Source organism: Haliotis asinina, chromosome 12 (assembly GCF_037392515.1).
Source record: "Haliotis asinina isolate JCU_RB_2024 chromosome 12, JCU_Hal_asi_v2, whole genome shotgun sequence".
NCBI classification, from domain to species: Eukaryota; Metazoa; Mollusca; class Gastropoda; order Lepetellida; family Haliotidae; genus Haliotis; species Haliotis asinina.
Window position 1 is genome coordinate 40,395,951 of NC_090291.1, and position 206,548 is coordinate 40,602,498.

The window sequence follows — 206,548 nt, forward strand, 5'->3', positions numbered from 1 at the left end:
CGATTTGTGAAGTCACGAATGTCCTGAAAATAGATCCCCGATTACCGTTTGCCAAAAGGGGTTTGGCAGACTTATAGACATCAAGAGATCAGACTGAAATACATTGATGTCATCTTTAATCAAAGTGGTTTTTTATCAATCAGAGACTTGGCAATTGGTGGCAAGGAGAGAATAGGTATTTGATAGTACGGTGCTTCTACTGTTGGTACTCAATGGCAAACGTAGCAATACTGGACTTCGCTTGTTCGGCTCCATCATTCAGAACACAAACACTACAACATATTAGCCCAAAGGAGTAGCCTCCCTTGTTTGGTAAAATGATATTATGGACGCTTCGAATTGGCGCATGCACACGACCATCTCCGTTAGTACTGTCCTGTCAATACGTATATGAGCGGATTGTTTACAATGAACAGGTATAATTCTACACGGCCAAGAACTCTGTGAACTAATCAGTGTTCACCAGCGTCTGTAGGAGGTCTCAAACGCTGATGAAATGCACTCGCGTATAGTGCTGATAAAGTTGTTTCAAGCTCAATAATAGGTGCGACGTTAAATTTTGTAGAAATCATTCACTTAATGCCATGACTCCGTGGATAATTTGAAATGCATTACCTAACAGACAGGATAGAAAATAATCAGATACACGTGTCAGTTTAGCTCCTCCAGTTTGTGTGACAGTGGCTGCCTTATCCAGTTTCCATGTGTGACAGTGTTTGCCTGATCCGGTTTCCATGTATGACAGTGTTTGCCTGATCCGATTTCCATGTATGACAGTGTTTGCCTTATCCAGTTTCCATGTGTGACAGTGTTTGTCTGATTCCGTGTCCATGTGTGACAATGTTTGTCTTATCCAGTTTCCATGTGTGACAGTGTTTGCCTTATCCAGTTTCCATGTGTGACAGTGTTTGCCTGATCCGGTTTCCATGTGTGACAGTGTTTGCCTTATCCAGTTTCCATGTGTGACAGTGTTTCTCTGATTCCGTTTCCATGTGTGACAATATTTGTCTTATCCAGTTTTAATGTGTGACAGTGTTTGCCTGATGCAGTTTCCATGTATGACAGTGTTTGCCTTATCCAGTTTCCATGTGTGACAGTGTTTGCCTGATCCGGTTTCCATGTATGACAGTGTTTGCCTGATCCGGTTTCCATGTGTGACAGTGTTTGCCTTATCCAGTTTCCACGTGTTACAGTGTTTGCCTGATCTGGTTTCTATGTGTGAGAGTGTTTGCCTGATCCAGTTTCTAAGTGTGACAGTGTTTGCCTTATCCAGTTTCCATGTGTGACAGTGTTTGCCTGATCCAGTTTCCATGTGTGACAGTGTTTGCCTTATCCAGTTTCCATGTGTGACAGTGTTTGCCTGATCCCGTTTCCAAGTGTGACAGTGTTTGTCTGATCCAGTTTCTAAGTGTGACAGTGTTTGTCTGATCTGGTTTCTATGTGTGAGAGTGTTTGCTTTATCCAGTTTCTATGTGTGACAGTGTTTGCCTTATCCGGTTTCCATGTATGACAGTGTTTGCCTGATCCGATTTCCATGTGTGACAGTGTTTGCCTTATCCAGTTTCCACGTGTTACAGTGTTTGCCTGATCTGGTTTCTATGTGTGAGAGTGTTTGCCTGATCCAGTTTCTAAGTGTGACAGTGTTTGCCTTATCCAGTTTCCATGTGTGACAGTGTTTGCCTGATCCAGTTTCCATGTGGGACAGTGTTTGCCTTATCCGGTTTCCATGTGTGACAGTGTTTGCCTGATCCAGTTTCCAAGTGTGACAATGTTTGCTTTATCCAGTTTCCATGTGTTTCTAAGTGTGAGAGTGTTTGACTTCAGGTTATGTGTGATGGTGTTTGGCCTATCCAGTTTCCATCCGTAACAGTATTTGGCCTATCCAGCTTGCATGTTACAGTGTTTACGTTATCCAGTTTCCATCTGTGAACATGTTTGTGCATGTAAGAGAATACAGCCATGACACTGCGAGGACATGCCTGTAACTGTTAAGAGTTACATGTAAGCATTTGTGGTCTACCCATCACTTAATCAGAAAGAATCCTTCAATGATTTTCATTTGCCAAACAAGTTTCAAAATACTGTACACATGAAGATCAGTCATGTGAAGATCAGTCTTCAAACATGCTCCATCTGTGATATTCATCTCATTGAATCATATTTCATATACAGTTCACAGGATGGTGTTTACTCAGACATGCCTCACACATTAGTATACTCTGGTCAACATATTCTGATTTCCACTATCCAAACCACAGCAGATCAATTTGTTTAATATTGAAACTACACATGCCTGTCATAGGAAGAGCATCCGGTTGTGAAGGTGCAGGTTAGAACTGATCTTCAGTAACCCATGCTTGTTGTAAGAGGCAACTAACAGGATTGGTGGTTAGGATGGCTTTCTTGGTTGACATCTGTTTCCAGCTGTGTGGATTGATGCTCATGCTGTTGATCACTGCACTATCTGGTCCTGACTCAATAATTAACAGACTATCGCCATACAGCTGGAATATTTCTGAGTGTGGCATAGGTCAACCAACCAACTGAACAACCCAGACTTAATATTGAGACTGTTTCGAGTGGAACATGTATCGACAAAGAAAACAAAACCAACACCCTGATGATCTGGAACGTTCTTTATTCGGTAGAATAAAGTATTGCAAGATGAACTAAAATGCTTAATCAAGATGGTTCCAGTTTTAGCCACATCCTGGACCCAAGTGTCCAAATTAGTGAATAAATTAATACATTTATACAGAATCAACGCTAACTTTTACTGCAAATCAAATTCAGATTTCAGTTAACTGGCAACTGGATGTCAAAGTTAACTGTCAGCTACTTTACCCAAAGTCCAGTGAGTATGTACCACATTAATATGAGCACTCATGGACACCAGAAACCCTGTGTAACCTTAACTGCAATCTTCTACCTCTAAAATGGCACCACAAACAATTGAATATTTGGATTGATTTCACACATAATTCTTTATTTTTATGTGTTTCTTCTGTTGTGTGTCAGAAAATAATTCACACAGAGATTTCAAAGATAACATTTCAGTTTCATGTCCTGTAAATACGTGCACTGAAGAGAAGTTCAATATGCACAGTGTTTAAATGTCCAGTGAGTTAGGAGTGTTTCTCGTAAGTATTTTTTAATTTCTGGACGATTGTGACCCCTCCTCCCCATTAGATTAACTCAGTGATAAGCTTGGTAACGTAAGGTATATTACAACAATGCATTAGTCAAACAATAGGTGCTGTTTGTGGACATAATCAGTAGTTATGATACACTAACAAACACCAACAGCACTAAATTATATACACACCTCACCATGACCAAAACCTCCAACACAGGCAGCAGTAAGCATGTCCTCTTATCTCTCATCATTGGCAGAAGCACCTTACAGGTTTTGGAAATGTGTTACAATCCAGGATCATTTCTTACTCTGTTGCACATACCCAACTCATTACAAAGGGAGGTAACTCATATTGTTGATGAAGGCAGACCTCTATTTAATGGATGCTTAGCAATAAGCACTGTTAATGAGTAGGTTTGAAGAGAATATATAAATAAATCATTACACAGTTATATGAAGTCACAATGTTATTTGTATGCTCATATGTCAAAATGAAAACTTGCCAACTGAGTGACATTAGCAATTTAATATAATTACTTACTTTACAAAAATCCTCAAAAATGCTGACTTTGATATTTTATAACAGAATGTTTAATGGTGAAATTACAAAATTCATGCCCAGATAAGATGACCGTGATCCCCCAGCTTGTGAGTACATAACCACTACTGCCTGTGATAAGTTTGGCGTCTTTCCAGTCAAAGTAGGAAGGACTTACTGCATATCCAAAATGTATATCACAATATTGAATTTCTCTTGCAAACTAAACCACTAGAAACCAAGGCACACATTTCCACTTTGCAACAAAGACAGTATAAGCAAGGTGGCAGGCAGTGTGCTCTCAACTGAAGTTAAATTTAAATCTAAAACTTGATTCAAATAAAATAACCATCTAAAAATGTAGTCAAGAATTATGTCAGTTAACACTGGAAAATAACAAGTAAAATTTAAATATTTCAAAGTCTTTTAATATAATAACCATTACCAAATATTAATTCCAGTTCGTTATTAAAATAGACGTTAATATCCATGCTACTCTAAACTCACAGGTAAAGCTCTTCTCACTGAAACTATTATACAGATAATATTCATAAATATATCCATCCTTTCATTCATTTCTATTTCCACAGATTCCAATATCTCAAACTGGTACATGTAATATCCTGTATGAATTCCCAAGGATGTGACTCATCTGATATATGGTACTTGAGAAGGGGAAATAACTTTGTAAACAAGCTACATAACGATACGGGTTCATCCAATCATATTTATAGGTACTAGTCAGAATTATGATATCTCTGGGGAGAGTGAGTGAGTGAGTGGGTTTATTATAGCTCTTTCAGTAATATTCCAGTCATAAAAAGTAGCTGGTGCCAACATGGGCCTCACAGTATGAACCCATGCGGAAAATCAAACCTAGACTTCAGAATGAAAAGTAAAGCATTAACCAGGGTGTACCAGGCCAAGTTCCACAAATGATCGAAGTTATCACTATTTTAAGCAGCATTTGAAACAACCTGAGACAGGTTATTTTCAACGAGTTGACAGATTCTCAAATTCACCTGCCCGATCAGGTTAAAAGACATAGAGTTTCATCATATTTCAGGATAATAACTCATTATTACTTCACTGGTTAAATTAATGATGTTTTCCAATTGGATGATAAACACCATTGCTTGACAATCCTAAATTGTTTGAGGCAGACAAGTTTTGGGCTGGACTGGCAGGTTTAACCATCATTGAGGTTGAGCTAATTTGTGGGGTTGGGGTTGGTCATACCCTGTTGTACAACAGTCGATTGGAGTAATCCCCCTTTATGAAAAAAGTCCTGGTGCCATAGAAATTGTTCATGTTTTCTCCACAACACTGTGTTGACATAGTTTTAGTAACTGAAGTTACATATTTGTCAGATATCACAACCTTCAATTAGTGGTGATCTGTACTGGCTATATGGGATGTGTTTATAGAAGCAGCTTGTTACTATATATCCTGGGTCAGCAGTTATTGGCATATATAAGAACCTATTTGGGCAAATCAGCACTATATTTCTAGCATTGTGTGGATTGTTTCTGGTGGAAATATAGAATTTAATGTTTCTATTTTCAATAAAGTCCATCCATATGCTTCATCTGAACTAGTTCTTGAGATATTTGAATCCTACATTCTACAGAAACTAGCTTGCAAGAGGTCTCTGTGCCCATCAGCATTAGGAACAAACCCACTTTTCTGGACTTACAGGCTCTACATATCCTGTTGAAACGATTCTCTTTCTTCCTGCATTTTTTGTTTTAGACATGCATCATAAAACATCAATAGCTCTCTGTCAAAGAAGTAACTGCCTTGGTTTATTTCACAATTACAGATAAGTATGATGTGATAACACTTTTGGAAATATTCAGTCGATATCATGGAAGGGGATACGAGAATGAGCTTCACACATTATACCCATGGGCGGTTTCAGGAGTTTGGTATGACAAGAAAATGTTATTGTCTCAGGGACACAATATTTGGCTCGAATCTGAAGAGTTGCATACTTACACCTGTTTCAAGCACCTGACCAAGAGACAAACCAACAATTTTCTGTGTGAAAACTCAAGCCGTTATGTTCCAGACTGATCAACAAAATACACTTAGAATTCGTTTGATCAATGTTTGAGCCAAGTCCACTTAAGGACCAGTTAAGTGTTTAAATGACTAGATATTTATCTAATCCTAACACAGGGTCAATGACAGTTCCAATGCTGATAGTCCAGACCAGGTTCTCATGGAAGCACTAGCACAGTGAAAACAGGAGACAATGCTAGGCACTAGTCACATGTTGACACCCCATTCATACACACTTTACAATCAATGAATGCCACATCAGTTTTGGTAGGACCTTTGAGATGGAATAGTAACCATGAAGTTTAGCAGAGGATACACTATTGTTCATAGCAAGATTCAGCCTGGGTAAAAATCCAGAACTGTTTCCCTAATAATAACAAAACCCATCACACCTGCCATGGTATAAATGTTCATACAGTTTCTTTCACAATGAGTAGTACTGAAATAATTAGAATAATGTATGTTTGGTATAAAAATGATAATGTTTATTTCTGACCTTAATTTCACATCAGAGGAATAAGCCCCATCTTTTTACTCCACTCAAATAAAAGTAATTATCTCAGTGCTACAGGTATTTATTTAGGAATCCAAACTAAATCAGCAGAAATAAAGAAAAACATAATTTTTTTCACAAAAAGGATTTTATTTAAAGTCTGTATTTTCATATATTCAGTTGTATTTCACAGTAAACATAAAACCCTTTTTAGTGTACTGGTACGGTTATCGGTGAAAAGCAAGTCACCTCTGCAAAGCAATATCACTTAAACATGACTTGGTGAACTTCAGAAGTTGAGAATTTTTACTGACAATTGCTTCAGGCTTGAGGTGTGAAATCTGGCCTCAAAGCAGGTTAAATTGTTTCTAGGCAGACCAAAATTTTAAACAAAATATTCCACCAAACTATCAAAGATATATAATTTTCAAATGAAAATTCTCTACACTGTGCTGATGGGAAACAAACAATTGCAAACAGTTTCACAATTCTCAAAACAACCTTCATGCCTATGTACATAAAATCATTCCCGCAGATTTGTCTGAACACTAATTCAAATTTGGGAGAAAAAAATCATAAAGACTCAGAGATGTTACATGACAAAAAAAAAAGAAAAAGAAAAAAAAAAAAAGAGATAATAATCAGTAGGTCAAATTGCAGCAATTGGGAGCCTTAAATGATTAAATGATCTAAATTGGCCACAAATTTACTGGGAACCAGCACATGTCTATCGACACAGCACGTCAACACTGATCATGGGAAAAACATAATTACACAGTAAGCAAGGAAATATACAAGCAACCAGTTACTCAAAGAACTGGCGGAAATCTACAACATTTCAATGCCTTTACATTCTCACAAATAGAACCTTAGTTTTGCATTATTTATTCCGTCAGTGCAACAATGAATCACGTCCTGTACCTTCCCTCACCCTGGAGACGGTCTATTATCTTGCTGGCATATCTTGGCAATGGTTCTTTCCACCAAATGCCTACTCTAGTGGTACACTCAAACTCCTGGCAAACAAGCAGACCGGATTGTCTCCCCTTGAAAACTGAATACAGGTTATCTCCCTTGAAACTGAATAGGGTTTGTTAAAAGTTTCTTGTTTTGTTTGTTTGATAAGATTAGAGGATAAATTTGCCAATAATGAAGCCTAGTATTACAGCTGCAATGATGTATACGACTGGGGGGAGAGCCATGGCAGGGTTGGCCTGTGTTGACATCGACGAGGACGTGGATGTGGGTGTGGAGGATACAGTGTCTTTTATTGCCACTTTCCGCAGACGGACGCCCTCATCCTGTAAGAAAACAACAAGGCTGAATGACAAGGCTGTAATTTACTTCACTCTTGATTCCAAGCATACAAAATGCTTGCCAGCAGCTTGACATGAACTGTCAAGTTTGTCCTTTCAGAAACCATCAGCAACTCATGCTTGTCAAAGCTTAGACATTGGAAGATCACTGCAGTGCTTGTTATCATATTCCAGATATGTAGGATAAGGCTCCTTATGTCAATCACTGGACAGTCTGCTCCTGACTTGATTATTTGAGGACCACCTCCAGTTGAAATATTGTGAGAGTGACATGAAACAATTGATTTATTTTAGTATCTGCATGAGACAATCTAGCAACTGACATCAGGAGCATCAGTCTACAAAACTGAAACACGATAAAATCACATCAACAACCTGTCCAAAAACCTGGTCCTGGTAGCTGTCGATCTGGGTCGAAACTTCACAAAACTACCATAATGCTACAACTGTCTTAAGTCATATACCATAACACTGCTTGAGGATAACCATAGTCTTATAATTGCTTTGGGAAAAGGGAACGAAGATCTTTCCCGATTTTCATGGAGTTGTGAACCAGTGAGTGACGGAGTGAGCATCATCTTATATTAAGCTGTTGATAACAACAGACACTTGACTACTGTAGCACAAACCTATCCACACTCAAACCCATCAGATCCCATCTTCATCACCATCTACAGACTAAGCTGACAATGACAGAGACTTGACTACATCCACACCCACAGTCACCTGACCAAATGTTTATGCCCTGAGATTGACCAGGCTGGTGCCCAACCCGCTGTACATGATCATTATCACAGATGTTTTTGCATAATCAAGACTGATTTATTTGAAGAAGAGGACATTGGGAACTGACTGCTCTTACTTTTAGTCTGTTGTTCTCGTCCCTAAGTTGTCTGATCTCATCCTGCATCCTGTAAGACTCTTCAACTGCCTTCTTCAGTTCGGGATCCGCGTAACTGCTGACCTGTAACACATTGTAAGGGGTACAGCACACATACAAAGCATACACCACCTGGACAGGCAGCTGTCTTTACTCTACCTGCTCTATCACAGCTTCATAACTTTGTTTGTCATCTTACATTAAAGTCTGCATACGAGTGACTGATAACATAAGGTATGTTGCAACATCAAATCCCCAAACTATTATATAATAAGCATTGTTTTGACTTAGTAAAAGTCTTCTTCGAAAAAATTAACACCACTGGCTCATCAATTCTTCTGCAAATCACATATATTTGTAAAACGTTCTACCCTACATCAAAGAGCAAACACCCAATTTTTTTCTCTAAGGCCAGAAGAATTTTATCTTTCGTTCTACGGATTTCTGTCCTCAGAAAACCTAAAAGCTGCAGGGAAAACAAAAATATTAAAATCACCAGTCAAAGTAATATTTGTTCAAAATACTAAAAGTATTTTACTTTTGGCAATTAATAAAGTGTATATGGGGCAAAATCAAATTTTCTTGACATTGCTTTTGGCCAATACAAACATTAGGATTTTTTTTTGAGCTGACAAAATTAACTTTCTTTTTCTTAAAAAAGTACAACTAGCGGATCCGTAAAACAAGAAATAAAACTGATATGGCCAAACAATAAATCATATTCTTGGTTAGTTAAAATGTAAAATAGTTTTCTAACTCAAATTATGTCAACAAAAAGATATATACATAATGCAAAATAATCCCTGTGTGAATGCAGAGTGTTCATGTTTAAAGAGAATAAAGGCAGCTGTTGTTTCATTAGTGAAATTTGGATATTGTATATTCTACACACAGACTGCTTTCATAATGTCATTCCATTTAGATATACACTACTTTTAACATGGTTACACAAAGTAAAGCTCAATTTGGACATTAGTCATCACAATTCAAATTGATTCGTGTTAAATATACAATAGTCGCTTTATGTTGATTACTAAGTACCAAACTCCCCCCCCACCCCACCCCCCACTTCAAGCGGAATACTTACCGCTGGCTTAGTCGCTTGTGTCTCCAGGGGACGCACAATCTTCGGCTTTTCTTCCACATCGGCAGCATTTGACTGCAACAGGAGGGTGATAGCTCCCATCAGAGGATTGACTGAACGAGTTTTTTTTATTACCTCAGATATAATTCTACTAAAATTACACCACCACATTCAAGGCCTTTCAAGGTGAAAATAACACTGTTCAAGTTCAAGAAAAAATGTGTAGTTTCACTCAAATTTTTCAAGACATTCTAAGATTATTTAAGTGCATACCTATTGTAACTATGAGGTGAACTCTACCCGTTTTTTTTCCTTCTGAGTAAAACTCTAACTGCCAGGCTACCCAACCAGCTTTATTGCAATTTTTCAATAGCAGTGCTTTGGGTATATGGTATTCTTAACACATAACACTATCAACAATTAGCATTATAATAAATACACCCCATGCAGCATGGAAGACAGGAAGTTATGACAAAAGGGACCATACCTTGATAAATCTATTTAAGGCTGAAGGGAGAATACATTTATAGAAAATGTACCAGGCACTTTCTTAAACTTCTGCTCTGCACCCAGTGCATATTAAAGACTCAGCACTTATTAGAGACCCAGAGCTTATTAAAGGAAACGTGGTGTGCCTTATTCCATATTCTTTAAATTGTGGGTATGGATCTGATAAAAAGTATCCCAAACCAAAATGGCTTTGAGATAAGACTGAACTACTCACCTGCTGTGCTGACTCTGGCATATCAAACACACACTTCAGCTTTGAGTCCATCAAGTTCTCTGGTGTCACGTCCTTCCACTGGAACAAAAACAACACAGAATTAACATCAGTGACAGGTCTCTACACATTTATATACATCCCAAACAGGTTTCCACCTCACAGTCAGTCAGTGTAACACTGGTAACACTTAGTAATAGTCCAGAGAGCACGATAAAATACAAACAATGGCATTGCCAGTTGAGCCTGCCAACCATGATAAATACTATTCCTACCACTTCATATAACAAGGAACATGTAAAGAAAAGACATCAAGCTTCCATTAACAAAGGATATAGTTTACATCAGGAGTGGTTGCATTTTTCTCACAAGTTTCAAACACCAAGAAAAGTCTGTACTCAAGACAATAAGCACATAAGGAACTTAAAAATCTCCCTTCCTGACATTTGTCCCAGGTGATTGTTTAAGTGTTAATGCTTAACAAGGCTGTTCCCACCTCTGGATGGGTGTGATACTTTGACTGCAGCAGCACTAAGGTGCCTCCGTCATCATGTGGGCCTATTTTCTGTGCGTAGGTGGATACACATGGCTTCCATAAGGGATCGTTTCTTTCACATTAACAAGGAGGATAGATGAAACCCTCAAGTTTATAAGCTGTCTAAATGCACTGATTTCTTTAGCTAAGCTCTTATGGGTTTGGGCCTGTACCAGTTGACTATATAGAATTATTTTCATGATTTTTCCATGTTCCTGTACACGCTATCTGTGTATCATTGTACCGTATTTTAGACTTGATCATCATTAAAACGAGTGATTACTAAAGTTTAGTCTGCAATATCCAGTGTTCACGAATGGTGTTTCAAAGAAACAGGAGATTGGGTCCTGTAAGTTTCAGATGTCTGTCTGACCCACTGAAAATTCACAGGACCCACAGAATAAAGTTAAACAGACATTTCAGATTTAACATTTCTCATAATTGGCATTGAAATTATTAACATTATATAATGACAAACATTACAAACATGAATATATAAACAGTGAACATGTGTCACATGCCACAAATAACAACTTCAGACAAAGTTATTGTGATATATTCAATCAGACACTGGGGCCAGCAGGGTGGGGACTTCTGTCTGACAGTTGGCAAATCTGCCGAATTTGTCAGAGGGTCAGACACAATTTATGAACACTGAATATCCATGTAATGTCAAAGTTTAGTATCACACAGAATGAGAATCCATGCATTCAGGGCACAATGACATAATCGTATCATCTGATCTTCTATAGTTGGCTTAACAAACTTGTGGCAGCCCTCCCAGTATCACAAAGGTGACACCTCTATGGTTCATGCCATGAGCATATTCCAGCACAGCAACTGTAACCAGGCAGTTCTAAGTTGGCAACTTTAACAACTAGCATTGGAATTAAGGACACATTCTCACCTAGAATTATCAGTTGTTGACACCATGAGTCCATTAGGAAGCATCACATACTAAGTCAATGATTTTCATTAGTCAGTTCCAACAAGAAGCATTTTTTGTAGTAAGGACATATTCTAATCTAGAATCACCAAGTGGTTGAAGCCATGAGCCGATGGCACTTTATCTTACCTCACACATGAATGTCGCTTTCTGATTGGTTAAGCACCCTTGTAGTTTTTTCCAATGTACCACGCTAACAGACGATGTATTTTTTTACAATGTACACCACTGGGAATGCCGAACTCATGGTAGTACTTCTTTATCTCGAATAACATCGAATCATGCATGATGCATGGAAATTACCAATGTTTTGCGATTGAAAGTGAATGGAAGGGAGATAACTCTGTTTTCCTTGTGTCGTCTGCACAATGGCGATGAAACGATTTGCCTCACATTCAAAAGAAGATATTTCAAACAGTTCAAAAATATAATTCAGGTGTTCGTTAAGATAAATACGTTGTTCAATGGTCCCTTGGGGTCCATGGGCTCATGGACCCTCATGGTTGGTTTATGTTCCATAGCCTGTGTACAAACCTCAAGGGCACATGAGCCCATGGACCCCTTGTGACCAGTGAACAACTTATAATGTAACCATTTTAACACCTGATCTTTAAAGAGAACAGGAACAGGAAACCTATGCTGTTGCTTATGTAAAACAACTACAAAACAAGCCATAGATCAAAATTATTTTGGCGACCCATACTGATGCGTGGTTCTCACTGTATCTTGCTTCTATAAATGCTTCCGCTCACACAAGGAACATGCACTCTGGCACCTGTTCACTCACAAAATGGTCAGTCATTTGGTCTGGAATCTGAATGATCCAGCATCTGTTGCTAATTCTTGATAAAATATATCATGAAATAGCTTGTGAGATGTGTTTAAAGCAATGATTCATTTAAGAATAAGGAGCATGACATTTTTTAACAATATTTTGTTGCAGTTTGATGAAACTTGGCATATCAACATAAGAATTCAATGCCAGGTGTATAGCATATGTACACAAGGTGGACTGTCTGTACCTGTGGATCATCTGAAGGATGCTCCAATACCATCAACACACCTAAAAATATCTGACTATGATATTAGCAATTTTAGTGGGATCTAATTCAAATAATCTGTCTTTTGAAGGATTCTTATGTCCATGAATTTAAATGTGGCAATGGAAAGGTATTAGGCTTCATTTCCTGATTCCGTAGGGTAGCAGACATTACATACATAATGAAATGAAACCAGTGCTAGAGTTATTCTATTGTTAGACTGAGGGCGTGGCCTCGCAGCTTCGGTTGCCAGCTTGAAAGGTTAGCCAAACACCTTGTCTACCTCAGTGCCAGAGCTATTGACTCAGGAGGCCATTTGAGTTCTCTCCCTTTACACTGTCTGCACCAAGGTGTCCCAAGACACCTTGGTGTTATGGACCACTTCAAGCAAGCCAGCAACAGTAAATGAATTCAATTAAAGATATTATCAATGCCGTTTTTCTGCCATGAAGTTTGCTCTTGCTCCCTCTACTTCAAACATAAAAAAACTCAAAGTTTTTCATTCAGGAAAATTGGCAGATCTCATGGGTAAAACAAGTGAATTTCAGAATCGTCTCTTGTCTGAGCAGGGTATACCATCCTGGATGATGATAACGAAATACAAAAAGTATTATAATCCTGGGTGTTGACAGCTGAATACAGCAGGCTATACCACTCCTGGATGTTGATCATTGAATACAATAGGTTATATGATCTTGGATGTTGATGGTTGAATACAGCAGTTTATACCATCCCAGATGTTGACAGCTGAATACAGCAGGCTATACCACTCCTGGATGTTGATCGTTGAATACAATAGGTTATATGATCTTGGATGTTGATGGTTGAATACAGCAGTTTATACTATCCCAGATGTTGTCAGCTGAATACAGCAGGCTGTACCACTCCTGGATGTTGATCGTTGAATACAATAGGTTATATGATCTTGGATGTTGATCGTTGAATACAATAGGTTATATGATCTTGGATGTTGATGGTTGAATACAATAGGTTATATGATCTTGGATGTTGATGGTTGAATACAATAGGTTATATGATCTTGGATGTTGATCGTTGAATACAATAGGTTATATGATCTTGGATGTTGATCGTTGAATACAATAGGTTATATGATCTTGGATGTTGATCGTTGAATACAATAGGTTATATGATCTTGGATGTTGATGGTTGAATACAGCAGTTTATACCATCCCAGATGTTGTCAGCTGAATACAGCAGGCTGTACCACTCCTGGATGTTGATCGTTGAATACAATAGGTTATATGATCTTGGATGTTGATGGTTGAATACAGCAGTTTATACCATCCCAGATGTTGTCAGCTGAATACAGCAGGCTATACCACTCCTGGATGTTGATCATTGAATACAATAGGTTATATGATCTTGGATGTTGATGGTTGAATACAGCAGTTTATACCATCCCAGATGTTGTCAGCTGAATACAGCAGGCTGTACCACTCCTGGATGTTGATCGTTGAATACAATAGGTTATATGATCTTGGATGTTGATGGTTGAATACAGCAGTTTATACCATCCCAGATGTTGTCAGCTGAATACAGCAGGCTGTACCACTCCTGCATGTTGATCATTGAATACAATAGGTTATATGATCTTGGATGTTGATGGTTGAATACAGCAGTTTATACCATCCCAGATGTTGACAGCTGAATACAGCAGGCTATACCACTCCTGGATGTTGATCGTTGAATACAATAGGTTATATGATCTTGGATGTTGATGGTTGAATACAGCAGTTTATACTATCCCAGATGTTGACAGCTGAATACAGCAGGCTATACCACTCCTGGATGTTGATCGTTGAATACAATAGGTTATATGATCTTGGATGTTGATGGTTGAATACAGCAGTTTATACCACCGAGCATGTTCAAAGCTGAATACAGCAGGCTATACCACCCCGGATGGTGACAGCAGAATATAACAGGTTATACCACCCTTGATGTTGATAGCTGAATAGAGCAGGTTGTACCATCCTGGATGTTGACAGCTGAATACAGTAGGCCATACCACCCTGGACGTTGATAACTGAATACAACAGGTTATACCATCCTGGATGTTGACAGCTGAATACAGCAGATTATATCATCCTTTATGTTGACATCCTGTTTCTAAGTACTAGAATCTGTACTTCACTGAGTATACATAACCCCCAGAATAATGCATGCTAAATTTTACCACTTTCTAACTGGTCTTGTGATTTCATAACAATTACACCATTGCATTTGCACTGATAAAGTCTTCTGGCATTGCTACATATGAAATTCATCAGCATAAATGAGAAATTACCAATTCAGAAAACAATCCGAAAGATTAGATCAAAGATGCAATGTAAAATGAAACCTAATAAATGTCAATATTTTGCAATGTTACACCACTGAAAATACTGGGGGAAAGCTACCATCGCCAAGTTAATATCAATCATATCATGTAGTTGATCGGTCAGCAAAGTTCAGTAAGTCCTCGCGACAAACAGCTCTCACTTTCACCACAAACTTGGTAGATCTATTTCACAGTAGTAACAGATGCCACGTATACTATGACATTCAGCTATTCTGCATATCCAGGCAACAGCTAAAATTACCACAAGTTCAAAGATTAGGTAGATCAATACCTGCCTCAGCCGCCCATCTGTTGGTGCTAGCGTTTGTAGCTACTTAATGATGGAATTACTATGTAAGCCTTAATGGAGAGGTAATCTTCCACTGAGGCCCCTGTGATGTCAACAGTACACTTCAAAATCTTCATACAATAGTTATAGTCACTGCATATGCTACCAAACATTAAAACTCATCAACCTGTGCCCACTGAACTTCTTCCAAAACTGCACGATTAAACCCAATAAATCCAACAAAATCTAAATTTGTACAGAATTTCTAAAAATACTGACTTTTTTCAAGAAGGGCATAATTCATAACAGCATTCAGTGATGTGTAATGTATTTTTAACCTGTCAGTGATGATCACAGCTAGACTTGGGAACAAGCTTATAAAATCTGTAAGTAATGCATCTGCTCTGTAACCACGATTAACCTGAGAAATTACTTTCTCCAAAATATTACAATAATAATGAAAATATATTTTACTTTGATGTCATTTTGTGGGTCTTAGTGCAGTTCTTGATTAACCAGACCTGTTTAACCTCTTGGTGGTGATACTGACAAAAATCAGGACATAACATATCAAAATACCAAATGCTGCAAATAGCTGACAATGCTTTCGGTTTATCTGAAGATCATGTTCAATTACCAGAATTTATACTACACTACGAGCACGTCAAGAAAATTCATGTTCATGTTCTGAGGTAAATATAAGCAACAGGTCCAGGCAGAACACTGAGTTTTCCTCTTCTCCATTGTGTTTGTCTGTACCATGTTACAGGAGAATGTTCTTGAATATTCTGGGCAAATTGCTTCAACTGTTCTCTTTCATAGGTCATACATCCAATCCCACAAAACTGTCGCCCTAAGCAATCTCTGTGCTGCCCAGATCATATGCACCACTTCTGAATGTTGTGATTAAATTTTTCCACGATACAGACAAGAATGCTTGAATCTGACACCCTGCAATGTGATGTCACAACGGTCAAATCTGCAGCCATATTAACACATGGCACCATATTTTAGCATGTATTACATAGGTTCCAGACAGCAACTCTCAGAGACCATGATGTACCATTGTTAGTAAAGTGATACTTCTGCCACGACTGTCTAAATCACCAGGCCATCAAGTCAATAATGTTTTAGAAATTAAAGAAAACATGCTGACCACCATCTGACCAATGACAATTTCACAATCAATGCCATTCAGCGATGCTTTGCAAAACATCATGGAAACATGCATCTTGACAAATGATTGACTACTGCTGGCAAAAAGGAACAATCTCTAAGCTCAACATGAATTGTTCTGGAGCAGTTAGCAACCAGTTAGCTAGCAGTTGGCAAGCAAACAGCATTTCATGGGAACTGCATTGTGCATAATTATTGCTTATACAGTAGGTGTCATACAAAACATGGGACCACGCTCTACAATCAAATTGTGTGATAACAAATGCTCGTGAAGGAAGGCCAAGCACAGGGCACCATCGGGGACCCTTAGTAATTTCAAGGTGTGTCACTTAAAGATTAATTGTGGCACTGGCCCAAAAGGTGTGGCTTAGAATGAACCCATGGCCCAACTATAAACAGCAACTTGACCATGAGCTTACATGGTATGTGCATCATGCATTATGAATGCATGTATTGACCATCAATCCATGCCAGTCTGACCAGTCGCCATGGCAGTGAACCAATCCTGCTATTTTCATCACGCTGCCTCTGCCAGTTTCACCAGCTGTTTCCGTTTATATCAACAGCACCACAATACTGGCAATATACAAGTTGAGTCAACTGTATAGGCAGTTGACATCAATCAGGGCTGGATTTAGTGCTTGTTATTTGCACTACTGCAACCAAATATTACAAAATGCAATATAGTTATTAGTCTATCTTGCATCAGGTACAAGTCAATTATTGAGTGAGTGAGAAATATTTTATGCCACCTTTAGCAATATTTCAGAAATGTTAGAGCAAGTGCACCAGACATGGGCTTCATGTATTGTACCAATCTGGGGAATTGAACCCAGGTCTTCAGCATTCCGAGCAAACACTTGAAGCACTAGGCTATCCCATCATACCATTCATCAATAGTGAGTGAGTGAATTAGTTTAGTGTTTCTTTGAACACAACAAAACAACACCTGGAAAGAAAGCTTTTTCGATTTTGTCACATTCAGCAATATCCATCCTCGATATCTCCAGGGTATACGTTCCGATAAGTCTCCACTATACCCTGGAGGCATCTACAGGTCGGCCCGATAATTTTATTACCTCCCTTTGCTGGCTCCACATTCCCACAGTAGCCAATCAGCTAGGCCGCCGTTATAACCAAGCTTGTCAGTGTCAACAAAGGCAGCAGTCTAAACTGAGAAGGTTTGCTCGCCATGTGACTCACAATTTAGGGAAATCATACAGACAAATTTATAGGTCTGAAACTTTTTAAATATATATGCAAGAACCCCATCTACCTCTTTCAGAGAACCTCTGCATGGTTTGTTTGCCAAGTTTAATCGGTCAGATAATTTAAAAAGCGAGAGTGAGTTGTGATTGGTTCGCTCAACTTCCCAGCGTAGATACCTGATTGGATAAAAAGCCAGTCAAGGGAGGTAATAAATTTATCGGGCAGAGCCGTAGATGCATCCAGGGTATAGTGGAGACTTTTCGGAACGTATACCCTGGAGACATTGAGGATGAGCAATATCATGATAGGGGATGACTAGAAATAAAACTTGGATCATCCTTAACCATTTAACCACTGGGCTACCATCACCTTAACTTTCTGCAAACATTGCTATCCACTACACAAAGGAGGCTATGTTCAGTTTTGACAGATGTTAAGCAATGAAAAAACATGATATAATTACAACAGAACAGAAACATAATTTACAGTACAATGGAGGATGTACCAGACATCCATGAAATATCTGAGTTCTCAATGAAAGCCATGACAATGGCAGGGATACCTGTTTGATACCAACTCAAACACAGACGGGGAATAGGCACCATGTGAAGGTAATGACAACATAACAAGTTCGCTACAATGCTGACAGAATCTTTGCAGTAACTGGCCATAGTTTTTTCAAGAAATACAAACCTAGAGTGCTAGAGTGAAATTGCTGTCCCTTTCTGTCCTCCCACACAGAAAGCTGGTGAATTGGTTGGCCAAGAGAAAAACAAAAGAGCACTGTCGGTGGTTGGTGGTTGAGTTTAAGGCTGGTATTGTTTTTTAACATTTGCATGTTGAAAAAACGTGTTGCTGAGCAGAAAACGAGACCGATGTTCTTTTTACAGTCTTTGTCTTAACATGAATAAAGTGATTAAGTGCTTGCTTCTCTTTGAAGTCAAATCTCCTGAAGTAGAAATGACACATACCTCCTATGAATTCACTTTGCACATGCACACAGCATTTGTGGTTGCACATGTACTGGATTTCCATAACTTTCTACGAACAGGGAATGGTATTGATTCTTATGCATATGTTTCAAATATTTCCACAAGTACGGGTGAAGGAAACATATCTGGATTTATGAAAACACACCATGTATTTGTTTGCATGCGAGTTAAGTGTTCCAAATTAAGCATGAACGTCAACTGGTCACTGTGAAAACTCGGACGTTAAAATAATGTTAAAATAATAAAGATGTGTGGTGTCTCTACATTCAAGTATCACTGCAGCCACCATGAAGGACTCCCTGACCTGTGGAAATTTTAAATACTGAAAGTTGAAATAAATATTTCTGGATTACAGGAAATACATCCTTTAGTTATTTGTGAGCGAGCGAAGTCTTCCAAATCAACCATGAAAAGTAAGATGAAGTGAAACAGTGGTTTTAAGTCGTACTTAAAAACATTTTGCTCATATGACTTTGTGCATGGATGTGCAGTTGTGCCTGCTTGTACTAGCCCAGCCATGCCATGCTTATTCATGTATACCCCACTCAGACACCTTATACTGACTGACCAGTCTTTGATGTACCCTTAATGCCGAGACCCAAGCAGGTAAACAATAAGCACTATATATTAACGATGTTCTACCCATGTAGCAAGTCTACTGTCCTCAGAAATGACCAGACATATTACAAGATAACAGCAGCAGGTTCTTGTTTCATCTCCCAAACAAAAGTACAAGGCAAGGAAACAACAAGTATCATCTTTTAACATCTTTTGGTATGACGATGCTCAAGATCAATGATGCTCTATCCATGTAGCTGGCCACTGTCATGAGAAATGACTAGACATTTTATTGCTAGATAACTGCAGCTGGTTCTCGTTCCAAAGTAAGCTTCTTCCCATAAGGCCAGTATGACATGCTTACAAAACTAAACTCACTAAGAGGATGAATTAGCATATCCATGTCTGGCTGATCCAAATACCAAAAATAGTTGAGAAGCTCTTGACGGCAAATCCTCTTACATCATATCTGGTTCCGGCTGTGAGAGTCTGTGATTGTCACATGAATGATCAGCTGTGATGTTTGTGCTGAATGAAGAGAGACACTGTGGCTTCCATGTGGTAGTGATGCAATAACCACTAATAATTATGTACCAGTGAAAACACCACGGGATTCACTTGATTTAGTTCCATGTGTTTCATCGTATAATTCTCCAGTCTTTTCACAGTATGTGCAATGCCCGAAGATGAAAATTAGGAAATTACTGTGAATGTTATTCCCTTGGCAGAATTTTCCAGTTATACTACAGCAGACTAATGAATTGCTTCTCGGTTGGCAAACTAGAGACTGATTGCATGAGCATTAAACCACATCATCAGGGCATGACGAGCAAAGACATAGATTGTAACCACAACATACTCATTAGCCAGCACGTACTACAAATAAGCTGTACTAAGGCCTACTGCTATTATTCTGAACCAACTACAACCAATAAAATGAAACAAACACGTGGGGAAACAAATAGACTGACACTTTCTCTCTGAACACAATTTCCATAGAAAAAACAAACAAAAAACCCCACAATTCCTACAAACTGAAAAGGGTCCAGGGTGGAATGGGAGATTCAGAACATGCATGTGTGGAAATCTGGACTTCCTTAGTTTCAGTCTTTAGTACTGCATGAAGGGCATAGCAAAAATGAAAATAATGCAGTTCAGGGACTGTGAGACAGACCAGGAAACAAATATGTACTTCGTCTTGATGAGCAAATGCTTTCACCACTACACCACCTTAGGGGCCCCCTATAACATCAGGATACCTAACTAATGCCCATCCTTGGTGATAAACACTGGTGACATTATGTCCAACCTCCACCACAACCTGAGCTGAGGCTAATCAATGATAACATTTACACATATCAAAGGTTACCTCATTGCACTAGTTGTGCAACAGTGATGTGATGTTGCCACGTAACACAGCCATGGACAAACTGACAAGGAACAAATGGTTCATAGGCAAACCCTTCTGAGGCAAGGAGCAACTGGTTCACATGGGAGCCAGGCATGCAAAGCAACAACTGGCTCACATGGAAACCAGTCTGTGGCAAGGAACAACTGCTTCACATGGAAGCAGTCAATGGCAAAGAACAACTAGTTCATATGGGAAGCAACTGGTTCACATGGGAGCCATGCATGCAAAGCAACAACTGCTTCACATGGAAGCAGTCAATGGCAAAGAACAACTAGTTCATATGGGAACTAGTCAGTGGCAAAGAACAACTGGTTGATATGGAAATCAGTCAATAACAAGGAACAAGTGGTTCATATGGAAACAAGTCTGAGGCAAGGTGCAACTGGTTCATACGGGAACAAAACTCTTCTCTCTACTTTCAAGACATACATGACATCCATATGCTTAAATTCTACATATATGTGACCTGTCAGAACAAATATTCATCATGTTGAAAATGACACATAATATTTTATATCCAACATTACTGGCCCAGGATTTCTTTGTTTGTTGGGTAACGCTGCACTACATTCAATTCAAGCTATATGGCTGTATTCCGATAACAACAGAGTGGACAAGAGAATCCTGTGATCTAAAGCATGAGCATCAACAAAGGCATTTGGGATATGATGACATGTGGCAACCTAATTCAGTGAACTGTTCCAGTCACATGATGCAACTGCCAAATTTTACATCACACAACACAACATGATGTGAAAGACCTCCCAAAATAATGTGACAGGGACATTTTCTGGGTCACGACAATACAAGCCACCAGGTTCATTGCCATGACATCAGGGTTCTCTCCATCATCCTGCCCTCAACCTGCTACAGCATCTCCCTTGACAAGGTTGCTAGAATGGAGAGACAGATGTTTTTCCTTGCATTCCTCTAACATAGTCCCTGTGCCAACCATACCACCATTTCCTATTGATTTTCGTCTCCATGTTGCAACATTCGACAGGTGCCTCTTCAGCCAATTGGACAAGTAATACAGTTGGCTATACAGAAAGAGAAATGTACTGGCATGATTCTGTTCATTACTGGAATGGCCTTGCCTGTCTTTAGTGCAAGAAACGTGTCTGATGACCACAGACTTGCACTCAAAATCGTGCTGTTGGAACAATTTCAAGGTAAGAACATCCTCAGGAAAGGTTGGCTCCACAAATTAGACTGATACTGACAAGAAACATTTAGTTGTAAATTGTACATTCACCACTCGAAAAATAAAATTAAAAACTGTCATATTTATCGTATTTGCTGACCATGCTCACTACACTGACTACATCAATGTACATCAACAATGAACAGTTCCTGAAATGAAAGCATTTTACAAATATTTAGGGACTAAACTGTTTTTATCATATGCTATCATATGTTTTATCATACATCATAGGCAAATCTGGGTCTAATTCCCTTTACTGAATCATATAATAGACTTATCTGTATTTGTCTTATTCCTCAAGAATAACAGGGACCAATTGAATATATTCCTGTACATCACACTTAAGAAAAATGTAATCAAGAGAGATAAATCCTCACAAAATACCCAGTATTTCAACAGCTACACCAAAATTCTGATAATTACGACATACCAAAATAAATCCCAGTATTTCTACACCATGGGGAAATACTCCAATATTAGCTACAGACTCAAAATTACCAGTGCTTCTACAGTGAGGCAGAGATGGCTAAATCCTTGGTGCATCTTTCAAGTTCTACAGAATGATCTACACCGGACTGACATATAACTCTGAATCAAATAATTTCATTCAAATTGGAAAAAAAAGCTCCAATGAGATGGAGGATTCTGAAGCTGAGGAAATCAAGATTTCCTCATAGAAAGTGACCAAGTTTTTAATACTGCACTCAGCAATAATCCAGGTTATGGCAACCAAGCTGGAGACAACCTGACAATATCTAAATCAAATTTAATTGAATTGTTTTATTATATTTTACACTGAACAAGAAAGTGAGTGAGTCCGCCACACTCCACAATATTCCGCACTATTCTAGCTGTAAATAATTAAGTCTGGACCAGACAATCCAGGGATCAACAGCATGAGCACTGATCTGCGCAATTGGGAATGAAAGACACGTGTCTACCAAGTCAGCAAACCTGAACACCCAATCCCATTAGCAGCCTCTTACAACAAGCACAGTCACCTTTTGTGGCAAGCATGGGTTGCTGAACACCTTTCGTACCCCCCGATCTTAATGGGTCCTTTGCAGAAAGGGCTGGATGGAAGGGAAAATACTGCAGTTCAAGGAAAGTGAGAGAGGCTAAGTCCACACAACCCAAAGGAGATGTCCAGCAAGGTGTTAGCTGTCTGTTATTCCCCTGCTGATCACAGGTGGCCAGGAATCCCTGTCACATAACCAGCAATAACAACACTAGAGTGTAAATCTTACCAATTGTTCTAGACTGTCCACTTTGCTGTCTGGAGCAAACATTGTTTGGACCATAAACTTGTGCCTGTTCTTCTCCGTTGGGTCATATTCGAATGGCTGTAACATTACTGAAAAGACACAAACAAAAGGCCTTGAGGAATAGTCTGTTGAGCAGGAAGCATGTATTTGTATGTATGGACTAGGAAGATACTGCCACAATGAAATTACACCACAATGCTTTGCAGATCATTATGACATAATAGGTAACCATGATATCACAATCAAATGACATCACTAATCTCTGCCAGAGAAGCTTGTGAGCATCACCTTACACACAAAGAACTGGTTATTTTTGTTTTGTGTCCAAACTGAAAATCTGAAAATAAATGTCTTCATAGTGTCCCCTATTTCAAACGCATAAACACTCTTCAATAAAAATAATTTAAGTTTTATGATGTGGTGATAGTTTCACATTAAAAGAAAGTCTAGAAAGAAGCAAGATTTAGATGTTAACCACTTTGGTAAACCCAGGTGCATGGGTGTGGTTTTGCGACTGTTTCCAAATAATATTCCAGTTTCCAGCAATACCATTGTGGGTGATACAAATGATGGGCTTCCCAGATGACACCAATCACTGGGCCAGACCTAGGTCTACTGTGAGTGAGTGAGTGAGTGAGTGAGTGAGTGAGTGAGTGAGTGAGTGAGTGAGTGAGTGAGTGAGTGAGTGAGTGAGTGAGTGAGTGAGTGAGTGAGTGAGTGAGTGAGTGAGTGAGTGAGTGAGTGAGTGAGTGAGTGAGTGAGTGAGTGAGTGAGTGAGTGAGTGAGTGAGTGAGTGAGTGAGTGAGTGAGTGAGTGAGTGAGTGAGTGAGTGAGTGAGTGAGTGAGTGAGTGAGTGAGTGAGAGTGAGTATGGTTTTATGCCACTTTTAACAACACAATATTTCAGCAATATCACAGTAGGGTCATTGGAAATGGGCTTGACATATTGTACATATGTGGGGAATCAAACCCCTGCCTTTGCTTACTTCACCCACTAGGCTGCCCCACCTCCCACCCCACCCTCCAAGGTCTACAGGCTATCCAAGGATGATATTTGGAAATACAACATACCTGCACCTTGTGCAACCTTAGATAATGACCTTATTGCACCACACTAAAAACACTTTTCTATGTAACAATATGTGTAATGCTTGAGTATAGGTACTGATAATTTAGAACACCATTGTAATAAAATAATTTTGGTCTGAAATGACCATTTCAGCTTATTATATGAAAGTTCAAGACATGAACAGCATGTCATTCAATCACAGTCTGGTAGCCATCAGGCCACTGCACCATGTTTGTTCCTTAATTCTATTTTTCACCTGAACAATGCATTCAGAGACAATGTGACCAATATGTGAAACCCTCCACAGACAATGTGACCAATATGTGAAACCCTCCACAGACAATGTGACCAATATGTGAAACCATTCACAGACAATGTGACCAATATGTGAAACTGCTGAAACAAGCTCTAGTAACGTCTTTGTTTGATAGAATATTACTACCAGGCTGATCTTACTCAAGGGGAGATAGCCCATATAGTGTGTTCCTTTAGGCTAACAAGGATAAGTTCAACCAGCACAAACCATGTTTATTTATGACAAGTAGGCAGTGTATGGCAATACGAAAACTCATTTGGTTTGTGAAAGGTAGAGCAGATGTAGGCTAGTGCATGTGCAATGCATGACGATGAAATTGATTCCACATGCCTTGCTCACAAAACTCCTGTGTGGTTGGTGTAGCAATTCAATGCCCTTGATTGCGGACAACCTTGGATCCCTTCGCTCACAAGGGCAAGCACCATGCTAACTGAGTCAACTGTCAGGTCAGTGTTCAACTCATCTTTGTTTGCCAGTATGTTTATTCTTGTATGCTATTCTTACCTGCCACTGTGACAGCGAGACCTGGCTCGATGATACCACTGTTTGGCCTGACACAGTACCTCTTGGGTGCTGTTGTCTTTACCTTGAAACATACTTTCTTGTCTGATGGATTCTTAAGTTTCAAATCAGCTGTCACTACATCTGTGAATGGTCCTGAAACGAAACCAAAAAATTGCAAACATTTACAACCAAACAGTCTTTGTAAATAACACATTGCCAGTCTAGAAAACCAGTTTTCCTGATTTTCACTTTTGTGGTGGCTCAGTGGGTCAGGCAGCCGACTCTGTGTGATGGTGCTGAGGATGTGGAGCTCCAACCCCAGATGGGACTGAACCCAACTTAGTGCAAGAATCTGTATTTTACAAAGAAAGTGTAATCCCAAATACAACAATCTCAAAATATTATCAATTTAATGCCATGCACATCTACATTCCAAAAGAGAGTTTCAGTGACCAAAAGGTCAGACAGATCAGATAATCCAGTGACAGGGATTTATACAGGGCATAGTGTAATATGTCATGTCTGAAACCGCTGTACCACCCACCGTACCACCTTGTTTCTGAATGAAGTCTTCCGAGCCAACAATCTGCAGGGTCTAACAGATAACAGTTTATGTCTGAGCTGTCTGTATCAACAACATCATATACAGTGTGGAGTTGTCAGAGAATTGATCAACATGTATCAGGTTGCCATGGTGATGGTGCCATATATTTCTGCGACACACATAAAACATAACCATGGTTGTCATGTCAAACAGTCTGCGTCCACCATTTTATTATTTTGAGACCAATTAATCAAACATTCACTCTCAAGAGTGAATATATGAATGCATGCAATCCATTAGAGCAAGTGTTCAGTTTGTAACGTGACTTTCAAAGTCATAAATTGATTGGATTGATTGTAACATGTACTGTATTTCTTCTAATAAGTGCCAGGCTAATGCAGATCACTAACAATTATAGTAATGATACAAAGTAAGCGCAAAAGCACCAAGTTTCTAATAAGGGCTGCAACTGGACGTTTGTTGATAAAACAAGTCTGGGCACTTATCAGAAGAAATATGGTAACCTGGGACTCAACAAGAGAAGCACACCTATCCCTGTTCAGGGCCAGTATTGGCAATAGCCCCTACTTACACTAGCGGTGATCCAGCTAAGGGAGTAAAAGGTCCTTGAGATTTGCTGTTAAACCTTCATGGCCCAAGGAACTCCTGACTTTCAACATCAGAGGAGTTATGAATGAACTCTGAGGTTCATTCTTAATTCAGAACACTGATTATTCTAATATCTACTGTCATGAATAGATAAATGTTTCCAAAATCACTTAGTGGACAGATGGAAGAATTCCCTAAGGTACAAGTATAAGACTGTATATGTTAATATCTGGAACATTGTGTATGTGTTGGTGACAAGAATCTATAAACAGTTAGTCATCAGTTTGACTTTGAAACATTTCAATGATATTTTTTGGAAACACCATGTTTTGGTCGACAGTAACACACGGGGCAATGGCAAACTGACACAAGTCACACTACTGTATGGTTTATATTTATTCCGCTTTGAATATCTTAATCTAATAAGCAAAAGAAAAATAAAAGTATACCCTTTTGATAATATCATAATTATTCCATTCTTGTGAATCAGAATCATGAATGATATTTATGAAGAGATATGGTTCAATTCATATTTCAATACGAATCGCAAGTAGTAATCTTTAGCTGCTATTATAGAATGTCTGAAGACACAGTGATAAAATTCTATCTAAGCATATAAGCTGAACTAATAACAGTAATTATATAGAACATCATTATTGAAGGTCACTTAAGTATATAATGTGTCAAACATGAATGTGGGCCAACAAGCAGACATAAAAATGTCAAAGTACAAAAAACACTGAAAATTTAGCCAGGCATTCTTTTCATTTCAATCTCAACTACATTCAAAATGACACACAGATCTCTGAAATCCAAGGAAAATTCTGAACAAGCATCCATAGGTCAGGTTAGGTAGGTGATGTAGTTAAATGTTAAAGAAGACGTCACCAACGTCACTGATTGCATGCTAACTGGAAATATTGACAACCATAACTGTAACCATTGAAAGTGCAAGACTGAAGCCAAGAAAGTGATGGGAAATGCTACATACTTATATGAAACCAGTTGGTTACATAAAAAGAAACAGTCAGTGATTATATGCTATGGCTCATTATAAATGTAAGTAAACTACATCCTCAGCAGTTGAAAATTTAACACCAGAGGTATAATTAACTTAATACAAACAGTAATGCTAAACCAGAAATGGGCTTAGTACTCATGTGAGGAATAGAGTCCTGATGAGTTACTGTTTTAACCACTGGGCTACACTGCCATCCCAGTCTTTACACTGAAAATCTAGGCTAACTAGACAAGAAAGTGGGTATCCAGTCAGCAATGTCTCATGAATCATGATATTTCAGTCACAATACCTTTCATCATGTCAATTGCAACTGATTCATGTTAACAGCCCTGTCTACATTCCAGTTTCCAGTCATGAGTTTAAATAATGAACACAACTCAAGCTTGCAGTACATTATTTCAAAATTATATAACCATTTTTTAGTAATATTCCAGCAATAGCATGGCTGAGGACATCAGAAACAGACTTTACAGACTGTCCCCATGTGAAGAATTGAACCATAGTGTGACAAGATAATGCTTTAACCACTCCACTCCCACAGGCCCCACTTAGACACTGATTTTCACAGTATCGGAAGTACCTCATACTTGGGTTGTAACAAATACACTATGTGGCGAATGATATGCATCATGAATATTGGGTAACGAATACAATTAATTAACCACCAATACAATATTGTAATTAATTAGGCTGTTATGATATACTCGCATATTCGGTGAATGGAACTGTAGTCCTTCATGAATTCAATTTGGTATTCCTGGTCACCAAAACCGAATATGGATGAAAAATTTACATTTGTTAAATGGAGCATATCCTTTTTTAAAGTGAGATATGCAAGAATGGAATATGTACCAGCATTGCAGTAGTGCAAATAATGTTAGTTTGTAAAGGCTGCACATGGTACTGTGGACGATAACTCATAGTTCCATATTGTCCATCAATCACTTAACTACAATATTGGATTTGTGAATAATAATTCCTATTCGTTACCCAATATTTGTGATACATATATTCACCACATAGTGTATTCATTGTAGCTCTATTAATTAAGTAATTGATGAACAATGACTGACAATATGGAACCCCATATTGACTGTCAATTTGTCATAGTAATAAATAGTAATTTGACATGACACTCAAATTTGGCATGTAATACACTGGCAGTTATAGTCCACAAAACCATGTGCAAATTACAATTATTTGCCCCAAAGCAAGACAAGTACATATTCCATTCTTGCATACATCACTTTGGAAAAGGACATAAGGGTTCAAGTAATACATGCCTCATTAAAAATTGTAAACATTCATTCATAATCAGTCTTGGTGGCCACGAATAATGAATTGAATTCATGAAGGACTATGGTTAGATTCATCAAATATGCTAGTGTACTGTAACAGCCTTACCTCCAACCTTTGCCCGTCCAATTCCCACTCTTTCACCAATCTGTATTAGTAACCCTCAAATCAAAGTTACTGAAAGTTGGTAACCATAATGTTACTCCTGTAACACTGTGACCATTTCGGCATTATCATGTAAGGTTGTTAATTATCAAGTAAACTAAGGGATGGAACTGTCCCAAATACGCTTCATGTCACAGATCCTTGTTGAAGCTTTCAAGTTAAATATTTTATGTGATTAAGATCATGTGTTACAGAGGAAAACCCTGAACTGAAGGAACGTCACAGATCCATTAATTTTGAACACTGAACAGGAAGGATGCAAGTTGGTGTAGAAAAAGACTGCAACAGTGAACCAGGAGACTACCCAATCATCATTTTATCTGACTGATAACAACAATGAGAAGAGGGGAAGCTCTTCTATGCAAGGATGTGTTACTGAAGATCAAATCGAACCCGGATCTACATGAGTAAGAAAGTGATCAATAGCTATAAATTTAAGTACAGGGTACAGGTTACTGGGGAGACGTTTATCACCAAAATAACCACACCTTTTACAGAAGCTAGAAAACATAGTTCAGTTAATTACATCAGAGTACATCATAACAACTGATTATACCAAGCAATGCCAATACATTCAGACTTTTGGCTCTCACTGCACGGACAGCAACTAGGTCAAGGAAATGCTATTACCTCCATTGATTTTCCCCTTATTTAGTGTTGCCTTCTCGTGCCCCTTGAAACAGAAACTATCACCTTCTTTAATTGATTTTAGATCTTCAACAGCCAGAATATTAAAGAAATTAAAACAGAAAGGAACTGAGTTTATTACCAAGATCAGAAGTGATTCTTGCAGGCATTTGACCAACTTTTTTACATCTGTCTCTTCAAATTTGAACAATCTGTTCAGTTTCTTACTAACCAATTGATTTATTGTGTCAATGTTCCTGGACATGAAACGTATCCTATTTTGTCCAAAATTTGATTTAAACATCTCTTATCGAAGTCATCTGGAAGACATCGATTGTAAAACACCAAGTATGTTTGGAATATGGTCAAATTAGAGTCATATTGTGGATGGCATTCAGCGTGATTATTATGAAACATTTTAATAATTCGTGTTTGGGTTTTCAAGAACAGCAGGGAGGGTCTTAAATACAAAAATATTACAGCAATTTCTAATTTGTGAATGCCTTTCATCATGGTTAAAACACTGAGTTGCAAACACTGAATTCCATGGTACTCCAAGAAAACATGACAGTCTGTACTCTAAAGTAATCAAAATGTAAGTGTACTTATATTAAGTGTGACTGAGTAGTTTATGGTGTGGAAAATACAGTATGGACACTGTTTTCAGTTAATCATAACCTTGTTTGATTGACAATATACTGCTAATGTTTAGAGTTGAACATTAATGACAAAAGTTGTGTTAAAAAGAATGTGACAATTCATGATTGATCATACCTTGGCAAACATCTGATCTTCAACCAGTGATTGATTATCAATTTTCATCTCCCTCACTTTGGTTTCACAAGATTATAAATCAGCCTGCATGTTTAGCATAGCAGACGTGTTCAGGCAGTATTCATGAACAAACAGCAGACAAAAGACAGCAAATGGCAGACAAACAGACAGCACATAGAGACGGCAGATGTGCAGACAGTGCACTGACAGGAGACATGTCTACATGTACCATGTTCAAGAACCTGCCTTGTTAAATCCATTTCTACACATGGGAAAATGTTACGCTTCAGGTATTTGTGTGCAAACAGTCCTATACAGAGCAGTTCCATATATTTAAAGTAAATGTTACACCTGCATGAACATTTATGAACCATGTCAAATGTATACATTTACTCTAAGGGGCGCAAGCAGGGTATGAAAACCTTCATTAAAGTCAGTGTTTCAGGTGGCACCATCAGGACCTTGCTACAAAACACTGAACATCATGTCCAGTGTTCCAGGTTGCACCTGCAAGTAACACCTTGCAACAGAACACTGACTATCCTGTAAAGTGTGCCAGGTTGCACCAGCAAGTAACACAGCGCTATAGAACACTGAACATCCTGTCCAGTGTTCCAGGTTGCAACAGCAAGTAACACCTTCAACAGAACACTGAACATCCTGTCAAGTGTTCCTGGTTGCACCATCAAGTAACACCTTGTTCTACAGAACACTGAACATTATGTCAAATGTTACAAGGTATGGATGACACCTGTTTGTGCCTCTCATCTGATAACCATTTAGATGACACCTGAAACCAGTCTGGTGTCAATTGAAAGCCACAGTGTAATGTACCAGTAACCTCAGTAATTCAAGCCTGCTTGTCCTGGATATCTACTGGTTATCACAATTCAAGATTGTGGTCCTGGCACAAAGACGATTAGCACTGTGAGGCCAGCAAGCCAGCCAGCCTGTAACTCTACATATAATTCTGCATGTATGTTATACAAACTGACTCTATCAATACAGTGGTCCTACTCCTGCATGACATCATATCCCAACAGCTTTGATCAATACCGATAATACCAATCAGGTTTTCCCATATATCTCAAAACATCAGAAGTTATCGAACATATTGAGAATATACTGGTGCACTTTGAAAATGTGACAACTATGTTTATATTCTGCTGACAGCTAAATATCAGTAAATGAGGGATAATAATATATTTCTGTTGTGCAAGTTGGTTGAATTATCAATTTTAGCTGATACAAAAACAGTATTTCTTCACAAAGCAGACATTCCAGATAAATGTCAACTATAATACTGACAGAGATATGAAGACTGATTATCACTGACAGGTCAGCTATGGGATCCATGCACTACAGTGTATCAAAGGCAGGCACTGCATTGAAGAGGAGACCCAAAATCAATTCAGTTACAAGTAAAAATCAATTCTGTGTTAAATAATATCATTTTCAGAATGCTAAATGGTAAACATGATTACTGTTTTCAGAATGTGTGAAATATGTTTGCCAGAAAAAGCAAACAAGGCAATCTTCTTGAATTTCACCCAACAGATACAAACTGGGCAATCGATGACAAAAAAGTCTTACTTTTTCTAATATTGTGATGACAAACTACACTGCTGGTAAAGTTTCAGACCTTAGTTGTTGTTTCAAAACATAAAGCGTTTTAGATTTGGCTTAGCATGAAAGACTCTTGATGGACCAGTATCTTGGTGACTAAGCAAACTAACTTTCATGCAGCACTCAGCAATATTCAAGCTACATGGCAGCAGTCTGTAAATAATCAAGTCCAGACCAGACAATCCAGGGATTAACAGCAAGGGTATCCATCTATGCAATTGGGATAAAATGACATCCTACTATCTTGGTTCCCGTCCTGACAAAGGACAAAACTAGGAAATCTACTGATAGAACAGCAACTAAGAGGTCCACTCCTGTCTACAGGACAGAATGTAAATGATTGTAAGTGACTGTCCCAAACTATGTACATTGGCAGTAGCAAGCTGATGGTCCAGTAACTGAGTGCCCAACCCTCTGTATACAACATGGTATAGTGGAACCAACAAGGATAATCTACCATGTCTTCAAACGGATGACTGTTTGAAGAGTTACTTATGCCATTCCCTTTCTACAATATGCAGAAGAACAAAATCATCTGATGGATCCCATAAGGAGGTCCCAATCCCTTCTACATGAGGACATCGCAGGGAGGTATTAGCAGGGCCTTGGACAACATACCTACAAAGCACTGGATGTACTCTCATGAAAATAAATAGTCTACAGCTGAGAGAAGAAATGTATCGACTGGCATTACACAAGCATTGTGAAGCCTCCACCAGTCCAGAGACATTTAACATACAAGAGATATGCTGTTTCTCTTGGGCAGATCATTAATGTTTTCACAGCAGTATTATACGGCTCTCGAACAAAATGATTTCTTTGAATCCAGACAGAACTGAAACACTGGTACTGATGAAAGAGGCCAAATAAGAGGAAACGGATTGATTTCTCCAACTGTCACACAACCATACTACAATACTATGACATGCTTCAGCAAGCCCCCCATACTTCATCAAAGGAGTAGTGCCAAATCTACAACCCTCTTCTGGAGTCTTCTTTATCACTAAAACCTTGTAACTGATTCTTGTCATCCTTGCTGAATATGAACAAGCAAGTCGCTTCCCCAAGTCATAATACCCCAATTTGAACATTCAAAAAATGTTTTAAACATTGGATATGAAACATTCAATTGGCTAAAATAAACTCAAAATAACTATCTGGCAGTAATCCCACACAAAATGATGTAATCTTCAAAATATTCTCAAAACAAGAGAGTTGGATTTCACCTCTTGACAATAATCCAGTGTTATCTCTGCATGTTTATCTCTGTTATCTCTGCATGTTTCAAAGTAATCTCAAGGTGATGCAGGTGATGCAGGTCAAACATTTGCCACTTCAATGAAAGTTGAAATCGACAAGCACAGCCATGATGCAGACAAACCTAGAGTGAGTTTACTTTTACACTGCTTTCCAAAAGCAATATTTCAGCACCATTATGGCAATGGGCACCAGAAATGGCTTCACACATTGTATCACTGAGGGAAAGGAATCAAGATCTTTGGTATGATGAGCAAATGCTCTAACTTTCAGGCTACCCCATTATCTGACAAACCTAGAAACATAATTGTAGCAAACCAGGAAACCAAGCACAGGATTCTGGCACAGTGAAAGGACAAAATTCTGCAAAATAATTTGCAGTACCTCAAGACCAGACCTACTGTGACCCTTCAGAACAAGCACAAGTTATGCATTTCAGAATAGAGATTTGTTAAACTGAAATATGCCACGTGAAAACTTAGGACCTTGACCCCAACCAGAACGAGAGTACAGAAAGTGTAATAAACAAATCTAGCTGGACCGCTTGATCAATAGGCCATGTTCGACTGGTACGGGTAGTAGGAACTCAGCGATTTACTGCTACAAACAAAGGCGAGGACAGTGCCCAGGAATCAGCAGTTAAGGAAATTCAACAGGCATTAGAGGCAAAGCAGTCAAGTATTCTAGAGTGGGAACAACAATCATTCCTTCGGCATCTATGTTGCGACTAGTGCCTAAGGTGTCTATGGTGGGGTGGCAGAAATCAATTTCTGATTGATCATCTTCACTATCAATCAAATGACAGCCAACAAATACTGACATTGACTTCATAATTTGAAAAGGTAGGATGACTGCATCTAATGGGAGTGACATTATTCATGGGTAGCTGAAAGCATTAAAGGATCTAACATGACAATAATTAACTCAGCTGATTACAGTTCTATCGAAATGTCAACTATTTCCCAGGTGTTATGACCTCTGACCTGGTAAATATCTAACAGTGACACCAATGGGGAATATCTTCAGTGGCCTGGTACCTAATCATGTAATTAGTGCTGTAATTATATAACAGTGAAGCTTTGTCTGAGCACTGCTGATCAAAGAGACAGCAGATAGTGCCATATGTTATCTTTGAACCACCTCCCTCGTTAACACCTTTGGTCCTTGTGATCCAACCTAAACAAGAGGAGGCCTAATTTTCATCTACAAAGAGACCCCTGTACAAACACCAGATGGCATGTTCTACATCTTGAATAATATGAGGCAGGGATTGGGAAAGGCAGGGGCCATGGACCATTTTGCACATTAGAATGAAAAATGGCCCATTAAAATTTGGAAGTTTACTATTGATACAAGGGCAGTGGACCATTCCAAATTCAGGAAATGGCTAATAATCCTGAAAATGGCCCATTGTCAGAATTTTTCCCAGTCTCTGATGAGCTCAACAAAACTGCACTAATGTGAGGTCCATATTCAAACGTGTTCCACAAATAGTATCCATTAGGATGTTAGCTGCAGAAAGAAGTCACTGGACTCACATAATTGGCTCAACATAACCTAAACATATCAATTTTCATACCATCATGTGTGAGGAAAGCCCAAAGCTGTTTGACTTTATGTTTTTTCTTTGCCTGCAGCATGACATGAACTGACGATCAAACTGCACTTGTTTATTTCATGCCTGTCACTCAGTTGCCTGTGGAATCAGGCCTATTCAGGCATCATACTCCAAAGTAAAAAATGTATCACTTAAATCTCAAGTGTAATAAGATGATTTCTTCGAAACGATCAAACATAAGCTTTCATATACCACTGATCGTCAGTTTTATTCACCTTCTTATCAGCTGCTCACCAAGTGCAGCTTTCATGAGACTCGAGAAATATCTCCGACTTGCAGACAAAATGTAAACTGCAGATTCTTTTAAGAACACAGATGACAGAAGGAAAATGACATTGAACATCTATCTGGGAAATTCTTTTTAACTAACATTAATCACGAAAGCATACCTTTAAACCAAAACACCCTGGCCATTCATACATATATCACTCTTAGACCTACCTTATCATAGAAATTATTTACAGAGAACAAATTATATTACTATTAATCTCATAATCCTGATGCTTGGAGGCAAAGATTTGGGAAATGTTCCTGAAATAAAATACTACAGAAGCACCTAGACTAACAACTAGTCTCTGAAATGAGCATATTTCAAAGTTTATAGTAAAACAATAAAAATAAAAATAAAATATAACAAGGAGTTTTAAGACTCATTTTCAGAGATCTTTAAGTGTTGCAAATCTAGACTTGCCACATTTTCAAGACTGCGTGGGTTTTCTTGGATATATTTCCTTCAGGGTCAGCATAACTATCAAGCACTCGACCATCCTGGATTTACATCTGCTCTATGAAAATATATGTATAATTTTCACAGAAGAAGCCTCTTAGACTTTCTTCACTTACATAATTTGATAGTCAAGATTCACTTATCAACCTGTTTGCCAGTGAACAAAAGAGTACCTAAAGTATAACCTTGGACTTGGAGCACATAACATTGTCAGTGTCTGAATCACAAACCCATCTCCCATCTGTTTCATCGAAAACTTCCTTGAATGATCTCAGGATGTGCATATTCAAATGCATGAAACGGAAGTGGAAAAAAACACAAAATAATAAAAGCATATCATTCTTACCCAAGCAAACATATTTCCAGTGATGTCACTCTAACAAAGGGAAAGATATTCTTTATCAATGCCCTTCAAATGACTCATTGGCCCTATATGGCCCTGAGGAGTTGAAATAACTATATGATAACTCTCTATTGTCCAGTCACAGTGATGCTTGAAATTGTATTCAGACATACCAAGCCATAATCAATTAAATCTTGTTGAATGTATAATAGTAAATAATGTGAAAATTTGCAGAGTCTGCATTTTCAGACCAGCTGCTTCCGTAAAATGCATAGCGGGCCATGTATACAGGACAATGTCCTAATGGTGATCATCCTAAATCAAATGATATTGTGAAGATGAAAATGCTGCCAAATACAGAGCAGATGATACCATGGTTACAGTATTTGAGGTAAACAAAGGATTTGCCTATCAACTGAAGTGCTAAAGAAAGGTTACCAAAGGGATTTACAATTAGCACTGTCCTCTGCTGGACATAGGGATGGCAGATTGGCTTGGCTTGACTTCCTTCTAGTAGCTCAGTAACATGGATTGTAAGTCAGATCTAGGCTTGATTATTTGAAGGTTTCCCTCATATAGCTATAACACCTCTGTATGTGTTGATATTTCAAAACCAATAACATTTGAATAGTGGCACAGATTGAACGTTTCCCCACTTCAGGCATGTTTCAACCAGGCTATAAAGCTGATTTCCTATTTATCAACGTAAGGCTAATACAATAGTTGGCCTCTTCAATGTTTCAGTCTGGTCAATAAAATGAAATATCTAACATCTGTGTTGTGTAGCAAGCTCCTCTAAAAACGTGAAAAGTGAAAACTTGCTCTCGCATCACCATGATTATTGATTACCTCTGCCAGGAGTGTCTTTACTTCCTGGTATGAAGTGAACATGCCAGACATACAGTATTTAAACTAGCTATGTATAAGACAGTGAGTGAGTGAGTGAGTGAGTGAGTGAGTGAGTGAGTGAGTGAGTGAGTGAGTGAGTGAGTGAGTGAGTGAGTGAGTGAGTGAGTGAGTATAGCTTGCATTCAGCAATATTCCAGCAATATCACAGGGGAGACGCCAGAAATGACTTCACACATTGTACCCATGTGCGGTCTTCAGTGAACCCATGACAAGCAGTTTAACCATTTGGCGACCCCACTGCCCAAGCCACATATTAACTGATGGCACTGACTCTTTTCATTAATAACACAATGACCAGTATAAGTACAAATATCACAGTAGACATTGATATCCCACTATCCATAGTTACTATACACTACAGATGAGAAGAAAAAGAACACCTAATACTCTTCACATTACTATAGTCACTTTGACACACCTAAAAGATCAAACAGAGTGGCATGAAAGAATCGGGAGTTCTTTTACTTCTTTTGAGCAGTATACCCATACATGAAACATCATATGAACACCAAATAAGTATGCCACCTTTCACCCTTATAACAACCTTATTGAAGAAAAGACTGAATGTCTGAACAAGTCGACAATGACAGCTACAGTCCATTAATCCTGAACCAGCCCACAAACTTCTACTGAAGACATTGTCAGGATCTTTGACCTTGAAAACATGGTATAATGGCACAGAGATGCAGCACTTATTGCACAGGCTCATAATAAATGCGTCTACAACAACTGTATCTCAATACATAAAGTTTATTACAGGTTATATTGATATAAAACATAACAAAAATAGAATATGACTGTTCATGCACACTCTCTGCTTCTTACTGTTTGGCTGTAAAAAGCACAATCTGAACCGTTCTCAAGTTTCTCATATGTTTCTACCCTTCAATATCCCACCTTGTGGTCTATTATTTTAAACAAATGATTCACACTATTCACTGAAATACACAAAGGGACAAAATTAGGACTGTAATGATTCAGTTTGATTAATTGATTAGTTTCGATAACCGTTTTTCAATTCGATATTTGAACACCTATTTAACTTATTTCCACGCAGTCGGAATGTAACAGACTAATAAGTAGTCTCTGAAATGAACATATTTTTCAGAAAAAATGTTCATAACATGAAAAATAAAATATAATGAAAATTTGAAAAGAAGCCCTGAAACTGTCTTCATTTTCAGACTTTCAGCTTAAGTATGGAAGTCTAGACTTGCCACATATTCTAGATTTGCATGGGCTTTCTTGATATATATTTGTTTCAGGGTCTATATGATATACCATGTAATATGCAGTGTGTGAATTTTCTATATTGACCTACTGAGATGACAGTATAGTATCACAAAACTAGATAAGTAATCATACATTGTTGCATCAAAACATTTTTATACTGATATAGCATCAGTCCTAATAAACAAATACTGAACAAGTGTATCATATTAATATTTCAGTTCTGCCAAAACATTTACACTTACTAAGATTACCACAATTAAGATGGACAATATAAGGTAATATTCAGTAAGAACCATTTAATGGCGCAGCCAAGTTCATATTTAGCATTTGGTTACAGAAATCCATATCTAGCTATGTAATTACCATCAATATACATACAGCATAGCTAATTGTGGCATCAATCAATATACAGATCCTAAAACGAGGTCCTCACACAATGTTTTCTTATAACTGCAACTGTCTCAAATGGTTAATATTCTGCACGCAAATCAATACAATAATCAGATGGTTGTTTCGTAAGTCACATCTGAATGTAATAAATGGTACGGAAATGCCAGAAAACCAGTACAAAATCTACAGCACGAATGACTTATCTACCTCGTCCACACACATAATATCCAAACATAAAATACATGTGGTACACTGACACAGCTTCAGATTTCCTCAGGGGCCTTAATAAATACTTGATAAAACGTAACTGTCATATCTCTTTTCACAGTGTAATCTTTAATAGTGTTGTCTTTCTCATACAGTTCACAGAAAGGTGATCATATTAATAATTTAGTATTCAAGTAACCTTGAAGATACAAATTTAACCACAGATACCTTTAACATCTTCTTCACACAGAGCAGTGAGTACAGTTTTAAGCCATTTTTAACATTATTCCACCAATGTGAGGGATCGAAATGCTTCGGCATGATGAATACAGGTATATCTACTGTGGTACAGACTGCAACACATAGGCAGCTGAAGTGTTTTACAGTGAGTGACACTGTTTGTACATACAGATTTTCTTTTCTACAAACTAAGTCCCCCAAACAGATGCAGAAGTTTCCACAATAGCAGTCTCAAAAGAAGGTGTGACCAGTAGGAATTCATTACATTTGTAATTAATTTATAGCTGATAAAACTGAATGATTGTGAAAATGAATTATTTCATGACGTCATATATTTTCAGGAAATATGTAAAAATATAAATGTCATGTTCATGGTGACAGGTAAATGTCTTTGTAAGTACTGAGTGAGTCTCAGGGCTTGAAGTTTTCTTTTTTATTTTTTATTAAAAAATTTAATTATCATTTCGCTGTCAATGTACACTTTTACACACCCAAAAAAGTTATGATTTGCTTTCGCCTGTCGCCTGAGTGAACTGTTTCTCCCTGTCTTCATTTGCAACTAACAGTAAAAGCACATGATCAAACCACAGAAATACTATACATGTTGTCATATTTTGTACCCAATAAACCAGTGCACAGAACAAATTAACAATATGTAACGTTTAAAAGCATACTGCAATATACCTGTTCTTGGTGTTTCATTTAATGTGCACACCTCCTTGTAATATGATCGTTTGTCAAATAACTTTTATCTGAAGTTGAATAAAACTGAGACTTACATGTTCAATTGGCAAGGAAAAATTCTGAGGATTATCGATTTTAATTTCACTTTATTCGATTTACACTTGTGCATAAAGAGAAATTCATTGGTATGCTTTCACTGCAAACAGACTATAGTAGGCTGGTAGTCTCAATAATGAGCCGTACACTGTCAAAAAGATATGACACAGCACTGCAATTGAGTATGTCGTGGCTTTTCACAGTTTGCATTAAAGCTGCATTTGTTTACGTTTTATCAACTGCAGCCTTTTATGTTGAAAAGCAGACACAGATGCACGTTCTATTTACTTCAGAACGCTCACAACTTTCAACCTATCTATCACCATACCTATTTGGTCTTCAGACAAGCATGTTTGCCAAGTCACTCCCAATATTCATTACTATCTATCATCGCCAGTTGTTTTATGTCTCACTACCGCAACTGTTACATATTCAATATTATCGAAAGAGGAAACGCTATGATCAATTTCGTTGTTTGTTCCAGTATATTTGTCAGTAACTGGAGTGTCATTATATTTCTGCCCTTTCAGTTCGTATTGACTAAAACACCAGCTCACCATATGACACACAACACATGTTGGTGCATTCATCTGAAAGCTGAGTCATTTTGTAACTTACGCACAAACAAGATTCAAGACAAGAATAACACCCAGTGTTCATGCAAAAAGAATGTTATACCATGGATTCAATTTACAGAAACCACTAAGAATTATGATTTATAAATCCTTTTTGTGCCAAAGAGACTTCTTTTGAATGTATGTACACAAAGGAATGATTCTAATACATACTTATAGATGTATATTTTTTAAATGGTTTCAACCCTGCACAGGTAAGTGAGTGAATTTAGTTTAATGTTGCACTCAGCAATGTTCCAGCTATATGATCTGTATATAATCAAGTCTGGACCAGACAATCCAGTGATCAACAGCATGAACATCGATCCGCGCGACTAGGATTTGATGACATGTGCCAACCAAGTTGGTGAGTCTGACTACCCAATCCAATTAGTCACCCCTTACGACAAACTGAGTGGCCATTTACAGCAAGCATGGGACGCTGAAGGCCTATTCTACCCAGGACGTTCATGGGTCACTAAAAAAAAGAAAAGAATTTGATTTTGTTTGCCTAGATGTGAAGCTGACCAGTGAATTTGCTAGGATCACCTGTTCTGGTTTCCAGATTATGTTTACAAGTTGTTCTAAACTACATTTATCAAAGAAACTTCCTCCAAAGCTGTAAACAGTGAGTTACGGTTTACACCTGAATCAGCTATGTGTTATTGGTCTGTAAGTCATCAAGACTGGACAAGGCAATCCAGTGATCATCAGCATGAACTTCAATATGTGCAAATAGGATATGATGACGTGTATCAGCCATTGCAGTGAGCCTGACCACCAATCCCCATTAGTAGCCTCTTACAACAAGCAGTGGTTACTAAACATCAATTCTAACCCAGATCTTCATGGGTGTTCCAGAACTGTAAACATCTTACAAACACATCTGAGTATTCATCTGTCTGTCCTTGTTTTTACATCATGTTGGGTTCTACTCCCACACAAAGGTTATATACAACTGCACCCAAAGTAGCTGGCCACTTATTCATGGTGGGTTCTACTTCCACACAAAGGTTACACACAACTATCCCCAAATAGCTGGTCACTCCTTCACTCAAGCAGTAAACTGACGTTCATACCTGACCTTGTAAACTGTCAAGGACACAAGTACAGATTACATTTAGATATCACATAATGAGCTTACTGGTAATACTCGAATTCAACGCATTCCTACAACAGATTAATTGTTCTCAGAATCATCTCTAAAACAGCATTCTCACAAAATGTTGAAATAAAATGCTAAAATCCACTTCTTGTTCCCCAAAGATTGTTGCACTGAAGAAGCACATCTACACAATGTGTGCATCATACATAAGTGATGTAATGCTTTTGGACTGATGAGCACATGACATTATCATGATGAGATGGAGGCTGTCAGCAAATTTGCTAGTAGGTGATAATACAGGTATACAGGATCAACAGACCTTGACACGTTTCTTCCAATAACTAATGAAAAACATTTTTAATGAAGAACACAAGGCTTTATGTGTAATCGTATGTTAAAAGTAGTGATACTCTATTCCCAATGAAGGACGTTTGGGTAGCTTAGTGGTTAAAGTTTTCCCTCGACCAACGTTTGCTTCCCCACAAGGATTGTGTGAAGCTCGTTTCTGCTGTCCGTGATGCGATAGTACTGGATTATTGCTGAAAGCAGAGTAAAATTAAACACAATCACTATTTCTGATGACTGACCATGATGTTAAGATAAGCGAATGTTGATGACAACTTAATGGTTTGTCTTCTGTATGGGACATACCATTTTCATAAGGGTCAAGTTAGGACCTTGGCTTATCTATGAAAATTGCTTATCTATAGCAATTTAGTAATATGCAGTACCTATCCCTTGCTTTAAAGAAGATCATACGATAAAAACCTGTCATCATTGACTCTAAAACTATAAATAAGATGAGTAGTCAGAGTAATAATATCCTTACACAGTCATAACTATTACTGTAATATGATGAGTTGTTTACTTTGGCAAATGATCCATTATGTGATGATAAAATGTTTCTGTATCCTAGGGAGACATTTGTCTATCAATGATCACCTGCCACTGGACACCTGTCATGTCATGACACAACCAGCACTCACTCTGATGACCTAATATCACATGATTCGCACGCATACCAGCATGACCTGCAAAAAACTTCATTTGGCAACACAACCATGTGTTCCCCTGTCTGAACAGATGAATAGGGAAAACACTCCTTTATCAGTGCCCTGTTATGAAATATGCATATGGGGAAAACTGTAGTAATCGTTCCCCGTTTTACATGGTATTTCCTTGTTTACTGTGTCACTGTGTAATGTGTGACCACACTTTGTTAGAGCTGTTTCTTCTGTCTGCACCAAGTGGTTGGTTCAGCTAACCTTTTATCGCTCATCAACAGCTCTTTCAAATAAACTTCACATTGTGTGACAGCATAGTTTTCATCAGTAACACATCATATCCAATTACTGGTCAACCTGTAATGTTTAGGAATCATGTTTTAATGAACATCTGCATATTTTATCATTTCCTCACTGGCACTGTCATGCATATGCAACTACATGGGATGCTAACGAGTCAAACATTACTTGAACCTTATGCCATGCTGTCAAAATAACTATGAAAAATTACTTTCAGCCACTTTACCTTTTAAAAATGTATTTCTTAGAAACGTTGTAGAGTCGTACAGTGACTTAACTGATTGACTTTATGCTGCTCTCAGCAATATACAATCTGGACCAAACCAGTGATCAACAGCATGAGCATCAATCTATACATTTGAGATACAATGACATGTGTCAACCACACGAGAGAGTCTGACCAACCTATCCCATTATTCACCTCTTGTGACAAGTATGGGTTACTGATGATCAATTTCAACAAAGACCTTCACAGATTTCACAATGACAAACTCCATGTTGGTGTCAACAGGCATCAGACGCAATGTTTCCACATCTCGGAGCAATGCATCCAATGTCAGCATCCAGTGAGTCAGCAAACATTGTTGTATTCTATACTGGTGCAAACTATAGCCAGCCAAATATTCCAGAAATACTTCAGTGACCTGTAAACAATCCAGTCTAGTCATGCAAGCTGGTTGCTAATAGCCATAAATCAGTTATTATCCACCCAATAATGACCAGCCAGGCCATGTTATAACCTAAATCCCAATCCTCTCTTGACAAGCATTACTATTATAGTATAAGGGATCCAGGTACCTTTCGTTATCCAAAGATGAGAATGGGTATAACTTATAAAAAGAACACAAACAAGGGGTCTTAGAGGCTGCAGGTTTAGACGCTTCACAAGAATAACCCCAGCATGATCAAATCTTCAGAAATCTGCAGATCCATAGATAATACTCATCTTGTGAGCCAGTTTAGTTTTACACTGCTACTAGCAATATTCCAACAATATCACAACTGAGTACACCAGAAATGGGCTTCATACACTGTACCCATATGGTGGGTACCCATATGAGCGAATGCTCTAACCACCCTTTCTACCTCTGCCCCTATTACAGGGAACTGCATCTGTTATTACCCACTTGGTCAACAGGGGTTCCTATATTCATATGCCAGTTTATCAATATTATTCCAGTGAAAGATCACTGACTACTACTTGATAATTCATTAAACAACTTTAGAATGCTCAACAGGTGTCAAAATTTAACCATTACTGAGAAAAGACAAATGTGTATGCATTAATCAAAATAGACAAGTTTAAAACTGTCACCCACATCCCACTGCATGGTACACTTCCTTAGAGCAACAGTACAGTGATTAACGTCCAGCCATGATCCAAGGATGTGTTCAGTCAGACAGAACCTATAAACAACAGGTGTGACAGGTGATAGGAAAGTACACACACTCATCACTCAGCTATGCAGGTATACTATAGTTTATATCAATTGGTAGATCAATACAACCATGTATACAGGTGACACAATACTACCTCAACTATACGAAATATTGATGTAGACAGTCTGGGAACTAACTTCATGAAACGACAACAATGATTTCACATAAGAGGAATGAGACACTCTCAAACTATCCTTGTACGTTAACCATGCTCACATACCAAATCAGCTTTAGACTGTCTCAAACCCTGAACCTCATATTTTTCCCTACTGCCCAGTCTGAAATACTTGTCAGAGAAGAAACTGAACCAGCTAGCACAGTCCTAATAAAATAAATGTGTTTGTTTTGTGTAAATGCACAAGCTTCCATTCAATTGTTTAAAAGGAATGCTATGAAATATGCATTGATGAATAATATATCACTAATTAAGTAAAATCACAAAATAATTAACACACAGACTTATCTGAATAATGACTGCTATAAAGTACAGCAAAATTGAAAAAATATCACAAAAACATGAAGAAAGTAAAGGCACAATCAATAACTTTTAAAATCAAAAGCCAACTGCCAGTCATCATGGTAACAAATTCAGCTGAATGCCCCATATGTGTTAGTTTAACCCTGTTATTCCGACATGTCTAGAACAGTACGACGACGACATTTCATCATGTTCACACTCCGACATGGTAGGGTGGGTAAAATAAGACTGACAAGAAATATGAATATAATGAGTTGACCCGATGTGACCCCACCACTCCTCGCACAGAGCGTCATTGTAGAGAAGTGGGAGTGTAGTGAAGACAGCATCAGTCTGTTGAAATTCCTTCAAAAATCACAGTAAGTGTTGTGATACAGAATCAGTTCACAAGTAAAAACAACAATAGGCCTGATTACCAGTTTGCTTAAGCAATACTGTAGATAATACAGATGGACAAGTCATTTTATTGAAAAAAAAAAAAGAAGTAAATTTTTTTAAAAACCCAAAACTTTAGTTGATATGAGCTACAGATCACTTGCACAATTTTTTACCAAATGAAGCTGCTCTTGAATAATTGTAATGTTGCATTTTAGTTTGTGGGAAGTGCATAATGATATGCACATAAACTTAGATCTTCCTGCCACAGCTTTCATGTTCTTGGTTTGTTGCTTAACACCAAACTCAGCAAAAATTCTAGCTGTATAACAGCAACAAGGAAAGAAACCATTAAAAATTTCCCTCTTGACCACAGGCGCAGTGAGTGAACAGTAATTGGTTATCTTGTCCATACTTCACTAGTCCAAAATAACATTCACAGATTTACCTAAATATTGATACAATATTCACTGGCCACCAGGACCAATGCAAACATATCATTTAGATGTCCTAATGATTTTTTACTAGCCAGGGTCCACGAGACCATTTCTCGCATCCCACAGTCTGTAAATTATCAAGTCTTGCCACATGAATATCAATCTACATAGGACATTTAATAATGACTACACGATCCTCTTCGTTGATCATGTGTTGCGGAAGATCAAATCTAACCCTAATCTTCACAGGTTCATCTGAGGGTAATCACAACTCATACTGCAGATCAAGGTCAATTTAGGAGGAATGAATGCAAGGGTACATGGACCATAGTTAATAAAATACAAAACTTAATTTCAGAGGACAGGAATAGACCATAGTTAATAAAATACAAAGCTTAATTTCAGAGGACAGGAATAGATCTCAACATGTTCTGAATAATGTATACACAATGACATTCAGACTCATCCAAAGAAAGTGTAATCCCAAATATAACATATACATTCAGAATATAATAAATACTTATAAAATATATATACATTCTGCAATGGGTCTCTTTATGTTAGTTAAAACAGGCCCCATGAACTTTGTTATTTGGAAAGTATATTATTATACAACATTACATATTAGTATCATACAATACAATCTTACTAAATAATGTGATATATATTATATGATCCTTTCATGACCCAGAGTGTCACTGATACCCAAGTACTGCATTACATGAATATCGTCCAACTAACACTAGTCAGGGAGAACATGAATAGAGTGTACAAAACTTCATAAAAGAACACACTCAGTTATCTGCTGTAGATGTCAAGCTTGGCAAGCTGTTTTAAGGTGGTGCCGTATGTCCTAAATTACCACACAAAATCTCTGATAATATATAACAGGTATGACTGGCACCAACAGTCGTCAGAAATCTCTAATGTCAGACTCTTATCAAAGATTCACAGTGTTTCAGATTTCCTGGTCTAGGATGTTAACCATCCAATAGAAAACAATTTTTGTTTCTCACACCACATTTGTTCATTCTGGCACATTATTGCCATGTGACCCAATTATATAATTATCAGAGTCAAGAACGATTTCTGCTGTCTACCACCTTATCAATTAGACAAGAACATACAATCACAACATTTCTTGACGGTTCCATAACTTAAGCAAGACTACCACAGTTACTTCCCCTTAGTATGATAAGCACCTCACAGTTGCAAACAAATTCCACCACATGACTGATACAATAAAACTTCAACATTATCCATTTGAAATATTTAACTTATTTTTGAGCTGACGGATGCTGAAACCTAGAATTTCAAAAATGTTCACAATTCCATGTTTTTTCATACCTTCAACTGTTCTTCATCAAAAGCACAGATATATTATTAAAACTCCTTAATAATTCCAAAGCTAAATAAGAAGAAAAGACAGAGGCTGTGCTGAAAAGAGTATCAGTCTAGTCTTACATACACAATGGAGTGTTTTACCATGCTTACTGACATTTCTCAAATGAAAGGTTCCAAGATGATCATTAGTAGGTATAAGTTAGAATTAAGACAGCATCACAAGGACATATCAGAACATTCATCCAGTATGTCATTAAATGAACAAAATAATGTGTAAAATGCCCAAAGTAATGGCATTCCTTCCAAACGATTCCCTGACATTAATAATCTTTCCCAAAAAAAGACTTAAAAAGAAACAACACATTATACACTAGGAAACAGAGAGTCTGTGCCTGCTATGTAACGACTTAGCTTACCATGTAATTAGATCTCTTGCATCGTCTATGATTTTCCTGACCTTTTAAACAAGAAAAACAACTCATGCTTCTGTATGGGTAATTTGTTAGTAATGTTACTCACTTGAATGGGATCAGCATACAAAAAGCACCATTGGAGTTGTAGCTAGTGTTAGGCAAGGTGTGACATCCCTTGCACTGAGAAGGTTGAGGGTATGACAGCTTTGTGTTATATATTGATAGATTACTCTATCAAGGGTAAGCCTGGGGGGAAACTGCCTGAATAAACCCAGAAACATATCTTAAAACTGACAAGGGGAGAGACCAACTGTCCACAACATATCCTAGACTTTCATCGTGTTTTTATGAACATTCATGGAAAGGTTCTGATAACAAACACTGCACAGTCAATACTTTCAACACGTGTTCAGTCAAAATGAATATGCATTCCCTTTCACATACACTGTCTTGTATTGGTACATAACCCCATGATGTATTTGTATTGTGACACAGTGCCAGACACAGCTAAACCTTGTATTGCCCTTATCCTTACATATTTACTGGCTAATACATAAATAAAATGATGGCATACTGCCAGACAAGACAAAACAGTATGAAATATATATTGATAGATATGCCTGTATAGATAAATGCAGTTTATCTGACTTACAGTTTTCAGGTTTTGCCCAGAATATTATTTGATGCATACATGAGTATCAACACAAAACCTATGTTTTTTACACATAAAAAATAATAAAAAGATGCAAAAGATATTTTGTGAGCATGATTTAGGATTGTAATGAAAATTTCAAGTGCAAGGATTTGGACTGCACACATACTATTTTATTTCTACACACACTCGTACAAAACCTACCGTGAACATTGATATATCCTATGTCTAAAGATATTGTATTCTACTTCATGTATTATGCCTTGTGATGCCTTAAACTTGAACACAATATGTATCACGAAAATACCTGAAGAATGTTTTACACTTGTGCTACCCTCCCCTCAAGAGAAAAACTTAGCTTCTTGATACTACACATAATGACATATACATGGGGACATAATTTGCAAGCTGACACATGTGAGTCATGTGTTTCACTAGGAGAGAACAATGGTTTGAATTCACAAGTTGGTCATCATCAGTATTGATTAAGCAGTCCACCATACCCTTTTGGGTAAAGATGAAACGGGGTGTTTCAAGTTATGTAACAATTTGTTTATGTCAGTCAAACAAGTGGCAGGTTCTGCATGTTGAAAACCCAACACCATAAATCGATGCAACACAAATATGACAGCACTGCAAACCCCCTTCAATTGTGAATGTGTATTTAACCATCTTGAACCAAAAGATACACAGATACCTGGGTCAATGTATGATTACGGTAACTTTTTTTGCAAAAATATAAACTTATCTAAGGCGAGTTGTAATGTCATGATATGCATACACTAAATCACAGATTCTCGTCAAATTACTTCAAGGTTAATAATGTAGCTAGTTAGATGAAAGCTGATTAGATCTTATCGAAGGGTTAGCAGAAATTACAAGGCTGTACACGTGCTGAAAAAATCAATGACAGATCAGTATACAAGTGATAATGCTATGCAAACGGAACAAATTTCAAGACAGACGGTGATCCCATGAAGTATTCATCATGTTCATTCTCAACGCCAAACACAGTCCTATATTACAAATACGTATAAGGTAAATACAGTGCCACTGCCTGTGTCTTATATATATATATATATATATATGACATCAAATCATGACTTTCACTTTACAAATATGCCGGTATAACCTCATGAGGATTCTTTAGCCATTCTGGAATATTCCGCCCTCGTGAAAACGGAGTAGTGTCTCTTTACGCCAGAAAAGGTTGATTCAATAAATTACTTCACCTTTGATTAGATCAACTGCATTATTGTGCATTATAAATTACAGATCTTGCTTCCAAGCATCGATAGCACAGTGATCTGTTCAGTGGGGAGGATGTGACCATAGACCAGCGTGTCTTTGACTCATGTGGCCTTCTCAATTGTTTCTCACCTTTGAAACGTAGTTCACCAGCTGGTTCAAGAATCAACACTTGTTCATTTTTAGCCATTTCAGAGTATCCTCTCCGCTATAATCGCAGATATTGTAAATAAATTTCCACGACTAAAGCATCTGCTCCACTCACTCTCTGTTAGCGTGGACTGCGCATGCGCAATTCATTCTTGTCTGAGTAATAATAGTATAAAAGTTAGGCAGGAAATTCCATCCGATTTGGGAAGCATACAAAACGTGTTTGCACGTTGAAAAAATGTAAAAAATGTTGAATCGCGGCTTGAACTATTTATTTTACGTTTTTATTATTTTTCAAATGTACACGTCTATATTACAAATGCCAACCAATCATGAGTGCACCTTTTTCAAACGTTATTACTAAAAGTGGAAATCGGAAGTAAACACGAGCACGAGCCTGGTGATCGAGTAAACAGTAGACGAGGTATCATCGTCAAAAACAAGGATGGCTGATGACATAGATGATTTATTAGATGAAGTCGAAACTAAATACTGTACAAGAGGAAATACTACAACAGGATCCCACAAAAGGATAACAGCCAATAAACCCAGGAACAGGTGCTCGATTTCATGTTACCGATGGCGATGATAGGCCAAGTTGGAAATATCATATTCCAGCACAAATCACAAAGTGGATTCAACTGGTTTCAAAATTTGAATTACGTGTATTTCAATGTGAAATATATGTGGGGTAGTTTTGTCTTGTAAACTAGATACTAGATACGGATTTTTTTACAGAGCGATGACTATGCCCAGATGATGCATCAGGTATTTTAAATGAAGATTTAGAAAGAGTCTTTTCTTCAAACGTGGTATGGTTTTGTTTTGGTTTAAACTTTAATGCTGTACTTGTTCCAACTACTAGCAAGCATCCTGGAAATAATGGACCCAGTGACTGATATTAATAACACTGGTTTGGATGCAATGATTTTCTATCGACGGAATCCCATATTCTTATCATCGTATGTATTATAGCAGAGACCATATAATAGTTTCTGATTATAGTCAGCTCTTATGAAAAACATAGGTTGCTCTTCACCCATTCTCATACCGAGAATCCCAACAGGTGCAAGGCCATCAAATACACACAAAAAAATAATATTGTGTTTTAATACAGTTAACAATAATGTGCTGAATTTGTTATTGGCTCAGGCACTACAGTTATATACTCAAGGTATACACAGACATGTACCTTAAACATAGTGAAAAATACACGGTACACTGAATGCCGGATGACTCAATATTCTTCATCCAAAAACTGTAACAGGTCTCTCTTCCCTTATTATGAGAAATACTGTTCCTTCACAGAGACAGTGGTACCATGTCTCTGGCATTGCAAAAATTTGTTATCATGGTCATTGTGTATGCTCTTTTCTTATGTAATTCACTCAAATGCATCTCATGCAGCAGTAATATAGTTTTGATCAAGCAAACCTTGGACAGAATGGACTGGTCCTAGGGTTTGTTTCTGTATTCTGACTTTGGCAAGCTTACGTTTTTGTGCACGTATCTGTAGTTCCCATGCCAGCAACAAAACCTTCAGCTTAACATGTGGTCTCCTTTTCATCCACCTTTGAAGTTATGTTTTCGAATTAACCAAGAGCTAGCATGCCTTGTTCATTTTCATTGAGAACCTTCCAGTTTTCACTCTTACAATATGTGAAGTTGATTTATGTTGTCCCTGCCAAGATTTTGTAATTTACCTCAGGGTGACTTTAATTTGTCGATTTATTAAGTATATTCTAAGAATATGTTCGTTTCCCCCAAATTTTGTTAAGTTTAGTTTTTTGTTAAAATGTATATATTGCTAACATGATTGTGTATGCTTGTTTTCCATGTTTGTTGAGCTTGCACTGGAAAGATATTTTGACGGTACCATCTCAGATGGACTCCATAAAACATTTGGGTATCTGATATCAGTGTTGTTCAGGCATAGTGGAGTCGACGTTATACAGGGCTAACATTTTTTAAAATATAATTGGTATTTTGATATTTTATCCATCAAATTCTCTCACACTGTGAATCTTTGGATGGATAGATTGAGATAAGATTTCTGTTCTAATATTCATGCCAGATATGCCATTTTTTGCTCATCTCTTAACCAAAATATTATTTGGCTTTGTATTGTTTAATATTCAGTAAGAATATGCTCAGTTGGATTTTCTGGTGATACAACTGTTTTCCATGTGTCATATTCCAACTTTATAGTGTTCACATTGTTTTTTATATCTAGTGATGATACCTATTTTTTTACATGTGTCGTGTAGATGGAACAACCTGAGCTAAAATCTTCAAGGTCACATGCAACCAAAAAATCAAACATAATTAAAACACAGTTATCACATATTCACTGGGCATGAGTTATGGGTGCAGCACAGCGCAGCTGTTGAAATTACTTTTCCCCCCCCCAGTGTTAGGGGAAAATTAGTGAGTCATTTGAACTCAGATTTCACAGGCTTTTTCATTGCGTTTTTTTTTTCAACCTTATAGATAGAATTGGCATTTTTGATGATTTGTTTTGGTAAGTGCATTCTGAAAGGTATCAGAACCTGCAAAGTTGCTGTTTTACACTGCATGTGGCCGGCCTTTCAATAATCCTAAGAATGCAGGGGTTTAAAAATATTTTGAAAGTAACTTGTCCTGACTAATTTTCCGCTTGCCCTGATTTTATGACACAATGTGTTATGTTAATGTTTATTGGACTATTTATCGAAGTGATAATTTCACTCTCTACTAGCTCTACTTTATTCTTATTGCGAATGTTAATAGCTTCATTATGAGCAGATATGAAATAGAATCCAAGATTATTTGTAGTTTGAAACCATAAGTGCAAATTATCTAGTGGTCCACGGAGAGGTAAGAAACCATTATTTGATTGTCCAAAATGAAAACTGACTTGTCCCGGGCGTTGGGCAATGGGATTTTTTAACCCCTGCAATGGCATGCTCTTTTTGAGCAGCTTGAAGGTAATATATCCCATCTTTCAGATTTGTATGTTTTATTGTTGACAGAGCCAAATTAGATGATGACATTGATGACATTCTAAGAGAAGATGATGACATTCCACAGGTAATAAATTCTGTTGGTTAGAGACAGAATATTTTTTGTAATAGTAATTATTATCATTTGTTGTTAAATGTCAACAAATTTTGCTTCAACTTTGTACATTTGACTATTTCATTTTGTCTTTTCATGTTTTCACTCATGTCATTCAGTGTCATGAACATCTATCAATGACTGTAGCAAAGTTTATTAAATTAGTTTCATAAATAACACTTATAGACACCCTTTTTGTGACATGCAGAATTTCCCTGTCTGTGATTTTCAGTAGTTATTTGATTATTTTCCTATTGCCTAGTGTGTCGTGGCCAAACTTGTCTCTTAGCACCATTAGTACTGCATTTTATGTACCTTTTAATTTTACAGGAAATGTCAGTTGAAATACAATAATCACCAGTTATCATAAAGATGAGAAAGTAAAAGGAACTATACAGAAACATTGTATCATATATAATAAAGATGCTGTTATCCATAAAGTATCTTTCTCATGACGCACTAGTCTGTCGTACAGACCCTGAAGTCTGAATATCAAAGAAAGCCCATGCAAGTCTAGATTTCCATAGTTTCAGTCTGAAAATGAAGAAAGTTTCATGGCTTCATTTCATTACATTATTTTTTTTCACTATGAACGTTTTTTCAGTAAAATATGTTCATTTCAGAGACTAGCTGTTAGTCTAATTACGCACCAAGTTCCAAAATGCCAATTAAACAGATTGTCATAAAGATGGATGCTTTATTTTACAGCTGAAGCAACTTAATTTAGGCATTAAAACATCAACAGATGGTAAAGACAACCAGAGGTCACAATCATCTCGAAAGTAAGTATGTGAGCTTCACACAAACAGTCCAAATCCATCTATACGGCCGTAGATTAACTGGATAATTCTTTCTCAACATGGTTGCATCAGATGAACCCTCAGTGAACTTTGACCAACTAATTTACATGAAGGGTTCTTAGCCAATCAGATGTCAGACTTCTGAAGCAATCAAACATTACTTATCACCTTCATTTGGAAGCTTCAGGTCAGTGAAAAAGAGTAAAAATATTTCTTTGATGGTGCTTCTTGTTGATCTAGTTGCTATGGTACTCAGAATATGCTCCTATCACCTCACTCACACATTGTACAGATGATGTGATGGAGATGGACCTGGACCTTGTGTACTTGTGTGGACTTTATTGGGAGTTAGGATCAAACCCAACACCTCAATCACACATTGTACAGATGATGTGATGGAGGTGGACCTGGAACCAGTGTACTGTTTGGACTTTATTGGGAGTTAGGATCAAACTCATCAACTCACTCACACATTGTACAGATGATGTGATGGAGGTGGACCTGGAACCAGTGTACTGTTTGGACTTTATTGGGAGTTAGGATCAAACCCAACACCTCACTCACACATTGTACAGATGATGTGATGGAGGTGGACCTGGAACCAGTGTACTGTTTGGACTTTATTGGGAGTTAGGATCAAACTCATCAACTCACTCACACATTGTACAGGTGATGTGATAGATTTGGACCTGGACAATGTGTACTTGTGTGGACTTTATTGGGAGTTAGGATCAAACCCAACACCTCAATCACACATTGTACAGATGATGTGATGGAGGTGGACCTGGAACCAGTGTACTGTTTGGACTTTATTGGGAGTTAGGATCAAACTCATCAACTCACTCACACATTGTACAGGTGATGTGATGCAGGTGGACTTGGACCCAGTGTACTGTTTGGACTTTATTGGGAGTTAGGATCAAACCCATCAACTCACTCACACATTGTACAGGTGATGTGATGCAGGTGGACTTGGACCCAGTGTACTGTTTGGACTTTATTGGGAGCTAGAATCAAACCCATCAACTCACTCACACATTGTATAGGTGATGTAATGGAGGTGGACGTGGACCTTGTGTACTATTATGGATTTTATTGGGAGTTAGGATCAAACCCATCACCTCACTCACACATTCTACAGGTGATGTGATAGATTTGGACCTGGACAATGTGTACTTGTGTGGACTTTATTGGGAGTTAGGATCAAACCCATCACCTCACTCACACATTGTACAGGTGATGTGATGGAGGTGGACCTGAACCTTGTGTACTTTTGTGGACTTTATTGGGAGTTAGGATCAAACCCAACACCTCAATCACACATTGTACAGATGATGTGATGGAGGTGGACCTGGAACCAGTGTACTGTGTGGACTTTATTGGGAGTTAGGATCAAACCCATCACCTCACTCACACATTGTACAGGTGATGTGATGCAGGTGGACTTGGACCCAGTGTACTGTTTGGGCTTTATTGGGAGTTAGGATCAAACCCATCAACTCACTCACACATTGTATAGGTGATGTGATGCAGATGGACCTGGACCTCGTGTACTTTTATGGACTTATTGGGAGTTAGGATCAAACCCATCAACTCACTCACACATTGTACAGATGATGTGATGCAGGTGGACTTGGACCCAGTGTACTGTTTGGACTTTATTGGGAATTAATGTTGGCATCAACCCTACACTTCACCCACTCAGTGTACACAGTACACAGTTCTGATGGAGTTGAATGTAAAGTTACTTAAGTGCATGGTCTAAAATGGGTGTTAATGTTGGCTTCAAACCCTGCAACTCACTCACTCATTGTACACTTGTTGGAAGTGGATATGAAACTAGTATGCTGTATGGACTCATCTCAAGTGTAAGAGTTGAAACAACTGAATCAGGCCTTTTTCAGATCATACAAAGAAGCCCTCCTGCTCTTTTTGAATTGACTTTTTGTATTTTCAGATGCTTTCCTGTATATTTAGGTGGAAGCTCCTGTATCCTTGGCTTAGCCTCAAGTGTAAATAAACGGTAAGGGAGTTGTCCTTTTTGATAATTTACCTACTGTTATTTGAATTAGGTCACTCGTTCGCAATATTGTTTGAGGTTCCAACAAACCATCACAGAGTGTCCTGTGTACCCTGAGAAACTCTGAATGAAGGATGGTTATGTTATTGAACCAGTCAGAGACCAGTTTAGTGAAACTGTTTGGCTTCATTTTATATTCAGTTCTTGTTGGGAATTACTATTTTAGCAAAAGTAAAATGACTATTTTTTTGTAGACATTAGTGAGTTCCTCCTGGATGACATTTGGACATATGTGCCTTTCCTCTTCAGCCCTCACTTTTAAATCAAATACAATTAAAATATATCATGCACACTAATGCATTTCACAGATTTAAATTCTGCAGGAAATTTTTTGTTTCACAATTATTTCAAGCAAAGCAAAAGTGCTGAAAATAATCTTTCAAAATTTGGTGCATGGTAAATGTTGCCACTTTTTACACTTAACAAATTCATTGTAACATATCTGTGTTTAATTTTCAAATTCTTGGTACAAAACTCTTGCCATGCATATTCCAAAATGCTTAGCTAATATATATAACAAATTGAGCACATTTGAGCATGTTTAATTTCACTCCCAAAATATTATTGTTTCATTTCATTAAAAACACTTTGTTATTTTATTCGAAAATGTATTAGGAATTCAGTGATGTATTTGTCACAGATGAGTAAGAAACATGCATAATGTAAGAAGCTGTCATTACTGGTCTAAGTGAAACAGATTTTCTAAACACTATCCAGTATATCGGAAAGCTCATTTCGGTGTTTGTCTTCGTCTGTTAACAAAAACATCTGATTCTGTTGAAGCCAATATATAACTAACATTGGTGATTTGACGAAAAACAGACATCAGCTAATATACTGTTTTTGACATTAAATACTCTGAGAAATCATCTCAACACCAAATAGCGCTTTAAATCACCATTACATGATTTTGATTAAAATACTCAAAGTATCCAGCCCACTGAGGTATGTGTATTGACAGTAGCAGCATTTGTCAGCTTTTATGACAGTTTCTCTTGACTACAAAACCAGAAACAAACAACTAACAAGTCTGGGTATTTGCAATTGAATTTACAACACCAGATAGAAAATTTGATATCATACGTTGCCAGTTTTCACTTAATACAGAAATGTTCGCAGCAAATAAAAACCTGTTTAGTATGAACATGTAGTTCTTCTTGAGTACAGAAACCTGTGAATATACAGATAGGACTGATCTCTTGTGACCTATGCTTGTAGTTAGAGGCAACTAATGAGATCAGACTCATGAAGCTATGATGTGTCTTCAGCAACCCTTGCCTCTTGTAAGAGGCAAGTAACGGGATCGGGTGGTCAGGTTCGCTGACTTGGTTGACGTCACATTTGCATAGATCAGTGCTTATGCTGCTAGTCACTGGATTGTCAGGTTCAGACTTGATTATTTACAGACCGGTACCACATAACTGAAATATTGCTGACTGTGGCATAAAACTAAACTCACCCAACAAATATTAATTTAGGCATGTATAATGTTCTCTGTTTCAGGGCATGTGACAGGCTGAGGTGCACATCATGTGACTTTCGAGTGTCACAGTTTAACAACTTTGAATGGCATACAAGTACAGACTATTTGTTTCTGAGGAACAATGTACCTGATTTTGAAAAACTGAAATCGAAACTTAAAACTAGAAAAGGTAAGTATTTTGTCATTTTAAATAATGATACAGCAAAGCATAAATGTGTAAAGAAAGGCCATTTCATGGTAACAGTGATTTGATGTATTTAGAATTTCCCCTCACTCAAACTTCATGACGTCCGTAAGTAATGTATTCAGCTATTATAATAAGTGACCCAAAATGTTGGAAAATGTACTTAAAACATGCACAACAATGTCAGTGTTTCAGCCAGGCCGGGCCCTTGCGCCATTCCCACAAAATCATAGGAAATGGAGCTAAAAATAGACATTGACGTGTATGTCTTGGTGCTCTTTTCAGTCACTAAAATTAAAAGCATACATTTATTATTTATAATCTGTCACAGCAAGCTTGTAAAATATGCTAAACTAAAAAGAAATCATACTTTGCTTGGAAAACAAACGTATCGGTTTCTAGTGTTAAGCAAAGAGGATAGCGACACTTCCGCATTCTTAGAATTGACAAAACTGTAATTTCTTGGAAACGTGTGCCATATTTGGAAGTCCTACTACGCTTTTACTAACTCGGATTTGTCAGGAAACTGACGTAATTAAATACTCGTAATTCATTGGTCAATAAGTGACGTGACATTACGGAAAAAAACGAACTGCACATATGGAATTGGCACAACGAAACAATCCGATTGAAATGGAAGTGGACATTAGTGCATCGCCACTTTAATCGATCTTTGCGAAAATGAAACGACGAATAACAGATTTCTTTTCAAAGCAAAGTGGTGTTAGCGTGGCGAACGATGCAAATGAAGTTCCTGACGCGGTTCATACAACTGATAGTACAAATAGTGAACGTTTCGTATCGGATGTATTTACTGACAATGACGAGGTCAATAAGTTGGATCTGGTGGAAGAAGACAAACACGTGCCCGACTTCAAGCGAAAGAAATTCGTATATCGTTTCCAAACATCGTGGCTCAGAGATTACACATGGCTTGATTATCATGAGGACACTGGTAAAATATATTGCAAATTGTGCACAGAATTCAAAATGAGAAACGTATTTACTGTTGGAACGGACTGTTTTCACACTTCAACATTAAAGCGACACATTGATTGCAGTGAACACCAAAATGCACTTCGCGAACTTTACATGCGAAAGAGTTTTGCTGTTGCAACAAATAATGTTATTTCACAGAAAAACGAAGCATCAGTTGAAATCCAGCCCAGATGGTGGATATTCTTATGGTAAGCTTAAAGTTGATTGCCGTAATTATTCATTAATAATAGTTGTAGTTCAAACTTAGTTCAAACCAAAAAAGTTTGATATAGTTGCAAAATATTATGTTCTCTTTCAGCATTGTATTAAAAAGCCAACCGACTGTTGTTTAGTTGTATCAGGTGTGAGGGTAAACTGACAGCTGTTTTGTTGTTGCAGTTTGAGGGCATACTGGCAGTGGTTTTGTTGTTATAGATGTGATAGTGTACTGACAGTTGTTTTGTTGTTTCAGGTGCATGAGTGTACTGAAAGTTGTTTGGTTATTTCAGGTGTGATAGTGTACTTACAGTTGTTTTATTGTTTCAGGCATAAGAGTGTACTGACAGTTGTTATGTTGTTTCAGATGTGAGAGCGTAATGACAGTTGTTTTGTTGTTTCAGGCATAAGAACGTACTAACAATTGTTTTGTTGTTTCACATGTGAGAGCATGCTGACAATTGTTTTGTTGTTTCAGGTCAGAGAGCATGCTGAGAGTTGTGGTTTTTTTTTTGTTTCAGGCATTAAAGTGTACGGACAGTTGTTTTGCAGTTTCAGGCATAATCAGGCATAAGGGCATACTGACAGCTGTTTTGTTGTTTCAGGCATAAGGGCGTACGGACAGTCATTTTGTTGTTTCATATGTGAGAGCATGCTGGCAATTGTTTTGTTGTTTCAGGTGAGAGAGCATGCTGGCAATTGTTTTGTTGTTTCAGGTGAGAGAGCATGCTGATGGTTGTTTTGTTGTTTCACATTTGAGTGTGTACTGACAGTTGCCATGTTATTTCTGGTGTGAGAACATACTGACAATTGTTTTGTTGTTTCAGGTGTGAGAGCATACTGACAGCTGTTTTGTTTCAGGCATTAAAACGTACTGACAGTTGTTTTTTTGTTTCAGGTGAGAGAGCATGCTGATAGTTGTTTTGTTGTTTCAGATGTGAGAGTGTACAGTTGCTTTGTTGTTTCAGATGTGAGAGCGTACAGACAGTTGTTTTGTCATTTCCGGTGTGAGAGCATACTGACAGTTGTTTTGTTGTTTCAGGCATGAGAGCCTACTGCTGCCAGTGTTGCTGGAGGTCTGTCCAGGATCTGGTGGAGCTGAAAGACTCCAAATTGAAATGGGTTTGTGGCAAGCACTGACACACACCACAGCCTAGATCATAGATTCCAAATCCATCATTCCGTCCCTTAAACCAACAAAAAAACACAAACTGGTTGTTCATGAATGGTTTGGTAGGAATTTCTTAGAAGCTGACAGAATAGACAAAAATAGACATTTGGTGAACTACTTAATTATTACACATTAATAATTAAATTCCATCATAGGTCCTTATAATGCAGAGATGCCAACCCCCAAAGTGTTGCAAATAGTAGTTTCAAATGTTCAAAATTAGTAGTTTGACCATAACATTCGTAGTCAACTAAATAAACAAAATCATGATGGATTCTGAGAAAGAAAATGAATGATATTACGGTCACATGGTTAAGTTATTTCCGCAGGAACTAAATGTGTCAAATCGCAAAGGTATTGAAATCAGCTTTGCTAAAATTACGTTTGTTACTTGCAATCATTCCACTTCAAACATGCTATTATATGATGAATGGAAGGTCCATGAAGTCCGAAAATGTATTTCATCTTTGAAAATGTATGTTTTTGTCTATATATCCGAATTTTAATGCATTTTATTCATATTTCGTAGGATTTCTAGTGGAATCGTATTGGCGTAGTTTGAAGTTAAAGTTTGTAGCGACTACGATAAAATCGTAGAGGTTGGCATCTCTGATAATGTTGTTACAGCTCAGAGTAACAATCAATATGTGATCCATTAAGTGCGTCCACATGTTTGTGTCGTGGCTATGGAATCAAACTTACGCAGTTTGATATGAATTGTAAATAGTGTCTTCAAGCAGCTAAACATTTATTCATAAAATATTGACTATATATATTTAGTTGGCTCATAGAAATACTCGTTTCGTTACAAAGACAAAACTATTTATTTGCAGTCCTTTGACCAGTATGATTCTGTATTACTTGCATTAAACCTATCACTGGATTTCTTACATACATGCATATCCATTAATTAGTGTTAAATGTTTCTGTTCTGACATAGATGTGTACTGTATATTACCATATATAAACCAAATTTTGAGGTACAAAAATAGCAGTCTGTAGAAGGAGGTCACCTTATCAATTGGTTGCATTTTTGTCAAACTTTGTCAGGGGTAAGAAAACAACATCATATTGCTTTGTGTGAGCAAACAAGAGAGGACGACTAAATGTCAGTTCTTTGTAAAGATGAAGAAAACCAAGTTCTATTGATAGTCAACTTCTTTAAAGCAAGGAGTGTGACATCTCAGTGTAGGTACTAGTACTGACATAGTACTTCGTTGTACTAGTACCTACACCAAAACACTCCAATCCTTGCAACAAAAAGAAGATGACTATCCATAGAACTTGCTTTTCTTTCAATTAAATGTCAGTAAAGACGTAAAATGTGCAAGGAAACATCACAAGGTAAAGACTTCTGAGGAACTCTACTCGTATTTAAATCAGAAGATTTTGATGCTGAAAGACTTGTTACATAAGACTCATTTATGCTGTTATTGATCCTTAATTCAGGCATGTCGCAGTGTCAGCACAGTATTCTAGTGTGTTCAAACGTTCAAGACATCTGTTCACAAATTATAATTCCATGTCTATCCATGTTGTCAGTGCAAACAATGTGTTTGAGAATATCTTTCATATGTTGGCATCCTATGTGTGTGACGAGTTTCAGTCTGTGTGCTACCTTCCCAAGCAAGTCTATTTTAACCTATTGCTGTACAAAACCGCGACATTTTTTGTCAAACAGTAAGAGATGATAAAAGAACAGTTTAATCTCACTATTGACACAGGAAGAAATACCAAACTACAACGCTTTGTCGTATCACATCTCATTTTGTGTGGGGTAACTTACTGGTGACGGTTTTTACTCAATATGCTAAAATACTAAATGGCTATGATTTACCATGTAGGTAAAAAGTGTGAAGCCCAATTCTGGTATCTTCACCCCCATCTTCCCCATTTTGTTGCTGGAATGCAACTATTAGGTCTACTGATTACACGCATTGGTGGGACAGCTTTAGTTCTGTGTTGATACAGCTAAAGCATAAAAAGAAAATGTTGGTTTTACAATTACCCAACAGATCCTTGAATTCTGGTGCTAACCCTATGCTTCTTGAGCAGTATGAATAGACTAAGCTTTCAGATACCATTGTTTCTTCCTGGCACCTATGAATTTTTGTCATTAACATAATGGCCTCAAACTTGATTGGATTAACAATTTACTTCTAAAAAAATGTAGAAAATAATATAAAAATCCTACCTGCTTATCCTAAATTTTAGGGATGTGTAATCAGAGCCACAACATTTCTGTTACTAGCCCTGAAAGAATCAGAGCAAGTATAGTTTTACACCACGTTTGGCAATTTTCCATGAATATCATTGCAGGGACACTAGAAATAGGCTTCACACTGTACATGTGTAAATCTAACTCTTTAACCACTAGGCTACCCTACCGTCCAGAAAGAAACTGAAGAATTCAAGGAATGACAATTTGATATCCATCATGATACATCTTTAGTTATTGATAAACCCAATTCCTTACAGGGACCACAACCCAATTCCTTACAGGGACCACAAAACCTACTTACCCCAATTAAATAGAGTATTTATGAGTGTGTCTTCATGAGGTGCACTGTTTGTGTTAAACAGCTGAAATACACTTAACAGCCGGGAAGTCAAATATATATCGTAAAAGATTGTTTAACAAAAACTATTTGATGTATATTACTTCGTTATTGTGCTAGAGATGTACAAATTATTACTTACAAGATCTGAGGACACAAATCCAGTAATTTTTTCCTGTTTGCACAACACAAATTTGCTATAATGAGACTAAACGAAAACCAACGATCCCGTTGTTGCTGACAGACAATTTGACAGCTTGTCTGCAGTTTGTATACAAAGCTTCCCTAAAATAGTAACAACTGGTACTGACCAAAGGGAAAACATGTGACTTTACTCCCCACAATGTGTCAGGACCTTTAATGAAGGGAAATAATTTGACTGCCTTGAAATGTGCAATACATATTGGACAGACCCTAACAAAAATCTTGACTAGAAATCCCAACCATCTGTCAGGACCCTCAATAATGACCAAAATGTGATGACTGATAACCTCACCTCACAACCCTCACTTAAGATTCCAGACCAACTTTTAAGGTCTGACTAGATGTTGGCCTCCTTTTTCATAAAGCCGAACCATGATCAGTCATGAAACTGACTTCAGTATGTTGTTCATTTGCATATATGCATATATTGTTCAGCTTGTTGTATTCACATGGGTTGTCAAACCTGTACTGTTGTGTTCAAACAATAAAAATTGAAAACTAGTTTCATGTTTTGTTTGTTGCTTAATATTCCAGCAGATTGACTGGGCCAATAGGCAGGGGTTCAAAAATCCCATTGCCCAACGCCCGTGACAAGTCAGTTTTCATTTTGGACAATCAAATAATGGTATTTAACTTGTCCATGGGCTACTAGATAATTTCCACTTATGGTTTCAAACTGCAAATAAACTTGGATTTCATTTCATATCTTCTCATAACGTAGCTATTACATCTTGCAATAATAGTAATTTAGAGCTATCACTCTTTGAAATTTATCACTCTTCGATAAATAGTCCAGTGAACATTAACATCAAACATTGTGTCATTAAATCAGGACAAGTGGAAAATTAGTTAGGACAAGATACTTTCTTGAAGTCACTTGCCCTGTGGTAAGTCGCTTTTAAAAAAACACTGAACCCCTGCCTATAGGTAGTCAGGTCTGGATCTCAGCTTATGAGCAACAGCCAGGTGTACAAGAAGGGACGGAGATGATCATAATCAAAGCCTGTTACTAGGGAGGAGTGTGGAAAAAGGAACAGCCAGGTGTGCAAGAAAGGATGGAGATAATCATAATCAAAGCATGTTACTAGGGAAGAGTGTGGAAAAAGGAACAGCCAGGTGTGCAAGAAAGGATGAGATGATCATAATCAAAGCCTGTTACTAGGGAGGAGTGTGGAAAAAGGAACAGCCAGGTGTGCAAGAAAGGATGGAGATAATCATAATCAAAGCATGTTACTAGGGAAGAGTGTGGAAAAAGGAACAGCCAGGTGTGCAAAAAAGGATGGAGATGGCACAGCACAGGTTTATGAATTAACTTTCTCTGCGCTTGTGCTGATGCTTATCAACACCTGGCTGTCCCATTCTCTGCACTCCTCCCTCAAAACAAAGCTGAGCTAATACATAGATTGCAATTCATCGGTCCGCTTTGGAGCCAAACAGACAGTAGTAATGTCATTACAGAACTAAACCAAAGGGAGGAAAGTCTGTTTATGACATTCTCTTTGCTCCTTCCACAAGTCAGTACCATTTCAATCTTATTGTTTAATCCAGTACAATACCTCTCTGCATTAAAATCTGAGGACAATTCCCCTGGATGTAGCATCAGGTAAACTTTCACATCAGCCATTCAATATAAATGACTGAAACCAAAAACATAACTAGGATTTTCACATCCACCCACCTCACTTTCACTGAGGACACACATCCATAATTTCCATTACATGATGTGTGGCAGTGTCACCATCTTCAAAATGTTTTGAACATCACACGATAATGCTATTTATGGCTGTCATCTTTCAGTCTTGGCAGCAAAGTGTTGGCAAATAAATATACAATCGCTCATAAAAACAAACTAATAATGTTATTCATACCAAATGGTTAAAAAGGTGCCTCACATTGTGTACGCACACAATGGTTGGTTGGTTCTTCTACACCATGCACTAGTCCAGCTGTATGAGGGCAGTCTGTAAATAATTGTGACTGAACCACACAATCCTGTTATCAACATCATCAGCTTTGATATATGCAATTGGGACGCAAAGACGTAAGTCAACCACATCAGCGAGCTTGACCACCCAATACCAGTATGCCCACGAGGCCTAGCAGCTTGATACTAATTCTAGCACAACTGATTATGTTTAGTTAAAATTGACATGGACTTCTGTGGAAAGTCTAAAAATGGACAGGTGATCTTTATGGCATACAACTGAACTACAGGATTTATGGCTAAGATCTACTAAAGGTTTTGTATTCACAGGAAAACATAACACAATGTATTCACATATGAAACTTCCTTTCTGGTTTTATTTCATGTTGTCACACACCATTCATGTATATTTACAAAGGTAAAAGTATGGTGATGGGAACGTAAGTTTGATGTTAGTGGAGCACAAGAAATTGATTCTCATGTCAACCTCTAATGTCAACAACAATTTCCAATCAATATGTGTTTGAATCAGGGGAGTGTACACTTTAACGTGTAACCTTCTAACTCCTGAAAACATCTCCATTCTGATATCAAAATCTGAACAATTACAACTTGACAAGATTGGTATGATTGACAGTAAACCTGGCATTCCAATCTGATTTTACGATCAGGTTTCAATTTTCTTTTAATCACTGGTTATCGTCACTACAACATGCAGGCAAGTTTTAATTGCCGTTACAATAATTCTGTGATTCTGTTAATTTATGTATTGAACCACAGTAAACCTGATTCATGTTAACAAGTAAATGGGTTTTCTACTACCATGGCCACAAACCCCGTAAAACAGTAGAGATTTACTATGTTTTTTATTTGCTGGATGCATTTATGAAACTGGGCCTTCATCAAAGCTAAGACTAAGGAGCACTCGTGTGAGATGTATCCCACCTCAAATCCAGTGATAGTTATGTCTGATTTTTCTCAAAGTTGCTCCCTGTAACACAAGAGTTATCTCCCCTCCAAAATGCAGGCTGCTGTTTTCAGTCTTTAGCAAATCTTCCATCACACATCACAAAATCTGTAGATGTAGCACTAAGACGATGGAGATTTGAACACTGATTGTCACATCTCTGTTGTTATGTCATACTGAAACAGAAAACATTTTGACTTTATAATTCTTCATGTCATCAATATCTTTTCACGATGTAAGCAAACCATAACGCCTCAGCCCAGGTGCATTTCACCCACCTGTCTACCAAAGCATCATTTATCACTGATAATATAAACACACGTCTATGAAAGCATCCCTCATGACAAAAACACTCCTGACTACCAAAACACCCCCAATCTCTGAGTAATTGTAGCGGCCACAAACTTTCCGAGTCCCGTGTCAGGATTCGAACGACGGATATTCTTATTCTAAGTCGGTTGCCCTGTCCACATGACCAAAGAGGTTAACCCTATCAGCAAGCTGACAAGGTAAGGATGTCATCTGTGGGATGATTCCACGCCCTGCTACACAATGGACACCTGTCTGTCAAGGTGTCCCCCATTCCTGTCTGGCAAAGCATTCCCCATCCCTGATGCAATAGACAGACCTGTCCATCAAATTGTTCCTCATTCCTGATACAATGGATACCTTGGTATGTCAAAGCATCCTAATCATTGATTAAACAGACACACACAGACCTTCCAACAACACTTGCCTTCAAAGTGTATTCATGGTGGCTAAAAAGTGTATTTTGATGTGTAAGAGTACTATCTCAGAATAAAGTATGGCTCCTCCCAGCATGTGTCCTGAATGCACAATAATAATGTCTGCACGGCAATACACATACTTGACTCCTGTAGTTGGCCTGCTTATTCTGGGGATGGAAATGTTTTTCTCAGTAAACTTTTGATCGAGGATAATTTTTAGATTTTCAAATCAGGGGATGTGTCAATGGCTTGGTCAGCCATGCTGTGGCCATTCTTAGCAATCGGAATATATCAGTAGGACTCTGGTATGTGCGTTGATGGCATTGATAAACAATATTGGAAGGACAGCTAAGGACATTCTCAGTGATGATTAATACTAAAAGTTGAACTACACTGTGAAATGAAACTATTTTTTGATGAATATAACTTGATTGGCATACAATCTGCTATATAATTGTAGTTAATGATAAAAACATTGTACAAAATACGCCAGCTAGGCAGGTCTGCACACAAATCTGTCAATGCACCCCTACTCCAACAACAAACATACCTGTCTATCAGTGTATCCCTAATCCCTGATACAATTTACCTACTGTCTAACAAGGCATCCCTGATGCATTTTACACACCTGTCTAACAAGGCATCCCTCATCCCTGATGCATTTTACTCACCTGTCTAACAAGGCGTCCCTCATCCCTGATGCATTTTACTCACCTGTCTAACAAGCCATCCCTCATCTGCAATGCAATTCACCTACCTGTCTAACAAGGCATCACTCATCCCTGATAAAATTTACCCACCTGTCTAACAAGGCATCCCTCATCCCTGATGCATTTTACTCACCTGTCTAACAAGCCACCCCTCATCTGCAATGCAATTCACCTACCTGTCTAACAAGGCATCACTCATCCCTGATACAATTTACCCACCTGTCTAACAAGGCGTCCCTCATCCCTGATGCGACTGCTGATGGCTGGTTGTCTCCTAGTTTAAACACACTCTCTATGACTGACAGTTCTGTTGCTGTTGTGTCGAGACCGCAGAAAGCAATCCAGTCGTTGACAACTAGGCCAGCTCCAATGACATCACTTCCTCTGTTGACTGTCCCAGCCTGGAAAAATATGTGTGATGAGATCACTTCTGGACCTGATTCTAAAGTTGTAATGCTACACCTAAAACAGCCACCTCATCATGCTCTTGGAAACAAAATAGTAACATAGTTACACTGTCCTTCGCTCCAGGCTTATGAGGGAAATAGATTGTGAAGCTCTTCTCTTCTCCAAGATGATAATATACGTAGATTTTTAACCTTATCACTGAGTGAGTAAGATTTCTTGTCATTTTTAGCAATATAGAACAGAACAGAATAATACTTCATTACCTTTTCAGGAAATTGTGTTACACCAGCAGAACTACTGACAAATCAGAGACAGACAGTTAGGTTTGATGCCGTTTTTGTCAATAGTCCAGCAACATCATGGAAGGGGGATACCACAAATGAGCTTCACACATTGTACCCATGTGGGGATTTCGGTCTTCAGCTATAACCACTAGGTAATCGCACTGCCCCGACACAACAGGGAGATACGATTTACACATAACATGTTTATATTCATTGATTTAAATATCGTCACATTTGCTTGAAAGGGGTATGGTACTTGGAATAAAGGATGTACAGGCTCTCTTAATTTTCACAAATGGAACTTTGTAGCAGCGGAGTGAAGGGAGGAGGGTGTGTTCCGAATTTAAGTAAGGTTTGGGTCAGATGTAAGTCATGAAGTATTATTCTTGATACATGTTCTGCTGTTCATATACTGATGATAAACATTCAGATCTGACGCCAGCGATTTTACTTGCACTTTGTCCATTGTAGATTTGAGATGAACTGAGAGAGACCCATACTAACAACGGAAGGATAATGTTAAAATACCCTGAATAAATGCTACATTAAGTGATGACATCACTGATGGCTTAACATTATCAGATCTCATGAGATGAAGATGCTGCTGACAGTGGGACAATTGAAATGGACTTCAAGCACTGTATCCATGTGGGTATTCAGCATGATAAGCCAATGTTTTATCCACCAGACTACCCCACATTCCCTAAACCTGATCAAAACCCTTTTTTTCAGGCTAAATATAAACTTTAGACTTTTCTTGGTTCTCAAGGACCATGCCAAAAGATTGGACAAATAAAAGCATCTTTTCTCTGCTGACAAAAAAAAGAGAGAAATATTACTTGCAGTAAACCCTGACAAAAGCAAACTGAGAAACAGTGAGCAAGCAGGTATGGTTTTAAGCCACTTTTAGCAACATTCCAGCAAATATATCGGTCCAGAAATGGACTTCACATACTGTAACCATGTGGGGAATCAAATGTGGGATTTTGGCCTGATGAGCTAAAGCTTTAAAGGTCACATGCAACCCAAAAATCAAACATAATTAAAACACATTTATCACTTATTCATGACATATAATATACATTGCTGCTTTTAAAAAAACAAATAAACAAAATTATAAGCGTACAATCGCGATTCAAAAGTGCAATATTTTGTACTTGGGCTTACTTCTCCCGAAACGAAGCCCTCGGGAGACCGAACCCAGTCATAGCGGGTGGATATACACTCAAGTGTAACGACGGCTTCCGATCGACTGTTTCATTTGCTGATATGCTGAGGGTTCATTGTGTGTACAGAAAGATGATCTGTTTGATGGGCATTTTAGAAGTATAGCCAGTCACAAGAAAGTAAGATTCTTTATGAATAACAACTTCTTTTTGTGTACTTGATGCGTCGTTTCAGTATGGATTCATATACTGTTGTCAAATAAAATCATATGCATATACACTAAAAGAAGTCGTTATCCATGAAGAATGTATATAGAGATGTTGGGTTTGGAAAATACATGTTCTCTGAATTTGCGCTCGATCCAATCAAAAATCATGTCAGTAGAGATGGTAAACTACTGCGTGGCTGGAATCTGTCATTCGTCCAAGTACAAAGCAGGACTTGAAACTGACAAGAGTTTGCACCAGTTTCCGTCAGATCCAGTCATCCGAAAAAAATGAATGTAGTTTGTTTGCAACCCACAGACATAAAACATGACATGTGTATCACACGTACCTAATTACATAATGTGGCAGACACGGGACTCGGGTGCACGAGTCACATATTTTCTTTATGTCATGTAGTCTGATAGGTGTTAAGTTCAACTTGCACGTGGTCAATGATTGAAGCTGTGTATTGCATGTTGTCTGTAGCAGACAGGCAGACAGACATATGGGTGTGAATAAACGAGACACTGAGCTTTCTCTGTTTTTTTTACGTAACGAGTAGATTATTTACTTGTTTGTGTACACAACCAAGATTAGACTACTGCTCACGACCTCAGACGCTGGGCATGCATACTGTTTCAAGCTCCGCGAACCTATTCACTGCGCATGCGTTATGGATGCAACGCAGCACAGCTGTTGGAACCAGTTTTCCCCACAGCGCTGGGGGGAATTTAGTGAAGCGTTTGAACTCCGATTTCGCGGGCTTTTTTTTCATCGCGTTTTTTTTTCAACTTTATAGGTTGAATTGGCATTTTTTATGACTTGTTTCGGTAAGTGCATACCGAAAGGTACCTGAATCTGCAAAGTTGTGTTTTACGTTGCATGTGACCTTTAACCACTGGGCTACCCCACTGCCCAAAATGTGAGGATCAAGAACATATAAATTGGCAGGCAACAACTGTATTGATGTAAACTTTGTAGTTTGCTTACCACTAAAGGAACTTGTAACAGTGAAGACAATTCATCCTGATCTTCTACTGAGGTTTTTGGATGAACCTGAAAAAATGTACACAATTTTCCAATATGATCTGCAAGAATTCTGTCCATTCATTACCTCCTCACACAGCCTTGTTAAGTAATGATGGCATATTCTGCCTGCGAATGGACCAAATGGTGGATGGTTTTGCCATGACTTACGAACATGGAGGTTTTCTGATTATGAAAGGGTCCTGTAAAGTATTGAAATGATGAACAGTGTACTTTGAAATTATTACTTTACAGTTTGGAATGAATTAATGGGCAAGTGGCCCAGTTTTTTAAATGTGAATTGGAAAATGGAACCTTATTGCTATGCCAGCATACATCAAATGCATGTTTCAAATTAGAGTTCACAAAGCATCCATCTTTGAACACATTAAGTACCTCTTTGCTCTTTTCAGCACACTATACCAACATTCTGTGTCAGGGATGGCAATAGGTGAAAATGATTTCAGCTGAAAATCAGCTGGTGTTATGGAGGCCACAGGACCAAACAGGGTCCAAAACTGATCGATTTGCAGTTTGCAGAAAATTAACATCACTGCTGCATGAGGAGTGTTTTTTTCACGTTTTGTGTCGCTTAGCATAGTCATGTAATGAGTGCTACAAGATAATGTGCAGATGTTTTCACTTTGATAACTTTATCGGTGGTACATGATTTCGCCTGGTGCAAACTAGTCCTCTGAATACCATGTACACTGTGCAAGTTAAAATCAAGTTCTTCAAATCAGGCCATTATGTGTCACTAGACACTGAGTGACAAAAGGAAGGTTATGAATATTTTACAGAGGTTATGATGGACAGGGGTTCAAAAATCCCATCACCAGATGCCCAGGACAAGTCACTTTTCATTTCAGACAATCAAATAAAGGTGTCTTGCTTGTCCATGGGCTATCAGATAATTTCCACTTAAAGTTTCAAACTGCAAATAAACTTTTTTTCATTTCTTATCTGCTCAAAATGCTTGCAATGATAATAAAGTAGGGTTATCCTTCTTGGTTATTTATCACTTTCCGATAAATAGTCCAGTAAACATTAACACCAAATACCATGATGATATATTCTTTCTTAATCTCATCATCATGATTATGTCACAAAAAAGAGCAACTGGCTTTTAAAAAAAATGTTGAACCCCTGATGGAGATGATCTGAAAGAAGAACTTACCAAGCCGCCCTGGTTGCTAAAGGAACAATAGCTGCCAACAAGAACATTTCCTGCTAGGGTTTGACGAAACACTTCCACCTGCAGAGTGTCGGTGATGATGTCTTCAGTCTCCTGATAAATACATACATAAACAAAGGTTTAAACGTTTTTGTTCTGGTAATAATGTCTAATGATGAAAATATAACAAAGATTTCTGAGTCAGTTCTGGTTTCAGTATATATGAGAACTATGAGAATAGTTTTACACTACTTTCAGCAATATTCAAGGAGCAACAAGTGAATCAATCCAGGGCCCATCTGGGAAGGGAGAGGGAAAGAGCAAGTATTTTAACCAAAGAAATGTCAAACACGTGCCTCGATCCAAGAGCACTGCTCCAAAATAATGCATGGAATGGGACTCAGAGGATACAAAACCAAAAAGAATAAAGGGCACACACCGTAGTTACACATAATTGTGGTGTTTTTTTCACCAAAAGATATCATACCCGATCTAAATCTGGATGGACTAATGCAACATAGTCATTACAAGCAGCCACATTGCCAAGGGCAGATAACCTCTCTTCCACACGCTGAAGTTTCACAGAATCTGGTAAAGCGTTTCTGATGTGTTGAAGTTCCTGATCTGTTGTAGTATTTGGCACCAGCAGACCATGCCTGTTGCCTGAGAAGAATGTAAAACATGTTGGAAAACCTGTGGACATCGTAAAATTTCATACTTGTGTTTGATTGTTAGTTTTGTTTAATTTGATTGTGTTTAGTACTACTCTCAGCAATATTCCACCGATGTGGCAGCGGTCTATAAATACTTAAGTCTGGACCAGACAATCCAGTGATCATCAGCATGAGCATCAATCTTCATAAGTTGCGATATGATGACATGTATCAACCATGTCAGCAAGCTTGACCACCCATTCTGTTAGTTGCCTCTTACAACAAACGTGAGTTGCTGCAGATGAGGTAACAGCATTTCCGTAAGGTTTGCTGTTCAGTAACTCTTGACAATGTTCACAATTAAGATGAAGTCTGGTGAGGTGGCCAGTCCTTGTTTTGACTCCTTTATTCACTGCAACAGGTGAGGTAAACCTAAATATGTGTTTTCGTATCAGACTACAAGGGACCATCGCACTGGTCATCCATTCTCTCGGAATACTTTATCAAACACACCATAAGGGTAGTCCAAATACAACTTGAGAAGTTGGATAAGAATTCCAGTGAAATCTCAACTGGTAATACAACTGAGTAAAAAGAATAATACAACTGTTAAAAAAATAACAGTTCTGACTATGAAACTTGAAAGATCATGTTTACCTACCTACACACATCCTCCCTATGATTCTGCATCCTGCTAAACTGGCATGAATGACAGGAACTGATTCTGACAATTCGCCTTCAAACACACTGAAAATGAAAAAACATTTATGCATTAAGACTGCGACATCTCATGGGGGAAGTCACTCAAGTTCCCCTGTAGCTGTCAAACAATGTAACATGAATGACTGAATCTGCTGACTGCATGTTATCATGTTATCATAACACATACCCCACCAGACAAGGACATCATCAATCATTCATTAGTTTGTCAAGACAAGACTATTTATAATTCACAATAATATGGTCAAGGAACTGGAGTATATATGAAAATGCATACAAACAATTCACTAACTACCAAATTACATATACAGACACAGGGACAGTCAAAAGCTGTCATTCCTGAATCTGTCTACTATACCAAATCTTATAAAATAAATCACTTAACGAAAAATACAGGACTTTGAAGGAAAGATTTAGGGGGCCAGATTTAGGATAACTGTAAGTTAGCTTTATGCCACACTCAGCAATTTTCCAGCTGTATGGCGGTGGTCTGTAAATAATTGAGTCTGGAGCAGACAATCCAGTGATCAACAGCATGAGCAACAATCTATGCAATGGGGGATACAATGACATGACAGCAAATCTGACCCCCTGATCCCGTTAGTCAGCTCATGTTTCAAGACATGTATGGGTTACTGAAAATCAGCTTTAACCCGCTGGTCTACTGGCTAGCAACCAGTTATCGCTACTCTTAAGCAGTTTTTAACAATTTGCTCCATTATTTCTTATCAGAATGAAATAAAATTTGTCTTGATGATACATCAGCTATTCACCAATGTTTTCTGCTTTCTAGCAGTTGCCGATTGTGTTTCTTTGAAACACGGTCATAAGGGAGCGCGGTTGTGTATATTGTGCTTTCCCAACAACTAACAAGACCAATTATCGCCATTTCTGATTTTTTTATGTTATTCACCTAATTTGACATGAACTTGGTAAAAAAACCTAATGTGTTTCAAACCTTGACATATTGAAGAAATTTCATAAGTGGAATTTGTTTAAAAAAACACTGTGAATGTTGACGGATGCTGATATAAGCTCATGAGAACATGGAGATGTCACCGCCGGGTTGAACTTATGAAAGTTGACATTTCGAGTAGTAGTTTGCAATTTTCACAATGTTTGTTTTCTTGGGGAAAACCAGAAAGATAAAGGTGAAATTGACAGTTATATTTTGTCAGTATTGTCTGCATGGTATCTGTCGAGTCCATAAAACGAGATGGAAATTTGAGTCAATAAATGATTGAATGTTGGCATTATGGATATGTTCAGACAAATTAAAATCTGCACTTTTTATGGACTGAATTGTCAAGTCATACATTCACACCACAGCCTGGATAATTTTCATTGAATTCTAATCGTTTATGAAATTTCAAGTCAACACACTAATGGTCACCTCACATACCCCTGACGTGTTTGGGTCTCGTCTTCCCTTCATATTTGTAACAAGTACAATGTAAAATTCTCACAGTAATTTTAACCAATCGTTTTTTGGATGCGTCAATCTGTGAAATACTACAGAAGTACAAGTAAAGCTGTCTGTGCAAGTGCTACAGTCATGTGTTGGCGATAACTGGTCGCTAGCCAGTATAGGATTTATAAGCAGCTCATATAACAAGACCAAGAATAGTTTGTATATACTGATTTACTGCTTCCTCAGCATGTGCATACACGATCAGATGTAATACCTCCTGCAAAATCTGAATATAATGCTGAAGTGAGTTTATTCAATCTTTGTTATGGTAAATCTATTTCCCAAGTTTGATCTTTGAATTTATTCTTTAGTGTCACTTCTTCATTTACTGCGGAAATCAAAGTTGATTTGGGATTTTGAGATTAGCCATGAGCACGAGTTTACCTGGAATCAATTAATTCTACACAAGGGACCTAAAGTTCAAAATGTTCGACTTTTCGCTTCGGTCAGTGTTGACTAATTCCACAACTGCTCATATTCTACAAATTCTCACCTGTAGAAATTTTCAGAGCCCCCAATTCCTACTAGACAGTAGGCATTTGTCAGCTTGGAGAACACCCCGATCTCGTTATTTCCTTCGAACTGAGCACGTACAGCCATTGCTATGAGCGACCTGAACACGTGCTGATTCTAAATACCCCAAAACAACGTTGTGCAATGCTAGTATAAATAGATAATCCAGTGTGTGTTATTTCCCAACGTGGTGTTCACACCATGCTCTTGCACAACGTGTGGAAAACGTCATACAAAAATGAGTATGACGTTAGGAATTTGTGTGCTCCCTGGTTTATCCAAAAGCTGGATATTTCAACAACGAATTATGAAAATATGCAACAAGTTGGCAATTGAATAGTTTAGTGGTGTAAGTAATTTCAGATCGCGTGGTGATAACAGCTTCCTCCAACTTTGACATGGCGACATACAGCTGATATAATAATGTTTGATATATGATTTTGGGTGTCATGTCAACAACTGCAGGAAATGTTTGAAGCGACCCATAAATATTTGATTGCTCTCTAGATATTTTACGTTCGGTTTGAATGGTAGGTGCGGCCTGCCTTTAGAATACAACACCACAATCTTTAAGTACACATCATAACACTCTTTTACGAAATTGTAAAAGATCAGAGTTAGGTTAGGGTATGCTTAGTTCCTGAATATATAGTATTTTGATAGTAACAAACTAACCCATATAAATTGAAAAGGAGCCCCAGGCATACCAGAGATTCAGAACCTGAGAAAATCTATAGGCTTGCTTCATTTAGGGTTTAAGCACTGCAGAGAAGGCCTGGAAGACGGTTAAATAATGTGGTTCAGGGACAGTGAGACAGACTAGCTAGGGGCTAGGCTAGGCTAGCCTTGGGCTGGGTTGGGTTAATCTAACCCTAACGTCCTCACGAGAAGTAGTGGTTCTGAAGGTGCTCCATTTTTGTTTATGAAGAAGCATCTACTATGTGAATGACCACCCCTACTCCCCTCCTAAAATCTATGTACAAAGTAGTGACCATACATGTCATGTACAAAATCAATGACCACCGTCCCATTATTTTAGAAATATTCCTATGTACATTCCTATATCCTGGCTAGCTGCTTCCCATTGCAATCGAAATGAGTATTTCGAACTGCGTTTATGTCGAACTAAAATGAGCGTTCTCTTTATATAGCTGTTGTACACTGCAGTGCAGTGTCTGGAGTAACAGGCTGCTACCTAAGAAGGATGTTCTGTTTAAGAATAATATTTATACCCCTATGTATATATTGAAATCAAGCATTTTCTTGCTTGAACTATAATAGTTAAAGTACAAGGGCGTTTGTGTCCAAGTGTTTTTATCGTTATAATAGTTCAGGGCGAAAGGTAGTCCGTTTCATAGTCCTTGAACCACATTATTTTCCCTACTGACAAGCCATCTCTACAATGCTAAAGTCCAGATTTGCCCAGGGTCCCGTTCCACAAAACTCTCGTAAGCCTAAGATCTCGTAACTTTTCTCGTAGCATCCATAGCTCCTATGTTACAGTATAGGAGGTACTATGGCTACGAGAAAACTTACGTGATTTTAGGCTACGAGAGTTTTGTGAAACGGGGCCCTGGTTCTGAATCTCGGGCCTCCCTGGGACTCTTTTTTTATTTATAAGGGTTAGTGTGTTACTGTCAAAATTGTATGTATTCAGAGAGTAAACATAAGTCGAGTGACGGAATTGCAAAGCAGGAAACGGGGTGCTACGGAGTCAATTGCATTGTATGAGACTGTAGTTAGCACGTGACCTGCATCGCTTTACGTCTGTTACCAAGGACATGCAAGTATGGCATAGTGTCGTCAATACAATGTGACGTAATGCAAAAGCATATGAACCCCGCTATTTTCAACCTCGCAACATCACCTATGAGGGTGAAAATAGCGGGGTTCATATTTTTCATATGATGCTGTAGGGCAAAATATCACTTTGTCATGGTGACGTGACGTCATGAACAATGCTATGACGTCAAGCTTCCTCAATGACTTTTGCGTTTTACGTGCGGCAAAGGAGGGTAGCCATTCCATGTTTGAAAGTAGATTTGGGTGTAACTCTCTCAATTTGAAGACTTCGGTAATAAATAGAATATCATAATCCCTCCCTTATGTGTACGGCACTCCTGCCTAAATATCGGCATATCCCCCTCGCTCGGGAAATACCAACATTTAGGCACTCGTGCCGTCAAAATGGACACTCATGTAATACCCTCTATATTACATGAAAGATCAGAGAAATTGTGTTTTCATCTTTCTCGATGTGTGCAAATTAAACGTGATGGAAAGGCTATCTAATCACATGCCCGAAGGCAAACAGCGCATTTAACATGTGGATACAGGTATGAAATAGTTCACTCCAGAAAATATTGATCTGTTTTTCTGTACATTGAAAATAACACGGACCTCTCTTGTTACTTGATCGATCCCCCAACAATGACACGGGGTACATTTCATCGAAAATGTATGAGGTATTAGGAGAACAGACGTAGGTACCTACAAGAATGTTATACTGATCCCGCTTTTCGATAAATTTACCGGACTACTAGCCAACAAAAATGGATATAAAATTAACCTGTATTTAGCAATTTTCATTACAAAGATATTCAAGACAAGGCAGACCTAAGTTTGATCACTCCCGTGCCACTTTGTATAACATACATTATTTTACTACGCATTTGTATGCACTCGGGCTTATGCATCAAGTCTAAATTGCTACTCAAGAAGTTTGCACATTACACATTATTCATTTTGAATTCATGTATTCATTCATCCATATGCATTTATATACCTATGAGTCTTTGCAAACGATTACATATGGAGCTTACATCACAAAGAAGTCTGTATTTCCACGTACATATGCCTCACATAGGAATAAAGTCTGTCATTGAAAAATAGTGTTGTTGGCCACAAATAACAAATACAAAATAACACGGAATAACAGGAAAATGACAAAATGGCAGAAATCATTAGTCATTTTTATTTTTTACGACAGTTCAAGTGCAATAAAAAATCAAAAACATAAAGAAATGTGCAGAAAACAACACAAGTTCAAAACCATACTTTTCATCGCACTTTAGCCCTGTGTGTCCCATCGATATCCTTTTCCCCCGCTAAAGATTAATCAAATTCCCCCTTTCTTCACACAGTTCCATAACCGCAGTGTTTGTACGTACTCTGAAGCGAATCCCCCTAAATTAATAGGCTGAGTCGATGCTTGCTTCGACGCCATGTACGACAACAGCTTCAACGACGCCTTGATATGTTATGTGTGTTTGCTTCATCGAGAAAACATGTAAAGGCCTCTTAGAAAAATATTCGTTACGGGTCTGATTTCCTGTTTGGGGAGATTATACCATGAGATGAATTCCATGATGCCGGAAGAAAACTTTAAACATCGAGTTATGGAATTTGCAGTGACATGTATTACAATGTCTTTGTTGTTGAGAGTCTGTTTGACATTGTGGTGCTGGCGATAGGCGGATTGTTAGCTCGTATAGAGTTATCATAAAATATGTGAAATAGACGTTTTGGACATAAATCTTGTTTAATCTTAGATCAGACTACTACTACTACTACTACTACTACTACTACTACTACTACTACTACTACTACTACTACTACTACTACTACTACTACTACTACTACTACTACTACTGCTGCTACTACTGCTGCTACTACCACCACCACCACTACTACTACTACTACCACCACCACCACCACCACTACTACTACTACTACTACTACTACTACTACTACTACTACTACTACTACTACTACTACTACTACTACTACTACTATTACTACTACTACTACCACCACCACCACCACTACTACTACTACTATCATCACTACTATCACCACTACTACCACTACTACTACTACGTAAGAGATGGCTAACGGAATCGGGTGGTCGGGATCGCTGACCTGGCTGACGCATATAACCGTATCCCAATTGCATCATCATCATCATCATCATCATCATCATCATCACCATCATCATCATCATCACCATCATCATCCAGTTAATATTCTCGTCAACAGTATTGAGACACGTTGGCAAACTGTTCATATATTTACACATTTCGTATTCCGGTTTGGTGAGCTTTCAACTGACTTGTCTCGACATAACATAGGGACATATCTCATACTGAGACAAACGCTGAGCTATTTGTAATGACGCATGAGAATAATACAATCATAATTTCGATGGCATTTCTATTATTCCAATTTGCATGTGGTCTCTCGCGGTGTATATTTTGTAACGAATTTAGCTTTTGGTATGTTTCAACTATGTTTTTTATCTGACCTCATGCTTCTGGTGCACATTCCCCGATGACTATGCTTCGACAGTCAGATACTGGTCAATGAAAGGACAACTAATATATGTAGGTAGTAATGCTCAGAGAGACCCATCTTATCAGTTTTCTCCATTTCTTCCTCTGTAACAGGGGATCTGAATTACATGTTGTTATTTAAAAAACACATTCTGGCATTTGGCATTTGAAGATCCATGCATATACCATGCTATAAGATATTACAACTCGCCATTGCATGAAATCTAGGAATTTCCTGAAACAAAATACGTGCTATTTGCAGTCTTACCGACATAGTCTGTGTTACGTCACGCAATGCACTTAATGTTCCTATCAGGGTGGAATCGACCTGACATCGTTTTGACACCTCGTCTCAAGAATTTCTCACAAACAAAACGAACAAAACCTCATCGATATGGCCGAGACAGGACAGATCTAAAATTCTTCAAATCACTTCAAACGTTGAATCACACGAAGAGCGTGATGACGATATCTTCTTTGTACTCAGTAACGTGTTTGCCCATATTTGGGTGTTTATACACACTGTTTAACAGTTATTAATGAAAAGAGACCATATGAAAACGATAGCTCATCCCACGTGTCTGTTCGGGTCGTTTTTTTAAATGTTTGGACAACATTGCACTGACCAAAGTGTAAAATGTATCATCATTGATTATGATGCGTAGCTCTACGTATAAACAATGTAAAAATAAAATAAAAAAGACACTGTGATTTACCCATTCTATTTGAGGATGTATTTTTTAAGCACATGATCACATAGAAACAGGTTCTCGTGACTCCTTTTGACTCAACAAACACGACCCTCCATTATCTATCCACATACATGTTAGGTGAGCATTACCTTACTGTACTTTATGAACTTTCAAATGGGTGTTTGTTGCCAGACTGAAACAGTCTTAAAAGTCTAAATTAGTTTTGATAAATTTAAGGTAAGGCTACCGGGGCGAGCGCTACACGTAAAGTTAAAACGCGAGGTGATGGTCTGCTTTAGGTTCTTTAACATCTCTCACTTTATACAACCAATTCGATATATTCTAGACTATGAAGAAAGTGAAGAACAGTCGTAAAATTGACTATTGTAATGATCCCTTGGATAGAATAGACCTATTACATAGCTGCATCCGTTAGATGTATCAGAATGACTTCAAAATACAAATTGACCATGCAGAAATATTGAATTAGCTGCAAAAAGACCCTCTGCAAAACTGTGAACCATATTTGAAAAAGAGATAAATACTGTAACTGTCTCTGTCTTTACATAGAAATTTAGTTCGGATGAGAAGTAAACAGGGATATGCCATGTACGTAAACATGGGTACATGTAGATGCATTTTTGTCAAATGCCAGATAAATATGTACTGTTTTGCAGTGTTGTCAAATTACATAAGAATGGAGTGTTACACAGAGAGAAGCAGAACAATACAAGTCAGACAAAAACAAAAATCACGAGAAGCACGCAGTGCGGTCTATTATCCTATAAAGAGTTTGATGCTAATTGTCCACGAATGTAAAGCCATGTTTCTAGAACGTGCTTAACTGTAACATAACAAGATTACGTTTGAGTAATATACTTTTTCATCCACTGCAAACGTGACATACTTTTTTTTGTTCTGTTCGGTATGGTTTATCCAGCGTTGGGATCTGCCCCCTCACATTCCCAGACACGGACGGAACTAGACGGTAGAATGCGTGCCTTGGAGGAGAGGAGGGGATTTTAAAATACATGCAGTCCACGGAGAATTAAAAATCTAATGTTGTTTGGATTTTATTTAATTTGATGTTAATGGGTGTTACTTTGTTTATGTAAATGTCTTCGTTTATGGAACACCTTCTGTGTATAGATGCAGGTTTCATAGTTTGATTAAAATATAATATTAATGGGTATTTATAAAGGGTCGATATCCTCGCAGTTGCGCATGGTCATGGCGCCCAAACATGTTTACCCCGGTTAACCCATGTTGCCCGTGAGGAGCTAGAAGGTTAACAGTCATATGGCCCACTTTATCCCACTGGGTACCCATTCACTGTAGGGTGAACAGAGACAGTTGTTGAACAAACTCACTTTCCTGGGGTCAGACCACAGGTCACCTGTGCTTCATTGCGGGACAGGACTGGAGTTATGGGAACTCTAAGGAATGGAGCTGACAACCATGGTCACCCATCTAAAAGCGACATAAAACTTGCCTCACTCACTCAACTGATTTGTGCCATGGACTTTGTTACCTGACTTCTAGGCAACACACCGCCACAAAAGACCGCACAAATATGTTTTATTCATTTCGACGACGAGTCGTTGTAAACTCTGAAAACATGTTCCTACTAAAAGTGTTTTACAAGACGTGTTTCTTAATATTTTAACTATTCTTCTTGCCAGAGAACCATTAGCAAAATGGATAGGACAGTGTTTCGTTGTTAAATTAGATAAACACATGTTATATTCAGAACAGGTCGTGGTACAGCTCTATATATGGGTGTTTTGTATCAAGGAGGGCTCAGAAATCGTCAGCATACTTTTCTTTTTGTTTAAGTAGTAAAGAATTAAATAAAGTACAGATTATATTTAAGAGGCAGTATCAGTTAAGACAACGCCAATGGATGTAAATTTCTTAGCGAACCAAGAGGTCACACTTAAAAGAATAATCCATCCAATTAATGTATAGAATGAGAACTAAGGAATTACACGAACTTAAATACCAATTCCACTGAACACAGGCTGAAGGTATATTTGAAATAACCAGCCAAATCAAAGGAAATAAGGCTAATGTTTGCTTAATTGTTTTCGCTTCTTTTTACAGACATAAACATCAATATTATATGGTTTAATACTATATATCAACTAGCGTACATTCCCAAACCGTCTTTTGTCTTTCACGGGTGAACATCTATGAATATTTATTTACTTAAGTGACCTCTGTCCGTTTTTAGATGTTGTCAAGGAGATACACAAATACAGGCAACGGTTATGGTTCAGTGAGTGCTTACTCCTTTCTTTTATTCCGCCTATTTTAGCAATCAATTATGCCTATAAATAAATGCGAGTAACAAATGGAAGTTTCATTTTGACAGCAGTTTTGAATAAACAACTCTCATCACCGGGTTACCCCAACATATAGTATATACATTTCCCTCGTGTCCACGATAGGAAACCTGACAGTACATGTTGTCATGGTTTCTAATATTGAATGGATATTTTGTAAAGGGTTCTTATCGAAAGTGTGAAATCTTGAGCTGTACTTACTTGTGTGATTTTATTTCAATATATACGTACATTGAAAGTATATGATATCATCTGTCTGGCGATTGTATCCCGGCCACACTTATATCACGGCTCAGCCTGAACGCGGGGAGGCTATATTTTTTTCAACACAAGTTTTTTTCAGTACATATTATCACGTATGCACGGCAGGAGAGATGCTACTGTCTTAAACAATTATCGTCAATATTTTAGAATCGGCTCAATGAAAATACGCAAGTGTTATAAGGTAAGCAGCGAGAACCATATTTTTAACCCCACAGCATGAATAAATTTTACTATGGAAACCGCGAAATGTGGGATTAATCATAAATGTTTCCGAAACACCTGCACAACATACGCATTTGTCTTTCCATTTAATTATCTTTGTAAATGATTTTACTGTTGTGAGGCTTACATAAAACAGATTAACCAATACATTTAACAGTCCATTACGACTTGTTAGTATCTGTTTATAGATTTATTTTACAAAATGACAACCGTTATTTTATCCGAATCTCATCATTGTTATAGAATGCCAACAAGTAAAATATGAACGATTGACGTCCATGAAGCTTTGTGAAACAGACTATAACGTTGGGCTGACTCTGGGCGGAGAGAGTTACTTGCCCCTTGTACTGTCTGGCAACCGGCAGAGAGCACGCGTAAGTTCGCTTGCTGGATGGTGTCGATATGATAGAGTCATGGCGCTCTATGGCAAGTCCGCAATGGATAAACTCATAGGAAGCGATCATTTCTCATTATCGGATCTTGTGAAAAGTTTTAACAATGCCATAAATGAAGAACAGGCATGGGCAGTGTGTTTCCAATGTGCCCAATTCTTTCTCAGGGGGCAACCCCAAGAAAAGTATCAGGATTTGTACATGTTTGGGAGCCAGGCATTGCGACTTTCAAAAGATGGTGAAGTTTTCATTGACTGTCAGTCATTAACAAGCAAAGGATCGGGTAAAGGCCCACCTGACAGTAAGTATTAGTTTGATTGCAGCATCCAACCGTGTTTATTTCAATATGACATGTTATATGTTTTGTACCAGAGTCATCGATGTGGTGACAAGCTAATGTCGACTAACATTTGCCCCATAATCCCGTAGACTGCAACTCTGGCACTCAGCATTCCGCCAATATCGATCGGTACAAATAATGGTATTAGATTTCGGCCTGTGTCCTACATTCCAACACATAATCTGAGATATATGCACGCGTCTGAACGAAGACCCCACAAAGACAACGGTGTCTGTGGTCAACCGTTTAGGGTTCGAATATTATTTATAGGTCATAAATAGAATTTATGGTAGACAGCTCAGCAGATACCAGAAGAAGGATTTAGTAAATAATACCACTCTGATGGTTTTAGTATTGTTTGTAACTAAACACCGCTTATACTTCAAGAGGAATGCTTGTGTCCTCTAAAAACAATGCACTCCATAGGGCATATTTTGAACGAGATTTTTGTTGTTGGTGTTAGTATGGCACTCTTTTGCTCAAATCTCATTTGCACATAGATTTAGATATCTGAATTGAAATTATGTAAATTACACTTTAATACATTTCCATTTGCCTTTTGAACTAGCTGTTCTGTGGTCAGACATTGAATAGAAAAGGACTCTGATTTCCAAGAAATTTTGATACCAAATCACACAATAGTAGTACTGATTGTGAATATGTTCTTACTGATGACACCATGATTCGACACATTACATCAGTTTGATTTGAATCAGCTCTTTTCTGATTAAAGTAAGATGACTTTTTCTTTTCAGTCTCTTTAAACCAAATCTTAACCGAATCTCATACATGATCTATGACAGCAAAAGGATGTCAGTGTCTGGGCAAACAATTACATCATGAAAATGCTATGGCATTTCAATTGCGTGTGAAACACATTGTTCCTTTTTCAATTACTGTTTCGATTAGCTTTCAGTATGACTTTATTGTGATAACTGGTTAGACCAGCTTCCTTCCACATCTCAGGCAATTACAGCAGTTGAGGTTTAGGGCCCTTTCGTGATTATGTCATAGTTAGCAGACAACCTGAGGGTGGGTGTTTTCCTGTCCTCGCCTGGAGGGGCCAACGCCCAGGGTCTCGTTAAGATGCTCCTCAGATATAATTGGAGTATCTTGAGCTTAAGTATGAGAACTTTTGAAATATATCATGGATGTACTTATAAGGAATCATTTCTTACTGAATGGTTTTGTACCATGAATCTAAACAACAGCTGATGGGTTCAAAATGTCCTTGGTCTTACCCTAGCACTAAATTTTAGAGGTTTTAATATACTGTCAAAGGAAGCTTTAGACCTGGGCAAACCATTACTCAACATAACCCAGTCATAGAATTTATTTACTCTCACAAATGGGAAAAGCATTAAAAGCTACAGAAATGGGCATATATTTTAACATGGCATGTTTTGGTGTGAAGGAATAAAAGAAAAGAAAGAACATATTCATGTGAATGATTACATTTTTATTTGTTCCATGCAGCCTTATTTTCACTGGGCAATATGACACTGTTGAAATATTCAGCCTCTTATTAGACCAGGTCTGTTTGGTTGAGCTCTAATTATTTTGACGAAAAATAAATAAGACAGTGTCACATTGTCCAAAATTTCAAGATCATGGTTGGAGATGATGCCACATGGAAAATATTTATATGACAATTTTCAATGCATGCGATATTGATCAGACCTTGTTGCAAACAAAGTTGTACATGTGTATGTAATTAAAGGTTTGATGAGATCCAGAGGCATCCTCAGAGGTAGAGAGCTTCCACTGTTTGAAACTAATTTGGTTTAAGCAAATGACAGGCCTAGCCAAACAGCTACAGATAGTTAAAAAATGTGGGAAAATATACTTTCCTCTAGTTCAAGGCTGCGACAAGTCCACATGTCTATTGGCTCATGGCTGAAGGAGACACATCAGAAAACACCATCTTTGAGAATTTGTTTTTTGCAAGTGTGATGGGTATTGAAAATTGATTAATTTTATGCCACCAGCTATCAAATGTGTTTATATTGATGTTCTGTGAAGACATAGCACATGTTTCTTAATCTTGGCAACAAATATTCCCATAATAATAATAATCTGTAAATAATAATAAGATAGTGAACCTTTTCCATAGTGATAAAAAAATCTGTTCCAAAAGCAGTCACTTTGATAACTGCATAAATGTATTTTGCCACACTGTGGGCCCTCTCATTCTATAAATTCTTTTTGCAATGTCATAGGTTCAAACTTCGATCATTACTACCTCTGTATGACCATTGCCTTTTGTTCAAGCTATCACGTTTTTCCTTGTTGCAGTCCTGCAGTCAATATTGTTTCGTTTGTATACTTATACATTGTTGGTACTTCTTAATAGCTAAAAGCACACCCCCACACGAATATATATATATAACAACATTGGTATAGGTGTGTGAGTAGCTTTCTGTAGGTTGGACAAAGCATATATGTATGTAGAGTTGTGTGTCGTCCATTCAAGCGAATATGGCGTTGCCTGCGGCATGTGAAATGAGAATACCCACTCATCCTGTTCATTATTTTCAAGGATATTTGAGTCATTGAGTCATTTTATGATCCTGAAAGGAGTAAATTTATAAAGAATGTCATTCGGGTCTGTTGGGTTATTTTGGGGCTAATAAACAAATGGGCGGCCACTTTGGAATATCTTTATCTTAGTTTGATCTTGAAGATATAGATTGAATATCCATGATAGAACACGGCATATATCACAGTTTGATAAGCTGAAAGGACTAGGTGACCTGTTATAGGTGAACAGAGGTGGTTTGGCCCATCCTCTTTGTAATTGAAAACTTTCTTGAGGAGTTGGTGGTTGTCTCTTCTAGGTAAATTACTACATATTGATTTCATTGGCTGCAACACAACAGTTATGCCATACTTGAACTTTTCAGAGATTTATCCGGTGTATAAATAACTGTTTACTTGACCAGCTATATGTTTCACTTTTCAAACTTTACAGGAGTTCAGAGGCCAATGAAGATAACTGTATTGTATTGAAATGTACAGACCTTGAATCTTGGACTTTTGGCATTAGTGTTATTGCTAGAACTTTTGACCTTGTTAACAGTCATGCTGTATTTCAATCACATTTATTAATTAGGAGTCCATAAATTCATAAAAGTACTTTTTGCTTAAAACACTTGTGTACTAAACAAAGAAAAGATCTTCAGTGGATGTGATTTTGTTGCAAGTGTAATTTGGAAATAGTTCTTTTGGTTTTGACACATCTTACAATTCCATTGGCTTGTTTCATGTATAGTTCTTATTCAACACAAATTTGTTAAAATCTTTAGAGGATTTTAAATATGACTGCTGGGAGCTTTTGTCATTTGTCCTCATAAATTATGATGAAGATGTATGAGGGAAAGATGTAGGTGACCGAAATGTTAAAGGTGCTGTGGTTTGTATGAAGTATATTAATAAGCAAGGTGTCAGCATATCGCCCTGCCATGCTCCATCACTCATCCAACTGGAACCCTTCTGGTGCTGGTGTAATAGGCAGATGAGGAATGGCTGATGAGTCAAATTGAGTTTACCTTAAGTTTATCACTATTTACACCCAATTTGTTAAATTTCCAACTGAAATCCAAGAAAGGTCAGATAGGTGTTTGCAGTTGAAACCGTCAGTTTGTGCAAAGGTTAATTAAGATTTCTCATTCTCAGTCATGTATTCTTGTAATATTTATGGGAATGTATTGTCAAGACAGTTATAGCACTGTCAGTGTCACTAGAGAATGTTGTAGCAATGGGAGTGAAAGGACAGGGTGTAATCTTGAAATAACATACCTTCAGATTCAGAAAGATTTTGTGTAAATGTATGAGATTATAGCCATATTACTGTTGTTTATCAAGACTCAGCCCAGTTTAAAAATATACCATATTCGTGATGTTCTATTTATGTTTACATTTGTGTCTTAAATATTTTTAATGTTTCATTTGTATTGATCAATTTTGTATTTATTTTGTCATGTTACAATTTTCCTTAAATGTTTTGTAAATAAAACAAAATACTTCATTTTTTTATATCATAACAGAAATGTGTACAACTTTCTGAATTAATTTTTTTTATTTCAAACATGCTTTACACATGTAGCGAAAGGATTAAATGTTGAACAACTCTAAGAATATTAATAGTGCGAGAATGTATCCAGGATCATGAGTCAGGAAACTGCTTTAGAAATGATTTCATAGAAAGTATTTGAATGAGACTTCTCATGTTTTTTACCAACCCATGCATTAGCTACAAACTGTACCTGTGTCAAACTCTGCTTTCCTAAGATTGTTATGTTTACATAGCTCCTTTCTGATCACTGGCCTACATGGCCTTTGTGTCTGCTGCTAACCTCTTAAGTGTAGGCGTGGGAAATTCAGGATACACTGCTGTTGGCTATTATATAATTTATAGCATGTTGAAATCAATTTGAATATGGTTAGTTTTATGATGGCCTTCGAGGTAAATAGGAAAAGATTTAACAGGGTTGAATAAAAATTGATTAAGAGGGACTTGAAAGTTATGTTGAATTGAGTTTGAGGTCACAGTGACCAGTATTTGAAATATATCATGAGACACTGAAGAATCTTACATTTAACCCTTTCAAAAAGGAATTGTAAGGTATTACAAGTTTTTTGCATATTCAAGTTGTACTCGGCAGTCTTTCATGCCTCCTGGTCTTCCTTCCATTTAGTGTTTAGAAATCCTTGATACTAATTCCTGAAAACTGAATACATTAGACATATACTGTGTGAAAGAAATAAAGGATCACACAAAAGTACAAGTGTTTCCACACTTTTGTCCATTTGTTTTTCACAAGCTGTGTGATATGAGGCTTGTGAAGAAACCTGAAAAAAACCCAAGGAACACTTCCTCTTTCGTGTAATCCCTTATTTTTTCCCTGAGTATATATCCAATGTACACTTTAACTTTGAATGTTCATTAAAAATAGCAAATGCAACTTAAAAGATTTGGAAAATGAAGATAAAAATGTACCGGTTACTGTGTTATTATTTAGACACTTGTCAGGATACGTAATGAATATTTTAATAAATAACCAGTTTTTTGGGTTTTTTTTAGATATTCACTTATGCACATGTTACTCTATATATTGTGTAATGCTAATTTCGAAGAGTGCTTACTAATGTTTGACTGGTTAATCAAGTAGGCCACTGTTGCTGATTGTTGTTAATGTTGTAAATTCAAGGGTATTACACAAGCTCACATGGTCTCGGCTGAGATTCGTGTGTTGTGGTTATGCTGGGTGAGAGAAGTGCTTTGGGCCATGGGATCAGCTGATATTTCCCTTGGCATATATGTGTAGGCAAGGTGTTCAACTGTATTCCATTGTCACATGTATGTTCCTGGCTCTCTACAACTTGATCATGTTACTGAATATTGCTTCTGGAAATGCGTTTTTTAATGCTTCATTCTGCAATATTTTGATATTTAAGTAATTTTGTTTGGACTAGACGAAGTAGTGATTGATATTATGACCAGTATTTCTCCCCATTAAGGTACAGTGATACACAGTGAACCAAATCACAGAGCCATTGATTGTATTTGTAAAGACTTAATCATGCCTATCTCTGTGATATATTGAGATTTGTCATATTTTGTTTCTTCAGTGACTGTAGAAATGATGACCTTGTATTCTGTTGATGGGTGTGTCTTACTCATGAATGACATTTCTATCAACCATCTGTGTGAATCGTGTGAGGCTTTCTAGATGAAATACAGATTTCAGTGGTTATGTAGTTTATAGTATAGATTACTGTTGGTTTGTAGGATTCATAAAGACGAGGACTGACATACAGTGAATGCTGTCAAAACCGGCATCTGTTCAATCCAGCAAGTTGTCAACACCCACATAAAATCTCAGTCCCGTCAGTGGCTTGTATATTTCTATCAGTTAGACAATCCAGCATGTTGCCTAAACCAGATTATTTCTTCAGTCCCAATGAGAGCTGGTTTAAACAGCTTTCACTGTACATGAAAATTATATGATCAATTTGAAGTAGATACTCCTAGCTATGCATATACTTAAAGTGATTCTAAGCCTTATATGAGTAATATTGACTTGAACTTAATTTTAGATATCTTGAACCTTGAATATTTCATCTCCAGTTTGAGACAGTGGGGCCAAGGTGGGGTAATGGGTTTGGGGTTGCTTAACGCCATATTCAGCAATATTCCAGGCAGTGGTCCGTAGACAATCAAGTCTGGACCAGACAGTCCAGTGATCAACAGCATGAGTGTTGTACAATTGACCACCCCATCCCACTAGTCACCTTCTAAGGCAAGAATGGGTTCAGAAGACCACTTCTAACCTAGATCTAAATGGTAAACAAGATAATAGCATACTCTGTATAGCTAAAGGGGTAAAAGCAGAGGATTAAATCCTTTATTCATTGCATATTGCAAATTGTTCATTGTCAATTTCTCATTGACTATGTCCATAGTTAATTGTTTGTACACTGAGCAAGGGAAAGAACTGTAGAGGGAAGTAATTAGCATATATTTTGCAGAATGTCTGTATGTTCATGTCTTCAGTTGCCAATATTTAGAAGATCTATTTTATCTTGTCTTATCTCACACAAAGAAGATTCGATGTTCGACTTTGCTGAATATTGTTCATGTCATTTATCTTCATAAATCTGCAAGGAATGAAGTTGTTTGTTGAACTTTACAGACATATTTGTATCAAACAAAAAGATCTGCTTGATAAGCTTTTTCATGCACATGGTAGTGAATAGGGTAATTTGTAGCAGTTGTGTATATTTCACTACCAAGAGCGCGTGATTGATGTGTCTTCTGATGAAAGCGTACATTTCGTGTCAGAGACACATAAACTTGTCTATATTATCACCAGCTATTTGCAGGGTATGCTGGGTATTGGGTTGATATGTGGGTTATTTGTGGAGTATTTGGGGCATACGGGACGTAAAGGATGTATTGTGGGGAAAGGGGCAAGGAGGGGACATTGGGGATCCGGATATTGAGAGTCAGTGGATCGCGAAGCTCATGATCTGATCCTGTAACAAGCACCTGTCAATATGTGCATGTCACCTGTCAATCAGTGGTTCAGTGTTCTAATAGACATGCTAAGTCATTTGGAAACAGGAACAAATTGTTTAGCTACTCTTTCAATGTAAATTTCATGACAGGGTATGGTCATGTCCGAGGTTGTTACGAGTCACATCTTTCTGAAAAGACATTTCTACTTACATGAACAGATTGTCCTGATTTTGATGTTTCTTGAAGAAATATGTAACCAGAAAATCAGAACCTCACTGTTCTTAAGACTGGCAGATTTGTGCCTCTCCATGTCACAAATATCAAGTTCTAGAAATGAAAACATTATATTGATGACATAATAATAATCTGAAAAGGGCACCAATGCTCAATTTCAGGTGAGGCAATCAAGACCTGCCAAATTATTCAGGATTTAGCCTGGTTTCATTTTGTAATTTGTTCTCTTTGATCTAAGTGACAGGGTTTCTATCTGTGTAAATACTACTTTACAAACTGAAAGCAAAAACTTTAATTTTAAGCATTCCATTTTCTTGAAGACAGAATGGTTTCTGAAAAACGTTCCAGAGGTCAGCTCTGGTTATTGGCTTGGTGGAGGTTTCAGAAAACACAATTTGACTTTATATTTACAGTAATTTGGAACTGCAAATATCCCAAACCAATAACACAGACTTCCATAGATAAAACTCTTGAATCTGTAATACGTTTCTTAGTAGAAGCCAAGGTCAATAAGCAATTATAGAGTTAACCAGCATCAGGCAATAAATGTTATCATTTTGACACTGATGGAGGTCGTTATCCTCTGCTCTAGGTGTATACAATGGGTTATCACCCAGAGGGGTAGGCCTTAGTTTTATCAGAGTGGATATGTGAGAGGGGTATTCGTGTCTTATCTATTCAGCTTGGTATGTGGGTTGTTTAATAAGTCAGTCATAAGCCTTTGTGGTGTTAACAGACAATGACCTATTCCAAAATGAATATCTTTTCACAAGATATTGCACAATGGTCTTTTGAAAATCATGTCCTGAGTTTGGTTTTTTAAGAATCGTGTTCTCTTTTTTGGCCTTTCATGAATCATGTTCTGGTTATGTCAGTATTTTGTATAGTTTTTGCAATAGTTGTATACTGATTTCTAATCTTGAATTATTAACATGATTCATATATACAGCTTCAGCCAAAGATGATCTCCAGATTGTCCTAGATTATCATAATAGCATATGTGTTGTTATTCAAACTTGTTATATGTCTTGATGATGTTGTTTATGATATATTGTCACTGTTTCTGTATGGAACGTTTCTGCAATAAAATATCTTGTATCTTGTATCATGATAATAACTCTTTTGTTGTAATGTATTTTTTATGTTTTTGGTTCCTTCAGGATTAAAAAACATATTTGATCTTTTTATCATTCCACAGTATGTGAATGTGGATTTACACTGCTTGCACTTCTAGCAATATTCCAACAATATCACAGCATGCTACACCAGAAATGGGCTTCGTGTGATGTTCCCATGTGGAAAATAGAACTAGTGTATTCGTTGTGGACATCAAATGTTTTAACCACTGAGCTACCCCACCATCTCTGTTATTGCACACTTAGACTTAAGTTAGAGTTAATGATACTGAAGTGTGCATACAAAACTGCCCTGGCAGAAACACTTTGTTCCCTAATCTCATTAAAATAATAGATCTTTTTTAATCAGATTTGTTCACTTTAGAGAGGATTATGAATGTTTTAGGTGACCTTTCTCATTCAGACTATTAATAATCTGCTTTAGTTTTCATATTTGTTATTTCTACCGTTACATCTGTATATAGTCAGTACCTGTTAAGGAGGGCCACTTGCTCTGTACTGATACATAACTAGGTGAAATTGTTGGAGTGATAATACCATTTCGAACTAAGCACAGATAAATTATACAAACTTTCCTTGTTTCAAGGGTGGAGTATTATTACTTTTTCAGGATGTGAATTATTTTTGTGACATTTCGCTCACACCTCAAGGATGTAAGACTGGTGATAAGGTGTGCAATATTAGATTGTATTCCCGAGACATGAGTCAGTCAATAGAGAGTTGATATGAAGGCATTGCTCTCTAGATTGAAAACAGCATTGTAAATATTAGTGGTTTAAAACTTGCACAGGTTGTAGCATGTTTGTAGATAATTATTCATGCTTAGCTATAGAGGAAGTTCGAGAGAAAGTCGTCCAATCTTTGTCAATACAAAACTGGCAGCCATGTTGTCCTAGGCTTGTCAAGAACATATTACATGCTGTAATTCAATACTTGTTAACATGTTTCCGTTGAAAACAGCAGGCTATTTCTTTAAGGGGATGAATTTTATTTTTAAAACTTAGAAATTAAAGAGTGTTCTTTTAAGACCTTTGATACGGTAAAGGAAGGAATTTACCTATGCACTTCCTTCATCCATAAATATCTGACAATATTTAACAAAAAGAAGTGCATTGTCTTCCATGCCATTATTGAAGGGTCATGCAGATAGTAACAGAATATATGTCGCATTTTCAAAGAGTAAGATCAAATTTATAGCCTTCTACAAACAAGATTTACAGCTGAATAAATTGAAACTATTTCCCTGATAACTACTACAACAAAATATTAAGAGTTATCATGAAAGCATGACCCCAACTTTTGAGCTGGTCTGTAGATTGTACAGTGAATTGTTTAGTATGTCATGTTGGAAACTATTTCCCTGATGAATTCTTCAACAAAATATTATGGATTGTCATAAAAACATGACCCTGAGTTTTGAGCTAATCTGTGGATTTTACACTGTTGTTGTTTTGAATGTTGAGAAATTAGTCTCAGCTATTGTAAGTAAAGTCGAGATCGCACATTCGTGTTCAGTTATTGTAAGTGAAGCCGAGATGGCATGAATGTGTTTGGGAGTCAGTGTGAGTAATACAGTGCAATTATGTCAATAACGTGCTAATAACAATAATTATCATCATACTGGCTGGCAAACCACTGTTTAACTGTGATGGCGACTAGACATGGGATTGGAATTCACTGACGCACAACAAAACAGTGGACTTTTGCGAAAAAAGTGAAAGCCTTCTTAGTGTGCTGAGAAGTAGCTTTCGTATATTATGTCAGTACATGTGTCCTAGGATTTTGTGATATATTAGTCTGTGGGAGATAACCAGGTCGGAACAGTATCCTGCTACTTAGAATCATTGAAACATTTAGAAATTGAGATTAATGTCGACATTAATTGGCAAAGAAATTATTTATCAATGTGCCACAAGTGGTATATTAGCAGTTTACCATTTAAATGTATATAAATATATAAAACCTGTCCTTATGCTACAAATGTATTTCTAGTTAAAAAATTTTAATGTACATAATTATATGAAACTTGTCCAGTTTTCATAAATGGTTCATTATGAGTTAAACATTTTAATGTACACAACTATACAAAATGTGCATATTAAGCCCTTCAGACGTGTGGTGTATTAAATCATAAAAGGAACAGAAAACAACTTGAAATTCTCAGTAACTATCTGCAACACACCTGGTAAACTTAAAGCAAGTGTTCAGTTTAGCTCATATTCATGTCAACAGTTTAAACAAAGTAATCTGCGTTCTGATCTTTCTTTCTTTGAGATGTTGCAATGGTGGCTAGTTACTTTCAATCAACCAATCATTTGACGGGAGAGATAATCTTGTCTTTGAGCAAGTATGTGAGTAAGGGACATAACATGATGTTTCTTCCATATTTCTTGTAACTTATTTATTGTAGATAGTTTTGTGACTACTTTCGTGTTATGGTGTTTTTTTTCATCCCTCAAAAACTGATGCACTTTCAAAGTAGGTAACAAGACTGATGAAATGTAACACATGTAACCCCTTTGTTTTAGTCGCAAACTGGACACGAACCAGATGTTTGGATGTTTTGTTACGTTATTATTGTTGCAGCTGTGTGACATGCAAACTGAAGAGACATTGCAACTGAAGCAGCTGAATAAGAGGGTTGTCGCATGCGCTCACTCACTCAACCACTCAACCACTCAACCGCTCATCCAATCACAACAGTTCAACCATTAACTTAACAACACCTCCCCTTAAAAAATCACTCTCAACCATTCAACGGTTGAGCCACTCACTCAACCACTCACAACAGTTCAACCACTAACTTAACAGCACCACTCTTTGAAAAATCACTCTCGACCATTCAACCATTAGCTCAACCATCAGCTCAACCATTCATTCAACCTTTCAATCAACCTCAATACTGGACGAACTGTGAGAATTTTTTCACATTTATTGACAACATTGCCATGGTACAGGATTACTTCAAAACTAATACTTCAGATTGTTGTGTTGTATGGGATTGACATACTTAATCCTACATGTATCAATACACAGAAGTGCAATGCTATTTACAGCATTCATAAAGAAATGCAAGTACTTATGGAATATTTTTCAAAGATATTTTTTAAAGTAGGTGATCCTGAATTGCTCTTGATTACAATGCCTAATACAATAGGTTTCTGAAAAACATGTCATAGTGATTCTGAAGGACAGTAATGCGAAGGAGGTCTTTAAATGAATTGTGTTTATCTGTGTTAACAAATAATAGGTATCCTTTTGAAAATTGGCCATTATTGTTTATATCCAAAACAAACATCTTGTTCCATAATCTGCCCCTGTTCTAGAAATATCTTGATCCTCCTATGGACGAACTCTAGTGTCAGTATCCTGAAAAAAAAAGACACACCCGAAAATGTTAATTCAGTTTAAATGCCACAAGGCTTTTTTAAGTTAAAAAGGGAATGGTTGTCAAGGCCGATGAAAATTGTTAAGGGGATTACTATTTTGGGCTGAAATTATCCAGAATTTCTTGTCCAACTAAAAGTGAGGAATTGAGGGTAGGGATACAATTCTCCATTAACAAACATGAATGGTTTAATGTTCTGCCGGCTGTATAGTCATGCATGCCAATTGCGGAAAAACAGTTGAGTGAAGAAAGCATGAAAGATTGTCCTAATGGGAGGGCATGTTGAGGGTTCATGTTTCAGCTCTAAACAGCGGCTTGTCACATTCTTGTCAACAGAGAAGATCAGATTCAAAGAGAACTCCATTGACAGATTTTCAGCCGGACTCCTAATGATATTTAAAAGCTGTTCAATGTGAACTGAGATCACAAGATAAACTGTTATGCTTTGACACTTCGCATTATTTCTGGAGCTTCTCTTTATCTCCAGGAGAGTGCGTAGATTCTTCTTGTTGGATTCTGACTGATCTCTATCATGTAATGTTATATCAGGGATATTGGTGAGGCTTATAACTGACAGGTGAATAAGGAATTTGGTTCAGATGTTATCAGTCTGTTAAAATATATCAGTCAGTGAAATATAATACGACAATCATCAGTACTTTCACTTTGACTGCTGATTGAAATGCAATTCCAAAATGAGACAGGAAATTATGTTGATTCTCTAAGGTGCAAAATTTTAACAAAGTTGCTTGACTTTAATCCAACAAAAACGGATTAGTTTAGCATACAAAAGCAGTTTTTTTTTGGAAAACAAACATTTTGAAAACAGGTAAAGAAAACCAGGGTTTAGAATGAAATAACAAGTAGTCTGAACTGTTATTTATGGGATTGGACATTGTGCTTAAGGAATTGTAGTTATCAATCATAAGTATCTTGAAAAAAGAAGTTTGTCTAGGGTCTGTCCAGCCAGGGGTGTGTGTCTCCTTATTGTGGGTGTCCATTTTGGATTGGTGTGTCTCTCTTTCTGTCTCCCTCTTTCTTTTACTTTTGCTCCTCTTTCTCTCTCTCTCTCTCTCTCTCTCTCCCTCTCTCTGTCTCTTTCTCTCTCTCTCTCTCTTTCTCTCTCTCTCTCAGGATGTATGAACCATTGCTTGTGTCCCATTGTGTTTCTCCCCAGCATGTTTGTCTTCCTTGGTGAATACATGCATTCTGTTTGGGCTTGTCCTGTCTCTCCTCCCTTGTCCCCCTCAGAAGGACACAAGGAGGGGTCAAGGTGGTTGATGACATGCTCAAAGTGACCACTGGTGGATACAATAGGGACAGGAATGTCAGATATGTGACTACCCACAGGTTCTTTACAGATGTGAGAAAACGGATATGAATAATGATAAATCATCACAAGTAAAACCTCTCGATATTGACAGGGCAAGGTGTGAAATTGGGAAGAAAAGGGGATGATACATGGATAGGAAGATGGGGAAAGGGGGATGGAAGAGGGATGAACCATGATTTGGGTATGTGGAGAAGTGATACAGTTGTTTAAGGGGGTGTAATTTAATGGTTGGAGGGATAGTGGTTGGTTGTGTATTTGAAACTGTGTGGGAGATTTAAAGGGTTATGTGTTTGTTTGGTCGGGTGTGGGCTATTTTAGGGTACACAAAGAGAAACTTTTAGGGTTATGGCAAGTTGATGTGGGGTTTGAGGTTGCTGTTGTGTGAAGGATTAGAGGCCTTGACGTTTCTAGGGTATTTTAAGGGCTGGGAGGAGATTAAGTGTGGAATGAACTATAGAAGTTCAAGATAGCTGGGTGAGATAGGATATTTTGGATATATTTCTGTAGCCATCGTTATATTTGTAAATTACAAGACACTGTGAACAGCAACCTTTACACCTGTACGCCATCTAATCTAAATGATACAAGACGTTGTATACAACCTTCTCACCTGTATTATACAAACATTAAAACATCTTCTCACCTGTACACCTTATCACCTGTATGATACAAGACATTGTTTACAAACACCTCACCTGTATGATACAAGACATTGTTTTCAAACACCTTCTCACCTGTATAATACAAGACATTCCGGACAAGCAACTTCTCACCTGCATGATACAAGACATTATTTACAATCACCTTATCAACTTGTCTGATATAAGACATTGTTTACAAACACCTTCTCACTTGTACCCCATTACACATTATTTCCTCCAAGACATTGTTTACTCCACATTCTCACCAGGTCTCTACAAGTCATTGTTTGCAACTATCTTCTCACCTGTACACTGTGATACACAGTCTGTTTACCGGATAATGGAGTCTGCCATATTTGCGACATTACTCACTGCAATATCTGTTTGCCTAGCCGTTCATCACATTGAGTGTTATGTATGAGATAAGGACGTATATGTGTGTGGCACAGCATGACATGATTGTTAAAGCCCTTTATACCTAGGTACATGACGCGAATATTTTTACCTTGTGTGATGAAGTTACATATCATAAATTTCAACAGTGTGTAATTTGGACAAGTCCAATTTTTGTACTTGTATTTCAGCCATTATATATTTTCTTCTTACATGTATTGTATTTGTGAGTGTAGAAACCAAACTGAGAAGAAAGTATGTTGGGATTTATTTGAGGTTCATTTCCTCAACACACACATTAACACAAAGGTTCAAGTTGAATTGCAGATGCAGTAGAGTACAGTTAAATTGAACTCCCAAGGGCCACTGATTCTTGTTTGTTGTAACCATAGCTTGTTGGACACAACTGCACAGAAAATAAAATGCCCAACAGTTTCTTATATTCATCAGGTCATTATAAGCATGATCAATATCAATGTATTTTACTGTATAAAGATTTTGATAGGAGTGTTTGAAATTGAGGAAGAAAGTCTATTGGTCTTTTGATAATCATAAGGGGTAGCCTAATGGTTAAAGGATTCACTTGTCACGCTGAAAACACAGGTTCGATTCCCCACATGGGTACAATTTGTGAAATCCGTTTCTAGTGTCCCCTACCGTGATATTGCTCCTGGGATATTGCTAAAAGCAACGTAAACTTAAACTCACTCACTCACTGAGAATGGTAATCCCAGTGTTAATAGTTTAAGATTTAGAGACCTTGAATTAAAATATAATAGGACTATAATACTAAGAAAAAAACTCAAGATTTGGATCTTTCTAAAGTTTGGAAAAGAAAAAAAATCAACATAAAAACTACAATTAAAAGAAGTTTTCAAACAGCATCTTTATTAAAAAATGTAAGGTAGACACTTCAGGTAAAATTCAAAATAACATGGTTGGTTTCATCGTCAAAGTAGAAGTGTGACTCAGTCTTGTTCCCCCCCCCCTCTCCCCCACATACTATTAAATAAACACATTCTTCACACCAAATCCATTCACTGATAACACTGTCCACCCACTGACCACTTGACCATCTGCTGGCAAACATCTCTTGCCTTTGTAGAAAGAGGGTAGGAAAAATCACCATGCTATTTATAGCCTTTACAAACTGTGATGGGATGGAGACCTGCAAGGGCCATAAAATTATTTGAAGAGTAATCCCGGTGAATCATACGCTGTTTTATATGTGGGCTTTTATACGTAGCCCACGTTTTGGCTGTGTCCAAAGAAGCGAGACCAAATGTAAATATGTTAGAGTTATGTATACAAGTATTCTGTGACAAAATGACATTTGCTCAGCTGAATTGATAGAAGTTGAACACAAGAGAACATTTTTCAGTTCTACTGAAAGTGTTACCTGCATAGCTTTATGAAAGTATTTTCAGGAAGTAAACAAATATATTTTGTGAGGGTCTGAGTGTTCATAGGATCATAAATTTGTGTGGGAAAGAATGTCTTATGTTGTATCCTAGTGTGTTTGTGGTTTTAATCTCAGAGTTAGACGGAAATAATGTCCTGAGAATCTGTCCTCAGTTGAATCCATTTTATGGTACATATGGGATGGTAGGGTGGCCGAGTGGTTAAAGCATTTGCTTGTCTCACTGTAGAAAAGGTTTATTGCCTGTGTCTTATGAAGAAGATGGCATGTGTGATTATTGGTTGGTCACAATGACGTCTGTAAGTGACCTTGAGAATTTCAGCTGTGACCTTGTTGATATGATCAGTTACACCCAGATTGTGTCCTTATTCCGTTGACCATCTGTTTACCTGATATGAGTTTCTGTTCATGTTGCATTCAGCAATATTCCAGTAATGCTGGGTTATCTGAAATGACCAGATCATTAGAGGATGGGCTTCCGTTATACAGATACTGATCACAATGGCTTCTGTATTATGTTTCTGATACAACTCTGGAATGAATGAATGAATGAATGAATGAATGAATGAATGAATGAATGAATGAATGAATGAATTCTATTTGGATATAATGGACATCTTTCTAAGAGAGCATTCATTTGCCATATGAGAAGCAATTTGCGTCTTTTCTGGTCATTTTAAACTTTATAAACATTTTACCATTTTTTAAAATAGAAATTTTATCAAGGCCTATCTGGGACTGCATTTAGCCTTCACTGATTCTGTTACTGACTTGTGAAAGGTGAAAGGTATTGTTACTTTTCTGTCACAAATTTAACCCGTAGTATCATTTACAACTTATTTACAAGTCCCTTAGGTCTTGTTACTGCTTACTGATTAACTTTGTAAGTGATACAGCACTCTCAGTGTCCGCACTTGTTAGCTCAGCATCACATAATCTGTCATTAACCAATCAGTGTAAAACAAAATTGGAGTCTACTAGTCCGATCATGACTGTTAACGTTTGTCAGTAGATTTTCATGTGTGATTAGCTGAGCTTTCTAGAACATCAAAATGTTTTTAGTACTGGTGGCCCTTTCAGACTTATTAACTGTTGATTAACGTGTTTACAGACTAATGATGAACTTAATATTGGTGGAGTTAGTGATTCTAGATAGGATAGTCATTACAGATTGTAAGTTTGGTCTTGTAGTCAGTCCTGAATAAACAAAATAATATAATTAGTTTTAGTTCCAAAGAGCAATGTTTATGACTGGAGGATAACAACATGTCCATTGTAGAACTGGTTCCAAGACACCTTTGCACTGAAACTATCAAAATTCCTGTACTTTAACATTGGCGTTCAGTAGCTGTATCTGAGCCCTCATTTTTAAAAGCGTTCTGAGTTCTCAGACACAACAATGTTACTACTCTCTTCAAATACGTGATAAGTTTGTGTTTCTATGAATGCCAAAAGGATATCAAAACTTTTATGATTGATTTGTTGGAACTTACTTTAAAGCACCATAAAAAAAATCATGCAGAAATTATCTTATTTCCAGCTGCCATTGAATACATGACAAGTATGGCTTTATGTATCTGCAAAGAAGTAGCTTTGTGTATCTGCAAAGAAATATGTCGTAGCATTCGTTTTAGTCAGGCTGTAAAGAACAGGTGTTCAGTACTTATGATTTGTAGCGAGTTGGTGAGGATGGTTTTAGCAATATTCCAGCATTATCACGATGGGGAGACACCAGAAATAAGTTTCACACATTGTACCCATGTGGGGAATTGAACCTAGACCATTGGTGCGATGACCAAATGCTATTACCCCAGAGCTACCCTACCACCTCTTATGGTTTGTAAGTAAGCCTGGCTGTTACGATCCATTATATAGAATGAGTGATCATTAGCTAAATATTGGTTGAATTTTGATAATCATTGGAGAGGATGTGCACCGAGATATATAGTGAAGCCCCTTTACCCCTCAAATCAATCACCTGTGTAGGTCCCAGGGTAGAGTAGGTCTTCAGCTACCCATGCTTTCCATAAAAGGCGACTATGCTTGTCGTAAGAGGTGATCCGGCTTGCTGACTTGGTTGACACGTCATCTTTTCCCAATTGCGCAGTTCGATGCTCATGATGTTGTTGATCACTGGATTGTCTGGTCCAGACTCGATTATTTACAGACCGCCGCCATATGGCTGGAATATTGCAAAGTGCGGCGCAAAACTCAACTCAACTCAACTCAACTCAACTCAACTCAACTCAACTCACTCACTCACTCACTCACTCACTCACTCACTCACTCACTCACTCACTCACTCACTCACTCACTCACTCACTCACTCACTCACTCACTCACTCACTCACTCAAATCATATTTTAAACATATTTTAAAACCTATTTTATGTTGCTATTGGATAGGTGACACAATTGTGCATGAATTACTAACAAAAACAGTATCAGGAACGTAATTTTGAAGAATTTCATGAATAAAGACATAACTTATATTGTGTGTGCAAACCAGTGTAACCTGAATAGTTTGAATAATTTCTTAAAAATGGAAGTGTGGTATGCATGAAATATTGCCTTTCACAATTTTAAAGATTTATTGTCAGATTGGAATATCTTTTTCATCCACTTTTGCATATGTGACAGATTGATGACAACTTCCATATTTGTTTCTGACACAACAGACATTGTTCAGACTGGTGGGCATTCCATCCTTCAAATGTTACTGTGGTGTGATGTTTTAATAGTCATTTCTTGCATGGTCGTGACGTAGAAGTCATTCCTGAAACAGTTAACAATTTGAATGTGTAGAAAATTATCATATTCATATTTTTGTTGAGCATTTATGGTTTTTCAAATTCTTTCCTTTGGGTTAAGCATGAACAAGCTTGCAAGGAAGTGATGTGACTACAATAGTTGTGACAGAGACAGGCTGGTGATGTGACAAGGGTAGGCAGGTGATGAGAGTGCAGTAGGTAGGGGATGTAAGATAGGCAGATGGTGTGACTGACAGGGGCAGGTCATGTAACTGAGAGACGCAAGTGATGCCTCCAAATTTGCATACTGAAACTCCAGCAGAAGACTGGAAGCCTCTCCAGACATTGTTTCTCACACAGTCCTGAGACATTTAGTACTCACAAGCTATTGTCAGTGTACAGCATTAGTAGAATATTCACCAACGTTGTATAGGGTGTCGGAAAATTTTGTACTTAATGGGGACAGTTGGCTCCTCACAAGGATCCTGTTCCGAGATAAAAATCATGATTTATTATTAGGTAAGATGGAGCAACGTCCTCCATTTCTGCAATGTCAATATCAGTTACCACATGATTGACAACGTAATTAACCCTATGTAGGTGCTGGGATATTCTGTAAACCAAGGTCGTTTGATGGAACCTCAAGGTCTCCATGCTAGGGTTTTCCTGCTTGCCCTGCTCTATCTAAGGAGATCTTGTAGGCTGTGGCTCACTGATTTCTCCAAATTGGATGTTATCTAACCAGATTATTGTAAGCTTGTAACCTGCTTATGAAGTTGTATTGGGATAGCGCTGTGCTTATGTGTACATAGTAGATTATATTTCATATTTGGGTATTACGAGTCCCATACTTCTGTCGGAAAATTGATTTAAGAGTATATATTTCATTTTCAAAGTCTGTTGTGTTTGTATGAATTGAGGCTAAGAGTTAATTAGTGTTCGAGTAAAACCTCGGTACCAAGGTATTCGTTAAAGATTCACTGGATCCTCAGGATTCAGATACGTGGAGAAGAGCTGGGCCCTGTTCCTTAAAATGATCGTAGCGCTAAGATGATCGTAACTCCCATACTTTAACACAGGCTTATGACTATCATACTGCTACGATTGCTTTGAGTAGTGGGGCCCTGAAGAACCTCATGCCCTTGCTTTTGGTTTTACGTTGTTGATGGTTTCATTGGGTTTATATACTGGAGCAGAACAGGTCCCCAAATACATCAGGTTCGTCTTGACACGTTTTTATGGTGTGGATGCTCATGGTTTCAGCCATTTGACTGCGCCAAACCTAATCTTTTAAAGTTTAGGCTGACTGAAAAATACACAACTCTTCACCCACTGGGTGAATTACTTTGTTTCCATGAACACCCTGCCCTGTTCAGGATTATAAGAGTCATCTTCATCTGCTTGGCTAGTCGTAAGGTGTGCCAAATAAATCATGTGGCCAGACTCATGATTTTTGCTCATAATGTCAATCACTGGTGCTCACAGTGCTGACTGTGCATCCCAAATAAGGAGCAAGCAAGACAAATTTTAAAACCTGTTTTTGATGCAGCCAGCCCCGATAATGGAGACATAATGCACATGTTTGCTCCATGACACCAACACATTCATTCATTCATTGATGAGACAGTAATTTAGCTGTAACTCGAGATGAAGTGATCTTCAGTGTAACTCCAGGGGGAGTCCTACCATGCGATATACAGTTATAATACCCAACTGGTTATATTTGTATATATATGTCTGGAGGCTATGGACTGACGAGATATACAAAGATAAAAGCATCCCAAACAGCTGTGTCAACCAAAATTGTAACTAACAAATACTACGTGTGTACAACTACATATATATTTCATATAGGGCAGTTTCTGTCTGTTTGCAAATTATGTTTTATGCATCATGTATTTGCATTTTTTCTATTTTCTTAAAAGCAATACTTCATATTTCTATAAATATTACATTGATTAAAAGTGCAAGTTTTGATTCTAACTACTAAAGTAATAGTAATACTGTCGCCTGACATCAGATCTAAACCAATATGGCTGACATGGAACCTAATCTGTTCATTCCCCGGATGTGTCATGGCCGAACAACATCAGATTTATGTGTCTAATTGTACACATGGCACTGAGTATGTGATTAGTGTAGACATATTGTACGTTAATGAACTTTCACAGTGGAGTGAGCTATTACTTCATGATACCGGTCTCTATGATGACAGTTGATGAGAGGCTATTTGGGCACAACCAATCCACAGTACAGGAGCCCCGTCCCTCCTGGAATTCTATACTGGTCATAAGAGGCGGCCAAATAAATCATGTGTTTAGACTTAGTGGTGGTGTTGGCATGTCATCATACCAATACATGATGATATGGAACATTCATCACAATATCGTCATCAATCACTGGATTGTTAACATCCGGACATAATTATTTACAGCCTGCTGTTATACAGCTAGAATTTTTGCAGAGTGCAAATATAAACAACAATCATCGACATTGTAAGAATCAGAATATTTCAGGTTTTGAAGTCACTGAAACATCTTTTGAGTAACAATTTCTTATTTTAAGGGCAACAGAATCACACAGCAAAGAAAACTGAACAGCATCAGTTTGTGGAGTACTTTTTTTATGTGAAACTTCTATGAACATGAAATAAAACATTTGAGTCATCGGCATGAGTGACAGATGGTGAAGCTGTTTGTCACTACCGCTAAATATATTCTGACAGGAAGTGAGCTTCATGATTCCTCAGATACTATAGCCGTGGCTGATTAACCCAGCATGCATCTGTCACTGTGCTACCTGCATGCCCTAGTGATGTAACTATGCCCTGTATAGTGGGCCAAAGGTCACACTGAAGTGACCTCAACAACTAAAACATAAAATAATGTTTGACAGGCTATATGGTAATCCTCTGTGTGAAAATCTGGAATTTTTAGAAGTTTCTTATTTATGATATTTCATCAACTTTTTTCCTATTTATTCTGCATGCCACAATCATAGGCTGGTGGTCTGGTGAATTCATGGTGAAGATTCAGTTGGGAATAAGTCTTCAGGAAAGTATTCTTGTTTTTAGAGTTGATTGAGTCAGGTGGTCAGGCTTGCTGAATTGGTTATTGCATAGCATCATATCCCAGCTGAGAAGATATGAGATTGTAATGTCTATCATTGGATTATCTGGTCCAGTCTCCGTCTTACCGAGTGCTGTATATAATAGGAATATTGATGAGTAAGTTATTAAAGGGGAAACAAGCACATGTGTAAGCCGTGTCATTGATGTCATTCACCAACTCTACCTCTCTGTTGCTTATTGCTTCTGTAGTCATTTTACCTGGGCCACACAACAAACAAGCAATACCTTATGCAAGCAACAAACAATATCTTATACAAACAGTACATGAAAAAATGTAAATAGAGGGTAAGAATCAACGCACTAACTCCTTGACGATTACGTGCCGTGAGGTCATAATTGTCCTCATCGTTAATGGCTGTCATTGTCATTCCTCTGTGTCTCAGACATATTTCATTGTTCTTTTACTCTGTCATTTGACAGACAAGACGGAAATATTGTACCTCTGTATGTAAATAATATACATGTAGAAATGTGAAATGTGTGGGTAAGAGTAACCCTGCCACTTTCATCATCTATCTGGTCATGTGACCAGTTGTCACTGGATTGCACTGGTATTTTTGGCTTGTCAAGGGCCAGCAGAACTTTGAGTTTATGTGAAATATGTATTGATACACACAATCTGAACTTACTGTATATTTCTGGGTAGTGGTTTAGCATGTTGGTCAGTGTCACCCTGAAGATCCCTGTTTGTTTTCCTACATGTTTACAGTGTGTTATGCCCATTTCTGCTGTGATATTGCTGGATTATTGTTGATAGTTGAGTAAAATTTCCCTCCCTCATGACACTTATTTCAAACTAACGTAGCATCCCTGACACATAGTGCAAAACCTCGCTCGCTCACCACTCACTCACTCACTCACTCACTCACTCACTCACTCACTCACTCACTCACTCACTCACTCACTCACTCACTCACTCACTCACTCACTCACTCACTCACTCACTCACTCACTCACTCACTCACTCACTCACTCTCACTCACTCACTCAGCTAGCATCCCTGTTCCATGGGGAAAAAACTGTTGTAACAAAAGTTCCAAGATGTCTCACTCCCAGCTTCTGAGTCCTGACTAATTTATAACATAACAACCTTGTGTCACTCAAATTAGATTTTGAAGGGAGCCTGACCTATTGTAATGTACTTGTAACTGAATTTAGTGCGCCGCCCCCCTCCGCCTCCTCTCCACCAAACTCCTTCCTGACTGCATGATGAATGCAGCCACCATTACCTGCCATTGTGAAGACATCTACCTGCCTGCCTTCAGACAGCTTAAGCTTCAAGGCTAATGGCTGATATTTCATTACTGACCTCCCATGTTGATAGCCTCGAACCGAGGATATGCTGTTTAATGTATGAATTGTCAGTGGACACACATTCCTAACACAGTCCTGTGTGGGGAATTGAACACAGTCATCAGTCATCATTTCAACTCCTGTAGCTTTAATTTCTTTAGTACGAAAAATGCATTCACTTCAAGCATTTCTGCTCATTGTGCTAAATTCCTCAACTTGATATTCTACTTCGCTATGATGTTTGAAGTCCATTTGTTTGTCCCTAGCTGTGATATTGCTAGAATATTATGAAAAAGAATGAAAAAAAACATATTCCCTCACTATTTAGCTCACATGTATCGTGGTGCAGTAAGGAATTGGAGAATACATTTTAAACTGCAGGACCTTAACAGGAAACAGATTAGGATCTCATTTCTTTTAATGTCTAACCCCCTATTTTGTGATAAAATGGTCTTTGGGAAGATAGATATATACCTTTTAAACAGAAAAACACCAAATATTTTATGAAGTTAACTTTGCAAAGAACTGGACAAAGTTATTAAAATATATTCCAAAAGCAAAAAAATGTTTACGACCACCACAATTTCCGTTATTAAAGTATTCAATAGAACATATTATGACCCATACAATACTTTGATACTGAATGCTGGGGTAGTCCTTAACATTTTTAACTGGATATATTTTAAGCAAGATTAATCATGAATTGACTTTTTATTTCAGATCGGAATTCATTATTCAACAAGGGCAGTCGAATAGCAAAGGAAAAAGATGTAAGTATTTGTTTCAGTTTTTTGAAAGATTGTAGTGTGAGTTTGTTAGAAAATACTGATTATTATATTAGAAAATACAGATTGTTATATTAGAATTTAGAAAATACAGATTATTACATTAGAAAATACAGATTACTATATTAGCATGCATGTCATGCAGACATTACGAATGCACATCAGAATTCATGCATTTTCCACATTAGAATGAGTGTGTTTCATGGGCTTCAGTATATTACTGATGACATACAGTCTGTTATGTTGAGACCTGTGAAGATCTGGGTTAGAATTGATCTTCAGTAACCCATGCTTGTTGTAAGAGGCAACTAATTGGATCGGGTGGTCAAGCTCGCTGACTTGGTTGACACATGTCATCGTATGCTGTTGATCACTAGATTGTCTAGCTCAGATCCATTTATTTACAGACCACCTCCATATTGTTGAGATTGTTACTTACTCTTTAAATGAAGGCAGTGGAAATCAGTCTGAATGCATGTTTTATGATTCTATATGAAAATTAATAAACTCCTGAAGAATGAAGACTTCCGCAAACCTGAAGGACTTTCTCATGAAACACAATCTGATTGTTAATACATGTGCTTATACACTTGCATGCCAAACCAAGGTGTATGAACCGGAAGACATGGCAAGATGAAACAAACGCCATTGTCAACACTCAAGCATAAACCTGAAATCTCTGCGTAAACTTTCAACGTGCTGCAGCATACCAACACTAATATCCATTTCATCTGTGCAGGGTGTGGCAGGAATTTGAGATTTGAAATACAGATCACAAATATTTGACCTGAAGATGATCACAAAATCCATCACATCATCCTGTTTCGTTATTTGAGAAGTGTGCTTGTTGATTTCTGACACTTTGCACATAAGGTATTGAAGAAATGACAACTGTTAAAGGTTTGAATTGTTTTGTGTGAAAGTGTGATCTGTCTGATATTTTTCTTCAATGACAGACATTGTTGATGCACATGGGCAGGGTCCTGTTGTCAATCTGTGAACTAACCGTCTTTGTTTTTCTACTTGAATGAAGATTTGTTTCATGTCACTTCATGATAAAACGTTTTTAAAATTATAGCAGTGATTTCTTATTTCCAGTTCCTGAAGATAGGTTGAAAGGTTGATTATCAGTTTAACTGTTTGTGCTAGGAAAAACTTGGTTTCTTGTGGTTATATTCATCTATGGTTTAAAATGATCAACATGTAAGAAAATCAAGTTTTGCCTGTACTTTTATTGGCTTGAAGAAGTATAACCCCTCCAACATTGTCTGTTTCTCTTTCTCCTCCATTGCTCTCCTCATTCTCCATCGTTGTCTGTTTCATCTGCTCATCTGTCTTTATCCCCCCCTTTCCCTGTCTGTTTCTCCCCCATCTCATTTCATCCCCCCTCCCATCAATTCTCTCATTGACCTGACTGGTTGTCCATCTCTTTAGCTCAAATTCTCTTTCTCCCCATTTCTCATTTCCCCATCTCTCTATCATTCACAGTCACTAGTTCTCCATTTTTCTACTAACTCTCTCTCTCTCTCTTGTTTTCACTCTCTTTTTCTATCTTTTTATCTTCTCCATTGTCTCATTATCCCTCTGTATATCTTGTGCATTTTTACTTTCATTCTCCCTTCATATATGTACTTCTCCCACCCTATCGCTCTGTCTCTATCTTATGCTCTCTCTCTCTGTGTCTCTCTCTACATCTCAAAAATTTCATCAGTCACGTTTCACAACAAACAGTGACAATTCACCCAGCCCAAACTAGAATAGTTAAATGGGCTATACCACAAGTATCTGCCAAATGTTAAACAAACCGGACAGTCATGAAGACCAATGTTTATGGCGAGGTGTTTCTGGTTTTCCAATGTCTTGTCAACAGTAATGGTCAACGTAGCCCTGATCTGCGGTCAAGATAGGACCGGACCCGAAACATTCAACATCGGATTGTTTCCTCTGTTACTAATCAGCATCCGGGTGAAAAGTGTAAATACTTCATGCCGACTGTGTCATTCAGGGCTGGTAACATATCAGTGGTAGCCCCTACTGTGAATATGAAATCATTTTGGTAATTCTAGTAAAACAACAATTTTATTTAAGTATTTGGCATGAGTGAAATATATTTCAACAATGGATCTTGTTGAAAGTTGAAATCTGTGTCGAGGTGAAATGACAGTCATATTTCAACGTCGGACTTGAATGAAATCATTTAACAAATACGGAGAAAAATATGAATACTTGTATGAACTCTGAATCCAGTAGAACGATGAATCAGTATCTAAGTGAGATGACAATAGCTTTTTAACATTATATCTGAATGAAACCATTTCACCAATGCGTAGGGAAATGTGAATCCATGTGTGAAGTCATGATTCAAGAGACGTCAGTGTTATAGGGCATAATTCTTTATTGTGTTAAGTTTGACTCAGTACTTTGTGTTGATTCTAGTTTCAACAATTTACCATTTATTGTATACAGAACTTGGACCACACCATGTTGAGTGGGCAGTTTAAACATGGCATTTGAAGGCAAACATTTCAAGTGTTATGATTTTGTATTGATGCCAAAACTTCTGACATTTTTTTGTTTACAAGGTGTGACACCAGAGTAATCTTGTATCAATATTTCATGTACAAGAGCTGTCCAGGACATTTTTGGGCTTGAAGAATGGATACGACAGATTCCAGAAATTATGTTGCGCCATTTTGATTCCATTGCTGTATGAAGTTGTTTCCCTCTCACCTTTGTTATCAGGATTTGTTTACATGTATTTGTATCCATGGTTTGGAAATACACAAGTTGTGAGTTTGAATGAATTGCAGCATTTCAGCAAAGATGTTTGAAATGGATGGCTTAGAGTTTGTCTTTGTGAGTTTTTGGAATATCATCTCATTTTTGGCTCTGCCTCTCGTAGGTGAGTTAATTATGTAGGAACCAAATTTATATAAAATGTTGTCTGTCTGAATTTTCATTATGTTTTTATGACAGTTGAAAACTTATCTCCCTGAGCAGTTTATGGAAACTGAGGAAAATCTTAAGACATTGTTCAACAATTCATCAAGAGGTGGTTGGAGGCAAATATCCAGTCCAGTGACTACAGCAAATACCAGTAAAAATCCCCAAATAAGAATGAATAATTTCCATGTTTATGTATATCATGTCTTGCAATGACAGGGGCGATGAGGTAGCTAAGTGCTTAAAGTGTTCTCTGGTCATGCCAAAGACCTGGGTTTGATTCCCCACATGGGTACAGTGTGTTGAGCCTGTTACTGTGCCACTTCCCTAACAGACAGATTAACTGAAGTAAGAATCAAGAGGTCTTTAACTTAATCTGGGTGATATTGTTATAACAAATAATCTGACATGAATAAATTCTTCAATCCAAGAATGTGGAGAAGCAATGAATGCTTAATTATATCATTCTAACAACAAATTCAGTATTACAATAAAACCTTAATATGACTGTGAAATAGGAACTTTGAAATATTCCAATTGTTATTATAGTAATATATTCCGAATATGCCAACAATGGCAATTATTTTAGACTCCAAGACAATCCATGGGATTAATATGAATCTTCTGCTGAGTAAATAGATTAAACACTCATGATGGCATTTAGAAAATACAGAACCTAAGTGACCCAATATCCTGTATAGTTTGTAGAGAAGCAGCTATCACATCTGAAGACAACTTGGAGTCAAGTTAGTCTAAAGAAAGCAAAACAATCCCACAAATACTTTGTATGCTTTGTTGGATGAAAAATGTTGAAATACTAATCCTACTGGCTCATTGAAGGTGTACATGGAGTAAGACAATGTGAGGCTTGTGGAGTATATTGGATCACCCAAGACCAGACAATGAGCAAGTGAGGGACTGAGTTTAGTTTTAAGCTGCTTTTAGCAATATTCCAGCAACATCACTGCAGGAGACAACAGAAATGGGCTTCACACATTAATATGGGAAATCAAACCTGCGTCTTTGGTGTGACAAGCGAATGCTTTAACCGCAAGGCTCCCCTGTAATGGCAAGACAAGAACCTGGACCTTCTTGAATACGCTTTAACTATTAGGCTACCCCACCGCCCAGACCAGACAGTGACAGTATGAAGTATATACACATCTCCACAATATCTTGTATTGGGAAGTGTTACAAAATGAAAAATGAACTCATGTCTGGATTGTAAAATCTGTCTTCAGACTAGAAGCTAAATGGCAGATTTGATCTTGCAGTTTACAAATTAGGAATATTCATCATCGTTCAAAGAATATTTTATTCTTATGGAATACTTTACTGACATATCAAAATTGTTTAGTGTTTGTGTTCTCTGTCTGTCTGTCTGTCTGTCTGTCTCTGTCTGTCTGTCTGTCTGTCTGTCTGTCTGTCTGTCTGTCTGTCTTGTAAAATGTAAACATGGCAGGACTATCTTTTATGCTGCAATTTTATTGTTTTGTTGTATTCACCATTCAAAACCAACAGAACAACTAACAAAGGCCTTGATGCTATAAAACAATATTGAAAACATGGCTTGATTAGTATTCTGTCTAGAATAAAGTTCAAATTTAAGATTTTGGAATTTTCGTAGAAATAGTCCTCTATGATAATGTTTGATTTTGTGCAAAATTTGAATACAATCCAATGAATATTCAAGCTCTGTTTGTGCAACCAGTTCACCTTTCATTATGGGCAATAAACAACAGTTATATCACATCACTGGTCTACATAATAGAGTCTAGTCCAATAAAACAGCTATTAGTCACCTCCATGGTCACTATACGACCTTTAACAACCCTGGCATCACAATAACTCCAGGTAATAAAACCTAGGTGAAATCAACATCCCTTTGATTGACAGGATAGACTCCCCTTGGGTCTGCCCCTGTGAGTATTGCCTTCTACCACAGGGCACCCTGGGGGGATCTATCATGGGACTTATCCCCAGACTGTCCCTGTAATGACTTTGATAATCAGCCAACTTGTGCCTTAAAGGAATTGTTTTGTCAATATCTTTGTTCTGTTCTTTCCCTCTATGGATTTGGCTCTGGCTTCAAGCATCTTTGTTATTGGTCATTTGAATCTGTTTACATGTCAGATATTTGTAAACAAAGAATTAGTGTGAAGTCATGACACTTTTTGTGGATTGCAACCTCTGTATTCCTCGTAAAGGCATTTCAGCTCCAAAAAGGTGTACTATAATGTCATTTCATGTAATGGAAAGGTTGTTACCATTAAGAGTGTCATAAAATCATATTGTTTCAATTCCTATCATAGATGGTCCTCAAAGACTTCCAGGAATTATTGTGTATAATATGGTATTGACAAAGCGATTGGTAACATTACTGTCTGTAGATTATTTATGTCTCCTGTGGAAGAATTATGGAACCAGTGCCAAAAAGATTTCCATGACATGTACAGAAGGTTGTTTTGGACTCTTTGCGGAAGTACAGCGTATGAATGTTATGTCTATTGACAGAAGGATAACTCTGTCTGTCTAAAGAATAAGGATGACTACCATTGGGTTGTTCTACTGTATTTCCAATTTATTATTCCTCAGCCAAAAGAATGAAAGGTAATGGTTGATTTGAGAAATGTGAGGAACATTGTATGTACAACGGAAGATCTTTCCAAAAGTGAAAATATGAGAAACTTTACTTGAACAATGAAGAGTTTCTCAAAGGGATAAGTGCTGTGCAGTTCATTTACTGTTGAGAGAGGTCCAGGATTGGGTGGTCAGACTTGCTTACTTGATTGACACATGTCATCGTATCCCAGTTGTGTTGATGGATGCTCATGCAGTTGATCACTGGAATGTTCTGGAATGTCCCGACTCTAATATTTACAGACTGCTGCCACATGACTGGAATATTACTGGGTCAGCAAGGTCTTTTAGGTGTGTATGGTACTTGTTACGAAATATTTCATGCTGGTGTATCAGTACAGTATATCCATAGATCCTATCTTCTTTGAGTGGCATTTTTTAATATTATAGGAACTTTGTCTTTATCATATATCCTTAGTTTGCATCATATTTATCCTAATTTAGACCCATGATGATTCGGGGTAGAAAAGGCCTTCAGCGATCCATGCGTGCCATAAAAGGCGACTATGCTTGCCGTAAGAGGCAACTAACGGGATCGGATGGTCAGGCTCGCTGACTTGGTTGACACATGTCATTGGTTTCCAACTGTGCAGATTGATGCTCATGTTGTTAATCACTGGATTGTCTGGTCCAGACTCGATTATTTACAGACCGCCACCATATAGGTGGAATATTGCAGAGTGCGGCGTAAAAGTAGACTGGTTTGTTTCAAATGACAAACCTGAAAGATTTGTTTGAGTGGCATTCTAGAAGTTGCTCACATAGAGATGCCAAAACGTTAAGGATGATCAACTTTATTTTCCCGAGAATATGGTATAGCTTCTTATACCATTTTCAAACATCAACCTGAAAAAGTTAAGTAATCGTCACATTGATATAACAGCTGCCGTACTCTGGTTTAACAGATGTCATTCTTGCTGAGAGGATTAATTCTTGTTTCTCTCCCCACCAGAAATTACACACCAGCTATTTTAATTTGATCAGGTCGGGGATAACTGACCATCCCACGGACATTCACCACATTTCTTTGCTAGATTATTCTCAGATAGATTTCTAATAACTAACGATTCCAGAGCACCCGTTGAAAGTTATTTGCTCATTTTTGGAGTACCAACTAACCATTGTTGTTTTTGGAGTACCGCTGTTGTCACATGTTGGTTGGCCGAGCATGACCCCTAGCATCTGAGAGGGGGGTAAGATTTGGGGGATTAGAGTTGGCTCAGACCCTGCCATGTTGGGGACAGTAATCTCCAAAGTAGACTTGTGGCCATTGTACTGTATGTAATACAACTTCGTGGCCAGGTCTGGCTTTGAAGAAGGTGTCCGCTAGTTTGTTTCAATGTAGGTTTTTCTCTGTCTATTGGCTTTTGGTAACCTAGTGGTTACATGGTCAAATGTACTTGTGGCACCGGCAGGTACAACACCTGAGGTCTAAATTTTGAGTCACCTGTCTTGACATTTCTTGTGAAGGTTGGCTAGGAACATTGAATGACACTGTCCTAAAGTATATCTTCCACGTGGCTAGACAGTGATGAATGAGTGTAGTCATCTTTGTTTGAAAATCTGTGATAAAAATTCCTTAAGTGAAAGACCTACCTTGAAAAACCCTTCCCTTCAAAACTCAAGTAACTTCAAAAGTAACTCAAGTAACTTCAAAAGTAAATTGTTCCTTGAAATGAATATCCTATTAAACAGTGTTTAATTGTTTAATGCATTCAGTCTCTCTGACATTAAAGACCATAAAAAAATGTCTGTGGGGCTAAATATGTTGCATGTGTGTCAAATGCAAAGACTGAAGAATACAATTGTTTAATAGTCAATACAGATCGTTTAAATGATTTATTTCAAGATGATCAAACTTGCACTTCCTGTCATGTCTATTTTGGTTATGAGATTATTAAATATGGTGCATAACATCAGGAAAAGGAAGTGCCACATTCATTCCTGTATCAGCCCACTTGCGTGTGTGCATCCATACTCTTAGTGCACCTGATCATTGCCGTTTAACAATGTAATGCCTGTTGACATTTCACTGAAGACGACACCGAGAATTTTGTCACAAAAATGAATGGCGCAAATACAGATTTTGCAAAGAGCGTTGCTGTGTATTGGAAAAATGAATTGGCATATTTTCATGTTGATATTTCATTTGTTTTGTCAACGGGACTTCAGGAAATCCTTGGAATAACTGATTACTGGATTACACTTGGCAGGGTTGACAGTCTTTTTGTATTTAAGTGAAATGAATTCACAGAGTTTGGAATTATTTCAGAAACACTTCAAACTCTTTTTCATAATTCTTTTCAAAATTTGAACTTGTTTGGGTTTATATTCGCAAAAGATCTAAAACACCTAATTTTGTCATGCTTCTTAAAATAATCTAAAAGTTACCTAAAACTTAGTAATAACGTAAACAAGGACTTTCTTTAACTTCTTGAAAGTAGTATATCTTTCTGGTCATTGAATGTTTTATTAGATTTGCCTCGTTGGGATTCTGCAATAAGAAAGTTATAAAATTAAGAATAAGAAAATATTTATTAGGTAGATGGTAACACTTGAATTGTTTTCCAAAAATCAAGTCTACAGACTTTTTTACGGAAATGTTTTTAATCAGTCTGTAATGAGTGTGACTAGTTGTTCCATTTGACCAGAATTCTGTTTGGCATCAGATCAAGATCATGGCCTGTTGTTTTCTCTTCTGAAACCTGCAGCATGCGAACAAAATGTAAAAACATTTGACCTGTTTCTGTGACTTCACTGACAACAATGATGGGTTGGTTGGAGATTTTCAGAAATTGACATAATCTTTTTTACTAAGCTACCATTGCATGTTGTTTTTGGACATAGTCTGTTTTTTGTTTAACGATCTTTGGGATAAGTCAACCATGTTTTTAGGGGGATCAGTGCGATCAAACTGAGATAAGATTCAGTGAAACGAAAAGCTGAATGTTGTGTGTGTGCAAAGACTGAATGCAGTTTTTATGTTTTTGTTGGCTGTTGTTGGATGTACAGTGTCTTGTCAGACTTGCTGAAGAAAGTAAAATCCACTTGCTTCTTGCAAAACATTGGTTGAGATGGATTTATCTTGGCTTTGATTTTTAAGACAGGACAAGTTTTTGACTTTGGAAAATAGCATTTGATTCTATGGAAATGAAAAGAATATATTAATGTTATTTTATTATGTATTCTTATCAGTGGCTTAACCATGTTTTTAGGGAATTATCATCAGTATGTAATATAATATCCGTGTAAAACATATACAGGTTCTGTTTCAATACGTCAAAATATTTAAGTAAGATCACAGCAAGAAATGGGCTTTACATATTGTGGGGAATCAAACCTGGGTCTAATGGTTGACAAGTGAACGCTTTGACCACTAAGCTACTCCACTAACCCCCATTAATAGGGAAGTGTGCAGAAAGTATATATCTCCTTGTTAAATGTGTATGTGTTCTGCATTTCTGTTAAGTTCTAAAATTTGAAATTAATGTCTCATGAATTTGCCCTGAGTTGTTTTGTTTTTTAAAATTGGAGAATATATCCATGGATTTGATACAGTTACACTGTTACTGAATTAAATAAGGACTGAAAAGTGAAATTTGCTTTAAGTTCTCTTGCAAATATTTATATTTTCACTGAGTTCGACTTCAGCTGAAAGCTTGAGATCTTTGTTGTTGTTTATTTGGATTATAATGTTGTCTTTGTTGACACTTAAATTCCATCAGCAAGTTATCCTTTTCATTCAAGTTCTACAACACTATTGCCAAAGTACTGCGTATATCCCAGAAGCAGTGAATCGTGAAAGATCTGAACATGCCATTGGTTTTCTTTCTCACACAATACCCTAATAACAAGTCATAAAATGATTGAGATTCATTTTATATGACTCAAATGTTGTAACAATAAGTGTGACCACAAAACATGTATTTAGCGTTTATTTCACATCAGTCGACTGAACATCGGTATGAAAATGCTATTAAGTGTGATTAGTTGTCGTACTAACAGCATGGGGTCAGCGAGGTCATATCCTCCTGTTCAGTAACTATCAAGGTTAAAGGGTATAATCTGTTTGTCAACATATGTCAGTGTTGACTCCCATGCTGCAATTTGATTTCAGAGGCATGTGTACCAGCAGACCTACAAAAACGGTCAAGTGTTCAGAAGAATGAGGCACATGGTAACAGTCACTTTAGAACGGTCATCTGCAATAAAAACATTAAACATGGACGCTGTGACCCTTGGTGCTTTCATAAGTCATGCATGGAAACATGTGGTCAATATTATCAACTTTATGTACATATTGTATTAATAATTCAAGCTGGCCAGGTTTATCTTTGTCTTGAATTTGTTAACCTGCTGTGGTAGGTCGGAATGGTCTATTCTGTTTTTGTCATTGAGGATCAATTTTTCTTGCCATGGTTGTATCTAACAACAAAACATCTACTATGTATGGATGGAAATCAATTTTCTTTTCATCACTCTTTGCCAGTATTTTCTCAGCGTGTATTTTTGGGGTTGGTTGGAAGGGGTGGGGTCCAGCAGACTTAATAAAGGCACCACAATTAACTGTGCACAGTTGCCTCCCTTTCGTGTGCCAGAAACCTAAGATCTTGTATCATGTGTCACTGTATGTAAAAAGCACCAATGCTGTGCCTTGTTACAGAACAGGTAAGTGTTTTGAGAAAGTTGGACAACTATTCAAGTTTCAATATGGATGTGACCTGTGAAGGTCAGGGGTAGAATAGGCCTTCAGTAACCCAAGCTTGCCATAAAAGGTGGCTATGTTTGTCGAAAGAGGCAACTAATGGGATCGGGTAGTCAGACTCGACGACTTGGTTGACACATTATCAGTTCCAAATTGCGCAGATTGATGCTCATGCTGTTGGTCACTGGGTTGTCTGGTCCAGACTTGAATATTTACAGACCACCACCATATAGCAGGAATATTGCAGAGTGCGGCGTAAAACAGAACTCATTCACTCACTCATTAGAGTTGTAATGTTACCAGTAAACCCTTTGTGCACAGAGTGACATTACTAATTTCACCTGAACCAGAGCTCATTTTTTTTCTACACTACATAATTTATATCCTATCTTTTCATAGATATTACATGAATACAAACATGATTTATACCCTAAAAAACTCTGTCAGCTTGCACTGTTGTAGCAAGCCAGCCATGTTATATAATGTACCACCAGTGAAGCAGGAGACATCCTCCAACAGGGATGACAGGGAAGATAATGTGATGCCATGCTCTGATAAATCAAATTAAATTCCCATCGGAAAAAATGCAGTATAGAACCCAGGCATGCAAGACTGACAATACTGGACTATTTTCTCATGGCTGCAAACAGAATCTAAATAGGGTCATCGAGACATGGCGAAATGCTCTTCCTTCTCGTTTAAGAGGCGCTGATTCTTAACTTGTGTAAAGAGGAAAGATATGCTCTCACTGTTCCTTGCTCTCCTGGGGCTGTGAAGTTGCCAAGTGGTTTGAGGCTTCACAAGTTTCAACAGAAATCAGGATTCAATTTTATAAGGGTACAGTTTGTGAAACCTATTTCTGTTGTATCCTGAATGATACTGCAGAATTATGCCAGTGAAATGGTGTAAAACAGTTCTCACACAATCCTTAGTTGTCCAAAACAGGACACTAACATCTAACAGGAGTCTTTTCCCAGATCAGAAAGAATAATTAATGAAATATATCCAACACAAGTTTTGTGATTTGACTAGTCTCGATTGCCTCATTGAAATTAGGCATTGTTCAGGTTTCCATTTATACTATATTTTATCTATAATTTTAAATCCGATGACTTTCTTTCTGGGACTTAACATTGGTCTAAGATAAGTTGTGCATCATTGTGTAACCCTTCAGGTAGTTTAGTATATAGTATTCCCAGAAATTATTGAGAATCATGTTGCGTCATGTAACTCATTACGTTTATTAACTTCTGGCGTTTTACTTACATAAACATGTTAAAACATCATCCTTTTACAGTCTCAGTCTTGTTTTAGTACTTTGTTAGACCTCCTCACTCAGCAATGCATGCCTGAATACGCCTAGGCACACTACCCATCAAAGTTTGTAGGTAATCGTGTGACAGGGTATCCCAATATTGGACCACCTCGGCCTTCATATCTTCAATATTTCTCAGTCCCTTTTGGTTTATTCTGTCCTTCATGACTCCCCACACATTCTCAATTGGGTTTAGGTCTGGGCTGTAACTGGACCAGTCTAAAACTTGAACATTTTCACCCGACAACCACTGTTTTGTGTAGCGCACAATGTGTTTTGGGTCATTATCATGCTGGAAAATCCAATCATCTTCATACAATGTTTGTGCTGACGGAAGAAGGTGACCATTTAGAATGTCAACGTATCTTTCTTTTGTCAAGTTTCCCGTGAAAACACACAATGGCGTCACTCCGCGAGCCGATATGCCACCCCACATGTGAAACTTCGGGCTATGTTTTGGTCGCTGGTAGGTAGGTTTGACAGTATCTTTGGTCCAAATTTTCACACAATTAGGGAAAAGCCAAACAGAACTTTCATCCGAAAAGAAAACATTATCCCAATCTTGATTTTCATCAGCCCGACACCAGTTTAAACGTTTTTCCTTTTGTGCATCTTTCATCAACGGCGAGGGAATTCCACGTTTTTTCACCCAATTAAGTCTCTGTAATTCCTGCCTAACTGTTTCATTGCATACCTGAGGACTTCCTCTGCTAATCATTTCATTTCTGATGTTCTCAACACTTTTCAATTTGCCCCTACTCACAATCTGCCCAAGTCTTCGGCGATCCACAACACTGAATTTTCTAGGCCGACCTGCCCCTGCTTTGTGCTCTATCCCGGTTCTTGTTTGAATATTCTTCAAAGTTCAGTATACTGTAGACAGAGGAATACCATGTCTACAAGCTAACACTTTAGCATCAGCCTCACCCCTTTCAAAATCATCTAGAATGAGCTTTCTTTCCTCTCTTGCTGTAAATTCTGCCATGTCAACACAGGAAGCCGTCTGCTCAGACAAGGGAGATAACTCTTGACGTAATGAGCTGCCTTCTAAGCCTTCAAGAGTTGTCTCCTTTATTTAGTATGCTTAGTGCATAGTGAAAGCCCTTTTTCCAATCTTAGCATCATTAGAAAAAAAACAAAAGATTTTCTCAATAATTTCTGGGAACACTGTAAACATTTCTTCTGTGCTTTCCGTTTATTCTTCACCCTGCAGGTTGACTCCTGGAACATTATTAAGAGATGCCGACCTCTACGATTTTATCGTAGTTGCTATAAATTTTAGTCTCAAAGTACTCTTGCACTAGAAATTCTGTGAAATTTGAAGAAAATTCATGAAAATTCTGATGTATAGACAGAAACATATATTGATGAAATACATTTTTGCTACAAAGAGACGACAAGAAGTAGTCAAATGCCAATAATCTTGAAATCTGTTGAAGGTATGTTGAACTCTGCATTATTGTTGTTGATGCCCTCACTGCAGGCCTGTGGTTCCTCTGCTCCAGGCTCAAACATCATCATGTTACTGCTGAAATGAAGTAGACTGAAGCACCATTCACTTACTGACCCTATGGAGTGTGCTTAAACCTTGGCAAGCATTATGGCCAATGGATTAAACAGGAAGCTCATGGAACTCTTCTGACGTTAAGTGCAGTGTGTTAGGTGTTATATTTCAGTCTGGAGGATTGGCGACATATTTCTTCCTGCATGATATAAATATGTTGGCTCAAGGACACATCACAGCCGCAGATATTGTGTTTTTAGAAGACAGGTCATATTGTGCAAATACCTTGGCAGAGTATCAAAGTACATAGACATGTATGGTAGACATTTCTTTGCCAGTGTCTTGGCAGGTTTTCTGTACTAATTAACATACTAGTTCTGCTGCAGGAGCCAGCAACCCGCTTCCATCATCGTTGTCTTTTGTTTATCTGGAACAAATTGTCCATATTTCTTTAAAAAGATCATTTTTAAAATGCCTCAGGTTTTATCAAGCTATTGTACCACCTGTACCTGGTCTGCAGGGTACGTCTCTATCTGGCAAGGACAGGCAAATAAAAAATACCACTCCTTTTAACAGTTTAGAAGGTTTCATTTGAATAGATACCTATGTTGAGTAGAACCTAGACTTGCACAAGTCTGGCATCCTAACAGACTGGCATCCTTACTGTCCACTTATCTAGACCTGCCTCTTTACATCCCTCAGCCCTCATGAAGATCTGGATTAGGTCTTGAGTAACCCATGCTTGTCATAAGAGGCGACTAATGGGAACGGGTCATAAGGCTTGCTGACTTTGTTGATACATGTCAATATCATTGTGTCCCACTTGCATAGATGATGTTCATACTGTTGATCACCGGATTGTATGGTCCAGGCTCCATTATTTACAGACCACCTGCATATTGGTTGAATATTGCTGAGTGTGGTGTATAACTCAATCACTCACTCACTATTGGCTGAGGGGAAGCTGTTAGTATAAGATGCCAATGCTACACAAAAGTCAGTCATGTTTTTCTTCATAAACAAATTCCATTGGGCAGGAAGGGTAGTGGTAGAAACATGTGAAAATAATAGGTATGAATCACTGACTTAAGCAATGACAATAACAATGCCCTCATCAAAGGGACATTACTCAGTGACAGCAAATTACTATATAAGAAATGTGTTTATGTGGAGGATTTCTTTTGGAATGGTGCCTTCTGCATAAACAGGGTACCAAAGATGCCAATACAGTTCTTATGTGGAATGATATCCACAGATTGACAAGGAACTTCTACATATCACTGACTAACAAATTTGTCGAGTTTCACAAATAGTGGAAATAACTGGAACAGTGTGTTCTGCTGTGTTTATGAATTTCAGTTTAGAGGACAGCGATAAAATTGTGAAAAATGTATGGGATGATAGCCCCTCGTGTGAGCCAACTGTCAACATACAGTAACGTCAGTGATGACGTCCATCAGTGACATGGTGGTACAAGCTGAAACAGCAAATGTGACAGTTGCTCACCATGTTGGTTTTGGCAGTTACAATGTCAGCATGAAATGCAAATGGCCGCCATTGATCTAACACAGACCTGACCACACGGGCTAACTTCAGAGACTGGGTCAGAAAGTGTGAGTTTATCTTCATGGCAAACAAATACTTGTTGAACACTCAGATTGCTGGGTATTTTGTAGCCGCTGCTGAATTCCTGTGAGGTTGCTAGGAAAAGTTGAAAATTTCTTTTTAGCATTTTTGAACCTTAAGACTAGTGAATTTTGGTCATTAGTCAGTGCTGATGAAGGACATATTGGCAGCTTCAGTCACATCTTTGACCATCCTTCTGGTTGGCTGAGATCTGAGATCTGATTAAAGTCATTGATCAATTTTGCTCAATCTGTTTTCGAACTACCATATTTCAGATTTAGCTGTCTTGACTTTCTTCAAGTCATGGTCAAGGAATGATTGTTTGACAACTGCATTTGGCAGACGGATATTTGGACAGGAAATGAGCTTCATAATTTGGACCCCATTGTTGATATTGTTGTAATCATTGTTTTGTAAGAATGTTTTCTTTATCACTTGAGTAAATAACATACTGATGATCCTTTTGATTGGAAATGTTGGAGTTGGCCTGAACATCATCCATCCTTCCAGCTCTTCTCAACTTATGCAAATGGTTTTAGCATATTACCCAAGGGTCAGAGTCCACTTAATGTCAGTGAACTTCCTGTAAACGTTTATTAGGATTATGATACTCATTAAAAGATGTTTATATTATGACATGATGTCATTTTCGTTGTGCTGGTACCCGCCATGACTGCACCCTGTTGGGAACATGGCTACTACCTTGGGGCATAGTCAGTCATGTGTTACCAAGTGGCAGTCAATAGGGGCTTGGTACATGATCAGCCTGAACTCTTTTAACAGTTTGGTCTTTGACATGTGTTGTTAAGATTATTCGCAACTTGTCATGGTGTAAGAATGTTCTGGATGGTGGCCGGTGGTCAGGTCTACTTGACAGGGAGATGACCACTGATAAAGAGATACCATCATTACAAAGGTGATTATGCCCAGTTGCCTTGACCATCCAGGCCCCAGGGAACAACTCTGCTTGTAATGGCTCTTCATTCTTAACAAGCCTTGTTCCACAAATATGTATGATTAGTGGAACTTTGTTTCGTTAATTTGATCGATACAGTAGTCATAACAATAAGATCCATTCATGGAACACCCCCTGAGCTTCATCCTTCCAGGTCTCAAGGTGAACTGTAGGGTATGCAAGGACCACCTACTGCTCACTGACAGAAAGCCCTAGGATCTCTGACACCCACAAATTTAATTCAGTGATATAAATCTATTACAGTTGAAGGGTTATGCAAATTAAATGCAGTAACAAGTTACAGTTAAAGATTGGATTCTGGAATTGAATTGTTGATATAACATGATTTCATCAGATACCCCTCTGTATTGTCATGAAAGGAGACTTTTACATGGGGACAGATTTTTGGTAGACAGTGGATTCCATACCTTCAGTGATTGTCCATATGTTGAGGTTGTATTGTGAATTCACAGACTGAATCCATTTTTTAATAGTAATGTTGCTCATCCACTTGCTGAATCCATGATGAAAGAATGGTGTTGTAGTGAGTGAGTGAGTGAGTAAGCAAGTAAGGTTTTTACACCACTTTTAGCAGTTTGCCAGCAATATCACTGTTGGGGACACCAGACATGGGCTTCACACATTGTACCCATGTGGGGAATCAAACCCAGTCCTTTTTGACTGGTATTGTGAATTCAAGGGTTGAATCCATGAAGTTTTAGTCAGGTTGCTTGTTTAAGGGTATCGGTATATATATCATTGATGATGGTCTGTTAATGATCCTGTTAACTGTCCAGCGGTCACCTGCCCAATGGCCAAACAGACAGAACTCTCATATTACCCTACTCAGAACTTATCCCAGATATCTATCAGAGAGTTAATCCAAGAGTACTTTCTCATATCTGATTGACATTAATAGCTTGATAACCCACTAACTCCCTCTTGAATGTCTGGTCACCTCCCTGCTGTATTTTTGTCACAAATACCTTCCAGATTTGGAAAATACCCTTCATTCATACTGTTTGTCACTGATCTGTATCATTGTCAGTCTTCATTGAGAGATGGTGACACTGGGACTTAGGAGAGTATTCATTGAAGAACCCTTGTTGTAGGATTGTCTAAGCTACTGGAGCAAGGTCTTGCTAATTTGGTGGTTGTAGAATTTGTTGTCATATCAGGGTGGTTGGATAGCCTTGTGGTTAAAGAGTTTGATTGTATTTTTGAATGTCAGGGTTTGATTCCAGACATGGTTACAATGTGTGAAGTCTATTTCTGGTGTCCCTTGCCTTTAAATGGCTGGAATGGTGTAAAAGCTGTGTAAAACCCAACTCACTGACTGATACTCCCTCACTTACATAAAACATTTTAATACTGTTACCCAGTTCTGTTTACCTCCCTATGCTTGCTTACCAGATACACACTTTCTACAACTTTTGTCAGATTATATCTTTTCCAACAGTTTTTATATTTGCAGTGCATACATTCACTGACGAGGCAGGTTACGTCACGCAGGCATTGTAAATACTTGAAAGATGGCATGTGTTTAAAATGAAGTTGCCTTCAAGAAGTTAGTTACATGGCCTACAATTGCCCATGAGATGTTTGAGAAAACAATGTACGTTCCTAAGTGTTTCACGTGATGACATATACAATTTGTGAATAAGACAAATTGTTGTCTAGTCAGATTAGTCAGTGTCCAGTGACTATTTCTGTGGACTAGAATGCCAGTTTGAACCTTGATCGTATATTCCATAATAATCAGTGTTTCACATTATTTACTTTATCATTTGGAACAGACTACATAGACATGAGAGAAATTTACATTTTCATCATCACAACCTTTTGTATGTGTCATTCAATGAAAACAGTAATATTTTCCATGCAAATAGCATGACACATTTGAATAATTACAAAAATTTATTTGTTTGATGTGGGTTGTTGACTTGTGTCAGGTATAATTATGTGTGTGTAAAATGGCCAGTACTAATGTCCAGCTGGCTAAATTGACTTTTTGCTTGGTTCACACTCCCAACAAACAAATTAATTCCAGTGTGTGAAATTTTCTCATGATCAGAAGTGAACGATCTCAGATTCTATTTCACATCTTTAAATAGTTACAACAAGGTCAAAAGTGGACACACGTTCTGCCAACAAATCCAATCCAGGTTTTACAGCCACCATGAAACATTGTATGGTTGGTGGATTTTCTCGGTTCATTCAAAGTTGTCACTGTTTCGCTTAAGTCTGTTTCATGATTTGTGGTGACATGTTCCGCAAATATGGCCACTTGCGGTCAAGCCTTGGGAAACTGACCGTTATTTGTTAGATGTGTGCTAGCCAAAACACGATTAGTTCTGTCTAAATACCTCCCAGGGAGAAATTAATTCGAGACTACCTGCTTGAAATGTTGACTATGGCAATGAAATTAATGCTGTGGTTGTACATTCTATCACAGCTTATCGTTTGACCATTGTTCGTGGATGTCCAGTTTTAACACTTACAGGATATCCACAGGTCAGTGAGTTTAAGAAGGTGAAAAGCAGGCTTTAAATATGGAAATATGTAATTACAAAGTTGTGATAAACAGACTTAAGGTCATTCTAAATGGTTTTATGCTACTGATATATAGTCAGTGTAGAATGAATGAATGTTTGAGGAAGTAATACATTTTTTTCTGGAGTTCAACGTCGGCGTAATCTTCTGATATGTTTTTTATTCAAAGCAGCTTTCAATGTAATTCTTCTTTCTGGGAAAACAGATGGTATTGTAAAAACATACTATTGTTATTTTGACAATAAATGGTTACTGGTTGTGTTTATCAGAATCACCTGATATGTTTTCTGCATGATTTCCTTGTTTAGGCTTAAAGATCATGATTAATGTGCATTCCTGGGTTTTAAACCCAAATTATATGTATCCTTCATGTTTGACGGTGAACATTTAAGCTGATTAGCGTCTTGGTATGAGAATCTTGTATACATGAAATGGGTATTTTGTTGTATCTCTAAGATCTGCCGAATTGCATTTTTTTATTATGAAGCACAAATTTTGTCTGTTTCAAACACTTGGAAGTATGAGTTGAGTTGACTTGAGAAATGCACCTACAAGTGATATTGACAGGGTTAATGCTATGAAAACCCCTGCAGCCATCACTGATAGGGCTAGTGTTAGAAATACACCTTCAGCTACCATTGATAGGGTTAATATTATATACACCATGATCTACACTGATTTTGTGTTCCTAGTGCACACATTATGATTTATTACGGAGCTCTCTGACATCTGATACAGAGTGTTATATCCGATAATGCCTCCAAGTTCTATTCATTCAAAATACATGTATTTAAAACGATGGACCTGATATTACATTGACATGAACATTTTCAAACATATTTTCTTTGGCTTCTATCTTCAATCGGATGGGAAGCTGAATTTTATAAAATGTTAAGGTATAAAATTTTTTACTGGTATTTAGAAGTAAAACGCTTAAAGGGTGAAATTTTATGGATGTAAAATTCTTTTTGATGGAGAATGTAGCATTTCAGTGCACCTGCACTTATATGATTATCTTTCAGGTTGCGGAAAGTAAAACAGTACTTTGAAATTTCCCCCTTTAAATTAGTGAAACGATGCTAAATATTATGAAAATAGTTACTGATAAATTATTCTTTTTCCAGCCTTGAAAGTAAGACCATGGGGATTACTGGAATAATAACACCATCGTAATGTTAAGCTAAGACAGTTGGAATTATGCCATAATGGTTCATAGCGTCACGTTTTATCTAATGATTACCTGGGATAATCCTGATTAACATTGATAATCTGGAGTGGATGAGTATTAACTTAGCACAAAAAGTGTACGTCAACTAACACCTTTTAAATGTTCGTGCTAAATGTGATGTACTCTTGCATGATGGAAATGTGCCAGTAACGAAAAACATATGTCTCATGTTTCAAATTGTTCTAAATGGAGGGTCACATTTCTGAATAATGGCATTATGAAACAGAATAATTTGTGCCAATATCTGTGTGCTGCAAGAATGATTGCTGTAAATTGTATACCAACTTTGACCTTGAACCATAAATATAAGCATGGTAATTAGTTGTACAGCAAATGTTATACTGAACCTGACCTATGAATAAAGCAGATAGTCATTTATGTTTATCCATCATATTGTGATAATATAGCATTCTTTCACATGGTCTCTGTAAAAATATGAAAAAGTAGCATGCATATGAATATGTATTTTTGAACGTTCATGGTAGTAAGCAGACTTGTGCCTGCATTGGTCCAACCCAGTATACATTAAATTGACTACAAGGGACCAAGGACTGTTTGGAAAAAATTGTTTTTGATTGTCTTAAATATGCTGTCAAACTTGTCATTTGAATTTTTAGAGGTTTCCTTCATAGACAACAGCTATTACTTAACCTTGTATATAAATTTAAGTTGTGTCATTACCATAGTCTGCCAAGACAAGTCTAGAAAATGTGGCAAGTCTAGATTTCCACAGCTTCTGAAAATGAGAAAGTCTCTGGGTTCCTTTTCATTATATTGTACTTTTTTCTATGAACTTTTTTTTTGTTAAATGTGTTCATTTTGGAGACTAGTTGTTAGTCTATCAGTACCTTTGATCTCCTATATAGTTGTGTTCATCCAGCCATGTATGAAATTATCATATAGATATATGCTATCTCTAAATCCATTTGACCTAATTTGAGGGGATTATGAGGAACAACCTAACACATGATACTGATTTACTGGGGACATATGCTATTGTCCACACAACAGGTTATTGTGACAAGTTGGTTTCAGGTTGATAGGGACAGATGTTGTCCTATTGGAATTTGCAGCAGACAAGTGATATGTGATATGCAGTCCTTAACATCAAATAACAAATACCCACCTTCAAGTTAATTTGACCTACATAGATGTCATCACTGGAGGTCTGATATAATACAGCTAGTGGAACAGTAGGATTAGATTGGGTACCTCAGTGCAGATTTCAGTCTTTCCAGTGTTTCATGTTCATGATTATGTCTTTGTGTTGGCAACAAAGAATATTGCAAAGAAAAAACCCAAACTCATACCGAGCTATATGATGTTTGTTCCCTCCTACAATGCTGTGGTGTGGTGTTGTTATAAAAGATATGCACTGTAGAAATTATGGTATCTGGAATGAGTTTTTTTGTTTTGTTTTTTGGGTGTTTTTTTTTGTGGGATTATTTGCGCACCCTGCCATGATTTCTGTTGCTAAGTGACTTATTGAAATACTCACTTATTTCCTGTTATGTATTAGGTATATTTTATTTTCTATGGTATGTTGACAATCTTTCCAGAGCAAAGTTATTAATATGAATCAATATGTACAGGGTATGTTTTTTTTTTGAAAAAATACCAGCTATAGTACCATGACATTTGAGGATTAGTGCAGTTTTGTGGCAATATATGTAAGGTTTGTACTCCCTTTGACATGTGCCATCAAATCAGACCTTCAGAAACTTGAGAAACATGCACGCGATGTGAGCATTCAGTACTCCTATGAAGTGCTTCAACTGTGTTGACTGCATTGATGTTTTTAAAGGAGCAGGATGACCATCACACTGGAACCACTGACTTTGAGAGTAGCTGACCTACGTAGTACCAGCACCTGAAGGCATTTCTCAATTCAGCCATCGTAATTTGGTTAATTCTTACAAGTGTTGATTTAGCCATGGATAGATTTGCTTTTGGGTCCTTTTCTCGACTGTTGATATCCACTCTATCAATCTGTATTCTTTGTCACAACTCTTTGGTTCTCAATTGAATTACTGAACATTGCCCAATGTATTTATCCACACCTTGTGTGAGTGTTGGTTCTTGGGATGAGGGTGCTGAAGGGTGCTGACCCCAGAGCTTTGTTATTGAGTAGCAAGTTCCTGTGGCCTGTCTTTTCAGTATTGTTGAAAGAGTTCAAAGATGTTGTAAACAGCTTTGTACTGAGAGTGCATTGTCCATCTTGCTCTTGTGGTCAATCGGGGACAGGTTTATGTCTGATATTATCTAAATGTCGTTGTTGGGATTATTGTAGCCAAGGGCTATTTGTACATACGGACAGGAGGATAGTGTCAGTCTTTTGTTGGGATTAAGCTTGACAAGACAGTTGATGTCTTGATGTATGTTGTGGTTTATTAGAGGACTGGACTGTCACTACTTCTTGTTGATGTATGTGGAGATTTGGTTTTTGTGAAGGAAGCTTACCTGCTCATCATTTTGTTCTGTGTCCAGGCTTTTTTAATCTCTTGTTAAAACGTCCTTTGATATCATGGGGAGGATGTATGGACACTTCTGCTCCACCCCCCTGGCCTTACCCATCCCACCTACTACAGGACTGTCTGTCAGACCTTGTCATTGACTTCATAACACTCTACTTTGCTCCACTTTGTCATCTTTCAGCTTGCAACCCACCCAATTCTAACGCCTCATTACACCCAGTCTTACTCGTTCTGGCATCCAAATCATAGCATCCGACCCTCTGTCATCCTGCACTCATTGTCTTCACCCCACAGAATTATCATCACTATCACCCTCAATATCCTTTCTGTCATCCCTATTCTAACTCACCCAACTATCACCCACTCCACCACACCTAACTATAACCATTGATTCTTCCACTACTCACCCTCTGTACCTCCATCCAACCCTGGTAACCCTGTCTAAGGTTTGTCACCCCATCATCACAATCCACCCACATCCATCCATTACTCACTACTCTTCAACCTTCTTCATAACCTATCACACTATCCCGTCCAGGATTCTCTGTCGGGCAGAACCATCATCTTTCAATCTTGGACACAAATAGTTTCTTAAAGCTTGCCCCATCCCCTTCTGGGACTCCTGCCCAACATCACTGCCTTAAACATCATTCATTCAGAAGACATGAAAACACAACAAAGAATTAAATGCCAACAATAGCATGGGACATTAAATTATTAACAACTCAAACAATGTTTGTAAATCAAGAAATAATACTAGTAAATTTATAAATCAGCAGTTACCTAACATGAATTAAGCCAAAGATTTAGTGGACTGAAGCTAATTCCCTGCATACAGATTGTTTTGACAAAAAAAACAAAAATTCTTTCAAACTGAAAAGGAGCCCTAGTGACAAAGGAGATACAGAACCTTAGGGAATTTTGACTTACTTCATTTAGGGCCAGAAAACAGCTATTGTAGTGGCACATGTCATTTTGCAAATGGCGATCTGACAGGATTATGTATTCTCTTTGGGTGGATTTATTGTGTGTAAATAGGTAGGTGCGACCTGTAATAGTGACTAAGAGCAAAATATTGTTAAAATAACGAACACTGTATAGTTTGAAATGTATTTTATGGATCAATCATAACAAAGTGGCTGTAATCATTGTTAAGTTTAAGGCAGGCAGGTGTACCGCTAATCTGTCCGCTCGTCCTGACAGGGACCTGATGACCTGAAAAATACTTTTGTAAAATTATATCTCATAGATAAGCCGAACCCTTTCTACAGACTGCTTTTTTTTTCCCTCAAAATTCGGCTTATACACGATAATATACGGTAAATAACATTACAGGGAGGGCTAGGAGGAAGGGGAAATAATGTGGTTCAGGAACTGTGAGACAGACTAAAACATTCAGCAACACCACATTTAAGACTATCTTCAACTCCTTAAGAAAAACAATATTAAAAACACTCTTTCCTGCCCTAATTCTTAAGTCTCCCACCCAACTTATTTGGGGTTGTTTTTAGGCTGCTTCCTTCCCTTTGCTACTGGTACTTAAGGTTTCAGGAAATGACATGTCTTTTCTTCAAAAGTCCACAATTAACAAAATCCTCAAATGTCTGTTATTTCTGCCCAGCCTGATCTTCTATTTCTAGGACTGCCATAGCCCATCTCTTCCTCTTGGCCACAATATCTGCACCTCCCAGCTAAATACTTAAAAAATTCACAAGTTTTAAATTTCAGTCCATTAGTGAAGAAACAGGTTACCCTCCCTTTGATTTGACCCCCTGCAAACTTTGCCCATTCCCCGCCCGAAATTCCCCACAATTCCGTCACATGTGGTCGTTGTGCTTTGTAGTGGTGAGTCAACACATCTCCACTAATGCTGTGATAAAACATTCTTCGTAGTTGTGTAAGGTCCTTTGTTAACGGTTGTACAAACATGTGGTCTGCTAGACACTGTAGTCGGTTTAGCAGCATGATCAAAGGTCCTATCAGGGATCAGGAACTGTTTTGCAAATTTTATTTAGTTTTATTTGACAGTAATATTGAAAATGTGTTTGAAATTGACTACTTTGTTTTGTAAGCTTTCTCTGAGTGAAGAATGCCTCAGCTGAAAATTTGATTTAGTTCCAATTTAAGGCAGTAAAATGAATCACTGAAATTTGTTCATGTATATATTCTTACTTTACAGTTTTCATTGTGGATATGTCAATGGTGTTTGACCATTATAATTTAAAACAAGTACTGTTTAAGTCTTTGAAGGGCATTTAGAAGTGACATACATAGGAATGAAGATTTTTTGTGGATATCAACTTCTTTATTATGAGAACACAACGTTTCGGAGTTAATGCTTACTCCTTCATCAGGTACTTTTTAATGTCGTAAATATGATATTTAACCCAGGTAATATTATGTTATTAATAACATTACCGTTAATGTGCAGTTATTATTGGTAAGTCATATAGTATTCATTAGATTGCACATGTTCTCTTATGTGACAAATTTTAATATTATTAGGTTCTTAAGAATGTACTACCTTGTAGATCACAATGAATCCAAGAATATTTACACTTTTTGTGATGTGAACTCTTTCATGCAGTGTAGTAGAGTTGAACTTCCATTAGAGATTGAAAGTCTGTCAATTCAAGTGTATAAGTAGTCATCATCGACTAGTCATTTCACCAATCATTGATAACAGTCAAAAACTGTAGACCCATTGTCATATTATTGGAATACTACTGACTTCAACACTGTTACACACCAAACAAATTTTAACAAACCCATAGTTGATATCACTGGACCAGTATCAACTCTGGTCCAAGCTTCCAACTCATTCTCAAAAGAGAACAAGTGTTTAGTGCTTTTAAACTTTTTCTGACCTTGTTATGTTCTCAAAGCTACAGTGTATGAATGACCTTGACCTTTCATTTGATTGTGCAGAGATTTGTGGGAGTTTTAAAGTTAAGCTTCTGAGGTGACCTTGTCAGCTTCCTCAGTGACCACATTTGGTGACCTTATTGGACGTAGACTTTCTTCCAATAACCTAAGCCGGACAAGGTCGAGAAGGTCTCAAGAGGGGTAGTCTGAACGTACTTTTAACATTCTGGTGTGTTTATGGTTAAGTGAGTGAATTGGTTGGGTCAATATGGTGATTTGTTGCAGCTTCAGGATTAACCTTTATCAGGCTAGCTATTCTCGAAACATTTGTAACGCTACAAACTTCTTAAGCCAATCCCACATTGGCTACGATCAAAGTTAAGAATTCTTAGTCCTACGAATGCTTCAAGAATAAGGGCCCAGATTAGTATTGGATGGTGGCATGAAGGAAATTGTTCTACAAATACAGAGAAATGTTTGAAGGAATGCTTTCTTGATGACCATTTGTGGTTAACTGGCTTCACAGATTCCAAAATGTCTGTGAGAGAAAACTCTGAAGTGGATTTTTTCAGGACTGACAAACGAACACTTTGCCCTGGGTATAAATGCTCGATGGAATGATTGTTTTCTGTCCTATCAAGTTTATTTTAGACCAAAATCATGAAAATATGTTTGGTTTTATATATTTTAGTATTCAGGTGTAAGTCTCCACATCAGCATATTTGGGAAGATATATCAAGTGATATATCATTTATCAGATTTGATGTATTATATGGTACATAGTCAATCAGTATTATAGTCTCTGAAACATAATAGCAAAGGATTAATTTATACCGAAATTCTTTCCTTTCTGGTTAAACATTTTGTTGTGCTTAGCTGTGATTAAGATTTACTTTGTGAAAGTCACAAAATATGTTTTCTGCAAGAAAGACCATAACAGGAGCACATGCCAATCTAAAAAGTAGATTCCACACCCAAAAAATTAAATAACTGGACTTTGTTGTGTTGCTGACCTTGAAAAATCCAAGCACATATTGCATGTTGTGGTAACATTCTTATAAATTCAAGTCTTTTCCAAAGAAACCCAAGTGTTCTTCAAACGGTTCTTGTTTGAATGTGATTCTGAAAAGTCCGCATTCTAGGAATGGTAGTCCTTACCAGTGCTTCAGCACTGATCCTCTTCAACGTCAGTACAAAGAATGTCTGTTGTCATTTTAATCTTTGGTTTACTAGGTAGATCCTGTGTAGATATGGTTGTAGAAAGTCAGCATCAATCTGACCTTGACCTTAATAGCCAGCAGATACCAGCAGCCATCTTGGTCAACAGTGTCCAGAGTTATGCTGACCATCTTGGTAGTAACACCTCCGTGCGAGTTTGGATAATCCCAGTAACACCGATTTAAGCCATATTGAATGTTTGACCTGAGACAATATTTAAATGTTTGTGGTTTTGAACTGTTTTCTATTCTTAAGCATTGCCTTCATATATGACATTTTGTCCACATTATTGGTTTCAGTTGTATGTACTAGGTCGAAGAGGGCAAAAAGGATCCACCATACAGTTTTCATGTTTTATTGTTTTTCTGTCACTACACGATTGTATGAATGATGATGTCAGCTTAGATCATTCCATGATTCAGTATTAGTCTGTTATTCTTCATGAATTATATCCCTTGATAAATGAAATGCTGACCATTAGTTTGAAAACTTCCTCTGCTGAGAGTACTGTAAATATTTGAGGTCTAAAGGAATTTTGTGATGTCTGTTTGTATAGTTGCATGAAAAATGAATTTTAAAACCTATTAGTATTTACCTATTCAGCAATACTGGATTTGGACAATTCATTGATGCTTGATTTATGATTTGAAATTTGGCTTCACACATTGTACCCATGTTGGAATAGAACTTTGGCATGATGAGTGAATGCTTTGCCAACTTGGCTACTCCACTGCCCCTTAGTTATTGAGTTGTGATTAAGGCTTTGTTTTGATTATTGTGATAATCGAACTGAAGCATTTTTCCCCAGAAAAATACTGGAATGACAGTTTCCTGTATGATTGATCAAAATCAGACATTTGTATCATTGTGGTTGACTGCTCATGCAATCAATCACTTGTTGACCCAGCCTCAGTCATTTTTACAACTCTTGTTGAAACTACATACACCCTTGCATTGTCTTGTACCTGTCGACGTGTGATCTTCAGTTATCTTGTGCATTTCTTCTGTCAATGAGTTCAAGAGGAAGTGCAGAATAGGTGTGTTTATCAAGGTCATCGAGGTCATCGTATTCTTTGATGACAACAGGTATCATATAGCTTTATACACTTCCTGCTGAGAAGAAACCCCTATGGATACTTTACTGCAGATCGGACAGTTTATGCACCAGGTCAACTGTGACTACGGTCATCAGAATAACATTGGATCTGAGGTCTGCAGATATAGAAACAGAATTGGAAAACAAACCAATTATATGAGCGTAGCTGTACCAAGCAATTTATACCACAGGTGATGTAAAGCAAACATATCACTCTCAATGATCCTGACCAACGGTACAGACTGAAACTTTCGGCAAGCAAACCTGGGGCTGTTTTCGAAGCAACCTTTAGAGTTAAACTTAACTCTCATTCTTTAACATTGCACTAAGGTTACCTTAGTGATTTATGATCACCTTGGTGCTTTGTGACTGGAAGGCCAGAAGAATAAGAAGATCAACCCCTGGGCTCTTATTCTCGAAAAGTTTGTAGGCCTAAGAATTTGTAATTTTGATGGTAGCCAATGTGTTGAGAATGGGCCTGATAAGTTTGTAAGGCTACAAATGTTTCAAGAATAGCTAGCCTGGTCATTTAAGTAATGCTTGCACAACATGGACATTTTGTTTTGATTTTTACCTTGCATTCATATAGAAAGTAATATGAGAAGTTTTGACAGTTTAAGTGCGCACTTACCATGCTTACTGATCTGTTAAAGTAGTGTACCGTTATGAAGGGTTATGTTGGGAAATTCAGAGTGACAGATTGTTTTTGGCTTATCAAGGAATGATTCTTTTGGCACAAACTGAAATTTCCAAGCTCCCTGTGTTACGTTTTGAAATTTTCACATGGTCTGAAGGCTTTTTAACTGATTATCATGAAGTGTGACGGAATTTTATCTATCATGTGTGAAGGCATGAAGCCACACTGTCATATGAGTAAAGCCCTTGTAACTGACTATTCTATGGCTTGGCTAAAAGCAATTTTGCTGACTGTAGATGTGGATACCCTTGAGCTGCTTATTACATGCTTTGAAGGCCTTGTAGCTATCATGTGATGCGAAGCCTTTCAGCTATCACTCTGTTCTTTAACAGACTAGGAGGCATCAGGGTAGCCTGGTGGTCACAGCAATTGCTGATCATGCCAAAGACTCGGGTTTGATTCCCCACATGGGTACAAAGTGTGAAGCCCATTTCTGGTGTTCCCTGCAATGATATTGCTGGAATATTGCTAAAAGCAGCCTGAAACTAAACTAACTCACATTAGCAGACTATTATATGATGTGAAGGTGTTTTAAGGAGTCAAGGGTCATTCTGAGTAAGGATAGTCCTCAATGGAGGACCACTGAGTCACAGCAGAGATGTGCCCAATCAAACTGGTCTTATTCTAGGCCAAGCAAAGTATTAATGTCATTGGCAAGGTTGGATTCCCAATTTTTGCGAAACCCTAATCTTAGTGTCCTTTGTGTGATATGACTAGACTATTGCCAGACATGCTTCCTCAGTTAATACTGAGCATCTTGATTGAAATCATAGACCATTAGTCTATCAGTGTCAGTTATATCAATTCTGTGACATAAAGATGCTATGACATAGCTGTTGTGTGCTTCCATGAGGATCAGATTGTGGAGCTGAAGACCAAAGTCATAGTCGCAAGTTTGTTGTTACCTTTCCAGGAAATATATTTGCCAGTCCAAACAATTGTTTCTAATGAAAGCAGCAGGTCAGTAATCACAACTCCATTGACCTCCATTACCTTACAGATCGATTCTACACCAAATCTAGTAGCTTAAACAACCACATGCTAAGATGGAACACTCGGAAGTAACACACATTCCATGATCAATATTCACTGGCTAAAAATAACTTCTCCCATCAGCAGCAATTTGGGTGGAAAAAGGACAGTAGGAAGGAATTCATTGATCAGTCTTGGAACTCAGGCATCAGGGTGTACAACTCTGACAGCGAGGGTCTGAGCTTGTGGTTGAAGTGTGACTGCCTTACTTTTAATCATTATGTTTCCAAAAGGAGTTTAATAATACTCTTGAGGATTTGTGGCAGACGTGTAAATTTGTTTAATGAGCTGGTGACATGTCCACAATGCAAGACTTTTACTGTTAATGTGGTAATGATGTGGTTTGTTGTGGTGGTGTTCAAGGTATGATCAACAGGAGGACATAATTCTGTTAGTCTCACTGTTATGTGTTATAACCTTGTCTGCCACATAAATACATGTCGAGGTCATTTTGAAGGATGACTAAGAGAACATAAAGAATCCACAGTTTTAATTCCTTGTCCAGAGAAAACTAAGCACAGTGTATGCATCGATGAATATTTTATACAGGACCCAGTTAGATACACTTGTCACTTCCCTCATATTTGCAGAAAACATGTTCCTGATATTATCAAAACCTGTTCCATTTGGTAGTCTTGTCTGAAGTGCTTCTCCACAAACTCCCAGGATCAATAGTTCACTGATTTTGAATATTTTCAGTGAGATCAAATGTATAGGAGTATGTTTGAGTGGCTCAGTTGGGTGGCTCAGTTAATGACTTCAGGAAAATATCCCACTAACCAGGACAATTATGTATCCATGGACGATAATTGGTTTATTGGTTTGTTAGATTAATGCCACACTCAATATCCCAACTACATGGCTGTAGTCTGTAAGGAATTGAATCTGGTCTAGACAATCCAGTGATCAACAGCATCAGAATTGATCAACACAACTGGGATACACTGACATGTGTCAACCATGTCAGTGAGGAGGACCAGCTGATCCTGTTAGTTGCCACTCACAACAAGCCTAGATTATTGAAGACCAGTTCTAACCCAGATCTTCATGGGTGTGTGGATGATAATGACAGCAGATCAGTACAAGTTGTCACAAATCTTGGGCCAAAAGATACAGTAATTTTGTCATCTACAAACTTGCTTTAAATCTTTGGTTTAATCTTAAGAACACAGCATATTTGATACATAACAGAACATTATTGTTGATGAAAGGTTCTTACAAACCGAAAGCCCATCTCACAAAGCAATCGAAATTCTAAAATGGCCGTATAGTAATGTTAAAGCATAGAGTTGTGACAATCATTTCTCGATTGCTGTGTGAAACAAACCCTGTGGTCAGCTGCTGGTCAGTGCAAACCTTCCACAATCACACCCACAAATGACTCAAGCATCATCAATTAGCACCATCAAAGCAAAAATTTGACCTTTGTTATTTCTGGGAAAGGTTGGCAATGTCAGACAGGAGGTGACTGTTTGCTTGGTCAGCGTGCTGTTACATTTCTGCATTGTTGTGCATGTTGGTCGTAATTGGATTAGGTCAGGAAAATATCAGCCATTGTGTGGATTGGCTACATGGATGTGTCAAAATACCTTACTGCAAGTTATGTAGGTAGATTAAACGATTTTCTGTTTGGCATCAGTCCTTTGGTTTCGTCTTTCAATTAAGAGAATAGATAGCAAAAGGAACAGTAGTTGTGTCATTTGCAGCTTGCTGTAAGAACTTTGATTGATGGTGTAATCTTAAGAACACGGATTATTTTCAAACATGAAAGGAAATTACAGTTAATGAAGGTCATAAGGATATCTTTTCAACCTTTTGATGTTTGTGATCAGAAGAGGCTGTCCTTGACCTTGCTGAACTCTGATCTCAGATGTGATTGTGCAGTTATTGGATTAATTCCCAGTAGACTCACAGAGCACTGCCAGGAATGGTTTATTATTATTTCATTGTTATTCTGTCCCTAATGTATGGTGCATGTTCTTCATGAACAAGCCAGTGAACAAGTGTCAGATGGTGCTGACAGGAAAAACTGGCATCTTGTGCTCAGCATTCATGGAGAACCTAGATTTGTTAAAGGACTGTTACGCATTGTAGATACCAACTATAGAATTTGACAGATACTCTCTGTGATTGGATATGTCAAATGTTAGTGCAGTATTGAATAATTAGCAGTTGAAAAAAAGAATATTGGATACAGATCTTGATTATGAACTTCAGAGGGTCAACAGAACTGTTTTGTTTTAACTATCAAAATACACATTTGTTGTATATCTAAGATCAAAACATATAATTGCAATTTTGTATCATCGATGATGACGTGATTTGATCCAGTCACTGCATCCCTGCATCCTCAGTACTGCACCTTTGTACATCAGGAGTGCAACCCAGCTCCCTCAATATTGACATCTAGCAATCTCAATGGTACAATTAAACACTGTGCAGACATCTCCTATGAAGACTCAACTTTAATACTGACACTTTCTTCCCACAATCCTGTAACCTGGTGCCCATAACATTGGACAGATGTCTCTGTAAGTTAAGCTGAAGCAAGAATAAATCTCCTGCCCAACATTGTTGTATTGCAGTTGAACTGATGGAACCCTCTTGTGGTTCTACTGTCAGAACATATTTGCCTCCTTTCAGTCTGTTCTGTTATCAACCCATGAAGACCCGGGTTAGAATTGATCTTCAGTAATCTGTGCTTGTAGTATGAGGCGACCAGTGTGATTGGGTGGTCTGACTCTGTTATCAGCAACTCAAGGGAGAACATTAAGCAAAAGGCACTGGTCAGGTTCTCTCCATGTTGTATTCTCAAAGTAGAAGTAAGTTGTCAGTAATTGGGATTTCGTGCGTGTAATATTTTGGGTACAACTTGTAGATTTGATATAGTCAGATGAAACTGTTTTCAAGGGTCGGTGCCTCTGACAGCATCGAGAAGTGTTGTGGAGTTTACTTGATGGAACTTTTCTTATTAAGTTTACATTTAATACATTGAGTGTACCCTTGTCTGGAATTGTATCAGAATCCTCAGTGTGACGATCAAGTGCTTTAACCATTAGGCTACTACACCACCACTCTCAGCGCATTGAAAACAACTTCAGATCAAACCTGAATGTAACAGGAAGTATATTTCTTATTATGCAGGATTTACATTAACAGCTTCAGATTAAACCTGAATTTAAGAGGATTGAATATTTATTATGGTGCAGGATTTACATTAACAGCTTCAGATTAAACCTGAATTTAGGAGGAAGTATATTTATTATGGTGCAGGATTTACATTAACAGCTTCAGATTAAACCTGAATTCAAGAGGAAGTATATTTATTATGGTGCAGGATTTACAATATTCAGGTAAAACATTGATCCATACATCTCAGGTTTGAGAAATCAACCATAGAAGCAGATGGCGACAGTTGATTACACATGGTAGAAGTCATCAATTGATTTTAAACTGTCATGTAACAAAGTGAGCTAACAGAAACGCTGTATTAAAGACATGACCAGGTTTGCTGAAAATATTAGTTGCATCTAGTATTATGATCATTTGGATTTTGTAACTTCAGTGGTTGCTATGGTAATCTGAGTGTTCAGTCTCCTGGAGTGAGTGAGTGAGCTAGTTTTTGCTTAACGTTGCTTTTAGCAATATTCCTGAAATATCCGGTGGGGAACACCAGAAATTGGCTTCACATATTGTACCCATGTTTGACATTGAACACAGATCTTTGGCGTGATGAGCCAACGCTCTAACCACTTGGCTTTTCCCCCTTCAGTATACTCGAACAAACCTGGCCTTCCTTGTTGTTTCAGGATGTGTACTTTTTATATATAGACTGTTTTTCCTCAAAGAAATCTAACTGAGCTTTGGACAAGGGGTTACTGTTGCTACTGCCTTCATCATTACAAGAGATCCTTTCATTGCTCAGTAATCGCGGCAAAAAAGTCTTCGCAAAAATGTTCTCACAAAGTCTAGATAAATAGTTCTTGCTATATCTTAGCTTAACAATAGGACAGAAGTTTTGAATGTATGCCTGCTTTCAAAATAAATTCATAAAAAAGACTTTTACAATCATTTTATTCCTACACTTAACAATAGTCGTCAAGTTTGTATTGTGCAAAGAAAGGCATCATTAGGTCATTAATTATTTGAAGGTTTTACAATGTTTACAGGGTCAGGGAAAGGTTATCGCCTGTTCCCTACACCAAAATAATTGTTGCAGTTCCTCATTATGTCCAGGTTACATGCCACGTCTGCTTCATTTGTATTTTACAATATGCTTGGAATGTTCATGACCATTGTAAGACCTACGTGAACTCGAGTCATACACCAACAGTTCATAAATCACTTTCAAGGATGTGACTGTTTTCATTGATACGGACGACTACATTACACGTTATTTCGACAAATCGTTTTGAAGTCGTCCCAGATCTGCTGTCCTGGCCTTGTGTTTGTTTGCCCATCCAGAATCCTAAACGACAAGGCTGGGAGTTTGTGTTCTTTTATGATGGCATAGATTGGGGTGGTTTTAGAAGGCAGTAGCGAAAATGGGCTAAATTACACCTATTTTCTCATTAGCCTCTGAGCTGAAGGAACCTTCTTTGTAATCCTGAGCTTATAATATTTGGGTTGGAATGTTTATGGTGGTCTAGTGACGAGAAGGAGAGAATTTGAGTTAATAAAATGTGATACTGAGGACAGTGGAATTGGTGATTAAGTTGATAAGTAGTTTAATGCACACATTTATGATCCACCCAGGCTGTTCTTTGAGGAATAAGCATCTTAGCAAGTTTCACTTCGTTTTCTTAGTCTGGAGTGCCCATTGAATGGGTTAGAGTACATTTTTAACTTCTCATCGTAGTATTTCGATGATGATGATAAATATGGTTAAAAGGGTATTGAGTGTGTAGAGATGATAGTTATGTAGGACAGTTTACATGGAGATCGGGGTCATTTACCCCTTATAATGCCAAATCACTTTCTTTAGAATTATGGTTCATTTGTGTTACATATATGAATCTTGTTGTGTTCAACAAAGTAATCGTATTGAGGCGATTGTTATTTTCATCCTCTAAAGCGACCACTGAAGTATTATGATTGCTTTATGAACTGAATCTCTGGCCTATCATTTTAAAGATTATGGGACAACACACTATATATTTTCAGGTAAATATCAAAATCTTTGTTGTGATTGTGATAACAAAAATTACGATGACAGTGGTGATGATGATGATGATGATGATGATGATGACGATGACGATCATGACAACGGTGATGATGGTGATGATGACGATGATGACAACGATGATGATGACCATAAGCATGACGATCATGATAATACATGTTGACATTAACCTCAAACACAGCTACAGAATGTCTACAAAAGCTACATGAGTCAACATCATGAAAACAAAACATACTATTAATTCCTGTCACACGTTCTGCATGTGTCTGTGACAGCATGCTCTGCCTGAAAACAAGATAGTGACCTTGTACTGAACCTAATTTTGGGCTTTGCTTGTGGACATGGTACAGGGTGTAAGTGTAGTAAGCTTCGAACAAATATGACACTTGAGTTTGAGTCAACATCGCTGGACACCCAAGATATGTTATTACATAGAGGTGATGAAACCACAACCTATAGTCCTTCAGGGTACAGGAAGATGTGAGTGTTTGGCGGGGAAGACGTGCTAAGTTGGTCTATACATTGCCATGTATAAACAAACTCGTAAGTGAAAAGTGCTGAAACATGCTGACATTTCATTCTTACATTTCGATTCCCCACATGGGTAGGATACGTGAAGCACATTTCTGCTTTTTCCTGGCTAACTCACTTTTTAACAGACGGAGTAAAGCCCATTTCTGTTGTACCCTGTCTTGATACTGCAGGAATGTTGCTTTCCGTACTCACACACTCTTTCTCACCGCATATCAATTCATCAACACATAAAAGGGTGGTTAGGTAATGTAGTGGTTAAAGAGGTCGTCACCAGGGTTCGATTCCCCACATAGGTACGTGTGAAGCTAAATTCTGATGCCCATGGCACTGAGATTGCTGGAATGGTGCTAAAGTGATGTAGTCCCGAGTTCGCTCACTCATTCATTTCCAAATTAACATGTTTGTTGACAAAAGTATCAGCAGAGTCAAGTTAATTACTTTTGCAGCACAAGAGGTCGTGGAGTTGCCTAGTAGTTAAAGTGTTTGTTTATCACGCTTTAGGCCCAGGTTTGTTTCCCTGGATAGTACAGTGTGTGAAGCCCTTTTCTTGTGTTAGTGACCATGATATTGAAGATGGCAGAAAACTAATCCCACTCAGCGAATTAATGCCACACATGCTGATCCCTGTCTGCATCTAACAGTCAAGAAAAGTAGCTATGTGAATTTGTTCAAGAAAAACATTGATCAAAGTGGGTTTCTTTTATTCATCGTGATGTTTTTGTTCCAGGCTGTCCAGGCACTTGGACTTGCCATTTACCATGCAATGGATTATGGGATGGGAGAGACGGAAGAGAGACAACTTTCACCTGATCTCGAAGACCTCATCGGTCACATGACCGAGGAAGATGAAGATGATGACTCCACGTGTGCTGATGATGAAGGAATAGAGAAAGATGCTGAAGATGAAGAGGACAGACATCGGCAGGGAAAGCATGGCTACTGCTTTTTTGATATTGCACAGGTAGGTGTTATGAACAATATTTGTCATGTTATGTGACACCGTCATACACTGTCACTACAATGTCGTACAGTTTATACACAACTTCTGACAGGCCTCCAGAAACGTTTGTTTTAAGAAGCTATAATAAATCGTATGGTCAGGATGGAAAATTTGGATGATTTGTTCTTTCTATCCCTACGGTGTGGTGGTGTTCATGGTATCAATCACTGGTTTGTGTTTTCCAGACTTTTAAATTGCACTTTTCCTATTACTGGGAAATTTGTTTAGATGTTGACTATATATATCTCAGATGTTGAGTTGTAGGCCATGATTTTGCCAGAGACAAAGGCTGCAGGTCATTTTCTTTCTTGTACCAACTTTTTAGAGGACTTGCTTCTATAACCACGTTTGAAAAGGAACAAGCAGACATCCTGCTTGACATGTCGCAACATGAGTGAACAACTTCTTTGAGTGGCATTTAGACGTTGGTGTGATGAACAGTGAGAAGAGTTCTATGGATATACAAGTTCTTTAATATAGCATGAGTGGTGTTTCCCTATAGCTATTTACACTCAAGTACACAGAAACGTTGCTCATATTGATAATAAGGAAGTTTTGTATATCCATAAAACTCCCCTTGTTGTTCATAAGGCAGCAGGCCTGTAAACACCAATGCTTCCACATGTATTGAAGAATTAAATATATTTCATCTCAAAAAGCACTTTTGAAAATCCACATGGAAGTTGTCAGCCAAGAAGTTTTATGTTATAGCTATAAACTATGAGTGAGTTAAGTTGTTTGCTGCACTCTGCAATATTACAGCTATATGGTTGCAGTGATGTAAATAATGGGATCTGGACCAGACAATCCAGTCCTCAATAGCATAAGTATCGATCTACACATTGCGATACAATGACATGTTTCAACCAAGTCAGCAAGCCTGACCACACAATCCCAATAATTGCCTCTTATGTTAAGCAAAGGTTACTGAAGATCAGTCCTAACCCGAGATCTTCATGGGTAGGATGTGCTATGAAATGGAAGTGAACATGTTTTTTAGGTGTTTATGAACTCACAAGGAAGTGTGACTGAATATTCTGGCTATTAAGGTTTCTTACTTTATTTGTCAGATTGACTGTCCTAGAAACATCAGGATATGACCTATTAAGCAACATGTTTGTTCAGTAATTTCACATTTACTTGAGAGACGTAATCAAATACTAAACCAAGGCTACTTAACAAATTAATGTTTGTCATCGGACATGATCCTATAAGTTCAGAGTCTGTGTGTATCGTTCACAAACATGCCATCTTTAATTGTTCAGCAAACAATTACAACCTTCCTATAACCTCTTGTTTGTTGAGTATGGATTAATGAACTTTTTAACAAATATTCTAATTCTGTTTATGTTGGGTTTGTGGGTTACATGAAATAGGAGGTCAAAGTAAGTGTCCAAAGTTGCGCCAAAGAACTTAAATACACAAATTTTGTTTTTTAAAATCTTTAAATGCTGAGAAGCGATTGAGTTTTGTTTGTTTTATGTTTAAAACCACACTCAGCAGTATCCCAGTAAAATGGCCTCTTTTTTGTAAAAACGTCTGGGCCGGACAATCCAGTGATCAACAGCTTTAGCATTGATCTATGCAGTTGGAATTCAGTGACATGTCAGCCAAATCAGCAAGTCTTGACCACCTGATCCCATTTGTTGCCTCATACCATAAGCATGGGTTACTGAAGATCAGTTTAACCTGGATCTTCACAGATTTTGTTTTTGATGAATGTCACCATGACTCAAAGGTGATAGGGATTCATGTCAAAAGTTGCTCCATAAATCCTGACGTAACAATTCACAATCAGGAGTCATCTTTATATGTCCTGTAACACAGGATTACATGTGTTTGCTAGATCATGCTCTCTGTGCAGCACTGTAAAAGAAACCGTTGGAATATGCATTATTTGAATAGTGTGAGTAATTTCACATGTGAGCAAGTACGACCACCTCCCCAACGCTGAACATATTTGATATTCAAGACAGACACCTATTCATGGGGTATTATTTGTCATAACGTCTTGTTAATTTGTGCAGTGTGCTGTCACCCCATGCTGTCGCCATACCGTTCAAGATCACGATGACCTCAATGAAAATTCATGTACATGAAATTCATAGCTTATGCGTTTGTTACATGTTGTTCTGTGTGTTGCTGAGGTTGAATAGCTGAATTCTGACTTTAAACTCATGCCAAAGACACAGTTTGATTCCCCACATGGGCAGAATGTCTAAAGCCTATTTCTGGTTGTGATATTGCTGAACTGTTGCAAAAAGCAATGTGAAAAACCAACTCACTCACTCACTCTCATCATGTCATGTCGTCTTTGAGTAGGTCTCAATATTTCAGTGTTTTAGTCCAGGTGAAATAATGCGTAAATTATTTTCCCTCCTCAATTAGGCTGACTGAAATCCTTGAAGTGTAATGAAGGCATGGGCTTGCAATGACACGTGTTGAGTGGAGTTGAGGACATTCTTCACTAGATATGTCTTTCAATCAGTATAATTGTACGTCTGGAGATAAATGTTCCCATGTGTATAGATCAAGTCATGTGACCAAAATATTCGGCAGTTTTCCACCTACCTGTGGTAACAGTTTCATGTTTCTGAAGCCCTATGTATTTGATGAGAAACAAGGTCACTAGAGTTAATAAGCTTTCATGTCCATCAGAGTGGATATTTTCGCCCTGTAAAAAATCATTTTGACACGTCTGATGGTTTCTGGGTCAGATTGTAAAAGGAATTACTGCAATGATCGTTCAAGGGTAAAGATGCGTGTATTTTCTTTACGTCTGATGACAGAATGTGAAGGGATCATTCACTTCAAGGAAAAAGGTCTTGACATCAATTGGCCCATGACTTCGAAAGCATTGTGTAGATGAATTCAACAGAAACTCTCGTTGGCATCATTTAGCTTGAAATTTCATCAATTCTCTGTAACACAGCCACATTAAGACACATTATATCTGAACTGTTCACAGTCCACTGCACCATAAACCGCCTACACATACTATAGGAACAGATGTGGATTTTATACATCTGTCAGATTGTACTGTCAAAACCTCTGTAGTCATAGCAACTATGGGTTTCATAGGTATCTGGTGGTTTTCTCCTATAACCAGTCTGATATTCTGTTACATTTAATTAGTTTCATAATATTAGATTTGGTCAAATTTCTGCTGTCATCTGAGGATTGTCAGCATTTCAGCAGTTTGAGGTCAGTGTGTTGAGAGTGGACAGTCACTAATAAAACTTCTGCAAATTCAGTTTTGTATTTTTTGTGGTAAGGTTTCAACTGCTACATGTCCCCCATTGAAAAGACCTTTAGACTTTATGTTCCAGCTCAAAGAAACATTCAGACTCATTTCTCTGCAGTTTGTTTCGCAATGCAATCAGATCATTTACTGAATACATTATTATTTTCTGTAGACCTGTGAGGATCTGGACAGTAGTTAGTCTTCAGCAACCCATGCTTCTTGTAAGAGGCGACTAATGGTATCACGGGTCAGGCTTTCTGACTTGGTTGACACGTCATCATATCCTAGTTGTGTAAATCTGTGTTCATGCCGTTGATCACGAGAGTGTCTGATCTAGACTTGATTATTTACAGACCATATAGCTGGAATATTGCAGAGTGCAGGATTAACAACTAACAAACACAACTATAATTTCTATGCTTGAACATTGCCTTATAACAAGCATAGCTCTACGATAAGAGTTCTGATGAAGTATGCTGTTAGACAAACAACTAGCAAGGCTGTTTTATATTATGACTGGCCCATAATTGTTTTGATCGCCTTCTGGCCATTTTGAAAACTGACAAACCAAAGGGTTTATCACTTCATGGAATAGTATGCTTGTATGACATACATATGTGAACGTAACCTTTAAAAGACAGGAAAAAATTAATGAGTAGAGAAATAAAAATATGTTTTCACGGTAGAGGCTGATTGGTCTGTTGGGTGACAGAGATGGATTTCATACCCTCCTTCATCGATTACCGCCCAGATTCCCTGCCACTTAATCAAATGAAAGAATCACACACTTTCGAAAGATAACATTCGTTCAGTTTTTCATCACCTGTTTTTCTTGAAAAGTTTTCCAAATTGGCTATTTGGCGTAATAAATGAATCACAAATCAATTCCCTTGAATCTTTAAAGTGTGACAAGAGAAGAGACAGTTCTTGCATCCTTGGGGAATTTGTTGCTGTTTCCGCAACTTTAAGTTTGTTAATTGCCAGTGCTCTGTGAAACCAGTCTGAAAAGTCATAAATCAATATTTTTCAGTCCCAAAAGTTGGAGAGGAGCAAAATCCATTCATAATTTTGTAGGAATTTGGTGCTTTTTTAGCAGATGGCATAAACTGATGATTGCTGATGCTTAAAGGAGCCTGAAAATTTGTTATGTCAGCATTTTAAGAAGTAGTTGGTTTGGAGAGTAAGGTCATGGAGGTCAGCCTGATGATGTGAACATTTTATCTCGTGAACATGAGGGATCTTGGGGTAGCATAATGGTTAAGGTGTTCACTCAAGATTTGAGTTTGATTCCCCATTTGGGTACAATGTGTGAAGCCTGTGTCTGGTCCCCTGCAGTGATATTGCTGGAATGTTGCTAAAAGTGGTATAAAAACTAAACTGACCAACTTGCTTCTCAATGTGATGGTTCACTGGTGTGTTTCTAATTATGTATACTATATTTTGGGTTTCTGTTTACATGATCCATTTATACTTTTTATCAACAATGTCGTAAAATACTTCTGTAATCAATTTCAACCCAATGATAATAAATACATGGTTGTTTATCCATATTTAGTTTAACAGCTTTATGTGAGAAAAACAGTGCCAATATGTAGTGTTGAATCAATATTAATTACATAAAAATATGTTGCATATTGACTATATCAGTATACACTGGCCTAGCTTGTTGCAGTCAGTGAAGCGTGAAAAGTGCGAACTTAGCATTGTTTTATTCAGTGGATATGCTGCAGCTGTTTATATGTTTATACAAAATGAAGAACAATCGTGCTCTCATGAGGCTTGACCCGTATCTTGGGTGTCTCTCCTCAGGGGTAACATAGTGCAGAGATGTCAGGCGTAATGATTTTTGTGTCAACATTACAATTTTTAATCTAAAATCTAAGCCTGAAAATATCAATTTGAAAGCCTAAATCATAATACTGTTAACTTTATACTGGTTCATATGAAATTGTGTTTTTTTTTAACCATAATGATAATTTGAAATGTTGGATTATGTTTGATACATTGGTAGTTGATTACAATATGAAGAAATAACATGGAAGTAATCTCACGTGTGTGTATGTATGATTTCAGCGTTGTATATTCATTTACCAAGTTCATTCTGTTTTGAAATATGTAATTGGATTGTCTGTTACATTTCTGAGGGGTACAGGTAAACTACATTGTTGGTCAGCTTTGGTAGAAACGAAATGGTACTGCAGTAGAATGGAATGCTATCTTATTATATACATATATTGTAATAAGACATACCCTGATTTACATACCTTTGAATTGATCTCTCTCCTGCCCAACCTTGCGGTTTTTTCTTCCTCCCATTTTCACTGTCCGTTGCCCATCCTCTCGCTCCTCATCAGTTTCTTTCTCTCCCTTTATCTTTCTGAGCAGTTAGGTAGCCTAGTGGTTAAAGCGTTCATTCGTGATGCCAACGTCCTGGGTTCGATTTCCCACATTGATACAATGGTGTGTGAAGCCCAGTTCTAAGCCACTTGAAGCCATACATACTCACTCACTCACTCACTCACTCACTCACTCACTCACTCACTCACTCACATTCCCTTTTCCCTGCCCAACTCCCTCACATTCCCCTTCTGCCCTACTCACTCACTCAATCACTCAATCACTCACTTTCCCTTTCTCCCGCCCAACTCCCATCTGTTACTCGCTTGTAAGTCGAGTACATTGATTGGCTCAGTAAATAAAAAAAACGACATTTATGTGTGAAGCAAGATAAATGGAGTTCTTCACCAGCAAATGTACAGATATTTAGACCAGTACATCAAGATCTTGACCGACAAGAACAGATTCACGTAATGTATCAACCAAACTTTGACCATGCCTAGAACTAACACCCCTGAACATTTCAACCATGAAGTGATATACTTCCATGTGGCTACATTAACCTTTATTCCAGTGAGTGGTAGAAGCAGGTTAATTAACCATTACAGAAACAGCGTTAACGTGGTTCTATAAGAGCTTTTATGGTTCATTACTTTTGATGGTCATTGTAACACATTGGCAAGATTGGACATTTTCCCCCTTCATACCCAGTGGAAAAATTGTGAGGGAAATGACCGTATATAACTATAGGTAAGCTGTGGTCCCACAGGCATCCCTCACCATAACATGGGTCTTGTGTTACTTACTTTGTACCTTGATACTAAAGATCATATATGCTAAAGTATATTTCTCTTAATGAAACATGATTTCAGATATTATGTTGTGCCAGTGAGAGCGAAAGGAAATATTTGTGTTATATTTCCTTTATGTTATATTATTGGGTCAGTTTTAACTATATCACTGGTAGTCTTGTGTTTTCGGCTCTGTTTTTCAAGACAAATACACATGAGAATCTTAATCCTTGTATATAATACAATGCCTAGCATTGTCTTCACCGACAAAGTCCATTTTGATCTGTTGGTTTACACAGGTGATCCAATGTCTCTTTCTTACCACCAGACGAAAAGACAAAAAAGTTTAGATAAGCTGACCCTTTTTGGTCTAAAAAAATCGACCCATCTGCGGTGATATATGTGATATGGATATTTTTGAGACGGGTTGAAATGCCGGATTCCCTTGTCTGTTCCTGTCCAGACATGCATTCATTCATAGTTGTATATTGCTGGGACTGACATGCATGTATGCATGCAACTTTGTCAGTGCACTACTTTTGTACATATCGTTAATCCCAGTTTCTTCTCATTGGTGTTGTCGGTGAACCTAGTGGTTAAACCATCAGTTGTCACACCAGAGATCTTTGTTCAATTCCCAACATGTGTTCAATGTGTGAAGCCCATTTCTGGTGTTCACAGCTGTGATATTGCTGGAATATTGTTAAAAGCAATGTAAAACCAAATTCGCTCACTCAGTCTTATGGTGCCCAATACTGCTGAAATATTTTGTGATGTGATGCATCACAAATCACCTGCTCTCAAAAAGTTCTAATCTAATCAACACAGAATTCCACATTTCCCCTCATTGTACCCGATATTGCTGAAATATTGTGTGATGTGACCATCACAAATCACTCACTCAATGTCTAAAAGTCCAAACTTTAAATGTAATCAAGACAGGATTTCCTGATTCAACCCTGGTGATCAATGTGTTTAATTTTCTTCGTCTTTTGTGGAATACAAGGAAACAAAAGACAACAAAACAAATGACGTGCCAGATCTCCCCATTTGAAACATTTTTATTATCATCTGACCTTTCAATCTTGATCTTTTAAAATTAGGTCCTTTTCTGTAGCTAAAAAAATGTTCTTTAAATGATAAGACACGAGGTAAGAAGGGAAGAAAAATACCTTTTGTGAGGAAAATAAATTTGCTGACCTATTTTCATTTCTGTGCAAATGTTGGCAGTGGGGGTAATCATTTACATCCGTGTTTCATGAAAGACAGAAAGCAAATTTAGATTTCCATCCATGTTAGCACAGTCGCCTGTCTGAGGTGCCCTGCATCATTGGCGATGAAGTATGATGACGTATATAGGATTAACTAGGACAGTATGTCGACGTATTTCCGTAGCTTTAATCAATTTTGTTAATTTACATTTAGAATTAGTTCAACAGTTTTCTTTTCAAAGAGTAATCAGGTGTCAAATGTTGACACTTTGTTTTATTGACAGGTAAATTGCTGATGCATGCTATTTATGGTGAAACTTTTACATTTTGCCATTAACTTGAATTTATCTTGGTCGTTTTGTTTGAAAAATAAAGTTTGACAGACCTTTAGAGACTTGCTATTTCTTAGTAGCCACAAAATGAGAAAGAATAATACCATTTTAAAGCTGATTTCAGAAAAGTAAAACTTTTTGAAAATTATTAAAATATTTAAATACATTTCAATATTTTGTATATATATGATATTTTTGTTTATGTTTATCCTTTTAATCCATGTAAGACAATATTGTTTAACACTTCTGATAGATCTGTGTGAAATGATTAAATTAGTTAAAGATAACACAATCAAAGGTTTGGTTTTTTTTTAGTCAAGAGAAAACCTTGAATCAGTCAGGTGTGAAAATAATTTTATTTCCATATACGTTCTTCAGTCAGGTGTATGCTGTATGACCAAATAAGGATGTCCATTATATTGCGATCATGTGCTATCGACATATTGGTGCACAGATACACTGCTTCAACTTTGAAGGTGGTGACATTTGCCAAAGCGTGACCTGGTCGAAGGGCAGTTTGATCATTCTTTCACCATTTCTTGTCATTTAAAGCTCATCTGAACATAGACATAGACTTGTCACACATAGTGATATTCCTGGAGACTTTGCCCTACAAAGGAACTATGTAGTAGTATTTTGTCAATGATTGGCATGTCAGAATGTCAATTTGTTCCACAAAGACGATATGGCATTCTCCCATTGTGGTTCATGGGTCTCATGCAATGATTTCTTTGTGATCTTACTTCAGGGGATGGTCGTCTGCCTTTGTTGAGTTATAGACTCTTTGATGAAGTACCAATTGAATCTGGAGGAGATGAGATTGAAATATGATTATGTGTCATTTTGTCCAAACAGTAGAACCAGCTAATCCAGTCATCCAATCATGGTAGAATGTAGTCATTGTGTTCTTGGCTTGGGCTTGCAGAAATTACACACATTGTTTGTAGTTTGTTGTGGTAAATGAGAAGGCCATTGATCATGGTCAACCAAAAAATAAAACCGTGTTTCATCAAGTGACGAAGACTCGTGGTATACTGCTATCTGATTTTAAAAAAGACAAGATATTTCATATGTACTGCTGGAAATAAAAGGGGAAAAGGGCCTAGTTCTTTGAAGAAGATATACGAAGCCCTTCATTTACCATGTAAAGAGTAATTAGACCACTAAGCATTTACATTGTGATGAACCCTGTCAGGATGAAAGAGCCACAGTAAAGTCTTAAACTCTGTGCTCCTCGATGCAGCAAGAGTCGTATACTCCCAAGGGAGTTGAGATAGATTATACAATGTGACCTTGAAATGGACATCCAATGATAGAGGGAAATAAATGTAAGCAGTAGTTGCATGGATACGATATTAATCCTGTAGTAATAATAACTTACAGAATCCCTGTTTTCTGAGGTATTTACTGTTTTAGGAGGAAGTTTAGATCAAAACCTGACGAGCGTAAACCGTTTTAAGCATACTTACATGCTTGTTCAAAGTAAAATGTGAAAAAAAAAAAAAAAATCAATCTTTAAGTTAATTTTAGATTTTGTCATTATTTTTTTGGGTCCTCTTTAGTTGTCTGAATCAAGGCTTTTGAGGATTTGCGTTTTACAAAGGAAATTACCTAACATTACATTTGACATTTGATGGGTCAGTGCACAACTGATTCTGAAAGTATTTATTCATACAGTCAAAGATTAAGAATATTAAGCTATGAGATAGCTGAAATTGGTCTGAACTGGTGAACCGATGAAGGGATCTGAATGATCATGAAATGTGTGTAAACTAAAGAAGATTAATCCATATAAATATCTTGGCCATTTACATAATAAGTTCTCACGGTTATATTAGCAGGGAGAAGTGTAAAGTCATAACGTGTAGATCTAACTTGCACCCGAAACACTTCAGCATGCTCTCAAGAGATTACAGGACTGGAATATCCTTTTTCTCAGATGAGCTGTCGTTACCAATTGTGAGAGACACAATTGAGGGTGAATGGCCCCTTGTGTGTTCCTGTTTATATGGTGTTAGGGACTCAACTTCACTCTCCTCAATCTTTATTTCGACTTCAATGACTGACAACTTGCTTGAGCTTGTGTGTTTTGCTGGCTTTACAAGGCATGACATAGAGTCACGTTCATGAGTGCTTGTCCTCCATGTATAATCCAATTCGTGTCATAACAATCAGAAATTATTTGCCATTTTGCCTGGAAAAATATTCCCCGTTCCATAGTGGTTAGGATTTTCTAACACTTTGAGCGTTCTATAGTCATGTCTTCGGCTTTCAGATGTAAGCTACAGTGGTGTGTGGTTGGGATTGGTAATAGGTTATAGAATTAAATACTGATTTATCTGAATGCAAAACCTTTTCGGGCATTGTCAGTGAGCAACAGTGCTACAGCCTTTGAAATTGAATTGAAAAATCTGTATATTTAATCTTTTGCTTGTTGTGTGATGTGACCAAGGGAACAACAGATTGATAGTCGTTGAAATCCTTGAAATGCCCCACCCATTTGGTGTTTCTTGTACGTATTGTTACAAAATACTTTGCTTTTGGTGACATACAGCACTTGATTTCATGAGAATGGACGAGTGGGTGGGTTAGCCGTGTGTGAATTATTGTAGTGTGTATGCTAGAGTGAGTCTACTCAGTTGTTGACACCTTTTGATGTGAATTAGTGTTTAGCATTTCACCTAAACCCAAACCCTGTCAGTATGTTGCAGAACAGCCATCTTGGCCATTTGGTCACCAATTTACTTATGTCTTTTGATGAGGAAGCACTTGTTCTTCCAAGTACTCACCTGACCTAATTTAAGATATATTTATATTTCTGTGTCTGAATGTTAATCATTTCTTGTTTTGATACATTTATCATAATTGAGGATATTTCCTCAAATGGATTGTTGTTAGTCAAATATAACAGTCCGTCCAGAATGTATATAAGTGCCCTTGTCTTTGTTAAAATTGTAGTATGGTTTGTGACGCTCATTTCAGGTGTCTCCTTCTGTGATGTAGATGAAATGTAACCCTTTTTCGCTCACTCACTCACAATTTCATATGATGAAACTTGTAAGAAATTTCAGTAACAAATGTTTTTTTCAACTGTTTATTTCTAAATTTGAAGAAACAATTTGAAACCAGACACAGCTAGATGATGTTTACATCCGAACTGTCTGTCCGGAGCAGTCAGCAGACAACATGTTTGTTGTTGGCAGATGGCCAGATATTGATTGTGAGGTGCAGTGTTTTCATTGATCAGGTTTGTTTCATCCCCTTGTCTTGAGCCAAAAGTTGGACCAGAAGGCTCACCAGCAATACCAACAGTCACCATTTCAGTTAGATAACTGAGGTGATAACCCGAATGCAACTGTGATTTACTGAATACAAAGCCCTAACAAATTAGATACCACAACAGCACAGGCAACTACAACCCAGGCCCAGTTTGAATGTTAATATTTACTTAGATTTGATATCTCAGCCATATTAGACCTAACTCTGCACATAGTGATGCAGGCATTGTAGGGCTTATTTCTGACAATAGATATGGGTGGAGATTGGCAAAGTATGTTGTATTGATAAAAGTTAAGAAAGGTTTAAGTTGGATAGAGATAGATTTGTGATGAATATTGATGTGATCCTCTGAGTAAACATAGGTTGGTGGCAAGTGTGTGGACCCTTTTGCTCTGGCCATAGCTTTGGTATATGTAGTCACAATAATCTGGTTACGTCACTTCTGTTGTCTTGATGTTGTTATTACTAGAATGTTCCCAATCGATTCAGAGCAAAGGGGAGGCACATAGTGAAAGTATTTACTTATGTTTCATTTGTCACATATGTGGATTTGTGTGAAGTCAGTTCTCTGTGTCGCAAGGCAGTGGGGTAGCTTAGTGGTTAAACTGTTTGCTCATCATGCCGAAGACATGGGTTCGATTCCCTTCATGGGTACAATGTGTAAAGTCCATTTCTGGTGTCCCCCAACATGATATTGTTGGAATGTTGCTAAAAGTGGAGTAAAACTAAACTCACTCACTCACTCACTCACTCACTCACTCACTCACTCACTCACTCACTCACTCACTCACTCACTCACTCACTCACTCACTCACTCACTCACTCACTCACTCACTCACTCATGTGCCTGGAAAGTGTTGAGCTGAAACCATTCTCCCTCACTACTCACCCACCATCCTTAGTATAACTAACCCACTTACTAAAAAAATGCTTTACTTGCGAAACTATGTTTAAATTCAAAGACCCGTGAAGGTCCCGGGGTAGAATAGGCCTTCAGCACCCCATGCTTGCCATAAAAGGCGACTCAGCTTGTCGTAAGAGGCGACTAACGGGATCGGGTGGTCAGGCTCGCTGACTTGGTTGACACATGTCATCAGTTCCCAATTGCACAGATCGATGCTCATGTTGTTGATCACTGGATTGTCTGGTCCAGACTCGATTATTTACAGACCGCCGTCATATAGCTGTAATATTGCTGAGTGCGGAGTAAAACTAAACTCACTCACTCACTCACTTAAATTCAAAATTGTGTTATATGCTTTTAAATAGTCCCAAAGCAAAATCTATTCCATTGTTGCTAAAATGTTTATAATTTCCAAACAGAATTAATTTCACATTAATTTCAAGACTTTTCTTGAAGCAGAAAGGTTTTTCTATTTCCACTTTGGGTTTATCTTTGAGATGTCATTAGAACATGTATTGTTGAAACAGGTTCATGAAAGATAGATTGGTCTTGCTCTGAAGGTTGGGCTATTGCAATCACTTAGTGAATAATAGCATACTTTCACTGCAGGAGAGCTGGTAGACTTGGCGTGATTGACTTGCTTTTTTGTTATTGATGAAGGCAGCTTTATCTGCAGTTCTGGTGAACTGCCACGTCAGCACAATCTTGACAAGCAATTAACGACATACTGTTTCTGTCATTTTAGAATGAATGGCAGGTTATAGTTTCCTGAAAAACGCCAGTGATTGCAATGGTTTGTTAGTAGTAGTAAAGTAGTAAATTACTTGTTAGTTAGTGGTGATTAATCGATTGATAGCGTATTGATAAATGATCAGTTAATTGATTGATAACGTATTGATAAATAATCAGCAGTTTGCCAAAAAGTTCATTGGTCATGATTTGTGTATTATGTGCTGATCTGAAATAGGCCTTGTTTAACTGGGGTTAAGCTAAATGTCTCTGAATGTACATTATTTTATGTTGAAATTATTAATTTAAATTCGGTTCATTTAAATTTTAAAGGAGCCCAGGTGGGATGGGAAATCCAACTCCTGTGACTTGCTTCAATCAGAGTTACAACATTTCAGTAAGGGCTTGGTGGAAGGGGAGTAAATGTGGTTTAGGAACTCTGAGACAGACAGGACTAATGGATGTTTGTACTGGAATTTATGTTCAGGGTGGATTGGAAACATGGGATGGCATAATGTCAGCGCCATGGTTTCCTTTGTTTTATTATCAATGTTGGTTTTAATGTCAATGTTTGGTCGTGTTCTTAAACCAAGTCTATGTCTGGTGCCACGTCTGTGTTATGTATTTGTTCTATGTAAGGGCTATTGGGTGGCCCTGTGGTTGAAGCGTTTACTTATCACACCAAAAATCTGCGTTTTATTTTGCACATGGGTACATTGTGTGAAAGCCATATCTTCCCAATCCCATGTATAATTATGTTTAAAATATTTTTAAAAGCGGCTTACGCACTCACTTTTGTTCTATAAGACATTAGCTCGCAGACTTTTAAGTAAATATGAAAAGACTGAACCAGTAGGTTGATCCAGCTGTTTCAACGTTCATTTAACGTTTTTTTATTACAGACAAGGCCTGGAAGATCAGGAAAATAAAATATTTCTCTGATAGTGAGACAGGACCAAGTTTTCCGCATTTACCGCAGTTTCTTGTTGGAATATTATCTATTTTCTGTAATGCTTTTTATTACAATTCTGATGCACCTGCCATGTTATATTATAGAATTATAACACATTGGGATGTGAGATTGAATCCATCACATGATAAAATGAGGTTATTTCAAATGACATGATGTATAGAATACAAAATATTAGTCATATGCCAAGTAAAACTGTACTGTGACATACAGAATATGAGTAGATACTGTCTGCTATTAGCCCTTTGAGGTATATTCAGGAAGTAGTCTTGGTATCTATGTGTACCAATGTCTCGTTAAATATTATTTATGGTGACAGTACTGTCGCAAGGTGACATTTACACTGATTTTTGACAGGGCCCATTATCTGTCACTCATTCTGGTCTGAAATCAGCAAGTTAAAGCCCAAGAGCAATATAATTTTTCAGATTCATTTTCCGCACCAGATTCTTACTTTTTATTGATTCATTATCATCTGTGATCAGACATACATTGTAACTTTGAGGAAGTACATATATGAGGCCCAGAGGTGCAGTGATTTGATAATTATTAAATTGTCTAAAATAGTTGTATCTGTGTCAAAATTATTTTCATTCACAGTTAAATTATTTGAAATTAGTGTAAATGTTTACAGAAAAAAGATTTAGTAATCAACAGGTGTCCTTGGTGTATAAGGCTAAATAAGAAAAGTGAAACGTTTCTCAGGCATCGGCGGCATCACTTTTATTTGTGCGCATAACAATTTTTTATTGCCATTTGAAAAAATAATTTTCACTTTAATCATCCATTTGTCCACTACAAGAATGAATGTCCGTAAGAACAAGCGTGACTGAATCTACAACTGATTAACATGTGCTAAACTTCCCAAGCTGTATTTCTGAGAGGAAAAAATAAAAATGTGTTCCTTAAGTGTAAATTTTTTTTCCAATCAAAAATTTTGAAAAAAGTCCTACCACCCTCGTCACTTTTGAAGAAAATGTGTCTGAGAAACATTTAATTTTCTTTATGCAGCCCAATGTAACGTTTTACCCTCACTCAACAGTATTACATTGTAGTGGTACAAAGTATTATGGACACTTTGGCAACTGAAACAACCTTCTCACAGGTACCATGATAGTATATACTGGCAATTAGAAGGTAGATGTGAGTCAGTGTGTTTTCTTATCCCACTTTTTAGCTGTGTTCCAGCAATAGAAGACCAAGAAATAACATTCACATATTGTACACCAGTTGGGGATTGAACCCATGTCTTCTGTGTGACAAACAAACGCTTTAACCACTTGGCTAGCTCACTCCTTCAAGTAGGTAGGACAGAGTGGTATAGAAGCCCAGTGGTAAAAGTGTTTGCTTGTTACGCTGGAGGTCTAGGTTCAAGTCACCTCATTGTAAACAGTGTAAGCCCATTTCTAGTTGGTTCGGTGAGGTAGCGTAGTGGTTAAGGCGGTCGCTTTGTGATGCTTATTACTACCGTCCCATCTGTGATATTGCTTGAATATTGTTAATTCATATACAAGTCATTCACTCAGATAGAGCTGAGTGTACCTGTTAATCCACTTGCGACATCTTTCAAGACAAAATAGTATTTGAAAAGATATTCTTAGACTCCTTGCTTTCTGTCGAATCCTTTTATGACTTACAAACTACAAGGTGATATGCCTAACATTTATTCTGAATATAGTCGGGCACGAATTTAGGGCATGTTGAAAGGGAATCTGATAAAGTTTTTTACTTCTGTAAGTATATTTGCATTTCTCACAACCTTACCAGGGAAGTTCACAAAGGTGAGATGAATTATGAAACGGTATCAGGTAACTCATGGTAGTTGAAAATGTACATGCATGTAAAGTTCTGGAGAGCTGTTAAAGATTGGTTGTGAACAAGGTGGGGTTGAAATCGACATGTTACAATGTGACACCGACTTGTCAGTGTGGCTATAGAATCAGCTGTTTCACCTGGCACAGGTGTGAGACTTGTCATGCTTCACCACACAAATTGATTTTATTGCTTTTTTCCATGTACTTTTCCTCATGTTATTGATAAAATGACAATTAAAATGATATGCATGTTGAAAGTAATAGATTTACTATATACTGAGTTTGGAATTGTCAACAATAAATGAAATTTTATTGTGAGGCATAGCATAACATCTTATTGTTGATTTGTAGGTGAATTTTAAAAGTACATGTATAGATGACATAATGCAGAGATTTATTAGCGGCAACCCTTTTTTTCAGTTAAAAACATTGTTGTAAATTATTAGTCTATGGAAAAACCCAACATATTTTGGTCTGAAGTGATGTAAAGCATTTTTTACTTATTACGGCCAGATACAACAAATAAACTTGATGGTATGATGATAAAAGTATTTATAATGATATCTGATCCAAAGCCTCATCTATAGGCTGAAGTGCAAAACTTTTAGAATGTAAAAAAATTTGAATAAAAAAATAAGAATAATTGTTTTGAAAAATGTCTGTGACAATTGCACGGATAACAATCTTGAATGAGACGAATCAGGATTTGCGTCATGATCCAACTTTCTCATATATGATGTTGTGTAATGCTAGTTGTTACGTGCAGTTTGTCACTGAGGAATGGTAGCTAACAGCCATGCATCATACTCTAATTGGTCATGGCTTGCTTGCAAGTACAATGCTGTGATCAGGCATGGGTCGACTGTAGGTACAGGGGGTCACAATCATTACATTCACTCTGGGGCTGGGGTGATTGGGGTAGCCTAGTGGTTATAGCGTTTGCTCATCACACCAAAGTTCCAGGTTCGATTCCCCACATGGGTGCAGTGTGAAGCCCATTTCTGGTGTCCTTTGCTGTGATGTTGCTGGTATATTGCTACAAGTAGAATAAGACTTCACTCACTCACTCACTCACTCACCCACCCACATTGCTACATCAGTACAATCTGTAATGTTAATCTACCCCTACCTCACTTCAGTTTGATTGTACTTCGGATGTCTCATACTTTTCTCTCCTGCCTTCTTTGCCATGTTTCCCACGCTGCTTGTCTCTGAATCTCTAAGGTTTTGACCTGGATTGGAATCAGATTACAGTGATTATCTTTTGAAAAGATTTGAGAAATGGAAAAAATCATTTGTTAACTTTCTGTTTGTACATCATGTCATCTCACAAGGAACGTAGGTACACAATCAACCAAATCAGAAGCTGTCAGTCATGTTGCTTGGTATCAGGACACACAAATTGTATCAACTGCACCATCAGAAATGTGTAAGTGACCAAATGCTTATTCACAGCAAGAAAGAGAGGGAAGTTTCATGACCCCAATATTTCAGCTGTATGATTTGTAGTCCAGTGCGGGACGGTAGGGTAGCCTAGTGGTTAAAGCATTGACTTCTCACGTCAGTGGCCTGGGTTTGATTCCTCACATGGGTACAATGCATGAAGTCCATTTCTGGTGTCTCCAGCCCATATAATGCTGGAACATTGCTAACTTGAAACCAGCGTAAAAACATACTCACTCACTCTTAACCCATTGGTTTATGCATATCTTTAGGAATCATGTGACACGCACTTGAACCTCCCAGCTACTCCACCCTTTAACTAATACAAATGTACTGTTGCATAGTACATATACTCTGTGGCATGGTGTCTCTGACTCACCATCATAATTAAGATGCAATCTGATGCAGCTAAATGCTCACTGCATTGATTATGTGCACTAATTAGTGCTTTCAGATATGTAAATGATAAGCAATCTGTACTGCAGTGACTCTCATTCTGCTGGATCTATGATTGGTTTGGTTGCTTAGTCATTTAGTGCCACACTTAGCAATATTCCAGCCATATGGCCATTGTTTGTAAATAACCAAGTCTGAACCAGACAGTCCAGTGATCAATGTCATGAGCATTGATCTACGCAGTTGGGATATGATGACACATAGCAACCAAGTAAATGAATCTTACTACCCGATAACGTTGCTTGTCATAAGAAGTAACATAACAGGATCTGGTGGTCAGGCTTGCTGACTGTTGACACGACGCAGTTATAGTGATCGTAGTGTTTCAGGAGTTGCGATAATCGTAGCTCTAAGAGTGCTTTGTGAAGCAGGGCCTAGATTTTGGAAGCTCTCCCTAGTGCTAAGACAGTTGTAAGTGCCATACATTAACATTAACTCTGGTCCCTGAGCTTCATGTAGCTGGTGAACTACGCAGTACAATGAAACATACCACGTGTCACATGGAACCATCAATCCTGTGCCAGCTATGTATATTATGTAATTGGCTCACCTGACTTGTTGGGTATGCTTGAGTTACTGTGACAGTGGTGGTCCCCATTTCCATCAGGACTTGAATATATTCATGTTCAGGTGTCCAGACAATATTTATTTTGCCAACAACAAATAGGTCGTCAATATGTTGCCAGGTTTGTGCATAACACACCCTTTTGAAATAATGAAGTGTGTAAGAAGATGTATTGGATGATATAGGCCATTTTGGCATGAACCTGCTGTAGTTGTTGCCTTGTTGGTCTGTTGATGTCTGAGTTCATTGATTATGGATCGAAAAATTGAAATATGTTTTGAAATGATTTATTTGGATATATTTCAGTTGTAGTGACATGGTTTCAGATTATCTTGGTTATGCTGTGGAGTATATGTGTGGCAAGAAGAGGTAAATGGTCAGTGATGGCATAATTCCTTCATAGTATGGTTTGTTGCTCATGATGTTCATCATTGGATTGTCCTGTCCAGACTTGATTCATTTTTTAGCGGCAGTTGTCATATTGCAGAATGCAGAATCAGAAACAGTCAACAAACACAAAGAAACAGATCAAGTTCGTTGTCAGACAGTCATCTAACATGGAGATTACAGGGAGGTGAAAAAAAATGTCAGAGTATGACAAAACTTGGTTTGGTTGAGGTCAAGCTTTGAAGACCATAATGAGGTGTCAAGAAGGAAAGTGTATGAAATAGTGTTCTAGCTAGAAAAACACCCCACAAACACATATTCACTCAACTATCACAGTGTTGACAGGTGTATGGCCTTTTAAAAAAAACCAATTGATTAAACAAAGTTATATGACATGGACAGCTGTCGTTCTTGAATGGACAGGAACTGCCAATTGGAGATTTTGAAAAGTAATGATTTATTGTAAGTTTTAAGCCATATTAGTCTTAAATGTTATCTGGAACTTCCATGGGGGATAAAACTAAATATTATTGGCAGCAGCTTTTTTAGTCTGACACTAAATCATTTTAATATTTGTTAACTTAAGCTTCAAAAGAATAATGTTTGTGAGAAATGTTTTCAACTTTAAACAGGCATCCATTGGACTTGTGAGAAAATATACAGATTTAAAAGAATTTGGATATAACAATGACAGATCAAGTCTTTGAAGGGCATTTAGAAGTGAAATACATAAGACTGAAGATTTTTATGGATATCAACTTCTTTATTATGAGAACACAACGTTTTGGAGTTAATGCTTACTCCTTCATCATCAGTGAAGATTTTTATGGATATCAACTTCTTTATTATGAGAACACAACGTTTTGGAGTTAATGCTTACTCCTTCATCATCACCTGATGATGGAGTAAGCATTAACTCCGAAACGTTGTGTTCTCATAATAAAGAAGTTGATATCCATAAAAATCTTCATTCTATCAATGACAGTACCTTAAATCACATTTTAAGATAACTATGTGTTCAGTTGAACATGTAGACCAACACCTAGTCTCTGAAATAAACATATTTTACACACAAAAGTTCATAGTTACAAAAAGTAAAATAAAATGGAAAGGAACCCTGAGCTTTTCGTGGGCTTTCTTGGATATTTTTGCTTTAGGTTCTATATGACAGACAGTAGGTCTTGTTTTCGTAGTAATGTAAGATTTTGACATTAATTTTGTCCATGTGTCATGATTAATGTCTTTCCCGCTCTGCATGTTAGTTGGGGGGTGAGGTTGTTGACGTGTCAACTGTTTAACAAGCGTAACACTTCCCTCTTGTCTGTCTGGGGTGTACAGATGCGAACGCATGTTTGTCAGCCGTAGCCACTCAGCCGTTTTGACCTGTGTTTGCCCACAGTGTTTGACAGTAAAGATTGCATTTACCTGCCATTGTGGGATATTTGTAACAGGAAAAATTATTTCAATGGCATGTCAAGATTGTGAACATCTTCAGTTGAAATGGTGATTATAGATGGTGTCTTAATTGACCTGGTTATGTTAAGATTGTTTATTTACACCAAGGGAGGACTTAACTGAATGATGAACTGTGTTAAGTTTGAAAATATGTTTCATTTTTCACCTGAGATATTTACCCTAACTGATTATTCAATATGAAAAAATGAAAGTTCTTGTTTAAAAATATGAACTACATTACATATTGTTAAAATTGGAACCAGTGTAGATTGGATTTGTATTGGTCTTCACCAATCCATTCTTCTTGTTTGAGGCGACTGACTTATTGGATTTGGTAAACGGACTTATTGACATTTGTCATCGTATGTCAGTTGCCTAGATTCGCGCTCGTGTTGCTGATCACTGGATTGTCTGATTCAGACTTGACTATTTACAAACCACCATCATATAGCTGAAATAATGCTGAGTGCAGCATTCAACAACAAATAAAAAGTTGCCAGGTTTCAGTGTATCCAAATATGTATTTCAGGTTATCCCAGAGATAGTTGTTCCTTTAAGCAAAACACATGACATATCTTCAGACCAACTGCAGGAGAAATGTCTAATACTGTCACTTTAACTAACGTGACTAAAGACTTTACTTTAAAACTAAACAGAAAAAATCTTGAAAGATTTTTCTCAGAAAGGGGTCGTTATTATAAGCACAAAATGAACACTTTAATGCCAAATCCATGTATAAAAAATATCACAACCGTAGTACATAGACATTACACAAATAACAGAATTGTTTAGCTAAATACCTTGGTTGAATGGACCAGGGGAGGTAACTCTAGTGAAACAACATATAGTTTGTTTCAGAATACCTGTTTGTTTTGGAACATGTGGTGTAAGCTTGAATATGTTTTTGTTATCTCTAATAGGTAAGAGGGAATTATTGAACATATTTTAGAAAATCTTTAAATGTGTTTTTTGTTTGTTTCAGTGCTGCATTCGTCACTTATCTTCCTGGCAAGATCCTCACCACCATTACAAGGCTGTCTGCCGGGCAGTGGTGACAGAGGCTCAAGAGCTTATCACATTCCTTGATAAAATATCATCAGATCAAAAGGTATTGTTATTTATGGTATTGTTTCCATATTTCATTTGACAGAAGAAAATGAGTCAGAATTATAAAAATATCAATGTTCATGGTTTTTACCCGTGACAATTGTTTTCGAGTCTGTCAGTGTATGGCTCATGTTTGAATGTATACCCGTAAATAAATACTCTGTATTAACTTCACCGAAATGTATTTGTGCCATCTTAAATATATTCTATTATGGCAGATACTTGATGGAACAATAAAGATTATATGAATGCTTCAGGTAAATTTGATAAGTATTGTATGTGTTGATTAGTCTGCAGTTTACTCTAGTGAAAGTTTCTTAAACAATAAGAATGTTATTGGTGAAATAGATTCACAGTAGAAACATGTTTCAAACCTAAGAGTTAGTAAGATTTAAATTGATTGTAGCTCCAGAGATATACATGGTTTACTGTAAGGACAGATGTTGTGATGACAAAGCAGACAACTTTATTTACCCAGAATGCCAGTCTAGAGATTTCTTTAGCCCTGCCAGTTTCAGTTACGCACAATGCTTGAAATAAAGTCTTTGACAGAGATCGGTGTTTCAGTTTTGCAGTCATCACCTCTGTTTCACTCATGTAAAAATATCTTTACACAAATAATATCTGCAAGACATAGCATTGACAGGTTCTGTTCAAATAACATGGAAATTCAACTGGGAACCGATGCCATGTCAACCAAGTCAGCGAGTCTCACCACCCAATGCCCTTAGTCGCCTTTCACGACAAGCATAGTAGCCCTTTTTGGCAAGCATGGGCTGCTGAAGGCCTATTCTACCCCGGACCTTCACTGGTCTTGATATTTGGACCCTGCAGCAAATATATCAACCATTTCCCAGTTTCTAACAATTGTAAACTGACAGAATTAATCCAGTTTTGGTACTTCCCAATTGCCAGCCCAAAATACTTGTTACTGAATGGTTAAATCCCCGTCGAACAGCTGATGAAGATGCTTCAAATGTGTTACATCATTAAACCAATCAACCTTTAAATTCCTCATTGTGTATGTTCTTTTCAGCTTGAGGAATACTAATTTCTTTCACTATCCATGATCACATACACATACTGTGTTGCAGTGAGAATTCAAGATATTCCAACAAGCTTTCCCTTGCGACAAAAACCTTAAAAATCTGGTTTAGAATTTTTACTTCAGTAATCCATTCTTGTTGTAACAGGCGACTAACTGGATCAGGTTAAGTTTGCGGACTTGGTTGCCACATGTCATATCCTATATTGAGTAGAATGATGCTCAAGGTGCTGATCACTTGATTGTCTGATCCAGACTTGATTATGCACAAACTGCCACCATATTGCTGGAATATAGTTGCGTGTGACTTTAAACAACAAACGAACCAGCCATTAGGACAAATTTGGTTAAGATCAGCAAGATTTGTCTTGCGGAGTAGTTAGCTATACTTCTGGAACGTTTCTTCAAAGAAACTTCTCAGTGAGCAAATGTCTCACCCTCTTCACTGTAAACGTATCTACTCTCATGTCAAAACTAAGCCAAACACTCCTTCCAAGGGGTTTAAAATGTGCTTATTTGTTTCTAGGGATTATTTCAAGTCTGAGAGTATTCTAAATGTTCACAGTTTGTCTTGCTGCTGAGAATATTCAAAGAAAAAAAATCTTTTGTCTACTTTGTATGTGATTTATAGCTGTTGCGTGAAGTGTATATGTCAAATAACAAAAATCCTGTGTAAAATGTGTTGTTTTTAAAGGTAACTTTCAGTAAAATAGCTGAGATGTAGGCACAAGTCTGAAATGTCATTTTTTTCAGGGCTTCTGTGTAAAATGTTGCCTGTTAGTGTAGTGTTTGCAGTAAAACATTATTTTGTAATTACTTCACCAGCATTATTTTTAGTAGTTAATTATTTTTTTCGCACTTTTCAGGTAGATTAATTTGTTTCCTTAAACAAGAAACCATAATTTAAATTGGACCACTTTAAAAAAATCATAACTGAATGGAAACAATTGCATGTTTAGGCCTTAAATGTTCAGTATTATAAGTATTTATCTGATGACTCAAAGTATTCTATTACTGTGAAACTTAAGTCCCTTAAGCTTGAATAAGTCTTGCTATTTGGACTAGAAACCATTTTTTGTGTACTTGTACAATTTTTTAAGTCTGCGTGTATGCATGGTATACTGTTTCATGATCTTAAATGATTCAGATTTGACAAAATTGGACCCTCTTACTAAATGTAATTTTTTCATTAAATAAAAAGAAATAAAAATATTTTCCTGTTGATCTAATTTCAAGTGTTTATGATGTACTTGTGTCTTGTGTGCATAATTTACATGAAAATGACATTTGTTTTAAAAAACTTCAAGACAAAATTGCTAAGTACAAATTTTCTGAGGCACCATCTAATTTCCTTGTGTTGGGAGAGACAGTGGCACTAGGACTCTTGTAGTCATTAGAAGAAACAGTTAAAATTCTTCCTCAAATCATTTTCCTCTCATCCAACACATGCTGCGTTACTGTACGTGAACAACGTCTTCTGAGACACTTTGAAACATTTCAGCCATTACCGCAATGTTGGCACTCTTTGAGGAAAGATTCTCTCAGCTATTGATGGAGCTTACTCGTACCTTAGCTCGCGTAGTCATGTGACAATTGATGAAACATTGCTTGAACGTGCTACGTTGTTGAAATCAATTAATCCCAGCTTATAAACTTGAAGCAAGGCAGCGATATGTGTTTCCACATGAGGAATTATTCATCAAAGTTTGGTGTTCTGTGAGGGTTCAGACAGTGTGATTGTTTGGTCACAGAGTACAGATATGTTTCCGGACATTACCTTGTTGTTGAATAGTTGCTATTAATTTGACTCCTAAGAGATGACTGAAATTGTCTCTTCATTTGCTTAGGAAATCAACCTCGTGTGTTTGAGTTGAATTTCCATTTTATTCAAACAGAACTTGTCACTGATATGTCTTGCGGATATTATTTGTGTAAAGACATTTTTACATGAGTGAAACAGAAGTGATGAGTTCAAAATTGAAACACCTATCTCTGCCAAAGATTACATTTCAAGCATTGTGCGTAATAGCCCCTGGCCTGTAAAAATCCAAGTGACTGAGTCTCGTACCATTGTGCTTAGTCTAATAAGCTGAGCTATTGAAAGTATACATGATAGTACTAGAAGGTGCAAACATGTGAAGCAGAGCTAAGTTATATAAGAGCCTTATAGACCGAAAGGTCTTTAGCACAGATTGTAGATCTCCTGTTATTTGTGGACAAATGTACTAATTTTGCTGACAAGTTTAGACCTTAAAATATCTCTCGCCTTAACCTTGCTAGCTGACCCTCCTTCTCTACCCTATTAACCCCACCACTGCAATAACCCATTTCTCTCCTCTTCCATCAAACCTTACCTGCACTCTTCATTCTCTCCCCACCCTGCTGTGCCCTGCACCCACCATAACCCACATCACCTTACACAACAAGGCCCTATTCTACAAATCCAAATTTAGCTTACCCTTTAAGACAATTTTCTTAACTAATCATTTCACCCCTACCGTACACAACTGAGCACTCCCCTCTCCCCACCCCTTTATAAGTACATACTTATTTGCAACGCCTGTAAATTAAAATTTAATTTTTGAAAAGGCTGTTGAAATATTCTGAAAGATGTATGAAACATTTGGTTGTGTTATATGTAGTAATGCTTATCCTGTTTTCAGAATCTTGCTAAAAAGAAAGAGGATGTTGACACTGTTGAAGAGCTGCAGAGATCTGATTGGGTGAGTGCTGTTGTCTGTTGTCATGGTCACCTCCTGTGATCCAACACCTCTTCACCCTCTTCAGCCCCTCAGGGAGGCTATATTGCTGACTGGTTCATTACTCCCTTTCAGAATCAATACATTATTTCAGTGTGAGGTTAATAGTTTCAGTCCTGTAATCCTACACATCATTCCAACTTTGACACTGTCATCAGCATTGGGAAGCTCAGTACCTTGATCAATATGAAGATGTTTCTGAACCATATCGACACCATACCACATGAAGGTGTTAGATATCAAAAGTATCTTGCTGTCAGTAGCTAAACAGTTGTGGCACCATGCCATCAACAGCTACACACACAGGATTCAAGTACCTAGACACCTGCAACACCATGCCATCAGTAGCGAGACACCTATGAAACTATGCCATCAATAGCTAGACACCTACAGTACCATGTCATCAAAAGCTAGACACCTATAACACCATGCTATCAACAGCTAGACACCTACAACACCATGTCATCAACAGCTAGACACCTACAGCACCATGTCGTCAATAGCTAGACACCTATAAACACCATGCAATCAACAGCTAGACACCTACAGCACCATGTCATCAATAGCTAGACACCTATGACACACAAAGCTGCACTTTTCGACGACCATTCACCATTGATACAAGGAGCTTTCAATTCAAATTGAAGTAACTGATGATTATTACTCGTTGTGTTCCAGGCTCGTCTATGGGTGCAGATTATGCGACAGCTCCGTAACGGAGTTCGGTTAAAGAAAGTGGAACATGTCGTGTTGCCACAGGATGAGTTTGAACTCACGCCTTTTGAGATTCTTTTGGAAGACATCCGATCTCGGAGATACAATCTCAACAAGATATCGGTGAGTAGAGGCTGCAAAAAACACACTTATTTAAATTGAAACAATGAGCATTGTTTAGGCAGTTATTTTTAAGACATTTCTTGTAAGTCGCAAATAAGCAGAATTATTATGAAATGTTGATAATTTGTGGTTTTGAAATTAAATTTCATGTGTAATATCCCATCCTGTTTGTTTATTTTTCTTTTTACTTTGTGAGATTGCCTTGATCATGTAATAACTTTGAAGTATTTGGGTGTGTCCCTGTTTACTGCATGAGAAAGGTTGCTGCAAGATCTCATCAATGCATTAATTTGTCTTAAAATAACTTTCCTATGTTTTGCATCTGTCTACCTCTTTCTTATTTTACTTTTGAACTTAAATTATTTGCTCCTTTTCACCGGTTGTCACACCCATTAATTGTTTGCATGAAAATCAATGATCACGATCCTTGTGAATGCAGTTCAGTTTTGAGACCATTATGACTAAAAATAACCCCATCATTCTGCTGGATAAATCCATTTTGACAGGTCTCAACTCCAGACAATGGTGCATACTGTTCTTGGCTAAATCGATTCTGAAGGCTTCTTTTAAACCTAGAGCGTCAAGCTAAGTTGGTGGCATTTTGATTTAACCAGCCGTCATGATTATCCTGCTTGATCAAACGCTAATGCCAAGAATCCAATTCTGATGTTCTTATTGAAGACCTCAAACCATTGGGTGTCATTTGAAATAATTATTTTATGTCTAAGGGATTATATTTGGGAATGAAATTTAGAAAAAGACATGGTAGTCTTTTTTTGAGACAGTAGGAAGAGTATTTTGACCATAACGATTGAATAAAAATCATCAATATTGCTTTTCATCAAAGAATAGTGATAATTCTATGAAAGAGTGCAGTTTTAAAATTAATTGTTTCTCTTTTATTTTTTAATTCCTTTTTTTTCCATCCTTAAGAAAAGGAAAGGAAAAGAACAGCTGTAAAGTTGAGAGTTGATCTGTCAATTGATTTACCCATGCCTGTCATGTCATGCCTCTTGTCATGCTGTCATGCTCTCTGACAAGTCTGTCTGTCTGTCCATCCACCTCAGGTCAATGGTAACATTCCCCCTAAAGTGAAGAATGATGCTCATGCTGTGATACTGGAGTTTATTCGATCACGGCCTCCTCTCAGAAGTGTGAGTATTGGAACATTTTACTTCTTGTTTTTACCACAGAGTTATGCTGAGTCAGCCAAGTGGTCCAAGCACTTTATCATGATGATTATCCACATTCAGTTTCTTCTCAGAGCTTTTTTGTTGTTGGGAGATTTAGGTTGGTTGAAATTTTGTAACTGAAAAAATATTTTCTTTTTTTTCCATATTTCTTCCAGATGTAGTCAGGGTGAAAGTATGTAGGGTTGGATGAATAGGGACGTTTTATTATTTGTGATGTTATAGTATTTAAGATAGGTTTACCCCAGGTATTGAATATGTTTTTTTGATGTTTTACTTTTTGATAGTCAGGAAAATAAAAAAACTCACTGCTTGACATATTGTTTTTCACATTTCAACTTGCTTGAGAAACAGTGAGAGTGGACCCATATTTTTCAATATGTCAAACATGGCATTTAATTCTAAGCTACATATACTTGCTCTGTGAAAATGTTGGCATATTGCCAAAACTGCATTATCCCTCACTTATGTTAGACACAACACCAATGGATTGGGTGCAGATATTCTGTGTATGAAAGTCAGATATGGAAAAAATATAACTGCATGCTGTTTTCGCAGCACTGGTATTGTTGTTGGACATATCTAGGACTTTCAACACATCTTCCTCTGAATTGCTGCAAGAATGCTGAATCAGCAATAACTGCTCACTTCCTTACTCAGAACTGCATGACATGTGACATTCTTCAGAAAGGGAGATAACTCTTGGATATCATTATTGCTAATAGTTTTTTGTTGATATGCTCTTTTCCCATGAAATATCAAATATTGTTACTTACGATTGATCCAAATATTGATAATGACTCACCAAATATCTAATCTTCATTATTGAAAATACTCATGCTTAGGGTCAGAGAGTTATCTCCCTTGGGAAGTTGAATGGATTTTTTGATATTATAAGCTTGTATTCGTGCTTGAATTGCATGCTGATTAATCCTACATCTGTATGAGCCCATGTAAGGCTGTTAGGCCTACCCTTCAGGATGGATTTTATAGCATGATATAAAAGCTTTGCCCTTTGCTGCTTGTGGCTGGAGGAGTTTACAGGAGATTACGCGTTAGATGCAAATTTATTGATGGTGGAGAATCAGCAGGTGCTCCTGTCTTACAGCAACACAGCTGTGTGGTGATTCTTGATTAGAAATGGTCACCGGCAACCTAGTAGGAACTGAATGGATAGGTTGTCATGCTAGGTGTCTTGGTTCATATGGTATCATGTTGGGGGTCTTGGTTCATAGGGTTTAAGGATTCAGTGTTGGTTCATATGATGTCATGTGGGTGTCTGTCTCATTGTTGGTCTTGGCTTGTAGGGTGTCTTGTTGGGTGTCTTGGTTCATAGGGCGTCATGTGGATGTTAGGTTGTAGGGTGTTTTGGCTCACATGGTGCCAAGTTGGGTGTTTTGGTTCGTATTGTGTCATGTGGGTATCTTGTGTCATAGGGTGCCATGTGGGTTCTTGGGTTAAGGGGTGTCATGTGGGTGGCCTGGGTCATAGGGTTTAATATTTCAGTCTTGATTCATAGGATGTCATGCTGGGTGTTTGGGTTCAGAGCATGTCAAGTGTCTTAGTTCACAGGTGTCTTGTGAGTATCTTGGCGCTTAGGGTGTCATGCTACATGTATTGGTTAATAGGGTGTCAGGCTGGGTAACTTGCTTCACAGGGTGTCAGGCTGGGTTTCCTTTTTTTAATAAGGTGTAATGTGGGTGTCATTCTGGTGTCTTGGTTCATAGAGTGTCATGCTGGTGTCTTAGTTCATAGGGTGTCATGCTGGTGTCTTGGTTTACAGGGTGTCATGCTTGGTGTCTTGGTTCATAGCCTGTGCCAAAGAACCCTGTTCGATCCCTGTCATGGATAAAATGTATGTCCCTTAACATGATATTGCTTGAATATTGCTAAAAGTGGCATAGAACTAAACATACTCAATCACTGTTAGTACCTGTTATTTTTCAGGTTGATATTTGATAATTTTCAGCCTGCTGTCTATACAACCAACAAAGCAAACATGATAGTGTTTGACTGAATGTTTAAACTTTGGTCAAGATGTAAAACATGTTTTATTGTTTTACATGATTTTTGCTCTTTCTTGTAAGTGAACGTTTACATGTTGTTAAATAAAAGTGAAACAAACTTTCTTCTGATTTCGTCTTGCATGCAGCAGTTCTGTTTGTCTGAAGACTTCCCAACAGTTTCAAACTTCATTCATACCAATTTCTGGATCCATTTTCTAAATATAACACAGACATTCGCAGATATTAAGGTTCTATTTCTGTCAGTAACACCGTCAAACTAAAACTGCTGACAAGACAATCAATAAACTCTGGGATGAGCTTCCACGTAATGCAGCCTATTAAACACCATCTACAGAACAGCAGCCCTCCAAAGCTGCAAGTCCTTCAAGTGAATTTTGCAGCCCTCTAATTAAATCCAGGTATTTATTTCAAAGAAGGGTCTGCATCATGTTCTGTGTACAGACAAGTCGAATAGAAAGTATGACAGAGTGTTTGTGCGTAGGACGTGTATGTTTACACTGGCGATCATATAACTGCTGGCTTTGGATTGCTAGAGAGAGGATGAGGCAAACTTTTATGGAATTTCTCTTCTTGTTTGTACACAGGAGACAGTGTTTCCGGACTTACATTTTTGTTGTGGTATTGGTAACTCTAAGTGGATATGTAATCGATACATGTCATTTTGGAAACTATAGAAGTAGGTATGTTGGCCGTTTAGTGTCATAAAAGTTTCAAGGGAGACTTTACTAAATTAAGTGAGGAAAGATCAAATAGCATCTTGTTGCTTTGGTTCAACTTCCATTTGTATTGTTTAAGATAATAGTACCCTTCTACATCTTTCATCTGGGTTTTTTGCCGGTGAAGATCCAGCTAAGAAGTGGTCTTCAGCAACCCATGCCTGTCATAAGAGGCAACGAAAGGGTCAGGCTTGCTGACTTGGTGACTTGGTGACTTGGTGACTTGGTGACTTGGTGACTTGTTATTGTATCCCAGTTTCATAGATTGATACACGTGCAGTTGATCGCTGGATTATTTGGTCCAGACTTGATTATTTACAGATTGCTGCCATATAGCTGGAATATTACTCTGTATGAGCAAACAAACAAACTAGATATATTCTTTTTCTCTACTTAAAGTTTAGTATGTGAAATTGGAAGCTGGAGATAAATTTGTTACTAATTCTGAAATGGACATGTTTTCATTACAGTTTTGTCCTGTTGACATTTGTCATATGGGGTTGGCACAATTTTAAGTACTTTTATTGGGTGATCATGGTCACAACATTCATAATCGTGATGAATCTCGGAGCCTACCTGTCACTCCCAAGGTTATCAAGTCTGCGTGACACTACAGATGACCAAGCATGTTCTTGCTTGGTTGAATAGATAAACTTATAAATAGACCTAAGAAAGCTTTCATAGATTTTGAGATGGTCCCAGGCAATCCCTGGTTGTAAGTCCACATATTCTCAGCTGTTCCCTGATCTGTGTGTCCGGTTCATGTTCATGTAATGAATGGTCCCTGCCTACATGTCACGATCTCACACATTGTTCCTCTCACGTCCACTTCAGCCATCAGGTCCTCACTTACAGCCACCTTGAACCAATGTATGTATCACAAACTTTCATTCCTATAAATGCTATTTGTTTTTAAACTGATCTTGTTGGATGTCTTGATGTCAGCTGGTGGAAATAATTTTGATTGATTGTTTGTTTGTTTAATGTGACAATCAGCAATATACCAGCTATATGGTGCAGTCTGTGGATAGTTGAGTCAGGAATAGTCAAGCTGAAATAAGATGTTTGTTTGGGTATATTTTACTGTATGACATGACAATGTTATTTTATATGGATTTGTTGGTTATTCTGTTTACAGTTGTAACAAAACGGTGAAGTTATGACCAGACTTCATGCCTTCATTTTCTCTTAGAAAATTCTCTGTAACATTAAAGGTACTAATTCATCTATTCATTGAAAATATTGTTGAAAGTAATTGTCAGGTAAATAAATTTTTCAGTTAGATCAGCAATAAATCTGCATTACAAACTATTAATGATACAACAGCTTGTCTCTTATTGTCGTTTTTAGTCTAATGAAAAAAATATTTTCCATTTATATCAGTGATATATACTCATGGAAACAAATAAGGGAACATATGGGAGTGCAAATGTTCCTTTAATCTTCTCCAGGTTTCTTCCCAACAAATGTATTGCACTGTGAACGAAATTCTGGGAATAAATAAAGGAACAAATTCAGTGTAATAAAATACATGTTTATTTACACACAAGTTCATTTGGAAAATGCAGAACAGTCACACATGCATATAACATTGCCTTGCAGTTTTGGGCTAATAAGTATGACTGTTCTTAGACCTTTTAGTATGTTTATGGTTTCTTTCAGTCCCCAAACTTTATTACTTCCCTACTTCCAAGTCCTCTCTGCAATGCTATAGCCTTAAACAAAGCAAGTCTAGATTTCTTCAGGTTCCTGAATCTCTGGTCTCCCACTAGCTCCTTTTCAGCTCAGATGGGTTTGTTTGTTACTATCAAAATTATACATACAGTATATTCAGACTGAGCATTAGTCGAGTATGTTTACAGTAGTAGGTCAGTCTTTACTTACATCCATGAGGCAGTCATGTCCAGTATGTGACACGCCCACTGAATCTACAGAGAACGTGTTCCACACAACTAATTTGTAAACACAATATGAATAGATGGGCTACCTCTAATTCACCACCCAGGCTCCCTATGCCACCTGAAGCCTATTTACATATTTTGGATAAAAGAATTTGTCTATGGAGTTTTTATTCAAATATTGGCAGTATATTTTTATGTAATGCGGATGTACAAAGGTTTCGGCTGTAAGTATCAGATTTAGTCGTGCCTGTCAAATTGGTAAGTAAAGTTTGATGGGGCTCAAGTTTCTGTTAAGGTATTGAATGCAAAGGAATGTTGTAGAGGATATGGGACTGCTATTTTCACCAAGTTTAAATACGGTAGAATCTTCTTGTCAGTATGATGTTCACGAAGTTTAAATGCTTGAAAAGACATTTGATGATAAAGAGAAGTGTGGGAACATGTATTTTTCAGTTAATTTTTGTGCAGTGTCATTGAAATCTGAGCTTCAGTGAATAATAGATGCATAGTGCATCTGATGTTTTACAACTGGAAAATAATTTGTTGTTGTAAGTGAGGTTTGGTCACATGGCCACTCCACTGTGCCTTGTTTGTTGTAGAAAGTTTGGTTATTTGATAGTTGTCAATGGACCATTGACACAATAGTATACTAGACAAAGGTAGTTGGGGATATATGTAAATTTTGAAATTCTGAAAAAAGATCTATTTATTCATTGACACACTGATAAAATATCAATCATAAAAACACCATTTTCCCTAAATCGTTTTGTCCCGTAAATGTGAGCGTATGCTGTTGTTGCTTATTGCAGATGTGATTCTTTTGGTCTCTTTTCTGAACAGTTAATGTTACCTTTGTTTTACCATCTTGTCAAAATGTTAAGATCTGATTAATTCACATGATGTGATATAATACTTGCATGCCTGGAAGGGAAATAAATTTCTGATCAGGATAATATCTCCCTTGTACCCTATCAAATATTTATATGGTTATCCTCACCATACAGCTTATGCCTCTTCCAGAAAAATAAACACTTGTAATAAATAAGCCAACAATGATTATTCATAATTTCTGAATTACTGTATTTTATAGAAGAATATTTATAACGCGGATGACAGCATGTCTACGTGGTTTTATTGCTAGAGATGTGTGGTTGGTTGGTCTTTATTTATTATAAGTGAGAAGGCAAACAGTATTTTTTCCTGTCCCCTTTGACATGATCCTAAGCCTCACATATTACAAACATGGAAAGCTTGTTTTGTCTGTCCCGGCTTGACTTGCCGAGTATTTTGAGCCGATCTGGTTGACACTAGGGGGCAGTGTTGTAATATGGTCGCACTTGCTGGTCGGTGGTAAGTAGGCGGAAATCTATATTGGTTGCTTAAACATGTGTTGTTTTCCTTGTGACAAAATGAAAGGTTAATTTAATTACTGGTATGTAGAATTTGCAGGTAATATTTGCTTCCTGTGTGGAAATGTTAATGTAATTAAGTCAAGATTGCCGATAACGTTTGCTTTTATCTTGTTTGATGATGATGACACCTGTTGTTATGGAGTTGATGATGATGATGATGACGATGATGATGATGATGACGATGACGATGATGATGATGATGATGATGATGATTAGTTTATGAACTCATTAAGTAAAGGTACATAAATAATATGCAATCAATTCAGTTGTCTTTACAGAATCTGATCTTTTCATTTGAATGAACTGAAAATGTGGTGTGATTCTCCATTGCTTGTTTCATGTATATGACTGGCTTGATTAAATACACATCACAACATTTCCAATTTTTACAATGTTGACATGAGTTCAAAAGAAAACTGATGGGCATGTTTTCACCAGTCAGTCATTGTCACAGTGACTGACACTTCTCCAAGGTATTTTGCAAGAACCTTGCAGTGACTGTGTGATATTTCACGCAATGATGGGGGTTAATGGACTCTATTTCCCCTGATCTTTGATGTTTAGGTCAGTGAAAATATCTTCCATTATGTCTTCCCTGTCCAATCTGTTGATGTTAATGAATTTGCAAGTTGATTGCGACTAATCTTAAAGCTGTACGTGGCTAAATTACACAGATTTCCAGCAGCTTTAACCCTTGATGGGCTGAAGGAAAGTGGGATAGTAAGGGTTGTGTTCTATTGCATGCAAGGCTGTGTGGATGGGTTTTTGAGGGGTGGTGGTAGGTTTTGGGGTGTGATCTGAGGATGTTGGTGATGAAAGGAGGGTCAAGTAGGGGTTTTTGGCAGTGTGGTGAGGGAATTTGTTTTTGTGCCTTTCAGCAATTTTCAAGCAATATCATGGTGAGGGGGATTAGAAATAGGCTTCACTAGTCCTGCAGCCAGGCAACCACCATTGTGCCATTCATGATAAAAAATATGCAGGGGCACATTTTTTCAAGGCTAGAGCCACCATTGGTGCAATGTTTAATACAATCCAAAGGTCTTCTGTGGCATGCTTACCATGAAAGGCAAAAGGCTCAACTGCACTTGCACACATTTCAGTAGTTACACAGACAGACACACAGACAGACAGACAGACAGACAGACACACACACACACACACATACACAGACACACACATACACAGACACACACACACACACACACACACACACACACACACACACACACCTCTGGATGAAGCACTGCTTCACACATTGTGTCCATGTGGGTAATCGAACCCAGGTTTTCGGCATGACGAGGAAACGCTTTAACCACTAGGCTACCTCACTGCCTTTACCTACGTGGTGGTATTGTGTTGTAACGTTTTGGGGATGATGTTCAGATAATATGGAGAGGTGAAAATTCAGGTGTGAAGTAAGCTGTGGTCTTGTGTGTTGTTGACTTATCAAGGCGATGTTTTAGGTTGGGGTCATACATGCAGGTGTATAGTTTAAGTGAGATAGTGTTGAGGGTAAAATTTGAGTGAGTAGCAGTTTCAGTGAGATAGATGTTTAGTCTAACAGAAAAGGTTATTTATCAATAATACATGATTTCAAGAATACAGAAACAAACTTGGCTGCAGTAATTATCTCTTAAGCAAAATAATATTTTTTGTATCCTGTCATATTAATAATGTCATGTGTATTTCACCTAACTGACAAAACATTTGTGATATCACGTTAAAAGTATGGTTTTGTCAAGTTTTCTTTTTTTTGCTTTAAATTATTTTTGAACCAAAAAATGTGATAAGGGTTATATTTTGCAGGTACCAATCTGTGGTTAATCACAATCTCAAAGTATACTTAGCATTGCTGTGTAAGTAAAACCTGAGTTTGGGTGATTTCATGTTTTATTGTAGAAACATTCCTGTTTTTTTATACTTTCAGTGATCCCTCAACATACATGCGTAACTTTTAGACATCTTTAAAACACATTTCTATTCGTAGAAATGGACGCCTAGCTTGTGACAAGAACAGTATCATGCATATCACTGCTAAAAAATACCAAGCTGTTCTTAAACGTTACTTTCTTTATGACAAATGATAACTCTGTAAATCCAGGTCTAAAGGCTAAACTGGTAAAAAAACTGGATCGGCTGTTTATGTAGTAGTTCTCAGGAATTATGTATCCTTGTCCGAATTTTCACCTTAGTAGCGTTACTCTAAGTACACGATGCCCCATAATGATGGGAAAATTCGAATTAATGCCTCATTTCTTCAAATTAAACGGCAAACTTTGCCAATGCTGTCCTGACAACAATTGATCAGTGCTAGTTTTTTGTGTTGCTGCCTCTGTGTCATGAAGACCTTGTTTCCGAACATCAAGCCCCCTGGCGCTCAGCTACTCTGATATTGCATGTTAAGTCGGCATAGGCTCAATCATATTATGTCTTGTAGAATGGCTCTCTTACTGTAAGGTTGGTCATACCTTCTGAAAAAAAGCATTCTGTCGATATTCCTCTAATGATTGAGTGAGGTTATTTCTCCTCGTCGGTCAGACAGGAGATGAATATTGTTGGATGTGTTTTTGTCATTTTCTCTTTCTTGATTTTTCTTGTTCAAATGTCAGTGGCTGAGCTGTCCCATTGAAGGATTAATCCTTGTGTTACCAACGGATGTTTTTTGAGATTGGTGTGTCTGACAGGGCTTCTTACATGGTTAAATGTCGTTGTCTGGGAGCAGAGAATATATTGCATCATTCTTGGTGATGATTTTGGAATAATTTATCTCAAGTTGTGGGAATCCAATACAACTCTAAACCAGTGTGATGAATCGTTAATGGAACCTTAGTGTCTGATTCAGACCAGAGCCGTTAGCTTGTGCTCATGGCTTGAATTTGTGATCGTCTGCTCACCATGTTTTGAGGCATTTCCTGACCTTCACCTTTGTAAGAACCATTTTAGCACCCCAGTAAGAGTAAACAGATTTCCTGAATGGAGGCAGTCTGCATATTAGACAGTGCAAATGCTCAAGTGATCCCAAGGAAACAGGTAGGAGAGTTTATCTTGTGGAAAATCTTGTGTTTAATACAAATTTATTACCATGTGATTTGTTTGTTTACTATTTCTTTCTAAGTTTTGTGTTTGTTTAGGAACATACACACTCAATGGGCTTTGTGTCAGCTTTTTTTTTTTTTAGTTGTTTGTGTAAAAAAATTCCGTTTGTGAGTCCACATGGATGCATCATAAAGTCATCTTATCTGTCTCCAGGATCATTTCACAAAATGATTAGATATTCAGGTATGTTTCTGTAGGTAATGCATTTTAATTTCTCTGAAAATGTCTTAAAGTGTGCTTGTGTATTTTGTATTTCACTCTATTCTGGGTACATACATATTGTAGTATATCTGGGCCCGGTTTCACAAAACTCTCGTAAGCCAAAGATCTCGTAACTTTTCTCGTAGCATTTCCATCTCCTATGTTACAGTATGCCAGGTACAAATGCTACAAGAAAGGTTACGATACCTTAGGCTTACGAGAGTTTTGTGAAACGGGGCCCAGATAAATACGTTAGGAAAGTTGTACATGGACTTGGTTAGAATTTGTCATGAAATCCTGAGTAAGTCATAGCATTAATGTTAAAGAATAGTTAAAGAAATAGTCATTGAAAGTCATGGAAATTTCATATGTTATTACCTGTAATGTTTTCTAGTGATATATCAGTGATAGCTAAAATTCATCCTCTTTTGCCATTTTCCATGTAAATCTGAGCAACACCTTCCAAAATTTGGTGAATTGTATATGATATTAATAATGTTGGAAAGGTTTCATGGTAGTCTGGTTCAATCTCTGAACAAGTTGTCAGGCTGATAGTATACCTCCTGTGAAATTTACATATAGGTATTTCTTACCACAGGCAGGGTATAAGCATTAATTTCCAGCTATTCACAGATGACATACAGAAAATAGGTCCAACTGTATTGAGATAGAATAGAGAGAGTAAACACTACTCTTCCTGAATACTCCTTTGAGGATACTATCTTCATAACCCTGTTCCAATGGAGTTATTTACAGGAGCAACACCACTGTCCATTGAATATTTCTATATGGGTGGATTTACCTTGACTTAAATAGAATGGAATATGTGTTTGGCTGACTGTTCTGGTTTGGTTTATTTTCTTTCAAAGCATTTTGTGTAGGTTAGTTGAATATGTTGAATTTAGCAATATTGGTTCTGGATGCCCAGAATTGGTTTGTTTTAAGTTTGACAGGACTCTAACAGGTGTCTGACATGTATTACAGGTGTCAGTGTTGTGTTTTATTGTGGGGAATAACGACTAGTTTTTTACAGCAAGATAATCATCATAATAGGTTTAAAGATGAGATAAGCATAACTGGCCACATGACAGTAGAATTGTGTAGCTACAACAAAAATATGATCAGATATGTCATTTATTCTGTTTGTCCACCTCCGACAGAGAAGTGATAAGTCTAGTGTCTCAACTCAACACAAGAATATCTAAGACCTGAAGTGATATGCCGGACACTCTTGAGTAAATGTAGGGTAGGTCTTGATACCTATATTTATGAATGACGTTTTACCGGCAACACGTGAGGGTCACAATAGATTTGTGAGGGGGTGTTTTACTGGGTCAACACATTTACAGCATGCCTCGTTCCCTCATTGTGTTGAGGGTGGGAAAAGTGGAGACACAAACCCCGGTTAAATCATGTGTTTGGTGTTGTGACAGCCCAGGACAGTATTGGTGGTAGTGGTAGAAGTGTGGATAACCTGATCTCATCAACCTTTGTGTAAGTGTGTGAATTGATATTTGTTAATATAGATTTAATAGTGTGTATAGTTCTCAGAAGTTAAGTCCTTTATTCGTTTGTTTTTATCTTTTTTGTTGTTCGTTTTTTCAAAACAGGAAGTGTGAATTTACCTTTTCTGTGAACATAGATTTTACGGTGTATACTTCTTGATAGTTAAAGCCTGATCATTTGATGTTTCGGTTGCATGTGTTGTTCCTTTTAAACTCATTTCCTGTAATTGTGCATTTACCTATTTTGTGAACATAAATTTAAATGAGTATTTTTCTTGACAGATTGAAATGCTTATTCTTATATAAAGAATTAATGTAATTTTTTTATCCATAAAACATGTGATGTATTCATAAGACTTACCCATGTGATGTTTTTGTTACTGTGGCCTGAATTTTTGCACATTTCGTTTTACAATGCTGTGTATCTAAAAACCTAAAAAAATGCATCAGTTTATGTAATGATTCTTAAGAATTTGATGTAGTTTTTTGGTTCGAAAATCTAAAATTCTATTTTTAATCCTTATAGTTCCTTTATCATGTCATCAATTCTAAGAATAAGCTTTACTTTAACTTCACCAATTCCAAACAATAGATGACTTTGTTAATATTTGCTGCGGGACAGTGATGGTAGAATACCAGATTATTCCTGTCACACTCTTTTCATGAAAAAAGAAATCATTTATTTTTTCTCTCCAGTGCAATATATTTTCGAATATTCTACTGATTGTCCGACATTTTAAGTGGAATTTATTGATTTCATGTTGGATGGACATGTTTTGAATACTTCCGCAATCATCTCAAGCTAACACTGTGAATGGCTCCAGATAATAAATAGTATTTTGATGGGATGTGGAGACGAAAAATGACCTTCTTTTGAAACCAAACTGATTGAAGGATTTGAATCCTCATTCCCCTTATGATGCCTCTAGGCTTGTCGCAAGTTGCATCAAAGAGGTAATTCTCACAAGCATCATTCTACGATGGGATACCATGACATCTGTCAACCAAGTCAGCCAACCAGACCAACCTATCCCGTTAGTCGGCTCCTAGACAAGCATGGGTTGCTGAAGATTAAATCCAACTTGTATCTTCACAGGTCAATGTGACAGAAATGCTTAGTCTGTCTCACAGTTCATTGACACATTACCCTTACACAAGCCCTTACTGAAATGCTGAAACCCAAAATAGCAAGTCTAGATTTCCTTAGCTTCAGAATCTCCCTTTTCACTGGGGCATGTTTTCAACTTAAAAGGATGGAGGGTCTTATAAAAAGTATGTACAAAGTGTAACTCAACAGAAATACTTTACAAAGATTCTTTTGACCTAATTCAGTCATTCATGACAGATAGTGCTCATATATTGACCACTGGTTTGACTGTTGTGTTTGGAGAAAAGCTAACAAGGTACTAGTAACTGATGATTATCTACCCTGAATGAATTGATTCTTAGCCATTTGAAAATGACAACATTGATGCTTACAGTACAGCTAATTTGTTAACCTGAATTTCGAGCATATTGTCTTTACATTACTCTAGGACAATTAAGGTGTTGGGGTGGTCTAGTGGATAAAGTATTCACTCATCATGCTTAAGGTCCAGGTTCGAGTTTTCTCATGGGTACTATGTGTGAAACCCATTTGTGGTGTCCCCTTCTGTGGTATTGCTGCAGTATTGTTAAAGCCAAACTCACACTTTGATACTTTAGAGACAATGAAAAATATGTAAAGAGTTAATCTTTCAGTGAAACATTACTGAAGGTAGATCTATTGTTAAGCTGACATGGTGTGAAAGTGAAATGAATGGATGATATCGTATGTTTTTATTTATCAGTGAAACACTGGTATATCATATGGCGTTGAAGGAATGAGTGGGTGAGTTTAGTTTTACCCGTCACTCAGCAATATTCAAGCTATATGGTGGTGATGTGTAAATAATCAAGTCTATCAGACAATCCAGTGATCAAAAGAATGAGCATCGATTGGGATACGCTGACATGTCAACGAAATCAGCTAGCTTGACCACCTGATCCCGTTTGTTACCTCTTATGACAAGCATTGTCAAAGTTTACTTAAGATCAATTTTAACAGAATGTAAAATTTCACAAGTTGATGCCAATAGATCAATTAGCAGTGAAAATGCATTGAAATACACATGCAAAATATTGGAGGGTTATGGTATAATCATTTTATTTTACCCCAAAGAAGAAGGTACTTTCCTTCCCAACACCACACAAAGCAACTGTAGCACAGTGTAACTGAAAGATTGTAATAGACAAGAATTGTTAAAAGTCTGAACCAGTCTGGATAAAAATAAGAAAATAAGAAAATAGCTCATTCTTGTAAGATTCTGTAACTTGGTTCCTGTGCTGTATATTTAGAGGTGCTCCATCATCTTTCAGGGGTTTGTTTTTGGACATGCTTTATAATTTACTGAATCACGGGTAATATTTTGCACTGAATATAGAGCTTTAATTCCAGCTCTCCAATGTGGTGTCTTGACAAAGATAAATAAACTAGGTTGGAGTCCACTGTAATTTACTTCAGAAAAGATGAGAGCTGCATCTCGTTAAGCATACATATATATTGTAAAATGTGTTAAAATAGCTTCTGTAGACTGTTTTGCGGGATGTAATTATCTTGAGATTGATTGTAATTGGAGTTGAGGTCAGAGGTCAGATCATGCTAGTTCTGAACAATGTCTGTAGGGAAACATCCTGATTTGAAAAAATCTGTGTAGGTGTCTTGTTCTGGCTTTGATATTGATCCTAGTTCTGCGCATTAGTGGTTTTGGAATCAAATTGGAGATGCGTAATTTCTTTTTAAGTTTTCCCGTTTGGTAACTTGTGAATGGACTTCTCCTGAGTGTCATTATTATCATTTGTCTTTCATTTGGTGCTTTCCATCGCTTCAGACAGAACGGTTAGATTCCTCCAGGATTGTGAGGTAGGGAAGTAGTATTGTGTTACTGACAACACTTGAAATGTTCTTGTGATGGATCCGGTTGTTTCTTCGACGTTAATGTAAGGTTACTTATTGATGAATATGTTCTTGATTTCTGTTTTGTGGAGGATTCAGTGATGACAGGGTTCGGGGATAATTTGATAGATTGGTCTTGAAAACTTGGCAAAAAATTGAGTTTCTGCTAAAGCAACTGTTGCCCGTCAACATTCATTTATATCTTTGCACCCTTTAATGCCTTTTCTATTGAGTTACCCTTATGCAACAGCTTTATTCTCCAAGCTAGAGTTCTTGTCTTTGGACAGGGGTTATTTATTCATTCGTTCATGATGTGTGTGAGAATAGTCCTGATTGGAAAATGTATAAAGAACAATATGCAAAAGACATTTCAGGTTGTCTTTTTAATTCTTTGAACTTTCTTCTAAATATATTCCATCTGTGCTGTTATAGTTCAGATTGGCTCAGTTTTTCCATTTTTTATTTTGTCTTGAACATTACGTTTCCAAGGATGGAATAAAAAAGCTTTTGATTTGTCGTGAACAATAAGTTTGCATGGATAGGATGAAAAAGCTTGTGATTTTCTTTCTAAGTTCCATTGCCTTTACTGTCAGCTGAATTTGTAAACAGATTAGTGGAAGAAGCCTCACTTAGCGGTTTATCTCTCTGTAAGGCTGAACCATGGTCACTATGGTTATTGACAAAGGTGTGCAGTAACAGGACGCAAAGAGCTAGAAGTGGAAGATACAGTTTATTCCTTGTTCTTCGGACAATCTTGCACAAATACTCACCATGTTTTCAGAACAGAACCTATAGAGTGGTTTGTTTGATCTGAACACTGTTCAGAGATTGATATGCAATATTCATGGTGTTGTCTTGTGGTTGGTGTTTGTTTTGCATTTGTGTGGTGTGATGGATTGAGAGTGTGATGTAACTTGGAATACCCATGCACCTACCCATGCAGCAGCAGCCAGGCATCGATACAGTTTACAGTGTTGAGGGAAGGCATATGATTGGGTCGTATTGTTGTGGTGTCTTGTGGTTAGCTGATTGACAAATATGATTTTGATTGATTTTGATTCTTAAATGTAGTCTCATAACTTGCTGTTAAGATGCAAGAGCGTGTCATATAAGCAAGGTGTTTGATGATGATGATGATGATGATGATGATGATGATGATGATGATGATGATGACAAATGATATGCATTTCAGGTGAAGGACAGAAAGTTGAAATCACCACCACCAAAAGTCCAAGACCCCCATGAACTTCTGCTTACAGACATTCGGTCTATGCCCAAATTGAGGCCCATCAGAGATGGTCGCCTCGTTGGTGAGTCTGACAAGACATCCCCAGGTACTGTCACCTTCCCTGCTTCTCTAGAACAGCTTGGCGCCATCTTTTGCAAACTGATATACACTGACCATGTAATAAATGTCAGGCTTGAAATGTTAACAGCTATGCTAATTCGGAACAGTTTGTTTTCTTTGTTTATGGACAATTCTTTTAATGTTCAGTCTTGGTATATGGACAAAAAAGTTCAGCCTTTTAAAATTTTGTGAAGCAAGAAATTAATTAAAAATTAATTAAACTGATGAACATATAATAACATACGAAATATCCATTTGGCCCGTATTTTGAATTGGTTACAAAATATGGTGCCAGGCTGTAGCCTTAGAAACTCTGCAAGTCATGTACTTTTCTCTTGTACATTGATTGATATGAAATTCAAAAATAATATTTGAAAATGTTTTAATGTCAAAACTACAAATGAATTTATATGTTTGTAAACAACTTTCTTGTTTGATTTCTTTAAATGGCATTCTAGAAGTTGAGAATATTAAGAAAGAGGACAACTTTTTTTATGGATCTTCAACTTTTTTCTTTTGTATGAGTGACGTTTTTGACACAGATTCTTAAGTCATTGTCAAACAAGTATGGCAACAGAATCAATGTTGAAATGTCACCTGTACACAGTGAGAAGATGTATATCCACAAAAATTTGTCTTCGCTCTTTCTTTTTTGTTGAAAAGAGATTTAATCATTTGGACATTTTGTTCTTATAAAACCATAATAGTGAACTTCATGAAGTAAGCACAACTTGTACATGACTTGTGGTATGAGAAACTGTGCTGGAGATTATGAATTAAAATTGTGATAATCACCAAAAAAACTACAAATCTTTGAAAAGAGAAATTTTTTATTGAATTATTAAAGCACAGTTTTGACAAAGCTAGTTCTGTGACCAATGTTCTTTTTTTGACTGACATTGAGGTAAGATGGATGTCAGTTTTGTATCATCCTCTATAATCAGGGCTATTATTGTTTCTTCTGTCTCCTAACACCATGGATCCTCATGACAAATATGATCTCGAAACTGCCCAGCTTTATGTTTTGAATTTTTTGATAAGGCCAGACCAATTCTATTTCTTGTTTTACGGATTTTTGTCCTCAGAAAACCTAAAGGCAGGCGGGAAAAAAAATAAAAATAAAAATTCCAATCAAAGTAACGTTCCTTCTAAAAACTCAAAATATTTTACTTTTGTCAATTTATGAAATGAATATGGGTTAAAAAACAACCTAAAAAGTATATTCTTTTGAGTTTGCATTTTTAGCCGATAAAAACATTAGGATTTTATTTTTTGAGTGGGTGAAATTAATTTTTTTTTTTTTTTCATTCTTGAACAAATACGGCAGGCGGATTCATAAAACAAGAAATAAAATTGATCTGGCCAAATCCGAATAATTTTCATGTTGACAGGCCAACAATATTTGTCACTGGATCCTGGATTGATGATTTTCTTACAGATAGCCCTGATTCTTGAAGATGTAGTGTCTCTGAGTTTTGTAGTACATCAGTTTGATTTGCAACATCTCCCTCCATTTCCAAGTTATGCACCATGTGAGATCATATCAACTGTCACTATATCTGCTGTGATGCACTTTGTAATTCTGTTGTGTGCTATACACCTAGAGTTTTTGAAACGAGATCAAAGATTTGTGTATATAAGTGCTTTTTGTAGTTCAGGGCCCTGTTCCTCAGAGTGATTGCATTGCTACGACAGTTGTAAGTCTGTGTGAAAGTAGAGGAGTTACGATCACCGTAACGGTATGATCGCTTCGAGGAAAAGGGCTCAGGTTTATTTGAAAAACGAGTTTTAGAAGACTTTGTATTCGTAGTTTTCCCAATAGGCAAATCAGTTTTTCCTTAGAACAAGTTCTTATAAACTGAGTTTTTGTTTTTGTTGAACTCTTAAGCTTAGTTGCTTCTGAGATCAGAGTCCCATTTCACAAAGTGATCGTAAAGCTATGGCACTCGTAAGTATATGATTAAACAATATGAATCAGGACAATCATAACATTTCAATCTTTCGTGAAACACCACAGTTTTAGCACTGTTAGACTGACTTGCAATGGTTGCATACAAGGGTGTATCTTTTGGTAGAGTATTGTTTGTATTTCTGTAGACATGCCATTTGAATTCTTTACTGCAGAAGAGTCATGAATAATTCCAAATTCTAAAATTTTCCTCCCAAATTCATTAGATGTATTCATTCATCTGAATGGATCTGTCATCCGTGTAATGACATGGCATTATTTCTAGGTAGATAATAATTTGGAAATAATAATGTTTGATCTAATAAACTAAAGATATCTATAGCAATGTTTATGATTTCATAGTTCATTGTTTCTATAGATGTTCAAGTTAACCTGAAGAAATTCCACAGAACAAGATATGTTGTAGTTGATATTATCATGTATAATGACTTAATTAAAAAGAAAATTGGTTTCCAAAATTTTGAATTTTAAAATGTTTTGAATAATTTAACAAACAAATTTATCCTGCTCTTTTGATTAAATGAAAACAATGGTTTATTTGCCCCAAACCTTCACATCATTTATCTATATATCTCTAAGTTTTTATTATTTTCCTGTAAAAATTTGTAAAAATGTTCATTGGAAAATATATTTGTTTTGAACTGTTTCAATACAAAAACTATAAAAATTAATGTCAACCACTCTCGTAATGTTTCTGTTCCTAAGCAAAAATTCAGGTGTGTTTTGTGCTGAAAGATGTTTAAGTTTTCCATTGTGTGCAAACACTGCAGGCAGTTGGCCAAATACTGGTTTTACTGTGGTTAATTAACTTCCAAAATTTGACCTTGAAACTGCTAAAGGTACCTGTTTGAACAAGATCAGATAATGATTTAGAAAAGTATTGAGGAAAGCAGTATTACTGGCCATGGGTTAAGCTTTTTGTGAAAGATATTAAACTGTTTTAGTCAAAGGTTCCAAATGTGCCATTAATTTCTCGGATTGAAGATTACTAATAATTTCATTTTCATTCAGACATATTGTAATTTTAGAGTCCAGCAAACAAATTCTTCAGTTTTTCAGAAATAAATTACCCCCACCTCACCCGTTAAATGTTAAATGGATCTTCTGTAATATCCTGTAAACAATGTGCAAGCCATTAATGCCATGTTTCAGTGTTTTAAGCACCCCTTTTCGCCCTTTGTAAACAACTATATGACACATTTTTTGCAAGTGTTACATGTATGGAGGCTATCAGTTATTGATGCTATTTTCCTGCCAACACAAATTACATCATAAACTAAGTCCTCTCCAAGCATCGTCACTGCTACAACCTATGACCTTTTGTTTCTGTTAAACTTGGCAATTATGGCATGTTATTTCAAGCTAAACTGTGTGCACTAAAGTGTTCCTTCATCACATTTGACATACTAGATCTACGTTCCTTTCAATGTCGTTTCCTAGAAAATGTGAGTTGTATTGCTTATTGTTTTTGTGAGCTGTACAAGTAGACTAAAATGTATCTATTGTCTTGTCATTTTGTATCCAACAAAACTATACTCTTCACTCTATGAATAATCAGTCATTAGAGATCTCTATTCTTTTGACATTTTGTTGTATGCAAACTGTTGCAAGTATAGCTGAACTTTGAGCAATTTCGAATTTGTACCTTTTCTCTGATTTTCCTTTCTTTTTTAGATATCTTTTTGATATAACTTAAGATTAAAACATTTTAGATTGATATTGATTATGTCCACATTTTGGTGTTACCAATATTTACATTTTTTTTTAAGTTTCATATGGATCAGTCTCTGCGTCAAGTTGACATTCACCCAGGATTGATTGTATTTGTTTAAGATGTGTAAACATTCAAGATGCAAATTTGTTTATGTTTCAAAGATAACATTATCAAATCAGGAAATGCTCACTGACTTGAATGAGTGAATTTATATTTCATGGCCTATTGTAAGCCATTTGAAGATCAAAAGTGACTTGTGCAATGTGTAAGAACGTTTATTATTATTAGCTTTTAACAAAGTCTGTGGTAAATTATGTGTAGTGTCTGTATCAGAAACATTCAATTTGGATTTTGAATGAATGAATGAATGAATGAATGAATGATCTATCAAGAAAGACCTTTAAGCAGTGAAATAAATAAATAAATAAATAAATAAATAAATAAATAAATAAATAAATAAATAAATAAATAAATAAATAAATAAATAAGAATGACATTTAAATGGTGTGTATATCACCATGGGTCATGAGGACTGAATCCAAGTTCATCTTATTAATGGACAGTTAGAACATACCACATTAAACTGCCAAGGAGACATGACCCTGTATGCAAACAACTGAGTATGTAAAACAGACAATTTGAGAAACACGATTAAGAAATGTTCCCACGTGTTACAGCTCTCCTTTTAGAGAGATGTATTGTGAACCGTATAAAGGCGATGTTGTTAAATGGGTAGAGCTGATCATGCTCCTGTGACAGTCGCGATGATGTAGGTCGTAGGTCAGTCGCAAGCTGCTATTACCTTGACGCTTGCTCAACCGTTGAACTTGTCATCTAAAACGTGATATCTAAATCAAGGGATAAGCTTTGATGACGTAGGTGATTATCTTTATAATATAAATTTGAGATTTTATCTACCAAACAATTACAAACCATGGGTTATTTAATTATTATAAACATATATATTTATGTTCATTGTGTGGAAAATACTTGAGTTTTTTATATCATAGAGGCATGGATGTTAAAGAACTATTCTAGTTGTCAGGTCATTAGTCTTGACGTATTCTAGTTGTGAGAAGGTAAGTCACTTACATCTAGATTTAACACTTTGCATGAAGAGCCAAGTATTGAGACGATAGCAATCTTTTCTCATAATTCATGTTTATGGTGTCTTTGAGCGAAAATTGTTGTCATTTTGGGGACTTAGTAAGATCATAGTAATTGTTTTCTTATCAATAAGAATGCAGCATTAAATCTTGTTTCATATCACCTGAAATATTCATTTTCATTTTCAAGAAAAAATATAAGAAGGACCATGTGTCAGTGTTATCACCTGATTGTTTTTCGTACTTGTTATGTAAATTTAGCTGAATTGACTCTGAATGTAAAGGGACTGATGGGGTGGCCTAGTGGTTAAAGTGCATGCTCATCACACCGAAGACCCAGGTTTGATTCCATCGAAAGCCTGTTCTTGGTGTCACCTGCCTTGATGCTAAAAGTGGCATAAAACTGAACTCACTCATTCGCTCAAATTATAGTGCGTCTGTAAGTGTCACTGAACGATGACAGAAGACAGTCCCGTGTACATGATTACATTTTGTTGAGTTAATGACTTGATGATGACAAGGATTGGTAGTTAATGTATATGGAACAGAACCAATTACTCGTGAGAGGGAACTATGAAAGATATTATACAACTCCCAGTTGGCATTCTGGGTTTGCGTGGCTCCACCACCACCTGTGTTAGCTGTAAGTGGCAGGAATGTGTATTGAGTGATTAGGCTAAGAGATTGTGAGTCATTGAATCTCCATGTTGGAATTTGCTTGTAATTAAATCACAGGTTTGTCTGGTCCAGATTCCAATGTTTACATACATGTGATGTAGATTGAATACTCAGGTGACCACAGCTTGTTCAGCTTGACCTGAGCTACTCTACATATACATGACCTGGGAGGTCAAATGGCACAAACGGCAGGTCAAGTTAACCTCATTAAATAGGGGAGCAGGGATTGTCATTAATGTTGTGTTCATGTGGAAAATGGTAAACTTGGTTTACTTTCTTTACAACGCACAGACGTTAGTTACGTTCACAATCCGATTCATTCTCGATATCACTCAGTGGCAGTCTCGCTCTACACACAGTTCAGTCATGACTGGAAACAGCAGTTTCTATTGCTGCTCGCTGCCTAAAAGTCTGAATGGAAACATTAAACCATCTGTCGCTTCCTGATTAAAAAAGTTAGGACACTGCTGACAATTTCTCGACTCATAGGCGACCTTGTCTCGGCTGTTTGGGCATGTTGACTATCACCCAACAAAGGTGTACCCCCATCACAATAACAGACCCAGTCAGCTGTTACAGTTACGTGGTCAGGCAATGCATTTGTATTCACGTGATCAAGTCACTAATTAGAACTATGTATGGAAATCTACATGAATAACTTGAAATTTAGTTTTATGTTTTCTAAGTATCATCTGGGATATTAGGAAAAGAAAGTAGTGTCTTCTTGAAAAACAGATATAGGTCATTTGTACAGAAATGTTGCAAAGAAGACGATTAGACGAAATTTAGGTCATTAAGTGCTGACTGACCAAACCAAAATTAGGTCTAGTAGCACTTGTAATTTCAATCATGTAAAGGCATAAATCCTGTTATAGTGCTTTTTTGGTTATAATTAATAACAACATTTTGTAAAAAAGGTTTTGAAGTGCTGGCTGTCTCTGAAAAAATCTAGTTATCTCAGAAATGGCTAAACTCTGCTAATGAGTTAGTATGTATGGCTCTATTCTGCCTTTAGCAATATGCCAGCAATATCACGACGCTGGACATCAGAAATGGGCTTTACCCATTGTACCCATGTTGGGAATTGAACTTGGGTCTTCGATGTGATGAGCTAACACTTGAAGCACTAGGCTACCCCGCCACCTCTCACACTAATAGTGATATAGCCCACGCATAGGTCATTACTCTAGGTACCAGAATATGCCCGGGGCTTGTGTTAAAGTGTATAATATTAAGTAAGTAATTCACATTTGTGATCACCGACTCTGCTCAGCATTGCTTCTAGGTAGGACAGAAATATGTCTTCCCCCTCAGGGTTCATTCAGCTCATAGGACTGGAGGGGAAACTTCTATTATCTTAGCTATTTTGGGAGTTGATAGTTTATCTGACCACTGTCAGACTGGGCCAATATTTAGACGCCTCCGTTGGTCAGTCAATTTGACATGTCAGAGAGACATATCGGACAGATGTCGTCAAAGCTAAATCCAATTTGATTGGATTGGCTGGTGGTTTTTATTGAGTCATGGTGCTGATATCTAAAGAGGCTTTATACAGACTGGGTCTACTAAGGTAGGTGTTATGGAATCATATTTATAGTGATGAATACAGCTTAAGTGGACAGACTACAATGCTTCTATATGCTTCTCCTGTTTAAAACTGGATTTTAAAATCATGGATCAAATGACTCTTGTTCATGAAGATTCTATAAATTTGATAAATTTATTAGATTTTATAGATGAAGATTGTGGATCAAAGGTCATATTCTTTAATGGGCAGTCGGGTAGTGTAGTGGTTAAAGCAATCGCTTGTCACAACCCAGGTTTGTTTCCGCACATGGGTACAGTGTGTGAAGCCCATCTTTGGTGTTACTCAGCATGGTATTGCTGGAATATTGCTAAAAGTAGCATAAAACTAAACTCACTCATTCATGTTCTTTAAGTTCCAAAGAAGGAAAGTACAACGCCACAGACCATTTTTCACTGTTTCACTGTAATTCACAATCAGTCCAAGCTGTAACAGAAGACTCGTGATTCATTGTTAAATGATGTCGGCTCATGAAAGATTAATGAAGCCTAAATATGATAAGGAGTGTATGAATATGTCAGTTATAATCAAGTCTATTGTGAGCAGGATACACTTGTTACAAATTATGGCACGTTCATGCCATATTTAACTCTTGACATTAATTGTGATTAGTTGAATAACTACTCACTGCTGTAATAAGCGCCATCTTTGTAATTGTATGATGATTATCGCTGCTGCTGTCAGATTTGTTTCCATAGTTACCAAGATTAACTTGAATGAATGAATGTTGTCTTATGCCTAATCCAGTGTTATGCAAACAGTTATCACATTTAGGAAACAAATGTGGTTGATAGAATGATAGAAATGCCTCCTGCCACAGTGTAATGTAGCCACACCGTGAGTCCTGTCATGTGAGTGAGTTTAGTTTTATGCTGCATTATTCCATCTAAGTGGCAGTGGTCTGTAAATAAGATCTGGATCAGTGCAATTGGGATATGATGAAATTTGTCAATCCTGTCAGCAAGCCTGACCACCCGATCTCGTTAGTCGCCTCATACGACAAGCATGGGTTGCTGAAGATCAATTCTATCCCGGATCTTCACGGGTCTTGTGATGAGATGCCGAGGTTGTTCTGGGTGCACAAAACAACCTTAGTGCTAGGACTACCTTAAATCTGTGTTGGAAATGGAAATAACGGTCCTCTTAGTGCCAAGACAGCTTTGTACAACAGCATGCTGTTCTTGTATCATGCTAGGTTTTGCTAGGTAGAAAAGGCAGAAATAGAGAACAGAAGGATAATTGGTGCCGAGGATATGAAATACGAAATCATGGCATTATAACCAGGGGGATGGGATGGGGCAATAAGGTAGCTCCCCTGCCAAGACAGGGGTTTGATACCCCACATGGGTGCAGTGTGTGAAGCCCATTTCTGGTGATATTGCTGGAATATTGCTAGAAGCGGCATAAAACTATACTCAGTCACAGACATTACCATGCCATAAAATAATTTGAATGAGGAACTGTTTATGTCATTGATATCTAAAAATGTAAAAGTTCATTTAAACAAAACAGGTCTAATAAAAATAAAATTATTAAATCAGTTCAATAATTTCAATGAACCTTCATGAGGCATTGTTAAATTGATAATAAATTGTTTCAAATTAGGGCATGATTATTTGTTTTCATTTAGTATTTTGCCAAATTTTGCCCGTGAAACATGTTAATGTTTACAGAATCATAAAGTCGGCAAAGCATGCAAATATTTTCATTTCAATAATTACCACTGTGAACGACTAATGCAGAAGGAATTTATCCAATGTCGAGCATGCACACTTCACAGTGACGTGACGAATGCTTCAGGGACAAGAAACAGGAAATAATGCAGGGCATGAACATTTCTAAACGAACCATCCACAAGGACATGGCTTCGAAAGCCCAGCCGTTATGCAACCGATGTCCACACACACAGAGGCTTAGATAATGACACAGAATGTGTTGTATGTCTGTTATGAATGTCAAAGTCTCCCTGCAGCGGTTTATGGTGGCCGGTTGTCACGGCGAGTCTGACAGGACAAGTATGTGTCGTGTGACTGATTGCTAAAGCTCCTCTCATGACTTGCTGTTTGACCAGCGATGATCGTTGTGGTCAGTCAGGTTTGACTAAATTACTTAGCGAGGTGTAGGGTTAGGACAGTGTTTACATTGGAGATTTTGTCCAGGGAGTAGGAACAGTGTGATGTTATTGAACGTTTCATTGTATTTTGTGAGTTAGTTTTAAAGTTTATGGACATGTCTAAGTTATGGTTTTTGTCTTAGGGTGTGACTGTTATGATGTTGGATAAAATATTTAGAATTATTGTGCACATGATGTGTACTTTGTGTAGGAATTTCTCAGGGAACATTTTATTTTTCCAAGCTCCTTGTTCACTCCAGGAGATTTGATAGTACAACTTATTACTGCTAATTGTAAATGTCTACTTGTATTTATGGAAGTTAGTGGTTGCTTGTAACTGATAAAATCTGTGATAAACATTTGTTGTTAGTTGAGTATGTTCACCATCATGGTTGTCATTTGTTTATTTTGATATTTCCCTTTCAGTGGAGACATCACGGACGAGACTAAATCGAGGAGATTCCGATGAAAGTCCTCTTCCTGTGAGGAAAGTAATCAAGCCCGACTTCACCCTTCTCCTCAACAACAGTTTTGAGGTAAGTAGTATAATTATCAGAACATTGGTGGTCTGATATGTTCTGTGTCTCTTCAGGTCTATTTGTCTGTTTGTGCCAGTGTGGGTGTTCATGCTGTCAATCACTGGTTTACTTGGGTCAGACATGATCATTTACAGACTGAAGTGATGAAGGCAATGTGTCTGAGTACAGCATGTTATAACCTCTCCAGCTGTTCAGGGGCGGTAAGGTAGCCTAGTGGTGAAAGTTCGCTCACCACACGGAAGACCCTGGTTCGATTCCCCACATGGGTACGATGTGTGAAGCCTTTTTCTGGTGTTCCCCGTCATGATGTGGCTGGAATATAGCTGTAAGTGGTGGGAAAATCATACTCGCTCACTAGCCTCATTGTTCAGTGACTTGTTATGGAAATTGTATTTTGATGTCATTCACATGAAGTTTGCTGGAATGCTGCTAAAAGTGACGTAAAATCCCAATCACATTTTTAAATATTGTCTTTATAAACAGACGAATGTATTCTGTCAACTTTATTCTTTGAATTAAGTGTCCTTGACCATTTTGTTTGAAGATGTCTTATCATCATGCAACGTGTTGCAGGAAGAAGTATCAGACGACGAGGGCCAGCTTGCCGAGGAGGTTAGAACTCACGTGGAGGCTAGCCAGATCTCTCCACTGTCTCCAGTGTCGCCTGTGCACGACCACGTTACCCCTGTTATGGAACGGCCTGGTTAGTATAGATACCATTCATGCGTCGTTGTGAATGTAACAGATCATCTGATATTTGTTTTAATTTATAAATGGTTTTGATGTTAAGGTATGTTAAGACTCTTCACCTTTGTGGTAAAATGACAGTTTAGAAATAATCTTTATGCCTCATAAGGATGGGAAAGTCACATTATCTTGGTGCGATTAGTGGCTGCAAAAGTTTATGATCCCCAGAGAGTTGAGGTTGATGATATCAAATGCCGTTGAGATTAACAGCATATGATCGAGGTAAAACAAAAGCACCACAGAGCAGCCAAGCTGGAACTTTGTGCTATGTAAATAAATTATTATAATATTAATATATAAATGCTCATCATGTTGATCACTGGATTGTCTGGTCTAGATTTTATTATTTAGAGACGGATATCATATAACTGGAATATTGCTGATAGTGGGGTAAAACTAAACTGACTCATGTTTATTTTGAACAGTATATCAGTGTAACCCGATATGAGGATGAGCATAAGATTTTGTAGTGAGTCAGAAATTATGATGAAAGACATTACTATTATTGTTGAATTATGATGAAACACTTACATATCATGCAGAAATTAAGTTCATATCTTTCTGACATTGCAGCATTTAAAACGTCATTGGAATAGAACTGTTTTGTTAAGATAAAAGTTGGTTTAAACGATGTAGATAGCTGAGGTTTTGTAAATTGAGGTTAATGGTTTGTTTTGAGATTCAACTGGAGAATCACAATTTGACGAGTTTGCATATCAGGTAAGATGAGTCTGTTTTGACCCTGCAGTGTCCTGTCTGTTAGGCGACCGTGCCTGCGGAATTTCCCACAATTCCTTACACTCAGCACATGACCCATTCACCATGAAAAAAACACTGTGGTTGCACTGTATTGAGATGTTGCACAGAACGGAAGCCATTTGTTGAAGTTGTAGCATAACAAAAGGTTTAATTGTTACTTGTTAACAAAACTGCACATTTGTGAAATTTGGTGTATTTTGAACAATTTGTCAGTTTGGCACGATTGTTTACTAATGATCAGAAGGATGGAACATCACGGAAATTGAAGATGAAAAAAAATTGTACACCAGGGAGGAAGTTATTTTGAACTTTTTATGTAAATAAATTCTTTTTGACAATTGTGACTTTTTTCTACAACAGTCCTACGAGATCATTCCACTGCGGAACGAGTGTGCAAACTTCAGAGGAGGCACACAATCATGGTGTGCGAATCGCCAACAGAGGGAAAGGTAATTCAGAAAGAGTTACCTCCCTTAACAGAAGACCCAGAAAGAGAGCTGGAAGAGGAAGTTGAATTTCTGTCCCAGAATTCTTCCTCACACTACACTAGTCCCCCATCATATTGCTCTGGTAACATTCGACGGCAAATGATAGCTCACCAGACTAGTCAAAATAATTCACGTCAAATGGCGTCTGAACGAACAGAACACAGGAAGTCGTCTGCTGGGAGTTTAAGTGCGATTCCGGAAGTCGATGATAGTTGCACGGATCATGATATATCCGATAGTGTTTGTGATGTGGATCTGTCTGAATTGAATGCATCCGAACTTTTGCATGTGAACTGGAAAACTGCATGTACACGTGATGGAGAGTCTAACGGTCACTCGCACTGTCAAGACTGTCGGCCTAAACCTGTAAGTAATCTAACCGTCTATACTCTAACTCACATTTTACCCACAATTCCTGCCTTTTCCCATTTGTCTTATTTCATTGGAGAGCTTCATCATGTTGCGTTGAACATATCCATAATGACATCAACAAAAACAATGGACATGATGTTTTCATATTTGGAATTCTTTTTTTTTTTTATTCTTTTGTAAGGAATAATGATAGGACAGTGTGATAGAATTTGGTTTGGTTTGGTTGTCATGCCAAAAGCTTTGGTTGGAATCCTATTTTTGCTATGTCCCATCCAATTATAGTGCTAGAATAATCCTAAAATGGCAAAACCTCTTTCACTCGCTGTCATGAATTGATGGTTTTGATGCATAAATGTTTGGTAGAGTGATTAATAACAGAAGGATCAAGATTGTGTCTCAGTGCGTATCTTTATTCAAATCTTATCAAGATTTAATCAAGTAATGAGATCGCTGTGTCATTTTGCAAGATTTAATCACAGTTACATGATGAACGCTCTCCCAGCCAGACTAGTTACTTGATACCATGGGTCCACCATGGGCTCACCAGGAACTCACCTTGCACTGTGATACATGACTTTATTTCAGGATTGGAATTAATGTGTTGTGTCAATCAAGAGTTGCTACTTTAAAGAATTTCAAAATTTATGTCATAAATGAAATGAATTTATTATCTGTTATCAAGTGTTGAGAATTTTAGAGAATTTGAAAATTTATATCGTGGAAAAGTAATTATTTTGAAATTGATTTGTTGTTTTGCAAATACCTGTGCTCACAGTGTTAACAGACATGCTTGAATGTATCATTTATGAAAAATGTGTTTGAACGAGTTTTCTGGAATAGCTATGTTTGAATGTATTTTAGCAACTTTGAGAAGTGTACTTGTTTCGTAGTTCATGCATGCTAGTATGAATGTATTTGATTTACACATTTTCTTGATATTTACCATTTGCCGTTTTAGTTTTCATTCTACCAGGAACTTTTCCAACGTCCCTATCGACATCCCTTTGTTATAGAGGTATCGATTTACTGCTGAGTCAGCGGGCTTCTGTGTTTGTGATTGTTTGCGCACCCCGTTGATTTTGACGTTTTGTTGAAGAATGCAGATGTTGACACTTTGTGTTTTCAAATGAAACTTTTATACACAATTCCTGAAGTTTCTAAAAAAAATTTCCCTGGAGAAACTTTTGCACAAAGCATAGTCTTATCGTCACCCTAAAAATTCCAGAAATTAAGAATTTTAATTTGTAAGATCTTAAATGATCTTTTAACATTTGGAATTCAGTCATGTTATCTATGTGAGATTTTAAGGTGATTTGTTTGATTTGTATGTTTTTGTACATGGTTAAATCTAACAAACTGTTCATTTTTCTGTACTTACTCATTGTGATCATATCTAAGTGAAGACAAAGAAAATTACTGTGTATTAGTGGTAAATATAGAGTATCACTGATATAAAGTTTATAAATACACCAGGGATAAAATGGAGCATTTTCTTAACTTTCTTGTGCATGAATTCTTCCTTGCCCGTTTCATTTGCCTCTTCTGTTTTCATCAGAGTTTTATTTGCTGGAAGGACGACATACTAGAACAGATAAATTATGTATGATCTGTTAATCCTATCTAAAGAATTCAGATTGTTAAAAGTGGCATAAAAGCCAACTTACTCACTCACTGAAGAATTCAGATTGTTAAAAGCGGCTTAAAAGTCAACTCACTAAAGATTTCAGACAATTCTCTCTAGCTTACATTAAACGTTACTTGAACTTTTTTGTAAAGTGAGTTTCTCAAGTTCTGAGTGAAAGTCATTCTGCTCTCAAGAGTTTCATTCATTGTCTGAAGCAGGATCCACTGTCTGTAGGTTCAGTTATGGTTTCACTGAAAATACTATCCATGGTCTTCATCTAAGTTACAAACTGTCTGATCTGTGTAGTTTTTGGCTTTCATCTCATGTTATTCTCGCAAACCAGTGACTGAAGAATGAGGACAATTATTATTGATGTATGGCATTTTATTCTGTACAGGCGAGGTTTTCACATAATTTCTGATGTCCTTATCAAACAAGAGGTACTTGTGAAGTAATTTTGGGTAATATATACATGAAATGTTTGGACAATAACTGAGGAATGAAGCGAAAATGAGTTGTTTGTACAATAGAAGAGGTTAATAACACAGAAGGTATACGTGATTGAGTTAAAAATATATGAAAAATTACTTCTCATGTACCACTTGCTTGACAAAGCCAGAATCTATGTTGAAATGTCATCTTTACAGAACAAAGAGGTTGTATATCCGTAAAAATTGTCCTCATTCTCCACAACTTCTAGAATGCCAATCAAAGTCAAGCCAGTGACTGAAAAAAATGTCGAAGGCATTGAAGAAACACACGAATATGATTGAAGATGCTGAGCATGTGCAGGTCACATTTCTTTGAGACTAGGTCTGTTGTCAGGAATGGGGCTTCTATAATACAGCTATATACACCATGGGCAGGACTTATATAGCATTATGATGGCCAAGTAGCGTCACATCTTGTGAGAGTTGCAGCTTCACTCCATCCTTGGAAGGAAAACTCCTTTGCAGGATTTCATTATCGAAAGTTGGTTGACGTTGCAACACTCATGAGGTCCCATTATCAAGGTTGAGGGTTCATATTACTAAAGTTTTAAGATATGTCATATTTATATCCTCGTGTCATCAATTAACTTGGTTCTGTTTTGTTTGATTTTTCAGAAGATGTTATTAATGGGATTAAAGTTTGATAAGTTCTGAAAAATCAAGAGAAAAATAAAGTTTCATATTTTGTTCTTCCTTTTAATTATAATGATGTAATCTTATTTTTTTTGTATAATTAAGACACTATGGGCATGGTTTGAGATAAATAAGTTGAGAAATTTCTCTTGCTAATAACACCTTCTAAAATGTTTGAAATGGAGGTTTCACGTGTGTATTCTCATTAAATGTTAACACTGTTAATGGTGCGGTGTCAACTTGTTTCAAACTTGTGTAAATTGGAATTTTGGGTTGGTTTTGAACAAAAAATACTGATATAGATATTTGTTGGGAGAAATAAGTTTCATGACATTTTATCTTTTTGATAATGTCGAGGGCACTTAGCTGTGGGTTAATGACTTTAAATGCAGTAATAACTAAGTAAACTTAATCCGAGTTACAATCTCATATTACGAGTCCTTGTGTATTTCACAAGTTTTTAATAATTTGATTTTCCTTCATTTTGAGCTGAAATGCAGTGATATAACTTCCATGCTGTTCAAATCAGCATAAAACCCAGGTCACTCACTAACTCTGAATAAGTTAACCTGTATCACAATAAGGTCATCAAAGATAATTTGGAGTAGAACTGTATGAATATGCCCTGGTGTGAAAGAAGTATCTGCTAATGCTCTGGTGTGACAGAACCATTTCTGTTGTGTGATTGGGGCAGTGGGGTAGCCTTGTGGTTAAAGAATTCGCTTGTCATGCCAAAGATCCAGGCACGATTTTCCACATATGTATGATGTGTGTAGCCCATATTACAGGAATATTGGCAAAAGCGACGTAAACCATAACTATGTCGATGGTCTGGTGTCACAGTTCTATAACATTTTTGTTTTGTTTCTTTCAGAAGAAGTGGCAGAACCCCATCGAGTGTCTGAACCTCACCCTGGAGGAGGTGACCCATATCCGTACTGTGCTCACCAAGGCGGAGTTGGAGTCCCTCATCACCCAGCCAGAGCTCTATTCACAGGTCGCCAAGAGCAAGGTCAGTCTGAAGCGTCATCAAACATGCGAAACAATAATGTGTCAAGTTTGCTGCAACATATGTTTATCGTTTAATGCCACACACAACAATATTCAGCAGTGGCTTTTAAAAGACATAGTCAAAACCAGACAATCCATTGATTGTCTGTTAGACCTGAAAGAGTCTGTGGTCATAATTTTGTGAAAATATCAGTCACTGGATCTGATCAAGATATTTTTAATAAGAAATCTAAAAAAATAGTCTACCTTTATCACTTTCATAGTGATCTTTGTATGGTGATGGTTAAAATGGGTTTTCGGCAACCAGTCCTAAGAGGTGACTAATGATATTGGGTTATCCAGACAACTATTTACAGACCACCATCGTAGAGCAGGAATATTGCTGAGTGTGCCAATAAACAACAATCAAACTAACAAAAACATATCAGGAATATTGCCTCAAACAAACCTGCCTTTCTGATGTTCAGCTTTGTGTTTCAGCTCTGCTTCTCTTGTAAGATCACCAAATTTGCCCTGTTTGGAGAATGGGGGACAAAGTGTCGCTTCTGTAAGAGGACAGTGTGCAGCAAGTGCCTTAGGAAGGTAAGGATCTCGATGTGTTGGTAAACTTTCAGTCTGGAGAGTTGAATGCTGCATTAGTCATACTTATGTATCTTTGAGGGAAGGCTTTCGGGTGAAGGACCAGATTTGAAAGAAGCATATCCTGAAAGTATCAGCAGTTATGGCCTGTTGATTTGGAAAAAGAATGTTGGAAACAAACACAGACTAAAAGACAGAATGGCATTAAGAATTGTGTTTAGTGATGCCCATGAAGGGGATATGGTTCTATTGTAACTTCTGAAATATGACAACCTTAACAAGTCAAGAGTAATTCTTACTTCTTCGTCAAAATGTACACATGAAGATCCGGGTTAGAATTGGTCTTCAGTAACCCATGCTTGTTGTAAGAGGCAACTTAACAGGATCAGGGCCAAGATTTTCGAAGCTCCCTTAGCACTATGATTGTGCCATAGTGCCATTAACGTTAACTTTTGACTATCTTAATGCTAAGAGAGCTTTGAAAATCTAGGACCTGGTGGTCAAACTCCCTGTCATCAGTTTGCAGTTGTGTAGATTGATGCTCATGCTGTTGATCACTGGATCGTCTGATACAGACTTCATTATTTACAGACCAGCATCATACAGCTGGAATATTGCTGAATGTGGTGTAAAACTAAACTCACCCCTCATCAGACTTCTTGACACAGAGTTATATTCCCTTGTTTTCATATCCTATATACTTGAGTAGTCTTGTGGTTAACGTGTTCGCTCACCACGCTGATGACCCAGATTTGATTCCCCGCATGGGTACAATGTGTGAAGCTCATTTCTGGTGTACACCACTGTGAATTTGCAGGAATATTGCGAAAAGCGACGTAAAACTAAACTCACCAAGTTTTGTTCTTGTTACTTTGTCTGCAGTGAGGTGAAACTGAGAACCCAGCAATAATGAAAAAGTAAAACCTGATCTGGATACAAATAATCAATTATGTTCTCCAGTAATGGTGTTCAGGGAGGAAGTAACTTGGTCCTAGGAAGAATGGCTGCCAGACAATCTGGATGATTAGGAAATCAATAAAACGGAAAAACTACATTCATCAATACACATTATTTCCCCATGGTTGAAAAACGGTGGGAAAAAGTGATCGGCTTATCTGTAGTCTGTCTGCTGTCCATTTTCACTTTCACTTTTTCTTAAACCACTGAATATTATTTTTTTAAGCTTACTGTACTAATGGCTTTTGAGGGTTTGGGATTTTGGTCTTTGATTTGATTTGATTTGATTTTCGTGCTAAGTTGGACAGGAAATGTAAACATACAGGAAAATATTTTCCAGATTGTTTTGTTTTTTGTTTTTTTGCCCCATTTACACTTCATAAATTGCCAATAGTAATATACTTTTCCTATTTAAACAGGATACTACTTTGACCAGTGATTTTTATTTTGTTGTTTTTGTCACTGTCCTGCCTTTAGAATTTCTGAGGACAGAAATCTGTAAAACCAGAAATGAAATCGGTCTGTCCTTTTTCTTTTTTTCATGCGTGTTTATTCCATTGATGATGTGACTAACCTTGGTGTGGTTGCCTTCAGATGCATGTGCCGACGGATCACTTCAAGAACATCCCTGTGTACACATTGAGTCCAACTCCACTCAGTCCTGAAATGAAGGAAGCCATTGAAACATACAAAAGGTAAAGTTGTGAAGTTCTGTACATCCATGTTTGTTGCTCAGTTCTAATGACAGTTGGGCCATAGGAGGCCCAATAATATCAGGTGTCTCTGAAAGAAGTGAATACAGAATCATCTGTATATTAGGGACCCGTGACGGTCCCGGGGTAGAATAAGCCTTCAGCAACCCATGCTTGCCATAAAAGGCTTGTCGTAAGAGGCGACTAACGGGATCGGGTGGTCAGGCTCGCTGACTTGGTTGAAAAATGTCATCGGTTCCCAATTGCGCAGATCGATGCTCATGTTGTTGATCACTGGATTGTCTGGTCCAGACTCGATTATTTACAGACCGCTGCCATATAGCTGTAATATTGCTGAGTGCGGCGTAAAACTAAACTCACTCACTCACCTGTATATTAGGTCATCTCTTGTTTTCCAAGAATTGCATTTGAGGTTTTTGTTTTGGAGGGACAGGTTTTACTTTTCATTAGTAAGACCGCTTCCCAGGTTTTACTTTTTGTTAGTAAAACAGCTTCCCAGTGTTTACTTTTCCTAACTTTAAAGGAACATCAACATTCAAATGATACATGATTATTTGAAATCAATTGAAAAATATCGTTCAAGATTAAAGTCACAATACAAAGGTTTCCTGAAGCGGGATTGCAATATTGCTAAACGCAGCATAACTAAACATACTAATGACACTGATGTTCTTTTGACAGTTTAAGTCCCACAGGGTCGTCTCCACCTACACCTGCTGTTCCACGGAGACCCAATCTCGACAACCGCCCAGGGCGCAAGAAACCCCTGCAAAGGTCCCAGTCCATGCTAATCAAACCTGTCACCCCCAAAGTGACGAAAGGGCCCCTAATGAGCATTTGCTGTGATTGCAAGGATATGATCACTGAGATCGTGAGAGCAGGTCGCACATCCATTTCTTTGATCAACCAGGGTAAGGATCCTACCACGGAAGTGAGGCTCAACCTCGTCAAGTGAGGCTAGGTGGGATCTTGTGCTACTGTGCTAATACAATGTGTGAGAGATACCTCGGGTTCTACTGAGGTGAACATTTATGAAACATACCTGGTAAAGATTTTGGTACATTCAGTCATGGAGAAGCGGAGTCTGTGTTAGAACATTCAAGATAATTGTACTAAAAGTGATTTTCAGAGTGAAAATGTCTGAAATTTGGATGTGGGATCTGAATATTCCATGGTGTGAATGACAACTGGATACATGGATAAAATGAATATGGGAAACATGGATGCTTAATATTAAGAAACAATGGCGATCCCAACCATTTGGATCTGATATCTGACTTTCTTCAACCAAAAGCTTGTTGCCAGGAGATCCTGCAAACAAGGAAGGCTGTATTGTGTGCAAATTAAAACAAGATGTATTATTTCTTCGAATGAGAAAAAAACACACCAAGTGAAATCCAAGATGGATGCTTATCACCAATGAAAAAGGTGGATAATCATATTTTCAAATCACTCTCAAATCCAGGAATTGTTTGTTTGGATGTTTGCCATATTTCCTGAATTTTATTGTTTATTTAAGTTATTTCATGTTTCCATGTAGTTTCATTCAAAGTTAGTGTTGCAGTTGAGACAAATAGCTAAAGTGAATACAAGAAAATGAAGCTGATTCTGAAGAATTATTTAAAGCCAAAGAACATGCAGTTTGCATATTTCAGTTTAGTCCTATTTCAGAATAATGTTAATAGTTTTGCTTCAAGGAAAAATAGTGTGTTATTGAATACAATTAGCGAAAATGCCTGTCTCAGATAGATGGAAGAACATTTAGTGCTTTGTATGATTGCAAATCCAAGATTTGTTTCCAGGGGAAGGGCACGAAATATTAAAATATTTACCACCATGCTGAAATCTGTAAAACAGATGTAACTGTGGTTTTCAACAAATCTTGAATCTCAAGCTCATGTATCTAATCTCAACATGGTAACAAATATATTTATATAGCCCATTTTCTTGGTATAGTCAACCATTCAGTTTTTCTCAGTACAATCAGGTTTGGTTTCCCAACAGAAAAAAAAATCATGCTAACATAATCAATGTACATTTTTGTGAATATATGGAAAGCTTTTGTTTTAAGACATGTCTGTAACTATAGCAACATGTGAATAACCTAGTTACCATAGCAACCACATTCTTAACCTTGACATGGTGACCTTCAGGATTAAGAAATGGCAGAAAACATCACACATGACAGATCAAAAATTTGGTGTGACACTGATTTAACGAGGACTGTGTTTATCTGGAAACCTTGATGTTAAAAACCCCTGTAATTCTGGACAGTTATGAAAGATGTGACTGATGACAGTTCTGACCATTATTGTGTTCTACATACAGATAATGTGAACAGAATACATCCATCTGGATTATGTCACTTTCAACGCAGTGCAATTTTGTGTTCGTGGAAAAATCCAAAATTAAATCCTTTCATTTATTTTCTACTCAAATTATTTAATAATCTCTTCATCATTCAGTTTCTGTGATAGGTAAAAAAATCAATAAATCAAGTAAATTACATCACATCTGACAGGATACCAATGACATTTGATGTGTGTTTTGCCAATTTTTGGAAGGTCACCATTTAGCCTAATAGTTAGACTGTACATAGATTTTATTCAGGACCTGTAGTCTTCCAAGTATTTCACAACGCACGTACACATTTTAGAACTGTTGATCTAGCTAGGGCTTTCATGTAATTCTCTCAAAGATGTTGGTTTGAGTGATGGATATATATCGTATGATCTTTGCAGAATCCTCTCTGTGTTTGTTGTAGGTCAATCAATGGATGACATTGAATTTTGGGAATGGTTCCCTTCCTTTTATTGTAAGGCTTTTACCCTGTGAGTTCCAGTTCAGAGAGGATTCACATGTACACCAAGAATTTGTTAATTGTTAGTTCACAAAGTGGAAAAGCTGAAAAAACATGTTATGCAGAGTTATGTCCCTTAACCATGACAGGATCTGATTTTTCAAAACCCCTATTCAGCCAATTATGATCAATTATGCTACATTTCATCACCTTGTGGGGTCTACCATTTTTAAACTGATGTGGCTTGATTTGAAAGAAATAATGTTCAAGTTAGCAATAAACTTAAATCAGTCAGTATTTGCAATTGCTGCCTTACAGATCATGTCTGTTGTAAGAGGCTACTGAGTTGTTTGGAGGTCATGTGTGTTGACTTCCTTGATGCTCATGATGTCAGTCACTGGGTTGCCTGACCCTGCCTTGAATATTTACCCGGTTGCTTGGCTGGAATATTGTTGATTGCAGCGTTGAACAAAATACAAGATGTCGTAGATCAGCCATATGGTTGATAATGAAAATGAAAAAGATAATGAAAATGCAGCAGAGATGTCATCAAAAAGGAATATTTGCTTGCTAAGCAATGTTAAGTTTAATTCATCGACTAAATCAACCAAAAATACCCAAAAGTGTTTCTCAAAGTCACAGATATTGGTGAATGAATAAAAAATATTTGAGGGTCTTATGTCATGAAGATGCTGTCAAATAGATATTTTCATTATTCATGTTTTGGGGAATGAAATGTCAAATGTTTTCTTACATCACAGTTTGTTTTCATAAAACAATCACACTTTGGCAACAGAATTTATAAAGGCTAATGTTTGAAAGGGTACTCCATTGTCATTCGTCAGTTCATACTTGTTGCTTCAGGGTAATGTTACCTGCAGACTTACCTCCCTTGGCTGGCCAAGTAACTTCCCAGTGTGATTATTACAGTGTTACTGACTGAAAATTCATTATGAATTATAAGTGAATTATGAAATTATTTTGTCATAGTCAGCTGAGATTTCCTTTAAGAGACGTATATTATCCATGTATATTTAGGAAATGAGAATGTCCTCTGACTTTCTGAAACATAGAAAAATGTCAACCATTCTTGATAGCTTGATGGTTAAAGCATCTGCTCATCACACTGAAGGCCTGGGTTTGATTCCCAACCTGGGAACAATGTGTGAAGCCCATTTCTGGTGTCTGCTGCTGTGATATTGCTAGAATATTGCTGAAAGCAGAGTAACATACAACTCAGTCACTCTGAACCCTCACAGATGTCTTTAATCTCTGCCTTTGAGAAACACTGCTGAAATATATGAATCAGAGCAATAATTGTTATGACTAGAAGCCCTTTGTATAGGCTGAAATATATGTTGCTTGTTGGGTACTAGTCACATGACTGTCTATAATAATATGTTTTACATGTTTATTTATTGTACATTGTTTTAGATTCTAACATGTTATCCTATAGATTTTAATCACCAGTGACCCTCACAGACATATCTGTATGTTTCTCATCATCACCACTTCTAATATTTTAGTTCTACTCTCCATCACTATGTTAGTTGAAGTTTGAAGTAGAGCTTGATGTTGGCAAATTATGTATATCTCAGGAAAACGTTTCAGCTAGATGTGCTTACGTTCTGTTTACAAGCCATGTTTTGCCAGTTTATTTTTCCCAATTTACTGAGTTGTGAATTGCTTCAGTTTGTTGCATTTGACAATGGATATGTTGTATTACCTTGACAATGGATTCTTTTATCCCACAGTTTTAATACAGAAAGCAGTTGTGCAAAGAATAGCACAAACTGATTGAAGGGAGATAACTCTCAGAAATGAAGTGTAATTTTCATACTACTGCCTTGTTTGAAATAGGGAGGATGATTTTTATCTCTATTTTTCTTGTGATGGAATTGTTAAATTACTAACTGGATGCACACAGATATAGAAATTCACAAGTAAGTATAACGGCACAAATTAATGCCAACAGGGACTATGATACCCACATCTGGAATGTCTTTTTGATTGCAGCTTATGTGACATCACCATGGAAGAGAAAATTACTGACCGATTTTCTGGGGATGTGTGTATATGAATGATGAGATTAGTGGCAAACAAGGCAGCCACTTTTCTCTGTGACATCTATAAACAAAATTGACTTGTATATTATTTTCTTTGTCATTCTAGTGACCGTGTTAACTTAGATATATCAGATGAGATTTTCCAAAAACAAGAACAGTT

General features: G+C 37.3%; 4 protein-coding genes across 11 annotated transcripts; 2 read left to right on the top strand and 2 right to left on the bottom strand.

Annotated features, from left to right (window-relative positions):
• Positions 1-2,621: 2,621 nt before the first annotated feature.
• LOC137258554 (vesicle-associated membrane protein/synaptobrevin-binding protein-like) lies at positions 2,622-49,380 on the bottom strand. The gene is made up of 7 exons (XM_067796262.1): positions 48,995-49,380; positions 25,087-25,239; positions 23,181-23,287; positions 10,236-10,313; positions 9,515-9,586; positions 8,410-8,511; positions 2,622-7,532 (listed from the first exon to the last, which is right to left on the bottom strand). The coding sequence occupies exons 1-7, from the start codon at positions 49,050-49,052 to the stop codon at positions 7,359-7,361; spliced, it is 744 nt and encodes a 247-aa protein (XP_067652363.1). The 5' UTR covers positions 49,053-49,380; the 3' UTR covers positions 2,622-7,358.
• LOC137258557 (cilia- and flagella-associated protein 418-like) lies at positions 49,376-62,283 on the top strand. The gene is made up of 6 exons (XM_067796264.1): positions 49,376-49,570; positions 52,024-52,081; positions 52,817-52,890; positions 54,866-54,931; positions 56,492-56,640; positions 58,892-62,283. Exons 1-6 carry the CDS (start codon positions 49,458-49,460, stop codon positions 58,987-58,989), a joined length of 558 nt encoding a protein of 185 aa, XP_067652365.1. The 5' UTR covers positions 49,376-49,457; the 3' UTR covers positions 58,990-62,283.
• Positions 62,284-64,059: 1,776 nt separating this feature from the next.
• On the bottom strand, positions 64,060-74,026 carry LOC137258555 (eukaryotic translation initiation factor 6). Its single transcript, XM_067796263.1, has 7 exons — positions 73,714-74,026; positions 71,691-71,776; positions 70,864-71,039; positions 70,380-70,490; positions 69,167-69,232; positions 66,331-66,512; positions 64,060-64,849 (listed from the first exon to the last, which is right to left on the bottom strand). The coding sequence occupies exons 1-7, from the start codon at positions 73,818-73,820 to the stop codon at positions 64,840-64,842; spliced, it is 738 nt and encodes a 245-aa protein (XP_067652364.1). The 5' UTR covers positions 73,821-74,026; the 3' UTR covers positions 64,060-64,839.
• A 7,900-nt stretch (positions 74,027-81,926) lies between these two features.
• Positions 81,927-204,936, top strand: LOC137257349 (protein spire homolog 1-like). 8 transcript variants are annotated; one of them, XM_067794668.1, is made up of 16 exons: positions 81,927-82,280; positions 105,778-105,827; positions 141,137-141,370; positions 162,309-162,434; positions 166,142-166,201; positions 166,916-167,074; positions 168,142-168,228; positions 183,289-183,430; positions 193,036-193,145; positions 193,722-193,851; positions 194,575-194,615; positions 196,473-196,529; positions 199,137-199,274; positions 199,754-199,855; positions 201,404-201,504; positions 202,204-203,096. In XM_067794668.1, the coding sequence occupies exons 1-16, from the start codon at positions 82,001-82,003 to the stop codon at positions 202,475-202,477; spliced, it is 2,091 nt and encodes a 696-aa protein (XP_067650769.1). In that variant the 5' UTR covers positions 81,927-82,000; the 3' UTR covers positions 202,478-203,096. The 8 variants fall into 8 exon arrangements, with proteins under 8 accessions (XP_067650769.1, XP_067650764.1, XP_067650767.1 ...); XM_067794663.1 differs by lacking the exon at positions 194,575-194,615 and adding an exon at positions 195,015-195,508; XM_067794666.1 differs by lacking the exons at positions 194,575-194,615; positions 196,473-196,529 and adding an exon at positions 195,015-195,508 and having other exon boundaries at positions 183,289-183,406; positions 202,204-204,936.
• Positions 204,937-206,548: the final 1,612 nt, after the last annotated feature.

What these genes read in the sequence shown, in the direction of transcription:
- LOC137258554 (XM_067796262.1), bottom strand. Translation starts at nt 49,052, where the DNA reads ATGGCTAAAAATGAACAAGTGTTGATTCTTGAACCAGCTGGTGAACTA. An exon ending in TGGTGAACTACGTTTCAAAG is followed by an intron (nt 25,240 to 48,994) that starts GTGAGAAACAAT and finishes GTTTCGTTTCAG; the next exon opens with GACCATTCACAGATGTAGTG. An exon ending in TCTCGCTGTCACAGTGGCAG is followed by an intron (nt 23,288 to 25,086) that starts GTAAGAATAGCA and finishes GTGTCTTTTCAG; the next exon opens with TAATGTTACAGCCATTCGAA.
- LOC137258557 (XM_067796264.1), top strand. Translation starts at nt 49,458, where the DNA reads ATGGCTGATGACATAGATGATTTATTAGATGAAGTCGAAACTAAATAC. An exon ending in AAGATGATGACATTCCACAG is followed by an intron (nt 52,082 to 52,816) that starts GTAATAAATTCT and finishes TTTATTTTACAG; the next exon opens with CTGAAGCAACTTAATTTAGG. An exon ending in GAAACTTAAAACTAGAAAAG is followed by an intron (nt 56,641 to 58,891) that starts GTAAGTATTTTG and finishes TTGTTGTTTCAG; the next exon opens with GCATGAGAGCCTACTGCTGC.
- LOC137258555 (XM_067796263.1), bottom strand. Translation starts at nt 73,820, where the DNA reads ATGGCTGTACGTGCTCAGTTCGAAGGAAATAACGAGATCGGGGTGTTC. An exon ending in CATAGGGAGGATGTGTGTAG is followed by an intron (nt 71,040 to 71,690) that starts GTAGGTAAACAT and finishes CATTCTTCTCAG; the next exon opens with GCAACAGGCATGGTCTGCTG. An exon ending in TCCATCCAGATTTAGATCGG is followed by an intron (nt 70,491 to 70,863) that starts GTATGATATCTT and finishes TGTATTTATCAG; the next exon opens with GAGACTGAAGACATCATCAC.
- LOC137257349 (XM_067794663.1), top strand. Translation starts at nt 82,001, where the DNA reads ATGGCGCTCTATGGCAAGTCCGCAATGGATAAACTCATAGGAAGCGAT. An exon ending in CACGGCCTCCTCTCAGAAGT is followed by an intron (nt 168,229 to 183,288) that starts GTGAGTATTGGA and finishes TATGCATTTCAG; the next exon opens with GTGAAGGACAGAAAGTTGAA. An exon ending in GTCTGACAAGACATCCCCAG is followed by an intron (nt 183,431 to 193,035) that starts GTACTGTCACCT and finishes TTTCCCTTTCAG; the next exon opens with TGGAGACATCACGGACGAGA.